Source organism: Peromyscus californicus, unplaced genomic scaffold (genome assembly GCF_007827085.1).
Source record: "Peromyscus californicus insignis strain IS unplaced genomic scaffold, ASM782708v3 Scaffold_8__1_contigs__length_139910024, whole genome shotgun sequence".
NCBI classification, from domain to species: domain Eukaryota; kingdom Metazoa; phylum Chordata; class Mammalia; order Rodentia; family Cricetidae; genus Peromyscus; species Peromyscus californicus.
In genome coordinates, this window is record NW_026294606.1 from 113,117,081 (window position 1) to 113,405,438 (window position 288,358).

The 288,358-nt window shown below is 36.5% G+C and overlaps 2 pseudogenes; one reads left to right on the forward strand and one right to left on the reverse strand.

Moving 5' to 3' along the window:
* Nucleotides 1-185,091: 185,091 nt before the first annotated feature.
* Nucleotides 185,092-186,100, reverse strand: LOC128104245 (rRNA 2'-O-methyltransferase fibrillarin-like; annotated as a pseudogene).
* Nucleotides 186,101-221,933: 35,833 nt separating this feature from the next.
* Nucleotides 221,934-222,639, forward strand: LOC128104581 (40S ribosomal protein SA-like; annotated as a pseudogene).
* The last annotated feature ends 65,719 nt before the right edge of the window (nucleotides 222,640-288,358 follow it).

The following is a 288,358-nucleotide window of genomic DNA, read 5'->3' on the forward strand; positions in this document are numbered from 1 at the left end:
AATTTTTCACTGATGGTAATGTCTTTGGTAATTCATGCCCACTTCTAACTCTTGATTGTCCTTGCGGAGTTTAGAAACCAGGGGTGCCTGTGTGACACCTACAGAGGCAGACATGAATCAGAACTCAGGATATCATTTTTAGGAAGAAAGGGAGATAAATTCCAGTCTCAGTTTAACATGATTCAAGGCATGATGTCCTCAGTGTGGAAATACAGATGCAAATGACAAGTTCCTTGACTATCTAGAGGTTTCAAGGTACTAAGCAGCTTCATCTCAGAACTGGAAGTCCAAACCCCGGAATTAGATCTTATGTCACTCTCCACCCAAACACTGTTTGTTGGTTACTTTGTTGTTTTATTCATTCCCAGAGGGTGAAAGTTGTATTTTGCAGCAATTGTTTGCTTTGGTGTTTAGCAGCAGTGGGCAGTCACAGTTGGCAAGTGGATGCAGCAATATGGGTTAAAAGTTCTCTAGCAAGGCTCCATTATCAGGTCCCGTAGTCTTAGAAGATGGTATTCTTGTGTCTGAATGGGCCTAGGTATCATGGTTCTGCCACCCTTTAACAGCAGCCATTCTTACAGCTCTTGGCCTGGGGGGCGGGGGGGGGGGGGTCTGAGACTTGCTGTTTGTTGAAGATGTGATTGCTTTCTGGACCTCATGCAGTGGGCCAGGCCCCTTTCTGAGTTTATCTGCCTTTTATCTTCAGCCTCAGCCCTCGGCCTGCTCAATGGGTATCACTATTTCTCTCACCTTCTTCCTGCCAGTTCGTCTGCTCCTTCTTCAGTGGCTTCGCGACTTGCACAGCTTACTCTATGAAATACTGCCCAGCTATTGCTGGTACTGTGCTCCCTTGCCTCTGCCAAGGCAGTCAGTCTCTTGCCTCTGCCGCTTCCTTCTCAAGTCATATCTGCAGTCTGCACTGCTGAAAGTAGACCATCCAAGGAGAGCCTTTGATCAGGTTGAAGCTGCAGCACAAGGGAGCCGGCACAGAAAGCACCCTGCTCTCTGACTCACTCACCAGGCCAACCTGAGCCACCTATTTAAGTAGACTCTGCAATGTCTGCACCAATCACAACCAATTGTTTTGGACCAATCACAGCCTTGATTTTTTTTTAGCACCGGTCATAGCAGACCCTCTCTGTATGCCACTAAGGTAGGTGCTCTCGCTCTCACTTAGGTGAATAGGTATGGTTGTAGGGTCACCTACACTTCATTACTGCTTGTGATGAAGACTAATCTAAGAGTCTTGGTTGTGGCCTTAGCTTCCAGAGCTCAGCAATCAGCTGTGATCCTCGTGTAGTTTTCTTAATATGTTCCAGATGGTTGGTTCAGCGTAAAGGTGGAGAGGCTGGCTGCTTTTCTTCAAGACAGCCACATTAGCATTGGAAATTCCAACAGCTTCAAGGCTATCAGGATAGGAAGAGAAAGTCTAACTAGTTAAGAAGTTAATTTGCCACTCTCCCATGACTGCCTTTTCTTCCTTATGGAAAAACGAACATGACAAGGACTGTTTTCAATATGAACTTGAGGAATTTACAATTAACACTAGTAAGTGTTTTGACAGTGCTTACCAGGGGGAGGGGGGACCTGACTCAACCACACCCTTTTGACATTATCTCCTCACAAGAATGATGGTATTTGTATACTCACTGTTTCAGACAAAGAAATATAATATAGGAAGTTCAGATGACTTGACTATGTTAATATTGTTCAGTAGTTATTTAAGAAACAATTGGAGTGGTGGTGGAGAATGAGAGCATACTACTGACATATATAAGTCCTTTTGTAGAATCAGTCTTTTACACTTAGCTCTTTCTGGATTTTGAATGTATGCATCATGTAAAGAAGAAAAAATGTGTGCAAATTTCAAGGCATGCTTCCAAGTCAGCTGCAGATGGAAACAATGGCAGTTTTTTGATTCCTGACCATAAAGTCCTGAAGCAATGCCTAGTTGTACATACACTAATATGCACAAATTGGTGGTCTGAAGTGCCTGGTTTAGGCTAGGTGTGTGTGTGGGGGTGCAGGTTGTATAGAGAGTATATAAACTCTAACACAAATAGTTAAAGACAGTTGGGAATTATTTTTGTTCCTAGGATAGGGGGATGTTGACAATTGTGGAGGCTGTAGAAGGCTAAAGGGAGGTCTCCATTTCCTTTTATTGTATTTCTATTTATAGTAACATGCAATCCACCAGGCAGGAGCCAGGATCATCCTGCTGTGTTCTTCAATGTCAATAAACTTACCCTTGAAAGTATTGATCCAAGTAATATTCTCTCTCTCTCTCTCTCTCTCTCTCTCTCTCTCTCTCTCTCTCTCTCTCTCTCTCTCTCTCTGTGTGTGTGTGTGTGTGTGTGTGTGTGTGTGTGTGTGTGATACATTACTCTTAAAAAAACTCTGTTTAAGAACAAGAAATCCCAGTTTTGACTTCTCTAAATACCTCTCAGAAGGAAGTTGTTTGATCCAAGAAACAAATTTCTATGCTTATCAATTCTCAGAAAAAATTATCTCTCAACTTGACTTGGCATGTTGACCTGATTTTAGGGATCTCAACATTTTTATGAACATGAGAGATGTTTTTGTTTGTGTGTGTGTGTGTGTGTGTGTGTGTGTGTGTGTGTGTGTGTGTGTTTCCCTTTCTAGATTTCCATACAACATTTTCACAAGGGTAGCTTGATATATGCAAAGGCATGTTTTTATATTCTCTCTTAGACATAGGTAAAATACCTTTTTTATCTGATACTTTTTCATGGAAATCATACATTTTCCTTAGGAATTTTTTACTGTCTTTGCATTCTGCCTACATTCTTTCCCACCATTTCCTAAGGCAACTAAATATCCAGAAATGTTACTTATAGAAATATGTTTATTGTTATTCAATGTGTTCCCCTTTTCCATAGAGGATTTGGAATAGCTTTTTGGATTATTTGAGAAAGGAAAATCATTCAACTCTAGGTGAATAGTTGTTGTTGTGAAAGGCACTAAACTTAGTTCATTATCTAAATATTCAGTATTTTTCTAAAATACCTTTAAGTGTTAGTAATGTGCCAGTCAAATTGAAGTAGTGGATAATGACCCTGGTAACGACTGAGGGTCTTTGTGCCAGTAATCAAGCTATGTGTTATTTATCACATTTAGATACTTACAACAAATATTTATCTAGATGCACTCAAATGCAGTAATTGATGCATTTATTCCACTTTGTAAAGGAAAAGAATTCTTAAAACAGCCATTTGATGTAAGTGCACCATGCCTGTTCTGAAAATAGGCAAACATACTTATCCAAGGTCAAATAAATGGTAAAACAGAATATAGACCTACGCTTTGTGAACCCGAGCCCATTCCCACGAACAATACGCTGTACTGCCTAACATGATGTCCCCAGCATACCCTCTAAAAGCACTTAGATATGTATAGGCAAATGTGATAAATGTACCCATCAATCAATTTTCAAGTTAACAAAGCTGTGACTGAAGTAAATAATTGTCCCAGTAGACTGTATCACAGAGAACTTCAATTCATCCCACTATCTATCTATCTATCTATCTATCTATCTATCTATCTATCTATCTATCATCTATCTATCCATTATCTATCTATTTATCCATCTTCTATCTATCTAATATCTATCATTAAACTATCTATCTATCATCTATCATTGATCTATCTATCTATCTACCTATCTATCATCTATTGTTGTAGCTTGAGTTTTTCTGCCTGGCCCACAGTCAGGACAAATCTCTCTCACCTGCCAGTCCCACAGCCGCTCAGACCCGACCAAGTAAACACAGAAACTTATATTGGTTACAAACTGTATGGTCGTGGCAGGCTTCTTGCTAACTGTTCTTACAGCTTAAATGAATCCATTTCCATTAATCTATACCTTGCCACATGGCTTGTGGCTTACCGGCATCTTCACATGCTGTTTGTCATTGTGGCGGCTTGCAGTGTCTCTGACTCAGCCTTCCTCTTCCCAGCTTTATTCTCCTCCTTGTCCTGCCTACACTTCCTGCCTGGCCACTGGCCAATCAGTGATTTATTTATTGACCAATCAGCAACACACTTGACATACAAACCATCCCACAGCATATTGTTACTGGTTTTGTTTTTTTCTTTGTTTGTTTTGTTGACATAGAATCTTCCTATGTGGACCAGACTGATCTTGGACTCAGGATTCTTTTGTTTCATTCCTCCTAGAGTTGGAATTCAAGCCATGGAAGCAAGCTCACCTTCTAAGCTGAACTCTGCTGTCTGGTCTTCTCTCGAAGTACACATTCTAAATGTCATGGTCCAATAGAAGCTTGCCTCAAGTTGCTTTCCCAGGATGCAGTTACTGAAATGGAAACTTTCAAGGAAAGGGTTTATTGGGTAAATTATTTTAGGACTATCCTTTAGTGACAAGGGGTAAGCAAAGCAGAATAGAGCATGAGATAAAGTACAGCAAAGCATCATTTTGCCTGATTTAGGACCCAGACTGGTCTAGTGAACCTCTAACATACGAAGTATCTCAAAGTCTGCACAGTAAGAAGGAGGAAAATTGGACCTTTGCATCCTGCACAAGTTACTGATTAAGCACAGGTACAACTGTACAATCAGTACAAAACAGATACAATCTGGTAAATGTTTAGCAATTTACAAAGATAAAAAATAAAAAAACAAAACAAAACCCTCCAATTTGTAGAACATACTAATTTCTATATTTCAAATGTTCCTGGTCACAAGTCCTAATATCATAAATGATCAGAGGGTTGGGGATGACAATTGGCTCACACAAGTCTGCGTACTCCTGGGGATAACCTCCTAGACATTCCTGAGAGAGAATCTCTTCGAATTGATTCCAGGAGTCTTTTGCCACTACTATTAGAGGGAGGAAGCAATCCATTAGCCCAGGGAAGGGGATGAGGGAGGTCATAACAACTATTCCCACAGGCATTAGAAGTTTTATGACTTTATGGACATATATATGAATGGACCACTTGCATAAGGATACTTTTGTATCTTCTATGAAGATCACTTTATGTCCTTTAGTATGTTTCAGTTTGAGATGATATTTCAACTGGATAATTTGTTTTATAAAACTTGCAAAAGTAAACACACTTCCTTTTTTATCTAGATTATCAATATGACTAACGTTTTATGTAAAAGAAAGATAGAAACACCCCTGACAGCACACACACACACACACACACACACACACACACACACACACACACACACACATACACACACGGACACACACACATACACACACGGACACAGACACAGACAAATAGAGTCGAACTATTGAATGATATTTGTACCATCCATACTGAAATGAAGTATATTCCTACTCACCTGTATATCCTTAGGTTCTACTTAAAAAATATGGAGTCAAATAATACAGGCATTATTCTAGCACTTGGACGACCTAACAAGCAGTTGGGACAATTTTGATACACTCTAAAGTTCAAGAACCTTTGTACTCTCTTATCTTTTTTTATTGTATGCATTCATTCATTGGAAGTCTTGTGCCTTCTGTCAAACAGCTTTGTCTGAATTGTGATTTTGTGTGACACAAATAGCCTACTTACAGCAAGCTCTAGAAATATCAGTTATGAAATTTACTGAAGAGAAGTACTTGTTGTCAATCACAGTAACTCGTACATGATTATGTATACTTCCTGTAGGAGTTTTACTTAAGATAATAGTTATAAAAGCTAAGTGGCAAGGAGATCTGCTTTTCTAAGAGAAATGATGTTATTAAAACAAATGGAAAATAGGTTCTTTTCTGTCTGTGCTTTAGTGAGAATCTTGTAAATGACTTTTATATACTTTCAATAACAGAAAATCTCTATGGTCAGATCATGTGATTTTCCTTTACACGCTCATACCTTGAGATTATGACAACAATAAATATACTAATAGTTATAGTTTAATAAACACATTAAAATGAATTTAAACACAGGTATTGTACATATTAAATACAGTAGCTCAATTCTCAATCATTCTAAAAGGTTAGAGGTGTGCTTCCCATTCTACAAATGAGGAAATGAAGTTACAAATAACTATAAAACTTGCTCAGAATCTGAAAATGGCCAGAAACATATAAAATATTTGACCAAGGAATTAGAACCCTATAGAGAGCCTTTGTTGAGTTCTTCCTGCAATAATTTATGACATTAAATAAATTGTGATTATTTTTGTGAACTCTAGTAAATACTTTTGTTGAAAAAGATGCAGTAAAGGAGAAATACAAGAAGAAAATTATACATTAAATAACTAAATGAATCAATAAATGAGTTTTAATATCAAAGTGGTACATTTACTTGAATATTTTGTAAATGACACAAAGAACAGCAAGGGTTATTTTCCATTAAAGATTTTATGTTTTTCATGAAGAATCTCAATTTCAGGTCAGTCAATGATTACTCCACTTATTTCTTTTTCTGAGAATGGTTCATAATGAGTAATCATAGCTATAAGTCACCAGTCAATCAATATTTGCTATATTAGTTATATTGCTGAGTCTTAAGAAAAAATATCCTTTGTGTTTCACATACTTACAAACTGAATTAAAACTTCTGTAGAATTTAAGCATTACATTCTCTTGAAAATAATGCTTCGGAACTTCTTACCATTATATCTTTGATGTTTAGCTAGGCTTCCAAGAATGTGTGTAAGTCAGATGGAGACCTGAGAATTAAATATTGGCTTCTATAGGTCCAAAGATCATGATTTTCATACTTTATCCTATCTGCCGGATACCTTTGAAATTGTTAAAGAAATTGAGGAGTCAAGGTTTTTCACTTTTAAAAATATCTAACTCAACAATATAATAATTTTGAAAAAAATAACAAAGTATTAGAATTCTATGAATAGTCTTGTGAAAATATTTATGGGAAGCTTTGCGTAACTAAAATTATCAAAAGTGTACAATCAGTTTATTCAATCAAATAGGATAAGAGTCTAAACTTTTCTCATTAATAGCTTTAATTTATTGGTCATAGTCTTAATTTGACTAAGCTTAGAGCACATATAGGATAAAAAGATGAGAAAAATATAATTTATAGAAGTGTCAATTGTTGGGATATGAGAATTAGCACAAATTTCATTTATTTATTTGAAATTTTGATTATTATAATTTTAAATTAATTATTAATTAATTAATTAACTTTATGTCTTAGTCACAGACTCTCCTCCATCTTCTCCTCCCAGTCCCTCCCTTTCACCTCCCCTCTTTCCTCACTCCCCCCAATCTAGTAATCCTCCATTCTTGTTCAGGAAGTGGCAGACCTCCCACGGATATCAGCAAAACATGGCATATCAAGTTGCAGTAAGACTAAGCACCTCCCCATGTATTAAGGCTGGACAAGGCAACCCAGTATGAAGAATAGGTAGCCAAAAAGCCAATAAAAGAGTCAGAGACAGCCCCTGCACTCACTGGTGAGAGTCTCACAAGAGGACCAAGCTGCACAACTATCACATATACTCAGAGTGCCTAAGTTAGTCCCATGCAGACTCCCTGGTTGTTGGTTCAGTTTCTCTGAGCCCCTATAAGCCCAGGTTAGTTGATTCTGTGGGTTTTCTTATGATGTCCTTGATATCTCTGGCTCCTACAATCCTTTCTCTCCCTCTTATTCGGGATTCCCCGAATTCCTCCTAATGTTTAGCTGTGGGTCTTTATCTATTTCCAGCAGCTGCTGGATGAAGACTCTCTAATGATAATTGGGGAAGGCACCAATCTACAAGTATAGTACAATGTTGTTAGGTATCATTATATTGACAGTTGTTTTTTTTTTTTTTTTTTTTTTTTTTTTTTTTTCCCTCCAATCATGTTTAGTTCTGTCTTAGGTCTCTGGGTCATCCAGCCTGTGGGACCTGGTCCTCCAGGCTGTGTCAGAGGTGGGCTTATTCTCCTGGCATGTGTTTAAGCTAGACCAGTCATTTGGTGGTCACTCCTTCAGTCTTTCAGCCATCCTTACCCAAGCACATCCCATAGGCAAGACAGACTTCAAGCAGAAAGTTATGTATCTTGGTTGTTGTTCCAGTCCTTACACTTGAAGTCTTGCCTGATCATAGGAGATGGCAGTTCAAACTACAGATCTGCCATTGCTGGGAGTCTTAGCTGGGGTCATTCTTATAGATTCCTGGGAGTTTCCCTTGTACTGGTTTTCTAGATGACCCCCAAATTCCCTACCTTTCCAGTAGTCTCTTTCAGTTCCCACACTCACACGTGATCACTCATGTTCTCATCTCCACCCACCCAGCAGTCCACTCATGAAATCTCTTCTATTTCACCTTCCTAGGGTGATCTGAGTGTCCCCCTTGAACCCTTCTTGCTATCTAGTTTCTCAGGGTCTGTTGTTGTAGCATAGTTATCCTTTATTTTACAGGTAATATCCACTTATGAGTGAGTACATACTGTGTTTTTCTTTCTGAGTATGTGTTACCTCACTCAGGATGATATTTTGTTCTCGTTCCATCCATTTGCCTGCAAATTTCATGATGCCACTGTTTTTAGCAGTTGAATCATACTCTATTGTGTAAATGTACTACATTTTCTTTATCCATTCCTTAGTTAAGGGACATCTAAGTTGTTTCCAGGTTCTGGACATTTCAAATAAGGCTGCTATAAACATAGTTGAGCAAGTGTGCTTATGGTAAGATTATCTTTTAGATATTTGTCTGTCAGTGGTATAATTGGGTCTTATGGTAGATTGATTTCCAGTTTTCTGAGAAGCCTCCATATTGATTTCCAAAGTGGTTATACAAGTTTGCACTTCCAACAGCAGTGGAGGAGTGTTCTCCTTGTTCCATATCCTCTCCAGCATGAGCTGTCACTTGTGTTTTTGATATAAGCCATTCTGACAGGTGTAAAATAGAAGCTCAGGGTTCTTTTGATTTGGATTTCCCTGATGGCTAAGGCTGTTCAACATTTCTTTAAGTGTTTGTTGGCAATTTGAGACCTTAGAAGAACAATACCCTTCTTCACATGGAAAACAAAATAGCATGATAGCTAAAATAATCCTGTATAATAAAAGAACTTCCAGAGGTATCACCCACCTTGATCATATCATTTTTGATATATATATATATATATATATATATATATATATATATATATATATATATATATATCAGAAGCAATATTTTTTAATAGAATGAATGCTAAACATGTGTGCTTTGTGTGAGAGTAGAACATGTAGGAAAAAATTCCTGAGAATAAGTATATATTTTATTAGGGGCCATATCATTGACTACTTTCATTCACTCTGGTGTGGAGTGATATTATACAATATAAATTAAATTTATTAGGTTTTCAGAATAGTGGTACCATCTTGGAATGCAGAAACCTGAAATTCTATTTTTCAGATGAGAAAAGTAATTTATAAAATATATCCAACCAGCATACTACACATCAATCAATTTTTATTATGTCCTATTCAACGTAGGTGGAACCATTTTGCTTCTGAACAATAGTAAATGGCCATAGCCAAAGTGATTTTCAAAGTGCAACTAAATGCAAATTGGTTAATTTAGAAATAACCAAATGTCCTATTTCCTAACAGAAGCTTCTCAGTTTCATGAGTTCCTATTTGTTAATTGTTGATTTTAGTACCTGTGCTATAGTCTTCTGTTCAGGAAGTTGTCTTTTTTCCCAGTGCATTCAAGGCTATACCCCACTTTCTCTTCTACCAGTTTAAATGCATGTGAATTTATGTTGATGTCTTTGATCCACTTGGATTTGAGATTTGTAAAGGGTGAAAAATATGAATCTATTTGCATTCTTCTACATGGAGAGGTCCAGTCAGACCACCACCATTTGTTGAAGATATTTTCCTTTTTCATGATCTGTTCCTGACTTCTTTATTAAAAATCTCATGACCAGAGGTGTGTGAATTTATGTCTTGTCTTTGATTCAGTTGCATTGATCAACTTGTCTGCTTTTATGTCAGTGCCATGAAGTATTTATTATTATAGTTCTGTAGTACAGCTTGAAATCAGGCATGACGATACCTCCAGAAGTTCTATTATTGTTCAGGATTGTTTTAGCTACCCTGTTGTTGTTTTCCAAGTGAAGTTGAGTTTTGTCCTTTCAAGATCTGTAAAGACTTTTGTTGAAATTTTGATGGAGATTGCCTGAATGTGTCTATATTAGGTATTCTGCCTATATGTGATGGTTGTTGTCTTAGTGTTTTAGGTGAACTCCTGAAGTGGGAGTGGGGGAGTCTCTAATTTTTTTGCCTGCTCTCCAGACCCTTTTCCTCACAGTGGGTTGCCTCACCTAATCTTGATATATGGTTTTGTGCCTGGTCTTACTGTATCTTGTTGTGCCTTGTTGGACTGATGACCCTGGTAAGCCTGCTCTTTTCTCTTGGAAGACAGGGTATGAGCAGGAGTGGATCTCGGGGAGAAGGGATGTGTGGGAGGGAGTGAGAAGAGTGGAGGGAGGAGAAGCTGTGGTCAGGATGTATTGTATGAGAGCAGAATAAATAAAAACAATAAAAACCCCAATGTCAAATGAGAACAGATAGGCCAGATTTCATAAAATAAAATCATGAAGAGATTTGTGAGTTATGAAAGGCATATGGCAAGATCATGTGACAGAGAACTACTACCTATTTCTTCCAGGAAGTGAGAATAGACATCTACTGACCATAGGACTCTTGCAGCTTTAGAATAGTGAGGAAGGGTGGTGATATCAACACCTTTCAAATGAGTTTAGAAGTTCCTAGGAGACAGGAAAGGAAAGTGGCTCACTGGATCCTTTGATTGCAATCTGAAGATACCTTCATTGGTGGATGTTAGAGCTACAGTCAGATTCAAGAAACATGAAAACTATAAGAATGTAAGAATTATTTTAAGCAGCCAAATATTCAGTTGTTTATTAAGAAGTAATAAAAAAGCAATTTGAAAGACTTGTCATGTTGTTGTCCTGGGTCATGGGGATCCTGTAACTTTGGGTCTGCAGGATTAGCCCCTTCACATGTTCCAGCAGATTTTAGATGGGGTGGATAATGGGATGGGCCAACTCAGAGCCCACTATTGAAGATGTATCAAAATCCAGAGACCAAACAAGTGACTCAATGTGATAAACACTTGAAAGTAACTAAAGGACTAAATGATTGTGTGATTTACTGTGTCACACTACAGCTTGCACAATGAGATTTTTCTTTTCTTATCTTTTTTCTCTTTTCTTTTAAAATTTATCTTGTTTTATCTTGGAGGGAGTAGGGGTTGCAAGTGTAGAGAGTGGATGGCAAGGGACAGGGAGATGAGTAGAGTAGAGATTCATGATGTGAAATCCACAGAGAATCAATAAAAAGTCAAATTTGAAGAAAAAACATATTTATCACATGCTTCTGAAGAGAAAAATAACCAATGCCTTTTTATCAAAGCTTGACCTCTTGGTCATCACTGATTCTTTACTTTTTGTTTTGTGATCCTCTTAACATACTCTTTACCTTTACTATGCTGACCCCTGTATGGTTTTCATTTTCTATTCTTTTACAACTCATAATTGTATACCACTATCACCACCAGCAGCCTTTCCAGCAATGCTCTTTCCTTTTATGCCAAGTCTTCATGATTCTGCTTTAGTAGATATCTACCCTTTGGCCATAGTAGAACTGACGTATTCTGAAAGTTTTACTATGTCTCTCAACCCAATACTTAGTTGTTACAGTTGGCTAAAGATTTCTTTACATTTAATACAAAGAAGAAAACAAAACACAACAAACAAAATATTTGTTTTTTTTTCAATCATGATATCTTTTTGACCATGTTGATTGGAAGTAGTACATGCTTAAATTTGCATTATTTCTCAATATTCTCTAATCAAAGATTTATACAGAACTATTTAAAGGGAAGGGAGCATTTTTTTTTCTTTAGGACTTTCCAGGTAAGTTGGGAAGTCTTTGGCATTATCTTTTTCAAACTGGTAAAGAAGTAAATACAGAATGAAAATGGAGAGAAATGTTATCTAGAGAAATATTCCTCAACATTTGGGCATCTTTATAAGAAATGTCTAAAGCTACTAAGAAAATCACTCAACTTCAGTTTTAACTATGTTATGTTATTAGACATCAGTGACCCTGAACTGCTAACATTCAGGCAATACTTAAGTACTTATTTAGCAAGAGTTATTTGCAAGGCAGAAAAGCAGACATTTTAATGTTCATTCAGAAAACCAGAAGTTGTGCACAATGCTTTGAGGAGTTACAAAAAAATTAATACAATTTTTGAAAATTTAACAGCAATTAAAATATTGTGAAAGAAAAATTAGAAATACAGACTATATTTGATAAGAAGATATTCATTTAGAATTACAATAACAATATGTGAAGGTATGAAGCAGTGGGAAGTCATCTTTCAATACATGTTGATGATGAGATGCCTTTACAGAATGTGGTCAAATAAACCCTGAAGAATAGTGTATTTGGATAATGACAATTACTCTGATGAAAAAGGACATTTTATCAGGAAAGTGACAGCAGAATGAAAACAGGAAGTTATTTTGTAACCACACAGGGCTTACTCCTACACATCAGGGATTAAAGTGAAGGAAATCAAGTATATATAATCACTTGAAAAGTGAAGTTTGGCTTTTGGGATGCTTTAAGGCAAGACTTGTTAAAGTTTAATGTGTATTGTAATAAGTTACAGCTCTTAAACAAAAATGCCTAGTCCTTTCCGTCAATGTTCATTAATATTCATTAAGTCTGGGGTAAAGCCTATGAATATACATTGTTCCTATGTACTCAAAGAAGAGTGACCACTACTGGCCCATTGTGGTTTAAACAAAGAAAATATAATGTGAGTAAAAGTATAGTTTATAATTACCCCTGACAATAGCCAAATGTATGCTGTTTCCTCTAATCTAAGTTACATGTAAATTTGTTTAAAATTCTTTCAAAACCAACATCTGAGAATAAACTTGAGACCAACTGACTTGAAGGCAGAAAGAGCAGTGATGAAGTATATAGAAAAAGGTGAAGAGAAAGCATTCTCAATTGTGCTGTGAGCAGATGAATCCATTGGAAATTTCTGAATTTTTCATTTTAGTAAAACAGCTAATAGATGTTGTGTAGAATATATAAGTGGTGATAACTTGCAGAGAACTTTGAACTCCAGGAACTACATAAGGGGTGATATAGAATCTAATTCATGTGTTTGTCAAATCATGAGCTTGCCTACCGTATTCATATAAAATTACATTTATATATGTATATATAAAAATTTTCATTTGTCATTTATACATTAACAAAGGAAGAAAAATAACAAAAAAAGAGTTGGATGCACTTTACATATAAATGAAACAAGTTAGAAGTAGTGATATATATAAGGAACAAAGATCAGATTTAAAAGATACAATAATAGAAATGAAAATTTGAACCACCCTTGCATCCCTAGGATGAAGCCTACTTGATCATAGTGGATAACTGTTTTGATGTGTTCTTGGAGTCTGTTTGCCAGTATTTTATTGAGTATTTTTACATCAATGTTCATGAGGGAGATTGGTCTGTAGTTCTCTTCCTTTGTTGCTTCTTTGTTTGGCTTGGAAATCAGGGTAATTGTAGCCTTATAGAAGGAGTTTGGTAATGTTCCTTCTATTTCTATTGTGTGAAACAATTTGAAGAGTATTGATATTATCTCTTCTTTGAAGATCTGGTAGAATTCTGCATTGAAACCACGTGGTCCTGGCCTTTTTTTGGCTGGGAGATTTTTAATAACTGTTTCTATTTCCTTAGGGGTTATTGGTCTATTTAAATAGTTTATCTGGTCTTGATTTAACTTAGGTATGTGGTACCTATCCAGAAAATTATCCATTTCTTTTAGATTTTCCAGTTTTGTGGAGTACAGGTTTTTGAAGTATGACCTGATTATTCTCTGGATTTCCTCAATGTTAGTTATTAATTATCCCTTTTCATTTCTGATTTTGCTAATTTGGATCCTCTCTCTCTGCCTTTTGGTTAGTTTGGATAGGGTCTTGGGGGTGATGAGGGGTGATGGAGGGCAAGGGTCAGGGGAGGGAGAGCTTAGGGGAGCAGGAGATCCCGGTTAGGTCAGGAGCAGAGCGAGAGAACAAGGAAAGAGATACCATTATAAATGAAGAGCCCGTGGGAATAGGAAGAGGCAGAGTACTGGAGAGGTCCCTAGAAATCCACAAAGATACCCCCACTGTGGACTACTGGCAATGTCAAGGGATTGCCTGGGCTGACCTGCTCTGGTGATCGGATGGCCTAGCACCCTAACTGTCATGATGGAACTCTTATCCAGTGACTGATGGAAGTGGATGCAGGGGTCCGTGGCTGGGCCCTGGATGGAGCTCCAGGAGTCCAATTGGCAAGAGAGAGGAGGGATTGTATGGGCAAGAGATATCGAGACCATGATTGGAAAAAGCACAGGGACAAATAGCCAAACTAGTGGAAACACACGAACTGTGAACCAATGGCTGAGGAGCCCCCATGGAACTGGACCAGGCCCTCTTCATAAGTAAGACAGTTGATTAGCTTGAACTGTTTAGGAGGCCCTCAGGCAGTGGAGCTGGGACCTGTCCTTGGTGCATGAGCTGGCTGTTTGGAACCTAGGGCCTATGCTGAGACACTTTGTTTAGCCTTGGTGTAGGGAGGAGGGGACTGGAGCTACCTCAGATGAATCTACCAGTCTGGGCTGGCTCCCCAGGAGAGACCTTGCCCTGGGTTGGAGAGTGAGGGGTGGTTTGGGGTGAGAGCTGGGGAGTGGGAGTGGGGAGGACAGGGGAGTCCATGGCTGATATGTAAAATTAAATTAATTATAAAATAAAAAAAGAAATGAAAATTTGTGGAACTTTGCATAGAAGTAGTAGACAATGAAGTAGGAATTAACAAAATCTATCAAAAGTAGTGAGAAAATCCTGGAAATCAATCATAAATCATGAGTGTTGGTAAATGAATATTAATAAACAATCTACAATATATTGATGGAATTCTCCTGTCCTGACCTCCTGCTCCCAAATAACCAACACAGAAGCTTGATACTATTTATAAACACTTAGCCAATAGCTCAGGCTTGTTACTAGCTAACTCTTACAATTAAATTAACCTATATTTCTTATCTATGCTTTGCCATATTGCTCATGGTTTGTTACCTCATTTTCTATAAAGTCCTGCTTCCTCAGAAGCTGGCTGGCGTCTCTCCTGACTCTGTTCTTCTTCATCCTAGTGTCCTCAGTTTGATTATCCCACATAACTTTATCCTGACTTGCTGTAGACCTATCCACTTCTTTATTAACCAATGAGAGTAATACCTATTCACAGGGTCTAGAAGGATTATTCCACAGCATTTCTCAATTTTTGTGTAATTAAAAAGGAAGGATTTAAACATAACATAGTAAAATTATACATAACAAAATAGTTATTAAGTAAGAATTACAGTTAAAATATCCAGTCTATTTGTATTTGGCAAATTTAGAAAAAAATATTCAATTATCTATCTTATCTTGGTGAGTCTGAAGTTTTCTATTTAATTTCTTCTTTATCATAACTAAGGAAAACTTTTAAGTTTAACTATCTAGTCTTCAATTCGGTCAAAGTTCCCAGAGGGATAAAATATTTCCTAATGACAGGGACATCAGGCTGTCTGAACATTCACCCAAAGTTCCTCTGTAAACTTGGGGCAGCCAACTCTGGCCTACAGGCCTAGCATATCTCACAGTATTTCCTGTGAAGCAGGGAATTTTGAAGGACTGTCTTACCTTGTCTTGACAAACTTTGGCAGTCACCTTTTTTGTGTCTTGTTAGTCTAGTTTGGACAGTATATTGTCAGCAATTGAGGCAAGGGCAGTTTCTATGCCCACATGGCTAGCTTCTGTCATAAAGAAAGCAAACTCCATACACAATTTCTTCAAAGCCCATCATCTTCTTTGAAGTAGATTGGTGCTTCCAGGAGCAAATCTGTCTCAAATATGACTATAAACTTGATTATTATAGATGACTATTAATCTGTATTTCTTAATTATATATTACATGTTTAAATGAACTACATAAACACAACACTTTAAACAAAGTAGAAATATACAAACAGTATAACAAAATTAACTTCAGATTTGTATCAATAAACTAAAATCCATACCGATGTAAAAATACTTAATATTAATAGTTGTTTTTGGATTAAAGTAGATTCAATAATCTACCCTTTTATCCTATCATTTCTATAACCCCCTTTCCTTTTCAGAATTATGTCCTGGTCCTTGAATATAACCTCCCTTGTTTAACTTTTTTTCCTGACCATTACCAATAACAACTTGTAATCAACCCCTCTTAAATGACTATAAATATCCACAGCCCAATTTTTGGGAATGTGGATATAGTTTTCTAGACTATTTCCTGCTGACTGGAGGTGCTGGTAATCTTTTAGGGACCCTTGAAAAACATCAAGGTAATTGCTAAGGTTTTGGCTGTAGTATTCTGTGAAGCTGGACATCTCCATCACCAGTCTGGATGTTATTCTGAATGCTGGATCATCTTGGCTATTATTTTCATTGGTGTCTGGTCCCCTTGCTGTGAAAATACATAAACTTTTAAAGGCAGCATATATATCTGTATTAGTACAAATAGATTATGCATTGTACATAAGTCAGTTAAAGGTAAATTTCTTTTGTTATATGTTTAAGCAGGTAAAATACACATCGTATGTCTCATAGTTCTTTTAGTTTTTTTTGTTTTTTTGTTTTTTTTTTTAGCCAGGATTTTCAGAGGGTCTTCCTTGATCTAAGCTGATTTTCCTTAACCCAGAATGAATCCATAGCCCTCTCATTTCCTGTGGAAACAAAAGTATAACCTCTCCCCCAAGTAGCATACTTTTTGACTTAAATTTCAAAATCAAGATGCTTTTAAAGTACATAAGTTGTTTTAATCTAGCTGGTATCTCTCCTGACTGCACCCTTCTTCATGCCAGTATCCTCAGTTTGATTGTCACACATAACTTTATTTTGCCTTGCTATAGACCAACCATCTTCTTTATTAACCAATGACAGTAAGACATATTCACAGTGTAGAGAAGGATTAATCCACAGCAACAATATTTACTTTTGTGTGAGAGAATGGGAATCTTTCTGAAAGCTCCATTTGTTTTGATATTTGACCAAAGTGAGAGAGAATTATAAAACAATTAAAATTGTGGGGATATTGGGTCTCCCAATATATTGTGCACCCTAATAAACTTATCTGGGGTCAGAAAACAGAACAGCCACTATATAGACATAGATGCCAGAAAATGGTGGAACACACACCTTTTATCCTATCACTTGGGAGTCAGAGATCCAACTGGATCTCTGTAACTTCAAGACAACACTGGAAACAGAGCCAGGCATGGTGACACACACCTTTAATCCCAGCACTTGAGATCTCATGTCTTGCTTGGGAAAGACACACACCTCTAATCCCAGGAAGAGATGGCAGGAAGCAGAAAGGTATATAAAGCATGAGGACCAGGAACTAGAGATTTTTAAAGATTTTTAGGCTTTCTAAGCTTTTAGGCTTTTAGTAGCAGTTCAGCTGAGATCTATTCGGATGAGGACTCAGAGGCCTCCAGTTTGAGGAAACAGGATCACCTGAGAAGTTGGCATGGTGAGGTTAGTTGTGGCTTGTTCTGTCTCTCTGATCTTTCAGTGTTCACCCCAATATCCGGCTCCATGTTTTTTATTTAATAAGACCTTTTAAGATTTGTGTTACAACATTATAAGAAAAGGATGTAATTTATTTTTCTAGAGTCAGATACTTGTTTGTAAATAATAAAAAGTAGCCTCAAGAAAAAATTGCCATACTTGTTCCTGTCTTCAGTGATTGTAGCTTTCTAGGAAAGTGGTCTACTAACAGGGAGCATGCTCCCAGAGCCCAGCCTGTCTCACTGCAGACAGGAACCAGAAGTCTTGGTACAAACATCAGATAGAGGCATCTAGACCACTTTCCTAGAAAAAAAAAGTAGAAACTCTGTTATGAGTCTCTTTCTGTAGAGGACACATCATTGGCAAAGGTTATAGCATGAATGCTGCGACTAAACAAGGGGGATCGTCTGAGTTTATGACCATGTGTGAATCCAGAAGAAGCTAATTTTTTAAGTGACCTGATGTCACTTAAGGTAATGGAAAGAACACTGAATAATGAAAGTATTTCTGAAACTAGTAAGGAAAATACAGCATTTTTATTACTATTTGAGTTGAGTTTTATTTTATTGTCTGCTTTTCTTTTTAACCTGACCTTAACATGAAACTTGGCTACTGAAAATTAAACTGAGAAAGTGAAAGAATTCCCAGAGTGATGGATGCCTTCTATATAATACATAACCCCTTGCACCTTGCCACCTGTGACAGATGATGGAACTGACCCTCCCTCTTACCAGCTACATCACTCAGGAAAGTGGGCCCTGCTCCTTGCCTGGGCAGAAGAGCAGAGCTGATCCTGTTGACAGGGGTACAGGTGAACCACCCCGAGAAGATGAGCATGGGAGATCTGACCCCACCCCTCATCTGCCATAAGGTAGTCTAGGAAGAGAAAGTTTGCCCTCCTACCCCTCACCACCTGTGGTAGGTGGGAGAGATGACCCCATAGGTCATAAGAGCAGGAGAGCTACCTTTGCTCCTCACTTGCTGCAGCACTTGGGAGAGTGGCCCATGCATCTCACCTGGGCAAAACTGGCCTTGATGGTGCAGGTATTGGAGAGCTGACCCTGAGGGCATGAAAGCAGGAGAACTGGCCCTGCCTCTTGCTCATTGCTGCAAGGGGTGAACTAGCCCAGAAATATTTGAGAACTCACTCTGGTGATGAGGACAGGGGAGTGCTGGTGGGCTGACCAATCCTGCAACTACCCAGGTCCAGAACCTGGATTATGAGTTGGCCCACCAACATCCACATCATCTATGATCTGTGGGAGCATGTGAAGGGTCTGATCCTGTAGACTCAAAGCTGCAGGATCTTGCAACACAGGACAACAACAGGATATCCAGGAGGAGTCCAAGTGAGGGCCAAGCATTGATAGTGTAGCAGAAAACAGAGGCCTTGAACCAGACCAAAGACTCTGCAATGCACACTTGCAAGTAAAGACATAAGAACAAAGGGGTTTACTGCATGACTCACAGTGTCACATTACAGCTTTCATGATAGGATTTTTTCCTTCTTTCCTTTTTTGTCTTCTTTTTTCCTTTTTTCTCTTAAATTTTATTCTATTTGGGGGGGGATGCAAAGGCAGAGGGCAGATACAAAGGGACAGAGAGATGAGAATGGGATCAAGATGCGTGATGTGAAAGCCAGGAAGAATAAATATAAAGAAAGTTAAAAAAAATCAGATGAGAAAAAAGATGTACCGTGGAGATTGTATAGTCATCATTTTCCAGGTGTCTAACAAAAAAAGATGAGAACTCTAAGAAACATTAAGCTCTGCTTTGCACCTCTACCCAATTAGAACTGGATACTGCACTGGACTCAAGTAGGTCCTATTCAAAGTTCAAAGTAATCACTTCCTTGAACTGAACTACAAGACAAGGGGACTAATGGGTTAAATACCTTTGTGACTAGCACTTGGCTTCAGTCACATGTATGGTAATTTACTAAGTGTCTGATTACATCAACAAAATATTTAATATTACTGATAATATGCTTCTGTCTTTTTAAGAAATAATACCAATATGTTTCTACTAAAAATTATAAAATTCTGTTCTTAATTTGAATCTTAAAAGCATCCACATTGTTTGGACCAATTTCTTATCAAAGGATACAAATTCAATAGCACAATATAGTCTTACTATTTTACCATAATACCTTCCAATAATTAGTTTATGGTACAGCATTGTATTCTTTGAATAATGTAGGCATAGGTTAAAGTGGTTACCATAGCTCCTGATTGAACTGTTACAGTGGTATATGAGATAATTAAATAAAATGAAATTACATTAATTGAAAGTGAAAGAGACATAAGATGGAGGGAAGAAGAGAGAGAACGAGGATGAAAGATGCAGGGTAAGACTAATGATTCTTCCTTTGGGCCAATGACAAAATAGGAATAGATTCCAGGGTTGATTTCTGAGGTTATTTGATCTATATATACCTGCAAAAACCAATGCTCAAAGGCTTCAGAACTTCAATCCAAGTGTCTGACCCAAGCATTTTGGAAGCCCTGCAAATTCAGGCCTGCTAGTGGTGATGAGATTGTAATTTTATTTGCTGAACTAGTACTGTTTTCTTTGGGAAATATAAGAAAGAAAAGCCAATGGATTTGTGGCATCTGTGAAGGAACTTTGCCTTGGAACACAGGGCTGTGGGCTGTAGGGAATGAATAGTGACTCTTCAAACTCATCTCTATTTTGAAGCTCAGAGTGTTACCTTATTGGAGACTGATATCCTGCTGATGTCATTCATTAAGGTGAGGTTATAGTAAACTAGAAAGAATTCTAATTCTACTCACTATTGTCAGAAGAAGAGGCCAGACACATAAGCATAGAGAGAAAAGAAGGTGGGTCACAAGACAGACAGATCACGGGTATTATAGAAGAAGGATGACCTTGCCCTGCCAGAGGTTAACAGAAGTTGAGGAGACAGTAGTGTGAAGCTTTCTTCATTACAGCCTCCACCGGGAGTCTGACCCTGAATTTAGAATTACTAGGCTTTACAACTGTGTAAGAATTAATTCATAATAATTTAAAAGGCAGAAAATATATTGTTATTTGTTATGAAAGCTCCATAAAATTATAACAATATAAGAATGTGCCTTTTTTCAATGATTATAGAATTAAAGAATTCTGGAATATGTGAGAATATATTATTATATATAATCCTAAAAATAAGTGCATTAATATCTCATTTTTAATGTAAAAATTTTGAACTGTTCTCTACACATATGAAAAACCAATAGTTTAAAACTGCCTTAACCTACTGTTAAAATTATTTATATTAATTATGTGTATATGTCTATGTCTGTGTCTATATTTGTGTCTCTGAGTGGGTATGTGAATGGAAGCACAGGTGCCTCTACCAGGCTTTTTCTTTTGGGCCACCAACCAGCTCCCAAATCATGACACAGAGACTTACTATTGGTTTGAATGCCTGGCCTAGCTTAAGCATGTCTCTGGCTACTTCTTTTGACTAAAATTAACCTGTTTCTCTTTATCTACTTTTTTTCCAGAGGGCTTTTTAATCTTTTTTTTTTTTTTTTACTTTTTTGCTGTCTCTATCTCTGGGTGGCTGATGGTTGCCTGGCTTCTGGCCCCTGGCATCTCCCTCATTCCCTCCTCCTCCTTCTTCTTTTTCCTCATAAGTCTAGATTTTTCTTCCTGCATATTCTCCCTCCCTGGCAGTCCTGAATATCCTTTTTTCTGCCTAGGTATTGGCTGTTCAGCTTTTCATTAGACCAGTCAGGTGTGTTAGGTAGCCAAGTTGAAGCAAATGTATCACATCTTTTCACAATTAAACAAATACAGCATAAGCAAAAGTGACACATCTTTACACTGTTAAAATAAGGTTCTACAGTCTAAACAAACACATCTTTGCCCAGTTAAAATAATATTCCACAAGAGATGCCATGGATTTTACTTTCATGACTATTTCTAAGATATATGTGTGTATATATGCATGAGTACATTTGTGTGGTTCTGTTGATGGACTCTGGAGTTTCAGTAATGTTAGACAATTGTTTTATAATTGCTTTACTTTTCAAAATTACATTTTGAGGCAGACTCTTTCTAAATTTCCCAGGCTCACCTATAACATACAATGCTATTTATTTGGCTTCCAGAGTAATTGAGGTTCTAGAATTTCATCAACATGCCTACCTCTAAGGTATGTTTTGTACTTTGGATTTCCCTTTTAAACTAGTATCTGAGAAAAGGTCACACGTTTAATTTGCTTGTTACATTTCATTAGTTTTGTGTATTACACAATCAAGAATAAAAATGCTGTCATTTTTCTTGACTGGTTGTTTATCATGACATATTTTTGACAATTTCACGTATGCCATCAGTGTATTGCTCATTAGTTTCTCTTCTTCCCCCTTTACCTCTGCTGATCCCCATTTCTGTAACAGCTATTCTCCCTTGTACCTCCATGACTTTCTTATGAAGATCTTGCACACACTGCCTATGTGTTCATGATTTCAATAGACAAGCTATAGAATGGCATATTGTCATTTCCTGTCTCAATCCTCTAGACTTAAGAATTATTTTGGCACCAGAAGTATTTTGCATAGCACTCTTCAAATTTAGGGAGAAATTTTCATTTTTTCACAATAACACAATGCATGGTTTATAATATGATTCAAATGGAGTTTGGAAAGAGATATATTAACTTTAATGGCATGGATTTTACCAAACAAATTAGAGGCATTTGAAAAATTATTTGTTGGGTAAATAGATGTTAAAAACCTGTGAATTTTGTCACATTCATTGAGTGCTAATTCCCTTAGAAGTTTTGTGTTCTAATTTGGCAGGATTTGTATTGTTGATCATGTTCTTTGTGTGCTAGGCCCCATTGTAGCACTTCGAACAAAGTAGTAATGCACTAGAATCTGTCCTTGCTTCGTAGATGTTATAATTCTTCCTGAGCACCTAATAGTTGACGGTAGAATGAAGCTTTTGAAAATGTTTACATTTACACTACAGAAATTCATATAATGATTTCCTCTTTTGAGCTTCTGGACTTCAGAATTCTTCTTACACAAAATGTTTGTGATACGGTCAAAGTTAAGATTGGTAAGTAGAAAATGAAATTTTAGAGTTACATAACTTTCCAATTAACCACATTAATCCTCTGATTTAAAATTTGTCCCCAAGCTTATAAAGTGCCATACTATTGAGCGCACAGATCCTTCAACAGAGATAGAAATTGTGTTCAGATTTATAAAGTGAGTTAATGACTTGCTTCTGCTCTCTATTTCATTGATATTTTCTTATACTCTCTGTGTGTGTGCATGTGCATACTCATTATTATCTGTTTATATATGTTTGTGATGGGAGCTCAAATATTTTGAGGTGGTTTTTAAAGATGGGCATTGCTTACTTCATGTCCTGAAACTGGAAAAATTATTAGTCATATTATTCTTAAATTGTGAGATCAGGAAAATAACTAATGGCCTATATGGTAGATTCATTAGCAATGTCCTCTTATTATTGATTATCCTTTAGAGTTCAGCCGTGTCCATGAAACTTGCTCTTAGGTACTAAGTGGATGCAGGCAAATGGAAAATATATAGCAATGTATCTATTAAATATAATTACTGGCTAATCATAAATCATTGGCAAAGTCTTTAGAGCTCTATAGAGGTACATTTTACTAGTCTTATTTTACATCTCAGGAAACTGAGGCAGAGTAGAGAAATAGAATTGTTACGGTTATACTAACAGATTGTATCACAAGCAGGAGAATAATAAAAAATGCCCATTTACTAAACCAGAAAAGTGTCCATTTTGCATTATTGAAAGTCAATTATAAAGATGGTTCAATGAATAAAGATACTTGATACTAAGCTAACAACTTAAGTTTGGTCCCTAGGACTGACATACTAGGAGGAGAGAAAACCTTCTCCCACATGGTGTCTTTTAACTCCACAAGTACTCAGTGCCATGCATGTTTACACACACACACACACACACACACACACACACACACACACACACACACAAACACTAATTTTTTTTAAAAAAACTGTTATATTTTACATCTTGCATCTCAATCCTAATGTCCTTTTCTGTACATATTTTTCTTAGTGATACTATTATTAGATTACATATCTGAGAATGATGGACCAAAGACTATATTTTTCCATCAGCAAATCAGAAAATTTTTATATTTTAAATTTATAATGGATAGTGATATATAAATGTAGATAAAGATATAGCATATTTGTTGTTTTAATATATGCAAAGTCAATAATTTTACCTCTATATATACCAGTTGTATTTGATTGGTGAATGTACTTATTTGGTGCTTTAGTTGGAATTTCTTTTGCTGTGAAAGACACCATGACCGTAGAAACTCTAGAAAGCATTTGATTGTGGCTAGCTTATATTTCAGAGGTTTAGCCCATTTTACCATTGTGGGGAGCATGGCCCCATGTAGGCAGGATGGTACTGGAGAGGTTGGCTGAGAGTTCTACATCTGGGTCATTAGGCAGAAAAAAGAGCAAGGGAGTCACTGGACCTGGCTAGAGCTTCTGTAAATACAAAGCCCACTCCCAGCGACACACTTCCTCTAAGGCCACACCTACTCCAAGGAGGCTACACCTTTTATTGGAGCCTATGAACCTACAGGGGCCATTTTCATTTTAATCAACACATTTGGTTTAACTGATGAGACGGTATTATGTAGAAATTTTAGGACAATTGCAATAAATTTATCTTCAACTCAAGCCACCATGCCCATGATTAATGTTTTCTCAAAACAACACATGCTAGAATACAGAAAGTATAAGTAACAAAGAATTCAATTGTAAAATTGGTTTGTTTAGGGGAAATTGTTAAGATATATTTATTTTTCTAACATCTTCCTAAAATTAAATGTTAATTAAGTTATCTGGAAAAATATAAAAACTCTTAAGTACCACAAAATATTTAGGAAAATAAATATAGAAAATATTATTAAACATGTATGAAAATTAATTGAATTATACAATCATGAACAATGTTCCAATTTCATTGATTTGCAGAATAAATTCTATTATGCAAGAGGAAATTGCTTTATTATTTAGCATACAAGAGGCAAGAATTATGAGAAGTGAAGAGTACATATAAAATGCGAAATTGTTTTTGAAACTTAAAGCTTTCCAACTCCAAATTTATTTTAATACAGAATCATTGAAAATAAATGCCATGATTTCAGGGTTGGCTGAAAATAAAATAGGTTTTTAATATCTGCCACCATAGTATTTTTGACAAATTGACAAAGACAGTCCAGTTAATTCAGTATCTAGAGTTTAAATTTTTAGAGAAGAAAATCCACTCGCATCTAAATAACTCCAAACCAGTAGACTACATCTTGAAATTATTTAATCTATTTTATAATTTATAAGTTGCTATGTGTCATATTTCATCAATTCTACTTGCGAGTTACACTCTGAAGATGCAAATGGAAAAGAATGAAGGATGGATGCAAGTTCTTAAAATGCTTGAACATAATTATTTTGATTTAGATGTTGAATAAAATTTATACACATCTTAAGCAGGTGTCAGTCTCAATGAAGCCCTCAATGAAAAGCTAGGTTTTATTATTAGATATCAATGAATGACATAAGCATCCTCAATTTTTTTTGTTTTGGCAAGAGATGTGATTTAGCATGAAGATAATCTAACATATATAATGTAATCACTTGCTCAATATGCTATTTAGGTGCAATTTCTTTCATTAATGTAGGGACAATGCCCAGTACATATTTTATAAGCAGATAAGCTAGAGTATTTTTCTTTTTAAAATTACTTCATTATTTTAAACTTTGTGTATATGTGTGTGGTGTATGCATATGACTGCAGGTCTCTGCAGAGGCCAGAGGTGTTAGATTTCCCTCGATCTGAAATTATAAATGGTTATGAGCTACCTGCTGTGGTTCTGGGAATCAAACTCAAGTCTTTTTTTTCTCTTACCTGCTTAGTCATCTTTCCAGTCACTGAATACTTATTGATTCAATAAATTTCTATTTACATTGTCCGGATACATGTTCTAGTAAAATTCATGCCTAAGAATTAATAAAATTCCTCTTGAAAAGTAGTTGTTGAGATAAATAGATCAGTGTACCTAAGCAATCATAGCATTATTGGTCCAAAAATATGCATTGATGAAGAGTTGTTTCTTTGCTGTAGAATTTCTAGGGAAGGTGGCCGGTTAGAAGTTGCATCTGTGTGACCCATCTGAGGAGAAGAGCCAAGCTCTAAAAGAAGAGATTATTCTATGAAATTAAGATGTGAAGAAATTTCTCCATTGAGAAACAACCATCAACTGCATTTCATACATTGTGCTGATCATACAAGAAGTTCCCAGAGAGGAGCTTTTCATTTCTGGGAGTGGGAATATTTAGCACAGCAAACTGGAGGGAAACTGTTTGGCTACAGAGATGTAACCATAGGCTGGAGAATCATGGTCGTAGAGGTACCTGGATCCATGTCAGCAGTGGAGATTTCAGTTGAAGGGATGAGGAAGCCTGAACGTGAGATTCTCCAAGAGCAATCTAGAGTGAGTAGCCTGAAAATGAACTGCCTTGTTATGGGGACAGCAAGGTGATGGGAAAATGTGAAGGACATGTTGCACTCTTGCAGATGGGTGTGAGTATTCTCAGAGGAGAACCACAAAACAGTAGAAAAATAGTAAGCTCTGAAAATCCAGGCAAAGAGGTAAATACAAGTGCCAGGACCATCTATTCTCCTTCACAGACTGGTCTGAGAAATTTGTATGAGGAGTACAATTCCAAGCATATAAGATACAGTCTATGAAATAGTGAAGTAAGGAGGAGAAAGATGATGGTCTCTGAATGTAGAACCACACAAGTTTTATTTTACAAGTTAATACTGCATCTGCTCCTAAATTATTTTGTCAATTACTGCAATAAGCTTTTCCCCCAATGACTAGGAGAAACACAAACACAAGTAAAGACCGCTCAACAGGAAAACTCAAAAAACAAAATAAACCTTAAGAGTGTGGGAAGAGAAAAAATTGACACCTCAATTAAAAAAGATGAAAACATCTCAAAAGATTCACACAAAATTCTAAGCAAACAGGTCATTATGAACCCTTCAGAAACTAATAACTCAACATACACAAAAATGAAGTAATATGTTTTACTTGTATTTTTAAAATAATTTATATGTGTGTGTATGTCTGTATGTAGGTTTGTGTACAAGAGTGCAGTGCTTACAGAGGTCAGAAGAGAGCACCCAATGCCCTGTGGTTGGAGGGATACACGTTTTTTGAGATGCTCAGTGTTGGTGCTGAGAACCAAACTCAGGCTTTCTGGAGAAACAACATGCATTCTTAACTAAAAAACATTTACCTAAACCAAGTCTTACTCTCAAAGAGGATAAATGACCACAGAGGTGACTAAAATAAATTGATGAAATACTTAGGACTTTGATAAGAAAATTAGCAAAGTAAGTGGAATGGTCAGCAGTTTAGATGATGAATCCAAATATGGAGTCAAAATTCAGGAAAGAAAGTATGGAAGTGTAGCGATCAGTTAACTGAATAAAAGACACAGTCAGTGGAAGCATTTCAGAAATAGAGGACAAAGTAAAGAAAATGCAGCCATATACTAAAGAAAAAATATAACACTAAGAATTCTAAGATGTATCTTGAAGAACCCACAGGAAAGAAGAAAGATGAGATAAAGTCTAAGAACATAGAAAATGTATTCGACACAGTTAAGGCATAGAGTTTCCCCTAAACCTAGAGAAAGAAATTTATATGCATAGAAAAGACAACAGAGGTGTAAAGAAGAGTTAGGCACTTCTAAATCAGAACACAGAACAAATGAGCAGTCCCAATTGAACTTTATGATGGCTCTTAGGTTTTTAACTAGGCCATCAGAGTTCTGGGAAGGAAATATATATTATCTTAAGATGAACACAATTATCTGGTCCTTTAGTCAGGTCCTTGTCTGGCTCAGCTGGATTAACTCTTAAGGGAGGAGATGGGGTTTGTCTCCATCTAAAGGTGGACTGCATTGTTTGCTACAACAGATACATTAGGAGATGGAGTCCTTTGGCTTATAGGCTGGACCTTCATTTCTATTCACTTCAACTTTCTGATTGCTGGTATAATGTGATAGCTGGCCTTCTGCTCCTGTTCCAATACCTGTTCTGCCATGGTGGAATATATCCCTTAAGCTGCACGGCAGAATAAACCCTCTCTTCTGGAAATTGCTTTTTGTATGCTCTTGTGCCACAGCAATGAGACAAGTAACTGTTACACGAGTCATCATTTCATACAAGTAAAAGCTTGGTTGACAAACTGGGTCTCATTGAGAACTAGTGCAGCTACATAGTTGGGACTCAAATCAGCTTTAACTTTTATAGTCTCCAGATAGATTTATAAAAAAAACATGTACAATCAGTTTCAACTTGTGGCTTTCAACCACCGATACAGAAATTGAATGTTTCATGGCCACAAAGAACGGCTTAAAATTACACAGGGGATGTGTGTGAATTCTTTGTTCTAAACTGCACTGGGCTCTCATAAGATTCTGTTAATATTTCCAACAGATATGAAAATAGTTTCAATGTTATAATTTACTGCAAATCTACACAGATGCATGCAGCCTACTAGTATACACTAGTATAAATACAGGCAAATTCATGCCAAAGTATCATACTTCATGCTATCAGTACAAGGATAGTGGATGATAATCAAGGCAATATTTAGAAAAAAGAATCAATGAATTATTGAAAGTCTGAGTCCTGAACTTTTTTCATTAGAAAATACAACCAAGAAGAATATATTTAATCAGATGGTAAGCTTCTGTTTTTAAACATTTATACATTTACTTTTATAATTCAACCAAAACTACATTTTAATGGGAAAGAAATTCCATTTCAAAATGGTTCTAAAATATTAATTAAAGAAGAACAATTATTATCTGAAAAGAATAACTATCAAAACTCAAGGATTAATAATTTGAAGTAGGTGTAACATGTTGAGATGAGTTTATGCAGGCAGGAAAGATGGCTCAGTGGGTGAAGGGCAAAGGCACTGACTATCAAGCCTGACAGCCAGAATTGAACCCCTCAGAATCATGTGCAGAAAGAAAGAAAGAAAAAAACACAGGTTGTTCTCTGACTTTCTCACATTTGTTGGGGCATTCATGACCAGTACACGCACGTGTACACACACACACACACACACACACACACACACACACACACACACACACAATAAGTGCAATAGAAATTGAAATCAAGTGCTGTGAAGATAGCTTAGAGGATATGGGCACTTATCACAAATACTGACAATCAGGATTCTGAGTTTTATCACTGAGACCCACAGAATTGATTCCCACCAAGGTGTTTACGGAAATCAATGGGTACACAATGACCTACAAGTGCTCACAAAAGGACATAAAATAACCAAATAATAAATATAATCATTTTGTAAAGAAAAAATCTAAGAATTGATATGAGACCCTTTGTACATTTGGAGGATTTTCATCAAAGAGCATTTGTATTGAAGCTGCATTGAAGATCAGGCCAGTCTCTGGTTTTTCTTGTAGTTCCCAGCTTGCCAATTTAGTTATCTTCATCTTGACAATGAGAAACTGGGGCAAAGAAAGGTTAAAAATGTCTACCATAGATCTTTGTGATACCATTTGAATGAAAGTTTTGTAGTCTCAAGTGATGAAAATGTTTTCACTACACACCATTTGCTCTCATCTCCTTCAGAAATCGCCTTGACTGCAGAGCAGCATTGAACTGAAGGTGACAGATGTCAATGTGTCAATACTGACACAACTATGAAAAGCATCTCACTGTAAGCTGTGCTGTTACTGCGCCTGCATTGTCTGCTTGACCTCGGCTGCCTTTGCCTCAGTCCTTCCGGGTCATCTGCTACTCAGTCCTTCTCCCTCACCTCTTGTGAGACTATTTTACCAAGAGAGAAGAATTATTTAGCCCACGACTGGGATGACAAAAGATTTGGTACCAGCATCAGTCAGCCTCTTGTGAAGGCTTTGTAGCTATGACATTATGAGGGTGTGATTAAACACAAAGCCATCACATGGTAAAACAGGAAGCCAGGGAAGAGTGGAAAAAGACAAGTTTGTTTTTGTAACAATTATCTCTTTCACTAGAATATTTGAGTCTCACAAAGACTGCATTAATCCCTTCTAGGACTGTACCCTCAAGGATTTAATCAACTGCCATCTTTGGTTGCACAAGGATCCTTTATAAAGAGCTAATTTAAGATAAAACTTTTATTTTTAATAATGATTACTAAGCCTTCTGCATAGATGTGAACCTTACATGGAAGGTAGCTATCCTAATGTTGATGAACAAGAATACGTGGGTTATATACTTTATTTTGAAAAAGAAATGACCCAAGATTATAAAATAAATGCAATTATGGTGATTTAAGAAATATTTACTTTATTAGGTTTCTAAGAAAAGGCATGATGAAAATTTAGAACTATGGAAAGCAAATAAATGGGTACCTTAAGGAGAACAAAGAATGGATGTCATATTGCATATTAATTACAATTAATTGGAAGCACTCCCCATGCAATAATATTAAACATCCATATACAGATGATTTAGCCTCAGTGACTTTAGCCAGTGGTTTTTTTCTAATGTAAACCAAGGCTTATCTGATAGGTTCATGTATACTGTAGCAAGGTTACAATGGAGGGTACACATAGACAAATACCTGGACTTATCTAGCTGTGCTGCTATCCGGTGTCCAAATTGTGAGCTCAATGGCCAGCAACACCTTTTCTATACCATTGGACCCTTCAGCAACTACTTGATAACTAACTGGCAACCTTCTCTTTTTTCTTCCCAGAAAAAGCAATGTCTATTTGATTTTTTTACTTCATTTATTTTTTAATCATTAATTTTTCTTATTTCATCTTTACTTTGCTTTTCATATTGAGAATAAAACATATTCTGGGTATCAGTTTGTCCTTCTGGCCTGAAGAGCCACAGTCAGCATCAACACTCAAAACTTAAAGAACATCTAATTCTCTGTATAGAATATGCTATAACAATGTATCAACAGAACAGGAAATTATATATGGGTTAATAAAAGAAAAGAACACAAGAGAAAGTTGTTCCTTAAAGATTCCATGGTTTAGAAACTTTTCATGCATACTAAGAAGTAAAGAAAAAGACCAAATCTTCCTTAATGCCAGCTGGTCAATGCACGAATCTTCATTTTGAAGGGGAGAAAATAGAGTATAGAAAGAACTATACATTACTAGCCATCAGCCTTAGATCAGCCCTTTTAATTCAAGAAGAATAGGGAGAAAAAAGACACAGTTTAGAGGCAGTAATTTCAAAGATGAGCATATGCCTAGATTCAGTATATAACATAAAGTAAGATACTTTAATTTAATTTTGAATATTTTATTTATATCATTTAATACCTCTCTCTGCTCAGTGAAACACGTCCCTTGTTCTGCCTATTTTCTCTCAAGTTTATTATGTCTTATTATATACATAAATACAGATATATAAATATAGATAAATACAACCAGTTATACCTGTATTTGAGGCTGAGATTTTGGATTGTGTAATCAGGGGGCTCGTCCCTGGAAAGAACTGATTCTCCTCTCAGCAGTAATTACTAGCCTGTAGGTTTTTATCTAAGGGTGAAGTGGTCTATGAAGATTTCATTCATCCAAGTTGAAAGGTCAGCTGGTTGTCATTGTTCAGGTCACACACACACACACACACACACACACACACACACACACACACACGGGTGGTAGAATCACAAGATGGAAGCAGAAGTATCACTCTTTGGGAATATGTATTTCCTGTCCTTGAAAATATTAGACCTTCAGTAAGAATTTCTATGAGGTTAGTGCTTCTACCACAGGCTAAAGACTGTCTCATATCAATGTTCACTAAGATATTTAGACTCTGTACAAGTGCACTGGAAATTATATGCCTCTAAATATATGAAGTAATCTCACCCTGATTTTCCATAATGTAATTTTACATGGAGGTGGCTTTTTTACAGAGGATGTGAACTTAGTATAAGGTCACTAGAGTGAATATTAATCTAAGAGGATTTAATCCATAGTATATTCTTTTAATCCAAAAGGAAATTAAGAAATTGCTTGCAGAAGAAGCAGTCAAGACCACAACCCATCAAGCACATTTGTTCCAGCTGTTCAGAATGCTGTCAACGTATGCCTATCCCTTTCTGTCTCTTTAGTGAGTGCCCTCCTCCTAAGGAAGTTATCTTCAGCATCACACTGCTTGCCAAGCTGACAGCATCCTGTGAGGTGTGATGTGAAGGGCTGCCTATCCTGGTCCAGATAAGGATATCTGAGTCATTTGGATTCCAGAATTTTTGTTGAAGTGATCAGTAATTCTGGTTAGGCCTCAGTTGTAACACTTCTCCCTTTTCATTTCATGTGTTTTGATCTCAGGATTTCTCAAATCCTTAGTTCATGCATGCTAATTTCTGAAGAAGACCAGTGTTCATATCAAATTCATTGTTTGTGTGTAAATCTTAAATGACACAATGCAGCAAACTATTTAGCGTATTTGGGAGAGCTAATAGTAATTGCTGAGATGCACAGCTCTAAAGATTATGGTACTAACTTGGTGTAGTAGAGAACGTCTGTAACCTTAGCACTTGAGAAGTTCTGGTAGGAGCATTGCCTTGAATTTGAGGCCATTTTAAGATACATAGTGAAATGTGTCTCAAAGAAACAGAAAAAAAAGAGGTATTAATCATAGGAATTTCCTTGTATGTGAATGAGTATGGGTCACAAAGAAAAACCATCATAGACCACTCAGTAATGGGCACATTTCAAAATATATTGTTTACATCATCTCAGGTGGATATTGCTCTCTTTTGCATTGCCTCCCGTGTAATCTAAGCTGTGTGTGTGTGTGTGTGTGTGTGTGTGTGTGTGTGTGTGCATGTGTGGGTGCTTTTGCTTGTATATGTACTGTTGAATGGTTTTTGCAGATTTTGACTGACGAATTTCACATTAAACATTTTAGGAAAATCTTAATAACTTGTCTGAAAACTCAGCTTAAAATATATCTATTCAACAAAACTGTAAGTAAAAAAAAAAGTTGTATGAGGTATAGATAATAGTGATGGCATTTTTCTTATTTCAAAATGCCGCATAAGAAGAACTCTAGATAAGATTGCAATACACGCCATTGCTCTTTCTGGTCCCGCTAGTGTCACTGCAGAAAATTCACACTACTTGACACTAGGAATATTATGCAGATTGATGCTTCTGATCTTCCTATAATTTCAGGACAGACATGATGCTTATGTCATAACTGAAACAGCACATTCATTTTAGTTTACTGAAACAGACAAATGGTAACATTCTCTAATACCAAAGCTGTTTATTTCCTAAATATTGTTTTTGCTTTCTGGGTGGAAGGTAGTGCCTATTCTTGTACACAGGGCCTATGCAATAACTGAGATGATGATGTTGCAAAGTTATTTTCTCTTATAACCGAGCAACCAATGATCATCATGTATCTATTCCTTGTAGGAGAGGTCCTCTGAATTCCTCCAAGTCAGAACTCATACTTCACATTTTCTTTCCATTACTTTTATTTTCCCTCAGTATGTTGAAAGCTGTTTTCCATTGAAAACTTAAATCTGTTCTGTTCAATAAATTTGGAAGCATAGGAATATTTGAGACAAGGTGCTAACTATGGGGATATCTCTTCATTTATTGTTGCTGGTGTTAGACTGAGTTAATGACAGAAAGAATCACCATACTGCTCTTGAGTTTTGATCAGGTTGGAAGAGCAAGCAGACTTGATCAAGAGAGAAGGAAAACTCATCCATTGTGCAGCTCCATTACTCTCCTTTGACTGCTTGCATTTACCCTTCCATGCAATTATTGTGTTCATGACTTCCAGCATGCAGGTGAACCATCTTCTTAAGGAACACGTAGAAGAGTTATGTTTGTGATTAATCAGAATCTAACCTGTGGCCAGCAACTATTTGTTGCCATTTCTCAATCCCACTGTTGACTTTGCATTCCCTTTCCCCTTAGTTAGTACCATTGCTGGGCTCAGTAGCTTGTCTTAGTGTCAGGACCACACTGGAGACCTGAATAAATAGTTACCAAAGTGATGCAGCAGGATAATTTGCACTGGGAAGATCCATAGCAACCATGAAAAAGAACTTTAATGTACTTTAATCATATACTAAACAACTTTGAATGGATGCAATTATCATATGCATTTTTGAACACTGAATAAAGTAGATTACTCTCCATAGTATGTGTGTGGGTCCCATGCAATCAATTAAAGGGCTGAGTGGAAAAAAACACCACTCTCTGAGAGTAAAGAAAATGACCCAACAGACTGCCTTTGAAAATCATCTCACCTGCTCTTCTGGGTCTTGATGATACTCAGTCCACTGTAGGTTTTAAATTTTCCACTATTCATAATCATGCAAGTTGTCTAATACTCATATTGGTCCTGACTCTCTGAATAAGTCTTGCTAACCTAAGTGGGATCATGCTCTAGGCTTATCTGTTCTGTTCTGTAGTATTGTTGCCTGTGTCAGAAATGAAGAGGTCAATGTAACCACAAACTAGTGAGAGAAAGAAAATGAGGAAGAGATGGTATCTTATGGAAGGTGATAAATCCTAAGCTAACCACATTAAAGAAGAGAGAGATATCTTCATTTTAATAGGGGAAAAGAATTACTTAACATAGGACTGAATGATGTCTTAATTAAAACCTATGACACATTTGAACCTTGGGTATTTATTTTCTTCAGTTGATAGAGAACTCATGGAACCCTGTGGTCGCTGTGCAGTAACAACAAAAACTTTTTCTGTGTTTAATATATTTAAAGAAACAATAGGACATAAACCTGAAGTTGTGTTTCACTTATTGTCTTCAAGTTTATTTCTCTTTGTTTACAGGAGATAATTATCAGGGTGTAGATGAAGATGTTGAAGTGTGGTGAGGTGCAGAATTTGTTACTGGTTGACTCTGTAGGCAGAGGCATCACTAAGGGAGAAGCTTTGAAATGGTGAATCCAAGCCTCTCAGTGTTGATGTTTGAAGTACATGTAGAATACAAAGGTGGAAGTACCAATCAGCAAAGGATAAACAAGAGTCAAGTAACTCCATAGTACACTTTTCCAAACAGAATTTTACAAATGTATACCCTTTCATCTTCTTAGCAACAATTCAGAACTATTTTTATTGCTCTTTACTCTTTACTTACTTACTCTTTATTTACTCTTTACTTCCATTTATTGATGTACCTAAAAAATAAAGCACCAAGAATGGCTTAAGGAAGAATTTTGTTACTGTTGGTCATGCTAATTTTTTACTTTTCCTCATGCCTTTTTTTTTTTAGTAAAAGTTTCTGTAGTTGTGACAGAAACTATCTTAGAAACAAGTAAATGTAAATAAATGACCTATTATTAAATGACCTAATAAGTAATGAACAAGTAATACCAATTTCTATTCACTGGGACTAGGAACAGAAGGAGAAAATCATCACAAAATTAGCATTTATTTATATTTTAATTTCTCTGTTTACATTACTATGACTTGATCAGCTCATTGCTTTACTTTATCTACGAAAATAGAAAGCAGCAATTAATGAATGTTTACTCTTTCTGTTTTGAAGTGGGTTTGTAAGCGGGTCAGTGACTGACAAATTGTTTTCACTGTATCTATAATGATTACCTTTTTTTTTTCTCAAAGATTTGTTTTCATCCATACTTTAAAATGTGTTCTGAATATTTCTGTGTAAAACTGCTCTTTTAAACTTTTAGCATCTTTATTGAGGTGCAAATGTATGCAATATTCAAGGAATACAGTTTTTCTATACATCCACTTCTAAGCTCATATAATGAACATGTCAATCATTCTAAGTATTTCCTGATATCTCTTTGTTCTCGTCTACCTCTGTTCCTACAATTACGGGTTTTAATTCTTCTACTTGTTTTCTATCATAATGGAGATTGTATAAAACCTAAGATTTAAGTATAAAACTTAAGTATAAGGCAGCTGGAGAGATGGCTCAGTGGTTAAGAATACTGGTTACTCTTTGCAGAGGACCTGAATTCAGTTCCCAATAACCACATAGTGGATCACAACTGTCTGTAATTCGACTTGGGGGATTTGACACCCTCTTCTGATGTCAAGTGCCTTGTCCCTGGCCAGCATAAGGTGCACACTTCGCTAAATTATTGTTGTTGCTGTTTGTTTGTTAATATAAATTTTTTATTAAGAAAAAATTTCCATTCATTTTACACACCAATCAAATATCCCCCTCTTCCCTCCTCCCACCCTCCCAGCTTCCCCATCCCAGAAGATTTTTTTAAAAAAGAAAGAAAATTATAAATAAAAACAGCTCCAGAGAAAATTGAATTCCTAGACCTATCAGCTCTTTCTGCCATCATAAAATGTGCTTGTTAGGGAATGAGATCTTGAGATTGAGAATGGCATACACAAATCCATAAAATCGATGTATTCAAAGTTCATGATCTCCAGATTTACCAGGTCTCTCTGGAGCTGCAGAAGTCATTTTGCCTGAATTATAGAAGCCTGCACACTCTGGCCTGTGCTTAAAGATTAAGAAGCACCTTCTGCCATATAAGGTGACATGCTTTCCCAAAGGATGTACCCTTGTCATTTTTCCTGGCTACCAGACAGATAGCTAAACTCAAATGTCAACATTACTGTGGTAGGAAGGCACTATTTCTGCAGGACCCAAAGAAGCTTAATGATCAATCAACATATTTTGCCTAGAGGTTGAAAAATAGGCACAGAAATGGATTTGAGGTTTCCAGGTAAGGGAAAGATGTCTTCCTGGGAAGATTCTCCAAGAAAGCAAAAGTCAACACACAGCAAATACACTCAAATAATATATTAAAATGTTGCCAAGATGACTATTGTTAGCATACAGGAAATGATTTCCTGAAATATCTGTGGAAGCATGAGAAAATAAGAAAAATAAAAGTAAAATAAAAAATTCAGAGAAATGCATTACTATAGATTGAAATTTGCATAAAATAGGACATACCATTAGATTCCTGAAAGAAAGTGTTAGAAGGCACCTTGCTGATGTGATAAGGAACAGACTGCAGATGACAGAATCAGCATCTTTGGGGGGCCAGGGAGTATGCTTTTCTCCTGTACTGCTTGGGAATTAAAGTTGCTATTCGAGACCTGTCATGATTTACCTGACTACTTGGCAAAATCCCAGTTACAACGTTATCAAGCATGCAGTAAATTCCTCATGACAACCAGAAGGACCAGATCCAAACTAGTCACTAAGATGTTTAATAGAGAGCAGTGTCTCTCTAGGGGAAAATCTGATAGAAATGTGAAAAGAAGGCTACCTAACATATAGAGTCAAAAGCAATCAGGTTCAGATTATCAGGGGTCTAACAGCTCTCTCCCCAGTGGAAGTCATGGTTCCTTACCCAAATTTCAAATAAGAGACTTCTATGAGGAAAAACCTTGAGCATCATTCTCCCCTACTCCTTCATTTCCACCTCTTGTTTCAGTCTACTTTTCTCCCACCCACTGGCACACCATTCTGCTTTCCCTCAGGTCAGATTTTCACCTGTCTTATCCCAAGTGTCACATTTCTTCCTGTTCTATGCCTATGTAGAACTCAGCAACTTTGCCTGCAATTTATGTGCAATTACCCACGGACATTCATGGGTTTCCTGCCCATCATTATCCCCCATATTTTAATTACTGCTACCCATCCTAACTTATTGATAATGGCCTCAGCCTCAGGGTGCTTTCCATTAAAATTTTATCAGATATTTTAGCCGTATGTCTAACACCCCCTTGTTGCTTCTCAACAGTTTTTCTTTACATATCAAATACTTTTGTAGCATTTGAAGAAACACGTACTGAATAGCATTTTAGAAAAAAAGCTCTGGAATTTACCGTATTTTATAAAATCATTGAACTTACTTTTATAAGTAAATGTAACTGAGTAAACGCAGTCTGTTACACATTAATTTGCACAAACATTCAAACTTCCTTGCTCCTAGACAATTAGAATAATTAAGAGTACAAAAATAGAAGGAAGAACAAAGTTGTTACTTCACAACATACAGTGTCCAACGCTAACAACAAGTAACCATGCAGCTCCCGGCAAAGTGATTTGCACAGAAACATCATAGAGTTTTATTGCACTTAGAGATAATCACCTAGTGTTGTCATTGCTACTCGTGAAGATTTCCCATGGTACTTAACAGCCAAAGGAAGAACAGTACTTTAGATCTTATACTGGTACAGTTTTACAGGGTGATGGGCATATGAAAGTAACTTCTCTGTGGGTATAGGTAGCCTTGTAGGGTTATCTAGGAAAACTGTAGTCAGCTAAAGGAAAATATCTATGGAAAATGTATCATAGTTGGAATCAATAAAATAGTTCAGGTTGTGAACTAGAATTTTCCCTGAGTATCTATGAATGGATTTGCCCTTAGACCGCTGAGATTTGAGTACCAAATCCATAAATGCCCGTCTTAATATCAAATGGCATAATATTTGCATATAACCTACATAAATCTCCCTGTAGGTTCTACAAGCTCTCTAGATTGCATATATAATACAATGTAAACGATATCCAAATAAATTTTATCTTGTATTCTTGTAAATGATAAGAAAATGAAGTGTCTATATATTAAGTACAGCATTAAATTTTTTCCTGAATATTTTTAATACAAGGTGGTTCAATCCACATATGGAGCACTAGCAGATAAGGAAGGTTGACTATAGAGTTTTAAATTTAAGGATAAGTTCTGGAAATACTCAATGAATCTACAAGGCTCCTACCCCAACTTCTTTGCCAATAATTCAGCCACTTATGCACAGAAACCAAACAGTGGTAGTGCAGTTAATTATTTGGCTTTAAATTATGTCAATAAGAAGCATAGGTGAGCACTATTGTGAAAAAAAACTATATTACTTTAGGGTTACATGATTAACATGACAGGTGGGAAAGGAGTCATCAGGCATTAGCATTTTTCCCCTTGTAGTCATTCAAAGATGGACTCAACAAGTTAATGCAGTATCTGAATGTTCTATAAAGAATTTTGCATTCAGGCAATATTCTTAATCACAATCACCTATCCAATAATAGAGTGTAAGAAAAGGAGCTGTATACAGTTGTAATTTAACTAGTCTCAAGAAAATCTGAAACCTATGCTGCTTTCCCAGTCTTCTGTATCTAATATCAATTTCACCTATTCGTGTTCAGCCTTAAGAACAAAATTGTGGTTGTGAACACTCTGAGAGAAAACAGCCATGGTCTCAATACCAACACTGATGAGTAACATTATGTCTGTGTAACAAATAGTATCATGGCTGCTCGATAAATGATGTATTCTAGTCTCAAGTATGTGAACATAATAAGCAATAACTATTCAAAACCACAGTTTCATCAAAAGGGTGAGAGAAACAACTGGGAACCACACGTCACCCAGGTGTATGAAACTCTGAATAATCTTTGTGTGAATAAAATAATAAAAGTGCATGTGGGTGGGTTTGATTTATTATACACTCCCACTTAAGACCTTGTTGTAACATATGAATCTAGCAATTAGATTAGTCATGCATTATAGGATATATATATATATATATATATATATATATATATATATATTCCTTTCATAAAATCTCAATCTTATTGCTATTACTATCTCATGTAAGTCAGCCAAAGGAGATTGCAATCATTTTTAATAAAAATACTTACATTACTGTCCCACAAGAGATTTGGTGCTATTTATGACTCTTTAGATATAGACAGAAGATTGCTGCTTACCTTTAGTTTCTGTGATTTCTACAAACATTAAGCTCAATTAAATCTTGTATTGTAGCACTGGACAAATGACCCAACAGGCAAAAGCATGTTGAAGTGAATCAAAATGAATGTATGCATCATAACGTCTTCCTGTGTATTTTGTCTAGTGATTAATAACACCACATTTTAAGTTAGAAATCCTTGCTGCACCAACACACACAAGATAACATCGTCTGTTTGCTTTGTGCTTGTTTGAAACAGAGCCTCATTTTGTAGCCTGACTGGCTCAGAACTCACTATGTAGTCAAGGCTGGCCTTGAATTCATAGAGCTTCGCATGCCTCATCCTCCTTAATGCTGCAATTAGAAGCATTCAATAACATCCTTGGCTATCAGATAACCTTGAAAATAACTTTGGAGAACAGCCATATAATAAACAGTTATGACACATTGATTGTAACTGTTTTTTACAGATGCCCCAGACATCTGATGATTATCATAAGCCAGAACATTTTTGTCCTGTAGTTACTCAAGGAACAACTTTGGAGACATGTACTTGTAAGTGAGTAAGTAAAAGAGATAAATCTATTTATCTAAATACTTCAAAGAATGATAAAAATCCACAATGCTCAATGGAGTCTTTCAAAAATAATGAGATATTTTAAGTCAATAAGTCAATATAGCGTATATGAAAATTTCCTAGGTCATACTCTAGCAGGCAGGATAAAATTTGTCATTTATGACAAACCTAAAAAAAAAATTAAAAAGTATATCCCAGAATAAACCCAATGAGGGATGCACAAGTTCTTTCTGAAAAAAAAAAAGTGTAAAACTTTAATGAGGGATGTAAAAGAAGACAAGTAAATGGGTATCTATTTCTAGTTCGTGAATAAGAAAATGCCAGGTAGTTAAAAATGACAATTCTACAAGTCAAACCATTTTTAATCCTTAAAATAATCCTCTGAGGTTGTCATTGCTATTGTTTAGTGTGTTTGTGTATACAAATTTATAAAGTCAAAGAGACAGAGAAAACTGAATAAAATAACATAAAATCTAAATGCTGGATTGCCAGATATCAAAGTATGTAGAAAAAAACAAAAAAAAAAATTACAGATGAAATAGCATCCAGAATCTGAAAAGAATATGGAGAAGGTAATTTTATTTTTAAAATCACAAATATTTATTACATATTACAAAATAATATTAAAATCAGTGATGAAAACATGGATTATTAAAATAATTGTCATTATTTTAAACTAAAAATAATATCTTGCCTATTGTTATATATTAAAATACATTTCAAATAGTCTAAATATTTTAAATGGTAAAAGTAAAATTAAACAAAATCTTTTCATAGTAAGCAAATATTTAACTGATGCTCAGTTTAATCATAATTTTGGTGGAAAAGTCAGTAATTTATTCTGCCTTATACATTTCAATGTATAAAGAACAAAATAAGAAGAAGCAGAACTCAATTAAACTGAAATTACAAATTAAGTAAATAGTAACCAAGCAAATGATACACATATGATGCATTATTATGAAGGTGTAATTCTATTTAACAAAGCAATTATAATTCTGTAGTTTAAAATGTTGAAAACTACACATGAAGGTTGTAAGCTTTGCGTGTTCCTTTCTCACATGTTTTAAACTTTGCAGCCGAGAAAGTTTCTCAGGCTTTAAGAATCCACAGATTAGAGTAATATAAAACAATTGTAACCACACATTTGGTGGCATAGGCCAAGACAGATTTCTAAAATCTTTCAGTCTGGAAATTTGAAATGGGTTTCATGGGGTAGTATTCAGGTGTTAGTGTAGTGGGTAACCATTGCAGCTTTGATGTGGAAGTTCCAACCCCCATTGAGGCTTCGGTAACTGTCACGCCTACAAGGTGGAGCCGAGAGAGGACCCTGAAGACCGGAGATCCAGATGGGCCGACTCTCTTGATTCCTGGACCCTGGACGCTGGAGGTAGACCGAGCAGAGTTCTCCAGAGAACACCGCCGGACTGCACTACACCTTTCCCAGACCCTGCAACCTATCCCTTCACTTATAAGTTACCTCACAAAATAAAGTTCCCTTTTAACTACATGGAGTGGCCTTAATAATTTCACCAATATGTCAGAGAAATGATTCTTTATGTAAGTTCTGAAAAACAGTTCATCTCTTGCCCCTTTTCAGGGAGCAAAAGTCACCTTGTTTCTTTGGTTATGTGAACACGAAGGAAGTGGTCAAGGACTCTAACAACCAGTCTGTGTATCTCTCTCATTCTAACTTCTCTCCTTCAAGCTTCCTCCATTTTAAATGACATTGTCATTACACTCAAATCTTTCTGGTAGTCTAGGGAAATCCTGCCATATCCAGACTTTTACTCTGATATATCTGTAAGACTGTTTTTGGTATATAAGATAATACCAATTAGAGGTCCAAGGATTAGGTTATGAACATCTTTGGAGGGGTTAAGTTTTTCTCTTACCACTTCCTGTATGTCTAGGATATCTTTATCCACCCCTCCTCCATCTCATCTGTGTGTGCACGCATGTGTGGTGTATGTTTCAGTCTTTTACTGTCCCCAAAGAACACAGAGCTTTTTAGTTCTATAACCCACAAAAAGGAATTCAAATGATTGTTTTTTTAAAAAAACACATACATTGAACTTGCAGAGTTTATCACCCTTATTATTGCCCATTCTGGTAACATATTTTATTCCTGTGAATGGGCAACATCAACAATCCACTGTTTAACTTGTTTATGTGAAATAAAGGAATCTAAACTATAAAGACTCTTAGCTTTCAGCTAAGGGCTGGAAACTTGAACCAGGACTCTCTGGCTTTATCGCTTGTTCTGACTGGAACGGCAGTGTAGGTAGAAAAGAGAGGTAATGTTCTCCACCCAGACACTAAAGGCACATTTAAAGTTGTATTCAATCCTGCTGGGTGTTGTGTGGAATGCTTTCTCTGCGATTTCTATGTTCACTTGCATTGTGGATAATTAAAACCCACATATAATATGGAATTCATTTACTCAGATGGTACTTACATAGCATCTCTTTTATATTAGATATAGTGTGAGGAGATGGCTTCCACAATAGAAGCAATATGAATGGGAAAATGTATAGTGATAAAAGATCAATTCTGAGCTCAAACAGGAAGATTTTGTTCCCCCAAGGAGCTTGAACTGGGTAGAGAAAATCATAGTCAGACTTTCTTTGGACTGCCAGCTACCAAATAATGACAGCGAGACTTAATATTAATTATTAAAGCTTGGCCTTGGCTTAGGGTTGTTCCAACTAACTCTTATAGCTTGAATTAACCTGTTTATATTAATCTAAGTTCTACCACGTGGCTCATTACCTTTCCTGAGTTAAGTACATCCAACTTCCTCTGTGTCTGGCTGGCAAATTCCCTGCACCCCAGATTCCTCTTAGAGTTCCTGTCTCTCTCTCTCTGGAAGTCCCACCTATCCTCTCCTGCCTAGATATTGGTCATTCAGCTCTTTATTAAACCAATCAGAGGATTATTTAGTGGGGAGGTAAAAGAGAAACACATCTTCATGCAATGTTATCAAATATCTTGCATCAGGAAATAAAATGAAGGGAAAATTTTTTATTTGGCTCCATAAACACAATCATTATGGTATGTAGCTTCCATCACTTCCCTAGGCCCCATTCAACATGATTAATATTTTTTAGGTTCCTTAATAGCACTGGTCTTAGCAGTCTATTTAGCATATTCACATGTATTTGTAAGATGCAGCTGTAATAGGAAGTATAAACTCTATTATTCATCATGATTTTTCCCTCCAACATTGTTTTTTTCTTGTACTTCTAATTTTACTGAATTATACCATTATCATTCTTTCTACATATATGAAGTTAATCTTCATACTTAATCCCTCTATCTATCCTCTCAACCAGCCAAGGTATGGCTGAGAAAAACGGGTCAGACCCATATTTAAATAATTCTAAAATGTATTAATGATGGGATCTTTTTTATTTTCTGTTATTTATCTATCTATCTATCTATCTATCTATCTTTATCACTCTGTGTGTGTGTGTGTGTGTGTGTGTGTGTGTGTGTGTGTGTGTGTGTGTGTGTGTGTGAAGCATAGACAACATGTAGAGATATCACAAAAAATAATACAATGTCTATCTCAGGGCTCTTTACCACCACTAGCATAAAAATTGAGCTCTAATAGAGTTCCATAAGTGGTAGCTTTATATAAACATTTCAGGTGCTCTGACAGGTAGGTATCCATGATGTTAAATAGCCTGACTCATTGTCCCATTGAAGAGCATTAGGTACATTCAATCAGAAGCCGAAGACCAAGGAGTCATTTGTCTGATCTGTATAGATCTGCCTCCCATGTAAATGCGCAGGTGGAAAAGGGAGAAGAGTGGTTATCAGAATGTCAAGTGAGAACACAGTGCCACCAACTCTTGTCAACTCTTGTTTGCTCTGCCACCAACTCTTGTCAATGTCTGTATTCAGTCTTCCAAATTCCTGTTGTCTCCCAGTGTTTCCACCTTGACACTTTTATGACTATTGTAATGTAACTTTTATTTTTTCTAAAGTTGTCACTAAATGTCACTAAATTACCTCTTACCTTAGAATGAACTTTTCAAAATGCATGCATAACCCCACCCCTTCTGCTATATAAAAGACATCAGTATTTTCCTGTTTTCAATGGTATAAATTTCAGAATCCTTAACATGCCCCATCCTTGGTACAATCTTTTGTTTCCTCATCCTACCTAAAACTACTCATTGCCCTTCAGTTTATCAGTCAGACCTCTTTCATTGTCACATTAACTTACTCTGTAAAAGTTCCTTTGAAAGCAGAATCCAGCAGCTTAATACATATAGAAACTGTACTTACACTTACTAAAGGAAGAAGGGAACAAACCAGTCTGCACCACCTTCCTTTAATTTTAGTTTTTGTGTTCCACAGAGTAAAATATCTTAGCCTAGCTGGTCTTAGAGATGCTCTTAAGGATATTTTCTTTATTAGTCAGGTTTTTTGTTGTTCAAATAGTTGAAACAAAAAAATGAAGGGACAATTTATTTCTGCTAATTTGTTTATATGATTCAGTTTGTGGTCAACTGGTTTATTAGACCTTAGAGGAGGGAGAGTATCATAGCAGTGGGACATATATGTCAAAAGAATGAGCTCATGGAAGCCAGCGGTAGAGGGGACAGCAACACAACAAAACTTTCCCATTGACACCCTTAGGCACCTCTTCTTAATGGTAGCCTTGTATAGTGATATTGTGGATCAATCAGTGGATCAATCTGTTGATTAGGTCAGGATCCAATCACTTCCCCAAACCACCTCGGGTTGTAACAAAGCCCATGTAATATGGGCCTTAACAAGACATTGGAAATTCACCACGGGCCCTCATTTTGTTCCTAAGAAAGTTTCTTTCTTCTTTATTTTAACACTTGTATCTGGGAAAAAAAATAAGTCAGTGATAATATCTCCCATGAGTCCTATTCTAATAACCCTCTCAACAGGTCTCACTGCTCCCAAAGGTGAAAACCTTCACAGAGATGTCTTACCTACATCCTGTTTTACAAGCAGGAATGAACTCGTCTAAACTAAAAACAAGCCATGAGGAAAAGGAAGTTTGCCTGAGTTATTGACAGATGGTCAGGAAGTGTTAGATGAGTACAGAAAAGTAGTCAGAAGACAACAAAAGCCTGATTGGGATACAAACCTGGTCAAGTATGTGGTTACAGCAGAGAAGGATATACTTTGCAGAGCTTTTGTGGCAAAGAAATAAATACCTCCGTGGTATTAATTTTTTAAGATTTTATCATCCTTGTAACTTGTTCTAGATGTTTATTGTCTTATAAGTGAATGATGATGAGGAGGAGGATGGAGATATGATTTGAAGACTGCGATTAGGACTTGAATAACCTGCTGTCAAACTTTCTTCAAAGTTTAACTGAAAAGCCAATGTCAATTCTTTTTCCAAATGTCTCATTTTAATTGCTTTCTTGAATCCTTCAGATAAAAAGGATTTCTATTTCTACTTTAGGCAACAGATTTATGGATATAATGAATAATTTTACCTTTCCAAATTTTACTCAGCTGAATATAAGCAGAAATTGAGAATTATAAAAAAATCAACTATCTAAATCTAGTATAAAGTTCTTCAGTAATTAAAAAATCAGTGATAGTTTTCTTATAGTACAGATATGTTTTTCAGTATGGTAGATGTGATTCAGAACTAGAAGTCAGTGTAAGCCTTCCACAGATAAATGAAAAATGGTCTAAACTGTGAAAACAGGCAAAGTACTGTGATACTGACAGAGATTTCCATGTGTCTTTTGTTTTACCATTCTTCTGAAAAATAACTTGAAATTATTTTAGTGATGATAAAAATACACATGATGACAGAAAATCCTTATCATCAAAGTTCTGGTTCTAACAAGCAAAATAGGAAAATATTAAATATTTGATGGTAATTGATTGATTAGCTGAGATACGTGCAGTCACCTGATAAGATTGTAAGAGACTTATGAAAGTATTTAAAAGTCTGTTTTTATAATTTTATACTTTTAAGATATTTAAAAGAGGTTAACATTTGTTACATAGTGACAAAAACTATATATTAATAGTAAATCTAGCAAGATTTCACCTGTATCACCACAAGTAGTTCAGAATATGTCTAAGTAAATAATATATGCATAGGTATGTCTATCTTCATTTGAGCATGTTGCTATAAATATACTTTGTCAATGACCTTATCAACTACTTAGAAAGATGATTATATTCGTTTCATCTTTATAAAATGAATGATGTGTAATGAATATGACCTTATAAGCAACTTAGAATGGAAGATATGTTAAAAGTTATGTATTTTATTTCATTAGAAATATCATTGATTCCACATTGATAAATGTTTTTAAATATCCTTATTATCTGCATGGAATGCTAAATATATTTTCATATTATAATATATTCTGGTTATTTGTTTTGAGTTTAATTTGTAATTACATTTATATTTTTCTGCATATGTGTGTTATTTAGAGCATAACTTGTAGTGATTACTTCTCTACTATCAACCATGTGGGATCTGGGGATCAAACTCAGGTCATCAGGTTTGGGGCCAAGTACTTTTATCTCCAGAGTCATCTTGTTTTTTATAAAGTCCTAATGGTTAATATATTAGTGATTTTAAAGGTGAAAACTGATAGGACATTTTGCAATTATTTAAAATAATAAATATATCATTTTCATTTAAAAATAATTATTTAAATAATATTTTCAGTTTTTTCAAAGTGTATAGCATTATTCCTTCATTTTATGTCTCAGAGTTGGCACAAATACTTTTGAGCGTACATGAATTTTTGAAAAGTTGAATTGTATGAAATGTTTCTAATGAATGACAGTATTTTTATTCCATTGGAGAATTCTTGAAGATAAAAGGTACCATTTTGCCATCAGAACTGTTATTGTCTACAAAGACTGTATTGTGGAAATGGATTAAAAAAATTCTTTGATATGTCTTTTCATATGTATACTTAAGAGAAAAAGACTGCACGTATTGGAAGTCTATTGCAGCTGCAGTGCTGACATCTCATAAAAAAGGGTAATCAGAATTATCTAAGTTAGAGTATTCAACTTGATATTCACTATGACAACAGAGGACAATGTCCTGTTCTACTTTTTAAATATTTTTCAGTCATAACATACTTAAAAAAATATTCATGCCTGGTCATGTGCTGTATTTTATGATGGTGGAATAAAGGGTTAAATACGAACTGTGTTCATGGAGGTCTAAGAAAGGCAGTGGGAGAAGTTGAATAAATACTTACTGTGCTTCCTTTTTTAACTTTCACTAGTACAGATCTGCCACAAGATTCCTCTAACTATCTTACCACTCTCACCATGAGAGGAACTGATCTATAAGTCAAGGGACTGGAAAGAGCTAGCTCTCTCTGTTTCTCTATCTGTCTTTCTGTGTGTGTGTTATCCCTGTCTCTCACACATATCCATATTTGATATGAGTCTGTTTATCTAATATGTATGTATAAATTTTAGGTGTACTTTATTGACAGAAGGACAAAGATCTCAAATAATTGAAGTTGTTTTGGAAAGTACTAACCAGGTTCTAGCCATTTACAACTTGATAATAATATCTGAGGATGTATTCCTGAATTAAAAATAATAAATGCGTATTCTAACTTAGAAAATTAGAACTCTAACTTTATAGCAATGATTATACTTAATTTACAAGTGAAGAAATAAAATCATTTAAAAATTGTTCCTCAAAGCCACATAATAACTGTGCAAAAGAATATTCCAAGGGAGATAGTTAATGTTTGAAACAAAAGCTATTTGCTTCTATATAGTATGTTGTCTTGTTATGCCAATCATTCTAGAGTTATAGTTTCCACTACATGGCTCTAAGACTTACACAGCTGTTATTTGTGACTAATAACAAGGTTCTAGTCCCTCCTCTTACTATATATACATAATAGGAAATGTGTTTGAAAATAATGTTTTTAGAAATTGGCTATATCATTACTAAAACAGGAAGGTTTATGATAGGTCGAAAATATTTTCTCTAAGGACCCTTTTCAAAATGATTAAATATTCTGTTGTAATTTCAGAAAGAGGTAGAAATCCAGAACAATTCTTTTTTACCCGGACTCTGATTATTGACTCCATTTTTATTCCAGGCCTTATATTGGAATATAATAAATCTGAAGCCTTAATGGTATATCTTGCCAAGATGACAAAAGAAAACTTAATAGTCCATGTCCTTATAGAATAATTTCATTCATTTTCTTAATTTAAAATTTTGGTACAATATATTAAATCATGTTTTCGCCCTCCAAACTTGTCTCAGGTCCTCAGCACTTCCATACCCACCCATATTCCTATCCTTTCCCTTTCTCAAGAACAATAACAACAAAAACAAAACACCAACAAGGCAAATAGAGTTGAAACAAAACAAAAATCTCACAAAACAAACAAAAAAAATCATGGAATTTGTTGTGTATTGACCTCCTACTCTAGGCTGTGTGGTTGCCATCGTATGTGATTGACATACCCAGTGACACTCCATTGTGAGGAGAATTGATTTCCTTTCCAAGCAGTATCAATTACAAATTTTAGTGTCTTGGTTAGTGGATGAATTTTGCGTTCACTTCCCCTCCCCAGTTCTGGGTTTTGTCTGCTCTGAACCTGTGCAGACTTTTGTCTATCAGTCCTGTTGCTCACGTCTTTTTGTTTCCTATTTCTATACAATATATTTTGATATGTATTTCCTTTTCTCCAATTCCTCCCAGAAAGGATACTGTTTGTAATTTAAAATTCCACTATTTCATTCATAGATACAAACCCATTTAACATATCATCAGATTGTTATATTCTTAGTTTATAAATAGCAATATCATATTGTTGAGTATAGGTCTCATACATTAAATATTTAAAATATGCAAGGAACTAGACTAAATGTCATGTATCCTCTTATATAATTGCCTCAATAAAGCAAGTGAGAAAAAATTATTTCAGGGACAAAAAGCCAGTAGCAGCCAATGTATACTACACAGAATGTTACAGATAATATGAAAACTTTCTAAAGAAAATGTGTTGACTTTTTTACATTAATAAATGCAACCAAAATATTCAATAACATGTCACTGTCAAGTAGTTTCAATAGCAACTAATAAGAGGGACGTTATTCTGAGTAAGTTTGAAATAGGCAAATACTTGTGGCAAACCTAGTTTAGGTCTGTGTAAACATTCTCATTCACAAATGGCTATCTCTAAGACTTCAAATGAAATGATAAATAAAAATTAAGTAATTGTCCCAATTGCTTTGTGTGAATCTTGGATAATGTTATTTCATATGGGCTAGGGACTTGAAATGCTACTTCTCCAGATTTGGTTCGCAAGTCTTTGACACTAACTCTGTCTTCGGATTCATCATGTTTTGTTCAAATCTTAGGTGGTCTATTAACAAAACACCCAGAGCCAGATATCAGGGTGAAAGCTGAAAGATCAGAGAAGCAGAGAAGCCAGCCACTAGTTCTTACCTCTATGAAATCTTCAGCCTAAAGAGAATGAGTTCATGTTTCCCCATCCTTTATAGACCTTCCTCTGCCCAGACATCACTTCCTGGGATTAAAGTCATGTGTGCTTCCCAGTACTGGGATTAAAGGTGTGTGCCACCACTGCCTGGCTCTTTTTCCATTGTGGCCTTGAACTCACAGAGGTCCAGACAGATCTCTGCCTCCAAAGTGATAGGATTAAGGGTGTGTGCCACCAATGCCTGACTTCTATGTCTATTCTAGTGGCTGGCTCTGTCCTCTGATCCTCAGGGAAGTTTATTAGGGTACACAATGTATCACCACAACCATGATCTTTTGTTGAAGTCTTGCTTATGTCTTTCATTAATTTCCTCCTCTGTCCTGGCCACAACTTACCCAACCTGATCCCTCATGTTTGCATTCTCCCACTCCACCCGCCACCCCCAGGTTACTCAGGAGATCAGGAGATCTCATCTGTTTCCCCTTCCCAGGTGGTTTCGGAGAAACCTGGTGCTAGAGAAACTCCTAGGAATCCACAAGGATGACCCCAGCTCAGACTCATAGCAATAGTGGAGAAGGTACCTAAACTGGCTTTTTCCTGTAATCAGATCAGTGACTACCCTAATCGTCATCAGAGAGCCTTCATCCAGTAACTGATGGGATCAGATACAGAGATCTACAGCAAACAACTGGGCCAAGCTCCTGGAGTCCAGTTCAAGAGAGGAAGGAGGGATTGTATGAGCAAGGGGGGGGGGGGTCAAGCACATGACAGCAGAACCCATAAAGACAGCTGACCTGAGCTAGAGGAGCTCAGAGACTCTAGACTGACAGCTAAGAAGCCTGCATGGGACAGACTTAGGCCCTCTGCATATGTGTGACAGTTGTATAGCATGGTCTGTTTGTGGGGATCCTAGCAGTGGGATCATGACCTGTCCCTGGTGCTTGAGCTGGCTTTTGGGAACCTATTCCCCATGCTGAGATGCTTGCTCCAGTCTTGATGCAGGGACAGGAGCTTAGTCTTGCCTCAACTTACTATGCCATGCTATGTTGACGCCCATGGCACCCCATTGCTTCTGAATGGAGAGAGACTGAATAGATAGGGGGTGTAGGGTAAATGGGAGGTGGGAGAGGTAACTGGAGGAGTGAAAGGAGGGGAAAATGTGGTAAGTATGTAAAATAAATGAAAGAAATTAATTTAAAAAAACTAAAAATTCAAAAGAAGAAAAAGAAAATGAAGTCTTGCTTATGTTCTGCTTACAGTACCTTGAACTTATTTCCCTTTTGATTTTAACTTTAAATTTCTTATAATACTCATTTTGCCCTTACTTTATTCTCAGCTGCTTTGACCCTACCACAATCTCTATTACCTTTTATACTGAAACAATACATCAAAAGGGCAAAGTATAAATTCATATGTTGTATTCATATATATTTGTGTGTGTGTGTGTGTGTGTGTGTGTGTGTGTGTGTATGTGTGTGTGTGTGTGTGTGTGTGCATACATTCTGTAGGAAGAAGAAAAACAATGCTGAAGTCTTTCTGGTCCATTCAGCTGTCTATATGCATTTCCTCTGTAATGATAATCTTCACCTAATATCAAACACTTGTGAAGTACAACCTTAAATTAGAATAGGTCAAGTCATCAAGAGATCAACTCTGTCAACAGTAGAATTTACTGAATTGAATATGAACCCATAGTTTTGACTCTTTTAATATATGGCATATCTCCATTCCTTTTTTTCTTAATAATTTATCTTTTTCAAAATCTGCTTATAATTCACAAAATCCTGCTTAATTATTTGTATAGTCAAATGTATTACTACAGTAATACAGACTGTATTACTATAGCTCTACTAACAATAGGAACCTACTTAAATGTAGTCTAATTCTTGCTAACAGAAGGTTAATTTGGGAAGTTTCACTACTATTTTACCAACACACACACACACACACACACACACACACACACACAGAGAGAGAGAGAGAGAGAGAGAGAGAGAGAGAGAGAGAGAGAGAGAGAGAGAGAGGAGAGACTATATACACATGCACAAAAATGTCATATCTGGCACCAGTTCTCAATGGACATCAGTTAAATTAGTATGTTTATTATTAAATATCGAAAGAGAAATCTTTTACAAATAAGGTAAATATAAAAATTTAGAAATAATTCCTCAAGGTTTTTTTTTAATTGACTTACTACTCTAAGTATTAACAAAAATTAAATTCTAGAACATTAAGAGAGGGGAAAAAAACTAAATTGAACTGCAGGTAATAAACTGACCACAATGAATCCCATATACATATATGGGTTCTCAATAATGTTAGCTAACATGACTACAGTCAATATGATCTAAAAATGTATTGAAAGTGTAAGTTCAATTAAAAATATTTGTTGCTGGATCCTAATTGTAGCATGAATCTCTAAAGGGTTTTACTAATAAAATCAAAACAAAGGCCAGTTATTGGGGTGAATGCTGGAAGATCAGAGAAGCAGAACAAGCCACATCCAACTTTTCCTTGCCAGTTCCTCAACTGATTTTGTTTCCTCAGACTGAAATCCTCTGTGTCCTCATCCGAATGGGTCTCAGCTGAACTGCTGTTCAAAAAACTAAAAGCTTAACCAGGCTAAAAAGCTTCTAGTTCCTGGTCTTCACGCCTTCTATACCTTTCTGCTTTCTCCCATCACTTTCTGGGATTAAATGCTCACTTCCTGGGATTAAAGGTGTGAGTCACCATGCCTGGCTGTTTCCAGTGTGGCTTTAAACTCACAGAGATCCAGAAGGATCTCTGCCTCCCAAGTGATAGGATTAAAGGCATGTGTGCCACCATTTTCTGGCCTCTATATCTAGTGGCTGGTCTGTTCTCTGACACCAGATCAGTTTATTAGGGTGCACAATATTTTGGGGAACACAATACCACCACATTTTCCCTTTTTTGTCTAAAATTTTAAAAAAGTTTATAACTAATACAAGAAAAACTATATCCAATAAATACAGTCAAGGATTACATTAACAATGTCTAGTCCATTAACATTTGACAGATTCAGACAAAAACTCCATTATATATATATATATATATATATATATATATATATATTAACAATGTCCAGTCCAGTAATATTTGATAAATTCAGACAAAAAAATTTTATTACTTATCTATTTAAAACAAGTAATTCCTTTTTAAAAGTAGGTTGAATAATTGACCTTTTTATCTAATCATATCCAAATTCTCTTTTTTTCTTTTCATAATAGATTCAATAATCTACCTTTTGTCATTTTTATATCTTCTCTTTTTTCTTTTTAGAGCAGATTCAATGATCTACCCATTTGTCCAATTATTTCTTTATCTTTTTTCTCAGAGTAGATTCAATGATCTACCTCAAATCTATATTCTTTTTTCTTTTTTTTAAACAAAAACTTTGAAACTAATCTCCTTGTTCAGCTTTTTCCTGATGATTAACAATTAACAACTTGTAACCAACCATCATAAACAATGACAATATCTATAATTTATTAAACAACCAAAACCTCCCATCCCATGTCTTGGGAATGTGGGCATTGTTTTCTTAAAATTACTTCCTGCTTTCTGGAGGTGAAGACATCTTTAGGGAATCCTGAAAAGAAAATTTTTGGGTTAATTGTCAAGTCCTGTATCATTTGTCCAATCTCTGCATAATTGCATAATGAGAAAGTGAAGGGCTTATCCCAAGTCCTTTCTTGAGTTGTATGTGAATCTGGATCATCTCAGCTAGCCATCTTGAAATTGTCCTGAGCAGTTTGTAGTCCAAAGTCGATCTTTTGGTGGTGTTAATCAGCTTAATGGCTTTACCATAGTCCATGTGGAATCATTGTTGTGGGGTCCTGTCATTCTTTTGAAGATTTCAAAGTTGCTGTTAGGTGTGGTCATGGTTCGCCACAGAATTTTTTTTTTTTTTGGTGGGGGGGTCTCCTCTGTGGTTTGGAGCAATCACAGTCTGATAAATGCCTGTTTCTTGGAACATGAATAGTAATCCCTAGAAGAGTAAATCTTCACAGCAATTTCTCCCCACCATTTGTCTTGTCAAACTTTTCCAAACTGACCTTTGCCGATGCTTTCTTGTAACATGATGGTCCGGGCAACTCTTCTCTGAACGACCAGCAGTAAACTCTTCATCCCAGGTAGCAGCATCACCGCGGTCATTAACATGATGAGAAGGATGCAGCAACGGGGAGCAGCAGCCACTGCCTCCATTTGTGGCTCAGTCCTGGCCAAAGCTTCTCCTTAACAAGCCTCCTAGGCAGGCCTCAAACTCGGGATCCTCCTGCCTCTGCCTCCTTCAGCAAATCCAATCATGTGCCACCACAGCCAGTAATGTGTAGCTCGGGTCTGAGCTGGGGCCTGCAAGGCCACAGGCAAGTAGCTTTTTCTTGAATTCATACTACGAAAGTTGGGCAACAAATGTAGATGTAACAGTCTTATTAAATAAGAAGCACAGAACCAAATGAGTTAAAAGCCCAAGAGGTCAGAGTAGTAACTAAGAGCTGATACTAAAAACCCTTTCTTACCCTTTGGTGCCACTGCCATCCTTCCCCTCATAAAGAGACCTACTTCCTGTGTATCTGTCTTTTTATTGACTTTCTGTTCTGCCTTCTCATTGATTGTAAACCCAACCACATGACCTCCTCATCACTGCCTGTCTATATAGGCCTCCAGGTCTTCTATGGTTGGTATTGAGATTAAAGGCTTGTGTCTCCATGTTGGCTGTATCCTTGAACACACAGAGATCTGCCTGTCATGTGATCTGGATTAAAGGTGTGTGACACCACCACCTGGCTTCTGCTATGGCTTGCTATTAGCTCTGACCCCCAGGCAACTTTATTTATTAACATACAAATAAAATCACATTTCAGTACAAATAAAATATCATCATACCTAATGGTTTCCTCAGGGGCAGAGGTGAGAAGGTGTGACTTCAAGAGCACAGACACCAGGAATCAGTTGAAGGCAAACACAAACTTGTTTATTTAATAATAGCGAAGGCCTTATATACCCTTCTCCCAGAACCAATTCTGTTTTGCAATCTGGTGGCATTGCGTGGTTGTCCCTCATTGGCTGGTCACAATTAGGAACTCTGACAGTGACCAGGAACTCTGACAGTGACAAGGAACTCTGACAACACTTTTTGCTAGGCCCTCAGGCAGACTCCAGTTTGGCTCATAAGGACGTACTAAGTTATGTGCATGCCTTGGTAACTGGTCTGAGCCAATTTCCTCAACCTTATGGGCCTGTCCTACTACATATCCACCCTTTTATTTTATTATGTGGGCACTCAGCAGGAGTTGGAGTTCTTTGCTCTGGCCTTGTTGACCCCATCTCAGGGGGGCTCAGTAAGTGGACTGTGTCTGTATTAGGTTAGCTTCCCAAACAATCTTTTACCCGTCATTGACTATCAGCCCTCGAAGAGCGTCCATCCCTGGGGAGTCACCCTGGTTGGGGAGGGTCAAGCAGTAGCCTTTTTAATTTCAGAAAGCCAGGCATGCATACACTCCTCTGGAGGACGATAATTTGGATGTCTAAGAGCCATTAACACCTGTAGAGTCACCTTAGTGGCTGCCCATATTTGCCAGATGTGCTGTGAGAGACACTTAAGAAGAGAAAGATTAAAGGCACCACCCCCGCCAATCAAAACATAAGTGAAAATCCAGGAGGGATTTTTATCTTTTTCTGTCATTCCAAACTTTTCAAAAAATAAAGAGTTAAAGGCCATAACCTCTGCTCTTGTCTGATTTAATTGGAAAATTTGAATGTTAGCTGTAATAGATAATATAGAAACTTAGCTGACTATGGGCTCTTAATATATTTAGCTAGCTCCAAGACTGCTAAACTAATATTCCTCATGTTAAAAGACATCATACAAAATGAGGAAAAGTGAGGTTCCACAAGTCTTCAGCCTTTAGAGGGGCAATGAGAGCAAGAAAGGGGAATATATATATATATATATATATATATTACCCATCCTGGGTAATTTCTTCCTTGGTGGAAGCAGGATGAACTGTGGCCAAGTACACACCTCTTTCTGGGACCCATATTGACATAGTGGCACTCTGAGGAAAAACACAAGCATACCCTCTCCCACAGGTTAGCAGGGGTCTAGTAGTTGCCATTGGAGGGAGATAAGATCTCTCCATATCACCAGAGGCAATGGTGTGCTCTTTGGCAGAGACTCCCAGTGCTGGTAGGCCAGGCTGAGCTCCTTGGAGGGCCTTGAGGGCCAGGTCCAAGACCTATTGAAAATAGGCATTTGAGCCAATCTATGCTTGGTGCACAGGATGGACATATTCCCCTTACCCCGTGAGCATATCAGAAGTCACTGGAACATTAAGTAAGATGTTGGTTTGGGCCTGGGATTCTGCCTGATCATCATAGGCCAATCTCCAACTGAGAAAGACTGCAGGCTCCAACATAACTTTAAGAATATGGTAACAATTGAAATAAGTTTGTAACTGCATGGACCATTGAGCAAGGACCTGCTGAAAGTAGCAGGGAAATCTAGGCCTGACTCATTGGCTGACTTCCATATGAGGGAGGTATCAGCTATGGCGATGGGAATCCAGGGCTGGGAATCAACATTTGGGCCCAAATTGGCTGAGAAGGCTTCTATAGGCCTAGAGACTGATAGTGGCACAGGCTATGAAGGTTATAAGATGCTTGGCACTGTGGAAGAGTAGCCACCTCCTGAGACAGTCAGGTAATGGGGTAGATGGTCCCAAATATTGCAGCAGAGGTATAGCTGCCCATGATGGTGATGGAGCAGAGGGAACAGTGCATGGTTTAATGAAAGCTGCACTGTCCTTTATAGATATCACAGGGCCCAAACTGACAGCTATGTTCTCCTTGACAGATTTTGCAGGGTCCAAACTGATAGATACATTCTCCTTGACAGACTTTGCGGGGCTCAAACTGAGTTGCCTTCTCCTCGACAGATTTCACAGAGTCCAAACTGTCTGTCTCTTCCTCATCAACATGGGAGTGGTGGGGGTGATGAAAAGATTAGCTATCTTTTAGAGGGAAACAGCAAGCAAACAACAGTCAGAGAGAAGATGACAGTCAACAGTGGTGGAAATTTGTATTGGACCCTATTCCTTGTGCTTAATGGGTGACTTCTGTGGTTTTTTAGGCCATGGTTGTATGCCCACATGCTGTCTCCAGATGAGGGACAGCGTTCAGGAGCCAAGCCTTGGTTATAACTCCTGGGGGTCAATCCTTTTGTGGAGGGACCAGGAGAACTGAAACAGAAAAAAAAAAGTGCCTTCCTATGGGATGGGCAGACAACACAAAAGAAGATAAGAAATGGGGGAGGGGGGTCCCAATGCTTACCTGCTAAAGGGATCAAAAGAACACAACACTGAGGGGTCTTCTCACTAAAACAAACCATCTTGGGGGTGCTGTCAAATTCCAAGAGTGAAGGGAGGGAGAAAATCAGAACCTGTGCTGGGAAAGAGAAAGTAACAGAAGCCCCATGTTCAGGTACCAGATGTTGCTGTATCCTAAAGGTTCTCTTGGGGTAGGGGGTGAGAAGCTGCTGTGTCAATTGCACAGACACAGGAAGCCAGTTGAAGGTAAACAACAAACTCATTTATTTAATAATGGGGAAGGTTTTATATAACCTCCCCCAGCACCTGTAGTAAGACAGGCCCATAGGGTTGAGGAAATTGTCTCAGACCAGTTGCCAAGGCAAGCACATAATGTACTTCGTTATGAGCCAACCTGGAGTCTGCCTATGGGCCTAGCAACAGGTGCTATCAGAATTCTTGGTCACTGTCAGAGTTCCTGATCATGCCCAGCCAATGAGGGGCAACCACACAATGCCACAAGAATGCAACACAGACTGGATGCTGGGAGGAGGGTATATAAGGACTTCCCCATTATTAAATTAAATAAACAAGTTTGTGTTTGCCTTCAACTGACTCCTGGTGTCTGTGTTGATGCTGTCCCTTCTCACTCTCTCCTCTGAGGGAGCCATTAGGATCCAGCAATGAATGATTAATGATTTGGAAAATGTACTACAATAAAAAACAAATTTGACAAAACAAAGGGACCAAGTAATGTAAATGGTTACACATATGCACATATGTTCACATTTACCCAAACATTGTATACATGTCATATATTTATATGTCTGTATTCATATGAGATAAATTGAAAATGTTCTTGGTAGAAAATTATATTTGTGTTGATCTACAGGTTGAATAAACTTTACAATATTGATATGTTATTATTTTTTCTTAGAAATAAGCAAGTTCTTTGTAAAATGAAAATATAGAATTATTGTGATAGAATTTTAAGATGATTCTGAAAAATTCACCTCGTCACAGTACTGCTTTGTTTAATTTCAACCCTTTAAATATGTCTGGACCATGAAGATTATGGACTTTTTGTACTGTGTCTGTGATATTATGTGTCAAAGAAGAGGTTTTTACAGAGGTAATTAAGACCTATCACTGAACAGCAAGATAATTGAAAGATACTTTATACTGGGTTTGCCTGACCTTCTTTGTGGTATCTTATCTGTGGGCCCCAATAAAGTTTATCTGAGGATCAGAGGAAAAAGCCAGCCACTATAGTAAACATAGATGTCAGATGATGGTAACACACTCCTTTAAACCTATCACTAGGAAGGCAGAGATTTGTCTGGATCTCTGTGAGTTCAAGGTCACACTGAGAACAGAGCTAGGCATAGTGGTAGATATGTTTAATCCCAGCATTAACCATAAAGGTCTGGAGGTCTATACAGACAGACAGGAAGTTACAGAGCTGTGCAGAAAGAAGTGATGCTGAGGGGCAGAGAGAGGAAATGAGATAGCAGAACAGAAAGGCATATAGGTGTGGGTATACAGGAAATAGCTATCTTTGGCAGAGGACCTACAAGTGATAAGAACTTGGCTGGCTTCTTTCTGCTTTTCTGATCTCTCAGTTTTTACCCATCTCCAATCCATTCCATTTAACTCCCTAACTAGATCTCATCCCAATTTAGTTTCCTTTTAATTGTTGCTTTGTATGTGTCTGTGTGTGTGTCTGTGTGTGTGTCTGTGTGTGTGCGTGTGTGTGTGTGTGTGTGTGTGTGTGTGTGTGTGTGTGTGTGAGAGAGAGAGAGAGAGAGAGAGAGAGAGAGAGAGAGAGAGAGAGAGAGAATTTCTAAACATAAAAATTAGAATGTGTTCAGTCTCTGTAATGTTATTTGAAAGTATTTCAATGTATGCATTATGGTGCTCACTGTTTACTACTGAATAACCAATTGTGTTCTTCCCCAGAGAGGACTATTTCTTTTGCTTTTAGCATTCCTTAGTCACTGGTTATTTTTTGTCTTGATTTGAGCTCTCATGAGCTTTCCCCTTCCATGCTATTATGTCTATTGATATTATCCTTTTTGGGTTTTGTTCTTGCAGATATGTTGGTAAGCCTCCATGGGAATAGCTTCCACATAATTTCTAGGAGACCCAATCTAATAGTAAGCTACTCGGTTTCCTGACTCTTATGGTCATTCTGTGCCCTCTTTTGCAATGATCCCTAACCCAGAGGTACAATAGGTATGTTGTAGATATCATTTGGAACTGAGCCTCACAACTCTGCATTCTGATGGGTTGTGGTTTTCTGTAATGGTCTCCATATGTTGCAAAAAGTTTCCTTGATGAAGGATGGGAATATCAATAGGTATAAGAAGAAATAATTACAGTGTAGTTAAGGATTATGCTGGCTTAATAGTGGCAGTTGTTGTTTCTCCTCAAAGATCTGTGACTTCATTAGCCTCAGGTAGCTGGTTAGATTCTAGCACTAGCTATAATTTTCCTCTTCTTTATCCAGTCCAAAATACAATTAGTGAACTACTTGTTACTTCCAAAGTATGTGGTATACTTTTGTATCTTTAATGTTATCATGCTATGCTAGTTGTTTATGAACCATTTCATTCTTTGAAAGACATTAATAAGAATGTAAAAATGGAAAGTATAGGATAGAATGGATATCTTTGAAATGAATATATTAGCAGATTTGTAACAAGTATGGTACTTCTTATAAAATGCATCACTGTTGTTGAATGCCAGAGAACATAAACTTTATCTGTATGTTGCTACTTATTGCTTTGCCCCTTGGATCCCAGTGGAAAAGGACTAGAGTGAGCTGGCTGCATTAGAAATAATCAGTATAATCCTTAACTACATTACACACACATTGACATTCACACACACATATGCATGTATATATTCATACATATATATTTATTTATTTATACATATGGAATGTATAGCTTAGTGGAGTGGCAGTTGTAGTTTCTCTTCCAAGATCCATGACTCCAACTTCATTTTTCTCTGCTATCTGGCTAGGTCTTCATCACTAGGCATAATTTTCCTCTTGTTGAGCTAGTATAATACATATAATATATATATATATATATATATATATATACACACACACACATATATATGTGTGTGTGTATCACAAATTATTGAAAAAAGAGGTCATGAATTTAAAACAAAGCAAACGGGTATGTGGGAGGGCTTAAAGAGAGGAGAGGAAAGTAGAAAATGATGTAAATGTATTATAATCTCAAAATAAAGAAATAATATAAATGTGTATGACAAATACATTTAAATAATGTATGTAAGTTTTCAAAATCCTGACATAATGAGTGCCTTCATTTGCTCCCAAGGCTATTCACTAATTTCCACAAGAATTCAATAAGATAGACTAGACAACACAGACATTTGGATTAGAAAGACGTTTGATTTAGTTTAGTTGTGAAGCAAATTAATAAGCCTTCTTAAAAGACTGCATAGTGAATATTATCAGCTTTATTTCTGGAAAACATGGCCTCTATTATAACTATTCAATCTGCCACTGTAGCAAAAGCAACTATAGATAATACATAACTTAGTGAGCATGACTGTGTTCCAATAAAGCCTTATTTATGGACATGAAAAAAAGTCTAGAAATTTGAAAGGACTTAGCTAAAGTCACACATGTAAAAGCATTTGTGGCCAGCTCTGTGCTTATAGACTGCTTTCTCTTTTTCTCCATTTAAATTGCTTTTTCTTTTTTTCTATACATTTTTAAGATTCTGAGATGCTTTCACATTCAAAAGGTTTCCTTATAAAATATCTACACTAACAGAATCTGTAATTAACACTTTATTATTGAATGTTTAATACATTATATACATGATGACATACCTTTAATCTAAAAAGTCATATGTTGTCATACATGTCATTGTCTATATAATCTAATTCTATAGATTATCTCTAATTAAACTCTCTCCTTTCGTTATACCTGTTCTTCAGCTGAGATAAGTAAGCTAGCATGCCAATCTCATGTACTTTGTTTATAGTTTTAAAGCTACCACATAGGTTTAGGTAAGTCTGTTCAATCTTTGTGCTTTTCAAATTCAATTAAATTGAAAGCTTTGTCTACTTTGATAAAGACAAGTGCAGAAAGCTAATGCCTTATGGAAAAAAAAGTTACAAGGACAAAATATCATTTAACAGAGACAGAAAAGCATACCTTTATTTAACAATCAAATGAGTTTTAAGAATACTCTATCAATTACATAGAAACTATTACTTTAAATCATATTTAGCTTCAAATGTTCCCATTTTAGTATGAGAGAAACATATTTGACTTAAATATTTAAAAACACATTTTCTGCAAAAGCATATTAATGCTCAGTAATTCTAGAAGTGTTTTTAGCTGTGTAACTATATAATAAATTTCATTCGCATTCATAAGAGTGATAAACTAAAGTATGACTTTCACTGATTTGTATTCAGTATCCTTGGTGCAAAAATCTTCTTGGAAGATATATTTTCAAATTCCCTGTTTTTCTCCAACCTACAGAGGAAGGTCTGCTTGACACTTGTTTGGCTAATATTTCAAGGCAATAAATATGTATTAAATCTGTATCACAGGTCAAACATTCTGAAACACATCACAGACTAGCTTATGACTGGTCATAATGCTGAAGGAATTCATAGCTGGAGAAGGACAACAGTTTCTTGAATGGCTAGCGTACAAGGAAGATTAAAATGTATATTATTATAAAATATAGAAATCAGTGGATTGCTGTTACAGGCAATAGTAAAGGTTGTAACTGGTATGTGTAGTAAAAATTAAGTTGGAAGGTGGTAGCATGGCCTTTCAAGTTAGAGGGCTTGGGTGAATGAAGCATAGTGACAAATTTCATGGAACTGAATAATACTGTGATTTGAATAGAGCATAGATATGGGTGTGGTAGATGATGAAACTGGACAGAGAAGGCAGGGCTTAGTGCATTTCAGCCATGAGCACCATAAATGACTTTTGTATTTTTCAAACTTTCTGTTATGCTACTATGCTACATTTAGTATTAGAAGTTGATGACTGTTCTATATCATTTCGGAATCATTATTAATTATAATAAAAAGTATCAATGTATAAATAGAAAATGAGCAGTGTTAAATGCACAATAGGACAGAAATGGGCTTGCTAACATGCAAACATTGAATTAAAATAGAATCAACAGGATATATTTTACTTTTTTGTTATTCACTTAATTGTATGTGGAGGCTTTGTATATGCACAGTGACCCACATATGAAGCTCAGAGGAAAATTTTGGATTAGATTCTGCCCTCCCATCATGTGAGTTCTGGGAGTCAGTTCAACTATTCAGTATTTGTTGCAGATGCCTTTACCTCTTAGCCATCCTGCCAATAACCAGGAACTACAAATTTCATTGACTTTTTACTCATCATACATTCTGATCTTGTCATGGATGATACAAAGAACTAAGAATTTTGTAGTTATTATATATTTCGCATATTTACATCACCTAGTTTAATCTGTTCAGTGTTTTCAACTGTGTCTTATAACTCTTCATTTCACATGATAAATTCTCAACTTTCAAGTGATTTTTTGATTGTTTTACTTTATTTTTCACTCTTGTTTTTCTTGCATGAGCATTGTTTTCTCTCAACCAGATTTTTTTACATCAAATTGCCAGCTATCTTGAAATCTGTAACTATTTTGAATGCACAAAATAATAGAATAGAGAAATGTGTCTGTTTTACAGGAATGTAGCTATGTGCACATTTGCAAGCATGTGAGCATGCATACACACACACACACACTTATATACACATTAGACAATACTTTAAGACTAATGATGATTTATTTTGGGAGAAAGTAAACAATAACAACAAATTACTGAAATTCATACTGATGACTACTAGAAAAAATTATCTTTTCATGCTGTCAGTCACCCATTTAGTTAGTACCTAAATAGGCAGCAGATCTAACTGAGGATTTTTTTTCTGATGACTGATTTTTATCATTTTTGGTGTTCTCTGTTAATTTAGGCAGTAAAACTCAGAAAAAAAATACTGATGTGACTTAGCATATGTCATTTCGCCAGTCTGTGAATCACTTGCCGTGTCTATGAAATAAAGAAAATAGACATGACTGTATCCAAATCCCCCAATATCTCCTTTAAACTCCATTTCCTCTATAATTACCAGCATGATTTTATTTTATATTTTTTTCCAAAATAGAACATTGTAAAATCTTTCTTCCTAGTGCTGCATTTGAATTTGATCCTTTAATCAGGAGCCATATTTATTCCCTAAATTAGTTCTCAAAGGTCAACAATCCATCAATTATCTACTGCTTTCCTGTGTTAATTGGGAGTATATATTTGAAAAGGCTTTAAACATCAATGTTTGCATTCTGACTCTGAAATCTAAAAGACTCCAAGGGGAAAAGGATGTTATTTTGGAAGATATAATGGATTAATTTCTAATGCTGAATGTATATATTTAATTGCATTGATATCTCTGGATTTTCCATGAAGCAATGTATATTCTATATCACTATCTGCTTACTTGAAAAGAAAAATCAGATGTCTGAATACTTCAATAGATACTTGAAGACATGACTGAGAACTCTCAGAAATACTAAGGATGATACCACGCAGCAAAGATTTATAGAAAAGAAGGCATAGTTTGAAAATTTTACAAAACTCCTAGATATAATGCTATATTTGGTTCCTGTTTTAAATATATTAAGTCAGCAAATATCAATGTCAATAAGGGAAAGACTGTACATTGTGATATCTATTTTAAAAATCTGGTTTAATTTTCATAGAAAAATCTGTGAGATGACCTTCCCAGCCCCAACTCATGAGTGGAAATCTGAGAGTGAAGATATTCGAGTTATTTGCTCTTAACTTTAAAGATAATTAGTGCAAGAGGCAGGTGTTAAATTTGATGCTCTACCATATCAAACTCATACTTCTATTTTTCAGCAAATGAAGCTGGGCGGTAAGCAAGCTAAGGCTGGAGGGGACAAAACTGAGCCCATCACCTCACTCACCCTTTCCATCTCTGATTATGCTCTGATCTACAACAGCCGCATTTGTGATGTCTAGGATGCTACATTTTATATTACCTCTGATGTTCCCAACTTAATAATTTAGGGCAACCAACTTACACCAGTTTGCTTGGGATTTTTCTGACTTTAAATGGGAAATTCCAAGTGTACCCCCCGTGTGCAATTCCTGCCTTCCAAGTGTACTCCTAGTCAGAAGCAGGAAAATGTTACTTCCTGAGGACAATGTAGATTCTAAAACTAAAGCATAGTATTGGTTGTATGATTAGAAAACAGTATGTTTTTATCAATCTAAGTAACCCAATTTGGGGCAATATTAGAGAATTAAGCATTGGTAAGTTGTTTGTCTTTGTAATCTCTTACATGGAATGGCATTTGCTGCTGAAAATACTGTCACATGAAATGACTTAGCCAGCTGGACAGGTTGGGTTCCATCCTTAAGGATGCTGAATACTAGTTCCTTCAATAGATGTTAAGTAGTATTATTTTAGTGAATTGGAGTCTGCTATCTAGTTATTCCATTTGTTTTCTCTAACTCACAATAGGTATTTGAAGGCTTAAGAAGAAAGCCAGGATTTCCTTTTTCCATGTGTAAATATGGGGGGGAAATTGTGTTTCCAAAACATCCGAAGAGACAAATATATTCTTACTGTTTATTTTCAGTTCCTTTTTCCAATTCAGTATTTGCTTTTTTTTTTTTTTTAATTCTGTAATAAGATGAACAGGAGAATAATGAGAACACAACTGCTTTTACCTTGAGAAATGCTTAAGGGAAAATAATTCTAACACTGAAATTAGAGATTGTAGTTTATTAAATAATTTTGCCCTGGATGAAATCATCAGTAGTGGAACACTCTAAAACCAGAGCTAACTGTCATTGAAAAGCATAATATACCATGCATAACTCTGAAAGATGAATTTTTTGAGAGCAAATCTGCTGAATTTCTACTAAGGAAATTATTTGAACTAAGTTCTGCAGAAGTACACTCCTCAAAATATGTTATTAAAGTAACACATGGCCTTTGAATAATATCTAAGTTAAGATTAGGATCAAAATGCTCAGTCTATAAATTACTTCATGCTCATCAAGTGAGGTTTACTTACTTACAGAGACACCTGAGTTTCTTCCTGCAAGAGCAATTATTTAGACATTGGATATTTTACTTCAAGAAAGGACACTAGGCTTGGAAAGATGAAAAGTACATGAACTAGGAAGTACACCCATGTAATGGATGACAATATTTGAAAAAATATCATTCATTGTTGTATTAAACAGCAATAATAATCAGATGTTATAACCTTAAATTTGTATTTCATACTGACTTTCTTATTGAATTTTAAACAGTTTCCTTTACTGTCCTGAGTTTTAAAGATAAGCAATATTAGACAACATTCAACTTTGTCACTTCTTAAATATGTAATTTCATAAAGCTGAGAGATGAAGAGACTGCATTCATTAATGGCAAAAATCCTGAATTAATTGTCTTGTATTATTTTGTAAGCAATGTATAATGGGTTAATTGTTAATATGCATTTTGAAAATTTTGCACTATTCATAGTAAATATTTATTACAAATGCTATTTTTGTTTAATTTGAAGTTTTTCTTTTTTAAAACTCATTTGCCTTTATCACATTTATTCAGGAAGCCAATGTTCTAATTACTTGACTATGAAGAAGCCTCTTAATGTATGCAGTGTTTGGTCTGAAATGAAAATAATGTTGAGAATGGGAGGATTAGAGAGGTAATAGTACGATGAAGACTCTAAATTTGCGGATGGATTGGTCCATGATAGAGTCATAATGTGAAAACATTTTTGGGAGGTAGAAGAGATATTCAGATGTGGGGTCAGATTAGAGGAAGCAGGCCACTGGGGAAATGTCCTCACTGGCTGTTTCACATGCCGAAAACCTCCAAGCTCTTCTTGCAGCGATGTTCTACTCTGAACAGCAGAGAAACAGTAGGGTTATCTGACCCTGGGCCGAAAACTGCGAATTAAATTCTTTCTTTTAAATGATCTCACAGGCAAACACCTGACCAGCTCTTCAGTTGAAAATCATGAGGATTTCACAGTGAAATCCATTACTTGATACAATTAATACATACTTAAAAACAAACAAACAAAAATAGGGATGATATATTTAGAAGCAGACTTGGGATCTCTGACAATAGTAGAAAAGTAAACCAGGTTTCTCTGGTATTCACTTTACTGATCTGTATTAACATGAGTTCTGGAAAAAATACACGACTAAGCAAAGAATGGGCTCTTTCCTAACAAACTGTTGAAGCATTATATTGTCATTGGGAATAAAACAACAGCTGTTTCACTACAAACAGCACCATTTGGTAGACTTCTATGAACATTAAACAAAGAATAACCCATTTGATTTCTTCATATTTCCAGACAAGTTTTGGATTTCTAACTTTAAGCTGCATTTTCATGCAATAAAATAAACTAGATGGTGTCTGTTAAAAATTGTACACCAGAATTTTATTTCATTCTAAATACTTCTTTTAGCTGGGGAAAAATAATAAATTGTTCTAGTTAATTAATTGTGTACAACATAGCTCATTCATTAAAGAAATGTTATTCACACACCTTGCATAAACCACTAAGAATGGAGCTGCAAATATGACATGCTTTGTGAATTCAGAGCTGAAAGTTAAATCAAACTGAAGCAAATCAAGGTCAATAAATGTTGGAAAGATTACCCAATTATTCAAGGATATCCAGCTAATGTGTGGTGAATTCTATCTTTGGTTCTAGTCTCCTGATTCCCAAATTAATGTCTTTTCACTATCCCAGGTAGGTTTATCTAATACTTCTCAAAATCAGCATCCAGGGGTCAATTATCCTGATAGCCTTTATTTAGGAAACTTGAAAAACTGAGAAAAATGCATTGTGTCTGTATTTTTAGCCAGGCAATATATTTCCAACATAAGTACCAGAAATATCAAATATCCTATTGTGCACAAGTTCCTTCAGTATTATTGGGACTTACTCATGTGCATCGAACGAAGACCACATTGGAATAGAAGCCAAGTGACAGCTGGCAGGCAATTTTTAGAGTCATTGTCAAATCTAAATTTCCAATAAATAAGAATGTAAAATTAAATTACAATTAGAACTGCATATTCCCTTGTAGCAACTCAGTCATATTAACTCTTGGAAGAAGTTAAGGGGTTGAGAATGAAGCGTGTCCTATGCACATAACTTGGTTGGGTGATTATACTTTTCGTTATAATTTATATTTTCCTATTTGGCGGTCAGGACTTGGTCTCTTTAGAAGTATTCATTTGCTTGTAATCTTCTTGCACAATGGTTGCTTTCTTCCATTTGGAGGTCTAAATAAAGATAAAACACCTTATTCTCATGTAGAAAAACTGCTTTCAATCTTCTATATGTGCTGTAGCATAACTGTTCAATATTAAGCTTGGCATTTAAAGTCTTTAGGATTGACTGAAAGTGTTCAGAAAGGATAAAAGCTTAAAATCATATTTATCAGAGCCAATTTCTTTAGCTTGACATTTTATGATTTACTTCTAAGCTGCTGAAATAGCTTAAGAAACCTTCCCTCCTGGTCTGGCTGACTTTTTTTTGTATTCTGCCTAATCCTGCCTGAAATTTCTGCAATTAATATCAAGGCAGGCATCAAATACACTGACAACGATCACCAGGAATTATTCCTGATTAGGAAGAGTCTTATGCTTAACAAGTCTTTTAGGTTTGTGATAATTGCTCTGGAGAGTTCTGGAAGCCGGAGATACTAGTAAATTTCTTGCACGCAATTAAATTTATACAGGAAATGGTTCTTCCTCCACAGGACACTTTCCAAATCAGATTCTTATTTCAAAGGTGCTTACCTAAATGGGTCTAACAGAAAATTTCAAGAAATGTTTACTCTTCAGATTAGAGTTAGAAAAAAGTGGAATTAATAGCTTTGACCTGAAAATACTTACTGAGTCCTTGTAGAACTCACAAAACAGATTAGAAGAGTGATTCCAGCAGGGGAGCTGAACCAGTTGGAAGGGTTAATACACAACTCCCCCAGAATCACCTGATGCTCCTGGACCTCTAATAATGTTTTTGAGGAACAGTAGGCATCAAATCTTATAAATTCTGTAGTTTTTAATAGTCCTTAACAAAGTGTACTAAAAATCTAAATGTTTGTTTCATGTGCTTATTCCAAAATGTATACTTTAATAGTGAATGGAGGTAAAAGTCATATTTCTAGGAAGTGTATTTGTACCTAAACTTAATTTCTCAGCTATTTTTTGTTCATTTTGCATTCATTGGCATATATATAGATAGACTCCCATATTTTATGTTTTCCTATTCCTAAATATACACAATAAATTAGATAACACAAACATGATTTATTTATTAGCGATTACTCTTTCCATAGAATGACAACTGCAAATTTTTAAGTATATATTTTCTTCCAATTATTTAGCAAAAAACATAGTTAATTGTGCTTAAAGCCATTTAATTCTTGAAAGCTATGTGTAGGTATTTTCTATTGTTTTGATGTTTGTGTGCGTGCGTGTGTGTGTGTGTGTGTGTGTGTGTGTGTGTGTGAGAGAGAGAGAGAGAGAGAGAGAGAGAGAGAGAGAGAGAGAGAGAGAGAGAGAGATGCCTATATGTATGCAAGTTCTGACAGGACACATACTTTGTGCAGGTATACATGTACATGTGTGTGTCCCTGTGTGGGAGGACCAAGGTTAATTTTTATATTTTCTTTGTTACTTTTCTATTGCTATGATAATATATCATGACCAGGACAACTTTTACAAGAAAGATGCTTTTTTGTGGCTTTCTGTTTCACAGGTAGAGTCCATGACCATCATGATTGGGGTACACAGGAGCAGCAGATAGTTGAGACAGAGGCAGTGGCTGAGAGCTTACATCTTGATCCATAAGCACAAGGCAGAAAGAACTAATTAGAAATGGCAAGGGCTTTTGAAACTTCAAAACAAAGCTCCAGTGACACACTTCTTCCAACACAGGCACACTGTAACTTACCAACCAGGAACCAAGTATTCAAAGGTCCTAAGGGGACATTCTCATTCAAACCACCACATTCTATTCCCTGGCTCCCATAGGTTCATGGCCATATCACAATACATTTAGTATAACTTCAAAAGTCCCCTTAGTATTCACATTCTCATTATAGTTTTAAAGTCCAAAATCTTTTCTAACACTCAAAGCAATCTCTTTATTGTGACCTGTAAAGTAAATATCAATAAATTGTTAGTTACATAGATACATAGATAGACAGACAGACAGACAGATAAATAGATGATAGTAGATAGACAATAGAGGCAGGCATACATAAGTATTTATATCACAAATTAAAGAAACTCTACGTTTAGAAATATAGTATACAAAAATTACTTAATGTGGCATAGAAAGTATCTTTTAAATAGGATAATAGTATTATGAATGTCACTAAAACAGATTGATTTAGACACAACAAGAAATTAAAAGACAGAGAAGAAAAAAGAAACAGAACAGGTGCATGCATTCCTAATCAATGTTCAGCATGTGAATCTCAGGAGAACACTGTGCATGACACTGTGGAGTAGGACCAGGATCAGAGAGCTTTATCTCCAAAGCCACCATGTCTATCTGTATGGCTTGAGGGAAGTTATTTAACATTTCAGTTCCTCAGTTTCCTCCTATCTAGAATGGAAATAAAGTGATTTAAAGCTCATAGAGTGTCTAAGATATTCTCTCTTTGTCTCTCTGTCTCTCTCTATGTGAGAGAGGGGTTGTATGGGGGTGTATGTATATGTGCAACTTAGCTTATGCACATTAGAAAAGCCTTCATTGTTACCAATGATAATAGAAAGTGCTATACAAAACCAAGAGCTGTAACATTGTATATATTGAAGCTATGACCACATATATATTATATAATATATATATATATTATATATACATATATAATTAATATGTATTTACATACTTTGAATACAAAATGACACAGATTTATAATACATTACCATTCCAAAGGATGGCATGGAAACATAGTGTGTAAATATTTAACTAAAACAAGAGCGACATGCCGAAGGGAAAGCTTCAAATCTTGCATGTCTATGCCTGATGTCAAAGAGTTTAGAAAGCTCAGCCCCTACAGTTTTGGTGACTGCAAGACACTTCTGTCTCTTGTGCTGGATCTACTCCCTGTATGCAGTTTACTCTTAGCAGACATCCCAGGGCTCTGTCACCTCTAACCTGTGTTCTCCAAAGCAATCCAGGCTTCACTTTCACAGCTTCATGTAATGGCCTCTCTGGGAAGTCATTTGGTAAATTCACTACCCCTACCAAGTGTCTGCCCTCAGGCGCTCTCCATAAACAGGGAGGAAGATTTCATAACCCCTTTATTCTTGTGTCTACCATAAGCTTAATTCCAGAACCACATATGAGATGCTGCCAAATTCAGCTGCTCTCTTGGGATGCATCCACGCCCCCTTCTTGAACTACATTCTTATAAGCTTTGATTTACTGTTGCCTTTTAGGAACATGAGATTCTTTGTGTCTTTTTTTTTTTTAACATGTTGCAGGAGTACCTGGGCGGGTCTTGCCATGTGGATGTCACTCCCTTTATACAATTTTGTATCAAGACTTTCATCTTTATGCTTGGTTTCTCTTCTCTCTAGATATATACGTAATCACTTTCATTGTAGACCTACATAAGAATGGTTAATGATAATGACATGACATTGTCAGTATGAGGCTACCTTGAAATTTATTTGGTCAAGCAAATTAATGCAAAATTTTCAATTCAACCCGAGTCAGATTCTTAGGACCACATTCTATGCAAAAATATCACAAGAATGGGCTCTATCCCAGTTGTTAATATTGTTTTCCTCTGAAAAGTCTTGAGGTGGGCCTCCATAGTCTACATTGCTCTCAGCACTACACTCCAGCCTCTTACTAGAGTGCCCCATTTATCCCTACCTACAACATTCAATATTGTTTTACTAGTCCAAAATCCCAGAATCTTCCACATTCCTCAAAAAAGAAAAAAACAAAAACAACAACCAAACAAACAACTACAAAAACAGCATATTTGGGCCTCCTGTCAAAGCAATAGGCTGCTCCCTGATAACAATTTCTGTCTTAGTTCCTTTTGTAGTGTGTTATATGACACCATAACCAAGGTGAGTACTAGAAGAAAGAGTTTACTAGGTGCTTACAGTTTTAGAATGAGAGTCAATGACCATCATGTTGGGGATCACGGAAGAAAGCAGGGAGATGGACACAGTGGTAAGGCAGTAGCTGAGAAACTACATCTTTTTTTTTTTCATGAGCTATCATGCATTTTATTTATTTTTTATTTCATAATTTAATTTAATTTTACATATCAGCCATGGATTCCCCTGTCCTCCCTCCTCCTGCTCCTCCCCCAGCCCACCCACCCCCCATTTCCATCTCCTCCAGGGCAAAGACTTCCCTGGGGATTCAGCTCAGCCTGGTAGATTCAGTCCAGGCAGAGAAACTATAGCTTGATCTATAAGCATAAGGCAAAGAAAGCTAACTGAGAATGCCATGGGTAGATTTTGAAAACTCAAAGCCCATCCCCACTGTCACAACCTCTTTAACAAGGGTATATCTCTTAATTGTTCTCAAAATGTTACACCAACTAGGGGCCAAGTACACAAATATACAAGCCTACAGGGACCGTTCTTTTTCAATCACTACAGGTTTTCCACCTTATATAGAGAGGCTTGTCTCCCTAAGTCAGGAGCTTGTGCTTATTAATTTGGCTAGAGCGATGGTGTTAGGAATTCCCTACAGCTTCTTCTTGCACAGTGGGAAATAAGTCACTCCCACTGGGTTGTATTTGAACGTGAGTTCTAAGGATAAGAACTCTCGTCTTCATGCTGGTGTAGCAAGTGCCTGGTCCACCTCACTGTCTCTTCAGATGTATTTTCTGTTTTGACTGGGGGAAAAAAAAAAAACAGGTTTAGAAAGATCCTGAACGGTGTTATGAATCCTGTGTTATGTTAGCCTCACTGTGGCATGATTCCAGACAGTAATAAGTTAAGGAAGAAATGATTTATTTTGACTCCATGATTCGGTGATATCAGCCAATTGTGGCAGGAAAAATAGGCTTGTAGAGTTTGAACTCCATCCTAATATTAGAGTGGGATGAACATGCCATGTCAGACCAGAAAGAACAGAGTACCAGAGCACTGGATATATGACCTGAGCTAGAAAGTTCAGTGCTACCTCTAGTGACCCACTTTTTCCTACTAGGCCCTACAGTCTCCCCAGATAGTACCCTGATCTTGGTAACAAGCTCCCAAAATATGAGGCAGGGGGAATATTTTAGAGCCAAGTACAGATGTACTTGGATGTACTTCACAAATACAGAAGTACATCCAGTAGACTTCAAATCTAGTCTATTATGTTCTCTGACCTTTTCCTCACATTGAGTCAAATCCCAATAGGTGAGAGAAAACATGTTTGTGTGATATCACCCTGCATTTAGATTTTTAAGATAGACTGTGCAAGCTTTACCCATTCCACAGTCAGAACAGACTCACATATAAAGAGAGAATATCTGTCATACTTTGTAAGTAGTACATGTATGAAAGTAATACATGGGCTCAGTACAATGCCTGCTAGGATGAAAACTTCATTATGTGTTAAATGATGGTATTTTTATTGGTGATAGAAGGAGCATCATGAATTTAGTGCCAAAATTGCTTCTACGTATTAATTTTACCTGTATTTTTTTTAAAAAAAAGTTTTTCGTAACACAGTGTCAAAGTGACAGCAAAAAGAATGCCACAAAGAAGAATGCCACATCTGTCACAAACATTCCTTTTTAGCACGTTTACTAGTGCTCCTCTGTGTTTTTCTCTCTCTCCCCGAGTTCCTCTCTCTCTTACTCTCATTGACACCGTGACAAAGGACATATAAATTAGTATAACTCACCGTCTGAGGAATAATACCAATAATCAAAGCAAAAGTGTCTGTTATGTAGGGCACTTTTTTTTTCAGAAATTCTCTTAAATGTTTATGTAAAATCATTTTATCTCCACAATAATATGAAAAAAAATGAGCATTATGAAGAGCTCCACTTTCAGAAACAAACAAGATTTCTACCCCAAATTACAACATATCCACCTAGTAAATGGTGGAGCTATATTTGAATGAGAGCATCCGACCTGGGATCCATGTTTGTAACTGCAGTCTAGTGGCTGAGAAGACCTGGTGCCCAGGTTTCTGCTGTCTTTCTATGACTAATTGTCAGCTGCTGGTACAAAGCAGTATTGAGCTGTTACTAATTGTCCTTGAAATTGATTTTCACTAATGCAACTCTAAACTGTTTAAAGTTGTGTTCTTTCTGAATAGATCATAGAGCTAAGGGGTTATGAACACTACAGACAGGAGAAATTGATATTAATTAAAATATGATATGCTTTATAATTTTTGTGGATCGTATGAGAACTGTTCTAAACAAAGTAAAATCCCCCTTAAATCTTCCAATCTCATAAAACTCATGTAATTTTAGCCCTCTCGCTACCAGGGATTCTCCAACTTGTCTATGTGGTACATAGACCCAGGCAAGCTAACTGCAGTCTTCTCTCAGCTTCCCTTCATTTGGGTTAGGCAAGCCTTGTGGCTGATGGATAGGGACTGCCACATCCTCTTGCCCTCTGGGTTTTTCTTTGTTTGTTTGTTTGTTTTGTTTTGTTTTTTGAACATCCTAAATCACAGACTAGCCCCTACAAGGGACTATTCAGATACTACAGGTGACCTGGAATCCCAGAGCACTGCCAGCTGCCTAAGTGGAACTCTTCAGTTGCTCTATCTGGCCACTATATCTAGGAGCAGCTCACACAGTCAGGAGAAACTTGTTGTAAGTTCCTGGACCAAGACACCAAAGGCACTACGATCATAGTTGACAAATAAAAGATATGAGATGGAAGCTGTAGACCCAAATACCAGACAAACAGAGGGAGGAACATTCCAACACTGATTCAAATTCGGCCCCAGAACATCGTAAACACATCTACTGCAAAAAGAAAGGTGATTTGACCCCAAAAAATTAAAAAAATCACCCTAAGTAACTATCTCATGGTATATAAATCCCAGTGCAGAAAAATCAACAGCAATAGCACACAAACAAATAACTCAAACAAACAAACAAAATCCAGTAAAAACACTTCACCCAAATAAAAAATCCCTCATCCCTCCTCAATTATTGTTCCCCCCATTTTCCCATTTACCCCTTCATATCACTTGTATCTTACTATTTTCTTATCTAGGAGCCCCCTACTACCCATAGTCCTTTTTACTTTCCTGTTGTCTGAAGTTAATCCAGATTTTTATCTTCACATCTGAAGATTTGAAACATGATGACAAGTAAGAGAGAACATACCAAATTTTTCATTCCGGGTCAGGGTGACACCACTCAGCATAATACTTTCTAGTTATTTCCACTACCTGCAAATCTCATTTTTTCTAAGTGCTGAATAGTATTCCATAGTGTGTATGTACCACTTTTGCATTATAAATTCACCCATTTAAGGACATTTAGATTGTGTTCATTTCCTAGCAAGTGTAAATTCAACAAGGAATATAGCTAAGCTAGTACCTGTGCAGTAGGATATCAAGTTCTTTGGGCATATGCCTACCTGATTTTTGATAAATGGCCAATAATACATGTCAAAGACATTGACAGCATATTCAACAAATAGTTCTGGAGACTGGGTAGGTACATGCAGAACGAAAGATCCTGATTTCTCACCCTGCTATAAACTCATCACCAAATGAATCAAGGACCTCAACATAAAGTTTGATACCCTGAGTCAAATAGAAACAAACGTAAAGAAAATGTTTGATCTCATTGGCACAAGACAGGAATTTCAGAACAGGACCCCAATAAGAGCAAGAATCAATCTGACTTCATGAAACTTAAGAGCTTCTGTACTGCAAAGGCACCATCTTCCAGCTGAAGAGGAAGCCTAAGGAATAGGAAAATATCTTTACTAAATAATTATTTAACATAGGATTAATATCTAGAATATACAAAGAAGTCAAGAAATTAAACATTAAGAAAATGAACAATTCCATTAAAAATGGGGCAAAAGATACCTAACAGCCTAAATGGACTTTTAAAATGTTTTATATCCTTGGCCATCAGGGAAAAGAAAATTAAAATTAAAATTTAACTTACTCCAATCAGAATGACTAAGATGAAAAACAAACAGACAAAAAAAAAAAAACAACAAAAAAGAACAGACAGAAAATGTTGGTGTGGATAAGAGGAAATGGAAACACTTATTCACGACAACTGGGGGAGGTGCAAACTTGTACAATCACTCAGTAAATAAGTATGGTGGTTTTCTAAAAAACTAGAAATATATTCACCACGGGATCTTGCCATATACTCAGATCTTGAGCATATACTCAGAAGACTCTACATCTTAATATAAAGATACATGGTTGTCCATGTTCATTGCTGCTCTATTCACAGTATCCAGGAAATGGAAACAATCTAGATGTACATCGGCTAAGGAATGAGTAATGGAAGTATTGTATAGTCATACATTACAATATTATTCAACTATTAAGAAAAATTAAATCATGAAACATTCAGTTAAATGGATGAAACTGGAAACAATCATTCTGAATAAGTTCATCCAGACCAAGAAATAAAACATTACATTGCTGTGGGATGGTCTGTATGTCAAATGTGTTGCTGATTGGTCAATAAATAAATCACTGATTGGCCCGTGGCTAGGCAGGAAGTATAGGCGGGACAAGGAGGAGAATAGAGCTGGGAAGTGGAAGGCTGAGTGGGAGAGACACTGCCAGCCGCCATGATGAGAAACAGCATGTGAAGATGCCGGTAAGCCACGAGCCATGTGGCAAGGTATAGATTAATGGAAATGGATTAATTTAAGCTATAAGTAGTTAGCAAGAAGCCTGCCACAGCCATACAGTTTGTAACCAATATAAGTCTCTGTGTTTACTTGGTCGGGTTTGAGGGGCTGTGGGATTGGCGGGTGACAGAGATTTGTCCTGACTGTGGGCCAGGCAGGAAAACTTTAGCTACATTACATAGTTTTCCTCATTTGTGGATAATAATTTTTAATAATCAAATATGTGTGCTTGGTGTTGATTATCCTCAGAGATCAAGAAATTAGTAAGAAAACATAATGGGTTGGAATTTTTCAATGGAGTGGAGGCATGAAGCGCATAAGGGAAATAAGTGAACAAGAAAAGTTAAATTTAGGCTAGAAGATGGGCAGGCAAGGTAGAATTTGAAATATAGGGAGGGATAACTAACAGTAAAGAAGTTTGAAAAGGTCACATGGAAACCTACTGCTATAAAAGCTTCCTAAAATATATATGTATTCACCAACAAAAATAGTTTAAATGGAGGTACTCAATAACTGGGCAATAAAACCCCCACTAGATTCCTACTAGATAGCAAATAAATTTTAATATGAACAATCTGTTACTTCTTGTAGAGTTTTTGGATCCCAAGGTGCCATTGGCCCTGAAACATTATAAGCTATTTCCAATGTCATTGATTACTCTCTGGAAGTCTAGAACTTGGTGGTAAGTCCCTATTGCTGATGGCAATACCTATTCGAGTCATAGAACATGGGGAGATAAGGTTATTGTTTACCTGGAAGCTTCATCCCTACTGCCTACATTTCATTATGCTGGAAGTTGCTATGCGCACCCCAAAAAGAGAAAAAAATAATCATCAGTATTACCTAGTTGTGAACTCTTAGAGCTATGATGATAACTGACTTGTCCAGACATGCTCACTGGAGTTAACATTTATGGGAGTAAACAACCACCACTTGACTAGATTTAAGACCTGCTCTATAAGATGAAATCTTGTCCTGCAATGTTATTCAGGTCAAAAGACTTATTGCTGGACAGTTCATAGGCCAAATATGAGAGACCACTAGTATTTTTCTGCTAAATGGCTGACCTAATTATGAGTTATTATTAGACCTGAAGATCAGTACATCTTTCACTTGATCTTAACCAAAAGGCCAAGAAGCAATGATTGGTGCATCTTTTAATCCTCAGAAAAGAAGGGCTTTTTTTTTAAAAGGTTATAGTAATTTATATAGAACCTCAATATTGTTTAAGGTGCAGAGAAGAGAATGAAATCCTCAGCTCTGAATGCAATCTGCATCACAACTCCTCTTCCAAAGGTCCAGGGATCATTGTGGAAGACAGAGTGATATGATTGTAAGAGTCAGAGAAGGCAGATAGATGACTACAAGAAAACAGTATTTTCAGAAATAAAAGTACAGTTGCAAATATAAAACCACAACAGTCATGACAGCATTCACAAGGTCTACAGAAGCTCAAACTAGACAAAACTTCCTGAGTAGAGAATGAAGGGGGACAAAAAGTCCTATCAGTAACTGAGGAGATATTGGTAATTGATACCTGTTGGGATTCAGTTTTCTTCAGGGTATGGCTCCTGATATATCTACCAAACTCAAAAGTCAAATATATAGGAATGCATGGACAACAGAAATTATCTTAAAATAGAGGGTCTAAAAGTTGAGTGGTTACAGAAGGAGGTGGATCTGGGAGGAGTTGGGTGAGTACAGGTAAATAGGAAAGCATATTACACAAAATTCTCAAAGAATAATAAAAAACTAGCAGACACACAAAAATATCCCCAAGTCTTTTGATTTTGAACATTCTAGGACAAATATGAACTGATAGCATTAAAGGAGAGGGAAAACTTTTTAAAGCAATTCTGTTTGGAGAAAAATAGCCACGTACCTTATGATGGAATTTTTGTTATTTGGTAGATTGAAAGACACAAGGGAGGAAAATAACCCCATGTACTATATCCTATGTCAACAGATGATACAACTGCATTCTTTCTAGTTATGCCTTATGATACCAGCCTTATACCACAAGCCTATCACAATTGGCTCAAGAAGAACTGTAGCAGGAATCTTAGAGAGTCTTATTAATAAAATCAAACCTGAGCCAGGTATTGGGGTGAAATGCTGGATGGACAGAGAGACAGAACAAGTCACAGCTAACCTCACCTGGCCAACTTCTCAGCTGGTCTTGTTTACTCAGACTGGGAGCTTCTGTGTCCTCATCTCAATGGCTCTCAGCTTAACTGCTGCTCAAAAGCCTGAACGCTTAACTGGCCAAATGCTTAACCAGCCAAATGCTTAACCAGCCAAATGCTTCTAGTTTCTGGTCCTCACGCCTTATATATCTTTCTGCCTTCTACCACCACTCCCTGGGATTAAAGGCTCACTTTCTGGGATTAAAGGCGTGTGTCACCTTGCCTAGCCGTTTCCACTGTGGCCTTGAACTCACAGAGATCCAGAGGGATTTCTACCTTTAGAGTGCTAGGATTAAAGGTGTGAGTGCCACCATTTTCTAGCCTCTGTATCTAGTGGCTGTCTGTTCTCTGATCCTAGATAAATTTATTAGGGTGCACAATATTTTGGGGAACACAATACCACCACAAAGAACATTTCAATAAAACAAAAAAAATAGAAAGAAAAAGAAAATTAACTCCTTCCCTCCAGACCTAATCCAAAATTCTCAATTTACTGCCAAGTTCATTGGTCAAAAGCAAGAAACCATATTTACTTAATTCCAATAGCTTGACAAGAATGTCCTGGTGGAGTGTTTTTCTTTAAACCAAGTTATTAACTAGTCTCAATATTTGAATTTTGATTCTTAAGAGACAAGTGTTCTTAAGTGGGAGTAGGTGAATTTGCTCCTCACCACGTGGTGCAGTTTTCTTTTAATTAAGCAGACAGCAGTATTCCTGTTGAAGATGGGCTATAAACCACACTTCCAGATTGAATTTACAACTGGTCATGAGAAATTTCATTTACTCTGAATTCTTTTAAATCACAGATATATACCTAGAGGCATGATGGCTCAAAAATACCTTGAGGTCATTTTCTTTTATGATTTCAACCATCATTTTCATGTGGAATACTACTGCAAATTTGTCTTAATTTGTTTTTATCCTTACAGCACCTGGGATTAGAAGAATATTACAATTCTGCCCTTGATTTGAGGGGGAAACATTAGCTCATCTTGGACTTCATTTCTGAGGTTGTGATCTAAATGGTCCAGTCTCTTTCATGGTCTGAAGTGTATTGCTCCAATCCCTCCTGTTGATCTTGTCCTAATCCCACACTACAAATCACTCACAGTAATTAGAGGACATTTAATTAATCGAGAATAATTTTATATTTATTTTTCATTAGAAGTTCCCAAATATTCTAAGTTGAATTCTTAAACTGAGACATGTATTTGCCTTTCTTCTCATAACAGTACAAGGAGAATGTCTAAAGTTTTGACATTAAATCCAATTACTATAACCTAAGATGCATTGCTCTATTTTAGATTTTTATATTTCCCTTTCTGTCATGGACTATGTAGTAGCTGATTTTTAATATGTCATAGAAAACTGATAACCAAATGTATTTAGCTAAATGAAATATGTATGCCTACAGTTGGCTCAACTTTACAATTACTTTCAGACTCAAATCCAGAAATGACCCTGTGAATTTGTGAACACTGACCTAATCTTTGCCTGATATTTTGTTTACAAAACGTTCAATGACTCCCCTGGAGCTGCTGTGGTCGATTTGATCAATAATATGAATTTTAAGTAATCTCTTAATATGCATTTATATGTGAATCACTAGTCACTGAGATACTTTAGTGTCTTTTACATCAATAATCTCTCCTTTTAAAAGCTTAAAATATGTTAAAGCAATTCATATATTTAAGCGTCCACAGTTATTTCTTTCCAAAATCAATCATAGTACTATCATAGGCTTTGTTTTCTCTTAACTTTGGGGCTCTTTTCTATTTTATCTCCAAAACACATTTCTAATATGATTTTCCCAGCATCTGTTGATAATGGATGTTTCTTGAGATTGGCAAAAACCTAACTGGATTCCCATTAGCCTGAGTGGTCCAGGTTTATTCCTGAAAGAAGTCTATTCTTTTTGTTACAGTAAGCTAGAAGAGTGTGCCAAGAATTTATTCACCAGCCACATGATTATAGAGGCCTTCAGTGTGCTAGGCAGACCCTTAAAACCTTAATGCATTCAATTATGCAGTCTTTTCAGATGACTTAAATAGAAACATTGGAAAGTATTCTTTGGTTTCCTAGTCTCCAAATGTCATTGGTTTGCTATTGAAAATTAATTTAAATTGAAAATGAATGAAAGCTAATTCCATAATGATGCCAGACCTCAAGCCAAGGGATTTGAGTGAATTAAGTTATGACTAACTAAAAAGAGTATCACTGTTTAAACATGAGATATTCCATCTGGACACCAAAATTGAATTGGTTGAGCATCTATAATGAGAATGTGATACTGCTAGGCACAGTGACAGTGAATGCAGGGATCATTAATATTCATTCTTTGTCCATAGACATCTTAGAATCTTTTTGCTTCTGTCTTCAAATATGGCTTCCTGCATTCTAGAGGTTATGTACAGCAACACATTCTAGTGAAAAAATGATAGAACTAGTCAAAACAGTATTGGAGAAATTTTCACACTCCATTCATCATACTTCTGACATCCCGGAGGCCAAGCACATCTTGGTGGACAATTCCCAGATGCACTAATTACTTCTTACCTCAGCTGTTTGCATGCTTCTACCTGTCTCATTTTCTGAGATTTTTCTGACTGCAGAAGCATGGTTTGCTTGTAAATAGAATCACCTTCTAGTATCAGTTGGTTAATGCTTCCAAGTCCAAACTAGACCAATAACAAGTCAGGATTGTCATATGAACAGTTAAATCTTCTTGAAGTTATTGATGTGTATTTGCACAGTTTATCAGATAGTAATTGGAGGGACTAAATCCAGATATCTATCCTTTATCTTGCTCAGTTTAGTTACTTTTGTTGACTTTCTTGTTTTTCTTGTCTCAACTTCTAATTTCTTCACCATATTTTAGGGCCACAAAAAACAAATTACTTATAACGAACTTTGGAGGTATTTTATGAATATGTGCATGTGAATGATACCATGTTTAGTATGTCTATGCATTATAATGCTATATCTTACAATGGTATTATAATCAGGTTCCAGGGATTAGAATCAAGGAATGTGTTAGTTACAGCACCATTCAACTTACTATAGGACTCTAATACATATAATAAGAAATATCCAAATAGAAATAAAATATGCTAGTCAACTTTCTGTTGCATGACCAGGAGTAACTCAGGGAGGAAAGGTTTATTAAGTTGCCTTACAAATTGTGGTTCATCACAGAAGAAAGCCAAGCATGATCTTAAGGCAGAAACCAGAAGGCAGGAATTTCAGAATATTCCACGAAGAAAAACTGTTTATTGGCTCAGTCCACTGGCTTCCTTATAAAGCCCAGACCCACTTACCCAAGTATGGCATTACCCACAGTGTTCCGACCCTTCCTACAAAAATTACTAATCAAGACAATGCCTCCAGAGATATGTACACAGGCCAATGTGACGAGGACAATTTCTCATGGTAAATCATGAAAATACTTCCAATTTAGTGTACTATATATCAAGTTAAGATGGGTATGCAGACATGTCCCTGTGAGCATATGTATACAGTATTTGTGTTGAATACACAAAATGTCCATTTTTCTTCATTGAGCGGGATTTAACTTCAGCATTGTACAGAGTGCTCAGAATACTTTGGGAGAAAAAATTGGTATTTTATGAACTATTAAGAAGTATCTGTACAAAAAATACATCTCCACTGAATTTTCTTTCTATTTCCACTTATATTTAAAATACAGAAAATAGGTCTCATTCTTAGAATATGCTGAACAAAATAAACAACCACATTGACCTTGTGCTCTTCATTATAAATGAATAAAATCTATTGTTATGTTAACACGCTAAGAAAAATATATTTCTGTGTTTGTTCAAGAAGTTTGTAGTTTTCAAATACTTCTGTCTTCTAAGTAAGTGCATGGAAGGTGCACATTATTTAAGTAGCTCAAAGAAAAAATATTTAGTCTTAAGTTTGACATATATTAGTAATGAATGTCTAGTGAAATACCTATATATGTAAGTGAAATACTGTGGCAACCACACAACTGATACTCTAAAGATAATGTAGTGGGTAGTGCTATGTGTCTAGTTGACAGGATCTGCACTCACCTAGGAGAAAAGCATTTAGCCACAACTCCAAGGGATTATTAGACACTGGCCATCACTGAGGGATCTTGTTGAGGTGGGCAGATCCAAACTCTAAATGGGTAGCAACATTTCCTGGGCTTGGTCCTCAACGTTGGAAAACAGAGCAAACAAGTTAAGCATGGACAGTAGTCACCTTTTGCTTTGTGATTGTGAATGTGATTTTATGAGCTGTTTCAAACTTCATACTGCTTTGAAGTCCCTGTCTTCAATTATGAGCTGAAATAAAACTTTCTTCCCTTGAGTTACTCTGGTCAGTGCATTGTATTAATGCAACAGGAAAAGAGACTAAGACTGCAAAGATTAAAACTATTAAAAATATCAGTTACATCTAAAGGTATGAGTATAATAAAGACATTTTACTTGTTGATTTTTTTAATAGGCTATGCTTTCAGGATTAAAATTACTTGATCTAAACCTTGAAAATTTCTTTAATATTAGAATATAATTGTGAATTTCTTTGCCATTTAATTTTATTTTAAGGATACACCATTTCCCACTCTGAAGAAGTTAAATGCATTCATGACAACACAGTGTATTAACTAATTTTGATTTCACATATCAAAAACATGAATCTATTTTTTAAGTCAGCATATTGTCTTTGGGGCAGTTCATTTTGTTACTTCTTTGATCTTAAAGTACATTTATGTTTCATTTGAGATATTGTTACTACTATTTTTGTTTTGTTTTGTTTTGTTTTTCGAGACAGGGTTTCTCTGTGTAGCTTTGCGCCTTTCCTGGAACTCACTTGGTAGCCCAGGCTGGCCTCGAACTCACAGAGATCCGCCTGGCTCTGCCTCCCAAGTGCTGGGATTAAAGGCGTGTGCCACCACCGCCCGGCTGTTACTACTATTTTTAAATAGCTCAATTTGTCAGAGTAGGTTGTTGGTTCTATAAACCAGATAATGTTCAATATTTCTCGTGAAAAGTTTTTATTATTTAGGGCTCTTATTTATTAAATAATACTAGTTTCAATTTAAATACATCATAGAATGTAAAATAATCTTACAAAACCTATGGAGAATCTTAAAAATACTTTGAGAAAAATTAATCAGCTAACTAAAATAAAAGAAGAAAAATGACAACCTACTTTGTTTTATTGAATAATTTTTGATATATCCCAATTGGGATTGAATACAACAATAGGATATTAATAGTGTGCATAGAAAAAGGAAAGGGGAAGTTTTTCCATTCAGCATTGAAATGGTAAAAGAAAACTAAGGTAAATCTCTATGTACCAGACAACATTCTCTTCCTCAGGAGAGCTGATGGGGACTGAAGTGGGTATGCTGTGTACTATGCTGAGCTTAGCTGGCTAAACAGACACTCCTAATACTATTATTTTTTTCCAGGGACTCTCATCATTCACAATAAGATCTGGATAAAGGACTTCATATCCTAGGCAAATGCTTACCTATCAAAACCAGTGCATTTTTACCTTGAAGGGATAAAATTAAAGATCTAATGTTTGGGTTGGTCAATCATTTTTCTCTATAAAACACCATTCCATCTTCACATTTTGTTCATATTTTCATCCTACAGTGCATTGAAGTCTCAACAGAGAACATGATGGTGAATTTCAAGTCTTCAAAGAGAAAATAGATAGGGGTCCTCACCGCTGTTAGCAAACCTGCTGGTTCTTCTCGAACAAATAAGACTCCATTTGAGTAATTTCAAATTGTGATGATAATAGTGTGAGAAATGCTGTTTGACATACAAGATATGAAAAAAAATCACACTGTTCCTTCTCCTTTTTCTTTGCAATTGATTTACTCATATTTCTCCCATTAATGTATTATTGAATGCATTATTTGGTCCTCCTGAATCTGCAGTTTATCTCCTGTGAGCAAGATAGGTACTAAAAGGGAGCTGGATACCTATTAGCAATTCTTTTGACTTGACAGGTCATCTTATTAAAATCCCAGGAGTCACTGGACATGTAAATATGTTTATTTCATAAATACGATGCTCTGAACTTGGAAAAGAAAGAGATGTTTAATCGCCAGAGTTTCAGGAAAATAGATTTGCAGCATGTGTCTGCATTCCAGGAGTTTTTCTCCTTTTCCCTATCATATGATATATAGTTCTTTATTGATAAACTAAGAAATATATTTCCTAAAGTCACATGGAATAGCATTTGATTTCTTGTTAGAATTTCAGACAGACTATGTTTTGGATTCTCTAGCAAATAGAGGATGAAGGATGCTGAAGAGAGTGGGAGAGCATATTTATTTCTTCTCTGCTCTTAGTTTCCTTAAAGCTATAATGATGGACTTGCTACACAGAAGAGGATATTTCAGGAGGAGAAATATTTCAGTGTTAAGATGAAAGCATAGATAACTAGTAGAAAATGGAATGTACTGTGGAGAAAATTTTCTGACATGTGGATACAGTTTTAAATTTAGAAATAAAGAAGCCATCACAAAGCAACACATCAACAAAAAGCTATAAAAAGTTGACTTTAAAAAGGGCTGCCAAAAGTATTTCCAGCAAATGTGACAACCTGACAAAGTCTTTATTAATATAGAAAAGTTATATAAATCAATAAGAAAATACCCAGAATTCAAGAAGTAAAATAGAGAAGAGAGGCCTGGGTAGATACTTGGCAAAGGACAAAAGCTAAAAACATCTCATATATTCAGAAAAAAAAATTCTATCTTGATTATAAAACATGTAAGACACAGTAAACAACTTGTTTTCTATCCCTAACTAAAAAAAAATATTTCATGCATATTAATGGGTTATAGATGTTTTAGTAAATGCTTCATTTCCTACATATATATAAAAATCCACTTGCACAGCTATCAAGTAATACTGACAAATATAAGAGAAATCTAAGTTGTATTTCCTAAGGCAGTGTTTCAGAACTTAAAGGTAAACACACAGCTCTCTCTATGCATTAGTATAGTTTAATAGTATTAAACATGCTGAAAAACAATAAACAAGTCTTTATTTAATTGCAGATAAATGATAACAAAGGCTGATAAACGTTGCTTATAAAATCATACATTTTGAAAACTGTGTGATAAGAAGGAAATGAGTGTTTTAAAATGTATTTAAGAGGCTGGAGATGTGGTTCAAAGTTTAAGAGTACTTGCTGCTCTTACAGAGAATGGGAACATAGTTCCCAGCACCCACATTAGACGGCTCATATAACTGTAACTCCAGCTTCCAGGCATATGACTCACTCTCCTGACCTCCGAGAATATTATATGCATATGTAGCACAGACATATGCAGACACTCACATACATAAAACAAAATAAATATTTAAAAAAACATTTAAATGTTAGAAATTTCAAAATCCTTGCCATTTTACTAATAAGAACTTTTAAATTCTGTTATATTTAGCAGAAGTTCTCTCTTATGCATGCTTCCCTTCTTTGTGTATGTGTGTGGGTTTGTATGTTTGCTACAAAATATTGAAAAATTCTGATTTGGGGCTGTTTTCCATTCCATAAGTCATGCATAATCATAAGGAATTTTTTAATTATCCCTTCAGTCTATCCCCAGAATCTGAAATCTTCTTATATCCACTGTGAATTCACTTTATCTTTGTGCTTCATTAGTGCTCCATTTACTGTAACTTCTCAATGACATAGGTCCATCTATTTTTGTAGTCTTCATAGTGCTGATCTTTCAGTTCTAGATTAACAGACATACAGCATTTACCAAGGTCTCTGCTTGTATTTATCCTTGCTGTAGGTTAATACCCTTCTTCAGTAGATACACAATTCAAAACTCAGGCACTGAGAGAGTTTCACTGCATTCAAATAGATAAAGGTGGTCCTGAAAAGGCAATTTGTTCAGGAGGCAGCTGAACTATGGAGCCAGCTTTTGAGCCAGCATACATGTCCACCTCTTCCATCAGCTGCCCATTAGTTTTTCCACAGTGGTTTACGTGGAAGCTGAAAGAGAGAAGGGCTCATGGATCAACGTGCTCATGTATTCGAATGGGATTCTTTCTCAGTGCCCAGTGAAGTTTCCTTGTAACTTCCGTCCTGCCCTATGTGTATATTTTAGATACATTAGGTTCAATCGTGGAAGGATTTCTGCTGATGCCTGTAAACATATAAAACACTACAAATTCTATGATCTATGGAATGATTGTTTACTTATTTGAGGACATTATTATCAAGACCTGTTGTCAGTGATTCTGTCTGGACAGGGAAAAGAACCATACAGAGACTATTTTACAGAATGTTAGAGCTTCGCACTTTAGATTGTATGGACTGGTTTTAGAAATACAAACTTTTAAATAGAAATTCCCCTAAGTGGACATGCAAAAATTTCCATATGGTGTCATTGTCTAGAAGTAAGAAATTTCTGTGGACAAAATACAAGTTCAAGGAACTATGAGACTTTGAATCATCTTTTGAATGAACATTTATGTTTCTCACCCATATCTCATAGCCCCAGTTACTTTCTTTCAGCATTCTGATTTTCCCATAGTAGACTAGTTTGAGTTATGAAGCTAGAAATTCTAGGTGGAATTACAGTTAAAATTAAATTTACAGTCAACTTTTTCTAAGCTCAGTTTCTAGAGAATGGGATTCTCTTTGATAAGATACCATTAGGGATTCTGGTTTTTCTTTCTTTCAATTTCTCTGTCTCTCTCTGGCTGGCTTTCTCTCTCTCTCTCTCTCTCTCTCTCTCTCTCTCTCTCTCTCTCTCTCTCTCTCTCAATGGTGCATGCAGGCAAGGGTATGAATGCATGCCTCTGTGCACACGTATAAGGAGACCAGAGAAGGATATCAGGTTTCTTACTTTATCATTTTTCACCACTGTTGCCTCAAGATTTGCTCTCACAATGAAGCAAGAGCACACCGTTTTACCATTTTGGCCATTGAGGTATCTGGAGATTTACCTGACTCTTTCTCCTAGTGCTGGGGTTTCAGATATGTATGGTCTTGCCAAGATTTTTTATGTAGGTACTGGGTATTTGAACTCAGGTCCTAATGTTTGCAGAAAAAGTACTCCAAACTTTTGAGCTATCTCTCCAGGGACTTAGGTTTTCTTTTCTTTTCTTTTTTTCTGCCACTATTCTTTTTTTATTATGGATTTTTTTTTACTCATTTTACATACCAATCACAAATCCCCCTCTCCTCCCTCCTCCCACCCCTCCCACTTCCCCAAACCCACCCCACATTCCCTCCTCCAACAAGGCAAGGTCTCCTATGAGAAGTCTGCAGAGCATGGAACATTCAGAAGAGGCAGATCTAGACCCTCCCCCTGAATCAAGGCTGTGCAAGGTTTTCAATTAGCTTTTAATTTTTATTTATTCTTATTTTATGTGTTTGAGTGTTTGCTTCATGTTTTATCTCTGTACTATGTGCATACAGTGTCCATAGAGGCTGGAAGATGGCATCAGAACTGGAACTAGATTTACAGAAGCCCATGAGCGGTCATGTGAGTTCTAATAATGGAACTTTTGCATTTTATTGGTGATTTGCGTTTGTACTTTCTCATCTATTTGAGTGCAAAGTATTGATAGTTTACAGGAAAGGGTATTACATTATTTTATGCTTATTATTAGGAGAGTCCTAGAACTCCTGAAATGACTAAGATACTGCACCTAAATATCTTCTTCTTCCAATATTCCATTTCACTTCACGTATGTGATAATTTCATGTTTGTACCCCTATTATATGCTGGATGTTGTCTAACACAATTTAAATTTCTTTCTGTTGCCAGCTAGGTAGCATGTAATAAGGTTCAGATAAGTGAAAACAAACAAAAAAACAAAAAGAAAAACAAACAACAGAAAACCCTCTTAAAAACATAGCCACAGGATCAAAGAATCCCACATTCAACATGGACAAAGATCCAGGAATGTTATATAAATACAATTAAACCTGTTAAATATCTGTAGCCATTAGGTCAATGGGAATCCAACACACTATGAGATACTATGTCACCATCAGGAGGATAATCATTAAAATGCAGACAGTAGTGGTAGGAGTAACTGCTATATACTGTGCATGGCAATTGAAGATGATATTACTATTGTAGAGAACATTTGGGCAATTTCTCAATAAAAAAGTTAGAATTAAAGGTAGTATTACTATGTGATCCAGAAACACCATGTATGGACATATACTCAAAAGACCAGGAAACAGTCTAATAAAACTTTGCATCGGAATGTTTATCATAGCACTATTTTTAAGAGCCAAAGGTAGAAATAGATGAATGAATAAACAATTTGTCCTAGACCCACATAACAGAATGCTGTTTAGTCAGAAAAAAAGGTAGAAAATATAACAGTATAAGCTGCTTAAAACTGATGATAACACTTATGATACATTGATTTAAGAATGGTAAAAATGAAATGTCATTCAATCAGTTATTTCCTTGTGTTCTTCTCACTATGACAAGACATGACAAAAGCAATGTAAGGAAGGAGGGAGAGTTTGTTTTGGCTCAAGTCAGTCATGGGTGGGAAGTCCCAGCTGCAGGATCCTGTGGCATCTGTTCATGTGGCATTCTCAGTTTGGAAGCAAGGAACTATGAATCCTGCTTCTCAGCTCCCTTTCTCCCTTTCCCAATCCAGAGACTCCTGCCTCTAGAATAATGCTGCCCACATTTTGGATTCTCACCTCAATAAACCTAATCTATAAAATTTACCAGTTTACTTTTTGGTTGTTTCAATGATGACTCTAAAATGGCATCATGTTGACAATTGAGATTGTGTCTCATACCTGAATCCTTGTGCCACAGATATTCTTTCAGTTTTATTAGCAAAGAGTCTGTAAAGCTCAGCTATGCCATCAAGAAATTTGTTGGCAGGCTACAAGTAATACCACCAAGAAGGAAGAGAGGCTGAACTAGGAGCAGAGAGAAGTTATAATGTGCTCAGTTCCAAATTGTTCTGGAGATAAGATAATTCTTCAATATTTCAAAATGAAGCAACAGGTCAAGTCATATTAAATTCCTACTAGATGAAGGCTGTTTCCAGAGAGAGGACTTGTTTGAAGAAGGCTGCACACAATGGCCAAAGACCACTTCCTGGTAGTAGGACTCAGCTGTGAAATACAAATCTCAACATCGCCAGAAGTGGAAATGTGTATCCCTGCATTGAAGAGGAGTCTTATTTGAGCACCACTCTGTCCTTTGTATTCCATAAGGCAGAACCTGTTTAGTGTCTTTTTGTCTCAATCCACTGTTTTGAAACAAAATTGAGACTAGGATCCCGTTATGAGAGTTATCTCAAAGATCTTTTCGTGATACTCCACCCCTCTGGAAATCTGTAATGAAAATAACCACTACTCCAATCCTTTTAAACCTATCTGTAAATCAAGCTCTTTGAAATTGGTGATGTTCACATCACAGTTACCAAGTCTATATGACATAAATTTTAAGGACAGCCCTGATATCATTCCATCTATCCATAACTTTTAATCAAGCTGAATTTATGATCCCATTATCCAACTAAATAATAGACTAAGACTAAATGATTTCTCTGCTTGAGCTAGAGAGTTTTTGATAACCTTATTCTTTATTCATGTATTAACTGTTTTCATACTGTTCTTACTATGAGTTCATTTCTTACAAAGTTGATATTTTCAGACATATTCTTGAGGTCATTTCAGGCTAATGGTTTTAGAATAAAAGGACTGAAAGTATTGTCGAATATAATTCCTTTAGGATGCTGAATCAGTGATTGACAGATTTTGTAGTAGGACGCTTTCCATTAAGCCATGACATACTGTCAGCCTAAGTCATACTCTGGACCTCCTCTGTAGATGGGACTGAAGTCTATTTTCTGTAGGATTAGTAGGGGAATGAGAAAGTGATCAGGACAAGATGTAGGCAAGAATTTCCAAAAAGCATACATCTCAGGTGCTCATACCAATTCATTTTTCATTTTTTATTACTCAGAGATCTCTTCTTAGACTCTGAAACTAGAAATATACCCTAAGACAGAGAATGTCCTTGTGGCAACTGGAATGAGAAATTCCTCCATAGGCTTATGTATTTCAAGATGTAGTCAAAAGTTGGTGACACTTCAGTCTTGCTAAAGGAAGTACGTCATAGACAGAGGGCTTAGCCTTACTCTACTTCCAGTTTCCTCTATTTTCAGCATATGATTGAAGACACGAACTTTCATATTCCTGATTCAGGTGCCTTGGTTAATGTCCCCCACAATTATGAACTCTTAGTCTGAAAACATAAGCAAAAATAAATATTTTCCTTGAGTTGTTTCTGATTATGATATTTTATCACAGCTATAGAATATTAACTAATACACTGGGGAACTTTACACCCCTGTTCCTTAAGTTTTGAGCCTATTTTAATGTGAATTTACTCCTGAGCAAGGGAAACAAGACATCATCTTCAACCCAGTAAAAAGCCCCTGTAGTTTGGTTAACAGTGGTTCAATGACTAAATAGCAGGAGGCTTCCTTGACTTTTGCGCAAATGTAAAGCATTTGGTATGGTTTGATTATGAGTAAAGAATACACAGATTGAAACACTTTGCGCGCGTGTGTGTGTGTGTGTGTGTGTGTGTGTGTGTGTGTGTGTGTGTAGGGAGATTGTTTCTGGCACTTAATTCATTCACTTTTGTGCCCCAAACAGCAACATGGTCCAGCTTTTCAAGTGCTTGACTCAGAACTTTAATTCTCTGTCCCCTCTGTTGTCCTCCAGAGCACCTTCTGACCCAGTGCTATAACACCAAGGTCTCCTGAGACATGGGCCAAGAAAAACATGCTGAATCTGAGAATCTTTCTGATGGGTGGCTGTTGCTTTATTCAATGTTCAGGAATAAAGCCTGAAGGTGATTGGCGATCTCTGTGTGCTGTGGAATGCAACTCGTTTGTTTTGCTGAAGTTCAAGCATTGGAAATTCAACTTCTGGCTGTGTAAGGAAAATAAACAGAGACAATGGCTTTTTCACTCTCCTAAGCAGTTTATCCAGATCAATATGGGAAAGATTGCTGCTTCACTCTGGCTGATCTGAGCCTTAATTAAGGATTTTGCTCTCTAAGGTTGACACACAAGCCACCTTGGTGAGTACTAGAGTATTGAGTTTCTCTTTTGAAAATAGAGTTAAGACAATGTCAGCACTGCAAAATACAACTGAGTTTTTTTTTAATTCATAAAATAGTTGTTTTTGATTCTATTTAAGAATTGTCAACCCTGAAAACATACATACAAGAAACATTATGAAGACTGTGAGGTTATATACATGTTTTTAAACACACCACACACACACACACACACACACACACACACACACACACACACACACACACATATTGTTTATATATTAATATAGTACATATAAACAAATACTTTTAAGAAAGATTTCATTATTTGAAAGAGACAAAGTAGAGCTATATAGGAAGGTTTGGAGCAAAGAAAGGGAAGGATAAATGATGTAATTATATTATAATCTCAAGAAATAGTTAAAAATATGAGTAAAGATATACCCATGACTTTTATGTTTTATCAATAAATACCTAAAGTCATAGCATAGCAAAGAAGGCTTGCTTTAATTTTGCTGTTAATCTCTCTTTTTTTTCTTAATAACTGTTATGATTTGGACATGAAATATCTTCCCTAGGCTCAAATCTTGAGAATTTGGTCACCCATTGACGATGCTCATCTGGGTGGTGATGGAGAGTTTGGGAAAAAGAGCCATGGTGAAGGGTGTTCACTGAAGTGTGTTTTGAAAGTCATCTTTGAGTGTTACTATTAATGTCTCACCTCCTCTGAAACAACCTTCCTTTTCTGCCCCATCCTCTGCCACCACAGTTCTCTGCCTTACCTCAGCCTAGACCCATGGATTGACAACCGTAAAACTGTGAGAAAAATGAATACTCCCTCCTTTAAGGTGTTTATTTCAGATGTCAGTGACTAAGACAGCCACGTTTGGGTATACTAACAGCATATAATCCAGCTGTGTCCACCAGTTACCTTTCTAAATCAGCATGTCTTCCTTTGCCTGCTGAAATTTATGCTCTTTCTTCCCATGACGTCTTTCTATGCTTCTCTAATGCAGCCTCTAAGGTCATTTCAAGCACTACATCCTTATTGAAGATTTCCTTCACTTTAGAAAATGTTTATAAACACTATATTCCTAAATTTGTCTCATTGAAATTTGAAACGCATTACAATCTAAAATACTTGGTAGAACTAGGCATTAAAAAAAAACCACAACTTTTGACACAATTTTGAGATAATACAGGTACTACACAAATGTTTCACAAATGTTCTCCATCATAGAATAAACATGATTGTCTAAAATTTTAAACTTGAAAGGCCTAGAGATATAAGCACTGGTTAAGAGCATTTGCTGTTCTGGTGGAGGACCTGAGTTTGTTTTGCATCATCAACATGATGGCTCACAATCGTCTGTTGCAGGGGATCTGAAACTCTCTTTCTGCCTCTGAAGATACCTAGCATTTAATTGGTGCATATATATGTCTGCAGGCAAAACACTTATACAAACATAAAATAAAAATAAATGAATCCTGTTATGTCTAGAAGACACTATCTTGCAGCAGGCATCTCGGCTTCTCACAGTCTTTCTAGACCATTTTCCAAGATGCTTCTTGAGCCTTAGGAGCTTGTTGTGTTGTGGATGTACACATCAAGTCAAGGCATGCAAGGGTCAGTTCTCTGCTTTCTCTGAGATTGACAAGATATGTATTTATATAATAGTCGCCATATACTGTAAAAAGTAGCTTCTTTGATGAAGAGTGAAAGCTTAGTTTATCTGTGAGAATAAGGATGAGTATTTAGAATAGAGTATTTAGTAAAATATAAATTATACTGGTTTTGGAAAGTGTCAATAGTGGATTTTTCTCTGGAATCCATGACTTTGCCAAGCATGAGTAGTTGGCTAAATTTGCAACAACATGCATGAATTCTCTCCTATTGAGAAGGATTTAAGTGCAATAAAATAGATATTGGTGAATTTCAAGATGAAAGTGCCACCACTGATACCCAAACCAGACCTCCATAATGTTGCCAATTGGCATATCAATGTGATATCGGAAATCCCACATACCTCACCCCTTAGATGAAGAGTTATTGGCAAGAAATCAACTGCTACTACAGAGAACCAGTATTTTTTAGGAATGACCCCCATGATATGTTATGCAGTCCCAAGTGATGAGCCCTAAACACATATACATGTGAGCAAAGATTTCTGTAGTCATTTCAGTCTGTTGCAAAGAGAAGATTCCTTGATGTGAGGTAAAGACTACACTTATCTGTGAATATAACAACAAATGCTTCCAAACATGAACTGAACAAAGACAACAGAAATGGACTTGAGAAAGTGGATGAGGACAAGCACATGAGGTCTCAACCCTATGCAACTGAAAAAGACTGGGAGTAGAAGAGGTGGTCTTCCCAAGGGAAGAGCACAATCAGTGTCCAGTGTCAAATAGACAGCCATGAAAATGTACCTACTGTTAGCATTATAAAGACTGAAATGGTTATATTTTAATTATATATGTGATTGGACAGCAGTGGTGCATGCTTTTAATCCCAGCACTAGTGAAGCAGAGTCAGGCTCTGTGAGTTCAAGGCTAGCCTGGTCTGTAGAGCAAGATCCAGGACAAGCACCAAAACTACACAGAGAAACCCTGTCTCGAAAAACACATATATATGTGTGTGTGTGTGTGTGTGTGTGTGTGTGTGTGTGTGTGTGTGTGTGTATGTAAATCTATAGATCTATACACAATATATAACATATATTATATATTATATAACATAAAATGTACATGTAGACATATGCATATATTAATTATATATTATACAATATACATATATGTATACACATACAGTAACTATTAGTGGAAAAGGAAGATATAAGTTTGAAGGAGGGCAGGAAAGGGTGAATGAAAGGGTTTGGAGGGAGAAAAGGAATGGGAAAATATTGTAATTATATTGTAAATTCAAAAATAAAGTAAAATAAAGAAGAGATTATGAATTTGAGAAGTTGGGAGATTTGGGAAGAGTGGAAGTGGGAATGGGAGGGAGGGATTAAGGAAATACAATACTATATGAAATTCTCAAAAGAATTTTAATTAAATGAAAATAATACACAACACATAAATTAAAACTTTAAGCCTCAATATCAGTCACTCATAACACCGGAAAGTAAGTTACAGATACATTCTTCAAAATATAGTTCTTCATTGAATGAATTCAATGGCCTGCTTGAGAAAGGTATTTCCTGGAAAAAATAATGCTTGAATGAATCTTCTGGAAATCAACATGTAAAACCATTTCTCTTAGAGCACAACATCCACATGATTAAGAGAAACCAACATTTCCAGAATCCTCTTATCTGGTTTTCATAATTATCAGTACTTGGAATTTTATTTCAGCCTTTACAAAGATTGCATTAGCATAAAATGGTGTGTTCTCTGATTTAATATATTCTTTGAAGAGGGAGAGATTCTCTATCATTGAGAACTAGGGTAGGAAATTATTACCTGCCAGGTGACAGACACTACTTTACCCTGATGAGAAACATATTTAAAAAAATGCAAATTACTGAATTTGAGTTGACACTCAACACTTTTAGGAAAAAAATTGCAAAATTCAAGCTGAATATTCACTATTAAACTAATAGAGGTATTTGAATTTTAGTAAATAGGAAATCTAAAATGAATGTGTTCTTTTTTGTGACTGCTACCTGCAACATTACATTTTGTCAAATCATGTCTCTACATGCACAGTTCAGGACAATTTGAGTCTCTTTATGTGAGGGCAAGATAATGTTTGTAAGTTAACAGTGATGTCTTTGGAATACTGAATTGAAAGCTAGGAAAAGAAAACCATTTTCCTAACTATAGCAACTCACTTGCCAACTGTGGCTCAGTAGATCTTCATCCTGAAGGTGCTTCATCCCTTAGATACATGGCATTCCTCAGAATGACTCTGTTGCCTTCCCTTCACATCATCCCATATAGAAACTAACCCAAAGATGCTTAGCTTGGACCACAGCAAATTCTCCTGAAGTACTAATAACCAATCCCTCTACCAGAACTTCTGTTTCACATATTTGCATAACTTATCTACCTCAGAGTTCTCCCCTCAATAAATGTGTTGTATAAAGATGGCCATTTTCAGGTCACAATAATACGGCGCCATCCCCTGAGTTATGATTAGAAACACTCAACCCCTTCAGAAATAGTTTGTTCTTTAAAAAATGAGGAATATGTTTGTGGAATATCATTAATTGAATTTGTCCACAATGTTACTACTGCTATTCAAGTAAACGACCTAACTTACTGGTGTGGACTATGTCATCTGGTGAACCCCACCACATGCTTCCCCCTTACCTTCACTGTGCACATACATCATCACTGTCTCTGCTGTTTCCTACGCACATACTACGTTCTTCCCCTGCTAGGGTGTGTGTTTGAGTGTGTGTGTGTGTGTGTGTGTGTGTGTGTGTGTGTGTGTGTGTGTGTGTAAGGGCATTTAACACAGACCAATCCTCATTTCTGAAACATGTGACTAATTCAGTCTTCAGCTGTCTCATCCCAAAGTGAACAGCAGCTACTCAGAATGAATTCAAGGAGCACTTTCTTGTATATTTTTTTCTTTCCCGAAAACTTTCTTCCTAATTTGTCACCAATTTTCTCACATTTACAATTTCCTTCATTTAAGTAATTCAGTATTCTTTTTTAGGGAATGCCTCCATTACTTGTTTACTTATTTGCTAATATTTCATACGCAGTATTAAATATGGGGTTCACCCTTATTGGAATATAAATTCCCTGGCCAGATGATAAGGGTGCCTGCCATAAGGCCTGACAACCTGAATTCAATCCTTCAGGCCCATATGGTGGGCAGAAAGTATCAAATGCTACAATACAAGTCATCCTCTGACCTCCACATGAATGCCATGACACAAACATTCCTACTTGTATACAAGCACATGTAAACACATCTACAGTTATGAGTTACAATTCTACTGCTGTTAAAAGACACTATGCCCAAGTGAGCTCAGAAGGAATAGTTTATTTGGGCTTGTAGTTTCAGAGGAATCAGAATTCATGGAAGTCCGACATTGAGGAGAAGCATGAAAACAAGTATGGGCATGGCAGCAGAAACAGGCAGCTCAGGGTTTACACCTTAAACCACAAGTACAAAGCAGAGAGAGATACTGTACTTATATTTTGAAATGGGAGTCATGACTGGTGATTAGCACCGCCTCTGTGGTAAGCCATGTGGATCTGGCTGGGTGGTTTTTCTTGGGAGCTCTCATAACCCTAAAGTCACGTGCTGGTGAAGCCACTCCTGAGACTGGAGATTCTGAGGAGGTTAAATATTGGAGGAGTTTAAAGTGCAAAGAGGTCTGTACTAGCTTCATGCCGGGGTTCAGCTCCTCTCTACATGGAGTTAATTTTTTTTTTCTATCAGCACAGCATGGTGGATTTCTTACAAAGGGTAATGCAAGAGGCCAGGGCAGAAGGTCTAGTTCTTTATGACCCAGCCTCAGCAGTTATGCACCAACCATTCTGAAGTGTGTGATCAGTCACCAGAATAACATTGACTCATGGGGGAAGTCACTCCCTATGATAACTATCACTATGTCAACTTGAAAAACTTAGAGTCACCTAAGAAAGGAATCTCAAAGGGAGATTATCTATATTTGGTTGGCCTGTTGGCATGTCTGTGGAGATTGTCATGATTAAATTAATTATTAATTGTTATGGGAAGACTCATCACACAATGTGCAGCAGCATTCTCTAAACACAGATACCTGGAATATAAATGTGCAAGAGTTGAGGAATTAATCAGAACATAAGCAAGCATTCAAAGAAGCAAGTGAGCACTTATGCATTTATTTCTCTCTGCTCTTGACTATGGATGTGATATGACTAACTGCTTGAAGTTCCTGCCTTGACTTCCCAATGGTGGACTGTTACTTGGAATTGTGAGCTGAAGTAAAACCATCTCTCCCAGAAATTGCTTTTTGTCAGACTTCTTTTTTTTTTTTTTTTAAATCACAACCGAATGAAGCAAGGATATAGCCCAAATGCCTGAATACAGGAACAAGAATCAGTGAGGACATCTTGGAGGCTGGCTGCCACAAAAGTTGGCTTATTTCTAGTTCTCAAAGTTCTGAAAATCTTTTGTTCTCTCTGGTTTTGATCCTTTCTTCCACTGTCTACCTTCTCTTCACGACCTTTTAACATTTACTCCTTACCCCTTGCAATGGACAGTCCTGAACCATTCTTATATCTTAATATTTTCCAGCTTTTAGGACACCATCACTCTCAAATCCAACTGTTTTCTCCAACTTTGAATATGGCAAAAGAATTCTCTCTCTCTCTCTCTCTCTCTCTCTCTCTCTCTCTCTCTCTCTCTCTCTCTCTCTAACTAGTTATTGCCTCAATTTTTTTTTCAGCCAAGCATCTTCTCAAGCATGTTTTAATTAAAATAAACTACTAAGAAAAATCGTGGTCTAAGATTTTAAAATCCCTTAGTGACACTAAACAAAATTATTCAGGTATGCATGGCCCAGTTATTAGCATATAGAATTTATTTTCTCTAATAAATCATTTTTGTTCTATCAACATTTCCCTGAACTCTAGCTATTATTAAATACTCACTCATAAGCTAAACATTCTATCCTCCATCAATTTTCTCAAAGGGTGAGACAGCTTATTTTAGGCAAGTCTAAAATTCATTTAAAATTCATGTATGCTGAGTTCTAGACAAAACACTAACCTTTTGGTGTTTGGCCTTAACTTTGTCAAACATAACTTCCTGCCTTAAAAAAAGTTTTAAATGTTAATTAAAAACACTCAAAGAGTCTTAGTCAAAAAATAGTCCTGAACTTAGACCTGTTCTCGCCTACAAAATGATGAGTTACAGTAAGTAGCATATGGATTAAATGTCTCGGCAAACTTAATGTGAATTTAAAAAATAGTCAGTGTTTTGAAAACATATCTGCATTTTGATGAACTAGCTAGAGAAAGTTTGAGCATAGTACAATATAAATTGAAGTTAATTCTAATACCTTTGCTTATATCGCAATACCAAATTTGTAAATGTAAAATTTCTATGGTTTACATTTTTTCTTTTTGTTTTTAGACAACATCTCCCTAAAATAACCCTGCCTTGTATGAGACCCACTGTGTAAAAAGCAGTTCTGGTCTCCTGGGCCTCTTACTTCAACCTGGGCAATCCTGGCTTTCCTGGTGTGTGCTGTCACAGCCAGGTTATTTTCCATTTTTCCCTAAGTGGACAAGTTTAATGGGAGTCAAATATAATAAATCACCAATTGGCATAGTTTTATTAGTAATAATTATTTAATTGGAACTTTACTCACACCACTTTATAAGTGAATGCTGAGTGTGAGTAGAAATCCCAGATTATTAGTCATAGAGATTTGGGAGATGATTGAAATGCACATCCTGTGGTTTCCTATGGTAACATGGTACCATAAAACATGATGAGTTTCCTTATTTTATATTTTATATTCTGTATCATTCCAGAAAGATTTTGAAATAGTTCACAGGAAAGAGGTTAAATACCACTGGACTCAATCAATCCAATTTAATTAGTACAGTAATACAAGAATAGAACTTTTCAGGGATTTATTAAACATACACAGATGTTTATCACACCTTGTGCTCAGAATCATATTATGACACACACTAGGAGAGGAGGGGGACATAAATAATGAAACATTTGTAGAATTCCTTGGGAAAACCAGATAGTAGATAAAGATTGCTTTTACTACATGTACCTACTTTATATAATAAGATGCCATAGGTTTTTTATGAATATGAGAAGTAATAGAGTTTTAAATAAAAATTTTCAGCAGTTCTGGGAAAGAACAGAAGATAAAGCAAACAAATTGCTTCAGAGCTAAATATAATTTGACTTCACACTCATTTTTCATCTGAAACAAACCATTTGAGCACCACACTGATGGGTAAGTCCTCTGTGAATAAATATCATTTTTCCTAAGCATGCTCAAGAGATGTTAGAGATCAATATGGATCCATTTTTGTGTCATAGTGGAAAATACTGGGTAAATGCAGTGATTGAATGGCAGCATCAGATGGAGAGGTCGCCTCTCAGTCTCATTTTCAGTCTCTGCTTCACACACACACACACACACACACACACACAAATTTCAAATTCTTTTCATTCTTTTGACAGGTGCACTGAAGAAACCCGATTTATTTACACTGGATCTAATGCAAATGGTTTGCATTTAGCAAGTGAGCCCAAATCCCTTTACTAAGAAACTTAGCTTTAACAGGCCAGAGCAGTACAGGATTAGTGAATCTCAGCAGAGGTGTAAAAATTAATCTCACTCAAGGTATTATTACGAGCATATGTACTGGAGGGATAAGAAATGAATTCATGATACTTAATTCTTCCATGACTATGTTAAATTCCTTCTTTGCATACACATCTCACATTTTGGCTTCCTTCTCCTTCCTTTAACCCCGTGACATGTTCCTTGTTTGCTAATGGCTGCAGTTAGTGTGGGAAAGGGTGGTCTCCATAAGACTGAACTGATATATTAGCCTCTATTGAGTACCTTATTATTGAGTCTTATACTAGAGACTATTCACTCAATACTCTAACCTCAGATCACCTCTTCTCCTGGAAATGATTGTCTCCCTCTTCATAAGTTATTTTCAAATTCTCCAGCAGTGTCTTAAAATTCAAGCAAAAGATACTTTGCATAATTTTGGAACTCAAATATGTTTCTTTTGAAAATGTCACAATGCCACTTATACTCATCAGTACCTGGCTAAGTTGATCACCCTTAAAACTCTCATAAGCTAACCCTCTAGTCATATTCTGATGGACAGGATCATGGACTATTGTAAGAAAAATGTCACTGTCATAGAGATGTAAGTGGTGGAAAATTGTAGGAGGAATCATTTGTTCATAATATTTGAAATGAAACTTTGAATGAGTTATGCATGAGAATCAAACAGCTTCTAGTTCTGATTTACATAATAGGTGCCTCCCCAGACCCTGACAGGTGATGGGGATCTAAACTCAGGCTTACATGCTTGCATAACATATACTCTTACTCACTGAATCATCTCACGTGCCTCCATAAAGGGAATTTTAAATAAGTTCCACACTTAATGCATTTTGTTTACACCTCAGAGCAGTTATTGAGAGCCATTGGTTTAACTTTATCAGCTAACAGTGTGTAAGGAAAGGAAGAGCTCTCTTGCAAGTTCGTTAAAGGCAGGGACCAGATCATCCATCCTTCACTGTGCATCATTAAAATGAAAAACAAAAACAAAAATGTGTTATTGTTTATCCATACAACTTACTCTAACAGCCCACAAATATTCATTAAATTCTTACATAAGAGTCAGGCTTGGTTTACACATCAATTTAAAGGTTATAAAGAAAATTGGGTTGTCCTAAATATTTGTGATCAAATGGATTCTCATCTTAAGTTATTGGTATATCATAACATTTGATTTTGCCTAAAAATAAATGAGAGAAAAAGAAAAGAAATGACCAAGGATGGGTGAATGCCATACTTAGGATTCTTTCTTGAATCCTGGTTTGCTATGATTTGATACCTATTTCCATTCAATGTCCTGTGATTAACTCCATAATCACTTACTGTTCTATGCTTTGATTTAGATATTTTAGTTTCACTTTGCCTTCTTGGATTTGACTCCAATTTTTCAAATGACATTTTAAAAAATAGTCTTATGAAGTATTTGGTATTACTGCTCTATACAAACTTGGTAGAATATTTTATTTCATCTTTCCCCTTGAGGCTTCATGTATTGTCTTGTCTATAGTTTACAATTACATTTTCAGCATTTGTGAAGGGAGACATACACTGTAGTAAATAATTTCTTCTGTATCTACAGAAATGACACAACTTTCAACCATTTGTGCAGATCTTGTCTGCTGGAACTGGGATCTGAGGACCTAAAAGAATGGGGCAGACTGCAGTCTAATGCTGTAGACAACGTTATTTCAGTTTTAGTGCACTTTTATTCACACATATGATACAAGGAAGATTGTTTGAGTCCAGAATAACTTATAAATAAACATTAGCAAGCACATACTAAATATTAACAGAGCAACCCTTTCTCACTTCTTTCTCAGGACAGACCAACACAAACACAATTGCCTGGCACATACTACAGATTATATCTTGAGAAGCATGAAAGCAATGCGAAAGGCCATATTCAGATTTAGGGTACACTGATTATGATTAGGGTTCTGTAACTGTGTTCTGTAGTTAGAGTTTTCCAGTCCTGCCTGGCCCAATGTCAGGACAAATCTCTCTCACCTGCTAGGCCTGCAGTCGCTCAGACCCAACCAAGTAAACACACAGAGACTTATATTAGTTAAACTGTTCGGCTTAATGGCTCAGCCTTCTTCCTAGCTGTTCTTATATCTTAAATTAACTTATTTCTATTAATCTATAAGTTGCCATGTGGCTCGTGGTTTACTGGTACCTTCCATCTCGCTTTTCATGGCAGCAGCTGGCAATGTCTCTCTGCCTCAGCCTTTTACTTATCAGAATTTTCTTTTCTCCTTGTCCTGCCTACACTTCCTGCCTGGCTACTGGCCAATCAGTGTTTTATTTATTAACTAATCAGAGCAACACATCTAACATACAAAATATCCCACAGTCCTGGACACAAGTCTAGTTAACAGTCCTGTGAGGAGAATAGTATTAGCCAAACAGGAGAACATGGATCACTACAGGCTTGGCTTTTTATCACAACAAGGTAATATATAAAAGTGACAAAGCAGTCTAGTCATCCTTTGTTTTACATCTAGTATCCACCTATGAGTGAGTACATATCATGTTTGTCTTTCTGAGTCTGGGTTACCTCACTCAGGATGACTTTTTCTAGATCCATCCATTTACCTGCAAACCTCATGATGTCCTTGTTTTTCTCTGCTGAGTAGTACTCCATTGTGTATATGCACCACATTTTGTTTATCCATTCTTCAGTTGAAAGACATCTAGGTTGTTTCCAGGTTCTGGCTATTACAAATAATGCTGATATGAACATAGCTGAGCATGTGCCCTTGTGGTATGATTGAGCATTCCTTGGGAATATGCCCAAGAGTGGTATAGCTGGATCTTGGGGGAGATTGATTTCCAATTCTCTAAGAAAGCACCATATTGATTTCCAAAGTGGTTGAACAAGCTTGCATTCCCACCAACAGTGAAGGAGAGTTCCCCTTGCTCCACATCCTCTCCAGCATAAGGTGTCTTCAGTGTTTTTGATCTTAGCCATTCTGACGGGTGTAAGGTGGTATCTCAGAGTCATTTTGATTTGCATTTCCCTGATGGTTAGGGACATTGAGCAATTCCTTAAATGTCTTTCAGCCATTTGAGCTTCCTCTGTTGAGAATTCTCAGTTTAGTTCTATAGCCCATTTCTTAATTGGACTGTTGGGCATTTTGATGTCTAATTTCTTGAGTTCTTTATATATTCTGGATATCATCCCTCTGTCAGATGTGGGGTTGGTGAAGATCTTTTCCCATTCTGTAGGCTGTCACTTTGTCTTGTTGACCGTGTCCTTTGCTCTATAATAGCTTCTCAGTTTCGAGAGGTCCCATTGATTGATTGTTTCTCTCAGTGTCTGTGCTACTGTGGATAAATGAGACAGTTGATTAGCTTGAACTGTTAGAGAGGTGCCCAGGCAGTGCGAGCGAAACCTGTCCTTAGTGCATGAGCTGGCTGTTTGGAACCTGGGGCCTATGCAGGGACACTTTGCTCAGCCTGGGTGAAGGGAGAAGGGGACTGGACCTGCCTAGACTGAATCTACCAGGCTGAGCTGAGTCCCCAGGGGAGTCCTTGCCCTGAAGGAGATGGGAAGGGGTGAGTGGGTTGGTGGGGGCGGGAGGAGGGAGAACAGGGGAATCTGTGGCTGATAAGTAAAATTAAATTAAATTATAAATTAAATAAAATAAAAAAGACAAAAAAAAAGCGACAAAGACTGGACAGAAACCCAGACTTGCTCCAGAGACCTTCATTTGGCTAGAGCCCAGAGCTACACCTCCCATTTGAAAAGTTACCCAGTGTGGGCCATAAGTAAATCAGATGTTAGTTTCTGTCCAAAGTCCTGAAATTGGCAAAAGTCTTGCTGGATAATAACTGTAAACTAGCTATGGTGCTTATTACAGAAGTTTTGGGCTTTGTCAAGACCTTTGATCAAACTGTATTGAAATCACTTAAATGATATAAATTAGTGCCAATTGTCACTATTAATTGAAAAAACTCTTATCTGGCTTCATAAACAAAATTGAGTTTAAGGCTATATATTGAGTAACTTGAACATGATTAAAGTGTGTAGAAAGAAATTAACAATAAGATGATTTAATAGAAAATTTATTGAAAGCAACAAAAATTTATGAAGCCTTATTGAAATGTAAAATAATTAAAAATAAATACAAGTAAGTGTTACTTAATTTAAATTTAGTTTCAGACTGAAAATACAATTCAATAGAAATGGATATCATAGTATCTGATTATATATTAATATAAAATCATTAAATCTTTTTATTGTATGTGTATATCTGACTATGTGAGCGTGTATGCATGTTTGTGAGTGTGGTGTATGTTTGTGTGGTGTATGTGCACATACATGTGCAGGTGTGTCACGTGTGCGCACATGTGGAAATCAGACTAAGTATCTTGCTCTATCACTACCCACCATATTTCACTCAGAAAGAATTTCACAATGAACTTGGAGACAGGCTCATGGCCTGCAATGCTCCTGGAACTCCATCTTGCAGTGGTGGAAAATACAGGTGAATGTGACCATACTTGCCTACTGTTTTTATGTTCTAATGGAGCTCATTTTATTTTCTTAATTTTTTCAATGTAATATGCTTTATATAATCTTTTCTTTTTTATTTTATATTATTATTTATTTATTTTATATCCCAACTATACTTTCCCCTTCCTCCTCTCCTCCCAGTTTCTCTCCCAACCCCCATCTATTCTCACCCCACCAATCCATTCTTTCAATGTTTCTTCCATGAGTATCAACAAAACATGACATAACAAGGTGCTATAAGACTAAGCACCTCCTCCTGAATTAAGGCTGGGCAAGGTGACACATCATGAGTAGTGGGGTCCCAAAAAGCTATTAAAAGAATCAGAGACAGCCCCTGCTACCACTGTTAGGAGTCCTACAAAAGGACCAAGGTAATGGGTGATGGGATTTGACAGTTTGAATTTAGGTCCTCAGGCTTACATAGCAAGAGCGTTCTTACCCATTGAGACACTTCTACAATAATTTCAAAATCTTTAATTTTTAAATATTATCCTACAATGATAATTCCTATGTCTTTCTAGACCTATGCAAATACATTTCCTGTAAATTTATGTACAAATGCAAAAATTGACATTAGTATGATAAAAAGTTGAAATCAGATTAAATAGATTTTTAAAGGTATTTTAAGAACCAGATTTCTTAAAGATTCTTAAAGACAATTATATCTTGTAGTGTTCAGTTAGCGTTTCTCTTAAAAGCATTCAAGTGACTGTTTAAAATAGACTATTCTGACAGTACACGTATGTACTTTTGATCTTTTCCGTTAGATACACTGAGGAGTTGCAGAAGCAAACTGAGAAGCCACAATTTAAATATTTTATTGAAGACTAGTTGATTCAACGCCTGGGATATGTTGATTGTGGGGCATCCACAGAGAAATAAATGTCCCTCCCAAGAGAGCTCTGACTTCGTATGAAGTGAGCCACCTTTCCTGGCTTCAGATGAAGATTCAAGGCAGCTAAGTGGAGATCTGTCAGGTGCTTCGTGAAAGCTAGTATTGAGGAGACAGGAGGACACCTTTCAATTGAAGAGGATGTCAGAGAGTCCTGGTTCTTGAAACTTAAAATTTGAGTGTTTTATGAAATTACATAGAATTTTGAGAAAGCAAAAGCCATGCTTCCATTAGATAATGCAAATGAGGATGGCGAAAATAGGTGAGGAAAGTTGTTACTAGATGGTTACTCTGGGACCCCGCTCTTTTAACTACTTAACCACCTGTTTCTACTTCAAATTTGCCAACATAGTATTGATTCCTCATTTTAAAACATAATTTTACCACCCATCTTCCCTCTCTTAGTAAACATATATTCCAATCTGTATTTGTCCTGACTGAAGTTTATAACTTCATCTTCAATTTATTTTATGATCCCAGCGAGCATCTGGGGTCAGAATTATTGACTCTACCTGTGAGTATATTTGGAAACTGACCAGTTCTCCTCTGCCTTCCACCATTGCTTTGTCATGAGCCTCCATCATCTGCTATTCACTACCCTTTTGCTATGTCTTCTTTCTCTCAAACATCTTGGAATCTATCTTCTCCAATACAGCAAGAATAACAGTGACTCATCCAAAACCCAAATCACAGAATAGTCTCTTTCCCTTGGCCCTGTCACCTCATTCTTCATTTTAACATCTTTAGACTTAAGCATTTTGACCCTTCGTTCACTTAAAAGGCTTTGCCTGATCTTTTACTTTGACTTCTGACTCTGTCTTCCTCACTTTCTTTTACAAGATTGTATTTCATATCTCTTTAAATATGTTGAGTTGATTCCAATTTCAGGGACTTTGCATGGTCTTCCTTTACCTGCAAAGCTCTAGCTTCATCAGTTCTCAGTTTGTCGCTTACCTTTATTCACTTCTGTCTTCAAATACATCCCAGTGACAGGAAATTTTATATAAATAAAAGCCAAGTAACAACGAATTCTTGGAACAACAATCTAGTGTAGCAAAACCTATCCATCCTACATCCAGATAGTCAATTTTCAATAACTCACATAACACTCTATTTTGTGTTGTTAGCTTTTAATATATATTTTTAAAACTTGTCTTTCACATGAATGCAAGCTGCAGAGACATGAAATTTTAAGTTTATATCACTTCTAGTTGGCATATCTTAAAACAAACTACACTACATCATAGTATGGGGATTGTGTACACACATATTCAATCACAAGTCATAGACCTGTGATATATGTACTGTTATCCAAATGTGGATATGATGATACAAACTAAATTTGAATCTTGATCCGTTCACCAATGACAATAATCCAGGTTTAACAAATATAGAGATGACTTAGCATCTTTAAAATTTTCATATATATAGTAGTCTGTGCCCCCTTTACATAGAACATACATTTTTGTTTCATTGTGCCACATTTTATCACCTGTATAATGCATTTGTTTATGTTATGCACTTAGTACCTTTGCTTTTCAGAATTTAATACCAAGCAAAGAAGAAAAAAGTTTCCAAGAGAACATGAAAGATTTAATGTAAAACAGGTTTTGCCTTGGAGGGGTGTGTAAATGATTTCAGTGAGAAATCAACCCCAGAGCCTTCTGGCAATTTACTTGTATTTATGACAACACTAATAATAGTGCTACAACTTGGAAAAGATACTATACCTCCAAATCCATTAGAGCAAAGACATAGGTGTGAAACCATTTCTTTCTCAGGGACACCTAATTCACTGCCACAGACGCTCACTGGGTTTCCAGTGGGCAGGAGTTCTGTGTTCCTCAGTCAGGTCATAAATCCTTTCTAAGCTGATGCATGAAATCCTAAGCACTGCTTCAACTTATTTTAAATTTTATGAACTCATTTGATCCTGTCTCATGGGACATTTTAGCTTCTACTGTCCTCTGCTTACAAGATGGATGTTGTCTCACCCACCACAGCTTGCAGAAATAACTGATATTACAGAAGGTTTTACCAGGGAAATAACTGACTAGAAAGTTATTATGTTATAAAATAAATTTCAAACAAGCTATTGGAAAAATTCTTAAATATATTTTGCTGTAAATGAATATATACTAAAATGCAGAAATCACTTCATTATGTCACATGGATGTGAATATGTTATATATTGTAATTTTATGCTACTTCTGTAAAGTTAGGTAAAATATAAACGGAGTAAAACCACTTCTGTCTTTTTTTGTTTTTTATTGAATTCTTCCCAACAGGTCTGCTCTTTAATGTTTGGTACCCTTGGTCCTTGTATATTAGGTACTTTTTCTTTCTACTTATCTTGCATTAAAGTACCTGGAGAGAATATTTTGAGGGAAGACACAGACAATCATTTTTGTCGAGTATTGCAGTTCTAAGATACCTTGTCTTAGAGTAGAAGGAAAAGATGAATAGATCTGTAAAGAGTATGTATAGGCATATTTGTAATAGATGAATTTCTAGATACAGCTGAACAATTAAAGCTAAACCAGGAAGATATCAAGAACTTAAATCGACTTATAACAAATAAGGAGACTGAAATGCTAATAAAAAAGCCATTCCAACTAAAGAAGCCTAAGTTCAGATGGATTCACTACAGAATCCTGCTGTAATCTCAAAGACAAACTACAATGAATCATGCTCAAATTATTCCAAAAATAGAAACTGAAGGAAAACTTTCAAATTCATTCTATGAAATCAGTAATATTCTAACAACACACCATATAAGAACATAACCAAAAAAGAGAACTATAGGTCAACATCCCTGATAATAGATGCACATTTTTTTCAATAAATTACTTGAAAACTAATTGTAGGCATATATCAAATAGATAATGCACTATGAACAATTTACCTTTTTCCCAGAGATACAGGGATGGTTCAACATGCCTAAGATAATCAATGTAATAAATAATATAAATTGGCATAAGAATGAAAATCACACCATGCAGAAAAGGCCTTTGAAAAATTCAATAGGCCTTAATGATAAGGGTCCTAGAGTGAACAGGATTGGAAGGAACAATCTGCAGACTGGTAAATGCTAATAAAATATACCAATAGTCTTTTAAATGGAGAAATCTTCACCAGCATTCTTTTAAATGAGGAAAACTTGAAGCTAGCTCTTTAAAATTAGTATGTGTCATGACTATCTCATTTCAATGTACTTCTCTTCAATGTATTATCTGAGACACTAGCAAGAACAATAAGACAGGAGAACTCACAACTCCAGGGAGGCTACCTAGAAAACAGGACCCTAAAAAAGACACAGGGATCGCCCAATGACAGAGAAATGGATGAGATCTACATGAACAACCTGGACGTGAGTGGGGGTAATGAAGGGCAAGGTTTGAGGGAAAGAGAGCTTAGGGGAGCGAGAGATCCCACCTGGATCAAGAACAGAGAGGGAGAACAAGAAATAAGAGACCATGATAAATGAAGACCACATGAGAATAGGAAGAAGCAAAGTGCTTGAGAGGTCCACAGAAATCCATAAAGATACGTCCACAATAAACTACTGACAATGGTCCAGAGAAAGCCCGAACTGACCTACTCTGATGATAGGATGGCCAAACACCCTAATTGTCATGCTAGAAATCTCATCCAATGACTGAGGGAAGCAGATGCAAAGATCCACAGCCAGACCCCAGGTGGGGCTCCAGGATTCCAATTGGCGAAAAAGAGGAGGGTTTGTATGAGCGGGAATTGTTGAGACCAAGATTGGAAAAAGCACAGGGACAAATAGCCAAACGAATGGAAACACATGAACTATGAACCAATAGCTGAGGAGCCCCCAACTGGATCAGGCCCTCTGGATAAGTGAGACAGTTGATTAGCTTGAACTGTTCGGGAGGCATCCAGGCAGTGGGACCTGGACCTGTCCTCAGTGCATGAGCTGGCTGTTTGGAATCTGGGGCTTATTCAGGGACACTTATCTCAGCCTGGGAGGAGGGGACTGGACCTGCCTGTGCTGAATCTACCAGGTTGAACTCAATCCCCAGGGTAGTCTTTGCCCTGGAGGAGATGGGAATGGGAGGTGGGCTGGGAGGAAGGCGGGGTGGGGGGGTTGCGGTAGGGGGGAGTACAAGGGAATTCGTGGCTGATATGTAAAATTAAATTAAATTATAAAATAAGAAAATAAAACATAAAAAAGGTGAAGTCAAATTATTCATGTTTGAGATCATGTTTTTATACATAGAAGATCCTAAAAATTCTACCATAAAACTTATAGGAATAATCAACATGTTCAACAAAGTGGGAGGATACAAAATTAACTCTCAAAAGTCAGTACCCCTTCTATTTACAAGTAACCAAAAAATGCTTAAAAGAGATAATGGAAAGACTATCCTTCATGGTAGCCTAAAAACATGTATCTTATAACCTAAAAATGAAACCTAACTAAGGAGCCGAACATCCCTTTACATGAAAACTTTTATTCTCAGAAGGAAGATTTAAAATGACACTAAACAAGATCTGGCTTGTTCAGGGTGGTATGACCTTGCATGGGCAGCACAAAACAGCCAACCCCATTGTCAGAAGTGTGGGTGACCCAACTCTGATATTGTGAGCATAGAAGAGCTATCCCCATTACTCACCTGTAATACATGGGCAGGGAAAGATATCCTGTCAATCCCCACCCATCAATGCCTGAGGGAAGTGGGAGAACTGGCCCTGAGGTCATAAGAGTGTGAGAGTTGTCCCTGCCCTTCATCAGCTGCATCACTCGGAAGACTGGCTCCTATGCCATACCTAGGCAACAGTAGAGCTGGACCTGAAGGTGCAGGTCTGGGAGAACCAACCCTGGAGACATGAAAGAAGGAGAACTGACCCTGGCCCTTGCTCACCACTTCGGACTGAACTTGACAGAGCAATGCAAGAGCATTCACCCTGGTGGTGAGGACAAGGCAGAGCTGGAGGGCTGACCAACCCAGCAACTACCCAGGCCCAGAACCAGGTTTATTGGTTGGCCCACCCCATTACCAATCCCATCTGTGATCTGCTGGAGAACATGAAGGGATCCATCCTGTAGACCCAAAGCTGCAGGATTACTACAACACAGGGCAACAGCAGGATAATCAGGAGGAATTCTATGAGGGCCCAGCATGGATAGTATAGCAGAAATCAGAGGCCTCAAACCAGACCCATGACTTTTTGTAATGATCATTCACAAGTAAAGATATATGGAAAAAAGGGTTTACTGCATGACTCACTCTGTCACACTACAGCTTCCATGATAAGATTTATTTTTCCTTATCTTCTTTTTTCTCTTAAATTTTGCTGGGGGAGGGTGTTGCAGTGATAAGGGCAGATGCTAAGGGAAGGGAAATGAATTGGTTCGAGACTCATGATGTGAAAGACAAAAAGAATAAATAGAAAGTTAAAAGAGAAGAGGGCACCAGAAATGCCAAGTGCTCCATGTTCATTGATTGGCGGATAAAGACCATCCCACTCCAAACAATTTACAACTATCTCCTACTTAATAAAGTTGCCAAAATACACATCCTAGAAAAGATAGAATCTTCGCCAAATGGTACTAGGAAAACAGATGTCCATGTGTTGGAGAATGAGATTAGATACATATCTATCACCCCACACAAAAATAAACTCCAAAATTATAAAACAACAACAACAACAACAAAGAAAACAACACTCAGTGTGCAACCTCAAATGTAGAAACCGCTAGAAGAAAACACAGGCAGTGCCTACTCAATATAGATACAGAAAAGACCTTGAAGAGCTTGCTGAACAGGTCTCTACCTACTCAGGAATTAAGGCCAAAAACTGACAAAAAGAAAAGACAAACAAACAGCAAACAAACAAAAAACAAATCTAAACATTCTCAAAGGAAAAATGTTAGTTGAGTGTAAAGGATGCCAACTGAGTGAAGGAAAATCTTCTCTGGTATACATCTGGAACAGGAGTACTACATAGAATATACAAATAATGTAGCAAATAAATAATCATAAAAACAAATGACCCAATAAATAATGGGATATATAGATCTGAAAAAAGGAGTTCTCAAAAGAAGAAAAATTATCTAAGAAATGTCTAAATTATGTTGAATATCCCTAGCAATGAGTTAAATGAAAATTAAAACTATGGTGAGATTTCAGTCAGCATGGCTAAGGTCAAGAAAATAAATAATTTTAGCTAGCAAAATCTCCCTGTTCATACACTATGCAATTATTGTGCATCATATAGACTCTTATTTTCTCCATTCAATTTTTCTTTGCACTGTTAGGAGTTAAATGTTTACTTTTGAATCACACATTTATTCTTTCAAAATTCTCAGGTTGGTGCTGTCTTGAAAGGATGTATTGTCATTCAAATTTGGACAGTTCCTATAATTTGCTGTCTTTGAAATCAACTTCATGGATTGATGGTTGCAACTTTAATGAGGGGATAAACTTGCTGTCTTGATTTATATCTGTCCTTTCATTTGTATCCTTCAGAGCTTCCCACATTGCTCTGAATATATCTGAAGCTCAGTAATAAGTACAAAACAAATGAATGAGTCATATTGCATACTGGGATGAATTTCCTTCTGGATTTCTTTCCTTGGGGAACTGGATCTAACCTCAAGCCATAAGTTTCTAAGAAGAACCAGACTGTAAGACTAGCTTTGCTTAGAGTTTGGAATAAAGTTTGGGTGAAATCATTTAAAAAAAATCCAATAATTCTATTAGTACCCAAATATTGAACTCTTTCTGATATTAACATACAGCTTGTAAAAATATGTTAATATTTCAAGTCTTTCACAACATACTTCCCATAATCTTGTCCCCTAAAATCTTCATAACCACCTCTATTGGATATGTTCTTTCTTCTCTATAGTTTCACAATTAGAAAAAAATGTAATTTAAATACTACTCAAGAAATTACATTATATATTTCTAAGTTATAAATCAAGAAAGATGCTAATAAAATATAATCTATGTGCTAATTTGTTAAATTTTGATCACTAAAGTGAGTTCAAAATGTGTATTCCTTACCATTTAACTAAAATCATTATTGTGATTAAAAAAAATCAGAGCTTACATTTCCTTTTTCTTTTGTGATAAGATTTCATTCTGTAACCTTCAGGCTGGCCTTAAACTCACAGTGACCCTCTTGTCTCAAATGTTGGGGTTACAAGTTTGCACTGTCTCACCTGGATGAGCTCATTTTTTTAATCATCACCTTACACTTTATTTCTGCTATGTCCTTATTTAATAACTCCATAACAACCACAAAGAGTAAGTTGCCACATATTTTTCAAGAAAAATGTTGATGATTATTAAAAGTTCAAACTCCCAATTTCTCATACATAATCACTATGCCCCTCCTCTCCTCTCCTCTTTGCTTCTACTACTAACAAAACACTATATGGGATAATTTTTACTTGACCTGTCCTGGACATCTTCTCATTGTCCAATGTCACCAGCACCTCAGCAACTCTCTCCACCTGGGGAATAACAGGGTTTGGTATGATTCGTGCTTTCTTATTCGAATTTGTGCAGCCAAAATGGCTAATCACATATGGTAAAAGCTCCTAGCATTTTCAACCACTTTTTTATTTTCACAAAGGTCATGTCTGGAAGAAGGGTTAAAAAAGATTACAGTCTCCCAGAAAAATAGTGGTAAACATTCTTGAAAAGAAAGAATTTATTGAAAGGGTGTGTGAAGATCATACACTCTCTTATAGTCGGTGATACAGGAGACACAGACATATAAACATTTTGCAATAATTTCTAAAATAATATGAATAATTGTATAGAAGTTAGGCAATGCTGCTTCAAAGGGACTGACATTTCCCCTTTCAAGTGGCTTAAGAAAGTGTCAAGAGGGCTGGAGATGTACTTCAGATGGCAGACTTCTAGTTTATTGTGTACAAGGCTCTTGTTTTGATCCCGAGCACCAGATACACTTAGAATGGTGCACATAGCTCTGTAATCTCATCTCTGTACAAACAGGAAGATAAGAAGTTCAACCACATCTTTGTCCACAAAGCAAGTTCAAGGCCACCCTGAGTTACCTTAGTGCCTATCTCAGAAAAAGAATAAATGAAGTAAACAGTGAAGACTAAAAGGATCTTGTCATCTATTTGCTGCCACAGTTCAGACACTTAGTGGATTACAAAGGTAGTATTGTTAAAGAATTGGGGATCTCGGGCCTGGAGAGACGGCTCTGGGGTTAAGAGCTCTGACTCTTCTTCCAGAGGACCCGGGTTCAATTCCCAGCACCCACATGGCAGCTCACATCTGTCTGTAACTCCAGTTTCAGGGGACCCTGGCACCCATGGCAAAAAACACAAATGCACATAAAAATAAAATAAAATATATTTAAAAAAAAATTGGGGATCTCTTTTAGGTGGCATGGGCTTAACATGGGAAACACATTATTAAGGTAAAATAGTTCATCGTAAACTGTTTCATGCTATTACATTAAATGTGTTAAAAGTTCATTGGACAAGAAATCAAAATAAGCAAATAAATAAATAGCAATAAATAATCTACATTGGAAAGAGATAGTGTCTGCTAATCCTTATGTTAAGTACTTCAGCAATTCTTCACTGAATGCCCATTTAATGATGTATTCTACATTCTACATCTGCTTTTTTTCATACTTAACGTTCCTTCCTAATACAATTAATCTATTATATTCATGCTATTATAGTCAACATCGTATCCCTCCTTTTAAATATGCATTAATTTGTCAAACTAATCATGTACTGTTGGGCATTTAAGATGTCCTCGATTTTTCATTAATACCAAAATGTAACAAATAGCCTTGTAAAATACATAGATTTAGACTGCTATGATTAGCTTTGCAGAAGGGTAGCTCTTTCTCTCAGTGTTTGTGACAGTAATTTTAAATTTTTAATTATAAAATCATTACACCAAGATAATGATACTTTAAAAAATAGAATTTATTCTAGCAGAGTGACTATTAATTTTGCACATCATCTTCTAGATTCTGTGCCTTTTCACATGACTATCTTTTAAATTAGGCCATTTATGGACTGATTTTAAAAATTAAATATTTCTTCTATGCAGTTCTGGTCTTTCTAGAAGAACTTAAATATGACTATTTTATTTTTCTAGAGAACAAACCCTAGGCTTTGCAATGTTGGACAAGTGTTCTTGGTCATTGATATATCACACTTTATCACTATTCTTTTTATGTACATCTATCTATCTGTCTCTATTATTTATTATCTATCTATCTACCATTTATGTATTGTATTTTTATGCTGTATGTGTATATGTATGTGTGTATGTGTGTGTGTGTGTGTGTGTGTGTGTGTGTGTGTGTGTGTGTGTGCGCGCACGCGCGCGCGCGCGCGCGCGCGCTCACAGAGGTCAGAAGACTAGTTTCAGGAGGCAGTTTGATCCTTCCACCGGTGATTCTGTATATCAAAGTCAAGCATCGAGGCACTTGCCTTTACCCACTGAGCCATCTTGTCAAACCTGATTATCACTTTTCTTAACATATGCATCACACTCATTCATGTTTATGTTCCATTATTGAGACTAGATATTTCGGTCTCTCCTGCATTCTTACTATACATCACTATAAACATTTATAAAATTTATTGTATGCTATATATATAGGCATACATTCTTTGAGAATTTCACACATGTATACAAGGTGTGTTTATCACATCAGCTACCTACTCCCACTCCACCTCTTCATAACCTCCCCTTTGATAGCCACAGTCCTCTCTCAATTTCATGTCCTCGTTTCATAGTCTATTTAGCTCAGTTAGAGCTGCCTTAAAGCGTAAGCGTGTAGACTCATATTATACTTTCTTTTCTGTTGCTATGATAAAACACTATCACCAAAAATCAATTGAGAAGGAAAGGAGTATGCCTATAAGTCACAGTTCAATATTCAAAGAACTTGGGGCAGTATCTTGAAGTTTGAGAACCATGGAGGCATGCTGCTTACTGGATTACTCACTGCCATCCTCACTTATAGGCTTGTTTACCTTCCATGTATGTCTCAGGACTACCTCATAGGAGTGGTACCAATCACAGTAGCCTGGGAATTCCTGCATCAATTAATAATACAGACAATTCCCCACAGAGAGAGAATAACTCACAGGGCAGTATGATCTACTCAATTCCTCAGTTAAACTTATTCTCACTATATAAAGTTGACAATTAAAGCAAACTAAGATAAGCATCCATTGGATCATGGCCTACCTAACAAAAGACACTTTCCTAAGGAAAATTGGCTTTCCCTAACAAAGAAGCCTTTAACTATCAAAGCCCTCAGCCAGGTCTTCATGAGCTCTTCCCTTATCTATACTAGGGTTTTGAATGCTTCAACCTCTGCAGGTCTTGTGCAGCAAACCACAGCCATTGTGAACTAATGAGTGCACTTTTCTTGCTATGTACAAAAGACACTTTTCATAGTAGTCCTCTATGTCTTCTGGTTATTAAACCATTCTTCCCTGTCTTCCACCATGTTTATTGAACCATGTGAAGTGAGGACGTTAAAAAGAAGTCTCATTTAGGACTAATGATTCCAGAGTTATTTATTCTTTGAACTTTAACAAGCTATAGACTTTTATATTAATTGCAGGTCACAGAAGAAAGAAAAATAAAGCTTCTTTGATGAGAGTTGCAGTTCCACTAATCTATGGCATATAGATATGCTTTTGGAGGGCAATTTGATACCATATTCACTTTATATAATAGTAGCAGAACATTCTCCATTATGGTGTATGATCTCCTCAGTCATGAAATCTTGGCTAGGTTTATAGTATCAGGCATAAGTTCTATCTTGTGGAGTGAACCTTACACCCAGTAAAAAAATGGTTGGGTATACCCTGTCCTAGTTATCTTTAACTGATTACTTGATATTATTGACAGCCAAGAATCACGTGAAAGGTTAGTTTCAATGAAGAGAGTGCTTATGTTAGATTGTTCTGTGAGTATGTTTGTGGGGGATTGTCTTGATTGTTAATTGGTGTAAGAGTGCTAGTGACATTGTCTACAGGAAAATGGTCCTGTACTCTATTATAATAATTCTAGAAAAGCTTGAGCCAGTGAGGCCTGAACCATCAATAGTACCCTCCAAGGTTTGTGCTTACCTCTTTGCTGCAAGTGAATTCAATGATCAGAGATAATGGTGTGTGGAATAGCAAACCATCTTTCCTTCTGGATCCAGACTTGAGTTCCTGCCCTGGTATTTCTCAGTGCTGGACTGTGGCATCTGAAAATATAAGACAAAATACCCTTCCCTTCCTTAAATTAGTTTTAGTCAGATTTTTTTTTTTGCCAGAAACAGAAAGAAACATAGAATATTTCCATCAAACACATGCCATTGTTACACCCATGGACACACCTTGTAAGGTTATTCATTACTGTAACTATCAAGAGTCACAGCTGTGTAAGACTCTTGATGAGGGTTTTTTTTTTCCCCATAGACTGTACAGCACTTCCCAGTATTATGAGAGCTATCCAGTAGAAAAGAAGCTTTGAGCTCAGTATCACCTTGATTTTTTCCTGTATTGACACCCAAGAATGTAGTGTATTCTGCAATAGGGTCTTAGCATTTAGTTACACTGGTTGACTAAGAACAGTGGCATGTTTTATGTTGAGTGACTATGTCTCTCTCTCAAAACAACAATTTGAAGGTCAGTAGCCCACATCCAGTTTTGGGCTTTTTGTTTACTAATCTCTGCCATCAAGAAGAAGCATTGTATGCCGGCATAGGCTAACTACATCTGCAAACTTGTTTTATCAATGTAAATAATTTTTTATCAGAGGATAATTTATCTTAAAATATACGATTTACACAAAAATAATAAGAAAAAATAATCTTTTTATTCATCATCTACTAGCTGTTAGATTCAGCTTTTATTTCACCCTACTAAAATATCCTCTAAAGGTGATACTGGCATTAAGTCCCTTCCAGATGACCCAAATAAATTGATTTATCTTTAAATTTGATATCAGACTTATATTGCTCAGGAAAATGATTTATGCTTCTGAGTAGGAGAGAAATGGATTGGTATTTTTTATCCTTTACTATAGACTGACACACTTTTGCTTAGTTGTGGACTCAGAATTATTCGATGTGTGTCCTGGGATAGACAATAAAACAACCAAACTCTGCTGTCTTTTGTCTGGATATAAAAGGGATATGCTATTTCTAGGTTAGGCCTGACTTGTCACTTTTACTAGCATTTTTGTTCTGTAAAGCCAAACCTTTTAAAATTATGTATGATATGAGACAATTTAGAAAAATTTACTAATCACTTGAATTCTTTCATATTGTTGGTCAATCAATATAAAATAATTGTAACACCAACTTTTATGTCATTAATTAGCCTTTACAAAACTTATCTTTATATTTTAGATCTCAGACACGAAGCTAGTAATCCAAGATTAAAATTAGAATTATCTGTTCTACAAATGATAGCACATGTAATGATTGACTGATGACTCAGTTAATTGACAAAGGCAATTTGAATTCATTTCACCTTTCTGAATTCAGTGTAGCTATGTGGGAGTGAATAGTCACAGACACTCAACTGGATCTGAGACTTCCTGGACAAAGTGCTTACAGACAAGCTGCTTTCATCCCAATTGATTTAGAGGCTCATCTTGCAGGGAGGTCCCACTGTTTAGCAAGAATCAGTATTTTGTTTTAAAGTAAGTATTTTGTGATGTAAGAAAATTTCATTAAACTAGAATTCTTAAGCTTCCATCATTTTGTATTTGATCTTTATTGACTAGTGAGGTCAAAACTTTATTGTTTGGTTGGTTTTGGGGGGGGGTTGTTTGTTTGTTTTTGTTGTTTGTTTGGGTTTTTTTTTTTGGTTTTATAATGAACCAAAAAAAATGTGTCTTCATTTAGGTCACATGGGTTAAAGGATGCCTTTCTAATGCAAGTGGATGACAGAAAAAAATATATAAATGTCAAGACAAGAACTTTCCAAAGAAATTATGTGCTTTGGTTTCTATGTTTATGTTAGAACTAAAAGGGACACATATGAATCATCTTTTGAACTTGTTTTTTAATCTCTAGAAAGAAAAAACTATATTGTGAAGAAGGCTTCTGGGACAATAGAGGAGACAACTATGAGAACCATTATTCCTCACCTAGACAAAAATGTTATTAGGAGAATCCATTTCATGTAATCATTTTGAAACTCTTGAATTAGTGAAGACTTAAGTCTAGCAAATTGTTTAAAACTTCAGAAGAAGGACTAGGGGGAAAATGCCAGTGAATTTAAATTATCTTGACATTCCAACATAGTACTAGCTTGGCACCCATTGTCCCAGAATCCTTGTAGAAAGTCATAAGTCATACCTTGCATACAGCTTAGATGATCTAAGTAGACCAAAAGACACTGTTCTTCAATAAAGAAGGCCTCTTCTGTAACTTCTTCTTCTGACCACAGAGACATATATAACAGGCTACTTTCAGGGTTGTTCACATCTGCTATGTGGCAAGGCCCCCTACTCCTCATCCAAGTGGAAGTGACTTTCAAATAATTGAAAAGGTTAATATCTGTTTCTCATCTTAAATATTTCCTCCATTTTCATTTTGTAACATTCATGTTAAATGTTGAGATGTTTAAGGGACACAAAATAAATAAGAATAGTACAAAGCAAAGATCTATGCCTAGTTAAAAATAAGTCAGCATCAGAAACACATAAAGATGTGTTTGCTGACACTTCAGCTGATTCTTTACAAAGAGAAAATCCACAATTTCAGAAGAGCAAAGAACAATCTGTAGCAAAAAAACAAAACAAAACAAAAACAAAAACAAATAAAGGATTTAAAGACAAATGAGAAAAAAAATCCTAAATTATTCTACACAAATGAACTAAGGACAAAATAAAACAGTAATAAAGAAATAGAAGTCAGTAACCTGTATAGAAGATATAAAGAAGTTATAAAATAAGAGAAGTCAGATCCCCTTCTCTAGTATTAAGAATTTTAAGAATCAATGCATTAACCTCATAAGCAAACATCAGAGGTAGGTAGAACAGATTGAAAACACACAAACCTTCTGTGTGCCAATCCATAAAAATCATGTTTATTAGAGCTAAAGATAAAAGCAGTCTGAAAGTAAAAAACATATAATTCATGTAAATAAACAACATAAAATACGTAGTCGATGAAGAAAGTCATTATATGCTAATTAAAGCTTCAATATAGCAGAAAATACGATTTTATGACATTTACAGACCTAGTAATAAACAAAAATACTTTGAAACAAACCTTACAGAATGCAGAATTAGGCATTTCTATGCTAATAATTAGGTTTTAGTACACTGCTTTTAAAAATGTGTAGAGAAAAACTAGACAGAAGGAAAATAAAAGGGGACCTTAAGCAAAATGGTTAGCCAGCTAGTTTGGGAGACAACTCATGACTATCCACCAGGTACTATATCCCCTCCTTCTTGCCTTGTTCTCACGCCCAACTCAGGTGGAAACCCCCTGCTAGACAAGAGTCTAAGCTGCCACCAGAAGTCCCTATAGGCCACCTGCCAGTAAAAGAAGGAAATTCTGACATATTGTTGACCCTTGAGGTTGTTCTTGTACATGAACCAAGCTGGTCCTAGTAGAACAATTAATTTCTGAAGTCATTTACAACCAGGAAGTTGGAGTGGTCAAACTCATAAGAACAGACTACTTGACAGAATCCAGGTGCAAGAAGAAGTAGGGAGTTGTTTAATCACTAGAATTTGTTTATATGATGAAAAAAGATAGCAAGGGTGGTAATTGTAGGACAATATTTTGATTATATAATACAATTGTGCTTTCTGGTTAAAAATAGCTAAATAAGTCAAATTTTGTTAAATATAATTTATCATAAATTTTGTGGACATAATCAGAAATGAAGCAATCAGTTTCCTGTGAAAGCAGGACATTCACCATCAGATAATTTAGGAAGCCTTCTTCATTAAGTGTGATAAAGGCATCCTTGGAATTCCAGAAGCTCACTCATTTAGAAGAGAGGCCAATGGTATAGCAATGAGGTATAGTGAGAATCTACATTTTGGGATTGTAAAAAAAAAAAAATACAAAAATTTCTGGGAGCAAAAGTGTACTCTGATTCTGGATCCAAGGAATACAAGACCTGAATTGGTCCTGGGCCAACCTTTAAGACTGCACTGTATCTAGGGAATGAGATTGCTTGGAAATTTTGTTTTTAATTTAAGGAAATTTTCCACTCATTCTACATATCAACCACAGATCCCTCTTCCATCCCTCCTCCCGCTCCCCCCACCTCCCCCTTAACCCATCCTCCATCCTCTCCTACAAAAGGGTAAGGAGTACTCCTACATAAGGAGTAAGCAAACCTTGGTACATTCAGTTGAGGCAGGTCCAAGTCCCTCCCCTCTGCATCAAGGCTGAGCAAGGTGTCCAACCACAGGTCCCACCAGAAAGCCAGCTCATGCATCAGGGATAGATCCCAAACCCACTTCCAGGAGCCCCTCAAACAGACCAAGCTACACAACTGTCTCCCATAGGAATTTTTCAATATTCTTAGTCATCTAGGAAATGAAAATCAAAATGACTCTGAGATACCATCTTATACCTGTCTGAATGGCTAAGATCAAAAACACTGATGACAGCTTATGTTGGAGAGGATGTGGAGCAGGGGGAACACTCCTACACTGTTATTGGGAGTGTAAAATTATACAGCCACTTTGGAAATCAGTAGGGTGAGTTCTCAGAAAATTGGGATACAATCTACCTGAAGAACTAATGATACCACTCTTGGGCATATGCCCAAGAGGTGCTCAACCATACCACAAGGACACTTGCTCAACTGTGTTCATTGCCTGGCAAAATTTTGCAAAATTTAAATGTTCTTTGAAAGCAAAAATAAATAAATAAAAATAAAAGAAAGAAACATGAACTCTGAAGTATGGGTATGAGATTCTTCTGAAGGAAAAACCAGAGGAGACTCATCAAATGACTAGATGAAGGAGAGGCATAACAGTGAACTGAACCTGTGTAGTTGTAGATCCAGCTAAATAATATCCAATAGAAAAGAGCAATGCCTCTAGAACTAACTGCACTTATCTGCATTGTGACATTTGCAATGTCACTCTCTTCTAAAAGTAGGGTATAGAGCAAAGGCACTGTTACCATATATGACTCCACTACTATTGGAAAAAGCACTTTCTTTCTTATGACTCTTAATCTGTTCTAGATTTTTCTGAAAATTCCCTCTGGCCAAAGTTGCATTCCTTTTTACTATGAAACTGTAGAACATGGCTTGATTATCTATCAGTTCTATAGACAAAGCACCCCATGGTTAGTTTTATTTTCAAAAGTTATTTTTTCCTTAGGGAACTACAACTACTTTTCTAAAAACATAGAGGATGACACACCCGGGGTCGATGGGTATTCTTTCTTTCCTTCATGCATAAAGAAATTAAATGTCAGTGTGAAATCTAGTAAAGAAGATAGGGATCACATTTTATTATTATTAGAATATGTTTTTCAAAACTTGATCTTTGAGGTAAACATGTTAAACATAGAGCTGAAAGATAAATTTTGAGTATCTGTTTTATGTCATGAACATTTCCAGAAGTGAACTTTATTTGACCTTGTTTTTTCTATCTCTTTATCCTTGTGGTGTGTGAAGTAGACATTATGCCAAAGTTAAAGGATCATTCAATCAAGACTACATAATGATAAGTTAACATAAGATTGAAGGTTCTGTTTCATGTAAACCTCATTTTTGTATCTAATATACTCATTAATATGTATATAATTACCACTCATTCCTGGAAAATTATTACTATTTGTTTAGTAACTACTCTTTGCTTAGCATTAAACTAAAGCATTAGACATATTTTAAATTAACATATCTATATTTAATGGCATAAAGACATCCTTTTAGACTCAAGTTGTAGTAAAATTATTTAAAACTACAAAACCATCTCTAAGTTATCAAAATAGTATATAATGCGTTTATTGTTTGTCCAAGATATTTAAAAATCTGCAGAATTTGGCAAAGGATGACAATCTAAAATTTTCTTCCCTGTACTGAGATTAAGTATTAAAAGCATTTGAATTAGTACTTCTCTAGTAGAAACTGTTTTAATGGAATCATGCCATGGCTTACAAGTGAGCAGACACACCATGTATAAAGGTCACCAGTGTGTGAAACTTTGGGGTAGACAGGTAGTATTGATGCATGTGTGTCTGTGTTACACATGGACACAGATGCATGCTTTTAAAATAAAATTCTGCTAAAGACGAAGAATCCTTTATCCACAAACTTCCATATCCTCAGCAGGCAGAAGTCTAAAATCACTTGGCCAACTGCATCTGTCTTATCTGAATTTCACTGGCTGAAATGTAAAATAGAAAGGATAATGTCGGCATTGGAGAGCCAAGTCTGTCCTCAAGAGAATGAAACAGAACATGAATGAAGAGAAAGAGCATATACAGAGCAGTATCAGAATTGGTGGGCTACCCTCCTCTTCTCTGTTTTCTACATTCTCATACTCTGTCACTTCAAAATCATTCACCATAAAAATCTACACTGATTTCCAGATTGTCAAGTTTATATGCTGTACTTTGTTACTTCGAGCTGTAGGAATGTTTCAGCAGCTGTAAACACCAATCTTAACTCATAGTTTTAACTTTGCAAACATTTGAAGAAGTGCCTACAGACCAGTACATAAAATTCATTGTTCCCTGGATCTTTTCCTGTTGTTTTTTGGGGATAGGAATGATGCAACACGGTGATTTATCTGTGTCCACATAATATTTTCATAATCTGTGACCCAGGCTCCCATTTGACACTTAAATTTACTTTGTTTCCAGCAGTAACAGATTTCATTAATTTGACATTGAAAAGTATCAATATAATCATCATGCTTTGTCAATGGTACAGACAAAATTGAGTGAAATCATAAGAAAATAATAGAGTGTTTTAGTCACATCAGAGAAAGACAGGCTAGCTAATTTTCACGTTTAGACTGATTAAATTAGTTTCCTAATGGCATCCTAGATGAACGAAGCCAGATTGTCCCGTGTTTAAATGCATTAATGATCTGATTTAATGTTTCCTTGAGATGTCAAAAGTAAACAGATGGATATTTAAAAGGGGTACTCAAATATGAGCATCAGATGCATCAATTTTAAGCCAGTATCTGTTTCTTTGTTTGTTCTAATCCTTATTCATATGCTGAAAAGGATTTCAAGACAGCAGAGAAATTCGAAAATGTGTAGCAATGCTTACAGAGCATTCTATGAAACCAGCCATGACTCTCTGAAGAAACATCTTACAGAAAAACAATTTACAGAAGTGCCTGTTAGCAGAAAGTCAAACTTGTGGGAGTGACTTTCTCATTCTTCTTGATATAGTGATCCTTCATTCAAGAGTAATGTCACACAATTTCTGAACTCAAATTTGAGTAAGATACTCCACATCTTTCTCAGTATTCTGTGCTAAAAAGAGAAATTAGAGCCTGGTAGATTACATGTGAAGTAATACCATTTAAAATTGTTGCATTTGTCCACTATCCATTCATTTAAGTTACTGATGAATGCAAGGTTTTTCTAAATACAAAATATTGCAGGAGCCTATAAGAAGGCAGGGACATACAAAAACGTATTGCAACAAATTGTGAATTCTGCAAAGACAGGCATCTGTGACCTTAATGATGTCAATGTATTTGTAGTGGGATTTAGGATAGATTCACCCACACTATGTATGTTCAGTGAAGATTTCATGAATAGATTTTTGACATAGTTAATTTTTTCTGCTATTAAATGCATGCTGGCTATTAACTCTGAGAAAGGAATAATATAAATATGCATTTACACATAATTATTATGCATAAATAAATAATTGCCTTGATAACCCAAAACAAAATTTTGGGGGTGTGAATTTACATATGGTTGACACTAAGAAGATATTTTGTACACTTGATTAAGATCCAGCATGCAGGGTATAATATAGAATAATTGAATATGGTGAAGTGATCAAACCCAGTCATCTCAATATGTAAAATGTTGCTTTAATTTTTAAGTTCTTCTAACTTGGCTGCTAAATAAGGAGATAAATCCTAAAGTTGCATTATTAAACTGACTATTTTTCAATAGCAGTTTTATATTTTAGCTTCCCAAGACTACACAGATGATTCAATATTGCAAAAAGGACAATAGAGAAAATTCATATTAAAAGAGAATTGAACTCATTACAGTCCTTACAGGCTTGAAAATCATTGAGGAAGATGATGGCAATATTAATATTGGGAACACTTTTTTTCTGGCTACAGATATCTCATCTGTTATCCTTAGTAATACCAACACAATAATAAGTTCATTAAAAGAATAACAATTTGTGCTTCCCTCTAGTAATGGAATGATTTTCGTAGAAGTTGCATTAAAAATTAAGGAGTAAAATAATATTATTTTCTACATTGTTAGTAAAACAGAACAATTTGTAGCATATAAAGAAAAAGGTGTGTATTCAAATGGATTATTTAGTTTTTACATAACAACAGATAATTTGAATGCTTTGGGAAGGATTTCTTTTAATCAAAGTTTGCCTTAGTTGGAAATAAGAATAAATAGGACTTGCAAATATTTCATCACATCATATAATTTTATTCATAAAGATAAAATGCACAACAGAAATCAAGTCCTGAGAAGTTGAAATTTGTAATCGAAAGGTTCATAGTTAATCTGTGTAGTCATAGCAACACAGTATGCAACCATAGGTAGAGAAAATAATGTGCCAGTTTTATGTTGTGAAAGGAGTGTGTAATAATTCAAAGTATCAATGTCCATGTAGCTATTTGAATATTCATATATGTTAGCATGACAGCATATATTTGTCAGTGGTACCTATGTAAATATTTGTTCTCTGAAACTTTTTTTTTCTGGAAAACTTAATTAAATCATCCAGCTTTTTCTTCATACTAAGCCCTTAGGTCTCTGAAGTAAGCAACATACTATAGTGCCTTACTAATTGTATAATTATATATATACATATATATATATATATATGTGTGTGTGTGTGTGTGTGTGTGTGTGTGTGTGTGTGTGTACATACATACATATGTATATTATATATGTGTGTGGTTGTTATTGTTTTGTGACTATTTATTGTTGTCTAAGTGCATGCTCATGACTTTGGACATCAACTGTTTAAGGAAGAAGCTCCACTATATTACTGATAATAGAAACAGTAAACACCATCACAACAAGTGTGGTACAGGTATTTATTGATTGCTTTGCTGACATTGAATAGATGATTATAAATTTTGTGAAATTTCTTTACCATAGAAGATGGAAAGTGATACATCAATATATATCATTAATGTCAAAGAAGATGTGGAAGGTTTTATTTCATTTATTCATTCAGATAGTTACTAAAGAATTTCCATGTCTCATTTTTCACCCCGGAGAAAAATCAGGAGTAAAATGAGGCTGACTGCCAATTCCAGAAAGCATGATCTGGTGAGAAAGATTGATAATAAAATGCCCATGACTGTGTGTTAATTATGTGAAGAAAAGGACACTGCTATATTAGTTTGTGTTTATAAATCTCAGCTGTCACCAACAGGTCCCAGGAAGTAGACAGGTAATTTTAAAATGAGAAAGGAGTCAGAAAAAAAAAAAAACTGTTTAGAAATGCAATGAAGGAAGTTGGATGATAAACAGTCCCTGCATACAACCTGTGTCAAGAGGACAATGGTACAGCTTTGGCGTTTGAAAGGGGAAGACATTGCTCAGACTCAGGAAAGCTATTGTCTTTCCCAAACACTAGTCTCTTTACATTCCTCTTAAAGACTCAGAAATAAACATGAAACTGCAAATGTTCTTTGTTTCTGTTACCAGAAAAAACATTATTTTTATTATTTTTCATCACAGTGAAAAACATTCTTTATGACCTACTAGAACAAAAGCCTGATGGTATGTATGCCTGGTCCTTTTCTCTGTCAGTCTGCGAGCTCAATGATAGGCACAGGTAAAGGTTTAAAATACACTAGAAGGGCAGAGTGGAGGCTCAGTGAGTGTAGCAGACAGGGAAGCCTGTCCACTGAAAGTAAGTGTTGGTGTCCCAAAGGCTGCAGGACCACTGAAGTCAGTTTAGTGGAAGAGTGCTGGTGCTTCAGATGTGTTATATGCCTACCTGGGTACACGAAACATGCTATTTTTTTGGGAAGGGTGGGGGGACAGGGTCTCACTAGGTACCTCAGACTGTCTAGAAACTTGGGATACAGCCTAGGTTGGGCTCAAAACTACCTCCACATTGCATATTGACTTTTCGGGACATACGGACCACTCTAGAGCATAGTAAGAACAAGGGACAGAGATCTCAGGAAATAGGACATGAGAAGTACCTAAGAATGATGACAGATTTTGTTTCCAATTCCAACAGAGCAAAGGTAAAAGAAACCTAAAAATGACAGATATTAAGCTTCTAGCTGATTTTGGTAAGTTGCTGGTTGTAAGTAAATTTTATTTTATTCAGTAGAATAAGAACACATCTCATGAAAGGTCTTCAAATAGTTCTTACTTCTTGACCATTTTCTGGATAAATTGATACTCACAAGCAAATGGGATAATTATAATATGGCCCTAATATTATACATGTGAACATTAACTTTAAAGATTAGTTTAACCAGAAACATAACAGCAGTGTGAATTATATTTGAATTTGACTAATAGAACAGACATCCAAGATGGGAGCATAATTTGTTCTAAAATCAAGAAATTAGATTGTTTGGATAATGGGATGACAGGCCCTTCAGAATGAAATTTTTTTTATGTTTACATACAGTTCAACATTTTTTTGGCCCTTGGATAATTTAGAGTAGATTTTCATGTGTAAGTCTAATATGATATTAAAGTTTCAAGAATGTTGAAAGTGCAAAATGTATCATTGGTAATAGTGATAAAAATTTCAAACTAGTAAGTTAAATAAAAATTGTAATTAGTGCTGGATGGTGGTGGCACATACCTTTAATTTCAGCATTCAGGAATCAGGGGCAGATGGATCTCTGAGAGTTTGAGGCTAGCCTGGTCTACAGAGTTAGTTCCAGTACAGACAGGGCTACACAAAGAAACCCGGTCTCAAAAAACAAAACAAAACAAAAAATTAAATTTATCAGAAAGATATTTAAAACATGGATATGTCTCAAATGTCCCTAATAAAGTCCACAGGATGCAGTGAGCACCATTAGTGTTAACACTGAATGTGAGAGAAAAGAAATCTTCACTTGTTTAAGTGTTCTGTGCTAAATTCCCAGTGATGTACATCTAATGAGAAGATGAGCTGTAATTTAAATGGTAATCAACTTAAATGTTAAGTCATACAGGTGAAGTCACAGCTTCATAGACACTCTTTTCTTGTAAATGTGCCGTCTAATCCTCCTCTCCTTAATTTACATTGATATGATAAAGATTACATTCACAGGAACTTTTACTAACGCTAAGACAAAATAGAAGTTTTCTTTTTCATAGTTACCATACTTTGCATTTGAGTGGCATATGAAACTGTGATAGAATTTGATTCTAAGATGAGCAGGTCATGGCAAGGTGAATCTTTGATCTGATAGTTTGTACTCCCTTTTAATTAAATCCAAATCACCGTTGCCAGTCACTCACTCTTATTTTTCTTCATCCATCCTGGATCTCAGCTTTTTACTATCATTCAGAGTTGCAAAAAATCCTTACTAGGAAGTTAGAGCTTCCTGTGCACTGGTTCACTGTATAACTATAAGCATAAGAGGTAGTTATTCCCATTATGTAATAGAAATGCAAATTGAAAGAAGAGACTAAAAGAATTGTCATATGAATAATGGTGTTAGTTAAAACTTTCCCACTGATTGAGGAAACTTCCAGAATACCTGTTCTGTATTTATTCATCCATATGTGTGCTGTTTAGTTTCCCAAAGTTTAAATTTCCCTGCTAAAATTTGTGTGCTCTCAGTCTCTGTAGGTTTATAACATGAAAAGGTATGCTATTTCATTCATTTTATTTCATTTATTCATTATAACAGGTAAGCCTTAGGAAAGGGCCCCTGAGTACACACAGTCACTATTGAGGCAACTGAAAGTGAAAACCACACATTCAACTTGTAAATACTTACTGAGATGTCCTAGAAATTCAATCCATGCTGGACATAATTCTAGCAGCCCAATATGAAGCAAGACATATCTTATTTATACCATACGAGCCTCTCCAGGAGCTTCTCCTTAAAATTCACACATAAAATTTGAAGACTTCCTGTCGGATGAGTTTTCCAAATAAATGTCTTATTTTTATGTCTCCTACCTAAAAGTTATAGCACTGTAAGGAACCTGGAAGACGTCTGAATATGAAACTTAATAGCATAATAAATGCTATGCGAAATGGTTATAATTCTGCAAGCGCAAAGAAGAAAATTTCTTCCAAAATTGTTTTCCCTGCCAAAGATGGGGTGGAAAAATATAATGATTTGGGGGTAGGAAAAACAAATTCAAACAAAAAAACAAAACTGGACCCCACTCTAATCCCTGTTGCTTAGGGTTAGTGTGACTTAGCAAGTCACTCAAGTTGTCTGTGTTTTGAATACATCCTCTCTTCTTATTTATTATTGCCTCAATAAAATTGTGTGCATATATTCAAATGCAAAAGAATGTAATTAAAAATAACTGCATTCATGTGATGATACTCAGTGGCTCAACGTGCCAGCAAGATCTTCACCAAATTTAAAGCTTTGACCATTTCTATCACTTGTGTTACTAATACGTGGTTTTTTCAATATTCTCCTCTTTTCCCAGTGCCACAGACTACTGTTTACCTACAGTAATTCATCACAAATTAATGTGTATTTCCTATGAATGAAGTCTTCAGTTTGCTTCTTTCTCTCAGAATAAACATCTTAAAATAAATAGTGTATTTCTAATGGTTCTGGTTGTCCAGTGTCTTCCTTTTGATTACAGAGTAGTATTCTGTTATCTTCATGGCAATTAGATATTTTGTATTTTGTTTGCTAATTTGTCTTTTGATGGACACCTGGGTTTCTTCATTCACATGGAGCTTTGTAAATGAACTTGCTCTAGGAATGTATGGGTAAGTTTTTGTGTGAACATGCTTTCATTTCACTGGATTAATCATTAAGGTTGGATGGAGCATCTGATAGTCTATAATTAATATTTTAACTTTCAGATTTTTTTCATTAGAAATAATGTGTGAAAATGGTCTAAAATAATGAATCAAAATGGTCTAACACAGTATACAATGTTTATTAAAATTTGATCAACAAATTGGTCCCAATTTCCTAGTCAAATATGTCACCATTGAGCTTGTCAACACAATGCTCATATTCAAGGATGAACCTGCTTTTCTTACAAGAGCTTAGTGATTCAGGACATCTTTGTATGTCTTCATTTTCTAGGTTAAGGGCTTTTATTTTTATTTTCAATAATAGTCTGAGCATTTTCTAGTGAATAATCATGTTCTGATTTTCCTGTAACATCGAACTGTTCTCATTATGAGTTAAAAATCACTTTGGCGTGTGCAGCTGTGACCAGCTCTGAATCCTCTGTTGAACTCAAGTCTGTGACTCTTTAGAAGGAAAAACCCAGGCTGGTAAAATATAGTGTTATTCATCCTCATGTGAAAAGGTATTTTATTAGGTAAAGGTGTTACTGCCATAGGCAGTGACTCCAGCCTCTAATTTTCTTTTGTAAGATGATTGGGATAAAATTCATCTGATGGTTTTGTTAAAATCAAAAGAGGGGGGAAAAGTCATTTACATTTCTCTGCTATCTTAGTTCATTTCATTGGAAGGGAACAGAAGTGGTAATCAGGCAGAATAGCATATCAATGCAGCCATGTCACTCTCATAAGTTTTCAGTTTGATGATTAATGACAGTTTTTTTTTAATTTTTCCAAGTCAAATAAATATGTTCAAACATTTTATTAAATTATATATGCTCATCATTATTTCCTCATCTTAGTAAACCAAAAAGTGTGCTTATTCTTCTTTCAGTCTGAGATAAGAACTGGGAACTAGGCCTGGCCTTTAATCCCAGCACTTGGGAGGCAGAGACAGTCAGATCTCTGAATTTGAGGCCAACCTGGTCTACAGAGTGAGTTCTAGGACAGCCAGGGTTACACAGAGAAACACTGTCTCAAAAAACAAAAACAAACAAACAAAATAAGAAACAGGAACTAGAACATGTCTATATAAATGTAGTTAATACTACAGAGCACCTATGAACAAAATTCATAAATAAACTCATTAATAAAACAGATCAGGTCACATTAAAATGCTCCTGTTTCCACAGGATTGCTACAGCTCAGTATCTCTAAATTTCTGTCCTTTCTTACTTCACTACCTCATGACAACTGCTCTTACTCTCAACTTATACTTCCCTACTTCCTCTCACATCATCAAGTTTGTTTTTCTTAGCATTTTCTAACATCATTAGTTCATCTATTCATGATAGTTACCCTCACAGACAACATACCCAGAATTGGTTACCCTAACAAACCCAAGCTCTTATTTTTTCTCCCATTGTGTGTTTTTCGTCTTTTTTCTTCCTTTGTTATTATTAAGAAATTTTCTATTCATTTTACATACTAACCACAGATCCCCCTCTCCTCCCTCCTCCCCCGCAGTTTTCCCCCTCAACCCACTCCCTATACCCACCTGCTCCAAGACAAGGCCTCCCATGGGGAGTCAGCAGAGCCTGATACATTGAGTTGAGGCAGGTGGAAGCCCCTCCCCATGCACCAAGGCTGTGTAAGGTGTCCCACCATAAACAATGGGCTCCAAAAAGCCTGCTCATGCACCAGGGACCAATCCTGAGCCCACTGCCAGGGGGCCCTTTAAGCATGTCAAGCTGAACAACTGTCTTGCCTATGTAGAGGGCCTAGTCGAGTTTCATGCAGGCTTCAGAGCTATTGGTCCACAGTTCATGAGTTCCTAATAGTTTGGTTTGGTTGTCTCTATACTTTTCAACATCATGGTCTTGATGCACCTTGCTCATAGAATCCCTCTTCTCTCTCCTGGAGCTCAGCCTGGTACTTGGCTGTGCATCTCTGCATCTGCTTCCATCAGTTACTGGATGAAGGATCTATGATGACAATCAGGGTATTCACCAGAGTAGGCCAGTTCAGGCACCCTCTCCACTATTGCTAGTGGTCTCAGGTGGGGTCATTCTTGTGAATTCCTGGGAACTTCCCTAGCACCCTGTTTCTCTCTATATCCCCGTGAAGTCTCTCTCTATCATGGTATCTCTTTTCTTGCTCTCCCACTCCGTCCCTGTTCCAGCTTGACCATCCCGTTCCCTTATGTTGTCATCTCCCATTCTCTACTCCCATTGCCACCTTTCACCCCAGGTTTACTCATGAAAATCTCATCTGTTTTTACTATGATATGATATGGACAGCAGATTCAAGAACACAGCTATTGGAAATCCAGGTTGTAATCCACAGTTCCCAAGAGGAAGAGATATACCTAGCCACATGAGGGTGTCCAAGGAAGATCCAGGGAAGGAATAAGAGAAATGTAATTAGTCTAGGAGCAGCTTTGGAACTGGGTAATTTAAATGCTGTAGTCAGGCTCCAGGCTGGTCCTGGTGTATCAACACAAGACAACAGCAGTCCAGGACTGTAGAAGCCTACCAAAAGAAAGCACATCAGGGTAGCAACATAGTATTTGTTGGTTTGCATATACATATCTAATTCACAGACAAGGTTTTTATTATTATTTCTGGAAATTAGCTATCTATATCAAAGCAATGTCCTTGCTTTGTTCAGTAAGGTATCAAACAATCATAACACATAATTACAAAACTCATGATTAAAGACACCTCTCTCCCCATTGTTTATAACATCGTATGGAAAATATCAGTGACTATTGCCACGGACTGGCCCATCGGGGTACCACGACCGTAGGGGACCAGAACTTGGGTAGTCAGGAAGGCAAGGATTTGGCGAATGACAGACAGACAACACACTCAGAAGTGATTTGAATCTGCTGCAATTTTACTTCTGTAAATCAGTAGTTTATATACAGAAAAGAAAACTATCAAGTCATACAAGGAACAACAAGAGCTTGGCAATAATTCAATTACATCATCTTTAAAAAACAGCAAGCACACAATTATTAATTGGCACTAGACATATCCCTTCACCCAAAGAGCAGTCTGTGCTTTTTAAACTTAGTATAGTCCCTAGACTTGTGAAGGCTTCTTGCAGCTGTGTCCTTCATCTTTATCTCAGCCGCTCGCTAGTTTATTATTCACTTCTACTTTTCTGGTTCTCATGACCCACTTAGCCAATTTGGATGTTGCAGATCCTCCCTAAGTCTTTCTTCAGTTCTTTACCATATATCTCTTCTGATATAAAACCTTTTTCCCTGCTGGAATATGGACTCTTTCACACCTGTAAGGAGAAGGGGTTCTGCTGTAGTCCTTAAGTTTCCCATGCTGAACTTCCTCAATGGAGGGGCCCACCATCTGCCTCCTATGAGATAACGTTTTTCTGCCATAAATCACTTTAGTTGGGATTCCTAAAGGATTCCTAGTGGGTGAGTGTTCATTCCCCAGAAGTGCCTGAACTATTATACTTTCTATTATCTAGCAGCTTGAGGTCTTTAAGGAATAGCTCATTCTGCTATATCTAAATAAGGTCCATGTCCAGCTTCCCCTCTCCTCCATAGTTCACAACCCAAGCATTCATTAATTTTGTCTGTGTTTTATAGATTAATTAGAACATTATCAGAAAAGCAGTTATACAGAACCCATAGCCCAGAGAGCTCATGATCTGTGAAGCACGTCTCCTTCAAGAAGGAGGCATAACATGGGCACTCTGCCAGGGACCTCCAGGGAGCTTAGTCCCGTGGGACTCGTATCTCCCGTCTGCTATTATTGACATAATTGTTTATGTCACACGGACGACACTGGAGTTGGTGTGACAGACTATGTGTTATGTGAATTAATTGAAAACATTGTCATTTAATAGACATTTATTTAATAGAAATATTTATGTTATTTTAGCAATTTTTTCTGAATTTAACATAAGTCTCCATCATTTGTCAATATCTAATCAAAAGGTAAGTGGAGATTAATTCCTTTCATAGCTGATTTAGTCCTGTCGAATCCAAATTAGAATGAGGAGGGAATGAACCAAAAAAGAGATGCCAATCATGTAAAGCTGCAGGGTCAAACTGACCCTTCACAGGAGCCTCAACCATGAATTATGTCTTACTTAATTTTTTTTTTTATTTTGTTTGGGGGTGGGAGGCTCAGGTTGGGGAGGATTTCTAGGCCAGGCTAGCCTTTAATCATTGTATTGCAGGGAAACTTGAACTTCTGCCTATACCTGCTAAGGCTCAGAGTGCTAGAATTACAGACATTAGCTACTCCACATGATTTGTGCAGTGCTTGGTTTTGAACCCATGGCTCATGCATTCTAGGCAAAGAGTATAACAATTGAGCTTTATTTTACATCTCTAATTAAGATAATCTTCTTTAAGTTAATGTATAAATATTTTCTATATGATAGAATGGCTTATGAAACAATATAGCTAATCTATTACCTGTAAGTTAAACACAAATATAGACAGATTTAAAATCAAACTTACTACCACTTTTATACTTGAAGAGAGTATATCTAATAATATATAACATTTTGCAATTTATATTGCATGTAAATACATTTGAAATCTCATGTTCCTCTAGCTCCTAATACACTCAAACATTCAACAAACATTTATGGAATGCCAAATGAACATAGCTTACAATTACTATGACAGAAGCCTTTCAGAAAAAGAAAAAGAAAAAAAATATGCTCCATCTGCATAAGCCATTTTCTACAAAGTTAGATGATGGACTCAACTGAATTCTTTATTTCTAAGTGAAAAATATCTGCAAAGGAGATTTGGGGCCTGTTTAGATAGAGAGGCACAGCCACCTCCTTTGAACTCTGTCACTTGAAATTGCTTCACTCCTCTCAACATACGCTTCTCCAATCTCATTTTAAATTCAGCGGCTGAAAAATGAAATAGGGTTTAACATTCTTGCAGAGCTAAGCTTTTGTGCCCACTGTAAGACTCTGGTTTCTTTCTTCATTTCTTCCTTTCTTTCCTTTTTAAGTTTTATTGGGTTTGTTTGTTTTGTGTTCAGCCAGACCCAGCTTCCTTCCACTACGTGCAAGCACAAGCTCTTGCTGCCTTTCAATCAAGCACATAAATGAGCCCCAAGCCTTTGAATGAAGAAAAGAATAATGTCACCACAGCATAATCTCCACACAAAAGATGCAGTAGCCAATTGTGCTCACATGTGGATAATCCTCATTGCCCCACACAAGTGCATAAGTGGTATTAAAGAAAGAACTGTGATTTTCATTTTCTGGATACCCAGTGTCCTCATTCATTCTTCTACCTTCCAGTTTACTATGTTTAATATGATTGGCACATACTCATGGCTACTTCTCTACTATCCTTTGAGATCTTCTATAAATCTTATTGAACAAACAAATATTTAGAGTCAATTAATGCCACTTTAAGATAAAGGTTAGCACACTGTTATGTGTTATAAAAGTCTTGAATATGCATGGTTTAAAACTGCTAGTGAGAAAATTTCAGATGAAACAGATACCAGATTTGATGCTTGCATAGGCTACATTGTCTGTTTTGTATTTTTTATTGTTGTTTGTTTGTTTATTTGATAGACTTCCATAATGAGAAGTTCACTCTGTGGAAGTTTACCCAGTTTATATCAGACTGGAAACTTGGGCAATGAACAAAGTATTGGAAGACATATATGCTCTATGAAAACAATTATTTTCTTCTGTGGTTGACTGTTTTGGGTTTTGGTGTTAGTTAAAGAGCAATTATGGTTAATATTAAAAAACCCATTTCTTCACGACATGCTCTTACATATTAGGCCATGAATTAAATACTTGGAGAATTTTCAATAGCTTTAATGAAGTTAGTGGAAGAAACGGAGAAGGAGAGTAGAGAGAAAGAAGGGAGGAGAGAGAGACTGGAATTAAAATTTGCACTGGGATCCAAAACTTTCAACAATACTAAGTAGAAATTTCGGGATTTGCAAAGCCCAGGGCACTTTATCAGATTACAGGACTCTCTCTTTCCTAGAGGAACAATGAATTTTTTTGAAACTTTCTTTTCCATCTCCTCATAAAGCACACCCAACCTCTACAACCAGGTTAATTGTTCTTCTGTTTTTAAAAAATGAAGTATGATAATTTAAATAGAAAATAAACTAGTATGTCTTAGGAAGATAAAGAAAACAGTAGGCATGAAAAATATTTTTGCCACTAACTTGAAAACTTTTTTGCATGCATCTCATAATGTATGTACATTGGTTGTGGCAAAACTGTAATATATACACATATACATAATTTTCTATTTATATATATGTAAAATATATTTTTGGTACATATATATATACATATACATATACATACTACTAAAAGAAGTACTACATTTCAGTAAAGGATCTTTCATAAGTCATTTATTTGTTTATGTATATACTTATTGTATATATGTATGTATGTGTGTTTGTGGTTTTCAATATTACTATAATGTAATGTTCTTTTGCTGAAAATGGGTGAGAAAATATATACCTTTTGTTAGAAATTTGTATTTAGAAAAATGTAGAGTAGAAAAAGCAAATATGAAAGAACCAAGTTTAGGAAAATCTCTCTGCAAATATGTCAACATAATTATATGCACACACTATATCATATTTGTACATGTAAAATAAAATATCTAAGGTAATAGAGTTATCAACAAAAACTTTATTTAGCTCATAGAATTTAAAATTTAAGATCATAATTACTTTCAGAAGTATTCCAACTAATCACAGAAAGTCACTCTTATTGTTGTTCTTGATTTTATTCACTTGTGACTGTGATTTTGATTTGCTGTCTTGGTGTATTGCTCACAATTGACTTCAATTCATCTTCTGTGGCAATTAGAAACACAGGCACTCATCACACTTGGTTTGGTGACTGTCTCAGTCTCCTAAACTGTTCGATCAAACTACCAAAAGTTACTCCTCACAATGATATATTCAGAAACATGATATGAATAATTCACTGCTAGTGAGAAAGAAGATATGGTAGACTAGAGAATCCTGGAAGAATTCTGGCTCAGTGTCAAGATCAAGATCAGAGAAACCAGCTCCTTTCCACAGTCATAGCTTTAGAAAGATCACTGTCAACTCATCATTTACCAAGCACCCTGTTTTCTCAGGTAGAATCATCATACATTACATTTCAGGAAGCATTTTAGACTTCAAAGAGGATAAACTGTGGTTTCTACCACAAATGTGAACTGCTAACTGAACCTACTTAACCTTTTTGTGTCTAAGGACTTCAAGTGGTATGAGCAACTTTGGGGGAGGGATTCCATATTGACATAGCCAATTAGAAATGACCTTCCTTGCTGATTGTCACAGCTGAAATCAATCTTACTGAAGATTCACACACAAAAAAAAAAAAATGGCAATGCTAAGCAATTAAAATCTAAGACAAACAAACCAAAGTCTTGAATATATATTAATGGATAGATACACAAAGTAAAGATCAACTTTTGGAGAGTTGAAATAAAAAATGCAATTTTATTTACCTTCTTTTTAAAAGTGGTCAAAATTGTCACTTGTACCTATAATATGTTCATATTAAAGCACACCTTTCTGGGTGTGTTTTTGAAGAATTATTTTTTAATTGTGAATGGATACAAGGTATTTAGTTTAGTTTATGGTATAAAACTTTGTATTTATGATTTACATTGGTTTCTTTAAATAAAAACTATGATTATTTCATAGTGCAGTACACTGAATATGTTAATGTACACTAGATTGCAAAGATTTATTACTAACACAGTAAAGGTTATACAGCTTTTCCATTGTTTTAGGCTGGTGATATGTTTTGTCAATTAGCTTTTGTCACCCACTTGACACAATGTAGAGTCACATGAGAAGAGGGAACCGTGGCTGAGTAATTTTCCAAATGGGATTGGCCTGCTTTCAGGTCTTCAGGACATTATCTTTATTGTTAGTTGACATGGGAAGACCCACTCTGGGCAGCACCATCACTATGTAGCTAAGACTAGACTCAATGACAAAGCTAGCTAGGCAGGAGTCTGTGAGCAAGCCAGTACTCAGCTTCTCCTATAGTTTCTTTTCCAGTTTCTACCATGAATTCATGCCCTGACTTACTTCATTGGTGAACTATTGCCTGGGAGGGTAAGTTTGAATAAAGCCTTTCCCTCTCTAAGCAGCTTTTGGCTATAGTGTCTATCACAGTTAGAGAAAAGCAAACTAAAACAGAAACAGGGATAAGGAAAAGTGAAGTGGTACTGTGATGAACCTGACTAAGTTATTTTGGGTAAGAATTGTGTAAGCATTTGGAAATTTGAGTTGGGAAGCCTGATGAGTGCTCAGAGACAATTAAGTTATTCCAGGGGAGGTTGTAGCCAAATGTAGAGAGAAATGTAGACAAAGCAAGCCTTGCATAATAATGTGGCAGGGTTGGAGTACATGAAAAGGGGCTAGGAAAAGTCAAGGGTAAAGAGGAAGCCTCAGGTGCAGTGAAGACATAAAGACATTGAAGATTGAGAAACTACACAATGTCCATCAAGGACAGTGGGAGGTGTGGAGTGGAGCTAGCTTGAGTATATCAGAAGATGTGGTGGGTGCTGTGGAAGACAGAGAAGTGGATTGTATAGGAGAGGAATAGATGAGAGCTCAAGTCTTGGTCTCTTATCAGGACCTTAGAGAAGGTAGCATATTGGGAAAGGTAGAAGACTTTTGAAGCCATTTCTCCTGCTACCTCACTTTGACACACCTCTTCTAATGAAGTCATACCTTCTCCTCCTCCTTCTCAAATAGTTCTACCAACTGGGGACCAAATATTCAAACATATGAGCCAAAAATGGCCATTTTTCATTCAATCCATTACACTAAGGCTCTGAATCCCAGAAGAGCATGAGTGAGTCCCAAACGTAGGATATTGAGGTACAGAATTCAGATTTTCACTTCTGTATTTTGGGTTTGCTTTGATTTCATTCTATGTTTGACCTGCTCCTTACCTTCTAGAATAAGAAATATTTAATCTGTTTTTAATTATACATAATTCCACAGACAAAATATGTTGTATTACTAAAGAGATAATTGGATTTTTAAAGACTTGGGGTTTTAAAGACTCTGAACTTTTAAAGTTTCTCTGTATTTATATTATGATATAATATAATGCCTGAGATCTTGGAAACAAATAATAAAGAAAGTATTACATTTTAACAGTGATATGTTTATGTATCACATTGGCAAGAGGTCAAATGTGCTGGCTCATTTTTATTGTCAATTTGACACAATTAGAATCTTCTGGGGAGAAGGAACCTCAATTGGAGAATTACTTTAATCATAATGATCTTAGCAAGATCTATCTCTAAGAGATAATCTAGACTCATGGTTGCTAGTTCCTGCTTCCATGTTTCCACCTGGATTCCCTCAAAGATGTACTGTGGCATGGAATAAAGATGAAATCAACATTTTTCCCTGACATGGTTTGGTTAAGGTATTTGACACAGAACCAGAAAGCAAATAAGACAAAATACCATCTTTATAACATTTATAAAATCTTGTATTTGGCAAAAACTTAGTGTTATATGGAAACTTTTGGACATATGTGCTCTTACTGCTTAAAATTTGTTTGTTAGAATAGTACAAGTTACATTTGCAGTTTGCACTCTCTACCACTCATATTGGTTAACAGATATTTGCTTCATCTGAAAAACACTGGAACAAAATCATTTATGAAATAAATTTATCATGTAATAGGAATCCTCTTCTTGTTGAAAATAATTTTAAAGTATTGGTTAAGAAAGAAAAACATGATCAATTTGTGCAAAATTATTTAATCTTTTCTGTCTTTGCTTTTCCCAGGGAACATAGTAACTGTTTTAGAGACTTGAGGTGATATGTAAGAAATTCTTTAGTCACTTCTGCTTCACAGTGATAAAATGAATCAGAAATAGAGGCTTTAAGATACCGTCATTTTCCATGCTTTTATATTAAAAGCTGCTCATTAACTGGATTTTTAATTAATTTCATTAAAAGATCTTCTTGACTTTCCTTGACCTTCTTGATGCTCATTACCAACTATGTTCAAGTCTGATGTCTAAGAGCACTAACTTCCAGATTCTAGCATCTGTGAAAAAGTTTAGAGTCCTAGGAAACTAAAATGATTGTGATAAAGTGAGAAAAGATACACTTCTATGATCATGCTTACAAATTGTGATCATATTAATTTTGTGGTTATCAAAATAACTTTCTTTATTGTGTCCCCTAGCATTGAAATCATAATGGGAATATTTAATTTGACTTGTATTTAATTAACAATACATTCTTTCTCAATCATAAACATTCAATGTTGACAATGTAAAGAATATTAAAAAGAAAAAAGTCTTTAATGCACCATCAAATAATACAATATTTCATGTCTTTAGTTTTAAAGGTTATATATATCCATATTGTTTTTTTTTTTTTTTTTTTTTTTTTTGGTTTTTCGAGACAGGGTTTCTCTGTGTAGCTTTGCGCCTCTCCTGGAACTCACTTGGTAGCCCAGGCTGGCCTCGAACTCACAGAGATCCGCCTGGCTCTGCCTCCTGAGTGCTGGGATTAAAGGCGTGCGCCACCACCGCCCGGCCCATATTGTTTTTAATACACTATTACAACAAAGGATTTTATAAACAAAAGTATAATTAATGCATAATCTATTACATCTGGTTAGAAGATACGAGGATACAATATAAATATGGGTATTATACATATAAGTTATATATATAAGATGTATATATGCATACACACACACACACACACACACACACACACACATATATATATATATATATATATATATATATATATATAGTCTAAGAGATAACAAAAAATATAAGAAGATAAAGCAAAGAACATCACATCAAGGCCTGGCAAGGCAGCCCAACTTGAAGAGAAGATTCCTAAACCAGATACAGAATCAGAGACCCACTCATTCATACATTCAAAGTCCTATAAAATACATACATATGGATATATAGATATAATACTTATATATTATATTGTATCACATGTATATCATGATTAATATATCATCATTAACTTTAATTCTTCCTTACTTAAACTCTTATTTTAATGGCTAAAAATCAGATTGAAAAGTTAAAGTGATTCTCATAAGGTCACAAAAATGTATGCCTGAAATTTTGTTTTATTCAAGTAATTTAAAGAGAAGTCTAATGTTCTGTTCTAACTGCTGTGAAAGGTTGTAATTAAATTTGACCCTATTTCTTGTTAAGCAAGTAGTAATTTAAGCTAACTTGAAATTTAAGCCAATATGTAAGAAAAATATGGAGTAGTTACACATGTCTACATTGAAAGAATAACACAGAGACAATTAATGTAATTATTAATATGTATCTCATGTCATTAAAGGACTCTAATAACTCATAATTTACCAATAATTTAATTACATTACAAAAATGTAAAGTATAATTGCAAGGTATTATAAAGAAAACATTTTTCTAATGTGCAAAAGCATAATTTATTAAAATTTGTTTTATGTCACAGCATTGTTTTTCCCCTCTTATTGAAACATATTCTTTTATCAAAGAATATATCCTGGTTACAGTTTCCTTTCCCCTTTCTCTACTCCTCTCCTCCAATCCCCTTGGGATCCATTCCCTTTTTGTCTCTCATTTGAAAAGAACAGACTTCTAGGCGATAGCTACCCAACATGACAAAATAAAATATAATAGTATAAAGCAAAAACCATCATGGATGATAAGACAACCCAGCTATAAGAGAAGATTCCCAAGACCAGGCACAAGATCAGAGACCCATTCATTCACATACTCAAAATCCCATAAAAATACTAAGCTAAAACTGATAATACATACACACAAGACATGGTGCAGCCCCATGTAGGACCTGTGCTTGGTGCTTCAGTCTCTGTGACTTCATAAGAGCCTTACTTAGTAGAATAAGAGGGCCTTGATCAGCTGGTGTCCTTTATCTCACTGTTTTTGCCTCCTCTTCTTCAGGGTACCCTGAGGCCTGAGGGAAGGGATCTGATGGAGACATCCCATTTAGAACTGTGTGTTCCAAGCTCTCTCTCTCTCTCTCTCTCTCTCTCTCTCTCTCTCTCTCTCTCTCTCTCTCTCTCTCTCCATATTTTTTGGTTGTAGGTCTTTGCATCTCTTTCTGACTGCTGCAGGAGGAAGCTTCTCTGATGATGGCCGAATAAGGCCCTGATCTATGAGTACAGAAGAATACCATTAAGAGTCATTTTATTGATATTTTTATTTTAAAGAACAAGAGTGTTTGGTTTTACCCAATGTATCTGGGGTGCTTAGTCTCTGGGTTTGCATCACCCAGGCAGTGTAGGGTATGGTTTCCATATCTTCCATATCATGGAGTGGTCCTTAAGTGACTTCATATATTGGTTAGCTACTCTCACCAGTCTGTGCCACCATTGCTCTACCATATCTTGAAGGGATGATACACTGTAGGTCGACAGCTTTGTGTCTGGGTTGATGTTTATGTTTCTTCTGTGGTAGCCTCTAGAATATGTTCCCACATCAAAGATACTAGAACATATGGGTGAAGGCTCCATGTTGGCATAAGCTTGGCTTTTCCATGTTCAATGAGTTATATCAGTGCTGTCCTTAGTAAAATTGCCACACTTACAATTTGTTGAGAACAATCCATTGTCATAGCAACAGCCTGGGTTGTTGGAGATTTCCGTAAGACCTCCTTGGTCAATGACTCAATTGAATGCAGTCTAGTCCTGCTACCGGAAACTTCATTTGGAAACTAAGGGACCATTTGCTTTAAAGGGATATTTCTGAGAGTAATCATTGTACTGCTGTTGAAATTCTTTGTGAACTGGGAATGTGGTTCACCATGTAGAATGCACTATGAAGCAGTAAGGAGATAAAATGTCCTTTCATCTCAGCCTAGTAAGATGAATCAGTTGGTAAAGAGCTTGCAGGAAAAGCTTGAAAACCTGAGTTTGCTGCCCCGTACCCATGAAAAACAGCCAAATACAGCAGTGCATATTATTCCATTGGTGTGCCACAGAGGCTGGAGGATTCCTGGGAGCTACTGGTTAGACATTCCAGGAGAACTGATGAGGTGCAGGTTAAAAGAAAGACCCCATCTCTGAAAATAATGTGGGAAGCAATTGAAAAAGACTCCATTTGGACCTCTTGTCCCCCCACACACATATAAACACACACACACACACACACACACACACACACACACACACACACACACACACATTTTTTGTCTGTATCATAATGGACAACATGTCTGATCATTTTTAGTACCCTCTTCAGAGTTACTTTGTTCAGTTATCTAGGTAGAAGGCAGCATTAGGATGTGTATGAAGATGTGCTGAGCTAAAGCCCTGGTTTTACAATTGAATAGTGGCTAACATAGGATTGTACTTTATGCAATAGAGAATGTAGAAATATAAGCTATTTCCTGCTCAAGAAAATTTTTATAAAGCTTTTAAGTTTCAGAATATGTGTTACAGCTTCAATTACTGGTGATACCTAGAAAATGCAGAATACATTTAGCTTAGGAATAATTTGGCTTTATCATCTTGAATGATCTGTTTTAAAATTATCATAGCACTGTAACAGAGCCTAAGAAAACAATCTAAAATGATCACACACATACATGCACACACACACACACACACACACACATATGAACACACATATGCGCACACTGGTGTGGAATATTATTTTAAGGAAGTAAAGATGTGTTACATTTGTTTATGTTGCAAAATATTACTTTAACTATGTAAAGGTTTGTTGCACTTGTTTATGCTACATTTGTTTACCTATGTTAAGATGTGTTGCGATCATTTCACCTTGGCTGCCTAAGGCAACTGATAGGTCTAATAAAAAGCTGAATGGCCAATAGCTAGACAGTAGAGGGATAGGCAGAGCTGGCATGTGGAGAGAAAAAATAAGAGGAGAAATCTAAGCTTGGGAGACAGTGAGGGAGAAAGAGTGGGAGACATCAGAGACCAGTCAGACAGACAATGAGACAGCAGGACAGTAGGACATACAGAATTAAAGAAAGGTAAAACGCTCTGAAGCAAAATGGGGATGAAGGGAAACAGGTTAAATTAAGTTGTAAGAGCTAGTTAGAAGTGAAAATAAGCTAAGACAGAGCTTTCATAATTAATAATAAGTCTCCTTGTCTTAATTTGGGAGCTTTTTGGTGATCCAAAAAAAAAAAAATACCGGCTACAACTCACACACAAAACCATGCTTGGCATAGACTTATTGGTAGTAGATTGTCCTCAAATATCATTAACATATAATTTTGTGACTCAAATTCTTTAAAACCAGGTAATTACTATTATATACAGATACTTTGAAACTATGAATACTTCATTCTGTTCACATTAACTAAATAATTACTGAATATTTTTGTTATTTGCTATTTCAATAAAGTTACTGATGTGGTAACACTGTCATACAACCAAACTTTCCAAATATTTCAAATTACCGTGATTCATAGAGGATAAAAAAAAATTCAATGGAAAGAAAATCTCTTGAAGCTCCATTTGTTTTATATAAAAGCATTTCAGGCTTAAATATTTTTGAAATATTTATTCCAATATTTACACCACATATAATGTGTTATCAAGCCCAAGAAGATATCTTCTTTCATATTTATTTTTTCAATCCATCCTGAAATTTATGTTTATTACTGTATGTATGTATATTTAAATAAATATACTCACATTTATGTCAAACATAAGTTTAAAGAAGATGAGTATTTTGCTTTATTTGCAAGAAATTAGTATTAGATAATGCAATCTTTATATGAAAAATAAAACAAGCAACCTTTCAATGTTTGTAAAATGTAATTTTTACAGAATTGGAAACTGATACTTATTTTTTATTTTATTGGATTATTTATTATGTAAGTGCTAAAATATTAGGCATATGAAAGTATTCTCCTGGAAATTTTGAAAGAAAATGTTTTTATTGACTAATACAAGAAACTATGTCAAAAAAATCTTCAAGCTATATGTAAAAATTAACATAAAAACTTGCAAAAATAACTACAATATGGCATTTTTATTTATCTATGACAATGATAGTCAATAGTATCATTTATCTATCATTTATCAGGGGTTTAATAAGTGTGTTACAATTAATTTTCTCCACTGCAGACAAAAAACAACACATTATATTTTAGAATGAAAGTTCTTAAATAATTTCTTGGCAATAATGATATTGCTAAAACAGTAATTTCTATGAATTAGAAACAATATATAAAAGAAATTCAACAACCTGTCCTTAGTGCATGAGGTGGCTTTTTGGAACCTAGGACCTATGCAGGGACACTTTGCTCAGCTTAGGTGAAGGGAGGAGGGCACTGGACTTGCCTCAACTGAATCTACCCAGCTGAGCTGAATCCCCAGGGGAGTCCTTGCCCTGGAGGAGGTGGAAATGGGGGGTGGATTGGGGGGAGGATGGGAGGAGGGAGGACAGGGGAATCCGTCGCTGATATGTAAATTAAATTAATTATAAAATTTTAAAAAAGAAATCCAAGAAAATTATTTTTCAATATCACTTGGTATGCACTGTCTCTGGATGTTTCATACACAATGTTTTATGTTTGCCTATGCACTTACAGACTGTATCTATGTACTTGCATATGCCCATAACATACAGCCACACATTTTTTTTAACATATGCAGAGTTGCCAAGGTTATTGTCTGAGGAGAGGCAGTTATTAAATGCCTAAAGACTCAAATACATGGTTGGCTATCTTGCAAAATACTGTGAGGAAATACCACTCTCTACTGATAAAGCACAGGTGAAGTATACTTCAAAGCAGCAGGGTAGAGTGATCTTAGATCAGAAAGGTAGTCTACATAGAGATGGACGGTCATCAACATGCAAACTGGTGCATTGCAGGTCATTACAGATACATGTCTGTATGCTATTTCAAGAAATGCATAGACTCAACAGGTGAGAATTCTTAAGACTTCTTAAAAATCAAGTTGGCTTTAATAGGATTATTAATAATATCAAACATCACATTTTAAGTTTCAATCTCTTCTTGTGTTCTCCATTTCATTGGGAAGTGAAGGTATCAAAATGTGGAAGAAGAGTATCCACAGGACAGAGAGTATTTTTCCATTCATAAAGAGTCAAGAATCTATTTTTCAGTTTTGTTGTCAATAGCTGATTTCTCCCCATAGGATTCTCTGGATGGGGTTGTTCAGGTTTTGTTGTTGTTGTTCTTGTCTAGTATTTCTCCTTTATTGTGCCTCTCTGATCAGCTGTATAATCTTTCCCATTTGCTGGTGGCATTTTTCCAATTAAAAATTACTACAGAAGCAAAATAAAAGTTTCCCAATTATTTTTAACGAAAGTAAAAGAAACTTAGCAATATTTATTTATTTATATGTTCATTTGTTTGTTTTTCTGTAATGATGTCCTTAAATATTAAACATTCTAAAAGCTCCAGTGAAATATAAAATAAAAAAAAAGAATGGGCTTTTGAAAGAAGAATGATTAGGTCCAGTGCCTGGTTGTTTCACAGGAAGTTAGTATTTGGAGTCCCTTAGGGTTGGAATATAAAATGTCTCCTGCAGTCTTGTGCTTTGAAAACTTCATTTACAGTTGGTGGTGCTATTCTGGGGGAAGTTGTAGACACTTTGGGAGATGATCTACCTAAAAAAAAGTAGGCTACTTTCTCTGTGTTTGTCTTACTGTGTCTCTTTCTCTTCGTCTGTCTGTCTCTGTTCTCTCCTCATTTAAGTCAATTCTCCTTTGTTATCCCTCATTCTATCCCTCCCCTCATGTTTATCCCTGTTATGAACAATCTCATATGGAGAGGTTTTATATACCTAATCAGCATGGCATATTTTGCTTAGTTCTCAGACAATAGGCAATGTGCGTTACTACACAATTTAGTTAACAATAATATAGATAATTCCAAACTGTAGACTAGACATGGAGTTAGTCCCTACACATTTGAAGCTTCTTCTGATCTATTTTTAGAGAACTAGAGTAGAATTCTCTCTATCGTGTACCTTCTTGGTACACAGAATTTATCTTACTTATTTTATATTATGTATATGAGTGGTTTGCATACATGCATGTGCACCATGTATGTGTAGAATTTACAGAGGTCAGGGGAAGGTCTATGGTATCCTAGAACTGGGGTTACAAATGGGATTGCCACCTGCCATGTGTCCCCTGTATGAGCAACAAGTGCCTTTAACCACTGGTGCATATTTCTACTCAATGAGAAACAGAATCTTAACGAACAAGTTTCCTGAGTGGATGGTTTGTTACTAAATTTGGGGACAATTCACTTTGCAATAACAGAAAACTAAAAAAGACAAAAAGAGATGATAAACTCTCTTCCTCAAAATGCAGAAAAGATTATAAAACCTTAGGAGATCAGGTCAGTATAGCTAAATAAGTTTCAACATGCTGCAGTTATTTTGAGCACCATTGATGTGTATGACAACTGTAGACCAGGATGTTATTTGGAATGTTAGTACACATGTAGATACTCCAGTTAGTATTTTTGGGATCTGGAGTGCAAATTAACCAGAGTTTTCCACTGGAATCCATTTCCATGAGTTCATTCCAATATGAAGAAAGATGAAACATTGTTTATGCAAATGAATTTCAGTTTATTCAGCTAGTGTAAGTCAGATAGCACCGTTTGGTTTCGAATAACTGTGGAATTTTGTGAGTTCTGGCATGTAATGAAGTAATATAACCACAAAAGAAACATGGCCAGTATACTTCAAGTTTTATATAGTTATTTGTTAGGCAGACCTCAATAAAATAAAAGCAGAGTTAAAAGCACCTCAATAGATATGTTGCTTTGAAATTACACAGGAATTTACTTCATTAGAAAGAATGTCTGCTCAAACACAGACCCCGTATGTGTCTTAGCTAAGTCCTCTGCATATACCTTATGGTTGTATATCTTGGTTTTCTTGTGTGATTGACAACAGTGGGAGCATGGTGTGTCTCTGACTTTTTGCCTGCACTTGGGACCCTTTTCCTCCTGGTGAGTGGCTTCATTCAGCTTTGATATGAGGGGTTGTGCCTAGTCTTATTGTAACTTGATCTTGATAGGTCATATAAGTGGATATTGCTGGAAGACTTGCTCTTTTTTTTTCTTTTTTTTGAAAATGAGATGGAGTGGATATGAGGGAGAGAGAAAGGAGGGAGGAGGGACTGGGAGGAGGAGTGGAGGGAAGGGAAACTGTGGGAGGAATGTAATATGTACTATATGAGAGAAAAATAGAAAGAAAGAAATAAAGAGAGAAAGAAAGAAAAGGTGTTACTAAGACAACGCAATCTCAATGAAGTTCAGAAATTTTGTGTAATAGAATGCTAGAAATAGAAATGAAAGTCATCACAGGCTGTGAATAGTTTGTGAAGTGCTGTGGCATGAAGCACCATGGAAATAAACATGATGTAATGAAGCAGAAATACAGAAACTGAAAGGGGGTCATGGGACAAGAAACATCTAGATGGCTGACCACTCAGACTCAGGTAGGACCCCTATGACATGAAAAGACTGTTCCCTGTGAAATAAACGGTTCACCAACCATGCAAGTACAAACACCTTACCTCAGATTTAAGATCTGATATATTGCAAAATCTGAGCCTTATCTAACATACCATCATATTTCTACTGATAGTATAATCAGATTAGATAAATCATGTGAGGAAGTATAAGTCAAATATCAATGTAAAAATGGGGGGAAAAGAGGTTTTGGATGTGAGAGTAAAAGAATACACTCACTTTCTCCAGAAACATGGAAAAAAATCAGGCTAGGCTCTCCATTTGCCCTTCTGTTAAATCAGAGTCCCTCTCTGGTTTTTAAATGCTGCCACACAGTATTTGCATGAATTCAGGCTTTTCAAGCAGAGCTCAGCAGATGCAAACTGGGTTTGTATGATTGTCAAGACTTCATGAGTAGAGGGTTCGGTTGAACTGGGCTGCTGAGAATAACCTGAGCAGAAGGAAGAAGAGCAAAGGGTGGAACAAGGTCAAGTCTCTGTCTCTGATGCAAAGCTTTCAAACGAAAATACACAAAGCAGTTTCGCATATTGATTTTCTCACTTTTCAGAACAGTAGTTTGTATTACTAATTATGGGATGTGTCCTGGTCTCAAGGGATACATAAGGGATACTGAAGATTCACTCAGAAAATCTTCCCTACTCCATTCAGCACACATGAATTTACACAATACACACAGATACAGATACATATACATGTAGACCTGCACACTGACCCACAAAAACACATATGCACACATGTGCACATGTGTACACACAGACATGCAAACATACTTGCACACACAGGATGAAGTACTTGATCTTGGAATAAATTTTACTACTGTAACTATTTCACTTTATAACTTTACTTTTATTTATTCATTTCTAAGATTCTGTAGTGAAATTGTTATCATGGATCCTATATCCAGGGTAACACTACTAGATTTGAGTTGACAATTGTCAGCTGTGTGTATGTGTACTACAGGTGTTTGGGGTATTTTTTAATGATATAATACTGCAGCAAATATTTTGCTCCTTTCTTGACATATGACAATGTATTATGTGGTTGAATTTTATTTCTTCTGATGAAGTGGCAGTACTTATACAAGTCCAAGCATTCCATTCGTCCTTTACTATTATTAGTAAACATGGAAATTTCACATATACTTTCTCTGTTAATTTCGTTTTTGTAAATGTTAGCTCTTATGCTTTAATATTGCTTCTGTAGTTTATTAAGGTTTTACATGACTATGTTTGTTTGTACCTCCTTGTTTTAATCCTCCTGTTTAATTTTCAAAACGCCTTCTCATAGAAGTTCATTGTATCTGGATTTTAAAAACTCCAATCAGACAATTTTTGGCTTTAATTAGTGATTCTCGTCTAGTATTTTGTTCTAACTGTAGTGGTATTATTCTGCTACATAGTTGCTTGTGTATTTGAACTTAAAACACAATGGGGTTGTCAGGTTGCCCTGTTTCACCTTGACTCTTTCTAGTTAGTCTTACATTGGTTTCAAAGTTTTAGTGATTTGAGTTTACATTTATACTTCCTTGTGAAATTGTATTTTTTATTCGCTGAGACACTGCCATACTTTGCAGCAACCTACTGCCCTCCAGTTCACTGGGATACTCTTGTCTCAGCCCCCAAAGGCTGAGATTACAATTGTACACTACTACATCTGGCTTAAATCGTTATCCTTCAGTGAATATCACATTTTAGGATAATATACTAAATGTGAAGACATTTCCATGAACCAAGTCATTTGTAATTTCTGACTCTGACTGAAACAGACATTTAGCCTATTTTTCTTTATTGGAAAGTTACTATGTTTTTCCCCCTGAAGCTTTACCTTTTTTAACTATAAAAAAAGTAGTTTGATGTGAAACGTTCCCCATAGTCTGTTGTGTATAAACATTATGTCCCCATCAGGCAGAACCATTTAAGAACGTTGTAGAAGGGTCTAGAAGATCAAGTCTTACTGAAAGAAGTATGTCACTAGGAATCAGGGATTAGGCTTTTGAATTTATAGACATTACCCACTTTCTGTATGCTTTATGCTTTCCTGATTGTTGTGTATGTAAACAGCCAGGCCTCTGCAACCAAACTTTTCTGCCAAGATGAACTGTTTCTCCTTGAACAGTAAGTCAACATAAATCCTTCCTTGCTTAAGGAGTATCTTGCTAGTTTTGTGGGCCCAATAATGAAAAAGTAATCTCATATAGAAGCTGTTACTCCATTCAGCTATGTTTATTTTTATTTTTCTCTTATCTCCTCCTAATTTCTACTGAATTTCTATTAATTCAGTATTCCATTATGTATTTTAACATGTGTCTTATTCAGAATTCTAAATGGATCTCTTCTAGATACTTCCAAAAATGAAATTTAACTTTCCCAGTGAAAGACAAAACAAACTAGTTAGCCTTTCCCAGCTTTCTAAAGGATTACCATTATCTTCTGGAATTCTCTATTGTGGATGAGAAGTCTGTTATCAGTTAATTTAATTTCACTCTGAAGAGACTATACATTTTGTGGGTAAATTTTAACATTTTTTCTTCTAATTTGTATTTTCAAGAACAATTATGTAAGCTTTGAGTCATCTATTGCCTTTGATTCTTACAATATTTCAGCCTGTTCTCCTACATAGTTTTCTGAACCCTGAGGGGAGGCATTTGATGAAGACATCGCATTTAGGAGTAGGTGTTCAAAAATCTCATATTGTCCAAATGTGGGTCTTTGTGTCGTTCTCATCTACAGAAAGAGGAAGATTCTCTGACAGTAGCTGAGCAAATCACTGATCTTTGATAATAGCAGAATGCTATTACAAGCCAACTTGTTATCTTTCTTTAGTAGCAGAACAATGCTACTTGATTTTCCTGTAGGGCCATGACCTATCTAGTCTTAGGTTTTTGACAATTTGAAGGTAATCCTCATGCCCACAAGTGGATAGCCAACACAAAATATACTCAATTGTAATTCTATAGACTTTTGCTCCATATTATTCTGTTTGGATATTTTTGGCCTTGTATATTATATTTTTTGGGATTTTTTTGTATGTGTGTGTTTTTTATTCTGGTTTGTTTAATATTTTACCTGTTTCTTTTCTAAAGAGAGAGAAAATAAGAGCACAAAGTTGAGTATGTGGGTAATTGTAGGATGTGGGAATAAGAAAAAATGTGGAGGAGGGAATTTATGATCAGAATTTATTGTATGAAAAAATATTTACAAATATACACTCAAATACATATATAGGAATTTCAAATATAAATTCAGATATGAGTGTGTGTGTGTGTGTGTGTGTGTGTGTTATGTGTATGTATATGTCTATGAAGCTTTCTTTTGGGCCACCAACCAGCTCCCAAATCATGACACAGAAACATATTATTAGTTATAAACTATTGGCCATAGTTTGTGCTCATTTCTGGCTAGCTTTTTTCTTTAACTTTAATTAACCTGTTTCCATGTTTCTCTTTATCTGCGTTTGCCCTGGGGCTTTTTACCTTCTTTTTTTCTGTCTGTCTTGCCCTGTGTCTGCTTGCTGGCTGGTGGCTGCCTGGCTGGCCCTGGGTGTCTCCCTCTTTTTCTCTTTCATTCTCTCCTTTCTTCTTCTCTTCTCCGCATTCTGTCTTCTCTTCTTCTTGTTCTCTCCACTGGCCAGTCCCACCTATCTCTCTCCTGCCATTCAGCTTTTTATTAGACAAATCAAGTGCCTTAGACAGGCAAGGTGGAACAACAACATATCTTTTCATAATTAAACAAATGCAACATAAATAAATGTAACATCCTTACATCATTAAACAAATGCAGCAGAAACAAATGTAATACACTTTACACAGGTAAAATAACATTACATATCATAAAGGAATGTAGCATATCTTTGCCCACTTAAAATAATATTCCATAACATATGTGTATGTGTGTGTGTGCTAGAAGAACTGCAAGCTGGAATTAGTTGGTATTTATTATTCATGGTGATCACTAAAACTCTGATCTTAAAACCAATACATTCCCTCATTCATGAAATTACAAATTTAAATCTTGGTTCTACATCTTTCCTTCCATTTTCAATTTCTAAATTATCTGAGAGATCAATCTGAAATTTTCCCTTAGTCTTCTATTACTCCAAAGTTTATATTTTAAAAATATAATTATGTATCTCTTTGTGCTGAGTTCCATATGTATTCTTTATTATGTACCTTATGATCATTGACTCAGAATTATTTGCCATGCACAATTAATTACATGTATAATTGTGCATAATTTACACAGCATATCATGATATTGTGTAAGATATTTGAATTCTTATTTCCCTCTTCTTTCATCTAAAACTTCCTGTTTTATTTCTGCCTCTTTTTCCCTTTTTTGTTTATTCTTCTCTCATATATTACAGCCTGACCACAGTTGTTCCTCCCTCTTCTCCTTGCAGGCACCCCCACATACACACACACAGCTTTCCTCTCCGTCATACCCATTCCTCTTTCCCTTATCAGAGAAGTTATAATAAGACATACCCTCATATCAAAGAGGACGAGACAACCCAGTAGGAGGAAAAGGGTCACAAAAGCTGCAAAAGAATCAGAGACAGCCCCCACTTCCACTGTTGAAGTCCCCCAAGAACACCAAACTACACAACCATAATGTATTTGAATAGGGCCTAGTTAGACTTATACAGGCTTCCTGATTGCTGGCATAGTCTCTGTGAGCCCTGGTTAGTTGATTCTGTGGGCCATGTTTTCATGGTGTCCTTGAGCTCCTCAATTCTTCTTCTTCCTGTTCCGCAGGACTCCCTAAGTTCCATCTATTGTTTGACTGTGGGCCTTTCATCTGCTCCTATCACTTGCTGGATGAAGGCTCTCTGATGACGATTATGCTAGTTTTCACTACACAAGTAAAGCAGAATATCCTTAGAAATCATTTTATTGACCTTTTTGCCAATCATATTTGGTTCTATCTTAGGTCTCTGATATCCTCTCTCATGTTCCTAACCCACCAGGCAGTGTCAGGAGTGGGCTCTCTCCTATGGCATACGTTTCAAGTTGGACCAGTCATCAGATGTCCACTTCCATATGTTCCATACCATGATTACCCCAGCACATCTTGCAGACACCACAAATTGTAGGTCTAAGATTTTGTGGCTGGGGTGATGTTCCAATCCCTCCACTGGAAGCCTTGCCTGGTTACAGAAGACAGATTATTCAGGCTTCATATCCGCCATTACTAGGGGGTCTTCCCGAGGGTCACCCTCTTAGATTCCAGGGAGATTTCTTTGCATTAAGTTTCTATCTCTTCCCTGCTGTTTATTTTATTATAAAAGTGTGGTTGTGGGGTTGGGGATTTAGCTCAGTGGTAGAGCGCTTGCGTAGCAAGCGCAAGGCCCTAGGTTCGGTCCTCAGCTCTGGGAAAAAAAAAAAAAAAAAAGTGTGGTTGTTTTTTTAGATTTATCCTTCCCATTCATTTAATTAAATAAATTTTTGTTTAAATATATTTTATTAATCTTCCTATTTGTACTTTTTTTAAAATAATTTAATATATCAGCCATGGATTCCCCACCCCTCCAGCCCCCCCCCCCCATTCCCATCTCCTCTAGGGCAAAGACTCCCCTGGGGATTCAGCTCAGCCTAGTAGATTCAGTTCAGGCAGGTCCAGTCCCTTCCTCCCAGGCTGAGCGAAGTGTCCCTATTTGTACTTCTTAACAGAATACTAGCCTTTGGTGATGCTTATAAATACTGATGACCATTTTTAAAAAATTATCTCTAGTCATAGAATATTTCTAAAAAGGTTGTTGTAAAATTGTTAATTTGAAAAAAATATTTTTATTTCATCTACTTATTTTTATAGACATCCATGTCTGATTAGGTAACGTGTTTACTAATACTATTCAAAATATAGATGAGAGAAAGAGATGTTTAGTACCTTTGCTCTGTCTATTTAATCCACTATTTTCATAACTACCTAATAATGAACAACCACCTAATATCTCTCAGCTTAATTTTTCTTCTCAGTACAATGGAAATAGAACCATCTTTCAAGATTCTTTAACGAACTACAGATTAGTGTTAAACTTGATAACAAATTCATGTTAGGTGACTCTTTTCCTTTCAAACTCTCATGTTCATATTTTGCTTAGAAAATAAAACTAAATGCAAAAGAAAAATTAGAGAAGTCATTTCACTGTCCTAAGTCATCAGAAATTCAACCTATTTGACAAAATATGTGAGACATATTCTGAATCCCATTATTTCTATGATTCTCCAGTTATCATGCCAGAAGTATGGAGACAGAAATCTCCGTATGTATGTCACATAACCATATGTGCTTCTAGAAACGTGAAAAAAAGGGCTGAGGTAAGGCCTTCAGTAAATCCCTTTCTTACAGCAACACTTAAAGTAAAATGAAATCTCATTTTGTTGCAGTGTTTGAATATCCTATGGAATTTGTAAACGTGAGAGAGAGAGCACAGCATTCATTCAATGATTCGAAAGGCAAATGGTTTTGTGCAACTTTAACTGGCTGGCTATTTCTCAAGATGCTGGAAATACAGATGCAAACAAAACCATTTGTTATGATAAATATAAAAGACACTTTTTCACCTCCTAATTGTCATCCAGCATGCTCCTAGAGAAGCAAATCTCTAGGGCTTTTGTTGAAACAAAAACAATGTTAAATAGTAGTTTGTTCTTGCTAAATTGGATAATATGCTACATTCAGGCAACATCAGTAAGAGCATATGGTCTGTCTGAAGGCAAACTTTATCTCCTTGCAATTTTTACTGGCCATAGTACATGCAAAATTTAAAAAAAAAAGATACATTTTTGGCATCACATTTAGCCATATTTTAAATAAACAGAGACAATCTCAATATAGTTAGTGGTCTGATGCTATAGAACACAAGAATGTATGGTGATATATTATGTACCCTAATAAACTTGGCTGAGAATCAGAGGACAGAGCCAGGCACTTGATTAGAAACAGAGCCAGGCAGTGATGGCACACTCCTTTAATTCCAGCACTTGAGATATAATGCCTTTGCTTGGAAAGCACACATTCCTGTAATCCCAGGAAGTGATGTCAGGGCAGAGAAACATATATAAGGCACAAGGAAACAAGAACTTAATATACATTTTAAATGTAGAGTCCTGGAAAGAGTATCTAACAAAAATTTCAGAAAGTCATGACAATCAAAATAGATTCATTGGGAAAGGAATTATTTATCTGAGATTGGATATATAAATAGGCACTCATTTAAAAAAGGAAATTGTAGGCTGACAGAAATAAATACAACCATACCACAGCACACTGGAATATTAGGCAGTCAGGTGGGACATGAAAAAATTCAATATTCTTGTCAGGAGGAGAAAAGGATAATGTAATAAGTAGTTGTGGAGCTGTGCACAAGCCAGACCAAACTCAATTCTTGGGGAACATCTTTAAACTCTTTTGCCTTGATTCTGAGACTAATGCCAAAGGATGCAAGTATTTTAAGGAAACAGAGAGTGACATAATTAGAACACTGTTTTGGAAAAACAACAACAACAACAACAACAACAACCAGGTCTTAAAATGATTGGCAATCAAGGATGGGTATAGATGAACTCGGTAGGAGGCTGTTGAAATACTGCACTACACTGGTTGGATTCAGAAAGCATAGTGGAATACATAGTGAGCCACATCTCAGATCTCAGGAGCATTGCTCATATTTGCTGCTATGTGTCCACTGTGTGTAGTGTCAAAAATAATAGAATGCAGGATTTCTTGTGAAAGTTTGGTAGAATCATATATATATATTGATTTAATCTTTTTAATAAAAATTTTTGAGATATATCAAAAACAGAAAAAATAAATTAATTGCTGTGCTCAGATTACTATTTTGATGTATCATTTTCTTCATTTGCTGAACTTTCTTATCTGATTTCTTCCAATATTGTTATCAAGTTTTTTTCAGTTTACACTAGGTGGTATTCACAGTTCACACTAGGTTGTAAATTACTTTCTTCCTTAAAACAATGTTGGACATTTCTGTGTCATGACATTATTCTTATTACTTAATTTGTTATAAGTATTTTCTCAGTTGAAATCTGTGATAGATGTTAGTTTTTAAGGAAGAATCTGACTGTGTAGATAAAGTTGGCCTTGAATATACATCGGTTCCTCTGTCTGTGCCATCTGAGTTCTGGATTTATAGAACTGATCAGCCACTTTGGTCTTGAGTTTTATTCTCAAATTTCTTTTAGTCCAGTGCAGACACGGTCTAATGTACTGAAGTTCTTTCAGAGGGAGAACAACTACACCTGGGGAAAAGGGGAATTAAAGAGACACCTGGAAATGTTCCAAATGTACATTTTCTTAATAATTAACACATCACACATCTACTTAGCATCTCATAAATAATCATAGCGTGTATACTGAATGAATAATTTTACTTTGCACTGTCAGAGGTTAACAAGAAAGCAAAATGGTTTGCTTATTTTAAAATGAGACACATTTGTTCTTAGGGTACGGTATGACTAAAATATAATGAAATGCAACCAATAGGAAGATACCATGCCAATGTTTGAAACATTGATAGGAATAGATATATATGTATATATAAGTGTCACATCTGTCAAAACACCCTATATTTATATAGTTAGAACATAACTATCTATATACATTTATGGTATGGCAAGAAAATGAATATGCATGCTCCATGTAATTGTACATTTGCTTTTTAATGAAAGTATTTCTGTCAAAATCCTGTTCTAACTTTCATTCAGCAGTATGCACCATATTTCTTCTCTAACTGTTAGGGAAGAGACACATAAAATCAGGAAGCAAAACCATTTTCATCTTCAACTTGCCTTTTATACCTCCTATCAACCTTGTCCAAGTTTTAAGATATTTTGTTTATTACTTATACTAATTTTGAAGATCATTTTTACTCCCCCTTAGTGTGTTAAGCCCATATTGTAGCACGAATCTTATTATTTTATTTTATTAATAAAAACAAACCCAGAGCCAGTTATTTGGGATGAATTCTGACAGATCAGAGAAGGGGCCTCTGAGTCCTCATCTGAATGGATCTAAGCTCAACTGCTGTTCAAAAGTCTAAAAGCTTAACAGGTTCTAGTTCCTGGTCCTCACAACTTATATACCTTTCTGCTTCCTGCCATCACTTCCTGGGATTAAAGGCATGTGTCACCATGCCTGGCTGTTTAAAGTGGGGCTTTGAACTCACAGAGATCCAGATGGATCTCTGCCCTCAGAATGTTAGGATTAAAGGTGTGTATGCCACCATTTTCTGACCTCTATATCTAGTGGCTGTTCTGTTCTCTGACCCCATATAAGTTTATTAGGGTGCGTGCTATTTTGGGGAATATAATATCACCACATCATATCAATATTAAATGTGTCAAAACTATCGGAAACTCTACATCCTGATAAATTGAAGAGAGTTTGAAAGTTCTTTTTGTGGTCTCATAGCTGTTTACTCAGTCAACTCATTTCTTGACTGGAGCAGGACATTCTAAGATGGCTTGTCTCAGGAAGTTGAGAAGTCAACTGGGATAGTCCAGAATGGTAGAGATTATAGAGACCTTGTTTCTACATGGTCTTTTGTCTTTATCGTATTCATAAAACAATGGTCATGAAGAGAAAACATAGTAACTGTGAGATTTATCATTGAAAGTCAAGCAATATCATATCTACCACATTCAAAGTAAATCATAAGGCCAACCCATAGGCAAGACAAGAATAGAAAAAGTCTGTTATCTTGCTACATAGGCTAAAAATATAGAATGCTATTCTCTTTTCCATGCTATTATGTTAGAATAAAAATCAATAATCTAACTTTACATTTGTACTAAACAGAATTTATGATTGCTAATGGCCATTTGATTTGGCCCTGAAATGGAGGCAGTTAATGACTTACTTTCAAGAGATGAAATGATGTGAGAATACTCACCTTCATCCAAGATATTAGAATCTCAACTCTTTAAACTTTAGAGGTATAAAGTCACAAATATCTCTAGCATTACCTTATTGTGTGCAATCAGAGCAAAATGGATCCTGACAAAACTTCCTCCTTTGCTTAGACATTTTGCTGTCTTTCAAAAGTGAAATTTTTTGTTTGGAATTGTTTTGTTTGTTCTCACAAAAATAGTATGGCAACATTTCTGGAGTGTCATCTTCCTGATTAATCTTACTATTTTCACAACCAACTTTACATGTTTTAAAAATTAACAAAAGCATTGCAGAGTGCTCTGAGAGGCACATAACAGTAAATGACACCATTGCCTCCTTATGTTGCTCTTAGAGTCAAACATCAAAATAAACTCTTTTTAAAAAAACACTATGAATGCTTTTTCCAGTATGACTTTGGAATTCAAAGAGTAATTTCTGGAGTCTTGCTCCAGTTGTTAATCTCATGACATCCTGATTCCAAAAATTTCAGTAAATTTTGGGAGAAAGTGAATTCAGCATTCCAATTTTTGAATAAATGTAGCACCTTTGAAATTTTGCATTTTTCTTTGTAATATGTGTCACGTGGTTATGAAGAATAGGTGTGGAGGGAGGGATGGAAGGACAGAGACAGAGAGACAATGACAAATTCTAGCAGAGGTTCAAGAAAGAAGAGAATAAATTGAAGAGTTGAAATCAGGAGATGAACAAATGACAATACTGAGACATGAAAGGCCACGATGTCTGCTAGTGTCAAGAATGGGTCACCAGATGCTGATGGAAATATTTTGTTCCACCTTTCCTAACACTAAGAAAGATTGTTTCTTATACCACAGATGCCATCTTGTAATAATTACTCTAATAGGAAGTGCATTTAAACACAAAAAATAATTTCATTGATTAATTAATTAAAATAAATTATTAAAGAGATGTCTTGTAATAATAGCAAATTCATTTAAATGTAGGAATCATGTTTAAATGGACTTTTTTTTCAATTGTTAAATATCTCCAAAGCCTGGAAGAAGATCAAATCAGCATTCACAAAAGACAAGTTTCGTCTGATACTAAATGCCACCCACATAGGACAGGGGAGCTCTTCCTTTGATCTAGTCACTGCCATGTGCACGTCATGACTATGCCCTACTTTGAGGAAATAAGTTTTTCTCAAGGGCCTTAGAACCTTGACAGGTGTGTATCCCCATGTCCACTTGGAATGCACACTGTACACCTTGGAAGCACATAATGTCACCACTGCTGAAGCATTCACAGGTGCTATATGGAGAACTTGGGATGGATGCTGTGGTGTTGCTAATGACCTTCACTTCAGGTGTCAGGCTGGCTTTGTTCCTGGCCTTGGGGAACATGCTGGCTGACTGAAATGGGGACTGAAAGAACAACTGCTTCTTTAGGCAGAGGAAGTGCTAGCGACTCTGCTGAATACATGACGTGACCATCTCTTTGGTCTTTCTCTTGTTTATTCAAAATAATCACCAACTTAAAGACAACTTACCCTATGGGTTTTTAATCAGTGCAGTCTGCTTGTTTCTCCCACAAAGTTTATTTAATGTAGAAAGTTCGGTGTCATAACAGCGTTTTGGTCTGTCCATTTTGCTATGGAAACATAATTTGGAAGCCAGCTATTTTTGTTTGTTTGTTTATTTTTTTTTCATCTGATAGGTTTTTGGAAATTGGCTGGATCCTCAGGACTCAGACCTTCATAGTGGATGAATTCCAGGGATGGAGTAATAATATGATGGGATTATTTGGACTTGGAGGATTGTTTATACTGTGGCTTAATAAGAGAAAGGAGCTCACTTATTATGTAACATGAAATACTTATTATGTCCTCTCTCCCTTTTCTGTATTTATTCCCTTGCATTCATTGGGTGAGCAGTTCACTTTTTCATGCCCTTCTACCAGGATGCTTTGCTCCACCATGGCTGAGAAACAATAGATCATGTTCACCATGGATTTATACTGCTTAAGACATTATAAATCCAGATAGATTCGTCTTTCTTTGAGTTGGTTTTTCAAAATTTCTATTACAACCATGAAAAATTCAACACATACACTAAGTACTCTTCCCTACTTACCAAGTGAAAATGAGAAATCTAAGTAGCTTACAAAGTGGCCATCTAGGGCTCATGTGCAAGCTATAGGCTTTTGCTCCTAGACTGGTGCCTTCCTCATTTCTCATCTTCATGAATTTGAAAGATCTGTTATTTGTAACCTAATAATTCTTTTAAAGAAGAAAATATGTGTTTGTCAGTATATTTCCTGCTACAAGACAATATGTATTTCATTTAATAAAATAAGCACTTGAATATTACTAATGTTGGGGATGTATATAGTTGGTGAAAATAAAGAGCATTTATCATTCTTATTTATAAAATGGAATTCAACCAAACACTTCCTGAAAACAGGGGTTACAACTTAATTGCATTACATTACTAAGAGATCATAGAAGATAATTCCCTGTATTTGTCAGTGTTGTACACCACCCAGGCATATTTTGTTAGATGTTGTCAAAGGCATAGAAAACCACCAATCATAATAACAACTAACTTCTTTTAAAAGCTATCCAGTTGACATTAATAATGACTAAGTATGTTTGAATGGAAAGAGCATTAAATACTTGGTGCCTCTTGGCAGACATTTTAGTGTCTAAGCTGAAATGGTATCTACTCAACAAGAAGAAATAATTTAATGTATTCCCCCCAATAGAATATAATGAATCAATGTCCAAATTTATTTGCATTCAGAGAAGAGGTTTTATTTTTTAATTTTTGTGGGAGAAAAATATCAAAGAGAATATACATTTCTTAAGAATCAAGCAAGCAAAGTAATAGCACTATTGTTACCCCAAGCTATGACTTCCAAAGATAACTATTTGTAACTGCCAGCCACTGCAGAATCTTAGGCTAAAGTAAACTAAAATTCACAAATCACATGGGCATTTTTCACAATACATTTTTTTAACTCCTGGGGCTACTGGATTTTTGTTGGCATATGACACACCCCTGGTTTTGCACACCCCTCGTTCTGTTTTTCTGTTTTGTTTCTTAAGATAATTCTTAACACAATTTTACTCTGAAGGACTAGTGGTAAATTTTTCCCTGAAGAAGCTTGGTAAATTTGTGGATATGGTTATGAGACAGCATTTTTGTACAGTGATAGGGTTGGGATGGGAAGTAGCTGATGGACCTCTAGAAGGGAGAGGAAACAACCTCCAAACAAAAGTCACCACTATTTTATCTTCTTATAGAACAGTTCTTCCAGGATTTATTTCCAAGAAGTGGTACTTCAAACTTTTTTTGTGCTGTGATTACTACCTAGTCAAAACCTTCTCTCTCTTTTCTGCAGTGTTATTTCTATCAGCAACACACATTTCCTAGTACTCCTCATCCTGTTCATTAGGAAATTAATTTTTCAACTAGCTTATAAATCTAAGAAGCAAAGCTCATGTTTTTCAATATGTACCATTTAACCTAAAATTTGCATTATCTATGAATAGTAAGTCTCCTCATATTCTACTTACAAACATGCCCTTACACAGCATCTAGATCTACTCTTGAAACAATTTTATAACAAATTTATTCTACTATTCTCAATATAAGGCCCCTTACCCATATATATGTATGCATATATCTATATATATTCTCTCTAACTTTCCTTATGTAATTGAAAATATAAATTTTCTGAGTCTATTGTTCGTCATTGATTGGCCTTTCCTAATGTGAAATACCCTGCAAGGATATTAGTCATTTACTAGCTTAAATGTTTGGGTGGTTTGGCTCTGTGACTGCTGAATTAAATAAGATGTCAATGTTGCTTGTGCTTTAGAATAAATATTATCAAAGCCTTTCTCCCCATATCTTTTAAATACCAACCTTTAAAAATTTTTTTTCCAGGAGTAAAACCCTGAGAAGCAGGGGAAAAGGCCTTTCCAGGGCATTCAATCTGTATTGTATTATATCCTCCCAAGTACAGGTGTACATCATAGCACTGGTTCTGAGTGTGGGAGTTTAGGGGATATCTGGTGGAAACCTGTTGCTTATGAACTGGCAATTTTGACAGTGACCCTGAGAATTATCTTGATAATTAAATGTGGAAAGACAGTTGAAATAGAAACATACAGTAATCAGAGGAAGACTGATATACTAGAATTGTTTGTGTGTGTGTGTGTGTGTGTGTGTGTGTGTGTGTGTGTGTGTGTGGTGCGGGGAGACAATCCTCCAATTTCTACTCTGTCAATCATCCTGGATACACCGATCTATAATGGGTATTTTTAGTCAACTTTATGGTGTAGACAGTAGAGTTCTTTTACATTCTTCTGAGATATTTATTGTATAAATAATAAATATTTTGTATAAATAATAAATAAATAAATAATAATAAATTGTATTAGAGAGCATGACAAATGAAAATATAATTACATTAAATCAAAAACCTATGGATAATTTCAGAGAACATTTTCAGAGTCTTTGCTAAGTGATTATCTACATTAATACACAGTTTAATTTCTAAGGAAGTTAAAACATATCCCCACACTATATTTATTTGTCAAAGTGATTATACACCAGTTTTAGTTGGCATTAACTATTAAGAATGACAGACTGAATAGTAATTGTTCTTTGGTTTTACTTAGTACATATACATTTTCTTATATACTTGTGGTTTTTAATGAAATACTCATCTCCTCTTTTAGGAAAAAAAGATTATAACTCTCTACTCTGTGAAAGGCATAGCCTGCAGGAGATTTTATACCTTGTCAGTGGTGAATGTAATATTTTTTCTTACCTAAAAAGCACCAGTGGGAATAAGACAAATCATTGTTTCACTGATTAGAGCAAGTAATGCATCTGCATTACACCTCAAATCTGTTTTCTGCAGAGAATTTACTGGGGGTCATTAATTTTGTCACTATTTTGTATTGTTAGCCACCATAAAATAGGATGAACATGAATGAACAAAGCTACTTCAGAGTGGAAATGAGAAAAGATACTAGTTATCAGGGATGAGGGCACATATCACAGGCCTTATACACAAGCGTTTTATGTACTCACTATAAAATATACAAATTCAAAGATGCCATTTCAATGGATGATTGAGCAGAATATTTACATATATTAATTTTATTAGAAGATCCTTCACTTCTGTGATGTTCTAGAAACACTGAAGTTTCATATGGCTCAAAAGAAGAAAAATTTTATAGTTCTACCACTTTCCATTTTCCAGGTGGTGAACACACTGTATTATTAAGACACAGAAGCTGTGTTATTTTACTTCTGCCTTGCTTTGATAACACATGGACTAAAAGTAATCTGGGAAGTAAAGGGTTTATTCTATATTATACCTATAGATCATCAACAAGAGAAGTCAATTCAGGAACTCTGTATCCAAAGTGCTTGACATCTTCAACAATAGGTTATTACCATCTAGTCATCATGAGCAGTGGGAAGTCACAATAGATTATTGTGTTGTGATAGCCTCTAATAGATTTGTAGCACAAATCTTAAAAGGTCTTATTAATAAAATCTAACCTGAAGCCAGGTATTGGGGTAAATGCTGGAAGATCAGAGAAGCAGAACAAGCCACAGCTACCTCACTTTGCCAATTCCTCAGCTGATCCTGCTTCCTCAGACTGGATGCCTCTCAGCTGAACTGTGCTGCTCAAAAGCCTACAAGCTTGGTCCTAGTTCTTGGTCCTCACGCCTTATATACCTTTTGCTCCCTGCCATCACTTCCTGGGATTAGAAGTGTGAGTCTCCATGCCTGGCTGTTTCCAGTGTGGCTTTAAACTCACAGAGATCCAGATGGATCTCTGACTCTCAAGTGATAGGATTAAAGGCATGTGTTCCACCATTTTCTGGTCTCTTTGGCTATTTAGTGGCTGTTCTGTCCTTTGACCCCAGATAAGTTTATTAGGATGCACAATATATTGGGAGGCACAATATATCACCACATAGATTTCTGGTCATTTTTTTAATGTTTAGCATTTTTAGGAGCTGGCAACAGTCATAGCTCCCACTGATTTTTAATTAATGATGGATTGAGAGTCTTGTCTTAAATGCTGTATTGATGCAATAGAAATCTGCTGGATAGGTTAGTGGTCCCTGTCACTGGAAAAATAAAGGGGCTAGCAAAACAATGTTGGCTCAATGTGATCTAAGATCTGATGTGTAGACAAACAGATGATTTATTTAGAGATAATAAAACAATTGCTATGGTAAAAACATGCATATATTGGAAAAATGTTGCAGAATATTTGTTTATATTGTAAAGATGTGTCTTTGCCAAGGAGCTTTCTGATTGGTTTAATAACAAGCTGAACAGCCAATAGCCAGGCAGGATGTATAGATAGGATTTCTGGGAAGAGAAAGGAAGAGGAGAAGAATCTAGGAGCACAGGAAAGGGTAGGAGACACCAAGTGGAAACAAGAGTTGTAAGATGAAAGAGAGGTAACACTGTGTGACAGAATGTATTATTAATGTAAATGGGTTAATTTAAGTTATAAGAGTTAGTGGGACAAGGCTAAACTAAGGACGAACTTTCATAATTAATAAGTCTCTGTGTCATTATTTGTAAGCTGGAAGCCCAAATCGAAGTCTGACTACAGAAAAAAAATATCCTATTTTATTCATATTTATTGTAACAAACACTATTTGTGCTATAAAGTAAGTTAATAAGTTTGAGAATATAGAAAAGATGTTTTTATATGTGCCTAGAGGAGTATAAGAAAAATAGGGAATTTTGAATGTCTCTGGATGGCATTGAATGTGAGCAGGGGTAATGAAAGCAGTATATGAAAACCATAAAGTCCAGAAGAGTAACATATATATGTTCATGTATAAACGCGCGCACACACACACACACACACACACACACACACACACACACACACACACACACACACACACACACATATGAAACTGGCAGACCAATGAGGCTGAATAAAAGAGGGTAACATTGACACTGGACAAAGATACAATGTCTGGGCCATAAAATACAGTGCCAATGATGTTCACAGGTTTAAATAGGATCTTATAGCAGTTTTCTACCAAGAAAATGTAATACTGTCAGATTTTGTGGACTTGTCAGTGATCCCTCTCTGATGACTGCTTCCTTCCAGGCTTACATTCTTCACAAGTACTCTCTTCCAGCTTCCCATGTTTCTTTATGCTACTGCTTATTATGCTTCTCTGAATCTTTGTTACCTCCATGAATCACCCTATGTGAGCTCAAAGAAAAAGGTCTGTCTTCACCCTAATGTCACCCAACCAGTTCCCCCACCAGGCTTACTATCTTCGTCACTCTCTTTCAGCCCTCTACAGTTTTCTCCTGATCTGTTTGATATACAGACACATTGTTATAAATAGGGTATGTCTCTATTGAAATAACATCGTTGCCATAGAGGATTCTAAAAAGCTTTCTAGGCAGGGCAAATCATGAAAAATAAGAGTAGACAGAACCATTAAGGGAGGGAACCCAGAGACTACACTTCACAAATCAATTTTGTGCCTCCATTTCTCTTCAAATGTGTCTTCATTCATATTTCAATATCCTGTCCCAGCTTAACTTTAGAGAACATATTTTCGCATCAAAATCCTTTGAGGTGGACTGAAATAAATGCAAATGTAGATTGCTGTTGCCATGCAGTTTTACATACAGATTTTTAAACTTCATGGGAATTTAAAGACCCTTCTTTGTCATTTATATTGGGTCCAAGAACTATCAGCAATCAAAATTTCAGTTTTGGGATGTAGTTACATGTTCTTAGCTATAGTTTTCCTTTTATGTTTTTTTTTTCTTTCTTGATTTTTTTTTTTTTTTTTGGTTTTTTGAGACAGGGTTTCTCTGTGTAGCTTTGCGCCTTTCCTGGAACTCGCTTTGGAGACCAGGGTGGCCTCAAACTCACAGAGATCCGCCTGGCTCTGCCTCCCGAGTGCTGGGATCTTTTATGTTTTTTAACCTTATGTTATTAATGATGTAAATGGAGGTGCTGTAGTCAAGAGCATCTCCTTCTCTCATCAGATGTGGATTTCTGCATGTTGTTTGAATATTTTAAGCCTAATTTTCCCTGATCTTCAAATCTATATTATAATATATCATATTTAGGTATCATTATTGTATGGTTTCAACCAGAATATAGGTAATTAAACTAGTAGAAAGATGTTTGACATTTGGGTATTGAATTATGTATATTTATACATTACAAAGTCCAGGTTGCCAACATAGGAATCTGATAATATTTTTCCCAATCTTAGGTAAATTATAAGCTCCTCTTTAAGACATCTATGAAGAGGTAGAATCTATGTAACGAGAACTGACATCTTTTTCTGTCAAGTTTTTGTCACCTTGATACAGTCATTTGGGAAGAGAGAACCCCAGATGAAGAAAAGTCTCCATTAGATTGGCCCGTGGGTGTGGGTGGGAGGAGTTTTCTTGATTAATTATTTTGTTGGAGCACTCAGCCCACTGTGGGTAGTGCCATCACTGGCCAGGAAGCTCTGATATTTATAATTAAATAAGCAGACAAACTGAAAAGCAAGTCAGTTAGTAGCATTTCTTCAAGGTCACTACTTTAGTTCCCTCTTCTGTGTTCCTACCTTGAACTGTGTCCCTGGGTTGCCTTCATGATGGCCTGTTACCTGAAAGTATAAGCTGAAATAAAACCTACCCCACCACCAAGTCCATATTGGGCATGCTGTTTATCATAGCAACCGATGACAAACTAGGACCGGACTGTACCTGTGACACCTAGAGGCAGAATCATGCTGGATCACCATAACAAACCCAACTTAGTTCATTTTACATAAGTATCTATTACAACTATCAGATGCCCAATTAGCTGCTGAAAATTTGGATAGACAATTTGAGCAAAATAGAGAGTCAAAAGAATAGTGAGAAAAAATTGATTAACTTTAGAATGTTTCTTTGTTAGTCATTTGCTGGGCTACACTTTACAAAATGTGTCTTGGAGTTTTCTGCATCATAAGCTGAAGTCTGTGTATCTAATGTTACCCTTATCACAATGCACAGTACATACCCCACAACACCAAAGGACTGGATTCTGTATTTTGCAATGAGGCATTTTGGAAATATTTTTCTCAAATACCTTCAGGAAAAAATTCATATGTTTTCTCTCATTTTAGAAATGAATAGAAACCTTTCCAGGTCAGGTGAGTTCCCTGGGGACAAATAGTGGAAATGGAAACACTTGTGTGAATCTGTCTTTGTAAATATTTGTTTTTGTAGTTTATAATGTGTTTAGGCTTTCTAGGCTATATGAAATCAAATTATAATTTAAAATGCATCTTCATAAAAATTCTGTCCCTAAGTTATAATAAATTATCAGAAAGTTGTTTATATGAAAATGCAACATTTTCTATTCCTATGTATGATTAGACATTGATTTATATTTCCCCGTTTCATGGGAGCAAAGGTGATATAGAGATAACGGTGTTGGGTGGCCACTATGGAACTAATATTTTACTACAGACTCTTCAGTAATTTATTATTTTGTTGAATATTCATAACTATATGCTGTATCAAATATTATTTCCATTTTATAGAAAGAAAGACAAAATCAGAGATGTTAAGAAACAAAATTCTAGGTAACATTCAAATAACAAAATAGTCCAAAATGAATTCCATTTAAAATAGTACTTCATTTAGAGGATTATACAATATATATTGATCATATTCAATATGATCCCAACTTTTCCTAGATCTATCCCCTCTCTACCCTCCCAACAACTCTATGTCAAACAAAGCAAAACATTTCTTAATACCATTTTTTCTCTCCAAATATTCTTGAATGTATAGTCTTTCACCGTCGTGTGGTATACTTAACCAGACACTACATGCTTAGAGAAAACTGGCTTTTCCTTTCTTAGTAGCTAAACATTGTCAATAGCTACACAGATACCAGTGAGATTGTGTGCACAACTTCTTTGTATTTGGTACCTAGTGCTTGTTTAGTTTTTTTATGATATTGTATTTGTTGTGTATGTATATGTGTTCCCCTTCTGCTATGTCCAGAAGATGCTTCCTTCACTGTTTATATCCCTTCTTCTGCAATTATCTCTGAGCTTTTAGGGAGGTGTATGGCATACATTCCAGACATGAACATTCAATAGTATTACTCTCTGACTTTTGGCCTGTTGTGGATCTCTGTGTCAGTCATCATCTATGGTATATACAAGCTTCTCAGATGAGAGATGGGAGATGCCCTATCTATGGATATAATGAGATCATCCATAGACATCCTAATTTTATGTTCATCTAAAAGTTTAGTAAAAGTAGGCTCTGCCTCAGCACCTATATCATATTTCCATAGGTTGTTGGCCCAATAATGGCGGCAGGATTCATATGGTGAATCTGATGTAAATCTAATCATAAAGTGTCTGGTTTCTCTCATGAGGTTCCTGCCGTTATTTTACAAGGACATGCCTTGGCAGTTTAACCACTATTGTAGCTTGCATGGTTCACCAGTAGGTATGATTTGCAATGACTTTTTTCTTCCGTTGGTTTGCATTGCACCTTCCAGCAATATGAAGGCTAGCTACTATGGATGATGCTTCCATACTGTGCCAGATTTGTATCATCATGTTCTATGATTCAAACAATTGGTGCCCTCAGCAACAGGGTCTTACTGGCCATTTCTGGAGGGGAATAAATAATAAGCAATGACAATAGCCTATGATTTTTTGGAGGAGGGTTGTCTGGGGTACTTCATTGGTTAACACGTCAAAAAGGAAGAATTATTTTTAGTTATTATAATTTTGAGACAAAGCCTCACTGTGCAATACTCTTATCCTGGAAGCTGATATGTACATGAAAACCAGACTGGCCTCAAACTCACATATATCTGTTGTCTGAGTAATGGGATCAGAGGGGTGTAATGTTTATGAAACCATATGAATGTTTATGTCACACTTATTTGATTCAGTCAATATTACCAAACCATTAAAAGCATGGAGTTCATGGGAGCAACAAAATATGAATTATAATAAGCACTATATCCAGTAAGGTGACCTATTCTTTAGAATTTCAGCACTTAGAAGACTGATGCTGGAAAATCACAACTACAGAGAAGACTAGCCTACATAGCAAGTTTCAGACCATACTACACTATACAGCATGATCCCATCCTAAAGCCAAAACAACCAAGTATACAAGCAAAATCCAGATAAGAGTCAGTGCATGCATATGGGGGCGGGGGGGGGGGGGCAGAACAAGGGGTGGGAGGGATGGAAAAGACTTGACTTTAAAAGACTTGTAGAAAATAGTTTCTTTGTAGTTCCTTGTTGTGATTTCTAATCTATATAATATTACTTTAATAAGTATCTTTATTAGTTAATTAGTGATTTACTAGTAAACAATCATGAAGCTTCCTTTGACATAAGTTCCAGACATCAACTCTCATGCATCATATGAGATGCTGTACTTGAATATAAATATGCATGTGCACATATAAAATTTTAGGCTTATAGCAAATTAACAAATTGAACCTTCCTTGTATATAATTTAAGCAATTCTCTGGCAGTCAATAAAGAGGCCAAGAATAAAGAATGGCATTGTACTCTCACTGCCATGTCAGCAGCGCTATCTCCTCAGTTCCAAAGGGGAGGGCAAAGATCTAGGACCAGCAATATGTGTTCTCTGGTGCATACATTGGTTTGTCCACTCAATTTGATTACTACTGTCTTCCTGAGGCCAGCTCCTCCCTTCCTTCAAGAGTCTTCTCTAGTTTTATCTCCTCTATTTCTCAAATCACTTAGGCACAGAAAACATCTTATGTGTTATAAAGAGCAGGAAATCTACATCATGGAAGCCTCTATCACATCATGCCTTCTGCTCACTCCAACCTTTATTGCCACAGGTTCTTGGTATTTTAGGTGACATTCTATCATATGAACATCAAAACATATAACTGATGGTAGAACAAAATTGCCTAATAAAACTTTTTAAGTGAGAGAAACTTCTAAAGACAACTTTCAGTGAATATAAATATGAGAAAAAAGTTAAGACTTATTTATAAATCTTAGAAAGTATTAATATTAGAATCAATAAAATTAATATTGACTTCCCCAATGTACCTTAGTGCACTGCTTGTACCCCCTTCTCCAGATCACATGCCATCTCACTTGCAGGACCTTCCTATCTGCGTCAGATTTTCCAGCCCCATCCATCACAGAAAGTGAGTGCTTTTTCTTATTAATATTCTTAACTTACTCAGAAAAAAGGAATTGCTGTTTTATTTTTATAATTGTGTGGTTGTAGATTTGTTTCATTTGGATCACTAAAATAATTCAATGACGAAGGGAAGAGCAAGACAGAGTGGTTCACCTAAGTTTATGTCACAGTAATTCCATATTAAGAATGCATTGTGGCACTCCTTGTTCCTGAGACAGAGAAGAAGGCTAGGCAGGGGGCATTATAAACTGAATCGTGTTCCAGATGTATATATTTGTATGTTAGCATTCTAATGCTGATTACCTCACATTGTGACTATTTTTGGAGACAGGATCTTTATTTTTGGTGATTAATATCACAGAACATCCCAATGATAGACAAACTGGTGTTCTATAACAAAAGATTAGGAGACAGGGACATAAAATGAAGATCATGTGAAGACAGGATTAATCAAGACAGGGCCCCAAAGAAAACAACCCATCCAAACTTCATCTTGGACTCTTAGGCTTTAAGATTCTAGAAAAAAACTCATTCCTCTTGTTTACCCACACAATCCATGACACTTTGTAATGGTTGTCTTGAAAACCAACACAGTGTGACATACACTTTCCAATATCACTCACTGTTACAGCGATAAATGTCAGGAGTTAGAACTAACAATCCATTTCATAGTACCATTTACTATACCAAACTATACCAATACAAATTGGCAAATTCACAGTCCCTTTAAATCCAGCACCTAGTTTGTTTGTTTGTTTGTGTTTGTTTTTCATTTGTTTATTTTTTTTCTATGCTACTTTTGGTGTTGTATTACAAAACAGGAACAATTCATATTTGATGAAATGAAATGAAATGAAATCAGACGGCCATTCTGATCTGGCCCTGCCCTTTGCTGGCTGTGAGAAAGCTGGCCTTGCTCCTAGCTTGACACCGCAGCAAGAGAGATGGCCCAGTCCCTCATGGGAGAGCTACTGCCCCCTCCCAACACCTCACTCTGGAGGGATGGCTCCACCCCTCACCATCTGGTGTGGGAGAACTGACCCTGATAGCATGGGCATAGGAGAACTATGGTATTGTCCCTCACCTGGAGGGAGTGGCCCCAGTGGCCTGAACTGACCATCTCAGCTACTACCCAGGCTCCCATCCAGGGCCTTGGGTTGACCTATCCTAACATCTGCCCCATGTATGATGTGCTGGAAAGGCAGGAAAGACAGAGGAGCAAAGAGGTTTTTGTTTGGTTGACTTTTTCAGAATGAGTAGAATTTGAGTGCATGATGTGAAATTCCCATAGAATCAATAAAGAAATGACGTCAAATAAAAAAAAGAAAAAGAAAGAAAAGGGTGAGATGTTAAGTTCATCTGGGTGGTAAAACTAAGACTTGACATTCCTTCCTGATCTCATCCTGGCAGCTGGTACACAGAAATAAGTGAGTGGTTAATAAAGGATATGGATATATCCTTACCTAGAAAATGAACTTTGGTCCTATATTTGCTCTCACCCTTTTCTTTCTTTTTCTTTTTTTTATTTGACGTCATTTCTTTATTGATTCTATGGGAATCTCACATCATGCACTCAAATTCTACTCATTCTGAAAAAGTCAACCAAACAAAAACCTCTTTGCTCCTCTGTCTTTCCTGCCTTTCCAGCACATCATACATGGGGCAGATGTTAGGATAGGTCAATCCAAGGCCCTGGATGGGAGCCTGGGTAGTAGCTGAGATGGTCAGTTCAGGCCACTGGGGCCACTCCCTCCAGGTGAGGGACAATACCATAGTTCTCCTATGCCCATGCTATCAGGGTCAGTTCTCCCACACCAGATGGTGAGGGGTGGAGCCATCCCTCCAGAGTGAGGTGTTGGGAGGGGGCAGTAGATCTCCCATGAGGGACTGGGCCATCTCTCTTGCTGCAGTGTCAAGCTAGAAGCAAGGCCAGCTTTCCCACAGCCAGCAAAGGGCAGGACCAGATCAGAATGGCCGTCTGATTTCATTAGGTGGGATTCCTGTGGCCTCCTGTGGTAATATAGGCCATAGACATCAAATCATACCCCAGCTGCAGTAAGATCATGGACCTTGGCAACAGCTTGGTTAAGATGACACCATGAATCCAGGTCAGAGCACAGGCCACTCAGATCAGCATGACCCTAGTGCAGGCATGGCCCTTGGACACCAAAAAGTCACAGGTTGCAGCCCAGACCCAATGCTTCCTTGTGGCCTTCGGTGGCTATACAGGCCATGGACTTCAACACAGACCCTGACTTGTGGTTCCAGACATAGTCCTTGGAAGCAGCCTGAGCCTGAATGTCACCACGGCCCTAAGTGGCAGTGCAGGTCACTCAGATTGGACACCAATGTGGTCCTAGTTGGAAGCCCAGACCCCAGGTATCCACATGGCCTCCAATGGTAACAGGAGTCACAGACATCAACACAGACCCTGGTGACAGTAGTGCTATGGACCCAGACATGGCCCTCAGTTGCAGCTCTGATCCAGATGTCACTATGGCACTGGGTAGCAGCATAGATATGTATGTCCCAGGCTTCAGCATGACCCTTGAACACCAACATGGTCTCATGGTGTTGCCAAACCACAGGCAATCACACAGCCCTCAGTTCCAACAGTAGTCATGGATGTTAACTCAGACCCTGGCAGCATCTCCGGCCTGGATGACACAATGGCCCCAGTCTCACCCTTTTCTTAAGTTATGCTCAGTTTGAGCTCATGTTCTTTTCCTTTTTGACATTGGTATGCCTTTATATTAATAGTTCTTAACCAAGGACAACAAATGAACACCTTGGCAATACTTGGAGATGTTTATCATTTCCACAAATGAGGAAGTGTTACTTGCATTTATAGGAAGAGGTCCTGAGTGCTGCAAACCTATCACAATGTGACAGGCAGCCTCTCTTATCAAATAATCATTGAAGCTGAAATACCAATCATTTCAAAGATCAAGAAGCTAGTTGTGATGGTGAGTGTCTATGATACAAGCTGTTTTTCAGTAGAATGCTTCCTGAGAACCACACATATTGAGTAATTTGCATACTATCGAACTCTGATTAGCAAATAATGAGAAAACAGCCCTCATTGATGATATAATGGTTCTCCAGTTGGGAGCCATTGTGTGGAAGTACATTTAATGTAGGCATGTGTACATCATGAGAGGAAAGGGAGTTACAGTAGATTCAGTCTGAAAGTTGCACTCACATGCTTTTGTGAACAATGAGGCCTTTTTGGGTACTGGTGTCCAAATTCGGTGGGAGGTGAAAACTCCCTCTTCTAGGGAAGCCATCTGCTTCCCCCCATGAAATGACTAATGAGCTGAAGTTCCTGGATGTTCTACTCATGTCCCAGCTCAAGCTAGCAATCTGTGAAATTCACACGGGGATTGGCTCACAGCTCCAGAAAGGGGCGATTTCAGATGTATCTACAAACCTTGACTGCAACAATATCAAGAATGATTTCATTACCATCTTCTATTTGCAATTCAGTTTCCTAAAAGGTTAGTTGATTGAAACTGGTAATGTCTGCCATGATTCCACAATACCAAAGTCATCTTAAATGATTAACCTGGAGATAAGTGGCATGGCTTACACTAGTAAAAATGTTTTAGAAGTACTATTTCAGTAAAATTATGTACAAAAAATTTGAAGAGGAATGTTTACGCATTGCATGGTGTACATGGAATTTGTCTCCAAGACCACTTCTAGAAATTAAAATTCATAAAACTTCATGGTCATTATACAAATTAGAGTTGCATTTTCATATACTTTGTAACCTATATATTTTAATCATATTTGTATTATTTACAACACACAAAATAATGCTATATAAATACCTCATCCTATGCCTTTAAGAGAAATGTTAGAGAAAATATTTGTACATGTTTAGTGTATATGCAACTTTTTTCAAATATTTCCCATGTGCATATATGTCACACGCAACTAGTTAAAACAGATTGCTGAATGCTGACAGATGAAAACAATAGAATCCAAGATCTCCATTACAATGATGCTGAGACTACTTTTAAAATTCACTATATGGGTGGTTATGAACCTGTATGAGAGATAATTTATTATTAAAAAGGTCCTTTATTGTTGTATGAGACCACAGAGCTGTAGGGCAGCAGTGAAACAATATGCAAATGCTTGTGTCTTATAGCTAGATATTTACCAACTTATTAGCAGCCCTGAAAGTACACATGACAAATTTCCTAGCGTGAAAACATTATAAATGATGTGTAATTTTCTTTGGTCATTTCCCTGCTCAAAGCTCCTCACACAGTGACAGATGCCAGGTAGAAATTTAGTTATTTATCTGTTGACTTAATGACAGAGTAAAAACATGCTGGGGTTAAGGAAATTTGTTGAAAGTCAATAAACAACAGAGGTTTGCTAGGTTTCAAAATTATATTTGTTTAAACATCTAAGCCAATTGAAAAGAAAATCTTATTGGAAAGTAGAATAGAGATTTATATCAGTTATGTGTTTTATTGTATTTCTAGAAAGATGAAAGAAAATGAGTTGAAATAACTAGGTTTCTTTTTTGTGAACTGGAAATTTAGATTTTTCTCAGTCATGTTTCTCTTCTCACAAAATGTTTCTGCAAGTGTGTGTGACCAACCAAAGGTTAGGTTGATGGCCCAGCTCACTCTATACATAAGTCCTCTGTGGGGGAAAAAGAATTCTGGTATTTTCACAATGTCCTGAACACTATATTTAATGCATCAAAACAAGTCCTTATAAGTCAAAAAAAAATAATGAGTGAGAAAATGCATGCCACATCTTAATCAAAAATACTTCAGTTACATAGAAATGAGGAAAAGATACAGGGAGGAGATGAATTGAGCAAGCTCTTACCAATAATCAATCATAGGAGGCTGTGTGTAGATCAATTTATCCATTTTTCCCCTTTACCAGGGTTAACAGTTTAGTAATTCAAGTACATAGTTATCTTTCTGATTATTTGGAACAGCAGACAGAACAAGAATGTTAAGATTTTTTTTTAATAAAGATTCTTATTCTTGGATTAAGTATAATGAACAAATTGATATAAATCCTTCTTGGAAAAGAGCCAAAAATGATGGCCACATATTACCACAATATGAGACATTGCAACAAGGAGGCCAGAGTTTAGAAGTACTCCTGGAAAAGCTGGATTACTTAAATACAATGCTGATGACCACATAAGCAGTTGCCAGTATTTGATGTCAAGCATAGGGACCTTATTAGCTTCTACAAGTCAAACCTGCCTAAGGACTGTAGCCAGCTATGTGTACATTTACAGTTCCAATGTGAGCTGCATTGTCTGACCTGTGCCAATGCAGTTCAGAATCTGCATTTTGAAGGGACACCTTGGATTATCTGCATGGAAACCAGAACCTCAGGGGAAAAAAGTAGTTTCTATTGATTGTGTTATTGTTGTTTCCTTTCTGATAACATTTTTTTCCTTCTCTTATGAAAAAGCTGGACGACCAAGATCCAGCTGAAAGGGGAGGCAATGGCTTCTGGTACCTTTTAAACATTTAGTCTCCTAAAGACTTTAGGAGCATCTCTGTTGTCTGGGAAGGAAAAAATTTATCTCTCTCTGTCTCTGTCTCTCTCTGTGTCTCCTTTATCATCTATTTCTTTTCAAACCATTCATCAATATAATATTATTTATGCAGAGAAGGAAAAAAATGACTAAAAGTATGCCTCCTCTTACATTACATACCTCACCACACCCCCACACACCCCCACACACCCCCACACGTACAAATGGGTTTTGTAAATTACCAGGGGCCTCATGGAGAGTCCGCTCCAAAGCCACATCCAGGGTAATGCAAGAAAATCCCTGAAGGCAGCGAGGGCTAGACCTTTTTTATCTGAGGGTATTTAGAAATAAGTTTCTATCAATCTGACTGGTAAAATAAGAAAACACACATGCTTTCTGATGTTAACTTTCTCTTTTCCTTCATCTTAAGAATGGTCTCTGACTCTGTCTCCACGTTGCTGCATCTCTCCACACTGCTACATTTTATACATACAGCTAAAGATCTGTCTTCACATACAAATGGCCATACATCTCTATGCACAGTCACATCTGATTTCCCATGTCTACACATCTATCTTTTACATACATTTCTCTTCTACGTCTCTTTTCTATACAACTTCATCTTCCTTGCCTCCACACAGTCACAAATCTCCACACAGCCACGGCTAAACATCTCATTTACATAGTTCTCTCACCACAGAGCACTCTACACAGTTCTTAGGCACAGCTCCTCTAAGTAACAACAGCTCTTTCCCTTAGCTCTCTCTCTCTCTCTCTACTTCTCACACACATACTTCTACATTATTTCCTTACTCTTTACTCATTCTTCTACCCAATCCCTTCCTCACGCTTCTCTCCTGCTTCTTCTCCTTCATGCTTCTTTTTCTTCATCTCTCTCAGCACCCATACACTTCACTCATATTCTGCATAGCTTCCTCCTCCCCATTGCCACTGTTCTCATCTCTCTCTCACACTCATTTCACATTCTGCAGCAGCCCTCACATAACTCTACACACCTGTCTCTCTCCATACTGCCTCTGCTCTCTGATAGCCAAATTCTGGACAATTATAAATTACATTTTTAGGGTCCTATCCATTCTCAAATCACAAGATAAGTCTCATAGTTTCTCTTAGGCTAGTAATGTCACATTGACCCACCATGCACATAACTCTAAGTTGGTGAGGGGTCCCAGACACTATACAATTGGCTGAACCTTGAGGAGTCAAGGTACATGCACAAAGAGAGCTACTGCAAGTAGCTATGTTTCAGTGTTAACAGCCTGGCCTTGATTTAGCAATAAACAACACCTGGGAATTAGTCTTCGTGCATATTCTGTAGGGACAGCTCAGTCTGTTTTGGACTAGTTCTAAGGTCTTTGCAAAATGTGTAAAAGGCTGTCTTTAAAACTGAGAATACTGTTACTTTCCTGTGTCAGGAAAAATTTTCTGGTAATATTTCTGTTCATCAGAATTATACAGCTTAAACAGAAACCATAACCTGACCATTCACAACTCTTAGTGTGCCCAAAGATGTAAAACACACTACCAAAGGGCTGTGGAAAGCACCCAACACTGTTCTTATTAGGGAGGCATAAGAGTGTCACCTGAGAAAGATACAGACAGAAAACGGTTTCCACAGCCAGTGACCCCACGGCTTTGCCAGGTGGGGCTCCCCATCAGGGAGTTATACGTCTGGAGGATCGGCTTGTCAAACACTAGTTGTCACCTGCTGTATACTCCCATGGCCCTTGGCAGTAGATGTTTAATAAGACTCAAAAATACTTTTGTTGACTTTGCTTAGATCCTGATAGGAAGTGAACTTAAACCTAATAAATATTAATGTCCATATCATTTATATTGCATGGATACCTATATATAGATATTAAAATATAATTATAAGTCTATCTCTATCATTTATCTGGTATATGTGTGTGTGTGTGTGTGTGTGTGTGTGTGTGTGTGTGTGTGTGTGTGTGTATGTGTGTGTGTATAAACATAGGATTTAAAAGACAGGTTGAGTAAAATTCTTTACTTCATGACATTTTCATAAAAATAGTGAAGTTTCCATTTCAGAACTTTTAAAGTAAAAAAAAAAATCAAAGAAATGGTTAAAGCGAAGGGAAATGCAGTGATAAAAGGATTATAAAAGGATTATATGTATTTTACAAATGATATTGAAAGGTCCTGAGTTATGAAGTTTCACTCACTATGGATTTTTTTAAATTATGAGTCAAATGAGGTATAATGGGTTTTAACATTTTGTTGTTGTTGTTGTTGTAAAAATAATTGAAATCTCTCTTTGTCTGCATTTTATAGTAGAGATTAAAAGGTGGGGCTAACTGGGGTATAGCACATACCTGATGATTTCAAGGATGGAGTTGAAGAAGGTTTACACATTTCATGGACTTTAGACTTCTCCCCCGCCCAGGCCCCCCAAAAAGTGTGAAACTGACAGTAGAATTGCTAGTTTGGGCTTATGGTCCAAAAGTAACACTGGTATGTCGTGCTGAAACTTCAGGATTCAGTTAAACAGAAAATGGGGGATTCTGGGAAGTTTCTTCTGAAACCAAGTCTCCTGATCCTTCAAAAAAAGTTTTCTGTTTTGTTACTTTTTTTAATGTTTCCAATCATATTTCCCTTAAAAACTTATTCATCTGTAGGAGTGTAAAAGAAGGAACAAAGTATTGAATAGAGTATGTGATGCAGTTCTTTCTAAGAAAGGGCAATAAAATTTAGATCCAGGTTCTTTACAATGTAATAGCAATCACAAAGGAATATGACTTCATATGATTAAAACCAAAACTTGAAAAGGGGTTGAAGTGTAAATGGGAGGATTTGGAGGAAGGAAAGGGAAGGAGATAGCAATATAAAATTTCATTTTAATTTTAAAAATAAAAAATAGTCACATGAGATATACCCCATTAAGGCAGGGACCACAGAAAAGAAGGGTCCAGGTGTGGCAATGTCCCTGCCTAGAGCTCGGTGTGACACAGCCCCTCAAGAAGATTATGTAAGCAATAGCACAGTGTGCTTCCATATAAGGAATTTCCCCCCTCTCTTCCTCAGTATTTTTCTCATCAAATTTCACTTTAAAACAAATAAGAGTAACAGTAGAGATTATTGGAATGATTACTACCAATGCATAATGTTATCCCTTTATTCTCTACTGACCCAGATTAGTAAAAATTATTTCCTCCTGGGAAATCAGACTAGCTCTGGAAATCTTTACAATGACAGACTTTAACAGTTTCTTTGGAAGAAGTCTTTCAAGTAAATTCAGGTAAATATTGTTTTTTGTCTTAGCTGAGATTACATTTTCAGCTTTCTGATAACTTGGTGCTGTCAGAACTTTAATTAAATTGTAAATTGCCTATGTGTTGAAGGAGGGCTATTTCTGTGGCAGTTTCATGTCATAAATTCAGGGCTAACTGAATAAATGTGTGGGGGTGGCACACAAAATGATTTAATGACATATTTACTAGTAAAATTCTCTGTTTCAAAGCATTGAAAAACCATGACTAAGTAACAGAAGAATAATGAACATAGTAAAATATTACTTACCTTTAAAATTGAAAATAAGGTGAAGAAGGAAGAACCAGAGAAAGAGAAAAATCCAAAAACTTCTCGTGTTTAGCATTATTATTTAGGGTGGTGCGGATTCCCCCAATAGCTGTGATTCTCATGCTGTTATAAATTTGATAGCTCATGTATTTGTATATTACCTTAAATAAAAGGTAAGAATTAATTAAATTAATAAACGTACCATGCAAATGAAAACAATATTGTACAATGGCTAACTGGGATAAACTATTGAGTATTAATGCTTATGAATATGAAGTGAACAAACAGAAAATGAGTAGACAAAGCAAATTGGACAGGAAAAAGCCCATGAGGCCTCAAGCCTTGACAAAGAACTTCAGACAACTAAGGAATCATGAGTTTTAAGGAAGAGAACACCACTTGATTATCATATACCAAATGGTCATTCTTGAAATAATACACATACAAGTAACATTAGACGTGCTGAGAAGACCATATTTAGGAACATATGTTTGTATGCATATGCATATATGCATGTAAAAACAACTAATGAAAATATTATAATAAAATAATATGGGCCATAAATTTGAAAAAGAGCAAGAAGGATGTATGGGAAGGTTTGGAGGAAGAAAAAGGGAGAAATGATGTAAATATATTATAATCTTAAAAAACAAAATGAAAAAGGCATTAATTTTGTTTTCTATTTGAATGTTCTCTCTTTCTCTGTCTTTCTGTCTCTCTCCTTCAAATGTGTGTGTAGTTGCTTTTCATTTTGACACAGCTTTAATCATGATGCCCAGGCTGGCCTTGTACTTGCAATCCTCCTGAATCAGACTTACAAATTCAAGGATTTCAGGTCTATGTTACCACATTTCGCTGAAGATTCTTTTAGATTTTAGGAAACACATGCATCATTGTGTCATCTTTAAGTAAGGGAAGTGTTATTATTTACCTTTCCCCAGTTTATATTTCTCATTTTTTTGTTCATGATAGTCTGGAATACTGAAAAATGGATAATATAATGATGACGGGTGTCTGCTCATGTCACTGACTTTAAGAAAGGTGCTGGATATTTTTTTTTTTACCACAACCGATAAACAAGCAAGATGCTTGCCATTGTGTTATCAAAGTAAAGATGTTGTTTACTCTTTTTCATTAGATGACATTTTATAAATAGTGGAATTTCAAATTTGAAAAAGGTAGATGACAATTATTGGGTGGGTATTAATAAGTATAAATTGTTGAAGAATTTACTATGAGGACTTCTGATTTCTTTTCCCCTTTTATTGAAAATAGATTTTTTTCACATAATATTTCCTGATTACATGTTCCTCTTGCTCTACTCTTCCTGATTCTTCCTCATCTCCTCTCCAATCTGGATCCACTCCCTTTCTGCTTCTCATTAGAAAACAGGCTTCTAAAGGATAATAATTAAATAAAATTAAAAAAAAAAACTAACACATGTAATACAAATCTGAAAAGGTCTTATTAATTAAAACACAAACAAACAAATAAACAAAAATCAGAGCCTGAATCCTCAGACTGGAAGCCTCTGAGTCCTCACCACTGAGGGTCTCAGTTGAAGCACTTTGCCACTAGCTTACCTCTACAAAACCCTCATTCTAAAGAGACTTCCTGTTCCCTCATGCCTTATACACCTTTCTGTGCCCTGCCATCTTACTTCTTTCCTAGTGCTTGGAACAATAGAATTTGCTTTTCCCCTAGTACCTTGGCCTAGCCAGACTCAGGTTCTTGGTCACCTGTGCAGTGTCAAAGACAGGTTCCAACTCTAGGAGTAAGTCTTAAGCCAAATCAGAAATTGGTTGGTTACTCCCATAAGCTTTGTGCCACCACTCTAAGCATATCTTCAAGCAGGACAGCATTGTAGAGCATAGGATTTGTGGCAGGGTTGGTGTTTATGTCTCTTGTTTGTTAGCATACAGAGTACCTCCCTGTACCAAAGACCCTAGCACATACAGGTGAAACACCTTGTTAGCACAAGGTCAACTTCTCCATTTTCATTGAATTGAGTAGGTGTTGAAGGGCCTTTCAGTCAGTTTGTAAAGAGAAACTTATAGTCTTAGCAACAGCCTGTAGCTAGAGTTTTCCTGCCTTGCCCACAGTCAGGATAAATCTCTCTCACCCACCAGTCCCACAGCCACTCAGACCCGACCAAGTAAACACAGAGACTTATATTGGTTACAAACTGTATGGCCGTGGCGGGCTTCTTGCTAACTGTTCTTATAGCTTAAATTAATCCATTTCCACAAATCTATACCCTGCCACGTGGCTCATGGCTTACCGGCATCTTCATATGCTGTTTGTCATCGTGGCGTCTGGCAGTGTCTCTGACTCAGCCTTCCACTTCCCAGCTTTATTCTCCTCCTTGTCCCACCTATACTTTCTGCCTAGCCACTGGCCAATCAGTGATTTATTTATTGACCAATCAGCAACACATTTGCCATACAGAACATCCCACAGCAACAGCCGAGGTTGTTTGGGAGTTCCCATGGGACCTCTTTAACAAACAATTCAAAATTGATGTAATCCAATTGTGGTATTGGAAGCATCATTTGGTAACAAGAGATGTCCCCCGGCTCCTTATTCTATGCCTAATTTCTGTGATTCTGCAGTTATAACTGGGTTATGATGGATTTAAAGGATTAACTCTCATTTCTTCAAATGGAAAATAATTTCTTTAAAAAATTTCACTTACAACAGGTTGTGTTTATATATATATATATATATGCATATATATATATATATATATATATATATATATATATATATATCAGAAATATTATTAACTCTTATAGAAGAGGTTGCTGACAATCATGGTATTTTGCTCAATAAAAGAATAAAAGTGTGGGCAAAACCTGTGTTTGTTTATTTTGGAAGTTGCAAGTCAGTAGATCTAGTATCAGATTCTTTCTAATAATTTACATTGTATACTTCTTGCTTTATTTATTTTTTAAATGTAAGAAATTCTATTTGGCAGTAAGATCAGACCATTGCCTCTAAATTTTAATACACTACGTATAAAAGAAACAGTAGTCTTCACTACTAAATATAAATATTTCAAGGATAAGTAAAGGTGTGAGGGTTATAAAAACAGAGAGAGAAAGAGAGAGAGAGAGAGAGAGAGAGAGAGGATGAATGAAACCTGCATATTCCTAAATTCTCAAAGGAATACTGCTAGAAGAGCTGCAAGTAAACATTCTGTATGGAAGACTCAAGGATGATTAGTTCTTCATCTTACCTCTATGCTTTCTCCAAAAACATTCGCATTTCTAAGGCTGCAACAAAACATTTTATTTTCACATTTGGTACTATTATAAATATTCATAACCACACATCTGTCCAAAAAAAACACCATGGAAAGTATTCACAGAGGAGGGAAAATTCCTTGAGTGGTCCTTGAAGAAACAACAATGTGTGTTCTACCACTTGAGCTAAAAGTCCTGACCTTCAATAAATAAATAGTGTTTACTAATGAGGAAGCTTCAGAGAACAAAACATTCTTTTTTTTTTTTTAAAGGAAAAGAGTAGAAACAGTATCTGACTGTAGCATTATTTAATCTAGTGTTTGTATAATTTCGATTTTTGTGATTTTACTTTTTTGGAGACCATTTTCAAATGTCGTTTTTTTGTTTCCGGGTTATTTTTCCTTTTTTTTTTTAATTAAGAAATTTTTTTTCATTTTACATAACAGTCACAAATCCCCCTCTCTTTCCTCCTCCTGCCATGCCAAGCCTTCTCCCCCAACCCACCCACTCCTAGTCCCTCCTCCAAAGAGGTAAGGCCTCTCATGGAAGTTTGACAAAGTCTTGTACATTCAGTTGAGGCAGGCCTTCTGCATAAGGGAGACAGTTGCGTAGCTTGAGCTACTTAAGAGAACCCCTGGCAGTAAAATTGGGATCCGTCCTTGGTGCCTGAGCTGCCTTCTTGGAGCCCATTACCTATAGGGGGACACCTTGCACAACCTTGATGCAGGGGGAAGGGCTTGGACCTGCCTCAGTGGAATGTACCAGGCTCTTTTCCCTTTCTTATGTCTCTATTTTTCTATATTTAGCAAAACATGCTTTGTTTAAAATCCTGACCCACATACTCAAGGGATCCTGAGAGCTGAGGAGGAGTGGTCAGAGAATCTGTCAATGCAGGCTCATCACAGTGATTCAGGACCTATGCTGTGAACTCTGAATTCTAATTAGCATGGAACTCATGGCAACTGATATAGAAAGAAAAGACTTGGGCTCTACAGGAAAAATAAAAATGCAATCTCAACCTTGTTGTTTATATTAAGAGTTCAGGATTTATCACCTTACCTTTTTCTGAGATTGTTTATTTTATGACTTACTTTTCTAGATATATCAACCATGTATAATTTTTCTATTATAACAAGATTGAAGGAGGATCAGAAATCTACCAATCAAATTCAGAGCATCTAGCTATGATTTTGAAATTTGAAGCACACTGCCCATGAAAGCACACTTAGTCAGATTTTTTTAAGACCACTTTTAAATGTGCCTTCATTCTTAAATACAAGAAATGTTTCCTTGAAACATCTGGAGTTTTCTTTAATGGTATTTAAATTATACGTCTGCAACCAGGAGTCTCGAATCATAATCTTGAAACCAAACATGATTTGTAAAGAGCTCATGATTACAAGATCAAAAAGACTACATTAATATGACATCAGCTCATTAATTTGTACCTTCATCTGTGCCCTCCTGCAATTTAAAAATAGCTTCACTGATTATGGCAAGGTTTTCTTCCTTTTGGGGCAAAAAAAAAAAGGTAGCATAATTGAATTTTTTGATGTTATCTTTGATGAACATTTAGAAGCTTAGAGCCAAACCTTATCTTGGAAAAATTTAAATTTATCTATACAAAACAGAAGAAGAGCATAGACCTGAGGAGGAATGTGAATTGGATATGCTGCTGCTGCACATTTCAAAGAGTACAGTCTAGGACTTACATCTCAGCAAGCACCAAGAATTGCCATGCTTGCTATCCTGTTAACGTTTGTGTGTTCGTGTGATTTTCCGGCCTTTCTGAGACCCACCATCATTTAAAACAAATGAATCTAAATCTCTCTGTAAGTACCTGAAGGTACTTACAAGTGAACGAATTCTGTGTATTGGGTACTTTCCTCTTCTCTCCCATACTTCATTTTTAGGAAAAGAAAAATTCAAACAACTCTATAATAAATGAGTATTGTTTGTTGCTGCTTTAATGTAAGTCCAGTTGTTTTCTTTATAAATCTGGAGTATCCAGAGATTAAGAAAACCTTATTTTGTAGGTCAGAGAGCTCTAGAGAATTGATGATTTCTCATTTTGTTACTTTGTTGTTGATTATTTTTTCTGACAAGAAAAATTAGTAACCCAGATATATAACAACTATTGTTTTTTAATACCTAGAAAGACCTTTCTATGGCCCTTTTCATGCAGAGCTTTTTCTTAATAGTCTGGCCTAACTGAAGCCCCACTCATTCTCAGAGGTCTTTGCTAACTGCTATCCTTAATGCCCACCATTTCACACCTCGGGCTCAGAGGAATAGGTGATAGCCTCACAGCTTTTTCTCTATTTACTTGTGACTCCTCGTTTCCTTAGTTTTCTAGGGTATTCCTAGTACCTAGGCCCCATTCCACATTGTTTGTATTTACTGAATAATGCAAGTTCTGATTGAAGTGACTACTAACTGATGTTCTGCCACATGGAAGGTGAAAAGTGGTTGAGGAGACAATCACTTGCTTTTGTATGGAACAAAGTAAAGAAATAGGAAAAAAACTCACTTTGCTGTATTTTCAAAATATATCAGGGCGTTTAATAAATATTAAAATAAAATAAGTTGTCATCTGCCGAATTTTTTTTTACCAGATATTTGTACTGAGAAACTCAACCTTCCGAAATAATTTTAAGTAATATAAAATATTCCTAGTCATTACAGTGTGAAGTACTCAGAAGTAGGTAGTATCTTTATGATAAAGGCATAAGTGTTGGTTATTCTGCGGCGCTGCCTCTCGTGGCTGGTCACTGCCCACAGTGGCCATGCTGGTGGAGGAGCATGCTGATTAAAAGAATCATAGCTATGATTACCTTTTTAGAGCTTTATTGGGGGGGGGCAGAGTGAGAGAGAGAGAGACAGAGACAGAAAGACAGAGAGAGAGACAGAGACAGACACGGGGTGGGGGGAGGGAGAGAGGGGGGCCGACAGGAGGAAGGAGCAGAAAGGAGAGAGGACAGAGAGCCCACCTGCTTTTTAGGCTGGGACGCATCGAAGGCTGATGACGTAATTAAGGACCAAATCCTTACAATAAGACCAAACAAATCTTCCATCATTTGAGCTACCAGCTAATTTTTCAAAGATCTAAAGACCCTTCCCACTATTCAACTGGTCATAGCCTCCTGAATGCAAAACAGACTTTTTTTTTTTGACAGTTGAGTCTTTTAATAGAAAAAAAATACACGTGCAACAGTAGCAACACACATTTCTTCCAATCCGGACAGCTCTGGGTTTCAGTTCTTCGCCTTGGGAGGTGGCCTGTACACACCTACAACCACAGCGTGGTCCCGTTCGGAGGGCTCTAGCGTCAACTGCTCCTGGGGCTTCATGTTCTCTTGCTGCATCTTCTTCACTTGGGATGCAAACCCAGCTTCTGCTGAGGCCGTGGAATCAATGCAGTTGGCCTTAATGGAAATCACAAAGTGTCCTCCATTCCGCAGGAAGGTGTGGGCATTCAGGGCCACAATCCGGGTTTGGTCTGGTTGCGCCACATCAGCAAAGATCACATCCACCATTGCGATAAGCATGCGGTATTTGTGTGGATGCCGAGCATCTTCAATCACAGGAAAAATGTTGGTCCTCTTCTTGGCCAAGTTGATGAGGTCACGGCCAGAACGGTGGGAGAATTCAACTGCATAGACCAGACCATCCGGGCCAACAATATCAGAGACATGAGAGACGGTGGTGCCTGAGGTTGCCCCAAGGTAGAGCACCTTCACCCCTGGCTTGATGTGGATCTGGTCTACGCTCCCCAGGATTGCTGCTGCCAGCTTGGAACGGAAGGGATTCCAGGCTCGGTACTCAATTTTGTCATCTCCCTCTGAAATAGAGACTCTCTTCTCTCCATATACGGATTCTCCAGGGACCAGATTCTTTGTGACAAGGGCATCCTCCTTTCCGCGACAGAAAAAGACGCCTTCATGCCGATGCGGTTCCACCATGACATTCTTCCCTGACTGGTTGCCTCTTTTGCCTCCCCGGCCACCACCTCGACCCCGGCCACCCACAGACTGGAAGCCTCCACCTCGTCCACCTCCTCCTCCTCCACCTCCTCGTCCCCTGAAGCCTCCACCTCCACCTCGACCTCGACCTCCACCAAAGCCTCCTCGTCCCCCACCAAAGCCTCCTCGTCAGCCTCGTCCTCCTCCTCTACCGCCTCTGTCACCAAAGCCTCCTCTGCCACCAAGGCCACCCCCACAGGGGCTGAAACCTGGCTTCATCACTGCGTTCTGGTAGCGCGGCCCCGGCAATCTGCGGTGTCCCCTGCTCCACGAGTCTCAGGCTTTCGCACGTGGATGCAAAACAGACTCTTGCATTCATTAGAATATCGCTGTTTTCAAGAACATACTATGCCTGTAATTACAGATTATGTTATAAGGCATACAACCAGGATCACCAAAAAGTGTATAGTCCATGGTTCTGAGAGTTCATGGCATTATTCATAAGTTTCCTCTTCTTTTGGAATCAGATTCTTATCACACACAACTATTAATGTGGTAGTTAACCATGATATGTACCCAAGATACCTGCTTTCAATATTTGTACTGAGGTTTTGTCATATAGGTATAACTGAATGAGTTAGTGACTAAGTGACTGAACTCAGTCTACTGCTTCCTCTCCTCCTCAAGTCAGTCTATCACTTGTCTTAGAAAGCCAATCTTTTAATCACACAATTAGTCATTTTCACTTGCTTCACATCCTGAAACTGTCTAGGAACCCCCTATAACTCATCATAATCACAGATAGAATTGAAGAGTCCCACCATGAATAACAGAAATAAAAGCTAACATTGAAACTTTTCCAGGTCTCAAAGGTTGTGGTTGATATATATTGTGCACCCCAATAAACTTATCTGGGGTCAGAGAACAGAACAGACACTAGATAGACATAGAAGTCAGGTATGGTGGCAAACACCTTTAATCCCAGGACTTGAGATCTTATGTCTTGCTTAGGAAAAACACATGCCTTTAATTGCAGGAAGTGATGGCAGGAATCAGAAAAGTATATAAGGCATGAGGACTAGGAACTAGAGGCTTTTTAAACTTGTAGACTTTTGGGGAGCAGTTCAGCTGAGATTCATTTGAGTGAGGACTCAGAGGCTTCCAGTTTGAGGAAACAAGATCAGCTGAGAAATTGGCAAGTTGAGGTTAGGTGTGGTGTTCTTATATCTTTTTAGGGTGATATATTTTCTTTGAACAAAAACTGTGAATTGTGAAGTTATAATATCACATATACATACAAAACTATATAAAATATCAAAATAAGTCATTTAATATAAGCTTTCCTGGTATGTTTGATGACTTTTAATGGATAATTATCAATTGGATATTCGAAGCCAAAAGACCATACATTAAATCACATTATTGTACAAATTATTCACACACATTATTCTTCATTAGTTTCTTCATTCATCATTGTCAGCAGAAGAAACAGAGGAATAGAACAGGACAAAAAGAACTAATATATCTTTTACATTAAAAAAAATTTCAAATGTAACAGGAAATTAGGCTTGCTAGCTGGGCTTCTGGTAGGACTCCAGAGACCATGCACAGCAACTTATTTTGTTGCCAACTATCTAGCAGATCAAGATAATGGTGCATACTACTTTAATAAGTAAATGAAAAACCACATAAAACAAGTGCGCCATCAAATGTCAAAGGACTTCTATGACATGAGATGAAACCAGTCATAATCACTATATACTTACAGTTTCTTGGAAGCTCCAATGGAAGCCAATATCTTCCATCATCCCAGTTAACCTTTATGTAGTAATAACCCATCATTATTAAACAAAGCATCTAAAAAGACTGCAATCCCCTTTTGGGAAGGCTTGCCTTCTATCCACTTAAATGATAAAGCTTGATGCTACTGATGATTGAAAGAAAAAGAATTAAGAAGAAATACATTAAAATTGTTAAATGATTAGTTTAAAAACCTTAAATACATTGACTGTTGAATTGAAAAGAACTAAAGGGACCAATACATTTTATCTAATGTGGATCTAAATTGCAAATCTAAAAATAATCCTGCCAAATCAACCTTATTATCCTGTTTAAAACCAAGAAATTTTAGACTTAAAAGGAATGCCAGAACTGGCCAAGGTTACAGAAAAACAAATGGCTATTCTAGTGTACCAGTTTGATTCTTAACCTGTCAGACCATTAGTTATTATTTATTTTCACTGCACAAATTATGAATTAACAAAGTATTATTCCTTCTTTTTTTTTGTTTCTTCATTCTTTTGGTGTTAAAATAGACTGGCATACTGTAAACCAAGGCAAGTATTTATGACTTTACATGTGTTTTACTGTCACATATCTCTTCATGGATAATTTAATGGTGGTAATATACCATAATATGTCTTCAGGAATGATGAAGATAATCCCTTTGGATGTTCAACATACGTCATTTTCTGGCAACTATGTGTGAATGCGTGAAGAATCTGGTTGATACTGCAACTAACTAAATATTGCTATTCATTTAATATTCACTCCTTTTTTATGTGAAAACTATGACTTTTTCTGCTAGTAACAGTTTATTTCTCCTTCATTATTGCATATATAGACATACTATTATAATAAGATATGAATTATTTATATATTTGTTTCTATGTCTTTGAAATGTGCAAGGCAAGGAAGAAACTTTTTGATGTTTGGATCATTTTCATTTGACTCATCTGTTATTTGTCAAAATATTCCATATACATTTTGATATTTTGATCAATGTTGGTGCTCCCTTGCTTACATTCAATCACACTGAAATGTTTAATATGTGAGTTTTGTTTTATTGCCCTAAAGTGTGAAATCTTTCAAAGAAGCAGACACTTGTCTGGAAACAAATAAAAAGTTAATCTGAAAAGTATTTTCTGAATCTTAACAAGAAATATGATATGTATATTTGTTACTCCTTTTAATGAAATTATACTTTTCTAAGTCAATTATATGTAAAATTTACTTGTCATTATTTTATCATAACCCCGTGGGCAAAGCCTATATGGAACTGTTTTTTTTTCTAATCACTAGTTTGCATGTTTGTTTTTTTAATTGATCCAGGGTTCACATAATATAAAATTGACCTCTTTATGATAACAAGGCAGAACAATTATGCATTGTATGCATATTTTATGAAATAATTTCTGTAGACTAAACTGTATTCAAGTGACAAAAATACTAGGTGAAATGGGAATTCTAACATTGGATTCATTCACATAGCAAAGGATAAAGTATCACTTAGTTATTTATAAGCATTTCCTGCTCCTAATGTCCTTATATGTCTGACTCATCTTCTTCTGAAGTTCAAAGTCATATTCCTTCACACAGTGCTATCCAGGTGGTATAGACTTAATAAATTATTAGTGCTATAATAATCAGTGCTAATTAGGTTGGGTGTAGAAATTAATGCTAGTCCTGTGTCTGTTTGTTTGGAACCTCCAGCGCCTTCCTGAATGGTCTTAGAAGGCTTATTCCTGTCTCTCCAAACCATACCCACTCAGAGAATTTGCTGAACAAAGGGAAGGCACCAAAAAGCCAAGTTCCACTTTCTTGGCAGCCACTCCAGCTTCCTCCCCTAAAGTTGCCATCCATCCAAGTCCTCACCTAAAGTGTTCAGCTTTTGACCACACTTAGGCATAAACCCAGCTTGTGGTGAACACGTCATCACCCCTCGCCTACAACCTATGTGGTGTCCCTGCTTGACTGGAGAACCGGCCCTGGAGTTGTCTTGCTCAATAAATCTGCTTTCGTATTTTTTCAACTTGGCTTGATTTGGCTGAGAAACCTGTTAATGGGGGTGGGGGGAGGAAGTGGAGGAAGAAACCCTATTAGTATTTGTTATCAATTCATCACAAGATAAGTATCAAATTTAAAAGTAAGAACTTGAGAAATTTTAGAACTGTCTTAGCAGGACATTAATATATACATTGAATCTAATAATGAACAATCAATTGTGTTATTTTATTTATTTTCTACAGGGCTGAAAGGGTCTAAGCATTCCTAACATATCAGATTTCCTCATTCTGAGAGCATCAGGAGTGTGGCTGCTCCCCCACCTTGGGCATCAACAGACACCTGAAGGTAGGCTTCCCTGGGGTGCATATGCCCTGGTGCATGTAACAACTGATAAGCTCATGCATCTCCAAGGCTAAGAGATGCCTTATCTGACCCCTGAAATATCCCAGGCATGACTTCCTTTCTTTTCTATATGACCTTATAAAGTTCCTTCCCCTGACTCCTGCTGCTCTTAAGTATACAAATAAAGCACCCAGGATGTTCTTGCCTCAACCAATAACATACCACTGCATGGATCCAACTGGCTATTTTTCTGGGAGTATAACTACCCCCTGCCCCTTCTTTAAAAATAGCTATCCTTCCCTCTGCCCTCTTTCAGGCTAGTGCACAACCGTCCAACCATATCAGAACAAGATGAGATTCAAGCCCAGCAATTTTCAAAATCTTTTTTACAAAATCATTAATTCCCCGGAATTGGATGGCAGAAAATTGAAGTAGTTTCTTTTCCTGTACAAACATTGTAGTTGAGTGTGTGCAGGAGCTGATGAAACAATGACTCAGTTTAGAAAGAAAATAGAACATTGATTAATGGCAATGGAGCCAAAGATCAGACACAGGCTAGCAAAGTTGTGCATGTGAAGGGCTTTGATTTCAAGGAAGACATTATGGTCTAGACCACTAATGGTGAAAATTCATATAAAATAATTAGAAAAGTAACATAAAAATCCTCCAACTAAACTGATTGATAACATAGGAGGAAAGCACTGGGGACAAACTTTCTAGATGGTCAGAAATAATATCAACTAGTAATGTTCTCGTAGAATTGATAAAATAGATATATAATGTAGGAGTTAAAGTTTCTTCTAAACACATATTTCTTTGTTTGGCTGGTTTGATTTGGATTTGGGGGTTGTTTTGTTTTGTTTTGTTTTGTTATTCAAGACAAGGTTTCTCAGTGTAAGTCTTTTCTTTCCTGGAACTCACTTTGTAGACCAGGTTGGCTTGAAATTCAGAGACATTTACCTGCCTCTGCCTTACAAGTGATGGAATTAAGGGTGTGCACCACCACAGCCCAGCCAACACATATTATTAAGCCCTCATCTCCTTTCTAACCTTCTTGCTTCTTTTTAGATACACCTGCCCTAGCCTTTACATGTGAGAAGATATGAGTTTTTAAGGCTTTTTTAAAATGATCACTGAGTAGGTATCTGTGAAATCAAACCCGAGCTCTCACACTCACTGCTTCCATAGATCTTAGTATGTCATCTCCTTGAGTCTTTAACTCTTCTTGGGAAAATATCAAAAACATCTTCATAGAATATTCTTAGTTTGGAAAACGATGTCTGTGAAACAGTAATCAGGTGGCAGATTCATATATTAGTGTTTTCCACACATTTTTAGCAGCAACATCCATACTTTTCATTAGTCCAGAGTCAAAATTCATCCTTGTTCGTACAGAGGTTGTGACGAATGTCTGAAATTCTACCACATGTTTTCTTCTACCAGAGACTAAGGCATTTTATCTAACTTATTTCAAAAGTTACACACATATTCAGGAACATGCTATTTATCCTAAGGCACCAATGTCTTTACTGATTAGAATCCTGCAACATTCTTTTCATGTTATATATCTCTCTCATACACATGCATATGTTTCAAATAACATTTACATTTGGAGAGGAACAGAACAGTTGGAAGGGAAGAAGAAAGCTCACTAAGCCCTGGAACTTTAAAATTGCTTATTGAACTTAAAAGTTGTATTCTGTAGAGATCATTAGTGTTATCTTCATTTTTCATCTTTGAAAGAAAGATTAGAATGTAATATGACTGTGGGAAATGTTTATGTGTGGCAAAAAATAAAATAGAAAATATTTTTATTGGCTTAAAATTGTTATTTTCTCAAAGGCAACGCATATTTAAAAATTTACATATGCTTATTTTTGACATAGTGATTACCTATTCTACTTGGGCACAACATGTCATTTCAATACATGTATACCATAAGTGATGATCAAATCAGGGTAGCTGAAAAAGGATTGCTAAATCATACAGACAATAATTTTGTTTCTAATTATTTGAGGCATCTCCTAAACAGGTGTACTAATTTTATAATTCCACCATCATTGTATTGCAGCCCCTACAAAGAGAGAAGGGATTCTGAATAAAATTATATCTCCAGACATGGCCAAACATCTCCCATTGAACAATGCTGACCTTGATTAATAACTGTTATTCTAGTTGTTCTAGCAGTTTTCAATGTTTTTCTCACTCAAAACCACTAAAAAGCCAGACAGAACCCAGGATTATCAGAGTTTGAAGGTAGCAGATGTGTTGAAAGATACTGTAACCCTAGAGATTTTGAAGGTGGTGCTCATGATGAGTATCTCAGGATACAGTTTGAGAACACTTGTTTTTGGTAGTCACTACTGAACCTTTCTTCAGGATCAGTTCTCAGCATATGACATACTCTTTGTCCTTGTATACACGTTACATCACTCCTTTTCTCCAGGTCACTAGAGGATTTTGACCTCTCATGTGAAAGAAGCTCATGCTATCACCTTGTCTTCCCATATCAGCATTCTGGTGCAGTCTGTAACTGAATGGGAGCTGTGAGATTGTTTTCAAGTGATCCTACCCCACTCTCTTCTTTGCTAAGGAATCCTGGAATGTATGACAGCATACCTCTGCATCAAGACTGTCATTAATGGATTCTTATTGGACTGGACCTAAAGTTTTCACTTTGATATAATAATGTAACTTACTTTCCTCAGGGCTCACTACTCCTTGACAATTCTGCTACATTTGTTTTTAATTTGCTCTTTGATATGCAGCCCCAACTTTGAGCTACCAGTACAAAAGGACATGAGAACAAGAGGGAAACTCTATGTCGTAATCTGCTGTTTTTAATATCTTAGGGGCAAGACTATATAAGCCTTTTATCCCCATTTGACTGATCAGAACATCGAGTACTCTGACAGCTGGTTCTATAGGAAATTGTAGATAAGCCTATACACATTGTCTTATCTGATACTCACAAAATTTTCAAGCAGACACAATGACTACTATATTCTGATTCCCATTTTAAATTTTCCTCTTTCTGATGGCATAGTGGAACTCTTATGAGATATATTTTTAAAAATCTGCTGAGATAGAAAATACTGCTTTATATATAAAATTATTTCACAAAAAGATGCAGTCTAGGAAGAAAGGGCAAATTATTATTTATTTGAACTGTTGAACTTTCTTTTATATGGTTTTTATATAATATTCACATTCTCAAGGGCTTTGAAGATAATGGAAGTGAAATGGACTCTTCCCACCTAAGCTAACCATGGTAACAAAGTCATTGTTTCTTTTCTGAAAGAAGACACAAAATCCCAGAGTTTCCCTTGCTGGAGTCTCTGCTGATTTTGTAACATTCCTTTCCTTCCTTCAAAGCTTTAAGAGCTGAGAAGCAATAAGATGGAGAATCTGGAAAAAATTGAAGAAATTTCATGCATGAAGATACTCTATCCCCAGTCTATGGGAAAGCAGAGTAAAAATTAATTCTCATTTGAGACAGCTGAGAAATGAAATAGTTGGAATTCAAGAGATAGACCAGAGAGACAAATGGATTTGACTTATTTATTTTCAATATCAAAGCATGATCAAAAATACAATGTTTGGACAGGTGCACAGCAATTCACTCTGTGTTCTTACTTTTCATTCTTGAGAGTGTTCAATCAAACATAGCAATTGTTCAAACCATAACATAAAACTATGAAACTGACCTATGCAAAAAAATAGTATTTCAACATTTCTCACCATCATAGTCAAATAAGAGACACTTCCATATTCAATTGCAACTGACTACCTTATCCACTATTTCCCTTCTCTCACAATACTTATTATAAAACTTTACCACATCCTGCCTTTTCTAAACAATTTTTATTAGAACCCAAATGAATTATAATTGGCTATATTTATTCTGACCTCAAAGCTGATGTCTATCCCTGTTTATATTTTCTCTAAGAGTACTGAGTATACTTTACCTTATTTGTATACTAGTACAATTTCTTATCACTGAATCTTGACTTTGATCCTTAAGTTTTAATTAGCTACAGTCCTTTACTGATAGTTGGAGTCCTGTAATCTAACTCGTAATTTTCACTCTCAAACGTCTAGCAGGGCCTTGAATTGATTCTTTTCTTCATTTTATCTCACTAAATTGGCTCAAAAGACACTTGTAGCTGTGGATACCTTAGTAGGCTTATACAAGGAAAGAACTTACTAGGTGAAAGTTCAGGCATAATCACCAAATACTCATCACAGAGGTTTTCCACACTGGCTCAACAACATTACTTATTCTCATCATGATGCCAGATTGGCATGAGTGTTCATATTTGTTCCAAGAAAGTTTCTACATTCATCTTGTGACTCTGTACTAGGACAGACCAGAAGTAGGTCCCATGACATATGATCACCTCTCTATCAAAACTACAACTAGCACCAGGCAATTTTAGATTAGCAAATACTATTCATCTACAAACCAAAATACAAAACCAGCTTATCATCTCTCTAGATGCAGAAAAGGCCTTTGAAAGAATCCAATACCCCTTTGGATGAATGTCTTCAAGAGACTAGGGATATAACTCTACAAATTTTACTCTTTTTTAAAGTGTATTTATTTTATTTTACAAGTGTGAATGTTTTGCCTAAATATATGTATGTACACAATGTGTGTGCCTGGTGCCCAAGGACACATCAGATCCTTTAGCACTCAAGTGACAGATGGTTGAGGGCCACCATGTGTGTGCTGAGCTGTCTTTCCAGCCCCCACATCTACAAGGTTTTATTTCATTTGCTTTCAGTAGAAAATTTGCACTGACATTTTCTATACTAAGACTTTTTTAAATTATCAATTTAGAGGAATTAAAAACTGTAGGGATGATAAGAAAGTCTTTTTAATAGTTCATCAAAATGATATGTTGGCAGAAATGTATTTACCTATTATCCACTGAGGTAGAGTTGGCAAAATATGCTAAAAATATGGATGGTATGTAGTGATACTGCTCTCCAAGACTGTTATCAGATACTCTGTGGTAACATAAATGGTTCTTACACCTTTAATAAGAAGAGAATTAAATAGGTCGACATCAGATTACAGACATCTTGATCACTCAGGCCATCATTAATTTTTCAAGCCTTTCTGTTAAATCTCCTTTATAATGTATTTATGCAAAAGAATCTCCAGTGTCTTCAGATTTTGCTTCAAATTTCCCCATGTTGTTTATTTACCTTGGTTTGTCAACTAAAGCTTTGAAGACCCCTGTGATAACCTCCAATCCCTTCTTCTTCCTTAGTTCCTAGTTCAGCACTGCACAAAAGGTTTTATCTGAAAAGTAATAATACCAATCTAAATGAAATTGACATTTGCTCCCATTAGTAAAGTTTATGCATTTTTAAACAAAAATGTGTGTGTTTACCTTCACCATAACTAATAAAATTATTTAGACATAAGAACTAGCTAAAATCCACCCAGCTAAAACTTCATTTGAATCTCAAGGAAACTTCTGTGATCTTAAGCATGAATACCACAGGGATGCACAGTTTACATACATAAAAGACAAGAAGAAAAGAAAGAGCAGTCTGAAGCCTCATTACATCTAGATAAAACCATGTCTCTTTCATTTTGCATTTCTTCTTTGTGTTTGTTTATAAATAACATTCTGATTCTCCTCTCACACAGAAAAGTCTTCCAAATGATGGAAGAAGAATGAGGCATAGGTTTTCACTCTCTCTCTATTAAAACCCATGAAGTCCAGTTTGTGTTGGCTAACTATTCTTGGTAGTGGAGTCTACCATGGAGTATAAGAAATATATCAGAAAAAAATAAAAGAAATGGCTGGAAAAGAAAGCAATTAGATGTGCTGTGATCTTTGCATCACTAAAATATTTTAAAATGTTTGTCTTTATTAAACTATTTTCCATAAGAAATAACAATCAGTAAGTTGAAAAGTGAGAATCAAACCCTTTAGAGAATGGAAGAGCGAGTCATTTCCATACTAGACTGTACTTTTGACTATGAGGTGTGGTCAATGAGGAAATGAAAATGAAACACAGTAGTTCTCAGTCCCTGAAAGCACCTTCTGTGTTCTTGCCAGATGAGTTAAAAGAGGCTTTTCTCCAACACTTCCTCTTCCACAGACTCTGCCAAGTACTTCCATGTATGGCTTCTTCAGGACACTCATGTGTTCTGTACTTCAGATTAGACAGGATGCTACATGAGACTCCTAGACAGGAAGCAACATGCAGTCCACAATACACAAGCTACCCAGATCACTGCTTTTTGATTATTCAATTTCTCATGGTGATTTTTCAACGAAATGTATGCTTCTATGTTTTATCTAGCTGAAATATTGTTTTGTTTCCCTTTGAATCATGCTGCGTGTGTTAACAATGTTTACACATCATATGACAGAACACACATTCTGAATTTTGACAGAGAATAAATAAGGTCAGTGTTTGTTGATACCTTATGCTAGAAACACCAACACATGCATACAAACCGTGAGAATATTCAACACAAAATAATTTGTCTTTTCTATGAGCAGCTGTAGCTATAAGGACTCTGCAGTGTCAAGCAATTTTTTTTCTGATATTTTTCCCCAAGAAAAGAATCACACTGCTTGTGATGGGGGTTGGTAGGAGAGTATGTGAAAGCATTTGAATGTAAATATAGTTTTGATTTATTTCCTTTTTTTCAGCAAGCAAAAGGAAAACCTCTCCAATGTAATGCTAATTATCATAACATATAGCATCATCTAAAATCAAGTATTAAAAATTACCACTAAATTATGTTGTTATTATTAGTGGCATTTACCTTTTGTATTTCATTTTGTATTTGTCATATATTTCTTCAGATAGTATTACTATATATCAGTGTATTGGTGATGTACATCAATTTCTGTTTTTGTTGTTTTATCAGCTTCTTAATTTTTTCATTAAAAAAAAAAACTGCTTTGTCATTGTTGCCTGACTGCTGAAATCTCAGGAGGGTTTTTTTCTCTGATTCCGAATTAATCCATTATAGAAATTCTAATACTGGAAGTCAGATCCTTCTCAAAATTCTACATCCTGAAGAAGTCAAATATACCACACAGACAATAACTTTAGATCTTGGTATAGACCAGTAAGACCTTCTATTATTGGAAACTCTCACTAATATATGCATAGTGGCCTAAGGTATTGTGAGAAAATGATGCCATCACTGCCATTTTCATTTTCAACAAATAAATTTATTTTTGAGGTATCATAAGATTTTTTTAATTTAATGAATTCTCTTGCAGCCCTTACTATTTCACACACACTTAATGAATGCTCTTGCAGCACTTACTATTTCATACACACACACCCCCCACACACACACAGAGACACACAAACACACACTCACGTATAAATTCCAAATCTATAATTTGACCCCTTCTTCCTATGACAATAATGTAAAAATTCTTTATAAATTCTGTTTACTAATGGAAAGTGCACATAAAGATTAGAACATACAATATTGCTAATACACCACAAGCAGTAGAATGAGACTTCTCTGAGGTTATTTGTGGCATTCTTGAATCAATTAGAAAAAAGAAACTAACTTATAAATTTTAATTTTAGAGCTATTATGTGATTGAGCTGGAGCTGACTTATCCTTAAGAAAGGCACATTAAAAAAGGTCAGGCTATGCCGGGCGGTGGTGGCGCACGCCTTTAATCCCAGCACTCGGGAGGCAGAGCCAGGTGGATCTCTGTGAGTTCGAGGCCAGCCTGGGCTACCAAGCGAGTCCCAGGAAAGGCGCAAAGCTACACAGAGAAACCCTGTCTCGAAAAACGGGAAAAAAAAAAAAAAAAAAAAAAAAAAAAAAAAAAAAAAAAAAAGGTCAGGCTACAGCTTTCCTAACCATTTTTTTTTTTTTTTTTTTTTTTTTTTTTTTTTTTTACAAAAGAATAGCACTGGCAGAATGATATGAAATGTATGCCTTCTGCCTGCCTATCCAGTACATATATCTAAGGTGAATATAACTAAAAAAAAATTTAAACTCAAGTTGTTTGATGCTTCTTAAATCACCACTGGGGAACCTGTGAAGAATTCCCTCCTCACTGATCTAACTGTTAGTGAATGGGCACTCCATGTCCTCCGACATAGGCCACCCATGTTTCAATGACTTCAAGAGAAAAATGAAACACTAGCTTAAGGAGAATTGAGGTGGGTCAATTTGGATGCCTTGGGAACTGTAATGAAGTTCAGAATACAGATGTTCCAAGGAAAGGTTAAAATATTTTGGGTTCAAAAGGAAGAGATTTCTATTAGAAGAAACTTTTTATTCCATTCTGAATTGCACACCACTCCCTTGCCTGTCTTACACATTAATCAAGGCTTCTCTCATGCATTTTAGTATGATTCATTCTCCTCTTCCTTCCGTTCCTCCCCTTGACTGATAGAAAATCAAATAAGTATAAATTCCAACTTCAGAAGTATATGCAAAGGATGAAGGCAGTCTTTTATGCTTTTTTGCTCAGTAGACTAAAAGCATAATTAAGAGTTTTAACCAGGAGTAATACATATTAAGAAATATTACAAGTCCTGGCACTATGAAAGCTGATGTAGGAGCATCAAAAGTTTGAGAGTAGTCTGGATTTTCTAAACAGAGCAGGCTAGACTACAGAGTGAGCACAAGTCTCTGTAAGCCATAAAAAATATACTACAAGTAATGAGTAGTTCTCAGACAACACATCATTAGGTACAAGGGGTTCCAAAGTAACTTTCTTAAAAATCTACTTGCCCAAAATAATTTTTAAGGTAACATAAACAAGGCATAAGTAAACAGGCAAATTTAAAAATCTTCAATATTTCTATCTATGAAGAAACTGAAATTGAAACATTTGCTTTATACAAATTTTTAGTATTTTAAAGTTTTTGACTGATATACTCTTCATAGGATTGAAGGAACTATTTACATTTGTATTATTATTATTTCTAACTCCAACTAACCCACATGATAAGGGAATTGCATTAGATTCTCTTCCTACTATGATGGAAATAAATCCTGACAAACATAACTTAAGGAAGGGGGCTTACTTTGTCTCAGAATTTTAGGGCACAGTCTATTATGGCAGGAGACCCACCCCCAGTCTGAGATAGCTGGTCCCATTGCATCCAAAGTTAGGATCACAGGTGATGAGTAGTACTGCTGCTCTGGTCTGTTACTCGTTTGTATGCACTCCACAAGCACGGTCATGTATTGGTGAGTCCATTAAAGAAGGGTCTCCTTATGTCAATCAACCTAAATGAGAAAATCTCTCAGTGACTTACTCAAAAACAACCCCATCTGGATAAATCCTTACAGACTTCTTCTCCTGGGGAATTATAGGTCCTATCAAATTGTTAATCCATACAAACCATCATAAGTACCCTACTCAGTGCGTCAGAAAGTTTATTTCTTGGTTTTTCTTTCAGAACAAAGTTTGCATGATCCATTTTATCCTACAGTTATAATGATTAAGAAAAGAAATACTTGTTAGGTAATAAGTATTTGTTCATTTTCTCTTCTTCCATTTTAATATCAAAAGTTACACACACACACACACACACACACACACACACACACACACACACACACACACACAGAGTGGGGATAGTTCTAGATAGTTGGAAAGTTTGTTTTGTATAAAGATGTGAGAAAACTGTATGAGTTTAGGACTAACACTCCAAGCAGAAAATACATACCATTGCTGAGAATTAGATTAGGTATGTCTTGGTCTTTTATTGCTGTGAAGAGACACCATAACATGACAACTCTTATAAAGAAAAGCATTTAATTGGGGCTGTCTTACAATTTCAGAAGTGTAGTCCATTAACTTCATGGTAGGGATCATGGTGGCACTCAGGCAAACATGATGCTGGAGAGTAGCTGAGAGTTCTAAATCCAAATCCAAAGGCAGAAGGAAGAGCGAGACATTGGGCCCGGCTTGAGCATTTGAAATGCCAAAGCTCTAACAAGACCACACCTAATCCAACAAGGAACACCTTCTAATCCCTGTCAGGTATCACCACTCCCTAATGACCAAGCATTCAAATATATAAACCTATGAGGCCATTCCTATTCTAACCACCACAGGTAAATGTATAATTTTGTTCTTCAAGAAATATTGTGCAAAGTTCAGAGAATAGGGTGAATGCTCTTAATTATGCAAACTGAAGAATTTCTCTGAAGTCGGCCATTCATAATTCACTGACAGATACTGATTCTATACTCATAATTTAATTTGATGCATGTGTGTTTATATGTGAATGTGTGTGAGTGTATGTGTGTTTGTATGTAAGTGCATGTGTGTTTATGTTTGTTTGTGTATATGAGTGTGTATATGCACATGCATGAAACAGTGTGCTTGTAGAGATCAAAGGACACCTTGCAGGAGTTGCTAGTCTCCTTTAACCATATAGGTTGGGGATTCAGCTCAGGTCATCATGCTTGGTAGTAGGTTCCTTTACTCACTAAGTCATATTGCAAGCATAGATGTCGAGTTTTGAAGATCTTTCAAACATCCCAGAAAGCTCTAGTTCATTATACCCAGCAGACAACAAGGAGGACGTTGTTCCCCTTAGTTTCAGGGGCAGCTACTATTCTAGATTCTGCCATCAATAATTACCCTTGTCTTTTCTGTATAAACCTTATAAATGAAATCAAAGCATTTGTGTTTTTCTATGTCTGGCTTTTTGCTAAGCATAGTATTTATGAAATCTCTTCATGTGTGATTTTTAGTAATTTTTTGTTTCTTTTTCTTTCATTGTCAAGCAACAAAATTACATTTTGATTCAAATATATACTTGAATGTGAGGTGGAAAGTGTAAAGAAGGTTAGATTTCTTACATGGTGACCTCTTATACTTCCTTCCCACACCCATGAGAGTTTATTTCTTTTTGATCCTCTCTGCTATGTTATCACAGTCACCTTAAGGTTTTATTTTTCATTGCCCCTACTACTAAGAATCACTTCCCCCTGCATCCATTTTAACACCTCTAAGCTCCATCAATTTCCAAACGAAAATGTACTTTTATTCTTTTGATTATCACAAGCAAGCCCACTCCTGCTCTGCACTGTAGCACAATGACATTACTGCCCGACATCATAGAGCAATTCTCAATTAAGTCTGAAGTAGAGTCATCCACAACAAATCTGTTCCATTATGATCTATCATAACAAATTGTACCTATGTCGTGTCTGAGAAGATGTGGTTGTTGATAATAGATAGGGACAAATTCCACCAATTTCACCAAGTGAGTGATACTAGAGTACAACTCTACAGTAAGAAGAGCTTTTTATACACATATTTCTTCAAATTCAATTTCTGAATCCTGAGAGGCCCTTGCTATGGGAAATTTAAAAAAAAATAAATAACTGTTTCAGATGAACTCTCTAAACAACTTATTTTAATTGGAGGACATCACCCAGAGGAACATTTAAACTACATTGAGGAGCTCCAGACTCCAGAGCACGCCATTCACTGAGGAAACCACAATTAATTCACTGCTCTCCTGGAGGCACTGCTTAATACGTCAATGAAAGAAACATCTCCCAGTGAGAGGAGGAAGCAGAAGAAAGTGGCCATCTGAACTCTGCTATGGTTTCTTCTTAAATATTTTTATCCTCCATTCTAGACACATTTCTCAATTTAAAGAGAAATATCAGGTTAATAGATTTTAATGGCTGTCTTGCTCTACCAGTATGTATAATGAGCAGGTGAAAGACTCCATTCAAACAGCTGACTGATTGATTTTGTGTCACCAGGGGGCTACACAAACCTAAAGTCATTATTTTCTTTTTCATCCACTGGCATTAAACTCAGCTAGTATAACAAAGGAAATCTGTAAAACTTCAAAAGTGTTTTCATTTAAAATGGCTTGTAGGAAAGGAATTTTCTTTCAATGTTTCCATACCATTAGGTAAGCTTTCAAAAAAAAAAAATCAGCCTAGATAATTACAAAGTGATAGTTACTATTCATTGAGCAATTATTACACACATCCATGATTAATCTTTGCATAGGATATGAAATTATATGCAGTTTTCTTTGCAACCTTGAGAGCTACTGGTCTACTTCTTAACCTGGAAGGAAGGAATTCAAACCTTAGATATATCCAGCATATTATCCAAAGTCATACATTTCTACAAAGGTGAATGTCAGATGGGATAAGAACATTTGTTGTGTTCTTTTCTAAACAAAAAATGACTGGAGTTCTCATTAAAGAACCTATAGGCATAAAAATAAGCTTCTAGCCAATAAGAAACTGAATGTTGTTTATTTCTATCATTGATGCTCAGAAATGATAATGCATTAATGTTTCCATAATACATCAAAAAACAATTTCTTTTGCCTTCCTTAGGATTTAAACACATTTCACTTAACTTCTGAGAATGAATCACAAATGACTGAAGTGACAAAGTATGTTTCTCCCTAAGTAACAAATGTTTTTGAGCCATTTGTTTTAAAGGTGTCAGAAATTCTGAGACCTTCAAGATATATTGAAGATTACAACAGAAAAATAAATAAGTGAGGGCAAAGAAAGGGTGAAGATTAGGAAGGCAAACACAATTTAAAAAGCAGATAAGGGGAAGAAGAAGAAAGAGAGCATGAGAGGGGAAAGAAGGTGAGAAGGAGGAGAGGGGAAAGGGAGAAGAGAGGAGAGGAGAGCAGGGAAGGGGGAAAGGGGAAGAGAGAAGCAGAGGATAAGGTGTGAAAGAATATAAAGGAAGGTAAGGTAAGAAGGGAGAGGAGAAGGAGAGGAAGGAGAAGGAGAAGAGAGAGAAGGGAGGAAGAGAAGGGAAGGAGGAAAAGGAATCTGAGTTTTCCTGTTATTTTGGAATTGACAACATTCACCATGACTTTACAATACGGTTGATCTATCTCCCATCCCCAGTTCTTTGATTTCTCCTTGATATACATCGCTTTGTGCTGTATGTTCTTACATTGAAGCTTTTCTCAGTTACTCTGGCCATGTGTCTTCCAACAATCTGTACAAACATTCCTTCTTTGTGTTCTAGTTACTGCCAGCTACCTTACTGTTGTTTATGAAGGCTCTAACTCCCCCTTACTTAACATTTATCTCAGTCCAATTCCTGTATACATGGGAGCCAGAATTTTCCTCAGTACATCCAGATTGAGTATTATACCTCTTTCAATGACCCCTGATACTTAGGGTGAATTAAGCTCCTTAATAAGTTATCTAAAGTTCTCAAAACACGCCAGTCTTGTGTTTTACACATTGTTAGTTCTTATATGGGATTCTGCCATGATTTGGCTGATGTTTGAAGGATCACCCCCATCTTTGGTATTTTGCTCTGCGTTTCCTCATTTTTTAATTTTAATTTAATTTTATTTATTTTTGTTTTTCGAGACAGAGTTTCTCTGTGTAGTTTTGGTGCCTGTCCTGGATCTCGGTCTGTAGACCAGGCTGGCCTCAAAGTCACGAAGATCCACCTGGCTCTGCCTCCCGAGTGCTGGGATTAAAGGCATGCACCACTGCCACCTGGCTTATTTCCTCGTTCTTAAATATCTATTGTGCCTCAAGTTTTGGTTGTTTCTGTTGGTGGTGTCAGGGATGCAGACAGAGCTCTATACTGACATCTTCAGTAGTGTGGAAGGTTCCTTTGATTTTTGGTGAACTCAACTCAGGTAAAACTAGATTTATGGCTTTCAAAATGAAGAGAAATTCAAGGTCAACCAGTAAGATGAATGATTTGAATTCATTAAAAATAGGTAGGAATGTGCTCAGAGAAATAATGAAGATATAACCAAGTGTGGCTATAGGTTCTTAGGAAGAGTTGCAATTAAACGTCTAAGCATTGGCCACGTATAAAATTTTGATGCCCTGAAAATTACATCTCAAAATGGTGCAAAGATAATGTCTTTCTCTCTTATTTCTAAATGGTCCAACAGGATGGGTCTGCAGGTATCTTTGATGTGATTATAATTTGCCAAATCAATCTGGGAGCCATCATCATTTTACAAGGTCATTTGGGATATGGCTTTTGCTGTAACTGTGACTTCTGGTGAGATTCCTAGAAAGTTTTTGGTTTACAGTTTGGCATGGAAAAATTGCCTCAAGCAACCATTGTTAATTATATTGGAATTCTTGGAAGTCTCTGCTGGTAAGAAGTTTAAACCATCTTCCATGGGCTGAGGCTCCCTTCTCTTCTCATTCTCCTATAGTTTTTCAATTCATCCTCACTCATCTCTTGTTTTTAAATAAAATTACATTTTCTCTGACACAAAGTGCATGTCCAACATCTCTGTTTTGCTTCTGCATATATGGATGCCACTCTTAGATAATTTCCTCGTACTGTGTAATTCAATTACGTATTACCCTCTCATATATATCTTCTGAGAAAAGAATAGCATCCCCTGTGCATGCTATGAAGTGTGTGTGTGTGTATACCAGGAAGCTGACAAACTAACCCAGGATGTCAAATATACTTAGGAAATGTTAAACCTTAGAAAAAAGTCATGTTTTTTGTTTATTTTTGTGCTGGTTTGTTTTGTTTTCAATTTTTCTTTTCTTTATTTTTATCTCATACAATATATCCCAACCACATCCTCCCCTACCTCCCCACTCCACAGTCTCCTCTAATCTCCCCTCTCCCTCAGATCCACTGGTCTTCTGTTTCCTTTAAAAAGGAACAGGCCTCCCAGTGATATCAACTGATCATGTCTTACAAGATGCAATAAGACTAGTAAGACTAGGCAAAAACCATTATCCTATTTTTAATGTATTATTTGAGAATTCCATACATTCATATAGTACGTTTTTATCAAATCTAGAATCCATTCCCTTTTTTCCAATTCCTTTCCTATACCCACCCACATCTTTTCTCTCCAAACTTTATGTTATCTTTTATAGAGCCTCCCTCTCCCCTGAGGCCATTTAATGCATTGTCCAATGTGTGTGTGGGGGGGGGAGGTGTGTAAAGCAATCTGTCAGAGAAGGGACTGAACCCCTGAAGTAAAAGGACTGTCCTTCTCTCTGCGCTAACAAGCAAGAATATCTCCTCATCTAGGTAAGAACTTTATGACTCCCTCTCCTGTTCATGATGGAATTTTGTCTGGCTTCATCTTGTGCAGGTCTTATGCCTGCAGTCACAGCCACTGTAAGCTCGTGTGTGCAATAGCGCTATCGCACCCATAAACACAATTTCAGTGCACTCATCAACTACCTATGGCTCTTAAAATCGCTCCTTCTTCCATGGGGATACTTGAGCCTCAGAAAGAGGGGATTTGATATAGATTTATCTTTTATGGTTTCACACCCTACATTCTCTGGGTACATGTGTATTGACCAATTGTAAGTGTCTATATTAATGAATCACTACCAACTGCAAGAAAGAGCTTCTTGAGGGTTAAGGCATTCACTATATGTATAGAGAAAAGTACCTAGGGTTCATTTTAATATCACATCCAGAAGCATCTAAACACATAAGTGACCTTAATCCAGTCGCACTTCTATGAGAACATATCCTAAATTGAGAGTTAGGAATTGTACTCTCTGCCATCTGGTATCTGAGAAGTGCAATGTCAATATGACAACGGAGTCTGTATCTGTAACAGGCCTGCTTCCCAATTCATGTATGACTGCTCAGTGTTGCCTCACATGTGAGGACAGTTTTTGAAGGGCACTAATTCATGAGGGCCAAACTTCTGTTGTGTGTCATAAGCACCTCCCAAAGCCACACATTCCAGTACCTTCACATTAGGGATGGCCTTTTATCATAAATATTTCTGTACGGGCATTGGAGTAGATATAGGCTCAAAATTCAGAACATTGCAAAAGGTCTCCAGGAATGTAAATGTGGTGAAATAGAAAAAAGTCAGCATGGCCAGGCTGCAAAGATCCTAAAAGCTCATCAGGAGTTCAGCCTTCTTACCTCATCTTTCATTCCAGACTCCCTCCTGAGATGGCAACTCAAAGCTCAGTTGGAAATTTGCTCGCTGCTTTGATTCTTGAGTGCCCAGTTCACTGACTGTTTCCACTACTTCCCCTTCCTCTCCCTTGGGCCCTTATAAAAATGCCTGCTGTGTTCTGTCCTCTCTTAGCTATACGTGTGCAGAAATCCTGAGAGTGAAGCAAAAGATCACCTGCCACACTGAACAGGGCAACATTTATTCTGCGCTCTACATTCGAGTTGTTTTTCCCAAAGGACTTCTACTCCTCCCGGGAAAGGGTTTTGTCACAATAACTCTGTTTTTACCTATACATATGCAATGAAAACATTAGGAATATCTAACAACTTTGATAATTTCAAGAGCTGATCAATCAGAACCTGTCCATTTATTGCCTCATTTGGTGAGTTTTTGGAGGTAATATTCACTACATTCATAAGAACAACTACAATCAATTGACAATGTATTCCACATCAATTTTCAAACTACGCAATTTTTCTGTAGTGACACATTGAATTTTCACAGCAAAGCTTTGAAATAAGATGTCATTATGTCGATATGAAAGGTAAGGATAATTTAACTCAGGGATCCCTGACATCCCATAACTAAGCAGACCAGAAATCAGATTTGAATGTATGTTGCCTGATTCCAGAACCCTTGCTCTGATAAGTATACGATGCCATTGTGTGGAAGAAAGCAGAAGGAACCTGCCAGATGCACTGCTTGTCAATTTTACCTGGACTTGTTTTGACTGACAATCATTTGCTCAAAATCCTCCAACTGATAGGGGCTGAGACGGAATGTAAACTAAAGTGAACACAGAGGGGAAAAGTGAAAGGAAGGCACCTATTTGACTTTCGTGCACACAATGTTGTCAATTGGAGAAAGTGGAGTTAATTTAAATGAAGTAGTTATTATCAAACTCTCTCTATATATAGTATCAAAATTGTCTACTAGTTTTAAAATAGATTCACCATTTTATAAATAATTGCACACTGAGGAAGGGAAACAATTGGCTTACGGAAAATAAGTAAAACAATGTACTCACCACCAAGAATATATTTTTACACTTTCCAAATAACGGAAAAAAACAAAAACTTGACCCATTACTTTTTGAATTGACTAGAGGGGACTTGGCCCAGATGATAGCCTAGGTTACTTGGATTCTGAACTCCTATTGCTATGATGCACCCAACACTTCCCCTTTCAAAATTTAAATTTGTTTCTTTTTAAAATACATTGGGCCAAGATGAACAGTGGTGGTGCATGCCTTTAATCCCAGCACTTGGGAGGCAGAGCCAGGTGGATCTCTGTGAGTTCAAGGCCAGCCTGGTCTACAGATCAAGATCCAGGATAGGCACCAAAACTACACAGAGAAACCCTGTCTCAAAAACAACAACAAACAAACAAACAAACAAATAAATAAATAAAATACATTGGACCAAATGTATAGCACGAATCTTAAAAGGTCTTATTAATAAAAACAAACCCGGAGCAAGGTATTGGGGTGAATCCTGAAAAATCAGAGAAACAGAACAAGTCACATCCAACCTCACCTTGCCAACTTCTCAGCTGATCTTGTTTCCTCAAGCTGGAAGCCTCAGGTCCTCATCCAAAATAACTGAACTGCTGAACTGCTGTTCAAAGCCTAAAAGCTTAAAAAGCCCCAAAAGCCTCTAGTTCATGGTTCTCACTCCTTATATACCTTTCTGTTTCTTGCCATCACTTCCATGAATTAAAGGTTTGAGGCTTTTTCAAGCAAAAACATGAGATCTCAAGTCTTGTGATTAAAGGTGTATACCATCATGACTGGTTCTGTTCCCAATGTGTTCTTGAACACACAGAGATCTGAAATGCTACTACTGCCTAACCTCTATGTTTAATATAGTGGCTATTCTGTTCTCTGACACCCAGATAAGTTTATTGGGGTGCATAATATATCAACCACACAAATGTCCTACAGAAATTTTCTATTCTTATCCCTAATTTCATAGAGGGCTTCTAAAGAAACGTGCTGCCTTCATTCTTTGCTATGAAATTGATCACTGATGGAGATTATATGAAGGGAAAGGCGCTGGTAACCACTTAGGATGTTAAGACACCCATGGCTCAATGGTGTCTGTTATGCAAACTTGGTGACATAAATTGGATCCCTGGACCAAACCCAAAGCTGGAGGAAGAGAATCAAGTACACAACTGGTCCTCTGTATCATATACTTAGAAGCATATGCATGACATTACAGACCCAAACAGTGTATGGATCTCTCTGTGTGTGCTATGCCCACTTACATACTAGTAATAAATAAAAACTTTCAAAACAGCATCCTCTTGTCTAGCTTGTTGTTTTATTTCATAGTGAGAGATTTAGCCCTGCTACCTACCTCTTAATCCTTGGGACATTCTAGAAGATGTGGAAGCTTGAGAGAAATGGTAAAGCATACCAGTTGACAGCTCATTCTGAAATGGCAGTGAATGAAGATACTGGACACAGAGAAAGTCCCTTCCTGGCATCTCTCATCTTAGCCTAGAGAATACACATGAGTCCAGACTATAAATGCCTCACGTCATCCACAGTTACTCATTTATTTCCTGTCTTTATTCTCAGGTTCCTAAAACATGGAACACAGAAACTGTGTGAAGGGAGGAAAGAAAGGGGTAAAAGAGTCATGAAAATATAATTTCATAGAAACACTTGACAGCAATCCTATTATTGTGTTACATGCCCCAGTGAATGTGTGCAGTGGGCATGTTTAATACCTCCATGGGAGACCATAATGGCAACTCTACAAGGGATGTCCATGTGTACACTGATCCTTGCTAACAAATTGACCAAATGAAAAAAGAAATGTGATCCTCATGAATAGCCAAGTCTGTATAGTGACTTTAGGCTTTCCATCTTTGGATATATCCTTTAGACTAAGCTAAGCTATCACATTGCTAGATACAGTAGCCTACCAAGTAAAGAATAATCAAAACCAAGATTGTGGCATCTAAATAAGAGGGCTGAAATCTTCAAAATACCTTTGAGTTAGCTAGCTTGCTTCCACTTTAATTAGTAAAATTATTCAACCATGAAACTTAGCAAAATAGGAGCTTTTCCCCAAACTGGTTGCTCTTTTCACCTTTCAGCTGTATTCAAAAGCTCTAGTTGTTGGAATTAAAACCTCATTTGCCTCCTGATAGCACTAGGAGATTATTTCAAGCTGCATGTGTTGCTGTTTGTTAGAACGGTTGTGTTTAAAATTGAGGACAATAGCCCAATGGCATCTTTTGCAAACTTCTGAGTGACCGAATCAGCACCCTAAAATTCACATGCAAAATGCTTTGAATTGGGAGGTATTTTGAATTGTGATGAATGTAGCCCTGAATACTTCACTATATTCATCACAATTCAAAAGTTTTGCCATGTTGGACGAGGTCCTGGTTATTCTCTAAGATTAAATCTCAGAGATTCCTTATATGTCAGCTCCTTTGCTGATATTTAGCATTGCAATGCCCTCGACAGAGTTCTCGCCATCTGCTCTATGCTTGAATACTTACTAGCCAACACATACCATGCAATTTGTTATGGAATATTGTTAACTATTAGAATCCTCTTCCTGTACACAATTATGTGCCTGCCTGCAATTGTCAGACACAGTTTTGTATATATTAAAGGTAGCATAACACATCTCTATGTACACATATGATGCTTTTATTTTTAATCTGCAATCAAAATGTAATGGTGCAGCACTCCTGACCAGCAGTCTCACTTATCAAAATCTATTCTAAAGGATGTTTCCTGCATGATGAATTGCATTGAAATACTCCAAGAAAAAAATCTTTCTTTCTTTCTTTCTTTCTTTCTTTCTTTATTTTTAACTTTCTTTTTATTTATTCTTTTTGTCTTTCACATCGTGCATCTCCATCTCATTCATTCATTTTCCCATCACTTTATATCTGCCTTCTGCCTTTTCCACTTCCCTTTCCAAAAAATAGGTAAATAAAATAAAGTAAAATTTAAGAGGGAAAAGAAAAGAAGAAAAAAGAAAAATCAGTCTTGTCATGGAAGTTGTAGGTTGACACAGTGAGTTGCACAGTAAACCCCTTTATCCATATATCTTTATTTGGATAAAGAGTCATTGGTCTGATCCAAGGCCTCTGGTTTCTGCTATACTGTGGATACTGGGCTCTCACTGCAGCTGGTGGTGGGCAGGGGCAGCTTTCTGGTTCTTATGGCCAAAGGGCTAGCTCTCCCACCTGCTTCAGACATTGATGGGGGTGGGGATCTCCCAGAAAATTTTACACTTGAATTTTAAAGACTGTAGCAGACAGTTTAGGAGGGGGACTTATGTACAGAATGTGAGACTGTGTTTGCAAACTGCTGAATGTCTTCTTCCCAAGCTGTTGAACTTCACAGAGAAGAAATTCAAGATCAATTTAGCAGGAAATTTCACATATTCCATACAGGGACTAGGGCTGCTGCTGCTGATAATTCCAGGAAGAAAACAAAAGCATGCCACTGTCCTGGGAGTAAGCCTCCAGCATGTTGGCAGAGGTCTTGGTCTTACCTTAAAGGGCAGCATGTGTGATGACAATGGAAACAGATACAAAGGACATCTAATAGAAGCAAAATGATATCCTAAATCAATGCTGAAATTCAAAAGGTTATGAAAGGATGAGGACGGAACTCTAGGACAAGGCATCTCCACCATCATGAGAAAGGAGGTGGAAAGACAAATTTAAAAAAAGGCTTCTACTTGCATTTAGCCTTCTAATTATTCAATAAAAAGGGCTAAAATCCAAGGCTTCAGAACAAAGCCTTCCATTTCATTCTCAGTGTGATTTATTTGAGAAAAGTTAGAGGAGCCATCACCAGCTAGCTTATTGTTTAAGTCTCAGATCCTGTGTTGTGGGGATACTTCCACAGAGCTAACGAATTCCCTCTAGGAGCGAAGAGATGGTCCTTATAACACTAAGAAGCTGAAGGGAGTTTAACAGCCTCAGGAAATGAAGATAGTTACAAGATCATCAGCTTCCTCTTAGAAAGGACATCAGCAGTGTACAATTGCTAAGGAAAAGAGATTCTTTAGCAGAACAACCTGTTGTATGGGAAGGGAGCCTCAAGGGTACAGATTTTATTTCTTAGTTCTCACCCAAGCTAAAGTGGGATTTTGAGAGACACATCAGTCTTTGAGTCATTCATGCTCTTTTAAGGAACCCTAATGTACTCAGTAGTATACCAATCTACACATGAGTAGTTCATCTCTCTGATCTCTCACTTGTATAGATTTTTTTTCATTTATCCACAAAGAAAGTTAGCTTAGCATCTGCCCCGTTGGTTTAGTTTTGTTTTAATGAACATTGAAGGCTGCCCAATTCGTAGAAAATTGTCCTAAATTTTGAAGCCAAGGAAATCTAGAAAAATTGACATTATATATATATATATATATATATATATATATATATATATGCTATCTAAGTTCTCCCTCTACTAAAGAAACTGAAATGGCAGGATAGTCTTGAAATTAGAGACTAGGAAACACTAATGCTGTTTTCATATTGCTCAAAGCCCCCTAGAGCACAAATGATATGGGGTGGACATCAATTCTCACACATAAACATAGGTTAGCTTTTGCTCAACATGACTAAGTATGCGGTATAAGCAGTATAAAAGGCAAAAGATTCAGTTTGGTTGTTATCATTTGTTTCTCTCTGAGTGGTCATTTGGTTCCGTCATTTTTATTTATTTTTTTTAATTTATTTTACATCCTGACCACAATTTCTCCTCCCTCATCTCCTCCCATTCCCTCTCCCCACCTCCCTTCTACTCCCCACCCCATCTACCCCTCCATAGTTCAGAAAGCGGCAGGCCTCCCATGGGTGTCAACAAAGCATGGCACCTCAAGTTGAGGTAGCACCAAGCTCCTCCCCTTGCATCAAGGCTGGGTGGTTGATGCAACCCAGCATTTGGAATACATTTCCAACAACCAGCTCAAGCACCAGAGGTAGGTCATGATCCCATTGCTACGGGTGTCAAGGTCATGATGGGAGAACCCACAAAGAGAGTTGATCTCAGCTCATGGTCCAATTGTTTTAAGACTATGGTGTGACTAAGCATCATGGCCAGGACGATATGGTAAAGTCAACCTTCTCATATCATGGTTGCCAAGAAAGTGGAAATAAGGAAAAATAAATTTTTTAAAAACATTCAACATGATTACTTAATTTCTTTCATTTAAGCCCAACCTCCAATTCTTCTAACATCTCTAAAGAATGTTACTTTGGGAGACAATGTCTTTGACACATTAAACTTTTAGAGGATATTTGATTTGCAAGGGGTGATAGGAAGATAACAACATCACCATAGTGTAGCCAGTCGTGTTGTGAGGGAATGCTCATCAACGGTACCAGTGAAAGAAAAGCAGTTTTCAATTCACCAAAAACATACAACTAAAGAATGGGAAAATGTGGGTTTTACAGTTTAAAAAAAAAAAAACACTGATAAAGTAAACAATGCCTTCTCAACAAGAGACTGATTTGAAGCCACTAGACCTGGCTCCAGTATTTGCTACTGGGTTTTACATGTAGAACTGCAAACTCACATTGATGGTGCCCACTGAGTGTGGGAGAAGCACTCAAAAGAACTGTTAAGGGGAGAGTCTCCTTCCCTAGCCTCCACCTTGGTTCCTTATCACACAGCTGCAGTGTTGGGTAGGGAATGTTAGAAGTAACTTTTTTTAAAAAAGGTTAAATATCTGAAGTTGTTTGACTATATCTTGAATGTTTTGATTTTTTTAATTTCTAGCTTGGCTCACAACTATGCTGACTGATTGTGTTCATAAAATAGGACTCTTAATAAGGGATTAAAATGAAAATCCTATTTTGGTTCCAAGTGAAATGGGTTTTTACACTAATTAGGCCATTTTAGAAAGTTTTAATTTTTCTTCTCTGTAGGTGTTTCTTTAATGCTGCCATTATGAGAAGTGGAAGCTTGGTGATATTATTCAAGAATTTCCCAGAACCCTCAATTGCAACAGATTTATACATAGTAAACACTAGCAATTCACACACTTAGCCACTTACTAACACATTCTGACACACTGGTGTACTGAATTTTATAATGTAACTGAATAGTGGAGACACATGATCTGTTAAATCATTGTGATAAGGCTTCAAATATCAATTGTACACTGGGCATAAACTGGGAAACATAATATAAAGGGTAGACTATTCATTATGAATTCTAACTCCACTCATTGTAAAATCTTTGAGTACATCTGATTTCCAGTTGTCTTGGCAGTTAAATCACAATAACATAGGCAAAACATGAATTCTCAGTAATTGTAGGTATCTACATGGGGCATACAAAAGAATGGGCCTTTCAACAGCCAGACATGGATAGAGGAGAGGTTCGGGCACTCAGGCTTGCACTGATAACTCAGTTATCACTAATAGATTCAGTGAGAGGGAGAATGATTGCTATAATCAATGATCTCTAAGCCTGGAAGTGGGAAAGTGATGTGTTACAGATGTCTAATTTAAAGCTGAACATTTCACAGTCTCTAATTCTCTGCACTCTGTCTAACTGTGGGTCGTTGCATTAACTGCTGTCTACTTGAAACAAAAGGAAGCTTCCTTGTTAAGGAAGGGTTAAAGAAATGACTTAATCTGTGGATATAAAGACAAGAACTCAAGGGCCAGTTTATTATATGTCCATTTGACAGACTAATGACTACAAATTCTCTTCTATGGTCTATGATCTAGTCAGCCATGGCTTCTTGGGTCACTTAATGGTACCAAGTATTGGTTCCATTGTGAGAGTCCAGCTTCCACATTTTGAAGGGTTTTGGGTGGAGGAGAGAGGGATAAGAAAATATCAGAAAGAATGAAACACAGGTTAGCTTTGGGAGGGCTTGGGTCAACACTCAACAGCCTCTTTGTTTATTCAAAAGGGCTCTTTTATAATATGCCAAGGGGAGAAGCAAAAGACCTCCCCCTTGAAACACCAAAGCACACCATATACTCAAGTGTAGATACTTCCAAACACCTGGTAACCATGCCCATGGCCAAATCATCTCCTTATGCAGCCCTGCTGCATAAAGCAAGCTCAGATTCTCTGACCCTGAGTAAGCTCTCACTAGGAAACTTCTGTGGGCTCCCACAGGTCCCCCTTCTTAATAATGTAAAGGGCCCTTCAGACTCCTGGACTGTGACTGTCTTAGGTCTCCTTCTTCACTACACAGCCCTACCCATCTTTGAGATACACTTTCCACCAAGTGTACTCTGCCTTAGGTTGATAGCTAGCAAGAAGGATTTACCAGTCTCTGACTACCAGCCTCTGGCAGAGGAGGATGCAGAGCTTAACTCTATGCAGCTCTAAGAGCTTGCAAATAGCTAGAATAATTATAGCAATACTCCTGCTCCTTACAGCTGCTATGCCTCCTAGTAAAGAAGTGGAGGATGATAAAGATGGAATGGCCTTTTTTTTTTTTTTTTTTTTGGTTTTTCGAGACAGGGTTTCTCTGTGTAGCTTTGAGCCTTTCCTGGAACTCACTTGGTAGCCCAGGCTGGCCTCGAACTCACAGAGATCCACCTGGCTCTGCCTCCCGAGTGCTGGGATTAAAGGCGTGCGCCACCACCGCCCGGCTCAGGAATGGCCTTTTTGAATGGGTCTAAGATGTCTATAGCAGTCTTAGCTGCACTAAGCCACTTTTAAAATAATAAATTCCTGATGCAAATGCATCAAATAAATCAGTGAACTTCTGATGCAATCATATCAAATCTAAAGACTCCTTAGCATCACCACTAACATTAAGAGGTTAACATCCTAATTCTAGCATGAATTTTACTATACACAATTACAATTCTTATAAACTTGCATCCAAAATAGAGCTATTTATAATTTACAAAATTTAGCACCCAAAAGCAATTTCTTAATAGAACTATTTACACTTTTTGCCGAAACATAGGGTACACTAGCACAAATTAACATCAATCCACTCAAGGGTAAAAGAAATTAAAAAAAAATTAAAGAAACTGAGGAATGTTACCTGTCTTGAACCTAGGTAGAAAAAAGCACATCTTTCTATTTCTACAACAAAACAATTCCATAAACAGCTCTATTCCAAACAGTTCATGAGTCACCACAGTAAATAAAACATGTATGTGTACACAAACCAATTCCATTACAATTGAACCACACCTGCCCATCCCATTTCTTAAGTCTGAAAAGATCAAAAAGTCAATTGTGATACCAGTCTTAACATTCCACTGACAACTTTCTGATACTAGTCTTAAAGTTCAAAATAGGAAGAAATCCACAACCAAAAACTTTTTGCAGTTCCCTTGAGTGCCACCCAGTTCAAAAAAGCACCTCTCTGAAGCCCCCCTCTCAGCTACAGAGGCAGATTATGTTAACTTTCCCCTAGGCAGTCTGCTCTAGGGCAAAAGATGCTAGGTGGCTGGGGAAGACCTCTTTGTAGAGATAGCATGAACTGCCAGTAAATAAACTGCACAGATTTTGCTACTGGCTCCATTCAGCTTCCACAGTCCTGATCTACCTGTGCCTCCCATAACCATCTGCCCAGGACCCCTGTGGCCTGAGACTCTGAGGGTTCCTGCCTGCGTGGAGTTGAACAATTGAATGCTACCCTGATGCTATGGCCTATGGCTTTCAAGCAGCAACCCATCTCCAGGAGGAAACCCAGCCTAAGCCAGTCATAGCCACTGCACCCCAGCTCCTTTACCTGCTTTGCTGAGGGTGCTTCATGCTCTGCCCTAATTGCATGGCTGAATGCTGCCCCCAGGGCAGCTCCATGGCTCAGCCACATCCTGCTACTGGACACTCGGGCTGCTCTTGGTTTCCAGCATATCTCTGCTATTCAGCCCGTAGCACAGCTATGCCTTACTCAGCAGTTCCCATGCCTGCCTTTCCACGCAGGGGCATTTCTCAGCTGCTCATCGGATTGCTGCCTCTGCTCCAGTTGCCAACACCACTTATCCGATTGGGGCAGCAGCCTTGTGTCTGCAGGGCTTCTGCTGCTCACCACTGCTGCTTCTCCCAAGGCATCTCTGCTGGGTTCTGGCCACCAGGGACTCCAGCTGCTGAGGTCCAAAGTCTCAGCTGCTCTCCAAGCTGCTACTGCTGCCTGCCATTCACTGATCTCAAAACATGTTGTCTTGGCTTGTCAAGGTTGAACACAGCTGTGGTGACATATTGTGTACCCCAATAATGCTTATCTGGGGATCAGAGGACAGAGCCAGCCACTAAATTTGACATAGAGGTCAGGCAGTGGTGGCACACACCTTTAATCTTATCTCTGGAGGCAGAGATACATGTGGATCTGGGTGAGTTCAAGGCCACATTATGCTGCATGAAACAGGTCAGGCAGTAGTGGCATACACCTTTAATCCCAGTACTGGGAAACAAGCATGCGTTTAATTCCAGGAAGTGATGTCTGGGCAGAGAAAGGTATATAAAGCATGAAGGAACAGGAGCTCACTCTCTTTAAGCTTAGGATTCTGTAGAGGTAAGCTAGTGGCTGGGTGTTTTGCTTTTCTGATCATTCAGCTTTCACCCCAATATCTAGCTATGGGGTTTTTTTTATTATAAGCCCTTTTAAGATTGATGTTTCATGCAGTCCCAAGTCATGTCTCTCCAGGGCTCTGACAAACACCCTGGATGACTGTGATTTTTTTTTTTTTTTTTTTTTTTTTTTTTTTTTGCTGCAGCCCTACCATGGCAGAAAGTATGCAGAACCCCTTGGTGCACACTGGCTCTAGGTGTCTGCTGCCTCTGGAATGATGCCCCCCGAGAGTCTCAGCTGATGATGCCTGGCTGAAGCAGCCGCGCATGCTCTGCTGCTGCTGCTTTCTGAAGCTGGCAGTCTCTGAAGCAGCTTTTTGCTCTCAGACTGGCAGGTTCACAGTGTCTGCTCATCTTTTCATTCCTGGATACTGCTTTCGGTGTCCCAGGTCCTGTCCATGCTTGGTGGAAAAACTACTCTACCCTAAGTTTCTATTATACCTAAAGCCTTCACAATATCCCTTCACCAAAATCCTATTCTATCCTAATATGCCTAAGCCTACATTTCTTAAACTAAATTTCACAAAACCTCTATGACTAACTTTAATAGAGAGAAAAAGAGACAGAGACAGAAACAGAAACAGTAAGATACTTGTTGCAGCCTAACTTGAACTACTTGCTGCAGCTTAACTTTAACTATTCTACTTTATATTTACAATTTTACTCCTGAAGAATCAAATATCACAGCCTTTAATTCATTACTGGTCATGCCCCTTAACCCATGGTGTCCCCTCTCTTTTATTCTCTGTACCTAAGTTCCACATTCAGAGCTCCATCTGTGGGAGACCTGATCTGAACTCCTCCTACCTTTCAAAGGGTTCTTAGGTGGAGGAGAGAGGGATAAGAAAATATCAGATAGAGAGACCTAGATAATGAGAAGAAAGACAGAAACAGGATAGCTTCAGGAGGGCCTGGGTCAATACCCAACAGCCTCTTCATTTATTAAAAAGGGCTTCTTATAATATGCCAAGGAGAAGAGCAAAAGACCTCCCCCTTACGAGATCAAAGCACACTGTACAGCCAAGTGTAGACCCTTCCAAACACCTGGCAAACATGCCCATGGCGAAATCATCTCCTTGTACAGTCCTGCTGGATAAAGCAAGCTCAGATTCTCTGACCCTGAGTAAGTTCTTACTAGGAAGCCTCTGTGGGTTCCAATATTGCGTCTAATGGAGCAGGCTTTAAATCCAAAAATAAAATCCTGTTACTCCCATGGCATTCATGTTGCTGTTGACTAGTGGACTTATTTTGTTGCAGAGGCTGTTATTGGAGTTTGAATAATCACCAGTCATATCCAGTCTGGTAGAATGTGTGGCACTTTCTATCACTGGAAAAGATAGGCAGTAGGGATGAATCTTGAAGTTGAGTACCATCTTGATTTTTTTTTTTTTTTGGTCCTATCACTCAAGTGTGTGGTGTCTTTATTAATAGACTCTTACCCTCAAACTCTGGAGGAGAATAGATAAATAGTAGCAATGTTTGGAGTATCTCTAACACTCCACAGACCATGAAAAGGTAACTCACACCTGTTTTTTGTTTGTTTGTTTTGTTTTTCAATATTTTAGAGCCTATGACGTCTGAGAAAGAAGTCTTGGCCCTTTACCAATTATGGAGTGTGAAAGGACAACCAAATCACATCTCCTGATTGATCCCTAAGAACTGAAACTGTAAACCAAGGCAAGTGAGCACAGGAGTGCAAACTGTATCAGCTGCCTCATTTTTATTGCTAAAGTTCCTTTGATAAAAGAGTTACAAGTTTACATTTCAGAAGAGAAGCCCACTTCACAGGCATGCATGGACAAGGTTACAGAAAGCACAACAATTTGTCTTCAAAAGCATCCCAGGCGTGGAATTATCATTTGTCCTAATTATTCTCTTGTGGTTGAGGAAGTTTTCAGGCATTCATTTTTTTTCTGTTTTTTCCAGCACTAGTTGCCATTCCAAATTCCCTTTTTGAGAAATATCAACATTAGATGTACCTATGCACATGTCACCAAATTCATTATATCCTCATACAACCTTAATTTAAACTACAACAATAAGGTAACTCAATTTCAACTCCATATATGCATGTGTGAATGTATATATGTATTCATATATACACTTATGTATATATGAATGTATATATGTGTGCATATGTGCATTTAGAAGATTCCGTAGTAAGTTATCATGTGACCATTTTTCAGTCTTCACTGTGCCTGTCAATATACCCTCCTCTGCCTGACCTTCCCATCACCATGAATTTAACTCTTTTTCTTCCATTATTCCATTTCTTCCCTCCTGTTACACATTTTCTATCCATCTTCCCTTGAAATACCCCACTGCCGTGGTTATTTATTTGTCTCCTGAGTTTTCTCGGTACTTCAATTTAGGCACATGTATCTAAAGACTCCAGGCTGCCACCCACATATGAGAAAGAACATGTATGTCTTAGTTAGTTTTCAATTGATGTTGCAAATAGTATGACCAAGACAAGTTACAGAAAGAAAGATTTATTTGACTCGTGATTACAGAGGGACAAAAAGTTCATGATGGCTAAATAGACGTGTTCTATTTTCGCCAGCTATTCCTAGCAAGCAGCAGGTAGCTAAAGCAGCAGCTGAAAACTCACATCTCATTCTACAATTTAGAAGCAGAGTGTGCTGACTCAAAGATGGAGGGAGTTCTTTGAAACTCCAAAGCCTGACCTCAGAAGTGTGCTTCCTCCATCAGCACCATACCTCCCAGTCCTCCCCAAACAGCTGGGGACCAATTATTCAAATGCCGTAGACTTACGGTGGACATCTTACTCAAACCCCTGCATTTCACTCCCTGGTCCCCATAGTCTTATGGTCATATCACAATGAAAAAGAAAATCAGCCTAACTTTTAAAATCCCCTATTCTTTCAGTCTCAATAATATTTAAAAGTCCAAAGTTGAAAATCTTTTCTGAGACTTAAGGGAATCTCTTAATTGAAATTGCCTGTAAAATGAAAAGGCAACTTACATACTTCCAATAGAAAAAGGCATACAATATACATTACTATTCAAAGGGCAGTAGTTAGGATATAGTGAGGAAATACTGTAACAAATTAAGAACAAATCCAGAAGGAAAAACTACAAACACTGTAGCCCAAAGACCAATGTCAAAGGACTTACATAACTCTACCCTTTCACCATTATCCCCTGAAGATATAGCTTTCTCTCAGGCTGTTCCACTCACAGTGCACAGCTATCTTGGGCAGATTTCCCTCGGTTCTAGCACCTCTAATTTCTTGCTGTCTCTAGTGTAAATGAGAATTCACAGTCACAGTTTCACACAATGATCTCTCAGGACCTCCATGTACAGACTTCTCTGCCAAGTCCCTGGCCTCAGCAGGTTTTCATATTCATGGAGTAAGAGTCTTCAATTCCTTTTCTTGCTTATCCTCCATCCTTCTAAATCCAGAGCACCATGTGGACAATGCTATTAGGATTAACCTCTTCTGGAATCACATTTCTAGCAGTTTTGATCTGTAGCTTTTTCTTTCTTTCTTTCTTTTTATTCTTCTTTCATATATTACATTCAAGTTTTCCCTCCCTTCTCTCCTCCCCATCACTTCCCCCTGCTTCCTCTTACCCCCAGAACCACTCCTCCTCCATTTCCCTTCTGAAAAGAGCAGGCCTCCTAGGGATAGCAACTAAACCTGGCATAAAAATTACAATAAATCTAGGTACATCTCCTATTATCAAGCCTTGGCAAGGCAACCCAATAGGAGGAAAAGGGTCCCAACAGCAGGAAAGTCAGAGACACCCCACTCCCGCTGTTACAAATCCCACAAGAATGCCAGGCTATACAACCATAACATATATGCAGAGGATCTAGGTCAGTCCTATACAGACTTCCTGACTGTTCTGTTTCTGTGAGCCACTTAGAGCCTTGGTTAATTTATTCTCTTGGCTGTCTTCTTGTGTTATCCTTGATCCCTCTAGTTCCTATAATCCCTCCTCCTTGAACCCCTCCTACTGTTTGGCTGTGGATCTCTGTTTCTGTCCCTATCAGTTGCCGGATGAAGTCTCTCTGATGATGATTATGCTAGGCTCCCAACTAGGAGTGTAGAAGAATAGGGTTAAAAGTCATTTCATTGACCCTTTTTTTTCAGTCATATTTGGGTCTGTTCTAGTATCTAGCCTATCTAGCATCTGGTGCCTGGCCCTCCAGGCACTGTCTGGTATGGGCCCCTCTCCTGTCACTGGTCTCAAGTTTGACCAGTCAGTGGTTGGCCACTCATAGAATTTCTCTGTCCCCTTTACTCCAGCACAGTTTTGCAGGCAAAACAAATTATAGATTGAAAGTTTTGTGACTGGGTTGGTGTTCCAATCTCTCCACTGGAAGCCTTGCATTGTTCAGGTTATATAGCCAATATTAATAGGAATCTGCTAGGTTCACTCTCATGGATTTCAGGGATTTTCCATTGTCTTTGCTAGGTTCACTCTCATAGATTTCAGGGATTTTTCCAATGTCTTTGCTAGGGTCACTCTAATGGATTTCAGGGAGTTTCCATTGCTCTGGGTTTTTACTTCATTCCTGAAATATGTCTCCCCAATTCCAGTCATCTCTTCCTCTACCACCACCACCACCTGATCCCTCCTGTTCCCATCTCTGCTTTCCCAAAGTCCACTTGAAAAATCTATTCTATTTCCCCTTCCCAGGGAGATCCATGTGCCCTCAATCCCTTAAGACCTCCTTGTTAGTCTGTCTGGATCTTTGGATTGTAGCATGATTATCCTGTACTTTACAGCTAATATCTACTTATGAGTGTGTGCATACCATGTTTGTCTTTCTGTGTATGGGTTAATTCACTCAGGATGATTTTTTTCTAGTTCCATCCACTTGCCTGCAAATTTCATAATGTCAATTTTTAACAGCAGAGTAATACTCCACTGTGTAAATGTACCACATTTTTTTTTATCTTGGTTCTGACATTAAATTTTCTGTTGTTCTTTTTCTCTCCAAACTGTAAATTTTGCTTTTATTTTTGGCATACTTACTCATTTTCATTGTAGTTCTGACTATAAGTAATTTCTAATAACCACATGGCAGAGTCAATATTAGGATGCCTTGGGAGACCAACACCTCATCACTTGGCCAATGTGCCTCCTGGAAGTATAGCTGGGTCATAAGATAAGTGTATTTATAGCTTTTTTGAGGAATCTTCACACTGAGTTCCCTGGTGGTTGTACCAGTTTGCACTCCAACTAACTATGAATAAATATTCTTCTTTCCCCTTACCCATATAAGTACTTGTTGTCAATTCCTCAATTCTATCTATCTATCTATCTATCTATCTATCTATCTATCTATCTATCTATCTATCTATCTATCTAGTCATTCTAATTAGAGACAGGTTTTCAAAGGAAGAAATGCAAAGTAGAAAATATTTTTTAAATGCTCACCATCCTTAGCCATCAAGGAAACAGTAAATAAAATCACTTTGGCTTTTTCTGTCCAGGCCAAGAACTGTTCCATATTGTCTTGTTCTTCATTCCTGTAAAAACTTAAAGGGAAGCTCATATGATGTCCTGAGGCTTTAATGTCCTGCAGATGACAGATGAGGATGTCCTCAAGTTCCTTGCCACAGGAAACCATTTAGATGCTACCAAGCTTGATTTCCAGATGGAACAGTTTATCTATAAAAGGAAACAGTTTATCTGCAAAAGTGATGGTTTCTATATGAGAAATCTGAAGAGGAAGAAACTGCTATTCACAGCTCAAGCCATGCTTGTCATTGAGAACACTGTGGATGTCAGTGTCATCATCCCCAGAAGTGGCCAGTGATCTGTATTGATGTTTGGTACTGCCCCTGGGGCCACTTTGAATACTGGCTGTCTCATTCCTGGTGCCTTCATTAAACCAACTCCAGCAGCCTTCAAGGAGCCACACTTTCTAATGGTGGCCAGTTCCAAAGCTGACCACCAGGCCCTAACATAGACATTTTATGTCAATCTGCCAACCGTTTCTTTGTGTAACAAATTCTCCTTTGTGCTATGTAGACATTGCCACCCCAATCAACAGCAAGGTAGCTCATCCAGTAGGTCTGTTGTGGGAGATACTGTTCCAGTACTTTTTCCAAATGTGTGGCATCATCTTCAGTGGCCAACCATGGGAGGCTATGTGTGATCTCTACTTCTACAGAGACCTGGAGGAGATGGAGAAGGAAGGGCAGGCTGCTACTGATAAGGGAAAGACCATGTCAGAATTTCAGGTAAATGGGCATCACTAGCTCCTGTATTCACTGTTTTTCAGTTCCCTAGTGAAGAACTAAGGAACTCCAGGTTTCAAGCTAGCTCCTGGGGATGGGTCTGAAATTCCCACTGCATAGGCCACCAAATTGTTTGTATCTACTGCTGTGTGGTCAAGAGCTGTTCTACATGCATGTAGGAAATGGAAAGAAGGTAGAAGTCAAAGTTTCTAAAAACTAAAAAACAAAAATAAAAAAATTGTGTGTTTTTTAAGAATAGCTTGCAGTTACATTTTTCTTGTTTACAGAGTATGATTTTACATTTTGCACATCAAATTACACATGAAAAATATGAAGATTTGAAACCTTAGATTAAATAGTGCTATTACTGTGGTTGATTTTACATTTCATGGGCATCCACTAGGACTGAATATTTCTGGGGTGTGGCTATCTCTTCAAGAGAAATTGCTAAGATCTACCCTCCATTAATTTCAGTAATAAATAGTTATATTGAAATGAAAGCTTATAAAACGTAACATTCACTGATCTCCATTCATTGGGTAATATGCTAATTGCATTTTGTCCATTTCCTTGTTTTCTCCATCAAACACAAACTCCAAAGTGTAACACCCCTGTAATGTAGACTTCATGATTTAGTCTTAAATGTCTTCTGAAGTCTCTTACACTAAGTGCTTTGTTATAAACCTGTGGGACTATCAGGAGTTGGTTGAATCTTTGAGTTGGGGCCTAGTGGCTGAAAGTTAGCAACTGTGTGCACCTTTATATTTCTTTCTGTATATTTATTGCCAAAGAAGTTCTACCAGTTACTTCCTGCAATGATGTTTGAATTCACTGATTGGCCAAACTAATTGGAGCTAAATGATTAATAACAGATAAACCTGGAAACATGATCCAAAAGCTAACTAGCTCCCTTTAATCTGTGTGTTAGCTAATTCCCCACTATTGTGATAAGACACTATGACCAAGAAAACTTAAAGAAGGAAGGATTTATTTTGGGCTTAAGGTTCTGGAGGATTGGTGTCCTATTGGAGATGTCTTTCTGTATGCTGTGAATGTGTTGCTCTGATTGACTGATAAATAAAATGCTGATTGGCCAGTAGCCAGGCAGGAAGTATAGTATAGATGGGATAAGCAGAGAAGAGAATTCTGGGAAATGGAAGGCTGAGTCAAGAGTTCCCAGCCAGACACAGAGGAAGCAAGATGTGAAGACACAACTGAGAAAAGGTACCAAGCCATGTGGCTAAACATAAATAAGAATTATTGGTTAATTTAAGTATAAGAGCTAGTCAATAGTTAGCCTGAGCTAATGGCCAAGCAGCTTTAATTAATATAAGCCTCAGTGTATTTACTTGGGTCCAAGTGGCTGCAGGACTGGTGGGTGAGAGAGATTTGTCCTGTTCATGGGCCAGGTGGGACACAGGAAAACTTTAGTTACAGTGTCCTTAATGGTATAGACATCAAATGGCATACCTGGAGGTCAGAGGCCATGCTGAGAGCTGAACACTCATGTTTCCACCACAAACAAGAAACAGAGATTATATAGGAAATGATGAGAGTCATTTAAAACCTCAAAACCTCTCCCATTGACATATTTTCTCCAGTAAGGATGCAATTCCAAATCATCCCCAGAGAGTCACCATCCTAGTATTCAAGTACTTGAGACAAGGATATATCTAATTCAAAGGACCACAAGTTGTTTATCTACTAATAGTGAATTTTGTCATAGTTACTGAAAGGTGGCAAAACAGATGAACTAATTAAACATGAGGATACATGAAGCAGTGAATGTATCTGTGTTTTCTGGTTTGGTTGCTAAGCTAGATATCCAAGATAGATGTAAAAAGCCAACTTAGGACCATTGACTGTTGAGCCAAATCAGTTAATGTGGTTATTGTGTTCATTTACTACATCATGTGATTCCTTACCAAATGTTGAACTCTGTTTATGTATTCAAAGAATGTTTTACTGGGGCTAATACTTCAGAAACATCTCTTTCTCAGTCAGAAGAGAATATTAATGCCTAAGTTAGAATTAGGCTCTCTGAGTCACTTTAAATATCTGCAGTAGCAATATTAATTCATGAAAATATCCACCCCTTCTTTTTCTAATATTCATCTTATAAATAACGTTTTCCTCATTCTTCATATGTGCTTTTCTTTGTCTGGATTTCCCCTGCTTGAAATGGTTAAAATGTTAATGGAATTCTTATAGATATGCCACATCATTTCAAGTTATAATTAAGCATTTGAATCTTACTCTATTATTTCTCTCATTTCCTGGCCACCTAAAAATATGATTTTGTATAGTGTAATATTAAGCAGCTTATCTGCAAATACAGTGCCCATGTCAAGACCAATAACACAGCTTGTCAGATCTCTGGAACCCCTTTCATTTAATATGAAATCAGAGAGAGAGAGAGAGAGAGAGGGGTAGGGATAGGTATGCCAGTGTGTGTTTAATCCTTTCAGAACTGAAATTCAGCATGTCTTTCTACCACATCCAAAGAATAAGTCAGAATCTTGGAGACTATGAGGTTGATAAGCGATAAACAACAGAATTAACAAACTTCCAATGTAGAAGGCTAATAATGATTTGTAGTAACTTAAAAATAGAATAAAAAGGAAAGAAAAGGAAAAGCTTTAAAAATTGCTTAATATTCAAGCTGCTTATCCTTGAGCTAATTTTGAAAGAGCTATAAAAATAATAATTCAGATCAATCTCTTTAATAACAGATATTATTGCTTTAAGAATAATGACTAATGAGGCAACAGCTGACAAATAGGTTGATCAATAATCTCATAATTAATGAAGATGGAAAAAATCTTCAGACTAGCTTAATTCTTATGTGCAGAATATATTTAAGCTTATTGTAATTTTTAAACTTAATTAAATACTCGATCATTGCATTGTTTTAAATGTCTTCATTTTCTGATTCCTAATGATACTGTGCTGTTCTCATACATCAGTGCCTAGCCCAATTGTCATCAGAGAGGCTTTCCCCAGAAGATGATGGACACAGACACAGAAATCCACAGCCAACCAAGCCTTAGGCAGAGAAAGTGCCCAAATTAGAGATCTCCACTGGGTCCTTCCCCTTGGAGCTCCAGCACCCCTGAGGAAGAAAGGGAGGAAGAGTTGTAGGAGCCAGAGGTTTCTTAGGATGCCAGGTGAATACAGCCCACAGAATCAACTAAGCAGGGTTCATAAGGACTCACAGAGACTGAAGCAGAAATCACAGGGCCTGCAAAAGTCTGTGCTAGGCTGTCTGCATGTATGTTATGTTTGTTAGCTTGGTGTTCCTGTGTGAGTCCTAATAATGGTAGTGGGGGTGTCTCTGACTCTTTCACCTGTCCTTGGGACTCTTTTCCTCCCACTGTGTTGCCTTGCCCAGCCTTGATATGAAGGTTTGCACCTACTCTTAATGTATCCTGTTATGCTGTGTTTTGTTGATAACCCTAGTCAGCCTGCTCTTTATTTGAAGGGAAATGGAGGAAGAATGGATCTGGAGGAGAGGGCAAGTTGGAATGGGGCTGGGAGGAGTGGAGGGAGGGGCAACTGCAGTCAGAATGTATTATATGAGAGAAGAACAAATTTAAAAATATAAAATAACTATCTTCATTTCAAAATCCACAAAATACAATTTAAAAAAATTCTCTGATATTTAGTCTTAATGTATTTAATCGACTTAATTCTAAAAGCAAATTGGAATTTGAATGCATATAGCAGAGACAGGTAATTATTTTCTAGTTTACCATGGAAAGGAAGATGATTTCCTGTTCTAGTATCTTTTTCCTTTTTCCCTTTCAGAGGATTTGACTACAGATTTCTCAAAGGTGACTCCAGACTCTGTTGAAATGTATCCTAGTATCTTTCCTTCATACTGTGAGGCTTTCAGAGACACTCTGTTAACTTTTTAGGCTATATAATGAGCACGTGTAATTCTCACATCCCCTAGGTCACAAAACACTTTGAGAGGAGGCATGCTGCCCACATGTCTTTTGTCTTTAAATTTTTTATTTACAGGCTTCCACTTTAAAACACAAGACTCTTGAGTTACATATTAAGCATGTGTCTTTAAACAAAGTAATCACATGAAAAATACACAGTCAATGTTTTTTATGTGAAATAAGCCTCGTAGGCTTATTTTGAATGCTTGGTCCCCAGAGAACTGTGTAGTTTAGGGTGAAGATGGGACCCTTGGGTTTGTGGCCTCTCTATCAGAGTGGGTGGGTGGGTCTTGACTGTAAGATCAGTTTCTAATTATAGTCAATCTTGCTGCTTCCTAGTCTGTCAAGATAAAGCAAGTCACATTACAGGCACTTGTCACCAAAAGCAGTTGTTTCTACCTTGACTCCTTCCTAGGCATGATGGCATAGATCTTCTCAAACCCTGAGTTAGAATAATTTCTTCATTCCTTACATGGCTTTTGTCACCTTTTTTGTCCAGTGACTAGAAAAATAATTAATAGATTTTGAAATATATTAAGTCTATAAAAATTATTGTTAAAATATGAAAAATGAATCATTTAAAATATCATATATCCTTCATAATAGTATAGTATCAGAAGAGATGAAATTTTTCACACATTTTTCAGCACACTGGATGGCTGTATAATTTTTGACATACGTTTGTCAGAAAATAATTGGGATAGTAGATACTTTCATCTTTAGAACTGAAGAAATTGTGAGAACTCCTTTTTCTCCTTTGTCTTCTGTCAGAAATTGGTCTATGTTAAAAGAGGGCAAGAGAGTGAGCATAATTCCAAGGTGTGTCATCTTCTTGAGGCCTTCCAGGTAGATGATGTGCTGCATATTGAAATATAGAGAGGGTTCTTCCCCAGGGAACATGACATTTAATCCCCTGCTGGCATTATGAGCAAACCCTGTCATTGCAGCAGTCACAGGAACACAAATCTATTTCTTCTCAGAAGATTCTCGCTAATATATATGAAATGCATTGGCACTCTCTCTTTGAGATATACTCTCTCTCTAAAATACTCAGAAGGTGGCCCAGTGGGTGATCTTTTCAGAATCACACCGACTGTTAAGAAAACAATCAGAACACTCCCTTGGGGGCTCTGCCCCTTAGGAATCCTTTCATGTGAACATACAGCATCTCAGCTGTGCCACTTTCTGGTCCTAATGAAATATTAGTGAATTTATCAAGAAATTATTTTAATTTTTCTGAGAGATCCATTAATATTCTAGGAGTTACTTAGCTATAAACAATGTATATAAAAATGTCTTCTCCTCAAAGTGATTTCAAATCTATATTTATTGGAAAATTGGTAATGAATACATGTAGTAAATATAACTTAATAATGTATATGCATAATTATTTACTCATAATATTTTATGAAGTATAATGACCATATTTTACAGTTGGGGACCCAACAAATATTGCATTCAAAGTGCTGTTTATTTCAGTTGTCACTTGATGTGCATATATGTGTGTGTACATATGCAGATATGCGTAGATTCAAATAAACATATTTTATATAAGGTAAACCAAATTTGATTTCATTGCTATGCATTTAATAAATTACTATGCATGGTAAAAGAATTTCCATAACTTGTCATATGAGGGTGATTGATAATACAGAGTCTAATTTTTCACTGAAGCTTTAAAATATCTAAGTGGACTTGAAACATCAGGTACACATCTTGAGACTAATATTTACTTTCTTAATGGGATGTGGTGAAGAAGAAAAAAAGTTTGGTGGAATGGGAACTGATTTAAAAAAAGGCATCCGTGTAAAGGATGCACATTCTTAGAGGAACAAGAAATGATAGGTTTGCCCACTAAAGACACAGGTAAGCTGAAATGTCTTCTGCAGGCTCTGTGTTAAATAATAACCATTGTGTGGTGGATAGTGCCCTGGTACCAGGTCTCCTTATTGAAGGACCTGTGCCTGTTTTGAGTGAGCTCTTCCAGACAATCTCTTTCTGCTATAAGAGACCTTGAGGGATGTTTCTATTGCAGAGAGCCATCTTGTTCGAGGTCACATTAGCACTGAAAGATCAGTAAGGGAAAATAATAGCAGTACATCTTGGCCCAATTTGGGACTACTTTTAAGAGACAATTCTAAGCTCTGATGCTTTCAGTGTTTTAGTTATAACATTTTTTATATGTGTATTATACTCTGACTCTTCTACTGTCCCCCACCTGCAAAATTGCTCTCTCTTTCTTATGCTAGCCAAACCTAATCCTTAGTATAAACAAGTTGCATACTATACTCTGAAAGCTACTTCATCTGGGAATCCAGCTTTCAGATCCATAGGATTGGTGGAGACTAGCTGTCTTTGAGGAAATCATTGAGTACATTTTCATTACTTATCCTCATGATTGGGACACTTATTTAAAAATGATGAATATTGTTGATAAAAGAGAATAGAATGGATTGTTGAGACGGAAAGATGTTCATTCTTTTAAAGTCTATTAAACTCTGGGAAAGAATGTAACTTGACCATTACAGCATTCTTTTCCCTGATAATTGTTCTCAAAATAGATTTCCCTCTTTTGAAAATTAGTGAGTCAAACTAAACTGCCTTTATTTAAAAATCACAGAGTAGTTCAGACTGTGCTGTGGCTGCCAGATCTTGGGAAAGTAATCACTTACTTCTTGTCTATTTGTGACATACTACAGCAAAAGTATGGTGTTTTAGAAAATAATTCCTATGTCTAAATATACCTTTTCCCTATTCTCCTTCTTTGGGGTGGTTAGAGATGTTGAAAGAAAACAAAACAACCCCAAGTACCAAAATAATCGTCCTCAAAGTAAGAAACATGTGCTAAAAGACAGACATTTCTATCCATTAGCTCCTCTACTGAGTTTCTGTTAATCAGTTTTAATAGCATTTTATTTTTATTTTATGTTTATGCTTGTATTCAGTTTTGAGTGTATGTGCATCAGTGTGTGCAAGTGTCCCAAGATGCTAGAGGAGTGTGTCTGATACCCTGAAGCTGGAATTACACGTGGTTGTGTGTTGTCCCATATTGGTGCTGGAAACCTAATTTAGGACCTCTGCAAGAGAAAAAAAGAGAACAGACTTAGCCACCGAGTCATTTCTCAAGCACCATCTTCTGATATTATTTATTGTCACATGACTTATGCAAGTAACTAGTACTCCCATAGACCAGGGGTAGAGAACCATATTTCCAATCATTTCAAATATTATTTATTAGTATCCCATACATTATTCAATGCAAATCAAACATTTTTATCCATAGCTACATCTCTCCAAATCCTTTTATTTATTTTTATTAGTAAAACTGTAAGCCCAATTATTACTTCCCATATGCAAATGGACAGGTTGTTATCCACTATGACAGGGCACCCTGTCAGCATCCACAAGCTTAAAGAAGAATGACTTCCTTTCTCTTAGCAGCCATCAGATGTCAATAGCTTCTTTGATAGAGGTAGAGCCTCAGGGCTGATGCTTCAGCCATGCTTTAATTTCAACTGGCTTGATCTTGTGCAGATAACCACAGATGCTGCAAACTCATCCGACACAGCCATGCCATGTCCAAATACCAGTATTTCATTGCTCTCCTCTTTATCTGCTGGCTTTGGTTCTTTTCACTCACTCTTCCTCAAGTTTAAGTTTTGATCTACTGCTAGAGAGGTTGCTTATTTGAATGCTTTCTGAATCTGTACTTGTATTTACTTTCCTATTTACTTTTTTCAATAATAATAATCTCAGATTGTATCACTGGAATATTAGAACTGGCTTTTGTATATTTGCAAAAGACAACTATTCTACAATTATCAATGGCATGTCTCATCTATCAAACATGACCATTGCAGAAAATGAATTCCATAAAACTTAATTTGTTACTTAATACACTAAAAGTATTTTACATTGCTTCTCATGATATTGTAGATATTAAATAATGCATACAATTAACTTGTATTGATAGAAAGGTAAAAGTACAAAATTAATTTCACCCTAATTATTTTATGGTATCATAATTATAGCTATATTATTGATATTGTTTATGGCTATTGAATATTTTCAATGGAATTTGGGGTAGTAATCTATTCTTAAGTGCAACTTACTTTTTTTTAAATACAGGCATTCATTTATTTTACATAATAGCTGCAGTTCCCCCTCCCTTCTCTCTTCCTAGTCTCTCTCCCCAACACTCCCTCTGTTCCCAGCCCCCACGCCACTCCTTCTCCATTTCTGTTCAGGAAAGGGTAGGTCTCCCATGAGTATCAATAAAACATGGCATATCAAGTTGCAGTAGGACTAAGCACCCACCCATATATTAAGGCTGGGCAAGGTGACCCAGTATGAGGAGTAGGGTCATGAAAGCCAGTAAAAGAGTCAGAGTCTGTTCCCACTGTTAGGAGTCCCACAAGAGGACCAAGGTACACAACTGTAACATTTGTGCAGAAGACCTAGGTTAGTCCCCTGCAGGCTCCCTGTTTGTCAGTTCAACTTATGTGAGCCCCTTTGATCTCAGGCTAGTTGATTCTGTGAGTTTTCTGGTGGTGTCCTTGACCCCTCTGGCTCTTGCAATCCTTTCTGACCCTCTTCTGTGGGATTCCTCAAATAAGCCTAATGTCTGATTGTAGGTCTGCATCTCTTTCCACTAGTCACTGGACGAAGCCTATCTGATGACAATTGGGTTAGGCACCAACCTGGTCACAGAATATGACCAGTTCAGGCTACATATCTGTTATTGAGAGGAATCTTAGCTGGGGTCGTCCTTGTTAATTCCTGGGAGATTCCATTGGCCCAGGTTTTTACCTGACCCCAAAATGCCCACCTTTCCAGGTGCTTTCAGTACCCTCCAACTCTATCCCCTCCCTAACCTAATCCCTCATGTTCCTATCCCCACCTGCTCTCAGTCCACTCACAAGAAATCACTTCTATTTCCTCTTCCCAGGGAGATCCAGGCATCCCCGCATGAGCCCTCCTTGCTACCTAGTCTCTCTGGGTCTGTGGATTGTAGCATAGTTATCCTCCCCCCCCCCCCCGAGTCTTTTTATTTATTTATTTATTTTTTTAATTTTATTTTATTTTATTTTATAATACAATTCAGTTCTACATATCAGCCACAGATTCCCTTGTTCTCCCCCCTCCCGCCCCCCTCCCCTTCTCCCCAGCCCACCTCCCATTCCCACCTCCTCCAAGGCAAAGCCTCCCACGAGGACTGAGATCAACCTGGTAGACTCAGTCCAGGCAGGTCCAGTCCCCTCCTTCCAGGCCGAGCCAAGCCACCCTGTATAAGCCCCAGGTTTCAAACAGCCAACTCATGCAATGAGCACAGGACCCAGTCCCACTGCCTGGATGCCTCCCAAACAAATCAAGCCAATCGACTATCTCATCCATTCAGAGGGCCTGATCCAGTTGGGGGCCCCGATCCAGTTGGGGACCCCTCAGCCATTGGTTCATAGTTCATGTGTTTCCATTTGTTTGGCTATTTGTCCCTGTGCTTTATCCAACCTTGATCTCAACAATTCTCGCTCATTTAAACCCTCCTCTTTCTCGTTAATTGGACTCCTGGAGCTCCACCCAGGGCCTAGCCGTGGATCTCTGCATCCAGTTCCCTCAGGCATTGGATGGGGTTTCTAGCACGACAATTAGGGTGTTTGGTCATCCCATCACCAGAGTAGGTCAGTTTGGGTTATCTCTAGACCATTGCCATCAGTCTATTGTGGGGGTATCTTTGTGGATTTCTGTGGGCCTCTCTAGCACTTTGCTTCTTCCTATTCTCATGTGGTCTTCATTTACCATGGTCTCCTATTCCTTGTTCTCCCTCTCTGTTCTTGATCCAGCTGGGATCTCCCACTCCCCTTACTTCCTAAATATAGCACCAGTAGCACAGACACTGAGAGAAACAATCAATCAATGGGACGTCTTGAAACTGAGAAGCTTTTGTAGAGCAAAGGATATGGTCAACAAGGCAAAGCGACAGCCTACAGAATGGGAAAAGGTCTTCACCAACCCACATCTGACAGAGGACTGATATCCAGAATATATAAGGAACTCAAGAAATTAGACATCAAAATGCCCAACAATTAAGAAATGGGCTATAGAAGTAAACAGAGAATTCTCAACAGAGGAAACTCAAATGGCTGAAAGACATTTAAGGAATTGCTCATCATCCCTAATTATCAGGGAAATGCAAATCAAAACAACTCTGAGATACCACGTTACGCCTGTCAGAATGGCTAAGATCAAAAACACTGAAGACACCTTATGCTGGAGAGGATGTGGAGCAAGGGGAACTGTCCTCCACTGGTGGTGGGAATGCAAGCTTGTACAACCATTTTGGAAATCAATATGGCGCTTTCTTAGAAAACTGGGAATCAATCTCCCCCAAGATCCAGCTACACCACTCTTGGGCATATACCCAAGGAATGCTCAATCATACCACAAGAGCACTTGCTCAGCTATGTTCATATCAGCATTGTTTGTAATAGCCAAAATCTTTGTTTGATTATGGTTACACCAAGATATTTTGTATTATTTGAGGCTGTTTGTAATGGGTGTTGATTCTCTGATTTCTTTGTCAACCCATTTATCATTTATATATAGGAGGGTACTGATTTTTTTAAAATTAATCTTGTATACAGCCACTGGACTAATGGTGTTTATCTGCTGCCAGAGTTCCCTGGTAAAGTTTTGGGGTCTCTTATATATACTCTCATATCTGGGAATAATTATATTTTGAGTTATTCCTTCTAATTTGTATTTCTTTGATTTCATTTAGTTGTCTTATTGCTCCAGCTAGAACTTCAAGTACTATGTTGCATAGGTATGGAGACAGTGGATAGCCTTATCTTGTTCCTGATTTTAGTATAATTGCTTTGAGTTTCCTTTCATTTAATTTGATGTTGGCAATGGGATTGCTGTATATTGCTTTCATTATATTTAGGTATATTGCTTATATCCCTGATCTGTCCAAGACTTTTATCATGAAGGGGTGTTGGATTTTGTCAAAGGCTTTTTCTGCATCAAACGAGATGATAATATATTTTTTTTTCCTTTCAGTTTTCTATATGGTGGATTACATTGACAGTTTTTCATACGTTGAACTGCATCTCTGGGACAAAGCATACTTGGTCATGGTGGATGATATTTGTGATGTGTTCTTGGATTTGGTTTACCAGTATTTTATTGAGTATTTTTGCATAAATGTTCATGAACTTAATTGGTCTGCAATTCTCTTTTTTTGTTGAGTGTATTTGTATTTGCTCTAAATTTATTTGTTTCTTTTTTCTTAGCTTTCTTTTGAGGACTTATTGATGTCTTCCAATTTTTTTTGTTTGGGTTTTCCTCAATTTCTTTAAGGTTTTTTTTTTCATATCCTCTTTAAGGATGTCTATTATCTTCTTAAAGTCATTTTTAAGGTCATTTTCTTGTACTTTAGCTGTGTTGAATTGTTCAAGTATTGCTGTTGTAGGATAACTGAATTTTGGTGATGATGCCATATTGCCTTTTCTGTTATTGTTTCTTATGCTGGTGTTTAGTCATTTGGATTTAGAATTATTAGAGGTCTAGATGTTGATTCATGCATTTGTCTTTGTTGGATGGATGTTTTACTCCTCAGTTTCTCTTTCCTCTCTGGTCTTCTGGCCTAAATGACCAAGAGTTCTGGTGACCAGCATATCTTCAGGCCCAGTACAGTGTCCCTTCTGGGGATTTTGGGGGCTAGAGGTCCCTAGATCCAGTCTGGCCTCTGGTAAAGCCAAAGTCTTCTTTCAGAATTGTAGACCAGGATATGGAGTCCTGGTGTGTGTGTGTGTGTGTGTGTGTGTGTGTGTGTGTGTGTGTGTGTGTGTGTGTGTTCTGTCTGGGGAATTTGGGCGAGCTTAAAGGGGTGTTGTGGGCAGTGGGTAGTGTCTTACTGTAAGGCCTCCTGTAAGGCTTCCTGGGCTGTGGACCCTAGTATAGAATTCAGGGAAGGGGGTACAGTCTGGGGTTGCTGGGCAGACATTAAGAAGTGCTAGCTGGCTGTGTGTGGGCAGTGTCATACCTGGAATTCCTTTTTTGTGCCTGGCCTCTGGTGAAGCCAAAGACTTCTTCCTAAATAGTCGGCTGGGATATGAAGCCCAGGAGTGGGGGTGCAATCTGGGGTTCTTTGACAGGATAAAGAGAGTTTGGTGGTTGGTAAGTGTTTTCTTCCCTGGGGTTCCTAGGACCACTCTGGCCTCTGACAAAGCTGCCCAGGCTGTGGGCCCTAATGTGGAGTCCAGGGGAGGGGGCTCGCAATTTACTGTTAAGATCAAAATCATGGGTGCAGCAAGGTGGCTCAGTAGGTGGAAGCATTTGCCGCCAAACCTGAGGATCTGAGTTGATCTCTGGAATGCGCATGGTAAAAAGAGAACTGATTCCAGTAAGTTATTCTCTAGCCTCCAAGCACATGCCAAGGCATACATGCACCCCTCCCTACATACCACAAACACATAAACACACAGGCACCAAATAATTGTAACAACATTTGGAAAAATTCAGTATATAAAGAATAATTTTATCAAATGGCAGTTCTTCTAATACCATATGTAATAACGCGACTTTGGAGCTTTAAATTGGATACAGCTGAGAATTACACAGCAGAAATAAGTAATGATTACAAATCAAGGCTAATCCCATCTTGTTTCCCTAGACACAATTGTTAAATGTTTACTAGAACACCAACATAAGACCTTTTTAGTTGATACTTGTATCAAACTGAAGGAATGATTGTTATTGCCCCACTTTCCTGATGTCATTATAGAGCATAATATTTTCCCTTCTAACGTGTATGCCTTAGGTCTTTTTGTAGATGTTGGAGACATTTACCAAAAGGCAGTCTTTGATTTACATGCCCTTCCTGAATTCTTTGTTTTCTTTTCTATGTTGTAGTTTAGGGACATACTTACTGTTGAGGAAGAGATGAACATTACCAGAATTACATCAAGCAGGAGCAAGATATATGTGCAAATTATTTCCTCTCCCTGACATGTAGGGACAGTTAGTACATCTTATGCTCTATGAGACCCAAATGAGAATGTAAAGCTATTGTTATTTTCTATGATGCTTTTGCATCATTCCTATTCTAGTTACTTTCTTATAACTTTGTTGTATGTATGAAATCTTGAAACATGGAATTATTCAAACCAGAGGAGTCTACTCATGCTCCTGGTTGAACCTAATGATATCTCCTTGTCCTGATGCTTGGATTACATTTGTTATAGGAAATTCTGATAACTTACAAAGCCAGAATTTTGTGCCTTCTCAAACTTTTATCACTACACCGAGGTTCTTTGCATGGAATACAATCTGAGAAGACAGCATTGAATCACGAATGTTGTAAAAGGAGGTTAGGGCATGTGTTTTACTTAAATGGAGTTTCTGATTTGATGCCTAGAAATAAGATACAGGCCATATAGTTAGGCTGAATACATAACTGATTGCATATTTACTCATGAAAAACTATGGTTTATTTATTTTTTAGCCAGCCTGGCTTAGAACTCCTTATGTAATGCAAGGTGCTTTTGAATTCTTGGTAATCTTCATGTTTCAGCCTCATGAGTGCACTTTACACTCTAAGGAGCAATGTGAATCAGGAAATAGGCAAGGGAATGTGAATGATTGAAGACTGACATGTCCTTTGCTCTAAGACACATGACTGCTATTTTTATACCCAATTCTTTATATGTAGCATCTGCTCTTATGAGCCTATCATGGTGGAAAACAGGTGCCAAGTTTTGGGTAGAAGATTGCAGGAATAAAGCAAATGTTCTATCCTGGTTAGTTGTTGTTGTTTTGTTTGTTTGTTTTTGGTTTTTTGCCCATTTGATTTGAACTAGACTAATTTGAGAAGAGAGAATCTCCAGTCAGAAAGTGTCCACATAACACTGGGGTGTGAGCAAGCCTCTCATGTGTTTCCTGATTAATCACTGATTTGCACAGGTTCAGTCCACTGTGAGTAGTGCCATCCCCAGGCAGGTGGTCCTGAAGGGTATAGAAAAACAGGTCAAGAAAACCACGGGAAGAAGCTACTAAGCAGTGTTCCTACATGGTCTCTGCTTCAGTTCCTTACTCCAGATTCCTGCCTTGAGTTCCTGTTCTGAATTCCCTGGATGTTGTACTAAAAGCTACAAGATAAGATACTTGCGCCCAAGTTGCTTTTGGCCTTCGCGTTTTATCACACCAATAGAAGTGCTAACTAAGACAGTAACCATGTCCTTTTAAAAGTAATCATTATTATTCAGCAAATATTCATAAAAGAATTAATTCATTAATGAATTAACATCCTCATGATCTAAGAACTTCTCAATACTACTTCAAGCTGTGACTCTATTTTTCTTTTTTCTTTTTTGGTTTTTTGGAGACAAGATTTCTCTGTAGTTTTGTCGTGTAGTTTTGGTGCCTGTCCTGGATCTCGCTCTGTAGACCAGGCTGGCCTCGAACTCACTGAAGTCTGTCTGGCTCTGCCTCCTGAGTGCTGAGATTAAAGGCATGTGCCACCATGGCCCTGCCAGTGACTGTATTTTTCAACACATGAGTTTTGGGGGAAGAACTTCACATCCTATCCCCTGCCTATATTCACTGCCTACATCCAAAATGGATTTCCTTCTTCCATATTGAGATGATGTATGCCCATTCCCCACAGCAATGCACTTTGTGAAATGTTACTCTATATTTTAGTTTATTGATTAACCAATGTGTACTTTATTCCAAGGCTTCTATTTCTCACTGTGTTTGATAGCACTTGCATCGGGATCCATGTCATATTAGAAACAATGTAAAATGCAGCAGGTCAATTTGAGCCTGTTTTTTAATGAGTCAGACTTAAAAGAGCCAAAATTCTAATTGGAGAGGAGGGGAGCTTTGGATGTTATGCTTGTTATTGTTCAGTATTTCTGGATGGCAGAAATGCTTATCTATTAGGAGTCCTTGGATAGCTGGTTTCAGACTCAATGCCTCTCCCTCCAATTCTAATTGCTAATTCATGTGTAAATACTAATCCACCTCAAGAAGTGGCAATGAATGTTATCCGATATAATATGCATGATGTGTGGTGAACTAAACTCTATAATATGTTCAAAGATCAACCATGGCTCATGCTGTATTACTGAATCTTCCTATTCTATTAAGAGAAAAGAAAAACAGCTGAGCCTGGGTTGTATGGTACATTGGCTTCTCATAATTTGCCCTTATATCTTTCTGTCAGCATTATTTCCCTTGGTCTATCATTTGCAACAAACAGATTAGTAAACACCATTAGCTAGAGTCTAGTAACTACAATCAAATTATCTTTGACCAGAGAAATAACCACACCAGAAATCATTTACCACTAATGTGATCTAACTGTTCTTCTAAAGAGAAACCCCTGGTTATAATTACTGAATTACCAAGAATCCCACATATCAATTTATAAGCATCAACAACATCTCATAAAAAGTACATACCACTTGATTAAAAAATCTGTTTATATGGTATTTGAAAAACAGTGGTCTCTATGCCAAGGAAACAGAACCTGAGGTTAAGTGGTTAGGAAGGTCAGCATCGGTTCAGTAGTCCAGCATTCTATGTGGATATCTGCATGCTCTGAGTATTATAGAGTCCCTGAACTCTATAACTGTATGTCCAAGATGAAAATTTGATCTTAGATCCTCCTTCCTTGTTGCATATTCATATTTCAAAGCACAATGTCTACTTCATCAGAAATGCCTAAAAAAAATAAAATAAAATAAATTTCCCAAATACAAATACACATCAGAGAGAATTCAGAATCTTCCAACCATTATGCAGCTTCAAATTAGATTCCCCCAAAAGTCTATTCCAGCACATTTTAAGAAGTAGGTAGGTCAGGGCCAGGTGGCATTGGTGCATGCCTTTAATCCCCGCACTCGGAAGGCAGAGCCAGACAGATCTCTGTGAGTTTGAGGCCAGCCTTGTCTACAGAGTGAGATCCAAGACATGCACCAAAAACTCCATGGAGAAACTCTGTCTCAAAAAACAAACACAAACAAACAAACAAACAAACAAGAAGAAGAAGAAAGAAGAAGAAGAAGAAGAAGAAGAAGAAGAAGAAGAAGAAGAAGAAGAAGAAGAAGAAGAAGAAGAAGAAGAAGAAGTCAGAAGGCATTCATTCATGTTTCAGAAAACAGTGTTATACTGTGGAAACTTCATACAAAAGTGAGGTCAAAGTAGAAGCAAGCAAGTAAGATATTTTTAAAAAGTAGCATTTGGGGCTCCAAATATAGTTGTTGTCACTTTATATGCAGTATTTAATTACATAATTCAAGATTAAATGTTAGAAACTATTTGAATAATGTGTATTAAAAATAATTTTCTACTTATACTAATGTTAGTTGCTTACATGGAAAGGAAGTGCTGTAGAAATTGCCTGATTACTTGTCTTTAGGCATTTGAGATAAAATAATACTTTTCAACAATTTCATTTTCTCTGAAATAAGTGGACAGAAAATTCTTTCTATATATTTTACAAAGAAAGTTGTTTTTATATTCTAATTTAATGTAGAGATGTTCAACGTTTCTCTTAACAGTACCCCTAAGATAATCCAAAATAATTACAGCTATTACCTTGAAGAATATTACCTTATTGAGTCAATAGATGTGAATTTGGATGAAATTTAGATAAAACATTAGAGACAGAATTGATCTTTTGTTAATTTTTTATGTTAACAGTTGTTCAAAAGGAAAGTGGCATAAATGTCTCTTATCTTGACAACCATTCTTTCCATCACAAACTTGTCTAGATAATATCTAAAATGATTTCTCTGATTCTGAAAAGCCTTCAAAATCCTAAGTAGTCTTCCCCTAAACCCTAAGAATCTATAAAATTCAGACACAGAAAACACAATAATCAGTTGTATACCTTGTTTTTGTGAGGAAAATTTTTGCTTAGTATTCAAATCCCAGTTCTTTCAGCTCAGAAGACAGAGGTATGATGAGAAAGCAGACATATATTATTACATAATTACACGGATTTCTGAAAGTTTGCATCGCAGTCTTTCAAGATGTTGGCTGAAGCACTTGGGATATTATACTTGGAAAATCTACATGTAGCCAATGTGTCCACTGAGATAGACATTTGAAAAAGAAAATTGGACTTTTTACAAGTATTTCATTAGCTTATTGGAAAGTGTTTATACTTAGTCTCATCAGCACAAAACAGAAGGAGTTTCACATTATTGATGCTTCAACAACTGCATGCTGTGGTAGTTCAATTGTTTCCACTCTTTCTTGTTTTGTGACAGTTGTGCTCAAGGCTTCCCATTTTCCCAAGTACTATTTTAGCTGTATCACACAAATTTTGATGTGGAGTGCTTTCATTGTTATTAAATTCTAAGTGTTGTGCAATGTTCATGACTTCTTGATATGGAACTCAAAATTCAGTTGCAAATAGAAACCATTTTCAAATAGCTGTTATAAATAACTGAAATAATACTATTGCCATAGCACCTCAAGTATATTGAGTTTAAATAAGGTTTGGGCTGCTATCTGCAATCCCAAACACTAATCTACTGAGAAGTTTTATGGAACAATGAACCATAACTTGAAAAGCAAGCCTTAGTCACAATGATTTCTTAGACTAAATGAACATTTTAAAGTTGATGTCTGCCTGTACTGGTAATAACTGTTATTATTGAATATAACTGTAGCATACTGAAGTGCGAAGAAAAATTCAAGATGCTGATTCTAGTTCTTTCTGTAAATATTTTATTTATATAGCTATATGGAGGTATCTTAACAGAAAATATATTCCAAAGTTACTATGCCAGGGCCTTCCTAAGCAAATTTCTCTATCTATACCTGTTCCAAGGCCCTTAAGTTGCTGTACAAACATAGTTGGTCACAAACATAAATGGACAGTAGTTATATGTAATCCAGTGGCCATTAACCCCAACCTAGAATTTTCAATTTTAGTTTGAAAGTCTAGTGAGTGGCTGTAAGAAGATTTTTTTAGCAGATAAGCTGCTTTTCCATAACTGTGTGTATTCTGTTGGTCATAGATCTTCATTCTTATGAAACAAAACTTTATTAGGTGGAAGATCAACTGCAATACTGTTGAACTTATGAAGAGATAATTACTTTCAGAGGTCTTCTAATTAATAAATGTATCATCCCTTGGATTTTTATAGTGTAATTCCCTAATTAATCTATCAGATCAGAATATTAGTATATCTTTTAATTCTATCATTTCACACAGAGAGTCTATACTATTTTTATGTACTCAAATCAAATATTTTCAGTACATTTCTGTACCTTTGATAAAACACATGACCAAGGCAACACACAGAAGGAAGGGCTTGTGGGGTTTATGGTTCCGGAAGAATAAGTCGACCAGTGCATGTATACATGACAGGAGGAAGCTGAAAGCTCACATCTACAACAAATATGAAGAAAGAACAAACTAAAAGCAGTTATGAGCTCATAAACCTCCTCATCAGGGGTTTGGAGCTTTAGCTCAGTGGTAGAGTGCTTGCCTAGCAAGCCCAAGGCCCTGGGTTCAGTCCTCAACAGATTTTTGAAAACTACTTTATTGAATGTAGTCTTAAGTTATTAAAAACCAGGCCAAAACAGTATGAAAATATTTCAGTTAACTCATTTGCTGTTGTTGATTGTTTCTTTTTTTATTTTATTTTTTTTGTTTTTCGAGACAGGGTTTCTCTGTGTAGCTTTGCGCTTGGTAGCCCAGGCTGGCCTCGAACTCACAGAGATCCGCCTGGCTCTGCCTCCCGAGTGCTGGGATTAAAGGCATGCGCCACCACCACCCGGCTTGTTTCTTTTTTTAAACAATGCCTCATCATGCAGTCAGGCTGGCCTGGAACTTGTATTCTTTTGTCATCATCTTCTAAGGACCAAGATTATATGCAGGTACCACCATAACATGCTATGAACTCTAGTTTGTTTGCTTTTTAAATTAATAATTTATTAATTCTTTAAAAATTTTATGCAATGTATTTTGATATTTGGTATTCACACTTTCTCACTCAACTTCTCCCAGATCCATCCTTTTCACCCTTTTGTCCCTATCTACACAACCTCAAGTTTTCTATTCTTTTTCAATCCCTTCCAACGTCTTTTGTACACCTACTTTTTGGAGTAGAGTCTGTTTGGGAATGTTTCCAAAATTGAATCTCCCTTTCACAGCAGCTATAGAATGTCCATAGGATAGTGTGCCCGCCTTCCCTCTTCCAAGGTGGAATTTTCTCACCCATGAGCACTCCACCTTTTGGGAAGTGATTGAGTACTCCACAGGCCCTTTTCTCTGCACAGTGACAAGTTGAGAGTTTCTGTCTTAAATGGTGTCTACTGCAATAAGAAACAGATTTGATGAGGCTAGAGAGACACATTAATATATGGATATTGGCAATAGGTAATTAGGAATAATTTTAATATTATGTCCATATAGCAGAATAATAGTAATAGGTTGTCCTCTAAGGCTTATGACCTACCTGATCACATGCTCTTGGCACCATTTACTGTGCCAGTTAGCAGTTCCGTCTTAGGGAGTGAGCTTTAGTTCCAAGCAAAACCTAATTGGTTACTCCCATTAACATTCATGCTACCATTGTAGCAAAGGGCATATCTTCCCAAGCCAGCCATTATTTTAGGTTGTAAGGTTCACAGTTGGGTGAAACAGTTGGTAAATTTTAACTTCTTGTATCATGCATAGTTCCTTGCAGCATGATGAAAGCTAGGGATGATACTTGTATATGATGCTTGATATTACCATGTTTCATGGCTCAAGTAATTGGTGCTTTCAGCTTTTCTCTTAACACTATTCCTTCCAAGGTTCTCTAAACCACATATTTGTCATTCTTCTGGCCCTATATGAGATTATTGGTATTTCAAATAGAATGGTTCTTAGAAGTTCATTATCATTTTATACTGAAGACAAAAGTAGTTCTGTATTTTAACTATTAATTAAATTTTTAACCATCCCATCACCCGAGTAAGGTCAGTTCGGGCTGTCTCTCGACCATTGCCAACAGTCTATTGTGGGGGTATCTTTGTGGATTTCTGTGGGCCTCTCTAGCACTTTGCTTCCTCCTATTCTTGTGTGGTCTTCGTTTACCATGGTCTCCTATTCCTTGTTCTCCGTCTCTGTTCTTGATCCAGCTGGGATCTCCCGCTCCCCCAAGCTCTCTTTCCCTCGACCCTCGCCCTTCATTACCCGCACTCATGTCCAGGCTGTTCATGTAGATCTCATTCATTTCTCTGTCATTGGGCGATCCCTGTGTCTTTCTTGGGGTCCTGTTTTCCAGGTGGCCTCCCTGGTGATGTGAGTAGCAGTCCAGTCATCCTTGTTCCACATCTAGTATCCTCCTATGAGTGAGTAGTGTGCTCATTGCATGAGTTGGCTGTTTGAAACCTGGGGCTTATGCAGGGTCGCTTGGCTCGGCCTGGGAGGAGGGGAGTGGACCTGCCTGGACTGAGTCTACCTGGTTGATCTCAGTCCTCGGGGGAGGCTTTGCCCTGGAGGAGGTCGGAATGGAGGGTGGGCTGGGGGGAAGGGGAGGGGGGTGGGAGGGGGGAGAACAAGGGAATCTGTGGCTGATATGTAGAACTAAATTGTATTGTAAAATAATATATAAATAAATAAATAAATAAATAAATAAATAAATAAATAAATAAATAAATAATGTTTATCTCTGGCTTTTATAATAGCAAATATATTAAGTATATGATACTAAATGTTTTAAAGATACACGTCCTATTTGCCTTATGTAAAGTAGTAACTAGAGTGCAATCTTACTAGGGCACTTGCTAGATAGGAACTTTGGATTGTCATGTACACACACTCTAGCTTTATTGTCATAAGCAGTTTCTTTTCCAATTATGAGAAACCCTTAGAGGCAATTATTCAAAAGGCAAATGAATAGAAATGAATGTCATACTAGTGTGCCCCAGAGTTAAAGATGTAAACCTCAATATTAACCTGCTTTTATTTAGGAGCACAAAAACAAGAATAACTAACTTTTCCTGGATAGTCACTTTGGTGTGTGTGTGTGTGTGTGTGTGTGTGTGTGTGTGTGTGTGTGTGTGTGTGTTGTTGTGGGGGTGTTGTTACAATTTTTTTCTACTGTGAATTTGTTACTTTGTGAGATGAATTTTCTATTACACAATATAAAGATTAATGTTTTCCTTTAAATGTATCATAAAATAAGACAGGAGACACACTGAGCTGTACATAAACCCTTATCTACCATTCTGAGCATTTGAACTTGATTACACAGTGAATATAGCATGGTTTCTGAAAAGAACAATAATTATCTGTGAGTATTGGCATGTAAGTGTTTGGAAGAGAAGTTTAAAACTTCCATTGAAAAGGTTCTACTTTTCATAAATTATTTGCATATATCTACTCGGGTACTTTTATGTCTCATAATCACACATTTATATTATGGGCACTAGAAACTTTCATTATGCGTAACTTGTTATATGAATGAGTTCTTTTAACAAGAAATGAGGTGTGTCTAACACCCAGTACATCATAAAAGTAAGAATTTTGCCATATTTTATGTAGTCTTATAGGACTATCTACATCAACTTTCGTATCTGACTTGGAGGGAAATGATAGAAATATTAGCAAATGTGTAGTTCATATTCAGTTCCTTATCAGTCACTTGATAAGGAAACAGCCATATGCTTCTCTCATCTCCAGAGTTATTAAAAAATAAAATAAAAATGAAACTTCAAAGTGAGCACTTCAAGTTACTTTCTATTGTCCAGAGATAAAATGAAATTCTAAGGATTAAATTCAATTCATCTACTACCTAAAATGTAACTCTTGGAATCTCCATTATACAGCTAATAAAATAGTAAAAGAGGGAAGCAAACCTGATCAATACAGGAAAGATAAAAGAAAGAATGACATCAAAGAAAATTGTGGACCACAGGCTTTCAAATATACTCCCACAGTAAAGCAATAAAAACAAGGGTGTAGAGTTTCAGAACTAACTTCATCAGATTTCTGTAAATTGACTAAACACATGTTGCAATCCAGGAAGCATTGATTAAGTAAAAAAAAAAAAAACACTAAATATTAATAAGAACAGGGACACTTCTAGTGTCTTTGCATTAATTTTGTTCTCCTAAGTTCTGCAACAGCCATGAAAACCAAACAGAGCAATGTCAACAAATCATGCAAACATTTGAGTAAACAAAGTGTTTGGGATTCCTCTAATACTTCATTCATGAAGGCCTGTACTATTGTATCTCTCTGCTTCCTTCATAAATTAGCAGTTTAATTGTGGTTAACAATTGATTGTCACACACATCCTTAAGGAAAAGAAGTTCCTTATCAGATCAAGCAAAGAACATGACTGAAATTAGGCAGTCAGCTTCATCAGATTTCTGTAAATTCACTAACCACATGTTGCAATCCAGGAAGCATTGATTAAGTAAAAAATAAATAAATAAATAAATATTAAGAAGAAGATGGACACTTTTAGTCTTTGCATTAATTCTGTTCGCCTAAGTTCTGCAACGGCCAAATAGTCAAATAATTATTGGACAAACTTCCTTAGACTGTTAACCACTTTTTCGCCAGTGTTTGGGCAAATGGCTCTATGTACATACTGAGGAGTATCTTTAATATTCAATGAGAAAATTTACTAGTTTATCTTTCCCTTCAAATAATGCTTACAGTGTCTCAGATTAACCAGAGATGGACTCTTAGAACCTTCCTAGCAGTCCTGAACACAGTGCAGGGCAGGACAAAGGCATAGCTTTTCCTATGCATGTGGACTTTATAGTGATTGGGAACATGTGACCGCTTCCCAAATCCTTTTATGGTTATTTTATGAATACCTCTAGTAAATTCTACAGAACTTTCTTTTAAAGTTTTTGATTCATTTTTAACACATTGTTTTCCATTTCTGGTTAATCATTATTTGACTACCAAAACAAATAGTATAGATATGTATTTTTATAAACATCATGAATTGTTGACCCTGTTTACAAGTCTGTGTTGAACTCTATTTGGCTACTTTGATCAAAATTCACATCATTACCATATTTATTTTAGTGTTTTAGTACTGAAATTAGGCAGTTGCAATTATCAATATTGTTCTTTTGTAGTATCATTTCTACTATCCTATTCATTTGCATTTCCAAACATAGCTGAAACTGGTTTGTTACTGTTTCCAAAGATCTACTGTTGTTCTAGGGATTGCAATTGCTGTGTACCTCAACTAGAGAGATCCATCTTGGTTTATCAGATATTCCAACCTGTAGCTATGGTTTAGTTTTTCTTTATTCTATTGTTTTCTATTATTGTTTGGCAAATTTTAATATGGATCATGTACATACTCCCACACAAGGATACATAACATTTTTTGGTCCTATTATTATTATCAATGAATAATCTCTGACAATATAAGTATGGACCATTTTTTTTTTTTTTTTTTTTTTTTTTTTTTTGCTGACATGGTATCTTAACCATGTGTTTTTAGCTCAATCAGTATTTCAAAAAACTTTTTTCATAGACTCCTTGAGATTCCTTCATGTAAAGATTCGTGATATTTACAGTCTGTCAACTTTTAACTGCAGCTTTCTAGTCTCTTATTTTAAATTGGCTAGAATTTTTTTCATGCAATTTTCTCCTGCTACTTGGAAAATAGAGACAACCGATGATGCTCTGACATAGAAGGAAGAGACCTTTTGAAAATCTCTTGTTGAGTCTAATTCACACATTTGTCCTGTGAAAATTTGTTGTTGTTTGCTTGTTTGTTGTTTTATTTAAGATTAACATTCCCTTGGAGTTTAAATTGTCTGATGCTTCTGCCACAACTAAAGGACTGAGGAGTCACTTGATGTTAGCAATAGAACACAAAAGAGAAGACAGACCGGGACCTGTCCTTAGTGCATGAGCTGACTGTTTGGAGCCTGGGGCCTATGCAGGGACACTTTGCTCAGCCTAGGTGAAGGGAGGAGGGGAATGGACCTGCCTGGACTGAATCTACCAGGCTGAGCTGATTCCCCAGGGGAGTCCTTGCCCTGGAGGAGATGGGAATGGGGGTGGGTGGGTTGGGGAGAGGGGGGACAGGAGGAAGGAGGACAGGGGAATCTAGGGCTGATATGTAAAATTAAATTAAATTATAAAATAAAAAAAGAGCAGATCTGGACCCTGAGGCAAAAGCTTAACAAATGCAGACAGAAGCAGAGCACTAGGTGGTCCAAACATAAATATTACCAGACTCGGATGTTAACAGTGGCTGATGTAGTTAAAGAAAACAATGCACTGAGCACATGCATCTACAAAAAGAAGAACTGAAAATAAATCTGAAAAACAATAATTTACTATTAAATAAAAATGATAATTAAAAAAAGAGATAGTGTAAGTCATTTATGTTAAGTCTCTGTTTTCTTTGCCTGAATACACCAGGCTGAGCTGAATCCCCAGGGTAGTCCTTGCCCTGGAGGAGATGGGAATGGGGGGGGGTTGGGGGGAGGGGGGCAGGAGGAAGGAGGGAGGGGAGAAGGGGGGACAGGGGAATCCATGGCTGATATATAAAATTAAATTAAATTATAAAATAAAAAAAGAGAAGACAGAAATAGAGAAAGAAATTTACAGCTCCTGTGCTCAACCTGTCAGGTTCTCAAAGATGGGATTTTGCCATCAAGTTATTGATGTGATGCTGCACTCTAGCACCAAGCCTTCTTCTTAGCCTCAGCTCAAAATTTTGAGAGGAAATACACTAGAAAACAACCCCCCCCCCAAAAAAAAACACAACTGAGCAAACAAAACCTTGAAAAATTTTCCATACATCCTTGAAATTATGGTGTCTTTCCTAACTCTGCCTGCTTCAGAATTCTTCAGTTGTTGGCCAAAGATATTATTTAGTCCAAAGATATTATTCAATCTAGTAGCAGAAATAGGCTACAGTAAACTTATTTGTTACTAAGTACAAGAAAAGCCATATATTTATATAGAAAAATGCATATAAACCCTTAAGACAAAAATCATCAAATGCTGTATAAATTCAAAGAAATAAGAAAAAAATATTACTCATTTTTCTTATATGAAGCTAATATATTTTTGGACAGAAAATTAGAAAAAGGCACTGGAAAAAACAAAGTTTCAACTTCTACCCAAGTTATGAACTGCAGTATTTTTTATGAACATGTAGCTCATAAGATTGCCTTTTTCAGTCATTAAAATGAAGAACTAGTTATTGACTGGAAAACATTATTAATAAATTGTCCTGAATAAGAACACAGCACAATCATTAAAAACAATATAATACTTTAATTAATCTAACTATGAATTTGAAAGACATGAGTGCTAATATGTAAAATACATTATTATTCTTCCTCTAACTCCTCCCAAAACCACAGATCACAGCTTCTAGTTAAGGAGTTATAAAGTGCTTTTTTTGATTTCCCTGTTGCTCTATAGCTCTCCCAAACTTCTGGCCCCTATAATCTTTCTGCTTTCTCTTCCATGATGATCCCTGAGCCTTGAGGGTGGGTGAGAGGTGATACAGATGTCCCTTTTGTAGCTGACATATTTTATGCCCGTTGTGAATTTTTCTATTAACCATCCTTGACTGCACAAAGACACTTCTGTGTTGAGGTCTGAGAGCTATAATATTATATGGAAAGAGAGATACAAATTTAAAGCAGAGTTTGTTGCTATGCCATTTAGTGGAATAGTAATTAGTGTTAGTAATATCATTCCTGTGGTTTTTGAGGCCCCCCAAGCATGGGTCCTTAACTAGGTTTACATTACCAGGCATGCATTTCCTCCTATGGACTGGTCCTTAAATCCATTCAGAAACCTGTTTGCCCCCATTCATTCATGCCACTTGCCACATCCATGGGCACATCTTGTCACACCAGTCATTATTATAGTTCATGGAGTTCATAACAAAATTTGTTCCTAAGAAAGCTAGCAAGTAGGAAGTGTGTGTGTGTGTGTGTGTGTGTGTGTGTGTGTGTGTGTGTGTGTGTGCATGTTTGCCTGTGTGTCTATATGTGTTTGTTGTATGCAAATGGATGAATAACCTGCCGAATCCATTTATCTTTGAGCATATATGCATGTGTACAGGGCTGACCTCTTGAGATTGGACACTCCAGGTGGAAGTTCATTCCTGGCAGCAATTTCCGCTGATTCAGAAGCCATTGACCACCTGTAGCTCTTTAGCTTGCGGTGACAACGTCTAGAATTTCCTCTGTCAACATTGACATGTCAACTGCTGTTCTTGTTCAGACAATTACATTTGGGGCAGTTCATGGGTGCATTTTTCCTGTCTTATCTAAATGACACTTATCTAGCAACAGGTCTCCTGGGCCTCTTGTTCTTGCAAATACTTCCCCCATCCTCTGTAATTTTACTTGAGCCTTAAATTTATGAGTTCTGTTGCAGATGTCTTGTTTGGGCCCATGAAGCCCACATTCCTTTATCCTCTACATTTTCACCAGTAGTACTTCTATCTGTTGTGAAATCAGTAGTTTTCATCTGTTCCAAAAAGAAACTTCTTTGATGGGGGGATAAAGCTACACTTATCTGTATATATAATGACATATTTATAGATATAATTTTTATTGATTTAGGAAAATGGCAGTGATACATTCTTTTGCATTTAGGGCCTCTCCAGCTATAGGTAGTTGGCTTGATTAACAATACCAATTATTAATTCCCTCTGTCAAGAGAATCTTCCGTACGATTAGACAGTTGTTAGTTATTCCCAATGTAAAAGTGCTACTATTACACAATTGTGGCTCCATTACTGGTGTTGTCATCATCATGAATTATAGGCTTTATAGCTGGGTCGGAGTAGAAATGATTGCCTCTCCTCCTTAGCAGCTTGCATAGCATCCTTTTTAAACACCTTTAGTGTTAGTTATCTATCTTGTACACCCGCCTATGACCTGATGCCCCATCTCTCTCTTCAACAAAACCTACCTCCCATAATTGCTCTTTCTATTCATTACACTTGTGTTCTACTACCCATCACCCTCGCTGAAGATATTTTTGCCCTCTCTAGTGACCCCCTTTTAGTTCCCTGGATTCTACAGGTATTCTAGGTTAATTATAAAAACCTAAGGATTGTACACTAAGATACTTTGAAATGAGAATTTGTTTCATGGGTCTCCTCAGGAACTTAGAGCAGAATCTGAGAGGGCTGGTTGGCAATCACTTTGCACAAATTTGAAAAGCTTTTGGCTGGGGTACTGAACTTTCACTTCTGCTCTCCATGATCATAGGCTTGTTTCCGACTCTTCCTTGTCAGATATGAGTCCAGGTTCACAACAAAATCATTTTTCTAACTCTACTTAATAGCCACATATAAGCATTGTAAAAACTGGCAAGTGTGGAGGTCTTGGGGAAGCACAAATATGACTGGAAGTTAGAATTCAAGTGGTAACTTAAGCTCCAATGCCAAGCTCATGACTGTTTTGGATCTTACATAGTGTATGAGATCTTCTGTAATGCACATATGTTTCAAAAAATCTGGTAGTGTTTTAAAAGTGTCTACTCTAAAGCAATGATGATGTTTAAAATCAACATCTTTAATTTGATTTAAAAACTATGCAGTGCATATGCGTTAAAATAGCATATAATGTCCCAAAAGCAGACACAATTTTGTGACCAAATAAATGTATTTTAATATTGAATTTGAATGAAAAAATTTGAATTTAAACCAGTAAATATTAAGGAACTGGTAAAATCTAGGAGAGAAAAGAAATGACAAAATAATCAGGATTAATTGAGTAATTCTTTGGGTATGTGAGCATGGAAAAATTCAACAAAGGATAAAGAAATATTGAATAACTTTAAAAGTTGTAGATCTCTAAAGTTCAAATAATATGAGGACCAGCTTGTAAATAAAAGTGCTTTCATCGATCTCTCTCTTCTTCCTCTTCCTTTCTCTCTCTCCTCATCTCTCTCTATGAGTAATCATATGCAAGTGAAGAAAAATAATTTCTTTTTCATGGAATTTGGAGTTCTAATGAGTATATGAAGTAAGTGTATTTATTCAAACAACTGTTCTCTTTGATACTCTAATCTTAGCTCTTATTACTTTATTCTTACTATAAACACACTGCAATGCCCCACTCACAGCGATTTCGTTGGTCTGGGGCTAAACTTGCTATGGAACTGAGACAGCATTAGCTCCTTTTCAGGAATGGAACCATGTAGGTTTTTCCTGGTTTTACAGAACTCTGCAGGTGGTAACCTGCAGCTTCAAGCGCCCGCCAGCTGGGGAGGAAGCTGAGGGCGGGAGCTACCCAGGCCTTGGAATTTGCCCCACATGAGCGCCAGATATTGGTGAAATTATTAAGGCCACTCTATGAAGTTAAAAGGGAGGTTTATTTAATGGCGTAACTTACAAAAGAAGGAATAGGTAGGTCGCAGGGTCTGGGAAGGACTTAGCACAGTCTGGCGGTGTTCTTTGGAGAACTCTGCTCAGTCCACCTCCAGCATCCAGGGTCCAGGGACCAAGAGAGCACAGCACATCCAGATCTCGGGTCTTCAGGGCCCTCTCTTGGCCCTGCCTTGTAGGAGTGATAGTTACCGAAGCCTCAATGGGGGTTGGAACTTCCAGACCAAAGTTGGAATGACTACCCACTACAATGGTTACTTATCATTGTCAGTTGGCTGGACTGATATAGCATGGGAGCCTAATGAATCATACTTCAGAACTCTCTGTGAGAGTTATAAGGATATAACTGTGTATAGTATTCATTTAGATACACAGGTGAAGTATTTCTGCCTTAATATTTTATGACCTAAATATATTTGCTGAAATGACAAGAATTTTTAAAGATATTTCCATGAAAGTCAGTACTTTGATCATTCAACCTTAAATGTTGAAGATTAAAATTGCCTCATTGACCACCACTATTATATTGGGTAATTATTTTTTGACCTATAATTAAAGATGAATAAAAATTATAATACATTTTTAGAAAACTATAATTACATTTTCCAGTCTCCAACCTCTCTCTTCTTACTCTAAAATGGGTGGTCTCTCTTTTTTTATTATTATTACATACACAATATACAACTATATATATATATATATATATATATATATATATATATATATATATAGAGAGAGAGAGAGAGAGAGAGAGAGAAATAGATAGATAGATAGACAGATATAGATATTTCAAGCTGTTGCATCTCTTTAGTGTGGCTTGTGTGGATATTATTTCAGGGCTGACTACTTTATTTTAGATAATGAATTAGGAGGCTCATTGACAGAAGTTGCTAATTCTCCCTCACTCAGCAGTCATTAGTTGCCTGTAGCCTTTTGTGCAGGGACTGTTCCTGTGAGATTTTCCCTTTCCATGATAGTGTGTTTATTAATATTTTCATTGTGCAGCCCTTGTTTGGACAGCCATAATATCAAGACACCATGAGTATAGTTTCCCTATCCTTTTTAGGAGATACAATATTTTATCAAAATTGTTTGTCCTTTGGCTCTTACAATCTTTTACTTTTTAATATTTTTCTACAATACATTCTGATCAGGGTTTATTTCCCTCATCTCTTTCTAGATCCTCTCTTCACCCCAAGTGTCTAGTTCAATGACTTCTTTATCTCTTTCTTTTTTAGAAAATAAAGAGGCAAACAAACCAAAACCAAACAAACCAAGAGAAAAAGAAAATATAAGAAACATACACAAAACCCATAACAACACAAAATCAGAAATCAAATTATGCTAGCAAAGAACCAGTAAGACAAAAATGCCCCCTAAAACCCAAGGGCAGTAAGAGACAAGAAGTCTATAAAAATACCGTTACTTCCATTTTGTATTGTCCCTCTATTGGCATGGGGCCTACACTAAGTGTGGTTAATATACACAATGAAAATCCACTGGGGAGCACCAACTTTTCCTTTGCAAGTGGGTGTCAATTGCAGATGGCTTCTTGGTTAGGAGTATGAGCCTGTGTCCATGTCCCCCTGTCAGTATTGGGACCCCTTCTTGCTTGCAGTTGTACAGGCCTTGTTCTAGCTGCTATGGTCTCTAGGAGTTTATATGTGCAAAAGTTCTGTTGGGTCTGGAAAATGCTTTTTACTTGGAGTCATCCATCCCTTCTGTCCCTTACAATCTTTCCGCTGTTTCTTACACACAGCTCTTGGAGCTCTGAACGGGGGTGTTTGATGAAGACCTTCTATTTAGGACAGTGTTTCAAAATCTCTCACTCTGTGCACTGTCTACTTGAGGATCTCTGTGTTGGTTTCCCATCTACTGCAAGAAGAAGCTTCTCTGATGATGGCTAAGTGAAGTACAGATTTGGGGGTACAGCAAAAGGTCACTGGGTGTAGTTTAATTGGTACGTTACTTCAACAGAACAATAGTATTTGGTTTTCCCATAGGACCTTGACCTACCTAGTCTCAGATTTTTGACTGCCTGAGCAGTGTAGGTGAATAGGAAGGGTCCATAGCCTGCAGTGGATTTCAAATCAAATTAAGAGTGGTTGGTTATCCCTATATTTGTGCCTCTATTGCACCAACATATGTTGAAGGCAGGTCACCATTGTAGATGAAAGGATTTGGAGCTGTGTTAATGCTTACCTTTCTCCTCTGGTTGCATATAGAGTATCTTCCAATACAATGCACACAAGTCATCCTAGGTGAAGGCTCTAGTTAGGAACTGCCTCGTGTGTGTGTGTGTGTGTGTGTGTGTGTGTGTGTGTGTGTGTGTGTGTTAAATGAGATATGTAAGTCTCCAGCAATAAGGTCTTACCATCAGTTTGTGGAGAGCAACCAACAACCTAGGCAAAATCTTGGGTTGTTCTAGGGTTTCCATGGTGCCCCTTTGGCCAATGACTGAATTAGATATAGCTCATTCCTGTCACTGGAGGTTTCATCTTGTGGCAAAAGATTTCTATTGGAGTATTGTCTCCCCATTATTTAGTGAGTTCGTTTAGCTTCATTTCATAGACGTATATGTTAGGAAGCTTCTACTGTAGAAGGTTTGCATATGATCCCTCAAGTGATCATTAGTGTTAGTTGTCGCTTCCCATATTCCCTCCCTTACCACTCTCAACCATCTCATTCTCCCCACTTAATCTTCCCACAAATTTAAAGAACTACTAAGGAAGCATGAATCTCTTGCTTCCTAGATAACAACCAGCGACAGCATAAATGTGACTGTCTGTATAATTAATGTACAATAGCAATGAAGTACCTCATATTTGCTTTTTCTTCAAATAGTACTACTGTCATTGGGATTTTGTATCTCAGCACCGCTATCTCTGCTGTGATGTCTCACAGGCATCATTAAAAACAACAAAACTTTCCACCTGCATGGGACCAAACTAGGCCCTTTGAATATGGATGAAATTTGTGTGGCTTGATGTGTTTGTGGGTCACCTGGCAATGGGACCAGGACTTACCTTGGGTATACAAATTGGCTTTTTAGAGCCCATTCTCTATGGTGCGAAGCCTTACTCAGTCTTGATGCAGAGGGGAGGGGCTAGGTCTGGCCCCAACTTGGTATACCAGCCCGTGTTGACTACCCAAGGAAAGCCTTAACCCTATGAGGAGGGGATGGGATGGGATGGGGATTGGTGGGGGGGAGTGGAAGAAGGGGAGGGAGGGGGAACAGGAGTTGCTATGTAATAGGAAAAAATTAAATAAAAAATTATAAAAAATGAAATTAAATAAAATCAAGGAAATGGGTTGTCAGAACAAAAATTAAAAAAAAACCTAAAATTTGCAAATCTCCTTCTGTTTATCCCTATAATGGCTAAAGAATCCCACATCTGCTATTGTGCTTTTCTTGATTAGTAAAGATGTGTAAAATAGAAATTATCTTTCCCTCCTCAATTGGAAAGAAAAACAAGAGACTTGTATTAACTAAACAAATTGTAGATGAAATAGAATATTTTCCAGCAACTCAGTGCCCAGAGGATTTAGCCCATTATAGCCACATGAATTGTAATGGTACACCATTTCACTAAAGATTAAAAAGTCATTTTCTCCTCAATTTTTGAATAAAACAAAATATTTTTTTAAGTCACATAAAAATCTCTTTTCTACCTAGGTTTTTCAATGAGTCTGTGATAATTGATTACATTATTAATCTTGAAATAGTAATCATTTGCCATCAAAAAATCACTCACAAAGCTTCTGTACAAATAGTCCCATTTCCCCCCAAATGTTATTGAATATAGTGCTAACAAAATAATGATGTAGATATCAGTGAGGAATGATCTTAGTTTATGACAATGTGAATATTATTGGCTGAACATACTCTATGTTTCAGATACTGAATCAGTGAACAAGGAGGAAAACCCATAAAAAGGAACTTTTTGGAATTTTTGTTTTGATTATATTATTTTGAACAAAAATATTTTCTGGACATCTTAGAATCTATTCTATTAGCAATGTAATGTACCTGAAAGGTTGATTTTACCTCTGCATAAAACACAGCAGAGAACAACTTAAAACTGAAAATTTTCATGCTAATTTTCTCAAGTATACATTCTTAGAAGGTAAATTTGGTTCTAGAATTATGCCAGTTTCTGAGACTTTGCATTTTGATATACACTGCTGGTAAGAAGGCAATTTGATTCAATTTTCAGTGAGGAACATTTGACAATATCTATACTATCTCTACCACCTCTTGCAATAATCTATCATTCTTTATGTATGTCATATTTTGCAATTCAGGTGCTAGGATCTAGGTCAACCTCTGTTTGACAAAAAGTCATTTTAAAAATTTTTGTCAAACCAATAAAATGTGTATGGATAGATGGTCAATGAAAGAGATTTTTATTTCATTTCTTGCCTACTCACTGCTAGATTTCATCACAATTGCACCAATTGTGTCAACAGTATGAAATTAGTAGGGGCTCTGTCAAGACAAAGATTAGATTAGGTGTTTTGTGTTCTTTATTTCTGAACAAACAGACATTAAAAAAACCCCACCTTCTGTCAACAGAGTAACAGCCAAAGAATTAGGACAAACAGAATACAGAAGCCAATGTGACTATTACTGGGGAGCTTTTTATAATTTCCCTAAAAGCAGTGATTTTGTTCTGTTTTTAATATAGCAAAACAATATTTTGAAATAACTCTATTCCAATTTATGCATTCAAAATCCTTATTATATATAATCACAAATCCCTGTAAGAATGAAAAGTAAGAATGATAGTGGATATGCTTAGAGTTATCCTCAAAAATAATATACCCAGATTACTTAAATCCAAATTAAAACCATGAGGGATGAGCTCAGTGATAGCTCAGTAAGTAAAGTGCTTGCTATGCAAGTATGAAGAACCTGAGTCCAATTCCAAGAACCCACGTGAAAAGCCATGCACATCAGTGCATGTCTGTAATGTGATAAGCAAAACCTCAACAAATAAAATGGAGAGTGATAAAGACATCTAATGTCAACCTCTTACCTCCAAACTCTCTCTCTCCCTCAATCTCTCTCTCTCTCTCTCTCTCTCTCTCTCTCTCTCTCTCTCTCTCTCTCTCTCTCTCTCTCTCTCTCTCTCTCTCACACACACACACACACACACACAAACTACTTTGAGGGCATAGATTATCATTGGCATGTACAAGCACAATAAATATTTCAAACTAGTAGGGCATCACATGCAAAATTATGCAATATAGTTTTCTATAAAATAGATTTCATTTCAGTTGAAATTAAAAGTGAGTTGTAGATAATGAAATTAAGATAACTCTTGTTTCTCAAAAATAGGCTGCATGTTGCCCATCATCGCCAACCAGAAGCACCGATATCTGTACTTAGAAATGTACTAGAGACTTAATTGGTACAGACAGAAAAACAAACAATACCCAGAATATTAGTTTTTGTTTGTGTTTTAGTTGAAAAATACAAAATGTAATGCGATAATGTGGCCTGCTGACACATGATAGCCTAAACTCAAACCCCAAATTCATAGCCCTTAAAACCAAAGCCATCTGTGAGTAATTAGCATTTTGACTAGTGACATCTAAGTTCATCTATAAAATCCAGCCAATAACCATGTAATCTCATTTTGAGCTGGCTGCAATGCCTACTAATCCAGAGAACAACTTGGTAACTATTCACATTAAGTTGAATTGAATTGGAGGATGTAATTGTTGCAGAGGTTTAAGTGAATAAATATCTGAATTTCAACCTTCATTCACAGCACAATAAATTGATTAAATCTAAGTGTAGCCTCATGTGAATTTTAAGCTCATCATTTGTGACAAGATAATGGAGAAGAATGTTAATAGAGGTAAGCTCTATTTGGGCTCACAGTTTGGAAAGTCAAGTCCTTCATGGTGGCAAAGACATCGGAAGTTTATGGCCATGGGATGAATTTCTACATCCCCAATCAAGAAGCTGAATGTTCTAGTCAGAACAGATGTCAACTTGTATCTCTCAGAGATCATTCCCCAGTCATAGACCTCAGACATACATGCCTCCTTCCCTAAAGGTTTCACCATGACCAAAAGCATAGCCATTAACCAAGAACCAACCAACTAGACAAACACATGAGCCTGTAAGGGATAGTTTCCATATAACACTATCTTAAAATTAAATGGTTTTTTTTTTTTTTTTTTTTTTTTTTTTGTGTGTGTGTGTGTGTGTGTGTGTGTGTGTGTGTGTGTGTGTGTTAAGGTATGTGTGTATTGGGGGATGTATTCCTATTTATGGTTACTGCATGTGTTGTTTTGAAAATCAAATAATATAATAGGCAAGGAAGAGGTTGAAATTTTATTTTAAATTTGTTGTCAGAAACAACAAAATTACACCCTCTCTATATTCCTTTCCAAATGTACTGAAAACATCTTTCAAAGCAATAAAAAAGAAAAAATTATACACATTAGAAAGAATGAAATACAACTTATTCTTATTTTTAGATGACTTCATTGGAGACCCAAAATAATCTATCTACATTGCAGATGTGTTTAATAAACAAAATAGCTGATTTTTAAGTTTAATTAATATATAATATTAAAATGCTTGCCTACACATCTATAAGGAAAGAGTTGAATTTGAAATTCAGAAACAGAATCTTATTAACATTAGAAATAAAACACACATATGTGATTTTAAAAGTTAAGTATAACATACTCTACATGTAGGTGTCACACATGTTTAATGCCAGCACTCAGGAAGAATGGCAGCTGGATCGCTGTACATTTGAGGTCAGCCTGGTTTATAAAAAACAGCAACAACAACAAAAAAAACAAACAAGAAAATAGAACAGAATAAAAAGGCAAATTTAACTAGTTTATGTTTAAATGTTGCATTATGATACATTGTTTCTAGTAAAAGTAAATTTTCTGATACTTAAATTACATTTCTAAGCCAAATAATAAGAGAAATGAATAGAAAAAAAACCATGTAGCAACATTACAGTTAAAAATTAATACAAGATGGAAGTAGAGAAAGATGAGATAATATATTATTTTATCTCAGTATATGAAAGAATGATATATATTATATTATATTATATTATATTAAAAATCTTGGTGAAAAGGAAGTATTTCTGTGAACTGTGTGAGTGACTCTAGTGAACAATGCTATGCCACCCAGTTGCAGTCCAGAAAACAGCTACCGTATCCTGGGGACAGCAGAAAGTTCCGTGAATAAGCATATTGTCTAATCAGTTAAAGTATAAATAAATAAAAATATATTTTTGGCAAAAAAATAAAAGATTATTGAAACAATGCAAAGAGAAAAATAAGCTTATGTGAATGTACTTACATCATCTTTGACAAAACAGTGAAATCTATAAAATGAAGAATTTAAATAATTTCAATCATTACTTCTGGAACTATAGCTTGAAAGTAGATATATCATAGGCACAAAAGTGCATTAAAAATTATAAATTGCCTACTTGTAGGAAATATAAAAAATCAAAACTGAAAAAATACAATCAAAACTGATGTTATATTGATGAAAGACAAGATTCATGGAAGAAATAAATGATAAAATAGATTTATAAAGTGATAATTTTGTGATCAATGAATGACACAAAAGATAATGAGAATATAATTCACTCAAAGAGAACATTTACAATATTTATATTTGATAAATGACTATTTTCTAAAATATGCAAAGAACTCTTAAGGTTCAAAATAAGAAAATAAAAACACATTGAAAAATAAGCACAAGGTGTGAACATTTCTTCAAGTAAATAAACAGTATGTCATTAAGAGAATCAAATTTAAAACAAAAATAAAATATTACTTCATACCTATTACAATGATAAAAGCTCAGCACATGGTCAAGGTCAAATACTGATGAGGATATGCAGTTGCTGGTGAGAATACAAAGAATAAGATGCTTTAGAAAACATTTGACAGTTTCTTATAAAACTGAGAACACTCATGGTCCAATACACAGCAACTCTGCTCTTGACATTTACTCACATGAGTTAAAAACATAGCCGCATAATACACCTCACACAAAGGTTACCCTTTTTATCCAGAATTTCCAAAACTTAGGGGCAACCAGATTCCTCCTCAGTGAATGAACTTATAAACTCTGGCAAAAACAGAGCATGCGGTACTATTCATCATTAAATGAACTAGTTACAGGCTATAGAAAGGGGTGAAGGGAACTTATATGTATAAAGTAAAAGAAACCAATGTGAAATGGCTGAGTGTTTTATGATTTCTCCTTTGTGGCATTCTAAAAAGGTCAAAATGATGAAGGGTAAAATGCTTTCCACTTGTTGGGGATAAGGAAGTTGAAGAGGCAGAATGCTTTATTTTTTTAGGGCAGTGACACAATGTGATGCTGTACTGAAGAAAAAAAAATGTCATTGTACACTTGTTTAAGCCACAGAAGACATAGTACCAGGTGGGACCAACACAAACTCTGAACTACAATGTATCAACTCAGTTTCTTCAGTTTAAATAAACTTACCTATATTATGTGGTATGTTGCTACTTGCAAAGTGTATGCATATGTTCAAATCCATGAGCTATAGGATAGATACCTGCTTTCTTCTCAATATTTATGTGAATCTGAAGCTCTTTCTGCAAATACAGTCTGTTTAACTAAATGGGAAAGTTAAACAAAAGAAAATTATTCTTTTAATAATCACTATCCATCTATTGGAAAAGTAGAACTAAACCTATCTTTCGTCTAAATCTTTAAAACTCCAGCTAAGGCGTTTAATGTAACAGTTGCTCTCATCAAGGACAATTAAAAATTTGTCCCAGAAAATCTTCATATAAACACTATACACAACAAATTTAAACTTTATCAATGTCCTAAGAGCCTTAGGAATAGAATACTTCAGCATTATTTTACTTTATCCCAAGCCAAACACATAATCACTTCAGTATGCATGTCTTACAGGCACCTGCTTTGAATGTTTAGTCCAGACTCAGTGGTAGGAATATTTCAGAAGGCTGAAGACACTTTGGAAGGTGTGGTATAGCCTGGAGAAGTATGTCACAGAGAAGCATGCTGTGGAAGGTTCCTTCCTGTCATCCCCATATACTCCTGCACTCTTTCCAAGAGGTCTTGATGTAAAATATACCCCATCATCCTCTCCTGACATACTGGCTATACATTTCTGAAACACAGAGCCAAAATAAATCCTTCCTCTGTTATATTGTTTTTATAGATACTATACATACAGTGACTATAAATTAACTAATATATCGATCAAACAGGAATTTTAAAGGCCTGATGCCAGAAATGCAGGCTTCATGCATTCTCTAAGAATTGTATTCATTTTCTAATAACATGGATAGAAAGTGTTCTTTGTACATTTCTCATGAACTCTAATTTGTACTTTAGGGATTTAAATATCTTCCAAGCTGTAGAATATTTCCACGAATAGATTATACTCATTCTAGAGTAGAAAATGAATGACTATTCTTGATGAATTAGATGCACACTAATTGAAAATAAAATATTTGCTTGCTCCAACAACCCATAATGTATCTGGAGCCTTCAAAGTATACTTGAGTACAAATGAGATCATAAGTATCTACATCTTGAAACATTATATTAATTTAGAAAATGAACCTCATTTATTAAAATTAAAAACCTGTATTTCAGGCTTATAGACAACAAAAAATGGATTGTTGGTGACACATATGTACTTGATACATGCATATAAAATTTCAAAAATCTTGGAAACGGAAGACACCACCAATTTAACTGTTTCTCATACATATTTTATATTTTAAATATTTGGTGATATTACTCATGAAAACTACAGAAAATCAAAACTATTAAATATATGACATCATTAAAGTAATGTAACTTGGTTGGATATTGAGGAATCACATGCTACTATGCATGAATTGTCAAAAAAAAGTCCAGATTCATTTCATTTCCATTGAATATTTAAAGCAGAAGTTAGGCTTTCTAAGTAAACCATTGCAGACTGAAGACTCCACAGTCTTTACAAACCCCCTCAGTATTAACAGTTCCCTCATTTGTTACAAAATCCACCAATCAGATGGAGGCATCTTATTGTAAATGGTAATTCATTTATTAGCTACTGAATGCAAACTGAATATTCTACTTCATAAGTGCTTTATCGTTTCTTTGTACTTATATTTAGAGCAAAACATTCTATTTTCTAACTATTGAGGTATGTATGCAACATTGGTATTTCTCTTTACTTTTGAGTTTAACTCTACTAGAATATTAAATCAATGTTGTTCATAAAACAATAAAGGCAAAAAAAACTTGTATTCGAATAAAAAAACAAAGCAAAATAATAAAATAATAAAAAAAATAAAACTCCAAGCAAGTGCTTCTTAATTAAAACATCACATCCATTTCTACTTTGTAATAAAACAATTTGAGCCGGGCGGTGGTGGCACACGCCTTTAATCCCAGCACTCGGGAGGCAGAGCCAGGCGGATCTCTGTGAGTTCGAGGCCAGCCTGGACTACCAAGTGAGTTCCAGGCAAGGCGCAAAGCTACACAGAGAAACCCTGTCTCGAAAAACCAAAAAAAAAAAAAAAAAAAAAAAAACAGCCAACTCATGCAATGAGCACAAGATCTGGTCCCACTGCCTGGATGCCTCCCAAACAGATCAAGCCAATCAACTGTCTCACCCATTCGGAGGGCCTGATCCAGTGTGGACCCCTCAGCCATTGGTTCATAGTTCATGTGTTTCCATTCATTTGGCTATTTGTCCCTGTGCTTTATCCAACCTTGGTCTCAACAATTCTCGCTCATATAAACCCTCCACATTCGATCTTGTGCTCATTGCATGAGTTGGCTGTTTGAAACCTGGGGCCTATGCAGGATTGTTTGGCTTGGCCTGGGAGGAGGGGACTAGACCTACCTGGACTGAGTCTACCAGGTTGACCTCAGTCTGTGGGGAAGGCTTTGCCCTGGAGGAGATGGGAATGGGGGGGGGGGGCGTTGGGGGGAAGGTGAGGGGGACGGGAGGGGGGAGAACAAGGGAATCCGTGACCGATATGTAGAACTGAATTGTATTGCAAAATAAATTAAAATAAATTTAAAAAAAAAAAAAAAAACAATTTGAATTTTTCTTCAGCCAGAGGTAACAGCTAAGGGTCAAATACTGAAGGGTGATAAAATATCCGAAGTATTCTTTTTAAAATTCAAAAGTTGCTTTCTAAAAAACAAAAACAAACAAACAAACAAAAAACAAGCTCCGTTGTTCTCAACTCTGCTGACCAAATGATCCAGATTCTGGATGTCAATCACACATGACCTTAAAGAGAAAGAGGTCTGTGTAGGACCGGCTCTCCCTGGGCAGCAGGTGTTTTTACATTTTTGCTCTTGGTGGCCAAATGGGCACAGTGAAGGAAGGCTTGCTTTCCTGTGCTGTGTTTTGATCCAATCATAAATGTTCATGTTTCACTGTCAATTTATCCAATTTAGCCTTGCAAGTACTTTTGAAGAAGTCTGATAAATATGAGGAAAAAGAAACTGTTTCAAGCACCTGATAGACCCGAGTAGGTATAATTCACAAAACCAGGTACAGTTTAGGACAGGAAAGGAAGTCTTAATACTGTGTATAGTCCAATATTGTCAGAGTTACAGTTCTGGATGAAATAAAGTCTTCTGGCTAATGTGGTGCAGAAAAGACAGAAGACACAAACAAAGTCTCTGATATGTTAATAATGAAGTGTTTCGTTTCCTTAAACATATCACTAGATGTGGGTCTACTATTATAATGCAATTGTAATTAAGTCACAGCAAAATACATTTAAAACACTATGGAAACTTGAAAGCAACTTCTGCACTTTGTTTGTAGTTATTACGGGAATATTGAGTATATAAACTCAATGAAAATATATGTATTAAGCTACTTTCCAAGTAACTTTATCAGAAACTACTAACTTGCTTTCATCATGTTAATAAAAATCTCATTAACTCCACATTATTAAAATACATGATAAAAGTTTTACAATGAGTAATAATTGAGTAGAAATTATTTCTAGAAATTAAATCTTCATAAGTTTATTTACCATTGTCTTATAGAATGACAATTTGCTACTGCAAATTGGCTTAAATATAAATACAAAGATGTTCTACTTTATACATCTTTGTAACTTGATTATTTTATTTTCTCTACTTCCATCAGTAACATGTTCACTATTCAAGGACAAATATAATTCATCTTCCTTCTGTTGCAGACTGTATCTATCCTAAGACTGTGCAGTGAAGACAACGAGCTGCACTACAAACATTAGGTTCTCAGAATTTGGAAAGACTCACTGATTGTTTTCAGAGCCTGTTTTCTTCTTGTGTTTCACCCTGATGCCTTTTCTTGTTTATCACCTTTTCTTCTGAAGACACCCAGACTTCTCATCTATCCGTATTCCTTCTTTCTGTCTCGCCTGCAGCTTTGGAGTGCTGGCTTCCGAATCTTCTAAGAACTGCATTCTTTTTGTGATGGGATGACTAGAAAGTGGTCTGTGTGCCTTCCTAATAGGCTCAAGTTCAGATTTTCAGGATTTAAATGTTCTCTGTGCACTAAAAAAGTTATCTGAGTAGTTTATGCTCATTTTGGATTAGAAAATAAATGGTTATTCTTGATGAATTAAATATCCACTAATTAAAACTAAAATATTTTCTTGCTCACTACAGCACAAGGATTTTAAGACCCACTTCAACCCAATTTATTTCAGCAAAGATGACATGACAGAATTTTATCCTATTATACTCTCATGCCTTCTTTTCTTTTAACAGAGCCATAAAATATTCATTTTATGTATATATGATGCCTGCGCTCAAATTCCACTCATGAATGGAAATCACATCAGCCAAAATGTTTATGTGTTCTGTACAAACTCCACATTATGACTTTTCTATGAATTGTTGGTTTCTTGTTTAATAATGCCACTTGCTTTAATTCCCTCCTCTGCCAATCTCCTCCCCCTTCCCGTGCAAGTTGTCTTCCTTCCTGTTGGGTCACCGAGTTTGCCATCTCACAATGGCCTGGACAGCCCAAAGCAATGCCAAGCAAAGACAGTCTGGGTGGTGTGACTATGGACTCCTTATGGAAAATAAAACAGGTCTCTGTTTCTGTTCAGTACTGCAAAGTAAATATAACCATGTCTTAAACATTTTAATTTCTGAAAGACCTCAAGGTAACACATCATTAGTGTGACCTTACTACAATCTTTCTCTGTTACCACTAACATAATCTTTTAAAAATCGTGTAGTCATTTATGTTATGCTAAAAAATCAATACACAGTGTTAAACACAGTAGATTTGGTCTCTATTCTAGAGGTAAACTAAAGAAGAAAAATAAACATGTAAATATGTAATAATATTGTTATTGATAATACATATTATATATAAATTACAATGTATAAATGTGGTAGAATATAATTTATAAATGTTTTCCCATATGAGTATTATAATTCACATATTATAATATGATATTATAATTATCATATTGTTCTTTCAAGCATTCTACTTTTCTGACTTGGGGATATTTGAAAAAATTTTATGTCCATTTGATTACATCTTAAGATATGATTGCATCAATTCAGTATCTCCAAGATTTATATTTTCAAAACGAACATGGATTATCTTTAAAGAGTAGTGGCCTAGATTTCTAGTAATGCTATTACAACATTTAGATTATATTATTCCTTCACACCTACATACATAGTGGGAAAATGAATATACATATTTTGGGTACTTATTCTTAGGAAATATTATTCCAGTTATTCAAATTGGTAAAGTATTACAATCAACTTTCTCATATAACAAGTGTTGGCTATTGTTTTATATTTTCCATGCATGGTTCTTCTTGTGTTTCTAATATTCTATGTCAATTAGTAAGATTTTGAGTTAAGGACTTCATATCTCTCTTTTGTTGATGGGGACCAAAATACAAGCCTGAAAAATTCCCCCTGAATCTGGAGCCTGAAGATTCAGTGTTCCATTTTAAAAATATACTATCTGAGTATGGAACTTCTGCACTGTGACCCAGCACAGTACACTTGTGTTGGATGGAAAGCTCAGCTGAAACTATTCATTATTAAACATACTGCAGGATTGTTGACATATTGTCCTCCTCCCAAATATTTCTCCTAAATAGGAACTGAAAAAGGAATGGTATTTTAAATTCATATACTAAAATATCTTGAGTTCAGTAGTTTAAGACCCTATGCCATATCTGGACAGGGTACCTAACACTTTCTACTGTGATTCCTAAACGCTCCAAGAAAGTATTAGCTGTTTACCATTTGTTGTCCGCAAATTTATTATCTGTTGTGATGGTTTGAATGATAATGACTCCTAAAGACTCACATGTTCTAATGCTTCATCGACAGTTGTTAGAACAGTTAGGGAAGGATTAGGAGGTATGGCCTTGTTGGAGGAAGTATGCCATGGGGTTGGCTTTGAGGTTTTAGAAGTCCAGGACAGGTTCAGTCTCTTGCCTCTTTCTCTAACTTATAGATCAGGATATAAGCTCTTAGCTACTGCTCCAAAATCATGCCTTCCTGCTGCCATGCTGCCTGCATCCTCTGAAACTCTAAGCAAGCTACCACTTAAATGATTTCTTTTATAAGCTACCTTGGAAATGATGCTTCTGCACAGAAATATAAATGTAACTAAGATATTTATTTAGGATGATTTTTATGAGTATAAAGAATATTTTTTAATCAATTGTGAATGACTGGTTATGCAGCAATAGGAAAACAAACAAGCAAAAACCCCTTTCAGATCCTGAAATACACATATTTTATACTAATAGCACTTCATTATTTAATTGAGTTTTAAGATGGTATCCAGTATTGGTTATATACTTGAATTAATACAATATTTGGGGGAATATAATTTAACATATTCATTGAATGCAATATTCAACCACAATGCAAGCATTTGGAAATCAGTATAACTTAGAATAAGGCCAATTTTAATATAATATTTTGTGTTGGTCTTCTGTACATGTTAAAGTCTATAGCAGGAATCTTAAAAGTTCTTATTAATAAAATCAAACCTGAGCCAGGTATTGGGGTGAACACTGGAAGATCAGAGAGACAGAACAGGCCACAGCTACCTCACCTCACCAGTTCCTCAGCTGGTCTTGTTTCCTCAGACTGGAAGCTTCTGTGTCCTCATCCCAATGGCTCTCAGCTGAACTGCTACTAGAAGCCTGAAAGCTTAACCAGCCGAATGCTTCTAGTTTCTGGTCATCATGCCTTATATACCTTTCTGCTTTCTACCACCACTCCCTGGGATTAAAGGCTCACTTTCTGGGATTAAAGGCATGTGTCACCATGCCTGGCCATTTCCAATGTGGCCTTGAACTCACAGAGATCCAGAGGGATTTCTACCTCTGGAGTGCTAGGATTAAAGGTGGGAGTGCCATCATTTTCTAGCCTTTGTATCTAGTGGCTGTTCTGTCTCTGAACCCAGATAAGTTTATTAGGGTGTACAATATTTTGGGGAACACAATACCACCAGATTTCCCCTTTTTTTCTAAAATTAAAAAAAGCTTATAACTAATACAAGAAAAACTACCCAATAAGTATATACAGAAATATACAAAAATTACATTAATAATGTCTAGTCCATTAACATTTGACAGATTCAGATGAAAAACTCCATCATATATATAAACAATGTCCAGTCCAGCAACATTTGATAAACTCAGACAAAAATTTTCATTACTTATCTTATTTAAAACAATTCCTTTTTAAAAGTAGATTCAAAAAATGACCTTTTTATCTTACCATATTCATATTTTCATAAAAGTTTCAATAATCCACCTTTTGTCATTTTTACATCTTCCCCTTTTTCTTTTCAGTGTAGATTCAGTGATCTACCCATTTATCCTATTATTTATTTCTTTATCTTTTCTCTCAGAGTAGATTCAATGATCTATCTCTTATCTATATTTTTTTTTCTTTCTGCTTTCTAGGGGTGAAGATATCTTTAGGGAATCTTGAAAAGAAAATTTTTGGGTTAATTGTCAAGTCCTGTATCATTTGTCCAGTCTCTGCATAATAAGAAAGTTTAGGCTTTGTCACAAGTCCTTGCTCGAGTAGTCTGTCAGGCTGGATCATCTCAGCTAGCCATCTCAAAATTGTCCTGAGTAGTTTGTAGTCCAGAGTCGATCTTTCCGTGGAGTTAACCAGCTTAATGGCTTTACCATAGTCCATGTGGAATCATCGTTGTGGGATCCTGTCATCTTTTTGAAGATTTCAAAGTCACTGTTAGGTGTGGTCATGGTTCCCTTTGGATTTTTTTCTTTTTTTTGTGCCTCCTCTGTGGTTTGGAGCAATCACAGTCTGATAAATGTCTGTCTCTCAGAACCATGAACATTCTTCCCTAGAAGAGAAAATCTTCACAGCAATTTCTCCCCACCATTTGTCTTGCCAAACTTTTCCAAACTGACCTCTGCCAATGTTTTCTTGTAACACGATGGTCCTGGCAATTCTTCTCTGAACAAGCAGTAGTAAATACTTTGTCCCAGGTAGCAGCAAAAGTCATATTTTCTTTTTGTACTGAAAATTGTAAAGGTTGAAATTGAAGATGAAAGGAAACGGAAAGTTCTAGAAAAATCCCAGAGTGAAATGTCATATTTTTAAATAATTTAAATATGGCATTTTCAAGCAAAATAATAGAGATTTAAAAGCGATGTCTTTTTTGACAGTAAAGTTGTATTATATTTGCTCTTGATATCTTATTTGTTGGGAAAGGAAATTCTTGACATTTATTTTTAAAAATGTTTGGAAAAAAATTTAATTTGATAAAACAAAGAAAATATAAGTTTTTTTAAATAATTGATTATAATATGGATATGGCATGAATCCAAAGATGAAGACTTAAAATTATTGATTAAGCTATCACAATGTTATAATTATTGAATGAGCTGAATTAAAGTTTATTATAATAATTTGATAACTTAATGAACAAAATAAAACATAATTTCAGTTTTAACCAGAGTTCATCATTCATTTGTCATTCTTAGCATTGTTATTCTAAGACATTTAATGAATATTTTTAATAAACCTGGAAGTCCTGTTTGCTATTGGAATTTCTTAATCAGTTTAATGGGTATCTAATAGTATTCAAGAAAAAGTTAATCAGAATTTGAGAATACTAAGTGTAATGTAGCTTGTCTGACAAGAAAATCTCATTTCTGTACCATGCTCTGGGTAATAATATGAAATTATTTCTAAGTTAATACAAGTATTTAGGCTTTTGTGTCAATTAATTGCCTCAAGTCATTGGAATGTTGTTCATTCTATACTACTGCTTGTCTTAGTTACCATTCTTTTCTGAATCCTTCCTAACCAATTCCACCAAATAGAAATCAAGCATTCAAATAGATGAGCCCATAAGAGCCATTTTCATGCTAAGCACCACAAGTGCAAAGTTATTTTCAATTCCTTTTCTATAAGTTGCCTAAATACTATAATCTCTCCCCCACACCAGGAATTTAGTAAAATGGTGTAAAATATGAAAAGTGCACATAAATCAAAGTGATTGATGCTAATAAAATAGAAGTCTAGTAAGTGACAAATACAGGAAATATTTTATAGATGGGAACAGGACAAAATCATCCACAATATTTTTTCAAATAATACTGTTGCAAATTGTAGGCTGCCACACAACCAACTGCTCGGTACAGAAGAGGGGTCTTTAAGCATGAATGTGCTCAATTGTGATAAGACTATATTGGCATATTATGTTATAGGCAAAATATTAAATTTTTCTAATTTTAATTTAGATTCTAAATTAATTTGTAAATAACATCCATCACCAAAAGTCCTACTATGATGTTGAGTTCAGAGACACTCTTCTCCAAGTCTGATATTAACAAAGGGGAAACTTCCACTAAAACAATGCTGAGTGTGAAACGTAGGCTTTAGACACTGGACACCCTGTGCATTTGGTTGTCAAACTGAGAGCCACAAAGTACAGATGATTTGCTTTGCTTCACACAGACAGAAGAAATAGACCAAAACTGTTCAGGGTCTCATACTAAGCTTTAGCGCAAACAAACTGCCCAGTAGATACACTACAATATTTCAAAACCATAGAAAATAAAGTAGTGTCATAAAAGCAGTAGAAACTATAGAAACTGGCTATCAGAGGAGAGAGAAGAGGAGAAAAAGGGGAGTATGGAGACAGAGTTATGAAGAGCAGGCGAGAAAGAAAGGGACAACAAAGCATTTTAATGGACAATAAATAAATTTTTAGATTCTGTAATACAGATCTTGAGTAACTGAAATATCAATCACATTATAATCCTTGATTGGAAAAAATATTAATATTATATCTATGCCAAGTTTCCTCAGATCAGTAAACAAATATATTATCTTAATATAAAGTGTCAGAATTTGTAAGGTAACATAATCATGTAATACAAAATTTGGAGACTTTTTAAAAACAATTGCAAAGAATTTAGATAAATTTTATGATTTATTTAAAAATTTAATCAGTACTATAATAAAAATTACATCAGTACAATGGCTTTTATAGACTACAGCATAAATATATCAGAGTCAGATTTGCATAGTTAGAAAAAGCATAGAATAAATTAATCTGGGATTTCAGATGAATAAATGAAAATAAATAAAGTAATTGAGGATAAATGTTAAAAATGATAAGGATGGATTGTTATCACCCACAGCTCAAATCTTCCAAGGACAAAATAAATTACTTTATTCTATCATATACAATTAATAAATTATATCATAAATATAGAGAGATAAAGGAAATACAGTGTAATTTATTTAGAGTCTGTATTATGCAAGATATTATTAAATAAATCTTAAAAAGTGAAAATAAAAAGTAACTTGCAAGTTAGCACATTATATTATATCAAATGTTATCCATTATGGAATGCTAAAAACTCAGTGAAGCAAACCCGGAATTTGACCAAAAGAAATTGTGACATAATAATTATAATAAATGGAAGCTGTTTTATGCCACTGTTCATTACAGTTTGTTACATAACAATGGAAAAATTAATACTACATGAAAAAGAGAATCTCCATATTTCCCTGCCTAAACGCACAAATTTCAAAGTTCCTTTCTGTTGACAGCAGCATTTTGTTCACTCAGATCTATGATTTTACTTCATCTCCTATTTCTTCCTCAGGAATCCTGATAACTCCTTTACCTCCAAACCCCTCTTCACCCTTGCTGTCTCATCTGCATATTAGTTATTTCAGAACTTTCAGATTTAATCATTCCCCACTCAAGATCTAATCCTCCCTCTCTCTATTGTCCTCTCCCATTTTTCATTTAAGCTCAGTATTTGTTGTAGCACTGCTACTTCGATTACTGGACTATTTATCACATTGCTGACAGAAGAGCTTTCTTTGGATGCCCTACAGGCAGCTCTATGGCAATAGATCCCAGACAATTGTCATACATTCTTGCTGCCTCTTCATCTCAGAAAATGGTACCAACATCCATCCAATTGATCAAAAGGGAACCAGTCCACCACATCATCTCATATCCAATAACTTACCCTACAGACACTGTAACTCTCCTGACTTTACATCTTCCACCACTAGTCTTTTCAAAATACCAAGTATTATCTCAATAATTAAAATAGACTGAATGTTTTCACCACTTTGGACTTATGCTCGAACTCCTAAGTAGCCGTACTGCACTTAGGAATGTAGTTAATTCAGCAAGCATTGCAAGTGGATGATATTTTAATTTAATTCTTAAAACACACCCCAGTTCATCAATGTGGAAACTGAATATTGAAGAGGTCAAGTTGCCCACATCAAATGCAGGTAATGCTAAAGCTGCTTGTCAGATTTCAGCACTCTGACTGTAGCTATTAGTTGTTAATTATACTGTTGCTTTATTTTCCTGAGCTCTGCAGTTTATACACTAAAAATAATATTGACAAGGGTTACCTAACCTCCTCAAGCTAGTTTTGAATGAGTGAAAATAAGAGCTCAGGTTAGCATTCACTGTCATCTTTGACCATCACTTTAAACTTAGTGAGATCATCAAAGAAAAATAAATACTGAAGTGTTTACCTGGCCTGTGAAATATTTCATTACTGTTACAGTGTTGGTGAAATAGAAACCAATTTCCTAAGCTCCAAGCCACTCATTACCATTTTAAATGATCTCCCAAATATTTACCAAGTACCTTTTATAAGAAAAACACAGTATTAAAGTTGAACACTAAAAACAAATATAATAGAAAACCACACAGGCACCTTTCTACTACTTGGTGTATTAAATTTTGGTGGAAAGGGGAGAAAGGTGAGTGATGCTTTGACTGTTGGTGATTTATTTATATCTCCTCTACGAAAAGAGAAAAGTGGCATATGAAAAGAATGGAGTTGCATGACCTGGGTCGAGCATGCTTCCAAGGTAAATAGCGATTGGGTTACTTTTGACCACAGTTAGGGAATGATTGAATTAATTTAAATCCTGCCACCACGAAGATCTGTGCTTGTTCAACTTCTTACATGAGGGATGATGAGAGTCAGAATCAACATTTCCTTTCAGATATAAAATGCTAGTCATTGCAGAGCAATGAGTGAAGTGTCTTAATACTTAAATTTTTCTGGATTGGTGAAAGAATAGCTTTGAAATACCTGCTATCCTTGATTGTTCAAATAAATAATTATCTGTCAGGGAAGATATCATGATCAAATAAATCTGGAAGTAACTGATAAATAACTATGAGTTAGGTACCTTGCCCTACAGTAACTTTTATACTTTTTGTGGAGGTAAGACGGACACAGGTTAAACGATGCAGAGAACAGCATTTTGTAATGCACACAATAGGAAGTAAGGTGTCATACAAGGTATTTATGTTCAAATGTGACATGCTTCTTTGCTAAATACTTCCCACACCAGCTACCTGATTTCAGCATGCTATTTGCTTTCATTTATCAGACACTCTGTCTTATTTAACATTAACTGACACATGATCTCTTTACCTATCCTGTTTATTTACTGTCAGCAGTTTCCAACAACTTAGAAAGAAAACTCAGGTGGTATAGCTGAATGTTTTCCTGTGTCCTACCCAGTAAACAGCTGCTCAGATCCAAGTAAACATACAGAGACTTATATTAATTAAATCTGCTTGGGCATTAGGTCAGGCTTACTACTGACTAGCCCTTGCACTTAAACTTAGCCCACTTCTGTTAATCTATATATCACCATGTGTTCTGTGACTTTACCTGTGTGCTATTACATGCTGCTCCCTGGATGGCAGGCTGGAGTCTCTTGACTCAGCCTTCCTCTTCCCAGAATTCTCTTTATCTGCTTATCCTGCTTTTACTTCATGCCTGGTTACTAGTCAATCAGCGTTTTGTTAAACCAGTGTAAAAAAGCATTATACCACAGCAAGGTGGTTGAAACTTGTCATATGGAAAGTTTCTAGACTCCTTTCTCTTTTATTCAGCCTCTAAATAACTCCAGCCTCTGTGTGATTATTCTACTTGCAGCTATTCACTCCCTCGTTTACAAGGTCATATATTGAATCATTAGGCAGTTCAAACCTTTTTTTAAATTTTTAATCTCATTTGAATCACATTTGCCATAAGAACATACAATAGTGGATTTCAGCATTGTTTTCTATTTCTTCTCATTTTAACTAGAAGTTCAGCAAACATTTAAATAACTTCTGACCTTGGTTTTACATGGAAAAACAGACAATACAATTGCAATTTATTAACTTGTAAATTGGTGAGTCTGTTTCTGGCCTAATTCCTACCTTAAGAATCATTATTTTTCATGGAAATTCAGATAGACATTGCGGAATAAAAGTGAAAATGTGTTTATAAATAAGTTGTCAAATGTAAAGATTCATAATATCTGAAGACATACATAGCCTCTGAGACTTTATAACTAGGTGAATTGATGATATTTTTTTCCCCTAGGTCTTGTGTTCAAAATGTGTCAAAATAGATCATATTAGGTCTAAACATGTGAATGTCATCACATGAAAGACTTCTTTCTTAGTCTGTAGACTTTCTAGTGTTCCTTAAAACAATATATATATATATATATATATATATATATATATATATATGAATTGATGAATTTATTTATATACTGAGAGTCTCTGAACAAATGGCATGGTGAATGTTTGCAGGGCAGAGAACACTTTATTCTTATGCCATTCCACCATGTGAATTCTGGGTATTGAACTCAGGTCATCTCACATTGGCAGCAAGCACCTTGAAGCCCTCATCCATGTCACAGACTTGTGTTCCTAATATTCATGTCTTCTCCATCTCAGCCTTCATCATCCACTATGACAGCTGATTGAATGTTCATCCTCCTTGCTATACAGACTCCAAAGAACAATCATGTCTCACAGTAGGTTCTCCAATCCCAGCATCATCAAAACCTAGTCCATATTAGGGGTAAATGTATCTTTGATGAACAAATAAAACATTGAGTTTTAAAATTTTTGTTGTTTGTATGGAAAAACCCTAAAAGCCTGGAGACAAGGTTCTAATTCAGAAGAAAAAGTAATCCCAGGAAAACAAATGTGCCTTGTAAAATGGTTATTCAATTGAACAAATAAAGATAAAAACCTTCATTTGTTTTCCATTTTCCACTATTTTCCTTTGCCAGAATAAATACATCTTTACATGAATTGGGAAAAGTCAAGACATCATTTGTTAGCAGGTTTCCAGAGGTGACCCTTTTGAACTTTGTGCACACTTTTCATTATGTAAATTTGTACATTAACTTGAATAATAAGAAAAAAGAGAAAATAAAAAACACTCTTTACATACACATTTATTTCTGTTTTGAGACAGTGTCATGCTTTGTAGCTGAGGCTGGCCTTGAACATGCAATGATCCTGCCTCAGCTTCTTAAATCCTGGGATTTTAAGGGTGTCATCTACAGGTAACACTGTATTTTTTTTTTGAAATAACCACTGTAAGAAGTTCTAAATTTTAAATGCAATATTTTATCATTTGTCTTTAAATGGTTTATACTGTGATTTAGTGTTTTGCTCCATATCCACTCTCCCTCAAAACAGATTTTCTGGCTTTCAAGATTTTTGTTCCTATAAAAATTTCATGTTAAAGGAGTGAATGTGCTATGTTTTACCATTGCTAAGTGAATCCACAAAATGTATTTTACTGTTTGTCTGAATGTTTTGAATTAAAAAAAAATTCAACCATAGCTTGACTCATCCTTGAAATATGGAAGAAATATAAATGACTAATTCAAATAAAGGATATTGAGGATGAACATTTCTTATAGGAAATCAAAACTAAAGTAGACATTAACATCAATAATGTACTACACATATTATTCCTGTAAGACAAGTAGGTATAAACAGTCTTTTGATGTTAAGTTAAGATGTTAAGTGGAATGAGTCCATATTCCAGCACAAAGCAACAATATGGGGTAATAAAGGGAATGTCTTGAACCAGAGATCATTTATAGTGACCTATTTATGATTAGCTGAAAATCCATCAGCAATTTGCAGTTGCTGAGCTTCTGATGACTTCCTAATTAGGAACTGGGCTCCAGCATACAAAATGGATCACTCTCCAAGCCTGTAAACAGAAAAAATAAGGTATGTCCAATCCATGATGTTGGCCTTCTTCACATTTGTATAATGGTTACCTTCACTAGAATTAACATCACTTCCTTTCAGAAAAGAGATCATACTCCCTAAAATTATTGGGAATGATGGCTATACATGTAACAAGAGAGGAGATTTACACACAAATCCATTTACTTCCAGTATAATGTTTCTTTGACAATAAAATACACTTCCTATCAAAATTCCCCTGCCTTAAATTGATTAGATTGCTTATTATATAAACACCAAGGATACTCAATGTCATTGTCCCCTGTATATACATATGTCTATAGATGTATGCTTATATGTAAATGCATGGTTATATAAAGATAATGATATTATATAACATATATATTATATTTATTATATATAGTAGCTTTTGGAGGGCAAAAAGTTGCATTATTTTGCTTTTATAACTTCTGATTTCCTTAAAATTCAAATCAGGAGGATTCAGGTCTGAAATTTCACCTGTGGCACTCATTTAAAATATGTGAATTTCTCAAAACTCAAATAGTGGATAGCAGTGCTTAAACATGAATGCTAAAGTTGCTATTTGGGAGAGTTTGAAAAAAGAAATTAGAGTACTTTTTCCTTAGGGTACCAACATCAACATGAAATAATTTAAAAATTATTTCCCCTATTCAAATTACTCTATTAGACTGTCTCACAAACTCCTAGTGGGAAAAAATCCAACAATTAAAATATAAGTTAGATGCATTTATGGCCCAAAAGCTTTGATGATGCAGATTATAGATTGCTCATGCAAGGCTGGACCTTAAAAAAGGAGGAGCCATCCAACAACAGAATATCAAAGGAGTTAGCAAAGATACTGGCTTTTTTTATGTGGCAACAAGGACAGAGCAAGGGTATATCTTGCATTTATTTTGTTATTTGCTTAAAATATTGTACAGCAGTTTAGAGACACACAGATAAGAGACAAGTATCACTGAAAAATTGATAATTCTAAACTATTAAACTGAGCAGAATTCCATAAGATATTTGGAATAATATTGCATGATTAGTTCAACTTTGATAAATACATTTTTAAAAAAATTATTAACTTTTATGAGTTGTAATTTTTCTACTGTTTTAGTTGTCCTTCCATTTTCTGCCTTGAAATATAGCATAAGCAAGAAAACTAAAATATATAAATTAACAGGTTCAATCTTATAAATCTTGTTCAGTGCTGTTCTTAGATTTCATGAGCTCATACATGAACTTAGCTCTATGTCTTGCTGTTTCTCAGTATAAATTGTGTCGGGCCCAGTTACAGTGTCCATTTGAGTGAACGGGGTTCAAGCACTCTTACTTCATGCTCTGAGTGCCCTGTAAGAAAGAAGTTGACTGGCCCTGGACTTCCCTTCTGGAGCACAGGTGAGTGACCTAGCTTGCCCTGGACCCCATCCCTGGGCACAAGCCACTCCTGGGAAGACCTGCCCAACTTGGCCCCAGGTTCTGGCCATCAGGCAGGTTCCCTTCTAGCCCCACCGGGAAGGAGCCCCTTCTCCAAGACAATGGCAGACCCTGCAGTCTCCAGGCCCTGCCCCAACGCCCATCTGCCTGAGTCCCAAGCCTCTTCCTGAGACATAGAGAGGCCAGCCCCCAGCTCCCATCTTGCCCCGGACTTTTCTTTTGGAGCACAGGTGAGTGACCTAGCTTGTCCCCGACCCCATCCCTGGGCACCAACCACTCCGGGGAAGACCTGCACAACTTGGCCCCAGGTTCTGGCCACCGGGCAGATTCCCTTCTAGCCCCACCGGGAAGGAGCCCCTTCTCCAAGACCCCTGGCAGACCCTGCAGTCTCCACGCCCTGCCCCCACGCCCATCTGCCAGAGCACCAAGCATCTTCCTGAGACTTAGAGGCCGGTACCCAGCTCCCATCATGTCCCGGACTTCCCTTCTGGAGGAGAGAGAGAGAGAGATAGAGATAGATAGATAGATAGAGAGAGAGAGAGAGAGAGAGAGAGAGAGAGAGAGAGAGAGAGAGAGAGAGAGAGAAGAGGAGAGGAGAGAGAGAGAAGCTCTCATTATGCCCCAGTCTTCCAATTTGGACAAGAGAGCTCCGATCTGGACAAGAGAGAGAGACTTCCTGAATCTATCAGCTCTGTCTGAACCAAGTGTGCGGCTAAGGCCAAGAACGAACCACAAGGAGATGGGCAGACATCAAGACAGAAACATATACAACAAAATGAATAGCAATACAGCATCACCAGGCCCTAGCCCTCCTCCAACACCTAGACCTGAACATCAGAAATTGGAAGAAGCAGAAGAAATCAGCCTTATGAAAGACATCATGAAGAAGCTAGAGGCTTGTGTAGAGGAAAAGACAAAAAAATGTGAAGAACGCTGTAAACAACTAGAGGAAAGGGCAAACAAATTAGAAGAAATCAATAAAGTCCTGGAAGAAAACAATAAAGTACTGAAAGAAAATGAAGAAAAATCAATGAAACAAATGATGGAAACAGTCCAAGACCTGAAAAGGGAAATAGAAAAAATGAAGAAGACACAAACAGAGGGAATGCTGGAAATAGAAAATCTGAGTAAACGATTGGGAACTTCAGATGCAAGTATAATCAACAGAATGCAAGAGATGGAAGAGAGGATCTCTAGCATTGAAAATACAGTAGAAGAAATAGATTCATCAGTCAAAGAAAACACTAAAGCCAACAAAGTCATGAACCAAAATGTCCAAGAAATTTGGGGCACCATGAAAAGACCAAACCTAAGAATAATAGGGGTCGAAGAAGGAGAAGAATACCAACTCAAGGGCACAGAAAATATATTCAACAAGATCATAGAAGAAAACTTTCCCAACTTAAAGAAGGAAATGCCTATGAAGATACAAGAAGCTTATAGAACACCAAACAGACTAGACCCCCCAAAAAAGTTCCCTCACCACATAATAATTAAACAACTAAACGTACAGAATAAAGAAAGAATATGAAGAGCAGCAAAGGAAAAAGGCCAAGTGACATATAAAGGCAAACCCATCAGAGTAACACCCGATTTCTCAATGGAGACTTTGAAAGCCAGAAGGACCTGGACAGATGTAATGCAGACACTAAGAGACCATGGATGTCAGCCTAGACTAATAAACCCAGCAAAACTTTCAATCATCATAGATGGAGTGAACAAGACATTCCATGACAAAGCCAGATTTAAACAATACTTATCCACAAACCCAGCCCTACAGAAAGCACTAGAAGGAAAATTCCAACCTAAGGAATTCAGATACACCCTCGAAAACACAGGCAACAGATAAAGCCACAGCAATAAACCCCAACGTATAGAAGTACACACATCACCACCAAAAAATAACAGGAATGAACAATCACTGGTCATTAATTTCCCTCAATATCAATGGACTTAATTCACCTATAAAAAGACATAGGCTTACAGAATGGATACGAAAGCAGGACCCATCTTTCTGCTGCATACAAGAAACACATCTCAAATTCAAAGATAGACACTACCTAAAAATAAAAGGCTGGGAAAAGACTTTCCAATCAAATGGTCTTAAGAAACAAGCGGGTATAGCCATCCTGATATCCAGCAAAATAGACTTAAACTAAAATTAATCAAAAGAGATCAAGAAGGGCATTACATACTCATCACAGGAAAGATCCACCAAGATGAAGTCTCAATTCTGAACATTTATGCCCCAAACACAAGGGCACACACATATGTAAAGAAAACATTAATAAAGCTTAAATCACATATAAAACCCCACATATTAATAGTGGGAGACCTCAACACCCCACTTTCACCACTGGACAGATCTCCCAAATTGAAACTTAACAGAGAAATAAAGGACTTAACTGATGTCATGACTCAAATGGACTTAATCGATGTCTACAGAACACTCCATCCTAACAAAAAAGAATATACCTTCTTCTCAGCACACCATGGAACCTTCTCTAAAATCGACCACATACTTGGCCACAAAACAAATTTAAACAGATACAAAACAATTGGAATAACCTCCTGTGTTCTATCAGACCACCATGGTCTAAAGTTGGATTTCAACAACAACAAAAACTACAGAAAACTTACAATCTCATGGAAACTGAATAATACCCAACTGAATCTCCAATGGGTTAAGGAAGAAATAAAGAAAGAAATTAAAGACTTCCTAGAGATCAATGAAAATGAAGAGACCACATATCCAAACCTATGGGACACTATGAAAGCAGTACTAAGAGGGAAATTCATAGCACTAAATGCCCACATAAATAAGTTGGAGAAATCTCACACTAGTGACTTAACAGCACACCTGAAAGCTCTAGAACAAGAAGAAGCAAAGTCTCCCAGGAAAAATAGACACCAGGAAATTATCAAAGTGAGAGCTGAAATCAATAAAATAGAAACAAAGAGAACAATACAAAAAATTAATGAAACAAAGAGTTGGTTCTTTGAGAAAATCAACAAGATAGACAAGCCCTTATCCAAACTAACCAAAAGACAGAGAGAGAGCATCCAAATCAACAAAATCAGAAACGAAAAGGGGGACATAACAACAGACATTGAGGAAATCCGGAGAATCATCAGGTCATACTTCAAAAACCTCTATTCGACAAAACTGGAAAACCTAAAAGAAATGGATAACTTTCTGGATAGGTACCACATACCTAAGTTAAATCAAGACCAGATAAACTATTTAAATAGTCCAATAACCCCTAACAAAATAGAAACAGTCTTTAAAAGTCTCCCAACCAAAAAAGCCCAGGACCAGATGGTTTCAGTGCAGAATTCTATCAGGTCTTCAAAGAAGAGTTAATACCAATACTCTCTAAATTGTTCCACATAAAAGAAACAGAAGGAACATTACCAAACTCCTTCTATGAGGCTATAATTACCCTGATTCCTAAACCAAACAAGGATACAACAAAGAAAGAGAACTACAGACCGATCTCCCTCATGAACATTGATGCAAAAATACTCAATAAAATACTGGCAAACAGACTCCAAGAACACATCAAAACAATTATCCACCATGATCAAGTAGGATTCATTCCAGGGATGCAAGGGTGGTTCAACATATGAAAGTCCGTCAATATAATACACCATATAAACAAACTCAAACAAAAAAAACCATATGATCATCTCACTGGATGCAGAAAAGGCATTTGACAAAATCCAACACCCTTTCATGATAAAGGTATTAGAGCGATCAGGAATAGAGGGAACATACCTAAACATAATAAAGGCAATTTACAGCAAGCCAACAGCCAACATCAAATTAAATGGAGAAAAACTCAAAGCAATTCCACTAAAATCAGGAACGAGGCAAGGCAGTCCGCTCTCCCCATACTTATTCAATATAGTACTTGAAGTTCTAGCCAGAGCAATAAGACAACATAAGGAGATTAAGAGGATACAAATTGGAAAGGAAGAAGTCAAGCTTTTCCTATTTGCAGATGACATGATAGTATTCTTGAGCGACCCCAAAGGTTCCACCAAGGAACTGATACAGCTTATAAACACCTTCAGCAACATAGCAGGATACATGATCAACTCAAAAAAATCAGTAGCCCTCCTATATACAATGGACAAAGAAGCGGAGAAGGAAATCAGTGATACATCACCCTTTACTATAGCCACATATGACATAAAATACCTTGGGGTAACACTAACCAAGCAAGTGAAGGACCTATATGACAAGAACTTTAAGTCCCTGAAAAAAGAAATTGTAGAAGATGTCAGAAAATGGAAAGATCTGCCATGCTCATGATTAGGCAGGACTAACATAGTAAAAATGGCAATCTTACCAAAAGCAATCTACAGATTCAATTCAATCCCCATCAAAATACCAACACAATTCTTCACAGACCTGGAAAGAATAATACTCAACTTCATATGGAAAAACAAAAAACCCAGGGTAGCCAAAGGAATCCTGTACAATAACACTACCTCTGGAGGCATCACGATACCTAACTTCAAGCTCTACTATAGAGCTACAGTAATAAAAACAGCTTGGTACTGGCATAAAAACCGACATGTGGACCAATGGAATCAAATTGAAGACCCTGACATTAATCCACACACCTATGAACATGTAATTTTTGACAAAGAAGCCAAAAGTGCACAATGGAAAAAAGAAAGCATCTTCAACAAATGGTGCTGGCAAAACTGGATATCAACATGTAGAAGGCTGCAAATAGATCCATATCTATCACCGTGCACAAACCTTAAGTCCAAGTGGATCAAGGACCTCAACATAAATCCATCTACTCTGAACCTGCTAGAAGAGAAAGTAGGAAGTAGTCTTGAACGCATTGGCATAGGAGACCACTTCCTAAATATAACACCAGTAGCACAGACACTGAGAGAAACAATCAATCAATGGGGACCTCTTGAAACTGAGAAGCTTTTGTAGAGCAAGGGATACGGTCAACTAGGCAAAGCGACAGCCTACATAATGGGAAAAGATCTTCACCAACCCCATATCTGACAAAGGACTGATATCCAGAATATATAAGGAACTCAAGAAATTAGACATCAAAATGCCCAACAGTCCAATTAAGAAATGGGTATAGAACTAAACAGAGAATTCTCAACAGAGGAAACTCAAATGCCTGAAAGACATTTAAGGAATTGCTCAACATCCCTAATCATCAGGGAAATGCAAATCAAAACAACTCTGAGATACCACCTTATGCCTGTCAGAATGGCTAAGATCAAAATCACTGAAGACACCTTATGCTGGAGAGGATGTGGAGCTAGGGGAACTCTCCTCCACTGCTGGTGGGAATGCAAGCTTGTACAACCACTTTGGAAATCAATATGGTGCTTTCTTAGAAAATTGGGAATCCATCTCCCCCAAGATCCAGCTATACCACTCTTGGGCATATACCCAAGGAATGCTCAACCACACCATAAGAGCACTTGTTCAGCTATGTTCATATCAGCATTGTTTGTAATAGCCAGAACATGGAAACAACCCAGATGCCCTTCAACTGAAGAATGGATAAACAAAATGTGGTACATATACACAATGGAATACTACTCAGCAGAGAAAAACAATGACATCATGAGGTTTGCAGACAAATGGATGGATCTAGAAAAAATCATCCTGAGTGAGGTAACCCAGACTCAGAAAGACAAACATGGTATGTACTCACTCATAGCAGGATCCTAGATGTGGAACAAGGCTGACTTGTCTGCTACTCACATCACCAGGGAGGCTACCTGGAAAACGGGACCCCAAGAAAGACACAGGGATTGCCCAATGACAGAGAAATGGAATGAGATCTACATGAACAGCCTGGACATGAGTGGGGGTAATGAAAGGGGAGGGTCGAGGGAAAGAGAGCTTGGGGGAGCGGGAGATCCCAGCTGGATCAACAACAGAGAGGGACAACAAGGAATAGGAGACCATGGTAAATGAAGACCACATGAGAATAGGAAGAAGCAAAGTGCTAGAGAGGCCCACAGAAATCCACAAAGATACCCACACAACAGACTGCTGGCAATGGTCGAGAGACAGCCCGAACTGACCTATTCTGGTGATGGGATGGCCAAGCACCCTAATTGTCGTGCTAGAAACCTCATCCAACTACTGAGGGATCTGGATGCAGAAATCCATGACTAGGCCCTGAGTGGATTTTTGGGAGTCCAATTAGCGAGAATGAGGAGGGTTTATATGAGCGAGAATTGTTGAGACCAAGGTTGGTTAAAGCACAGGGACAAATAGCCAAACGAATGGAAACACATGAACTATGAACCAATGGCTGAGGCGTCACCAACTGGATCAGGCCCTCTGAGTGGGTGAGACAGTTGATTGGCCTGATCTGTTTGGGAGGCATCCAGGCAGTGGGACCGGGTCCTATGCTCATTGCATGAGTTGGCTGTTTGAAACCTGGGGCCTATGCAGGATTGCTTGGCTCGGCCTGGGAGTAGGGGACTGGACCTACCTGGACTGAGCCTATCAGGTTGATCTCAGTCTGTGGGGAAGGCTTTGCCCTGGAGGAGATGGGAAAGGGGGGGAGGCTGGGGGGAAGGTGAGGGAGGGAGGAGCAGGAGGGAGGAGAACAAGGGAATCCGTGGCTGATATGTAGAACTGAATTGTATTGCAAAATAAAAATTAAAAAAAAGAAAAAAAAGAAAGAAGTTGACCATATATTTGTCTATCAGTACCAATGAGTTGTCTCCTATATACACTGCTGAAATCACTTTTCATATAATGATTCTGATCAGCATTAGTTTGTCTATGATGCTTAGCTGTGATATTTGCAAATACAAAATTCCCTACTTTATCAAAGAATTTTGGAGAGAATATTCTTAAAATGTACAGTGAAAATAAAAACAATCCTTTTATCCCAACATTATTGGCACAGGTTAAATGGCTAACAGCAGTATAAACTACAGTACCATTATGACCATCATTCTTTAAATTTTATCATTTGTTCCTAGGCACCCATGATATACATTATCAGAATCAAGCTTGTTTTTCAGCTAGCTTTCTTAAAGCAACTTATCCTAAACTCTGCCTAGTTCTTACCATTTTATTGTTGCTGGAAATCTCCTATTGATCCCTTGGTCCATACTCAAGAGATCCCACATGCCCCTCAATTAGAGGGATAGAGAGGTCTAGTGTAAGTGGACATTAACTAGCATTTATGAGAACTGCAAGCATTTGGGACAGTGTAAATACAATGAGAATAGTGTGAGGAATGTTTTCTCACATGATGATTTTATATTTTAGAAAGAATGGGGACAATATAGTAAGTACAGCTTACCTCCATAACTTCCATGTAAATCAGAGGATTGACTCTTAAATCAGGAAAATACCAAATTGTAGGTATAATGTTAAGAGGTAACAGGGCATTGAGTTACTGGATAACTTTTATAGTTTTTTTAATGTGTTATTAATAACAAGTAAGTGGTTTTGAATTTTCAAATAAATATTTAATACCTACATGTTTGACTTTCATTGAAGTAAAGAGTGGCTATTTCTTCTTGCCCATCAATTAACCCAGGCAGAAGTCATAAGGTATGTTTCAATTTGGTCATTTGAGAAGAATTTAATGAAGGTCCTATCACAAAGCAGAAGTTCAGGGCAGATACAGGGAAGCCAGAGAGAGTATGCTAAGCAGCTACAAAAAGTAGTAAGGGCCAACACAGCCCATTCTAACTCACTAATCTGAAGGATAAGAGCAGGGCATGTACCAAAACCCCAGGACAAGACAGCTCATTGGGCAGAAAGGTTTGCTTGAAGCTGTAAGCCTGTTTATGGGAAGCAGAGGACCCAATAACATACCGGAGAAACATAACTGTGTGTATTTATAGGGTCCCTACGTCTCTCTATCTTTATCTGTTATCCCAAAGTCTGAGCCCAACAGGAAGCAGAGGGCAAGAATAATTTTATGTGGAGAAAGATGGTAAGTAGACATCCAAGGGGGGAAATGAGAGGCAGACAAGACCATTCTAATGATATTACTGGAAAGTATTTTCCTTTAAGGAAGCACAGTGAATGCATCACTTTAAAATTTTAAATAAATAAAACCTAGATAGTCTCTTAAGAGATAAAGAAAAGGAATACACCAATGTAAAAACACAATCAATTCTAGCCAGAACAATATGCGTCCATTAGATTCTAGCAACACTACTACACCAGGCCCTGAGAAATGCAATATAGCTGAAGTACTTCAAAATAACTAATATGAGTATATTCAATGACCTTAAAGAGGATATAAATATATGTATTAATGAAGTCTGTGAAAACACAAACAATGGAATGAAATGAAGAAAACAGCTTAAGATATGAAAAGGGAAATGAAATCACCGAGAAAACCCAAACTGAGGGAAATCTGGAAATGAAAGAACAAACACTTCAGAAGCATGTCTCACCAACAGAATACAAGAGCTAGAAGAGAGAATCTCAGACATTGGGAAATAAGATAGAAGAAATAGATACCTTCTTCAAAGAAAATATTAAATGATAAATCTAAAAAAGAAAAATGATCCTGGCACAAAACATCCAGGACATATGAGACACTATGAAAAGACCATAACTCTAAATAATAAGAATAGAAGAAGGAAAATAAACTACATAAAAGTCACAGAAAATATTTTCAACAAAATCAAAAGAGAAAACTCTAACCTAACAAAGGAGGTGCCTATCAAGAAACAAGAAGCACACAGAACACAAAATAAACTACACCAGCATAGAAGTTCCCCACAACACATAATAATCAAAATTCAAAATACTAAATGTACAGATCAAAGAGAAAATATTAAAATCTGCAAAGGAAAAAAAAACCAAATAACATATAAAGACAAGCATTTTAGAATAACACCTGGCTTTACAAAGCAGATGCTAAAACCCAGAAGCATTTGGACAGATGTTTTACAAACTCAAAGAGAGCACAGATGCCAGCATAAAAGAATATAGTCAGCAAAACTTTCAATAGCAATAGATAAAGAAAGATATCCCATGATAAAAAAATTAAGCAGTATCTATCTATAAATCCCACACTACAGAAGGTGCTAGAAAGAAAACTTCAACCTGAAGAGGTTAACCACATCGAAAAAATCAAAACAAGTACAAGGAATAAATAATACCAGACCAACAAATAAAAAGAGTGGGAGAAACAACACACACACACACACACACACACACATACACACACACACACACACACACACACACACACACACACACACACAAACACACACACACAAACACACACACACACACACACAAACACACACACACAAACACACACACACAAACACACACACACACACACACACACACACACCAAGGCGGGAGGGCCAAAACAACAAAATAATAGGAATCACGAAATACTGTACCTTGACAACTCTCAACATCAATGGCCTCAACTCCCCAATAAAAATGATTGCATTAAAAAAATAGAATACATCATGACACATCTTAACATCAAGGATAGACATCTCCTCGGGGTGACAGCTCAAACAATGCTGAATAATAAAAGAACTGACGGAGATATCATCACTCCTGGTCTAAAGTTGTTTTGCAGAGCTATAGTTATAAAACCAGCATGATATTGGCATAAAATATAAATGTTGATCAATGGAATCAAACTGAAGTCCCCCAAATAAGTCCCCATTCCTATGGACAGCCAATTTCTTTTTAATTAAAGAAGCCAGAAATACACAATGGAAAAAAGACAGAGTTGTCAACAAATGACGCTGTTCAAAATGATTGTGGCATGTAGAATAATACATGTAGAACCCTACACATCATGTTGCACAAAATTCAGTTCCAAATAGATTTAAAAAAGCAAAACAAAACTGTAAGATATAGATAAAGCAAGATACTCAGAATCTGACAGAAATGAAAGTAAGGAATAGTCTTGAACTCTTTGGCACAAGGAGAAACTTTCTGAACAAAATACCAATGCCACAGACCCTAAGATCAACAACTAATAAGTGAGACCTAATGAAACTGAAAAGCATATGTATCGCCATGAAAGGCATCATTCTGTCAAATCAGCAGGTTACAGAATGAGAATTTTTTTCCAAACTACACATCTGACAGAGAGCTAATATCTAATATATAAAGAACTCAACTCAAGAAATTAAATAGCACAATTAAAGATGTGGTGTGGGTCCAAACAGAGAGTTTTCAAAAGAATATATACAAAAAGCTTAAAAAGACTTTTAAGAAATTTACTGTGGAGAAGACAAGGTAGGCCAGATACCCGTGGACCTTCTTTACTCTCTCAGTTCCCTCAGGTAGACACCCCTGCCCAACCACAGGCCACACCTTATGGAAGACCAGACATAATCCTCAGTTGACCCTGCCCCTCATTGCCAAGTCCTAGTCCCAAACTTGGGCAATCCTGGTCACCAACTCAAATAGAGACTTCCTGCTTGACCAGAGGCCACAATGGCAACCAGAACTTCAGGTAGGCCACCTACCCATAGGCCTCCTCTACTCTCTTGGTGCCCCCACTATGACACTAGACACTGTCCCCAATTCCCCTCCCTTCCTTTTAGCCATATTCTGTCACACAATTCAGTCAGAGAGTCACGCTTGACAAGAGAACATGCCTGCCACTGGAATTCCAGTCCCCAATTTGGTGTGTACCCTCTGCTCAACCACAGGCCAGAAGACCAGAGAGGAAATAGAAACAGGGGGAAAAAAAAACACTCAACCAACAAAAACAAACCCAGAAATTGCCACCTAAACCTATAACCATGAGGAGCAGAGATGCCTAGACACCAGTGTAAGAATGCAATCAACAACATCCAGGAATATATGTCACTACCAGAGCCTTGTTATCCTATTAGAGCAGTCTTTGAATATTCCAACACAGATGACGCACAAGAAAAAGACCTTAAAACTAACTTTATGTAGATGATACAGGTTCTTAATGAAGAAGTTAATAAATCCATTAAAGAAGTCTATAAAAAGTCAAAGAAAAAAAATGGTAGAAATGAGTAAATTCCATCAAGAAAGCCAAGAAAAAACAAACAGTTGAAGGAAATGAATAAACACATTCAAGACTTGAAGATGGAACTAGAAGCAATGAAGAAAACACATACTGAGGGACTTCTGTAAATAACTATTCTATGTAAGAGAACAGGAACTACAGATACAAACATTACCAACAGAATGCAAGAGATGGAAGAGAGAATCTCAGGTGTAGAAGGTATGATAGAAGAAATAGTCACTGGACAATGAAAATGTTAAGTCTAAAACATTGACACAAAACATCCAAGAAATCTGGGATATTATAGTAACACAAAATCAAAGAATGATTGGTATAGAAGGAGAAGATCCCCAGCTCAAAGGCCCAGAAAATATTTTCCACAAAATCATAGAAGAAAAATATTTCTGCAATAAAGGAAGAGATGCATGTAAAGGTACAAGAAACATACAGGACACTAAATAGATTGGACCAGAAAAGAAAGTCCCTCACCACATAATAAAAACACTAAACATACAGAAGAAAGAAAGAATATTAAAAGCTGCAATGGGAAAAGATAAAATAACATACAGAGATAGACTTATTAGAATTACACCCCACTTCTCAAGAGACTCTAAGAGCCAGAAGGCCCTGGACAGATGTCCAGCAGACTTTAAGAGACCACAGATTCCAGCCCTGACTACCTTTCAACGTTCAACACCCAGCAAAATTTTCAATGACCATAGATGAAGAAAACAAGATATTCCATGATAAAGACAAATACAAGAAACAAATCTCAACATCAATGATAGATATAACCTCAGAGTAAAGCTTTAGAAAGGGATTTTCCAGCAATGGTCCTAAGAAGCGAACTGGTATAGCCATTCTAATATCTAACAAAATAGACTTCAAACTAATATTAGTCAAAAAAGATGGAGAAACACACTTCCTACTCATCAAAGAAAAAGTCCAACATGGTGACATTTGTATTCTTAACATCTATGCCCAGAATGTAAGGCAACCTTGTTTGTAAAAGAAACATTACCAAAACTTAAATCACACAATCATCCTCCCATGTTGATAGTGAGAGACTTCAATACCACTCTAACCAATTGACAAGTCATCCCGACAAAAAAACAGAGAAATGCTGGAGCTAAAAGACACTTAAAACAAACAGTCCAAACAGATATCTACAGAACATTTCACCCAAACACAAAAGAATGTACCTTATTTTTAGCATCTCATGGAATTTTCTCCAAAATTAATCAGATACTTGGTCACAAAGCATGTCTCAATAGATACAAGAAAATCTAAATAACTCCCTGCACCCTATCAGACCACCATGATTAAAGTTGGATTTCAACAATTGCAGAACCAAGTGAAAGACTACAAACTCATGAAAACTGAACAACTCCATA